This window comes from Esox lucius, chromosome 11 (assembly GCF_011004845.1).
Source record: "Esox lucius isolate fEsoLuc1 chromosome 11, fEsoLuc1.pri, whole genome shotgun sequence".
Lineage (NCBI taxonomy): Eukaryota > Metazoa > Chordata > Actinopteri > Esociformes > Esocidae > Esox > Esox lucius.
The window spans coordinates 10,999,321-11,287,678 of NC_047579.1; the positions used below are offsets into that span (position 1 = coordinate 10,999,321).

At 41.8% G+C, this 288,358-nt stretch overlaps 1 protein-coding gene and 6 long non-coding RNA genes across 11 annotated transcripts; 1 reads left to right on the forward strand and 6 right to left on the reverse strand.

Moving 5' to 3' along the window:
* Positions 1-27,443: 27,443 nt before the first annotated feature.
* LOC114831342 lies at positions 27,444-29,498 on the reverse strand. Its single transcript, XR_003778287.2, has 3 exons — positions 28,564-29,498; positions 27,947-28,078; positions 27,444-27,666 (listed from the first exon to the last, which is right to left on the reverse strand). It is a non-coding gene; the product is annotated as an uncharacterized LOC114831342 (long non-coding RNA).
* A 5,600-nt stretch (positions 29,499-35,098) lies between these two features.
* LOC114840381 lies at positions 35,099-36,490 on the reverse strand. The gene is made up of 3 exons (XR_003782565.2): positions 36,219-36,490; positions 35,602-35,733; positions 35,099-35,321 (listed from the first exon to the last, which is right to left on the reverse strand). It is a non-coding gene; the product is annotated as an uncharacterized LOC114840381 (long non-coding RNA).
* A 6,170-nt stretch (positions 36,491-42,660) lies between these two features.
* LOC114840385 lies at positions 42,661-44,715 on the reverse strand. Its single transcript, XR_003782569.2, has 3 exons — positions 43,781-44,715; positions 43,164-43,295; positions 42,661-42,883 (listed from the first exon to the last, which is right to left on the reverse strand). It is a non-coding gene; the product is annotated as an uncharacterized LOC114840385 (long non-coding RNA).
* A 5,584-nt stretch (positions 44,716-50,299) lies between these two features.
* Positions 50,300-52,354, reverse strand: LOC114831340. Its single transcript, XR_003778285.2, has 3 exons — positions 51,420-52,354; positions 50,803-50,934; positions 50,300-50,522 (listed from the first exon to the last, which is right to left on the reverse strand). It is a non-coding gene; the product is annotated as an uncharacterized LOC114831340 (long non-coding RNA).
* Positions 52,355-57,936: 5,582 nt separating this feature from the next.
* On the reverse strand, positions 57,937-59,991 carry LOC114840386. The gene is made up of 3 exons (XR_004576514.1): positions 59,057-59,991; positions 58,440-58,571; positions 57,937-58,159 (listed from the first exon to the last, which is right to left on the reverse strand). It is a non-coding gene; the product is annotated as an uncharacterized LOC114840386 (long non-coding RNA).
* A 16,340-nt stretch (positions 59,992-76,331) lies between these two features.
* On the forward strand, positions 76,332-77,408 carry LOC117595300. Its single transcript, XR_004576495.1, has 4 exons — positions 76,332-76,373; positions 76,457-76,540; positions 76,691-76,909; positions 77,298-77,408. It is a non-coding gene; the product is annotated as an uncharacterized LOC117595300 (long non-coding RNA).
* A 36,611-nt stretch (positions 77,409-114,019) lies between these two features.
* gcgra (glucagon receptor a) lies at positions 114,020-228,049 on the reverse strand. 5 transcript variants are annotated; one of them, XM_020050795.3, is made up of 15 exons: positions 227,728-228,049; positions 192,307-192,412; positions 140,181-140,356; positions 139,442-139,541; positions 138,676-138,783; positions 138,370-138,464; positions 138,013-138,119; positions 137,222-137,372; positions 133,638-133,797; positions 131,941-132,001; positions 129,710-129,779; positions 122,518-122,606; positions 121,736-121,880; positions 118,069-118,110; positions 114,020-117,757 (listed from the first exon to the last, which is right to left on the reverse strand). In XM_020050795.3, the coding sequence occupies exons 3-15, from the start codon at positions 140,232-140,234 to the stop codon at positions 117,296-117,298; spliced, it is 1,644 nt and encodes a 547-aa protein (XP_019906354.1). In that variant the 5' UTR covers positions 140,235-140,356; positions 192,307-192,412; positions 227,728-228,049; the 3' UTR covers positions 114,020-117,295. The 5 variants fall into 5 exon arrangements, with proteins under 5 accessions (XP_019906354.1, XP_019906355.1, XP_019906353.1 ...); XM_020050796.3 differs by lacking the exons at positions 192,307-192,412; positions 227,728-228,049 and adding exons at positions 139,694-139,789; positions 146,318-146,595; XM_020050794.3 differs by lacking the exon at positions 192,307-192,412.
* Positions 228,050-288,358: the final 60,309 nt, after the last annotated feature.

Consider the following 288,358-nt stretch of genomic DNA (forward strand, 5'->3'; position numbering starts at 1 on the left):
TTTGTAAAAGGTATTTACAAAGCGAATGTATATTCTGTGGTAACTGTGAGTAAATCTGAAAAGATAGGTAATGCAGCTCCTGGTCTGTGGGTTAATTGGTCGACGATCCATTGGTAATGTCTCAGGGTTTTAGTAGGGAGATCGTGCTTCTCTTCCTCATTCAATACAGAGCGAAGGCAAGAGCTGCACGTGTGGTTTCTTAATCTTCTCCTGTTACTATTCCCTTGTTTAAGGTAATTACCATTCACAAAGCACTGTAAATTCAAACACATGTTGATAGTACATTTAGAGTGGGGAGAACAAGTATTTGATACACTGCCGATTTTGCAGGTTTTCCTACTTACAAAGCAGGTAGAGCTAATTTTTATCATAGGTACTCTTCAACTAGACCGAATCTAGACGCATGTCCAAGCCTGTCTGAAGTTTGCCAATGGCCATCTGGATGATCCAGAGGAGGAATGGGAGAAGGTCATGTGGTCTGATGAGAGCTTGGTGGTGGAAACATCATTCTTTGAGGATGCTTTTCTGCAAAGGGGACAGGATGACTGCACCGTATTGAGGGGAGGATGGATGGGGCCATGTATTGCGAGATCTTGGCCAACAACCTCCTTCCCTCAGTAAAAGCATTGAAGATGGGATGTGGCTGGGTCTTCCAGCATGACTATGACCCGAAACACACAGCCAGGGCAACTAAGGAGTGGCTCCATAAGAAGCATCTCAAGGTCCTGGAGTGGCCTAGCCAGTCTCCAGACCTGAACCCAATAGAACATCTTTGGAGGGAGCTGAAAGTCTGTATTGCCCAGCGACAGCCCCACAACCTGAAGGACCTGGAGAAGGTCTGTATGGAGGAGTGGGCCAAAATCCCTGCTGCAGAGTGTGCAAACCTGGTCAAAAACTACAGGAAACGTATGATCTCTGTAATTGCAAAAATATTTGGTACAGGGACCTCATGGTCCCGCCATGTTCTAGTGGTTACACTACCGTTGCAGTTCAAGGTAGTTAGTGTTACATCCATGTACTTGCGCTGTAAGTAAATGTTTATCACCGTAAAAGCCTAGTTCATGTGGTGGTAGCAACAACAAATAAGTTAACAAACTAAGAATACATTTCATTATATAAATGTCATGTGAAACCTTGTTATAAATATGTAGTACATCTCGTGAAAATTTGAAGATATAACTTAGAGCATGTGAAAATGAAACCGGTGTTGATTGTGGTCCTGAATTTAAGTGAGTGTATATTTAAATGGATGTCTGAGTTTTGTATGCATTGTTGAAAATATCATTCAATACAGACTAGTGAAGGCAAGAGCTGCACGTGTGGTTTCTTAATCTTCTCCCGTTATTATTCCCTTGTTTAAGGGAAGGCTCCATTGAGCATTGTGTTAAACTGAGTAACGTTTCTTATTAAGTTTTCCTCCACCACAAATAGCATCTATGAACTGTATGGCTTTTGCCACTGGCCGTTTTAACAGCTTATAAGCCATTCATGAATGACATTGATACAATAACTACTATATCAATATAGCTGACGATAACAGACTTTTTCGTCAAGTGAAAAGACGAGAGAATTGTGTATCCAGCAAAGTGTTTGTCTATCCTGAAGAAATCCTAAAACATAATTTGAAAATCCACCAGAAATAGTTGCAATATAGCAGTAAACAGTTTCATTTTAGGCTTCCCATAACGTAGCTACTGAAGGTTGTAGCCAGCGAATAAATCCTCTTTTGCCACTGGCCATTTTAACAGCTAATTAGCCATTAGTGAATGACATTATCTATCAATATAGGTGACGATAAGTGACTTTTTTGTCAAGTGAAAAGACAAGAGAATCGTGTAGCTAGCTAAGTTTTTGCCTATCCTGAACAAACTGTTTTATTTTAAGTATCCTATTATGTAACTACATAGGGTTATAGCCAGGGAAGTTGTTGTCTGTCCTGAACAAACTGTTTTATTTTAAGTATCCTATTATGTAACTACATAGGCTTATAGCCAGGGAAGTTGTTGTCTGTCCTGAACAAACTGTTTTATTTTAAGTATCCTATTATGTAACTACATAGGGTTATAGCCAGGGAAGTTGTTGTCTGTCCTGAACAAACTGTTTTATTTTAAGTATCCTATTATGTAACTACATAGGGTTATAGCCAGGGAAGTTGTTGTCTGTCCTGAACAAACTGTTTTATTTTAAGTATCCTATTATGTAACTACATAGGGTTATAGCCAGGGAAGTTGTTGTCTGTCCTGAACAAACTGTTTTATTTTAAGTATCCTATTATGTAACTACATAGGGTTATAGCCAGGGAAGTTGTTGTCTGTCCTGAACCTCAAGCATAATGTGCTTTGACTGTTACGGGAGTCGAACGTGGGACCTGTTGTACCGGAGCCCATGCTTAGCTTTGTGGTCACACTTCTCAAATAATTAGCTAACTAAGCAAAGCTGAGCTATCTATTAGTAAAGCTTTTAGCCAATGTTAACACAGGATACAGCTAGACTGGCTGGAAAGTGATTCAAAAAGTGAGTTGATTATCCAGTTAAACTTTTGAGCTTGCTTTAAGGGGACAAGTAACAAAAGAATTAGAGAACCTAGGACTGTAGAATTTGGACAGTGCAAACCATGAAAGACCACTTAGAAAATGTTGGACTAAATTCTTCCCATAATTCAAGGTAGCAACTGAATTCATCTTTGGTAAATGAGAGATTGAGAAATGAACCTTTTAATATACTTCATGTTTATGGTTACTTCCGGTTAGGAGAGAAATGTCTCTTTTTGCCGAACTGCGCAGCTGGCCAAGAAGAGCAAATGTTACCGAGAGAGTGAGTGACTGACTGACCTGGTTAAATAGTGTAGTGGTTAGAGAAGCAGACGTTCAAGCTATAAGTCCTTCGATTGAATCACCACAGTCAAAATATAGTATGCATTTGGATATGTTCCGGATTTACCAAAACTTTGCTGGCTGAAAACCTTTAGTAGCTACTTATTAGTAAGCCTGAAATAAAATTGTTTACGGTTGTATTGCGACTGTTTATGGTGGTACGCATCTGTGCATGCTTTTGGGGGTAATAATATAGGCTTTATCAAAACCCCTTGGCCAGTAAAAGAGTTGGGGTTTCCATGATTCTTGTTATCATGTTATCACTTAAAGAGAAAGCCAGTTATGTCATTCACAAATGAAAGAAAAACAAATGTTTTTGGGCTATGAAATTAAATTGCTTTGGCAGGGAAATGTCATCTTCAGTCTCGCTAGCAATTGCTCAATTCTTATGACTATTCATAGGAAGTTAGTCAATACTAGTAAGCCCATTACTGGCTAATAGGCTGTAAAAACAGCCTGTGGCAAAATAAATAGTTCATAGACCCTATTTGAGGTGGAGGTAAACTTAATAAGAAAAGTTAGTCACACAACGCTGAATGGAGTCTAGTGAGTGGTAGAACACACGAGTCTAGTGAGTGGTAGAACACACGAGTCTAGTGAGTGGTAGAACACACGAGTCTAGTGAGTGGTAGAACACACGAGTCTAGTGAGTGGTAGAACACACGAGTCTAGTGAGTGGTAGAACACACGAGTCTAGTGAGTGGTAGAACACACGAGTCTAGTGAGTGGTAGAACACACGAGTCTAGTGAGTGGTAGAACACACGAGTCTAGTGAGTGGTAGAACACACGAGTCTAGTGAGTGGTAGAACACGTGTGACTGTGGTGTAGTGGTTAAAGACAGTGCCTCTCATGTGGGAGACCTGAGTTTGAATCCAGTGAATGCAACAAAGTGTACTAATTTTAATTGCGGGCCGGCTGAACTAGGCTTGTCTGGTTCTTTTTCTGGTTTTCTTCAAACAAGTTGGATGAATCAGATTCAATTTTTGGCCAGTTATTATTGGTACACCTTTTGATCTAGTTAACTTGACAGCTTTGCATTTGATATTCCATTGCTAACATCAACGTGGTTATTTTGTGAGCTAAACACACATTTGCTACTTGCCAGTATTATTTATTTTTTGCTTGCATGTTAACAGGGTGAAAGATAAGCATACACTCTGAGCAATCATTTATTCCTGGAAGGGATCGCAATGCATGTCTGTTGATAAGAAAATTCTGTCCCCATTTCGTACCAATCAGACAATCAGGAGCCGACAATGAAAGTGGGTAAAGCTATTTCCTGACTGATTGGCCCAGATTCTACAATGCAACATTCTATGTGCTGGGGGTTCAGATCAGCCAATCCCGCCTGTGAAAATTACCTCTTATCTGGTATCCAATTTGCTTAGATATGCTCCCTCAAATGGATCTAGTGTTATGATGGGTCTTTGGAGACCCTAAGCCCTAGGACCAAGCTTCAGGGCTACCTGCAACAAATAGAAGAGGACTGGCCACCGTCCAGAGCCAAGCTCCTCCGCCCACAGCCCAGCTCCTCCGCCCACAGCCCAGCTACTCCGCCCAGAGCCCAGCACCTCCGCCCAGAGCCCAGCTCCTCCGCCCAGAGCCCAGCACCTCCGCCCAGAGCCCAGCTCCACCGCCCAGAGCCCAGCTCCACCGCTGGTTCAGACCTTTCAAGTTGTTTATGGCCACTGTAATTCTACATCTTAAAGCGTGTTTTTGGGGAAAGTAAGCTGAATGTATAAGAACATTGTGACAACTGCTGATAATAATAATGTTTAAAAAAAAAAAAATATTTATTCATAATGAATGAATTTACATTCAACATGTATTTTCCCTATCTCATAACCTAAATGTAAGTCCCAAACCTAAAATAACAAGAACGTACACACACACACACAATCACATGCATTCACTGACTCAGGTCTGCTGCTGGCTGCAACAAGAACGCCAGGATCAGAAGGTCACTCACCATCACTGAAGCCGTCTGCTTTCATTTTGGGTGTGTACTACAAAGGTGTGTCCCAAATGGCACTTTGCCCCAAATATAGTGCACTACCTTTGACCAGGGCGTCTAAGGTTTTGGACACAGCCCAGGTTTCAGCTGCCTGTTTTTATTTTATTTTTTGTCAAAATGCTAAGAGCAATGCAAGGTCAATTACTAAGCAGTTTCCCTAGAGCAGTTTAGGAGTGCAGGTCATGTGTACTTTTGGTTAATGTCTTGCATAATGTGTCATATTCTTCTTCTTAATGTGTCAAGTTCTGGTTCCATACCTGCGGATAATATAAGGATCAGAAACAGAAGGAAGAGCTCCATTCCACACTGAAAATCAATGAAAAAAAGATCTTTCCATAACCCTTGAGGAATTGTGATTGGTCAAAAGCATTGGAACTTGTGTTGCTTTCTATCTTCTGCATCATTTGTATCATGGCAGATCTAAAGGACCATTTGTGTTAATATAGTCTCTTCCAGAGATCAGGTCACAGATTTCAATCTTTTAATCTTAACTGATCTGTGTTTTGTGATATACATTTGAAATTGAGAAGCAATATATGTTGTTTGGATGTTATTATCATTTTATATTACATTGGCAGTTATGAGTTAATATTCATTTCTATGGTGGTTTCATTTAGTATGCTGTGCCCTAGGTAAATGAGTAATTAACAGACCATAGGGTCCTCTGTTTATCTGTTTAAGAGATCTTAGCTTGACCAGAGAATGACTTAGCATCTGTTCTGTGTTCCATGTGTGAGTAATATGAGTAGGGGGCGTGGCCAGTGAAGAAGCTACAAAGAAACCTGTCGTACCTAGATTCTTTATTACTCAGAGTGATGTCATACTAGGTGGTCGTACATCGATTATCTCATGCACAAATTTAAAAACCTTTATAGAACTTTGGACTCAAGACCGATTACATTTTATTTTACAGTTGTAATCCACCTAACTGAAAGTTTGAGTATTTCTCAATAAATTATCAAAAATCAATTACAGTGATTTGGGTTTGTGAGTTTGAATGTGATTCCAGACTGGACATTAGAAACGTCATTATTAATGGAAACATTAGACATTCAACTTTTATGTGGGTTGGTCAAGATTCCTGACACAACTGGAGTGACGGTCGTTGTCTTCCCAAACCACCCAATCATCTAGCCGTCCTCTGTTTGACTTCAGGGAACACAGAGGTATTTACACACACACACTCACACAAACACAAACACACTGTTGATGCAGCAGTTTCTATTGAAAATCTGTCAGACTTGGTTTGGATCTGTTTGGACTCGCATCCTCTCTTCTCCTTTCCCCTATTTCCATGTTCCCTTCCCTCACGGCGAGGTTTGTTTGATCAGCTGGGTGTCATTATCCTGCAAGCTCTTTCCCTCTCACGTGTTGGATCATGACACTGTAATGAGGGTTATTAACCACAGCAGTCACTCTGCCAGACCTGATTCATTACAACACGTATTACAATAAACGTCTCCAATGCCAATTCAATTCAAATCCTTCTATCTACCCTTTTTTCGCTTCTTACCCCTCCAAGGATTAGTGCTCTTCACACACTAACTTTTATATAACCAGGTATGTAAGGGAGAACACATTCTCTTTAACAACTACCACCTGATCTCCAGACTCTTGCAGAGAGCAACAAGACTGATTCCAGCCACTCTGCTTTCTGTCTTTGTTTATCTTTCTATCTATTCTTTTTGTAACTCCCCTTGTCCCTTTCTCTCTGTGTTGCTCTCTCTTTCTTTCTCTCCCCATAATGTTTCCCATCAGTGCAGTAATCCCCTGTACAGGAGGGAGTTCTGGTTCCTGGAGTTTTAAACTGTCAGACCACTCAGTACTTCTGACATCAATTGCATGATCGCCACGTTTGTAGTGTATATGGAAACCACAAACAGTGGCTGCTGAGCCAACATCTTCATCAAGATGTGGATTCCAGTGAGCAGAATCCGTCAGCTGTATTACAGCTGTCTGTACAGGAGCCGAAACAGAACGATTTCAGTTCTTGCGAGGGCCTGGATGTCAGCTGTTATATCAAACACGAAATAGGCAAATTGCTTTCTAGCTTGCGAATAATAACGTTTGTTTAAGGTGATGTACACACCTACCCTTCCAGAAAGCACGCGTGGATTGATACAATTGTCAACGGAACTGACCAGCAAACACAGGAAGTAGCCGTTCATTTGAAATGAGAATTATAAAGCAAAGAATGAAACTTTATTCTGAGAAATACAACAACGTCATGTTCTTCAAGATGAGCACTTGGAGTGGACATAAAGTCTACACACCCCTGTGAAAATGCCAGGTTCTTGTGCTGTAAAAGAATGAGACTAAGATAAATCATGTCAGAACTTTTTCCACCTTTAATGTGACCTATAACGTGAACAATTCAATTGTTTCTAACTGAAATCTTCGATGGGGAAAAATGAAAAATAAAAAACTCACAATAACCTGGTTGCAGAAGTGTGCCCATTTAACAGGGGTATGTAGACTTTATATATCCACGGTAGTTTGGATTGTTTTCTGCTTGCAGTGTCACTGTGCGATAGTGGTACGCACTGTTTCCAGTCATGTTTGTACGATGCTATTAACGTTAATTACTGACTGAGACAGAGCTGGATAATGGATTGTATTACAAAATAACTATCTGCTAAAGGAACAACTCAGGGTAAGTGGACTGTTCACAAAATATGATATTTGGACGAACAATCCTTTTAAAGGGGCATTTCACCCTGGGGGACCCTAGTTGATTTTTTATCATGCTTGGGATATTACTAGGTGAGTGAGAGTATTTTCACCCACAATGTACTGAGCAGCACAGCAGTACGTCAGAACATGTATTGAAGAGCTGAGAAATACATTTTCAAAGCCTCAGAGTTACACCAATTACCACCACAAGTAATTTATGCAGGTGAGGTTGTCCTTGTTTGATAAAGCCACTGGATTCCTTTCAGTGATGTGCCTAGCAGCAGATATACTGATACAATTACAAGATGCCAACATTTCAAGTGGCGGTGCATCCTACTCTGGCCCACTCCTGCCCCTAAGGCTGGTTGATTTCAACTTCCTCTTTTTTGTTCATCTATATAATTCTTGGCAGATAGGTGGCTAGCTACCTAATTAACTTTACTCAACAAAATGATATCTCATCAAGACAGATGTTGGATTAATCCTTTTTTTGGAAGTGATCTCACATTGGGACATGGCTTCATGCATGTTTGAACCAGAATAGGGAATAGGTTAACAAAGAGAATTAGGGTGACAGTGGGAGTGACATTTTCTAACTGGATCCGCCACTTTCTCCTGCTGGTATACTGGTGAGTTAAGCTAAAAGAAGGATGAAAAAATGTACAGGTGGGTGACAAATTAAAAGAAATCCGACATAAGTAAAGTGTTGGGCCACAAGCCACCCGAACAGCTTCCGTGGGATAGATTCTACGATTTTCTAGAACTCTTCCCTGATACAGGGTTTAGAAGACATGGTGCAGACGTGTTGGGCCTCTACTTATGTAGAAAGCCTAAAATGACACTGTTTACGGTTATTATTTCTAGTGGGATTTGGAAGTACGCATCCGTCCATGCTTTTTGGGGTAATATAGGCTAGATCACAACCACTTGGGCAGTAAAAGAGGAGGGGTTTCTATGATTCTCTTGTCTTTTCACTTGATGAAAAGTCAGTTATCGTCACTTATAGTTATTGTATCAATGTCATTCACGCATGAAAGAAAAACAAATGCTATTTTTTCTATTGACAAATGCATTATACTGAAGTATCCTAAAATGTGAATAAGAGTGATTTTACATTTTACAGTTTTTATAATAATTATTTTTGATTGGGGACTGCCCCCAAATGCCCCCCATTCTGATCCGGTTTAGAGATCATATAATATGGAGTTGCAGGCTCAGGCCAGACTGGATGTAATCAAAATGTCCCTTTACGTGATCAGACATCAGAAATGCTGCTTCATTTGATACTACACTTGGATGTATTTCAATTGGCCAAACTTACAGGCATGGGAGTGTCCAGTGTACCAGTGGATGTAGGTAGAAAATAAAATAGATCTTATGGAATTACAAGAGTGTATGTTTCATCTGAACGTTAGCCTAGTGGGAGATCCTTATAGATAGTGTTGTTGTGAATAATGTGGACTGGAAGACTGGAGAAAATGTGGACTGGAGGAACATGTTACTGTGTGTTTGCATGATAATGAACTGCAAAAAGACAAACGTAAAGATTCTCTAGAGAAGATCCAGATATCAGGGATTTAGACTGAAGTTCTCACTTTGTATTAAACATGCAGAGTGTTTCATTAACTACAATTATTTATGTTGAGAAATACTAGACATCTAACTGAGGCATTGAAAGAACTGATAAAGAATGTGTTTAAGATATTTCATGCTATGACTTGCTAAGACCAATAAAATGTGCCAAAACATGAACCAATGTCATTGAAACAATTGCATTTTATGGCAGTGAAGCATGGAGGCACCCCATTGCTGCATGCAGAGTTCTGGAAAATGTGCTTTGTTGTCCAGAGAATAACTAAAACAATGCATAAAGGGTAAAATCAGGCCAATATTCACTAATGATAAAAGCAATAAGACAAGCCAAAGAAAAGTTCAATTTGGAAATATCTACAACGGAACACTCAAATTTTCTTGATGGCAGCCTTTATTATTAATACCTTGATGTTGTTGTATTGTAAGTAAATAATTATTTCCAATGAACATTATCTACACTGTTAACACTATGCCAATAAAGCGATGATTAATACCTCAGACATACAGTAAATACTTAAAGTGAGTAAAATAAGTATTCGACCCCTCTGCAAAACATGACTTGGTACTTGGTGGCAAAACCCTTGTTGGCAATCACAGAGGTCAGACGTTTCTTGTAGTTGGCCACCAGGTTTGCACACATCTCAGGAGGGATTTTGTCCCACTCCTCTTTGCAGATCTTCTCCATGTCATAAAGGTTTCGAGGCTGACGTTTGGCAACTCAAACCTTCAGCTCCCTCCACAGATTTTCTATGGGATTAAGATCTGGAGACTGGCTAGGCTCCAGGACCTTAATGTGCTTCTTCTTGTGCCACTCCTTTGATGCCCTGGCTGTGTGTTTTGAGTCATTGTCATGCTGGAATACCCATCCACGACCAATTTTCATTGCCCTGGCTGAAGGAAGGAGGTTCTGACCCAAGATTTGACGGTACATGGCCCCGTCCATCGTCCCTTTGATGCAGTGAAGTTGTCCTGTCCCCTTAGCAGCCCCAAAGCATAATGTTTCCACCTCCATGTTTGACGGTGGGGATGGTGTTCTTGGGGTCATAGGCAGCATTCCTCCTCCTCCAAACACGGCGAGTTGATGCCAAAGAGCTCCATTTTGGTCTCATCTGACCACAACACTTTCCCCCAGTTCTCCTGTGAATTATTCAGATGTTCATTGGCAAACTTCAGACAAGCCTGTACATGTGCTTTCTTGAGCAGGACCTTTCAGGCGCTGCAGGATTTCAGTCCTTCACGGCGTAGTGTGTTACCAATTGTTTTCTTGGTGACTATGGTCCCAGCTGCCTTGAGATCATTGACAAGGTCCTGCCATGTAGTTCTGCGCTGATTCCTCACCGTTCTTATGATCATTGCAAATCCACGAGGTGAGATCTTGCATGGAGCCCCAGACCGAGGGAGATTGACAGTTCTTTTATGTTTCTTCCATTTGCAAATTATCGCTCCAACTGTTGTCACCTTCTCACCAAACTGCTTGGCGGTTGTCTTGTAACCCATTCCAGCCTTGTGTAGGTCTATAATCTTGTCCCTGACATCCTTGGACAGCTCTTTGATCTTGGCCATGGTGGAGAGTTTGGAATCTGATTGATTGATTGCTTCTGTGGACAGGTGTCTTTTATACAGGTAACAAACTGAGATTAGGAGCAATCCCTTTAAGAGTGTGCTCCTACTCTCAGCTCTTTACCTGTATAAAAGACACCTGGGAGACAGAAATCTTTCTGATTGAGAGGGGATCAAATACTTATTTCACTCATTAAAATGCAAATCAATTTATAAAATTTCTGACGTGTTTTTCTGGATTTTTTTGTTGTTATTCTGTCTCTCGCTGTTCAAATAAACCTACCATTACAATTATAGACTGATTATTTCTTTGTCAGTGGGCAAACATACAAAATCAGCAGGGGATCAAATACCTTTTTACCTCACTGTACATTTCAGTTCTGATATGGATTTGGATGTTCTATAGTTACCATAACACTTGAGTCGCAGCCTAATCACAGAGCTCCTGTTCATGTTTACATATACAGTTATTTTTATGTATTTTATAGATAGGAACATTTAATAAACTGAGTTGTTTCTGATAACATTTGTATTTTATGTCATATATTTACAAATGAACATGCTTTGGCTAGCCTAGTCATCGTTATTATTGGTAAAGTTTAGCAAAAGTTAAGTTTGTAATACAAAAACATAGGTCATGTTCATGCAAAACATATGGGGAACTACACTACCCCCATTTTTTGTGAAATTCAAGCAGTTCATGTCCAGGGAATAAATGAAGTGGTAAGCAGAACTGCCAGAAAAAAAGACAAATAAAAAGAAAAAGTATGTACATTTGGAGTAAAAAAACTCCAAAAGGTGACAAAAAGACAATTAACAAAGAGAATTAAAGACGGACTAGTATAACCATTATAAACGTGTAGGTCTTTCCTTTTGAGAATTTTTTAAGATTGCCACGGTGTCAGTGAGTACAGTATCCTACAACATCAAAAGGCACTTGGAAACTGGAGGAAACTCTGACAGGAAGAGTCAACTGCTTGTGTTGCCGGCTTACAGGACAACAGAGGGACCCTGAACCAAAACTGCTACCACAGTATTTTGCAGCACCATGCAATACCCTCTGGTGGTCAGGGGTTCATGTTACAGCAAGATAATGACCCCAAACATACCACCAGGCTATGCAAGAACTACTTTAGAAGAAAATAACAAGACAGTAGACTTTAAATAATGGAATGGCCAGCACAGTCTCCAGACTTAAATCCCATCATGCTGGTTTGGCATGAACTGAGCAGGGTTACAGCATAGTAACCTACAAGTGTAACGCGTTTGTTGGAACTTCTGGTAGAAAGGCTTTCCAAACTTGGTGGAAAGGCTGTTGGCAACCTTGGTGAGTCAAAAATGTATATTACATTTTATTAAACAAAACAACTCCATGATTTCTTTAGTACAAATACAATTGCTCAAAGAAAACAATAATAATATGGAATAATTCTGTATGAAGGAACATCCCTTCAAATGTGTTGTACAATGTAATCCAAAAGTATAGGAAATAGAATGGTGGCCCGGAGATGCAAAACCCAACCATTAATACACATACACTCTCCTAATACAAATACTAACCCCAATACTGGAACCCATAACCACTAATATGATGAAACAATCCCAATTCAATACAACGCTCATTCCCCAAATATGAACGCCCCCCCCCCCCCCCCCCCCCCAATAAGAAAATGACAACATTAAGCAACAACGCAAAGTGTAGGTTTACATTAAGACTATCTTCACCGATTGGATCCCAGGCTGTTATTCAGGGTGAATGGGAAATGACAGTCTAGTAGCTAGCTGTTTAGCTACGGTTTCAAAGAAGCTAAGAGAAGTGATATGGCCTGTTATATATTTATTTTGTGTATTGGTTAATTCCTTTATTTTGTGTATTGGTGAATTGTATTCCCAGTCTTGCTTGATATAGGATATCAGCTGCTAAACAGTTTGGGGTCTCCATTAATGGTGCCTTCACAGATGTGCAAGTCACCCATGCCATGGGAACAAATGCACCAGCATACCATCACGAATGCTGGATTTTGAACTATGCGCTGATAACAAGCCAGATGGTTCCTCTCCTATTTTGCCCAGAGGACGTGGCATCCATAATTCCCAAAAATAATTTGAAGTTTCGGACAGTTTTCCACTTTGCCTCAGAGAAGGCGACAATGGTTTTTGGAAGTGTTCCTAAGCTCATGCAGTGATTTCCACTATAGAATTGTGTCTGTTTTTAATGTAGTGCCACCTGAGGGTTAGAAGATCACATCCATCCATTATTGGTGTTCGGCCTTGTCCCTTGCATACATAGATTTCTCCGGATTCTCTAAAGCCTTTAATGATAATATGTACCGAGGATGATGAGATCCCCAAAGCCTTTGCAATTTTACATTATTCTTAAAATGTTGCACTATTTGAAAATATATTATCCAGTGGTGAAACCCTCCCCATCCTCACTTCTGACAGACCCATCCTCCCTGGAATGATCATTTAATACACATTTCATGCTTCTGACCTGATTCCAATTGACCTAATTAGTTGGGTGATATTCAACCAGTTCTATTTTTTTAGCACTGCTAGTCTTTTGTTGCCCCAACTTTTTTGAAACGTGTCGCTGGCATCAAAGTGGGTATATATATTTCAAGAAACAAAGTGTCTCAGTTTAAACATTTGATATGCTGTCTTTGTACTATTTTCTATTGAATATAGGGTTTAAATGTGCACATCAATGCATTCTGTGCAATGATGTGCACATTTTTTTGGAAACAGGGTTTACTTGTTTGGCTGTTCCTGATCTTTGGAGATATTTTTTAGAGAGGAATAATAGACAGAGTGCTGAGGAAGAGGACTTCCAGTGCAGACAACTGGCTACTCTTCCAAACCTCGTGTGGTGAGCCTTTTGGCACTGCAAGCTGCAGAGGCATCACTCAGAGTGGGTGTAACAAAGAAGGGAATAGACGTCCAGCTGATTTAAGATCAGGATGTTTTCCCCAGACTTGACCTCTAAAAATCATCGCCAGACTCCATAACTATCATCTACTATCCTCTGACCACCTATCTAACCATGACCTGAACCTCTCCATCTTTATACATGGCAGCATTCCAAATCTTGGCCTCCGTTGACCTATCAAGATTTCTTCTTTTGAAGCACTGAGGACTGTGGAAGTTAAATTATTCATAATTACTGGAGGTTGCGCTGCATGATGCCCCAGGTTCAATCTTCCATATATACTCACCTAATGGATTATTAGGAACACCTGTTCAATTTCTCATTAATGCAATTATCTAATCAACCAATCACATGGCAGTTGCTTCAATGCATTTAGGGGTGTGGACTTTTTAAAAAGTTTATTACACTTAAAAAACTTCCATTGACTTGAATGGGATTTCTTCAATTAGTTATTTTGGTTGACTTTAATGTGATACTAACAGTATCTTTATCTCTTTAACCATGTAAGCTACAGAGACCGCAAAGCAACTTTCCTTCACATATTTTGTCTATCCCAACTTAAAATGTTTAAATGTATTTAGACTATTACGATTACATGGCATACATTTGCATAACTAACAATATGTAACTCAAACATAGTGTCACTTGTAGCGTTCAAACTAAAGAGACCCTGCCAACTGTGACACATTTATATGCTATTCCAACCTAAAATGCATAGAAATTTAAAACTTTTTTGAAAGAGTAGAAAAATGACCCAGTAACTCAAATGTAGTTATTATGATTATCTCCCTTGAGACTACCCTTGACAGACCTCACAAACCTGCCTAGTTCTACCCTTGACAGACCTCACAAGCCTGCTTAGTTCGACCTTTGACAGACCTCACAAACCTGCTTAGTTCGACCTTTGACAGACCTCACAAACCTGCCTAGTTCTACCCTTGACAGACCTCACAAACCTGCCTAGTTCTACCCTTGACAGACCTCACAAACCTGCCTAGTTCTACCCTTGACAGACCTCACAAACCTGCCTAGTTCTACCCTTGACAGACCTCACAAACCTGCCTAGTTCAACCCTTGACAGACCTCACAAACCTGCCTAGTTCTTCCCTAGTACTGTACGTCTTATCTCCTATAATGGACACCAATGAAAGTTATAGTCTGATATCTCATAAATGCAGTAGATAGAGTAAAAATAATGTCATTGTTTTATTTGTTCACTGTTTTGGAGAAGGTTAAATAATCGTTCATCATAGAAGTACAATGATTTATAATATATAGCTCCGGAAAAAAGACCACTGCATCTTTTTCTTTCCTTTCCCAAAAAAGTCAAAGGAAGGTTTTGAGAGAGGAACAGAAAGGTTAAAATTAAGAGACCACTGCAAATTGAACGATTCTGTTCTTCAGTCCAAACTTTCCTTTTCAACTTTTTTGTCAGGAAATATAGGTGCAGTGGTCTCTTAATTTTTTCCGGAGCTGTATGTCAGTATTAATTTATTAAAGGACCAGAGGTTCCAAAGCCATTCTATTAATTGTATTTCTATTAGGAAGCCAGATAGTCTAGTGCAGAGGTACTCTCACCCAACAAGGTCGTGTTCCTTTTGGTTTTATGTTCTACCTCATCAATAATTGCACCAACCTGATGTCTCAGATCTAAATCAGTCCCAGGGTAGAAGGTGGAAATAAAATTTCTGAGTGGAACAGTCTTCCAGGTCCAATGTTGAATTTGAGGGTTCTAGTGGTTTGGACCAGTAACAGAAAGGTCAATGTTTGACATGTTCTGATTGACAAGGTGAAAATACAATCACTTTGCTCTTGTACAAAAGGCACTTTGATTGCTCCTGTAAGTTGATGGGAATCTGCTAATTGTATTGTTCTTATTCATCACCAGCTGTCTCTGAGAGAGAAAACAGCAACACGTGAGACCAAAGATAAGATGCAATTAATAAGTTATACAATTAAATACGATTAAAATGCAGCAGCAATCAAAAAAAGAAAGTGGGCAGTGAAAAAAGAAACAAACAGAGAATGACTGTTAATACAGAGCAGCTAGGGAGCTGAGAGGCGGCACGGGGCTTTAACCTGATCTAAATATCTCCAAGCAGTCTGCGGAACCCTTGTTCCCGACAGTCTCTGTTTGACGTTAAACTGAATAAAAGGATCAAGTGAACCGTGTTCTGAACATTAGATGGATGTGTTCTTGGAACTCCAAACTTTTCAGTTTAATCTCTAAAAGACACATAGAAGTTTGAGGAAAAAGGCTTGGTTTTCAGAGGCCATATGAAGAAAAGGCCAAGAGACCATACCTTGAAGGATACATAACACATCCATAACACCTACATTACCCATGTAAACACGAACAACATAGCAAAATATGTTGGTTCACACAAGCATATGTAAAGCATTTGTGCTATTCATCGAATTAGTGTCAGCTAAAATAATATATCTACAAAGGTTTTAATGGAACATGATTCTGAATGTTGCTTGGAGGGCTCACATGATCGGTTAATCTACTTCCTTAATTTTCTTCTCGCTTTTTCAATTATTTTGATATTCTCCTGTTGATGATTTTATGATGCACCAGTCATTCCTGGGACATTTAAAAGCAGGAGACTTTAGTGGAGATGAGAGCTGTGATGGCGTCTTTGGATGGAGGTAGGCAGTGCATGCCAAATGGCACCCTTTTCCCATTAAAGTGCACTACTTTGGACCAGGATGGGCTGACTAGGGTGGGTCAAACGTAGTGGACAATTCAGTAGAGGGTAGTGTACCTTTATGGATGCATGCAGGGGGGGTTTAAAAAAGCTTTCATTTTAATCAAATGGGCTGAATTGAATTATGAATTATGATTTTTATTGAGCATTTAACTTCTTAAAAATACTTTAGGAAGTAATTTTCAAACTGCCATTTTACTCACTTGGGCAAAACTGTCTGAAAGCCATTAACTCTGCTTCTGTTTATTGTAGCGGCCTCACGTTAAAACAAACTGTGGGAGCACCCTATACATTCTTTCAGGAATCCTTTAAAGGGCTCCCTACAAAAATATTTTATGTTTTCGTCTATCATTAACCTTCCCCCACACCCATTACTATTACTTTTATTTGTATTATTATTAATTATATATTAGAGCCTACCCATTTAATGTCATTTGTATCCGTTATATTTTGTCATGTTTAAAGTGTCGGGAAGTGTGGTTTTTGAATATAACATCACAATTATTATCCATTAGAAGGAACACTAATACCAATTGTGCGTGTATTTTCATCTGGCACACACACACAAACAAACAACAAGGCGACATTTAAATTGTTCAGTTAAGTGCCTGGAGTTCCTATCACTCCTGATTCACATTTGTCAGTTGGGCTGTTACTGCAAGAGCCCCCTAGAGCCAGTAATGACCAAAGCCTCTTCATGGAAAAGTGAAGATCTTATGAGTGTAATTTCACAGTGTAACAGAATTGTTTACCTAAGAAACTTGGAACAGTGGTCGAGACATAAAAAGCTAGAGCCATTATAATCATAAGGATCATATCTCAGTATTTTTCCTGCGTATGTTCTATCTCTCTCTATTTCACTGCATATTTCCCTTTCTGCTTCTTACACTTTTTCTCTGCCTGTCTCTCACTCTGTCTGTCTGCCGAACAGAAACATTCCAAGCAGCATATCCTCCCTAAAAGTGTTCATTATCTTCCTTGTTGTTGTATTTGTGTTGGCCTCATGTGGGTAAAGACTGTGCCGAGCAGATGGGAGAGACATTTTATCCCAATCGCAACAGTGCATTCTTTAAAGATGACATACATTTTCATGTTGTGCTGCACGCTGAGTTGAACTGATGCGCCAAGCACTTTACTCTACATTAGGATATTATGATGCCCTCCTCCTCCTCAACTCCAGGGAGTTGAGTAACAACAAGCTGACAGGGATCTGAGAAATGGGAAACTTATTAAATACAACTCTCAATGTAACTACTGTTTTACTCAAACCAGAGGACTTAAATGACAGCTTTCTGGGAGACAGAATGGTTTAAATGCTTTATTGTTTTCAGTTTATTCGCAAGTCACTTTTGACTTCTAAAACAGAATGACAGTGCTGCCTAACCTGAGACCTGTGTAGAATATGTTGTAATAAGTTCTGTCACTAATAATTGTGTTAAAATATTATGAAATAATAATAATCTACCAGAATAAATCAGACTTCATATCATTGTATTAGTGTTTCATAAATCAATTTTACGTCGCAGACAAGGAGAAATATATCAAGTTGCCATTATGAAATGATAAACTGTGAAAGCATCTGATCCTAGCAATAACTGTCAGTAGATTAAAACAAATTAGTGATGTACAGTCTGGTTAACATAAAGTAATTGCTCTCCCTAAACCTTTGGATTGGATGAGACCAAGATGGCGGCGACTAAGATGGAGGCACGTGTACTGTACATCCCGAGGCTCAGCATCTAACCAGTTTTTCCAAATTAGCATTGACTTAATAGTTTTTAGCTGATTCACTCAGTACAGCCTAGCACACACTCTATATGGCCGACAACACTCCTGGACATTGGAGCACATTGCACAGAAAGAGTTGTTGACAACTTCAAAGACGTGGCCAGAGGGGTCAGACTCACTTGAACAACACCAGTTTCAACACACAGACTGGATATTTTTTCCAGTCAAGCCACCCTTGACTTCTATACGGACACTGAAACATATGCTTACATCAACATCTGCACCAACAATGTCACCACCCATAAACTAATAAAGACCTTGGATGAACAGAGATCCGACAACTGTTAAAGGCACGTGACGCTGCGTTCAGACCCAGCGATGCGGAGGCCTACAGCTCATCCAGGGCCAACCTGAAGAGGAGCATTAAGATGGCTAATAATTACCACAAACTGCGGATCGAGGAGCACTCCAACAACAACTCCAAACCCAGAAAAATTTGGCAGGGCATCCAAGCCATTAGACTACCGGCCAAAGAACACTAACCCCACAGCCAGCAACGCCTCCTTCACCGACAAGTTAAAGAAGTTCAACACTCGCTTCGACGGGGACAATAAAGATCTATCCACTAAAGCTGAACTCCCCCCTAGATGTCCCCCCCTCAGATTATCCACCACAGATGTGTCGTCTGCACTGAGCAGGGTGAATGCGCACAAGACTGCTGGTCCTGATGGCGTCCCCAGGCGTGTGCTCAGAGCATGTGCTGGGCAGCTGGCCAAGGTCTTCACTGACATTTTTAACATGTCACTGGCCCAGGCAGTTGTCCCCACGTGCTTCAAGACTGTAACCATTGTGCCAGTGCCGAAGCAGTCGGCTGCGTCTAGCCTCATGGACTCCCAAACGGTCGCACTCACCCCCAGGATCATGAGGTGCTTCAAAAGACAAGTTCTGGACCACCTTGACAAAACCAACACCTACTGTGAGAACGCTGTTCATAGACTTCCGCTCAGCATTCAACACGGTCATCCCCTCCAGGCTGGTCAATAAACGCCATGACCTGGGGATCAGCCCCTCTCTCTTCAACTGGACTTTGGACTTCCTAACTAACAGACCTTAGTCTTTCAGGTTAGACAACTTCCCCTCCTCCACCCTGATCCTGAACACTGGTGTTCCACAAGGCTGGTTTCTGAACCCCATCCTGTTCTCCCTCTTCACCCAGGCCTGCGTTCCTGTACACAGTTCCAACACCATTGCCAGGTTCGCAGACAACACCACGGTGGTAGGCCTGATCAGTGACAATGATGAGTCAGCCTACAGGGAGGAGGTCTGGCAGCATGTTGCGCTGGCAGCAACCTGGCCCCAAGAAGGATTGTGGATTACAGAGAGTCTAAAGGCTGCAGCCACACCCCAGTTCTCATCGATGGCACTGAGGTGGAGCATGTGTTCAGCTTCAAACTCCTGGGTGTCCACATCTCTAAAGACCTCTCCTGGACCCTCAACCCCTCAGCCCTGGTCAAAAAGACGCAGCAGCGCCGGTACCTTTTTGAAGAGGCTGAAGAAGGCCCGTCTGTCTTCCAAGATCCTTGTGAACTTTTACCGCTGCACAGTCGTGAACATTCGGACAAATTGCGCCACAGTGTGTTTTAGTGTTTGCTCCGTAGCTGACTGGGCCCTGCAACAGGTGGTGGAAACCACCCAGCACATCACTGGTACCCAGCTTCCTTCAAGCCATGTCAAGCAGGGCTCATGGCATCATCAGGGCCCCTACACATCCAGCCCACAAACTGTTTGCCCTCCTTCCATCAGGCAGGTGGTACAGGTCTCTTCGTTCCCGCACCAGCAGGCTCAGGAACATTATTTTCCCATCTTCTGTAACCCTGATTAACTCTGTGACCCAGAGAACTCTGTGAACTCTATGACCCATCACCATACCCCCGGCCTCTCAGGGACCTTGTTGCACAACTCCCTTTGTACTACTCGACACTGCCTTGCAGAGTCTGATAATGAAGGTTTTGAACATCTAGAATATCATTTATACCTGCACAACTATTATCCCACTTGTAATATACAATTTACTTAATACAGTACTTGTAAATGTTCTGCCCTCCTCTATTTGCCTTAATTGCTCATCTTAAATGGCAATAAATGTAGTATTGACATTTGTACTGCATTTGCCTTCATTGCACATCTATACATTCTACTTGTAATATACTTGTATATTTTCTGCCCTCTTCTATTTGCACTTCTGGTTAGGTGCTACCTGCATTATGTTGTACTGTACTTGTACTGTTCAATGATAATAAAGAATAAATAATCTAAGAGACTTTCTTGTCCTCAACTCTTACCAGTATGGGAAACCGAGGAATTCCAAACATGACTGTTTAATTCACATAAGAAATTAAATTTTATTAAAGACAGATGGTCCAATCACCCATGGGCAGAGTCTATATAATACAGACTCTGTCAATAAGTCTAGTTCCCTTTTATTTGAATCACACATTAAAAAAAATCCCGGACATCACACTACTGTACGACAACCGATACCAGGTTGTAGTTTATCCTCTATGTGTAAATGTTGTCTTTGCTGTGTAATATGTCCATGAGTGTCCAGAAAGGCCAAATAAAATGTATTATTATTATTATTAACACTAGAAGCGCCAAGCCATTGACACCTACTAGAAGTGCCATTAGGGGTCATTTTGACCCATGCCTGTTTTGAATGGGAGGGTGTTGCTGACACAATGATCGGTAGACGGCGCATCTTGCGCGTATATCCAATGCTATAATACACTAAAAGCGCCGGAAGAAGGACATTTGATAAAGAGGCACTTTGTGCTCTAGTTTAGAATTGTTTTGCAATGCACCATAATGTAGCCTAATTTTGTAACATTATTATTAGACAAACACGCTTGAGTCACTTATTTGTAGCATCAACTCTGATCAAGAATAGAAAAACACCTGTTCTCTTCGGCCAAGTGTCTCAGTCCAAAGCACACCCTGGGGATGACACTGCAGCCGAAGAGGTGTGCTGTCATCTCCATTTTTACACCGTAAGAAGCGGAGGTAGTGGGGGTCACTCTCTCGGGCTTTAAACTGATGGAACATTTCTATGTCACACATCAAAGCTACTTGATACTGCCTAAATGCACAAGGACACCTATTCGATTGTTTATCATGTTTTTCGATTTGTAGTCCTTTGCAGGAGGGAGGTGGACGAGCATTGCAGAGCTGTAACCCCTCACACAGACACCAGACACCCCTTTGCTGTTAACAACTGCATTCTCTCCCATCATGGTGGGTAGCTTTAATTTCACTGGACAAGCGTCCACTTGCAGTTCACGACTCACCTCTTCATCAATAAAGGCAGTCACTTTGAGTGTCTGATAAGGCATAGAGAAGTTTTTCTTTGTGTGGATTTGCAGCAGATTACAGCCACACTGGAACAATCACTGAAGTTGCAGCTGTTTGTCCTTCCCTGGCAACATTAAGTAACGTGGCGAATGTTGTCTCGGATGCGTTATTTTGTGCTGCATGATCCATGCTCTGTGTTTCTCCTTTCACATATTTGTCACGTAATTGTCATCATGGAGGCAGGTTGGATGCCTCCTCGTACAGGTGTCACAGGTGAGGCGTCTGCAATCTTTCACACTGTGACCTTTTTTCAAACAGCCATAACAGAGTTTATTGTCCTTAACATATGTTCTTCTATCTGTTAACCACGCTTTTATAAGGTTTGGGCACTTGTGGAGTGGATGTATGTCTTGGCATAGTATGCATGGAGGTCCCATGTTTGCTCTGTGTGGTGTTTGCTCATCACAGTGTACAGCTGTGTTTGTGCTGAAGACACTTGCCTTGTTCTTCTTGATGCCTGGTTGCTGTGTGGCTCCAAAGAGTGAAGTGCATGAATGGAAGTGACTGGATTACGAGCAACTTCGGCTTCTAACAGGAAGGAATCAAAATTACTGAAACTGGGAAAGTCTTTACCTTCCATCAGGGCCTTTGTAACATGGCGGTTCCATCGGGGCCTTTGTAACATGGCGGTTCCATGTTACAAAGGGGATCTGCTCCCACAACTTATCCCAAGGAACCAAGGACACTGGTTATTCATTCTCTAAAGACAACAGTAACTAATGATCCTCTGATATTATACAGACATGTGTGCCACAAAGACCAGAGTAACATACCAGGTAATGGAAAAGCATTTCTCGAAAAGAACATTAGTTCAAGAATGTCCATAAAATAAGCAAAGCAAATTGTGTTTCAATCTAATAATGTGAACTACAGCAACGTGCGCAGGGTACCTAGCTAGCGAAGGCGTAGTCCACACGTACACAATGGGTGATATCAGGTAAAATGGGCCATTTAAGGTTTGGGGGTCCCAGCCCCTCTGGAATTTAGAGCCAATGACTGCAAAAGATTTCAAACTATTGTCATAACTGTGTTTGACAAGTAACAGGTGATTTGATTGGTTTATGGTTGCTATGGTGGGCAGGGCAATACTTCAAATCAAGACTGCACCAGAAAGCTGCATGGTAAGTAGCCTGGCATACCAAATCTAACTAAACTATTATAAGGATGATAAATCTATTAAAAAAAAACATGCACATGAAAAAAACTATGCATAATATCTGTCTTGATGGCATCAATCAGAATTAATGTTGTTAGTTTTGTATATGAACATATTTTTTGAAAAAGTAATGTTTTTCTTGGCGGCCCAATTTACCTTAACTCACTGAGGTAAAATGGGCAACATGGTTTCAGCTAAAATGGGCCATCATCTGTATCACTCACAAACACACATAAATGTGTGTTTGAGTGTGTGTGTGTGTGTGTGTGTGTGTGTGTGTGAGTGTGTGTGTGTGAGGGTGTGTGTGTGTGTGTGTGTGTGTGTGTATGTACGTGCGGGTTAGGTCTTACTGAACGATTTGGGACCAAATGTTCCAATTAGTATAGTAAAACCAGAATTTTTTTTAGGTTTAGGGTCAAACTTACAGTTGATTTTATAGTTAGAATTGGGGTTTCTTTAAGGTCCAGGCATTGTTGGGTAAGTTCAGGGTTAAGGTTAGGCATTACATCTAAGTAAAGTTTAGGCATACGAGTCTGGGCTTCAGGACCAGTTCAGTTCGACAGAGGTCGTTGGACAGGTTGGCCAGCCATGTGTGGAGGTGTGTGCCGGAGAGAAGGGGGAGACAACAACTTGTCTGGCAGCACACACACACACACACACCACTGACATCAGTTCACTGATCTATGCTGTTCCAAAATTGCCTTTTTTTAATGGCACATATGAACATGTTTGTTTAATGCAGTTTAAATGTTATGTGGCTGTATAAGCAACTGTGTTTTAAAATTAAAATGTATGATAAATTACTATTTCCCTTTGCAGTTTGACTGGCCCATTATACCTGAAACAACTGGCCCATTTTACCTGCTCATGCAAAAAAAGTTGGCACAGCTGATGTTTCAAGAACTGTAGGGCCTAAATAATTATATTTTATTAAATAATTTCAACACAAAATTATCAAAAACAGTCATTATTAATCATAAAAACACATGGAAAAGGCATATATGGTATTGTATTATTGTCCCAAACGATTTACCAAAAAGTGGCCCAATTTACCGGATATCACCCTATTTAAATTTTTTCTACGCATTAGGTCTTTCGTGCAAACGTAAACTACATTTTAGGTCACTGAAAACGGACCTTTTGGAAAAACTCCTTCCATGGTGAAGATATTCAGAAAGTCCGTATTTGTGTTACTACACATACATGACATTTGTTTTCAGTGTTTACAGGGAAAATTGAGATTTTGGCTTGTAACGTCAGAACGTGCGCCGTTATCTCCAGTTTGACATCGATGTGCGCCGTTATCTCCTTTGTTTACATGAGGCGATTTTGGTGCAATGGCGCAAATAGTGCTGTTTTTAATCTTGCTAACAGGATGTTTTCACAAACGTACTGTTACTCTCCCACTATATTGAGGAACAGGAGCAAAGGAGTGGCATTCCGATGGAGTTTGCATGGTGGCTGCCCCTTATGCTGACAAACAAGCAGCCAAAGGATGGAAGCAATGCGAGAACTGTTTGAAACAGGTAATATTCGGTGATCGGTCATATTTATTTCTCAGGTGTATGTATTTGTGATTCTACACATACATGATATTTGTATTCTCTTAAGTAACTGCATGGTCCTTGTCATCCGTTACAAACCACCAGAATATTGTCAGTAGCGGTAAGTGATAAAGAAGGGGCAAAAGGGTAATATATGAAGTAACGTTATACTCCTACTAGGTGTCTCTTATAGAGGGTGTGTAAATGTTCTACGTACATTGCCTTTCATATGTTTGATCAATTATATATACTATATAATAACAAACACGCGACATGGGTATACATCCAACAATGACCGAAAGGAATGAACTTCAATAGACATGGTGAGGAAGCTACCAGAACACAGGGGTGCACAATGAACATACGCTTGGATCCAGGGACGCTTGGAAACCAAAGGTTTTTTACCTTTTCAAGTAGAACATGTCTAATTTTCTCAGTGTCCTCAAAAGATAAAACCCATTTTATTTTAAGCTAGTAGATGATATCTCTAAACTATACGTCTGCTGTTTATGCAAGATCATAAGATGACATTTTGTATGGTATATTTAGCAAACGAGTGCGGCAGTACCTTCTGTCAATGCTGCTAGGCTAGCCTAGTGCGATCGTGACTGCACCATTGCGTCGAATACCATGGACCAACGGCCGGTGTTTTCCCTGAAAGGGGGTGGGGGAGCGGGCGGACTCCGGGACTCAAGCATTTTACGGGGAAGGGGGGACTCAAAAGAGAGTGGAACGGGTTACCATGGAGATTAGCAACGAAAGTATATAAAAAAAAAATCGAGAAGTATTGAATAAAATGAAATATAATATAGCAGCCACTCCTGACAACTGGTGAAAATTGCTAACCTTACGTAAAAATGTTGAAGCGAATAGAAAAGGGTCCGCACCGGATGGCACCTCGTGCACAGGTGCCATCCGGCCGGCGCCTCCCGTATAGCTCCAACGCGGTGCTGCTAGGCGGGTCCCACCCACCCTGCTACAATTCGCCCCCTAGTGGAGCGAACCCGCAACCTTCCGCTTCGCAGCACCGGTTGACGCCCTTGTCACTATTCCAACGCTCTGAGCTATCCGGGAGGCACGGCCGCCGGACGATTCGGCAAAATTTCAACCTATCAAAATGTCCATATATGGGCATGAGTCCAAATGACGTCACACAGGCTTACGGCGGCTAGGACCACTACGCCCATTGCTTAACACGGGCTGAAACGACATCGATTTTCACCCATTTACATGTTAACATTCTTCCATACGAAAGGCCTTCGTTTTGATATTTTACAACTAGTTAAGGAGATCCTTGCGCCGGTGGCCAGTATTTACTAAGTTTAACAATGTTTCGCTCTATGCAGACGAGCTGAACCATAACAGACCGACCTAACCGCGTTCTAAACAACTCTCGTTCTCCCATCGCGACACAAATGATTGCAGCAAGTGTGTGTCAGCAGGACGGAGACGGAAACATCAGGCCAGTCCTCAGAGGAACACACGTTATAGAGATCAGACCAGTCACCTGAGGAACACACGTTACATGGCGTTTGTTTGCGTGGCTGCGTTAATTAGCTAACTACTCAGCTAAGAGACACATTATTCTCACCTGGTCTATGTGTACCTATCAATATTGCTGCCACATCTGTATCCCCAATTATATTCACATGTATTGAGAAAATCCAGGCGTTAGGTAATACAAGTTTGGCTAGCTAACACTAACAGTACTATTTCCATAGCTTGTTCATCCCACATTGAAAACCGATACATTCACAGTACTATTTCCATAGCTTGTTCATCCCACATTGAAAACCGATACATTCACGTTGCATTTCATGTGACTTTTATTCTGAGTAAATAGTTTAAACCGTTGCAACAAAAGAGAAGGGGGGACAAGAGTGTCAGGCAAATTTAGTTTAAAGTTGGATAAAATGTATTTACTTGAATCTGAACAACCTCATTAATGATGAGATAAGGTTTAATACCATCTCTTAAAGGTAATGCTCTGCGTTTTTTAAGAAAGGTATGCATTACTTTAGTAGCCAGGGAAGAGACAAGAGTCTTAAAAGTGTGGGACATAATGGTACAGAAAGCAGAGAGCCAGCAGGGTACATGGAAGAGAGAGTAGACCAGAGTGGAACAGAGGATAGAAGAGGTGGAGATAACGGAAGAGGAAGTGAGGAAGAATTGTGATGGAGGGGAGAGAATTGATGGAGAATGGAACAGGAAGAGAGAATTGATGGAGAAGGGAATAGGAAGAGAGAATTGATGGAGAAGGGAATAGGAAGAGAGAATTGATGGAGAAGGGAATAGGAAGAGAGAATTGATGGAGAAGGGAATAGGAAGAGAGAATTGATGGAGAAGGGAATAGGAAGAGAGAATTGATGGAGAAGGGAATAGGAAGAGAGAATTGATGGAGAAGGGAATAGGAAGAGAGAATTGATGGAGAAGGGAATAGGAAGAGACAATTGATGGAGAAGGGAATAGGAAGAGAGAATTGATGGAGAAGGGAATAGGAAGAGAGAATTGATGGAGAAGGGAATAGGAAGAGAGAATTGATGGAGAAGGGAATAGGAAGAGAGAATTGATGGAGAAGGGAACAGGAAGAGAGAATTGATGGAGAAGGGAATAGGAAGAGAGAATTGATGGAGAAGGGAATAGGAAGAGAGAATTGATGGAGAAGGGAATAGGAAGAGAAAATTGATGGAGAAGGGAACAGGAAGAGAGAATTGATGGAGAAGGGAACAGGAAGAGAGAATTGATGGAGAAGGGAATAGGAAGAGAGAATTGATGGAGAAGGGAATAGGAAGAGAGAATTGATGGAGAAGGGAATAGGAAGAGAGAATTGATGGAGAAGGGAACAGGAAGAGAGAATTGATGGAGAAGGGAACAGGAAGAGAGAATTGATGGAGAATGGAATAGGAAGAAAGAATTGATGGAGAAGGGAATAGGAAGAGAGAATTGATGGAGAAGGGAATAGGAAGAGAGAATTGATGGAGAAGGGAACAGGAAGAGAGAATTGATGGAGAAGGGAAAAGGAAGAGAGAATTGATGGAGAATGGAACTGGAAGAGAGAATTGATGGAGAATGGAACAGGAAGAGAGAATTGATGGAGAATGGAACTGGAAGAGAGAATTGATGGAGAATGGAACTGGAAGAGAGAATTGATGGAGAAGGGAATAGGAAGAGAGAATTGATGGAGAAGGGAATAGGAAGAGAGAATTGATGGAGAAGGGAATAGGAAGAGAGAATTGATTGAGAAGGGAATAGGAAGAGAGAATTGATGGAGAAGGGAATAGGAAGAGAGAATAGAGGGGCAAGGAAAGAGATGGAGAGATTAGAGGAGGTCTACAGGTGGGCCCTCGTAATAATTTAGAGCCTGGATATGGATTGTAGGCCCCGATCAACAACATTTCCACCACCGGTTCACTTGGGTTGTCGGGTCCGGTGTGAAGACCTTCCCACACACACCTGGTTGAGGACAGCTTTGAGGTCTGAAATGCAAACAAAGCATTAATACTGCATACTCGGACTGTTAGGGGTAGCCATACTACTCTGACATGCCACTCTAACAAGGCAATACTTCAACAATACTTTTTAATGATCCAGAGAATGTTCTGCTTAATAATATGTCTAGTTATTATGATCATAGTGACAAGTTTCATGCAGATAAAAAAATGAAATGGTATTTCATGCAAATCAAAGTCACTTTGCACACAGGTCTGAAAACAAGGTCCGGGAGCTAGAAGAAGAGACGAGGTCAGGATTGAGTACCATTGAAAGTATTACAGGACTGCAGGATTGTTGTTTTGTGTTATACTCAATCAGCCTACTTCCGTGACTGTTACTTTCTTCAATTTGACTTGGAAGTCGTAGGTTGGACCTCCACTCCTGGCCTCCAACTCGCTGTTGGGACACATAGAAGATATGAAAACAGTGGTCAACCTGTGTCATGGTCCAGGTGCCATGTTTTGGTTTCCAAGCGTCCCTGGATCGTGACGTCCATATGTATGTTCATTGTGCACCCCTGTGTTCAGGTAGCTTCCTCACCATGTCTATTGAAGTTCATTCCTTTCGGTCATTGTTGGATGTATACCCATGTCGCGTGTTTGTTATTATATAGTATATATAATTGATCAAACATATGAAAGGCAATGAACGTAGAACATTTACACACCCTCTATAAGAGACACCTAGTATGAGTATAATGTTACTTCATATATTACCCTTTTGCCCCTTCTGTATCACTTACCGCTACTGACGCCATTCTGGTTGTTTGTAACAGATGACAAGGACCATGCAGTTACTTAAGAGAATACAAATATCATGTATGTGTAGTATCACAAATACATACACCTGAGAAATAAATATGTCCGATCACCGAATATTACCTGTTTCAAACAGTTCTCGCACTGCTTCCATCCTTTGGCTGCTTGTTTGTCAGCATAAGGGGCAGCCACCATGCAAACTCCATCGGAATGCCACTCCTTTGCTCCTGTTCCTCAATATAGTGGGAGAGTAACAGTACGTTTGTGAAAACATCCTGTTAGCAAGATTAAAAACAGCACTATTTGACTATTTGCGCCATTGCACCAAAATCGCCTCATGTAAACAAAGGAGATAACGGCGCACATCGATGTCAAACTGGAGATAACGGCGCACGTTCTGACGTTACAAGCCAAAATCTGAATTTTCCCTGTAAACACTTAAAACGGACTTTCTGAATATCTTCACCATGGAAGGAGTTTTTCCAAAAGGTCCGTTTTCAGTGACCTAAAATGCAGTTTACGTTTGGACGAAAGTTCCCCGTTTAAAAAAGAAATGCCTGTGTACGTGTGGACTAGGCCTTAGCTTAGTTTAGCTTAGCTAAGGCCTAGTCCACACGTAACATGCGCAGGGTACCATGATCACTAACTGGTGCAGTAGCCGAACCGTCTTCACCGGCGGTGGTTTCGCTGTTAGGAACTTGCTCCTGATCGTTCTCGCCAACAGGGCTGGTTTGCTCTCTGCGGCCCACTCCCCCGTTTCTTACTATTCAACTACTGCTAATACTAGCAGGCTGCTTGAAAACGCGTATTCATTTCTTGTGCTCGTTCCCTTTTTCCTTGTGCAAAAGTAAGCTTTTGTGAACCGCTCGCATACTTGTGGACTAACGGATTTGTTGACATTTTCAAAATCACGAACAGACAACCAATATTTGGTAGCTAGCTATGCAGATGGGACATTGGGACCGATTTGGTGGCACACAAATTCAATATGGAGCTGCGTGATAGCGTCATAAGTAAGGACAAACTAAAAGGACAAAGGCCAGTCAGCATAAACACCATTATAGATATGAAATGACCTTAACAACATTTCATTTGCAATCATGGTTGCGGGGCCCTCTTGTGGCCGCTGCCCTGCATTGCAGCCCATGTAGTCCATTGGGTTAGTAAGGCCTCGTCTGCTCCGTATGATTTGAATGAAACCTATTACTAACTTAAATGTTCTACTTGAAATGGTAACAAACCCTTATCAATATAAAACACATTACATGTAGGCTATGCCTTTTAAATAAAATTATATACATCAGGGTATTTCCTGGCTGAAAATTAGTCAGTGGTGGTACCCCAACCCCGCTACCCCGCACTCTACCGGACGCCCCTCTGTGATACACTTCATGTAATGTCCGGTCACTCTGGGATTGTTTTTTATATTGTAATGTTAAATCTGCCCTGATGTCCATGTCCACTTGTGCAGATTATTCAAACTACACGGTCTTCCCTAATACTACAGCAACCAAAAAACAAGCAATGAATCTAAACTTAACATATGAGCATGTCACATATTTCTTTTATATGTATGTGTTTGTATTATATAAATATATGTATGTATATATATATATTTATATATATATATATATATATTTATTTTTTTTTAATATAGATGTAGGATTTTACCCTGGTGTTTTTTGTTCACCTCTGCCTGTCCAGGACAAGTAGACATTTTATTGGATTTAAGTGCATCCAGTCTATAGTTTCTGTTGGCTATTTTCCTAAGCCCCAAACACATTGGCTCCATAATGTTTCGAACATACAGAGCATGTCATTTCTTCTACGTTATATCTGAACCACCCGAAAACATTTTGCCATTGAGCATCAAAACTATGTTTATTAGAACATCTAGGAATCACATAAAATATATGGAATCACTCATCAAGCTTAAAATTAATCACAGTCAATATTATTGTTGTCTGTTTTCGTTGTTATACGATGTTCTTGTTAATTTGACCGGCATTAAAAATGAATCAGAGATGTGGGCCTGTATATAACAGCCTTGTTGCTGTGTTTTTTGTCCTATCCTTGCCTTGACGCCACATCATTTATCTCCCTCTCTCTCGAGATCCTTCAGCTGCAGTCGACTTGGCTATGCTGCTGTGCTCATCCAGCGTCTTCACGTTCATATATTTATATTGTTAGTGACTTAAACAGGTTCGCTGTATATTTTTACACTGTGGTTGCCAACCCTTTTCAGTTACTGTAGCACCGACAAAATATTCCTCTGCTTGGAGTACCCCTGAAGTACCCCCTCGTGTTAATTTCACTAGTGAGCGAAGAACATTCAAAATATTTGTACCCAGAGTCAGAGTGCATTTTTGCGTGCAACATAAACATTAAAAGGACACATTTCTATTTAGGTAGAAATTAGTTTCATCCCAACAGCAACAGTCACTGGAGTAAGGAAGTTTGCCAACGAGGAGTGGAACAGAATGTATCCAAAGTGAGACACTAAACAATAACTACAGTGTTTGGTTGCAGATATTGCTACTAAAGGGGGCATGATTAGTCATTGAATTCATGGGGGCAATTACTTTTTCACAAAGAGTATTGGGCATGGCATAACCTTCATTCATAAATAACTTATCTTTATCTAATATAAAGGACAGAGGAAATATTTCTTACGGCACTCACTGTTTATCAAAATGAACCTTCAGCAGTTTTTCTGATACTTTGGATATTTTTTATAAAATAAAATAAACTTGCTGCACGGGCCCAGTTCTGGTCACAAGGCAGCTTTTTTAACCTTCATCCTATCTTTGGCATCATTAGCTAGCTAACAAACATTACGCTACCCAGTGGCTTCTCCTCAAGAATGAGGTCAGATTAATCATTTCTCAAAAGTTCTCTTGCATGGTTCAAATACAGATTGAAGAATGTATTTTAATCATTGAATTAGGACCATAAAAGGTTTATCAGGAAAAAGAGGTCAAATAAGTAAGTTCTACTGATTTGTGCCTTGCTTATTAGGACTACTCAAACTGTAGCTATAGGGGGGGGGGGGGGGGGGGGGGGGGGGGGACATACTCCTTCTGGCTAAGTTTACAAGCTACAGGAACTATTGAGAGCTCTGCCGAGCAACCTTTTCTATTCAACATTTACTGTCTTTGGATAGAGTGCAGTCTGACCAAGACACAGGAAGACAGTATCCATCACGGCCAGAGCTGAAACCACCACAGGACATGGGCAAGCTCTCTGTTATTGTGACTTAGATCTTAGCTGATAAAGGATCATAAAGGAACAAATAAAGAACACCTTCATGTTACACAGCCTAATGAAATTAACCATTTCATTATCCATAGCAAGCTACATCAACATTGTTCAATGGCCCTTTGCTAGCTAGCCAACAGGACAAACATTACATGTCAATGATGGCAAGCTACTACTGCAAATTTGCTAGCTCGTGAACTTCACTAAAAAAATTGAGGATTGCATTTCATTATAATAATAACTTTATTTGAATAGTGCTTTTCTTGTACAATCACACTGTGCTTTACACACTATAAAGATAGAAATACATTAAAATAAAATACGTATATAAAACATAGATTATAAATAATAAATAAAGGAAGTACAAAGAATTTACAGTAGCAAAGTCCCAGGTTGCCTTTAGTTTTCAGTCAAGACCCTGGAACAGCCAGAAGTCCTATGTCACCTGATCTGAGAGGCCTACTGTAACAGCGCAGTATAGGTTTAGCATGTCACTAATGTAATCAGGTGCCAGAACATTTAGGGCCTTAAAAGTGCTAAGTAGAAATTTTAAATCTACTCTGAAATTGACCGTTAACCATAGTATAGCTGCCAACACGGGGTTATAAGAGGCGTTGATTTACTGCTGGTAAGACGTCCGGCAGCTGAACTCTTTGAGTTCACCTAGTGACTATTTGTTGAAGCATGTAAACAAAGCATTACAGTAGTCTAGGCGAGAGGAAATAAATGCATTTCTAATTTTCTCAGTGTCCTCAAAAGATAAAACCCATTTTATTTTAAGCTAGTAGATGATATCAGATGATATCTCTAAACAATACGTCTGCTGTTTATGCAAGATCATAAGATGACATTTTGTATGGTATATTTAGCAAACAAGTGCGGCAGTACCTTCTGTCAATGCTGCTAGGCTAGCCTAGTGCGATCGTGACTGCACCATTGCTTCGAATACCATGGACCAACGGCCGGTGTTTTCCCTGAAAGGGGGTGGGGGAGCGGGCGGACTCCGGGACTCAAGCATTTTACGGGGAAGGGGGGACTCAAAAGAGAGTGGAACGGGTTACCATGGAGATTAGCAACGAAAGTATATAAAAAAAAAAATCGAGAAGTATTGAATAAAATGAAATATAATATAGCAGCCACTCCTGACAACTGGTGAAAATTGCTAACCTTACGTAAAAATGTTGAAGCGAATAGAAAAGGGTCCGCACCGGATGGCACCTCGTGCACAGGTGCCATCCGGCCGGCGCCTCCCGTATAGCTCCAACGCGGTGCTGCTAGGCGGGTCCCACCCACCCTGCTACAATTCGCCCCCTAGTGGAGCGAACCCGCAACCTTCCGCTTCGCAGCACCGGTTGACGCCCTTGTCACTATTCCAACGCTCTGAGCTATCCGGGAGGCACGGCCGCCGGACGATTCGGCAAAATTTCAACCTATCAAAATGTCCATATATGGGCATGAGTCCAAATGACGTCACACAGGCTTACGGCGGCTAGGACCACTACGCCCATTGCTTAACACGGGCTGAAACGACATCGATTTTCACCCATTTACATGTTAACATTCTTCCATACGAAAGGCCTTCGTTTTGATATTTTACAACTAGTTAAGGAGATCCTTGCGCCGGTGGCCAGTATTTACTAAGTTTAACAATGTTTCGCTCTATGCAGACGAGCTGAACCATAACAGACCGACCTAACCGCGTTCTAAACAACTCTCGTTCTCCCATCGCGACACAAATGATTGCAGCAAGTGTGTGTCAGCAGGACGGAGACGGAAACATCAGGCCAGTCCTCAGAGGAACACACGTTATAGAGATCAGACCAGTCACCTGAGGAACACACGTTACATGGCGTTTGTTTGCGTGGCTGCGTTAATTAGCTAACTACTCAGCTAAGAGACACATTATTCTCACCTGGTCTATGTGTACCTATCAATATTGCTGCCACATCTGTATCCCCAATTATATTCACATGTATTGAGAAAATCCAGGCGTTAGGTAATACAAGTTTGGCTAGCTAACACTAACAGTACTATTTCCATAGCTTGTTCATCCCACATTGAAAACCGATACATTCACAGTACTATTTCCATAGCTTGTTCATCCCACATTGAAAACCGATACATTCACGTTGCATTTCATGTGACTTTTATTCTGAGTAAATAATTTAAACCGTTGCAACAAAAGAGAAGGGGGGACAAGAGTGTCAGGCAAATTTAGTTTAAAGTTGGATAAAATGTATTTACTTGAATCTGAACAACCTCATTAATGATGAGATAAGGTTTAATACCATCTCTTAAAGGTAATGCTCTGCGTTTTTTAAGAAAGGTATGCATTACTTTAGTAGCCAGGGAAGAGACAAGAGTCTTAAAAGTGTGGGACATAATGGTACAGAAAGCAGAGAGCCAGCAGGGTACATGGAAGAGAGAGTAGACCAGAGTGGAACAGAGGATAGAAGAGGTGGAGATAACGGAAGAGGAAGTGAGGAAGAATTGTGATGGAGGGGAGAGAATTGATGGAGAATGGAACAGGAAGAGAGAATTGATGGAGAAGGGAATAGGAAGAGAGAATTGATGGAGAAGGGAATAGGAAGAGAGAATTGATGGAGAAGGGAATAGGAAGAGAGAATTGATGGAGAAGGGAATAGGAAGAGAGAATTGATGGAGAAGGGAATAGGAAGAGAGAATTGATGGAGAAGGGAATAGGAAGAGAGAATTGATGGAGAAGGGAACAGGAAGAGAGAATTGATGGAGAAGGGAATAGGAAGAGAGAATTGATGGAGAAGGGAATAGGAAGAGAGAATTGATGGAGAAGGGAATAGGAAGAGAAAATTGATGGAGAAGGGAACAGGAAGAGAGAATTGATGGAGAAGGGAACAGGAAGAGAGAATTGATGGAGAAGGGAACAGGAAGAGAGAATTGATGGAGAAGGGAATAGGAAGAGAGAATTGATGGAGAAGGGAATAGGAAGAGAGAATTGATGGAGAAGGGAATAGGAAGAGAGAATTGATGGAGAAGGGAACAGGAAGAGAGAATTGATGGAGAATGGAATAGGAAGAGAGAATTGATGGAGAATGGAATAGGAAGAAAGAATTGATGGAGAAGGGAATAGGAAGAGAGAATTGATGGAGAAGGGAACAGGAAGAGAGAATTGATGGAGAAGGGAACAGGAAGAGAGAATTGATGGAGAAGGGAAAAGGAAGAGAGAATTGATGGAGAATGGAACAGGAAGAGAGAATTGATGGAGAATGGAACAGGAAGAGAGAATTGATGGAGAATGGAACTGGAAGAGAGAATTGATGGAGAATGGAACTGGAAGAGAGAATTGATGGAGAAGGGAATAGGAAGAGAGAATTGATGGAGAAGGGAATAGGAAGAGAGAATTGATGGAGAAGGGAATAGGAAGAGAGAATTGATGGAGAAGGGAATAGGAAGAGAGAATAGAGGGGCAAGGAAAGAGATGGAGAGATTAGAGGAGGTCTACAGGTGGGCCCTCGTAATAATTTAGAGCCTGGATATGGATTGTAGGCCCCGATCAACAACATTTCCACCACCGGTTCACTTGGGTTGTCGGGTCCGGTGTGAAGACCTTCCCACACACACCTGGTTGAGGACAGCTTTGAGGTCTGAAATGCAAACAAAGCATTAATACTGCATACTCGGACTGTTAGGGGTAGCCATACTACTCTGACATGCCACTCTAACAAGGCAATACTTCAACAATACTTTTTAATGATCCAGAGAATGTTCTGCTTAATAATATGTCTAGTTATTATGATCATAGTGACAAGTTTCATGCAGATAAAAAAATGAAATGGTATTTCATGCAAATCAAAGTCACTTTGCACACAGGTCTGAAAACAAGGTCCGGGAGCTAGAAGAAGAGACGAGGTCAGGATTGAGTACCATTGAAAGTATTACAGGACTGCAGGATTGTTGTTTTGTGTTATACTCAATCAGCCTACTTCCGTGACTGTTACTTTCTTCAATTTGACTTGGAAGTCGTAGGTTGGACCTCCACTCCTGGCCTCCAACTCGCTGTTGGGACACATAGAAGATATGAAAACAGTGGTCAACCTGTGTCATGGTCCAGGTGCCATGTTTTGGTTTCCAAGCGTCCCTGGATCGTGACGTCCATATGTATGTTCATTGTGCACCCCTGTGTTCAGGTAGCTTCCTCACCATGTCTATTGAAGTTCATTCCTTTCGGTCATTGTTGGATGTATACCCATGTCGCGTGTTTGTTATTATATAGTATATATAATTGATCAAACATATGAAAGGCAATGAACGTAGAACATTTACACACCCTCTATAAGAGACACCTAGTATGAGTATAATGTTACTTCATATATTACCCTTTTGCCCCTTCTGTATCACTTACCGCTACTGACGCCATTCTGGTTGTTTGTAACAGATGACAAGGACCATGCAGTTACTTAAGAGAATACAAATATCATGTATGTGTAGTATCACAAATACATACACCTGAGAAATAAATATGTCCGATCACCGAATATTACCTGTTTCAAACAGTTCTCGCACTGCTTCCATCCTTTGGCTGCTTGTTTGTCAGCATAAGGGGCAGCCACCATGCAAACTCCATCGGAATGCCACTCCTTTGCTCCTGTTCCTCAATATAGTGGGAGAGTAACAGTACGTTTGTGAAAACATCCTGTTAGCAAGATTAAAAACAGCACTATTTGACTATTTGCGCCATTGCACCAAAATCGCCTCATGTAAACAAAGGAGATAACGGCGCACATCGATGTCAAACTGGAGATAAAGGCGCACGTTCTGACGTTACAAGCCAAAATCTGAATTTTCCCTGTAAACACTTAAAACGGACTTTCTGAATATCTTCACCATGGAAGGAGTTTTTCCAAAAGGTCCGTTTTCAGTGACCTAAAATGCAGTTTACGTTTGGACGAAAGTTCCCCGTTTAAAAAAGAAATGCCTGTGTACGTGTGGACTAGGCCTTAGCTTAGTTTAGCTTAGCTACGGCCTAGTCCACACGTAACATGCGCAGGGTACCATGATCACTAACTGGTGCAGTAGCCGAACCGTCTTCACCGGCGGTGGTTTCGCTGTTAGGAACTTGCTCCTGATCGTTCTCGCCAACAGGGCTGGTTTGCTCTCTGCGGCCCACTCCCCCGTTTCTTACTATTCAACTACTGCTAATACTAGCAGGCTGCTTGAAAACGCGTATTCATTTCTTGTGCTCGTTCCCTTTTTCCTTGTGCAAAATTAAGCTTTTGTGAACCGCTCGCATACTTGTGGACTAACGGATTTGTTGACATTTTCAAAATCACGAACAGACAACCAATATTTGGTAGCTAGCTATGCAGATGGGACATTGGGACCGATTTGGTGGCACACAAATTCAATATGGAGCTGCGTGATAGCGTCATAAGTAAGGACAAACTAAAAGGACAAAGGCCAGTCAGCATAAACACCATTATAGATATGAAATGACCTTAACAACATTTCATTTGCAATCATGGTTGCGGGGCCCTCTTGTGGCCGCTGCCCTGCATTGCAGCCCCTGTAGTCCATTGGGTTAGTAAGGCCTCGTCTGCTCCGTATGATTTGAATGAAACCTATTACTAACTTAAATGTTCTACTTGAAATGGTAACAAACCCTTATCAATATAAAACACATTACATGTAGGCTATGCCTTTTAAATAAAATTATATACACCAGGGTATTTCCTGGCTGAAAATTAGTCAGTGGTGGTACCCCAACCCCGCTACCCCGCACTCTACCGGACGCCCCTCTGTGATACACTTCATGTAATGACCGGTCACTCTGGGAAAAACATTTATATTGTAATGTTAAATCTGCCCTGATGTCCATGTCCACTTGTGCAGATAATTCAAACTACGTGGTCTTCCCTAATACTACAGCAACCAAAAAACAAGCAATAAATCTAAACTTAACATATGAGCATGTCACATATTTCTTTTATATGTATGTGTTTGTATTATATAAATATATGTATGTATGTATATATATACATTTATATATATATATATATATATTTTTTTTTTTAATATAGATGTAGGATTTTACCCTGGTGTTTTTTGTTCACCTCTGCCTGTCCAGGACAAGTAGACATTTTATTGGATTTAAGTGCATCCAGCCTATAGTTTCTGTTGGCTATTTTCCTAAGCCCCAAACACATTGGCTCCACAATGTTTTGAGCATACAGAGCATGTCATTTCCTCTACGTTATATCTGAACCACCCGAAAACATTTTGCCATTGAGCATCAAAACTATTTTATTAGAACATCTAGGAATCACATAAAATGTATGGAATCACTCATCAAGCTTAAAATTAATCACAGTCAATATTATTGTTGTCTGTTTTCGTTGTTATACGATGTTCTTGTTAATTTGACCGGCATTAAAAATGAATCAGAGATGTGGGCCTGTATATAACAGCCTTGTTGCCGTGTTTTTTGTCCTATCCTTGCCTTGACGCCACATCATTTATCTCCCTCTCTCTCGAGATCCTTCAGCTGCAGTCGACTTGGCTATGCTGCTGTGCTCATCCAGCGTCTTCACGTTCATATATTTATATTGTTAGTGACTTAAACAGGTTCGCTGTATATTTTTACACTGTGGTTGCCAACCCTTTTCAGTTACTGTAGCACCGACAAAATATTCCTCTGCTTGAAGTACCCCTGAAGTACCCCCTCGTGTTAATTTCACTAGTAAGCCTATGGTGTCGTGAGTGTTTTCAAGTACCCCCGGGGGTCTAGGTACCCCTGGTTAGGAACCACTGGTATATAGCATATAAAAGGTTGTTGGGGACAGTAGCCTACGTACCCTAATCTAATCGTCTTTTCACAAATCCCTCAATCACTGTTGATTACAGAATAAGTCATCCGTGTCAGTACATTTGTTAAAGTACCATAGACTATTTCACTTGCTTGTGAGATTTTTGTAGAGTGAGCGAAGAACATTCAAAATATTTGTACCCAGAGTCAGAGTGCATTTTTGCGTGCAACATAAACATTAAAAGGACACATTTCTATTTAGGTAGAAATTAGTTTCATCCCAACAGCAACAGTCACTGGAGTAAGGAAGTTTGCCAACGAGGAGTGGAACAGAATGTATCCAAAGTGAGACACTAAACAATAACTACAGTGTTTGGTTGCAGATATTGCTACTAAAGGGGGCATGATTAGTCATTGAATTCATGGGGGCAATTACTTTTTCACAAAGAGTATTGGGCATGGCATAACCTTCATTCATAAATAACTTATCTTTATCTAATATAAAGGACAGAGGAAATATTTCTTACGGCACTCACTGTTTATCAAAATGAACCTTCAGCAGTTTTTCTGATACTTTGGATATTTTTTATAAAATAAAATAAACTTGCTGCACGGGCCCAGTTCTGGTCACAAGGCAGCTTTTTTAACCTTCATCCTATCTTTGGCATCATTAGCTAGCTAACAAACATTACGCTACCCAGTGGCTTCTCCTCAAGAATGAGGTCAGATTAATCATTTCTCAAAAGTTCTCTTGCATGGTTCAAATACAGATTGAAGAATGTATTTTAATCATTGAATTAGGACCATAAAAGGTTTATCAGGAAAAAGAGGTCAAATAAGTAAGTTCTACTGATTTGTGCCTTGCTTATTAGGACTACTCAAACTGTAGCTATAGGGGGGGGGGACGGACGACATACTCCTTCTGGCTAAGTTTACAAGCTACAGGAACTATTGAGAGCTCTGCCGAGCAACCTTTTCTATTCAACATTTACTGTCTTTGGATAGAGTGCAGTCTGACCAAGACACAGGAAGACAGTATCCATCACGGCCAGAGCTGCAACCACCACAGGACATGGGCAAGCTCTCTGTTATTGTGACTTAGATCTTAGCTGATAAAGGATCATAAAGGAACAAATAAAGAACACCTTCATGTTACACAGCCTAATGAAATTAACCATTTCATTATCCATAGCAAGCTACATCAACATTGTTCAATGGCCCTTTGCTAGCTAGCCAACAGGACAAACATTACATGTCAATGATGGCAAGCTACTACTGCAAATTTGCTAGCTCGTGAACTTCACTAAAAAAATTGAGGATTGCATTTCATTATAATAATAACTTTATTTGAATAGTGCTTTTCTTGTACAATCACACTGTGCTTTACACACTATAAAGATAGAAATACATTAAAATAAAATACGTATATAAAACATAGATTATAAATAATAAATAAAGGAAGTACAAAGAATTTACAGTAGCAAAGTCCCAGGTTGCCTTTAGTTTTCAGTCAAGACCCTGGAACAGCCAGAAGTCCTATGTCACCTGATCTGAGAGGCCTACTGTAACAGCGCAGTATAGGTTTAGCATGTCACTAATGTAATCAGGTGCCAGAACATTTAGGGCCTTAAAAGTGCTAAGTAGAAATTTTAAATCTACTCTGAAATTGACCGTTAACCATAGTATAGCTGCCAACACGGGGTTATAAGAGGCGTTGATTTACTGCTGGTAAGACGTCCGGCAGCTGAACTCTTTGAGTTCACCTAGTGACTATTTGTTGAAGCATGTAAATACAGCATTACAGTAGTCTAGGCGAGAGGAAATAAATGCATTTCTAATTTTCTCAGTGTCCTCAAAAGATAAAACCCATTTTATTTTAAGCTAGTAGATGATATCAGATGATATCTCTAAACAATACGTCTGCTGTTTATGCAAGATCATAAGATGACATTTTGTATGGTATATTTAGCAAACAAGTGCGGCAGTACCTTCTGTCAATGCTGCTAGGCTAGCCTAGTGCGATCGTGACTGCACCATTGCGTCGAATACCATGGACCAACGGCCGGTGTTTTCCCTGAAAGGGGGTGGGGGAGCGGGCGGACTCCGGGACTCAAGCATTTTACGGGGAAGGGGGGACTCAAAAGAGAGTGGAACGGGTTACCATGGAGATTAGCAACGAAAGTATATAAAAAAAAAAATCGAGAAGTATTGAATAAAATGAAATATAATATAGCAGCCACTCCTGACAACTGGTGAAAATTGCTAACCTTACGTAAAAATGTTGAAGCGAATAGAAAAGGGTCCGCACCGGATGGCACCTCGTGCACAGGTGCCATCCGGCCGGCGCCTCCCGTATAGCTCCAACGCGGTGCTGCTAGGCGGGTCCCACCCACCCTGCTACAATTCGCCCCCTAGTGGAGCGAACCCGCAACCTTCCGCTTCGCAGCACCGGTTGACGCCCTTGTCACTATTCCAACGCTCTGAGCTATCCGGGAGGCACGGCCGCCGGACGATTCGGCAAAATTTCAACCTATCAAAATGTCCATATATGGGCATGAGTCCAAATGACGTCACACAGGCTTACGGCGGCTAGGACCACTACGCCCATTGCTTAACACGGGCTGAAACGACATCGATTTTCACCCATTTACATGTTAACATTCTTCCATACGAAAGGCCTTCGTTTTGATATTTTACAACTAGTTAAGGAGATCCTTGCGCCGGTGGCCAGTATTTACTAAGTTTAACAATGTTTCGCTCTATGCAGACGAGCTGAACCATAACAGACCGACCTAACCGCGTTCTAAACAACTCTCGTTCTCCCATCGCGACACAAATGATTGCAGCAAGTGTGTGTCAGCAGGACGGAGACGGAAACATCAGGCCAGTCCTCAGAGGAACACACGTTATAGAGATCAGACCAGTCACCTGAGGAACACACGTTACATGGCGTTTGTTTGCGTGGCTGCGTTAATTAGCTAACTACTCAGCTAAGAGACACATTATTCTCACCTGGTCTATGTGTACCTATCAATATTGCTGCCACATCTGTATCCCCAATTATATTCACATGTATTGAGAAAATCCAGGCGTTAGGTAATACAAGTTTGGCTAGCTAACACTAACAGTACTATTTCCATAGCTTGTTCATCCCACATTGAAAACCGATACATTCACAGTACTATTTCCATAGCTTGTTCATCCCACATTGAAAACCGATACATTCACGTTGCATTTCATGTGACTTTTATTCTGAGTAAATAGTTTAAACCGTTGCAACAAAAGAGAAGGGGGGACAAGAGTGTCAGGCAAATTTAGTTTAAAGTTGGATAAAATGTATTTACTTGAATCTGAACAACCTCATTAATGATGAGATAAGGTTTAATACCATCTCTTAAAGGTAATGCTCTGCGTTTTTTAAGAAAGGTATGCATTACTTTAGTAGCCAGGGAAGAGACAAGAGTCTTAAAAGTGTGGGACATAATGGTACAGAAAGCAGAGAGCCAGCAGGGTACATGGAAGAGAGAGTAGACCAGAGTGGAACAGAGGATAGAAGAGGTGGAGATAACGGAAGAGGAAGTGAGGAAGAATTGTGATGGAGGGGAGAGAATTGATGGAGAATGGAACAGGAAGAGAGAATTGATGGAGAAGGGAATAGGAAGAGAGAATTGATGGAGAAGGGAATAGGAAGAGAGAATTGATGGAGAAGGGAATAGGAAGAGAGAATTGATGGAGAAGGGAATAGGAAGAGAGAATTGATGGAGAAGGGAATAGGAAGAGAGAATTGATGGAGAAGGGAATAGGAAGAGAGAATTGATGGAGAAGGGAATAGGAAGAGAGAATTGATGGAGAAGGGAATAGGAAGAGAGAATTGATGGAGAAGGGAATAGGAAGAGAGAATTGATGGAGAAGGGAATAGGAAGAGAGAATTGATGGAGAAGGGAACAGGAAGAGAGAATTGATGGAGAAGGGAAAAGGAAGAGAGAATTGATGGAGAATGGAACAGGAAGAGAGAATTGATGGAGAATGGAACAGGAAGAGAGAATTGATGGAGAATGGAACTGGAAGAGAGAATTGATGGAGAATGGAACTGGAAGAGAGAATTGATGGAGAAGGGAATAGGAAGAGAGAATTGATGGAGAAGGGAATAGGAAGAGAGAATTGATGGAGAAGGGAATAGGAAGAGAGAATTGATGGAGAAGGGAATAGGAAGAGAGAATAGAGGGGCAAGGAAAGAGATGGAGAGATTAGAGGAGGTCTACAGGTGGGCCCTCGTAATAATTTAGAGCCTGGATATGGATTGTAGGCCCCGATCAACAACATTTCCACCACCGGTTCACTTGGGTTGTCGGGTCCGGTGTGAAGACCTTCCCGCACACACCTGGTTGAGGACAGCTTTGAGGTCTGAAATGCAAACAAAGCATTAATACTGCATACTCGGACTGTTAGGGGTAGCCATACTACTCTGACATGCCACTCTAACAAGGCAATACTTCAACAATACTTTTTAATGATCCAGAGAATGTTCTGCTTAATAATATGTCTAGTTATTATGATCATAGTGACAAGTTTCATGCAGATAAAAAAATGAAATGGTATTTCATGCAAATCAAAGTCACTTTGCACACAGGTCTGAAAACAAGGTCCGGGAGCTAGAAGAAGAGACGAGGTCAGGATTGAGTACCATTGAAAGTATTACAGGACTGCAGGATTGTTGTTTTGTGTTATACTCAATCAGCCTACTTCCGTGACTGTTACTTTCTTCAATTTGACTTGGAAGTCGTAGGTTGGACCTCCACTCCTGGCCTCCAACTCGCTGTTGGGACACATAGAAGATATGAAAACAGTGGTCAAGCTGTGTCATGGTCCAGGTGCCATGTTTTGGTTTCCAAGCGTCCCTGGATCGTGACGTCCATATGTATGTTCATTGTGCACCCCTGTGTTCAGGTAGCTTCCTCACCATGTCTATTGAAGTTCATTCCTTTCGGTCATTGTTGGATGTATACCCATGTCGCGTGTTTGTTATTATATAGTATATATAATTGATCAAACATATGAAAGGCAATGAACGTAGAACATTTACACACCCTCTATAAGAGACACCTAGTATGAGTATAATGTTACTTCATATATTACCCTTTTGCCCCTTCTGTATCACTTACCGCTACTGACGCCATTCTGGTTGTTTGTAACAGATGACAAGGACCATGCAGTTACTTAAGAGAATACAAATATCATGTATGTGTAGTATCACAAATACATACACCTGAGAAATAAATATGTCCGATCACCGAATATTACCTGTTTCAAACAGTTCTCGCACTGCTTCCATCCTTTGGCTGCTTGTTTGTCAGCATAAGGGGCAGCCACCATGCAAACTCCATCGGAATGCCACTCCTTTGCTCCTGTTCCTCAATATAGTGGGAGAGTAACAGTACGTTTGTGAAAACATCCTGTTAGCAAGATTAAAAACAGCACTATTTGACTATTTGCGCCATTGCACCAAAATCGCCTCATGTAAACAAAGGAGATAACGGCGCACATCGATGTCAAACTGGAGATAAAGGCGCACGTTCTGACGTTACAAGCCAAAATCTCAATTTTCCCTGTAAACACTTAAAACGGACTTTCTGAATATCTTCACCATGGAAGGAGTTTTTCCAAAAGGTCCGTTTTCAGTGACCTAAAATGCAGTTTACGTTTGGACGAAAGTTCCCCGTTTAAAAAAGAAATGCCTGTGTACGTGTGGACTAGGCCTTAGCTTAGTTTAGCTTAGCTAAGGCCTAGTCCACACGTAACATGCGCAGGGTACCATGATCACTAACTGGTGCAGTAGCCGAACCGTCTTCACCGGCGGTGGTTTCGCTGTTAGGAACTTGCTCCTGATCGTTCTCGCCAACAGGGCTGGTTTGCTCTCTGCGGCCCACTCCCCCGTTTCTTACTATTCAACTACTGCTAATACTAGCAGGCTGCTTGAAAACGCGTATTCATTTCTTGTGCTCGTTCCCTTTTTCCTTGTGCAAAATTAAGCTTTTGTGAACCGCTCGCATACTTGTGGACTAACGGATTTGTTGACATTTTCAAAATCACGAACAGACAACCAATATTTGGTAGCTAGCTATGCAGATGGGACATTGGGACCGATTTGGTGGCACACAAATTCAATATGGAGCTGCGTGATAGCGTCATAAGTAAGGACAAACTAAAAGGACAAAGGCCAGTCAGCATAAACACCATTATAGATATGAAATGACCTTAACAACATTTCATTTGCAATCATGGTTGCGGGGCCCTCTTGTGGCCGCTGCCCTGCATTGCAGCCCATGTAGTCCATTGGGTTAGTAAGGCCTCGTCTGCTCCGTATGATTTGAATGAAACCTATTACTAACTTAAATGTTCTACTTGAAATGGTAACAAACCCTTATCAATATAAAACACATTACATGTAGGCTATGCCTTTTAAATAAAATTATATACACCAGGGTATTTCCTGGCTGAAAATTAGTCAGTGGTGGTACCCCAACCCCGCTACCCCGCACTCTACCGGACGCCCCTCTGTGATACACTTCATGTAATGTCCGGTCACTCTGGGATTGTTTTTTATATTGTAATGTTAAATCTGCCCTGATGTCCATGTCCACTTGTGCAGATTATTCAAACTACACAGTCTTCCCTAATACTACAGCAACCAAAAAACAAGCAATGAATCTAAACTTAACATATGAGCATGTCACATATTTCTTTTATATGTATGTGTTTGTATTATATAAATATATGTATGTATATATATATATTTATATATATATATATATATATATATTTTTTAATATAGATGTAGGATTTTACCCTGGTGTTTTTTGTTCACCTCTGCCTGTCCAGGACAAGTAGACATTTTATTGGATTTAAGTGCATCCAGTCTATAGTTTCTGTTGGCTATTTTCCTAAGCCCCAAACACATTGGCTCCATAATGTTTCGAACATACAGAGCATGTCATTTCTTCTACGTTATATCTGAACCACCCGAAAACATTTTGCCATTGAGCATCAAAACTATGTTTATTAGAACATCTAGGAATCACATAAAATATATGGAATCACTCATCAAGCTTAAAATTAATCACAGTCAATATTATTGTTGTCTGTTTTCGTTGTTATACGATGTTCTTGTTAATTTGACCGGCATTAAAAATGAATCAGAGATGTGGGCCTGTATATAACAGCCTTGTTGCTGTGTTTTTTGTCCTATCCTTGCCTTGACGCCACATCATTTATCTCCCTCTCTCTCGAGATCCTTCAGCTGCAGTCGACTTGGCTATGCTGCTGTGCTCATCCAGCGTCTTCACGTTCATATATTTATATTGTTAGTGACTTAAACAGGTTCGCTGTATATTTTTACACTGTGGTTGCCAACCCTTTTCAGTTACTGTAGCACCGACAAAATATTCCTCTGCTTGGAGTACCCCTGAAGTACCCCCTCGTGTTAATTTCACTAGTAAGCCTATGGTGTCGTGAGTGTTTTCAAGTACCCCCGGGGGTCTAGGTACCCCTGGTTAGGAACCACTGGTATATAGCATATAAAAGGTTGTTGGGGACAGTAGCCTACGTACCCTAATCTTATCGTTTTTTTCACAAATCCCTCAATCAGTGTTGATTACAGAATAAGTCATCCGTGTCAATACATTTGTTAAAGTACCATAGACTATTTCACTTGCTTGTGAGATTTTTGTAGAGTGAGCGAAGAACATTCAAAATATTTGTACCCAGAGTCAGAGTGCATTTTTGCGTGCAACATAAACATTAAAAGGACACATTTCTATTTAGGTAGAAATTAGTTTCATCCCAACAGCAACAGTCACTGGAGTAAGGAAGTTTGCCAACGAGGAGTGGAACAGAATGTATCCAAAGTGAGACACTAAACAATAACTACAGTGTTTGGTTGCAGATATTGCTACTAAAGGGGGCATGATTAGTCATTGAATTCATGGGGGCAATTACTTTTTCACAAAGAGTATTGGGCATGGCATAACCTTCATTCATAAATAACTTATCTTTATCTAATATAAAGGACAGAGGAAATATTTCTTACGGCACTCACTGTTAATCAAAATGAACCTTCAGCAGTTTCTGATACTTTGGATATTTTTTATAAAATAAAATAAACTTGCTGCACGGGCCCAGTTCTGGTCACAAGGCAGCTTTTTTAACCTTCATCCTATCTTTGGCATCATTAGCTAGCTAACAAACATTACGCTACCCAGTGGCTTCTCCTCAAGAATGAGGTCAGATTAATCATTTCTCAAAAGTTCTCTTGCATGGTTCAAATACAGATTGAAGAATGTATTTTAATCATTGAATTAGGACCATAAAAGGTTTATCAGGAAAAAGAGGTCAAATAAGTAAGTTCTACTGATTTGTGCCTTGCTTATTAGGACTACTCAAACTGTAGCTATAGGGGGGGGGGGACGACGACATACTCCTTCTGGCTAAGTTTACAAGCTACAGGAACTATTGAGAGCTCTGCCGAGCAACCTTTTCTATTCAACATTTACTGTCTTTGGATAGAGTGCAGTCTGACCAAGACACAGGAAGACAGTATCCATCACGGCCAGAGCTGAAACCACCACAGGACATGGGCAAGCTCTCTGTTATTGTGACTTAGATCTTAGCTGATAAAGGATCATAAAGGAACAAATAAAGAACACCTTCATGTTACACAGCCTAATGAAATTAACCATTTCATTATCCATAGCAAGCTACATCAACATTGTTCAATGGCCCTTTGCTAGCTAGCCAACAGGACAAACATTACATGTCAATGATGGCAAGCTACTACTGCAAATTTGCTAGCTCATGAACTTCACTAAAAAAATTGAGGATTGCATTTCATTATAATAATAACTTTATTTGAATAGTGCTTTTCTTGTACAATCACACTGTGCTTTACACACTATAAAGATAGAAATACATTAAAATAAAATACGTATATAAAACATAGATTATAAATAAAGGAAGTACAAAGAATTTACAGTAGCAAAGTCCCAGGTTGCCTTTAGTTTTCAGTCAAGACCCTGGAACAGCCAGAAGTCCTATGTCACCTGATCTGAGAGGCCTACTGTAACAGCGCAGTATAGGTTTAGCATGTCACTAATGTAATCAGGTGCCAGAACATTTAGGGCCTTAAAAGTGCTAAGTAGAAATTTTAAATCTACTCTGAAATTGACCGTTAACCATAGTATAGCTGCCAACACGGGGTTATAAGAGGCGTTGATTTACTGCTGGTAAGACGTCCGGCAGCTGAACTCTTTGAGTTCACCTAGTGACTATTTGTTGAAGCATGTAAACAAAGCATTACAGTAGTCTAGGCGAGAGGAAATAAATGCATTTCTAATTTTCTCAGTGTCCTCAAAAGATAAAACCCATTTTATTTTAAGCTAGTAGATGATATCAGATGATATCTCTAAACAATACGTCTGCTGTTTATGCAAGATCATAAGATGACATTTTGTATGGTATATTTAGCAAACAAGTGCGGCAGTACCTTCTGTCAATGCTGCTAGGCTAGCCTAGTGCGATCGTGACTGCACCATTGCGTCGAATACCATGGACCAACGGCCGGTGTTTTCCCTGAAAGGGGGTGGGGGAGCGGGCGGACTCCGGGACTCAAGCATTTTACGGGGAAGGGGGGACTCAAAAGAGAGTGGAACGGGTTACCATGGAGATTAGCAACGAAAGTATATAAAAAAAAAAATCGAGAAGTATTGAATAAAATGAAATATAATATAGCAGCCACTCCTGACAACTGGTGAAAATTGCTAACCTTACGTAAAAATGTTGAAGCGAATAGAAAAGGGTCCGCACCGGATGGCACCTCGTGCACAGGTGCCATCCGGCCGGCGCCTCCCGTATAGCTCCAACGCGGTGCTGCTAGGCGGGTCCCACCCACCCTGCTACAATTCGCCCCCTAGTGGAGCGAACCCGCAACCTTCCGCTTCGCAGCACCGGTTGACGCCCTTGTCACTATTCCAACGCTCTGAGCTATCCGGGAGGCACGGCCGCCGGACGATTCGGCAAAATTTCAACCTATCAAAATGTCCATATATGGGCATGAGTCCAAGTGACGTCACACAGGCTTACGGCGGCTAGGACCACTACGCCCATTGCTTAACACGGGCTGAAACGACATCGATTTTCACCCATTTACATGTTAACATTCTTCCATAGGAAAGGGCTTCGTTTTGATATTTTACAACTAGTTAAGGAGATCCTTGCGCCGGTGGCCAGTATTTACTAAGTTTAACAATGTTTCGCTCTATGCAGACGAGCTGAACCATAACAGACCGACCTAGCCGCGTTCAAAACAACTGGTCTATGTGTACCTATCAATATTGCTGCCACATCTGTATCCCCAATTATATTCACATGTATTGAGAAAATCCAGGCGTTAGGTAATACAAGTTTGGCTAGCTAACACTAACAGTACTATTTCCATAGCTTGTTCATCCCACATTGAAAACCGATACATTCACAGTACTATTTCCATAGCTTGTTCATCCCACATTGAAAACCGATACATTCACGTTGCATTTCATGTGACTTTTATTCTGAGTAAATAATTTAAACCGTTGCAACAAAAGAGAAGGGGGGACAAGAGTGTCAGGCAAATTTAGTTTAAAGTTGGATAAAATGTATTTACTTGAATCTGAACAACCTCATTAATGATGAGATAAGGTTTAATACCATCTCTTAAAGGTAATGCTCTGCGTTTTTTAAGAAAGGTATGCATTACTTTAGTAGCCAGGGAAGAGACAAGAGTCTTAAAAGTGTGGGACATAATGGTACAGAAAGCAGAGAGCCAGCAGGGTACATGGAAGAGAGAGTAGACCAGAGTGGAACAGAGGATAGAAGAGGTGGAGATAACGGAAGAGGAAGTGAGGAAGAATTGTGATGGAGGGGAGAGAATTGATGGAGAATGGAACAGGAAGAGAGAATTGATGGAGAAGGGAATAGGAAGAGAGAATTGATGGAGAAGGGAATAGGAAGAGAGAATTGATGGAGAAGGGAATAGGAAGAGAGAATTGATGGAGAAGGGAATAGGAAGAGAGAATTGATGGAGAAGGGAATAGGAAGAGAGAATTGATGGAGAAGGGAACAGGAAGAGAGAATTGATGGAGAAGGGAATAGGAAGAGAGAATTGATGGAGAAGGGAATAGGAAGAGAGAATTGATGGAGAAGGGAATAGGAAGAGAGAATTGATGGAGAAGGGAACAGGAAGAGAGAATTGATGGAGAAGGGAACAGGAAGAGAGAATTGATGGAGAAGGGAATAGGAAGAGAGAATTGATGGAGAAGGGAATAGGAAGAGAGAATTGATGGAGAAGGGAATAGGAAGAGAGAATTGATGGAGAAGGGAACAGGAAGAGAGAATTGATGGAGAAGGGAATAGGAAGAGAGAATTGATGGAGAATGGAATAGGAAGAAAGAATTGATGGAGAAGGGAATAGGAAGAGAGAATTGATGGAGAAGGGAATAGGAAGAGAGAATTGATGGAGAAGGGAACAGGAAGAGAGAATTGATGGAGAAGGGAAAAGGAAGAGAGAATTGATGGAGAATGGAACAGGAAGAGAGAATTGATGGAGAATGGAACAGGAAGAGAGAATTGATGGAGAATGGAACTGGAAGAGAGAATTGATGGAGAATGGAACTGGAAGAGAGAATTGATGGAGAAGGGAATAGGAAGAGAGAATTGATGGAGAAGGGAATAGGAAGAGAGAATTGATGGAGAAGGGAATAGGAAGAGAGAATTGATGGAGAAGGGAATAGGAAGAGAGAATTGATGGAGAAGGGAATAGGAAGAGAGAATAGAGGGGCAAGGAAAGAGATGGAGAGATTAGAGGAGGTCTACAGGTGGGCCCTCGTAATAATTTAGAGCCTGGATATGGATTGTAGGCCCCGATCAACAACATTTCCACCACCGGTTCACTTGGGTTGTCGGGTCCGGTGTGAAGACCTTCCCGCACACACCTGGTTGAGGACAGCTTTGAGGTCTGAAATGCAAACAAAGCATTAATACTGCATACTCGGACTGTTAGGGGTAGCCATACTACTCTGACATGCCACTCTAACAAGGCAATACTTCAACAATACTTTTTAATGATCCAGAGAATGTTCTGCTTAATAATATGTCTAGTTATTATGATCATAGTGACAAGTTTCATGCAGATAAAAAAATGAAATGGTATTTCATGCAAATCAAAGTCACTTTGCACACAGGTCTGAAAACAAGGTCCGGGAGCTAGAAGAAGAGACGAGGTCAGGATTGAGTACCATTGAAAGTATTACAGGACTGCAGGATTGTTGTTTTGTGTTATACTCAATCAGCCTACTTCCGTGACTGTTACTTTCTTCAATTTGACTTGGAAGTCGTAGGTTGGACCTCCACTCCTGGCCTCCAACTCGCTGTTGGGACACATAGAAGATATGAAAACAGTGGTCAAGCTGTGTCATGGTCCAGGTGCCATGTTTTGGTTTCCAAGCGTCCCTGGATCGTGACGTCCATATGTATGTTCATTGTGCACCCCTGTGTTCAGGTAGCTTCCTCACCATGTCTATTGAAGTTCATTCCTTTCGGTCATTGTTGGATGTATACCCATGTCGCGTGTTTGTTATTATATAGTATATATAATTGATCAAACATATGAAAGGCAATGAACGTAGAACATTTACACACCCTCTATAAGAGACACCTAGTATGAGTATAATGTTACTTCATATATTACCCTTTTGCCCCTTCTGTATCACTTACCGCTACTGACGCCATTCTGGTTGTTTGTAACAGATGACAAGGACCATGCAGTTACTTAAGAGAATACAAATATCATGTATGTGTAGTATCACAAATACATACACCTGAGAAATAAATATGTCCGATCACCGAATATTACCTGTTTCAAACAGTTCTCGCACTGCTTCCATCCTTTGGCTGCTTGTTTGTCAGCATAAGGGGCAGCCACCATGCAAACTCCATCGGAATGCCACTCCTTTGCTCCTGTTCCTCAATATAGTGGGAGAGTAACAGTACGTTTGTGAAAACATCCTGTTAGCAAGATTAAAAACAGCACTATTTGACTATTTGCGCCATTGCACCAAAATCGCCTCATGTAAACAAAGGAGATAACGGCGCACATCGATGTCAAACTGGAGATAACGGCGCACGTTCTGACGTTACAAGCCAAAATCTGAATTTTCCCTGTAAACACTTAAAACGGACTTTCTGAATATCTTCACCATGGAAGGAGTTTTTCCAAAAGGTCCGTTTTCAGTGACCTAAAATGCAGTTTACGTTTGGACGAAAGTTCCCCGTTTAAAAAAGAAATGCCTGTGTACGTGTGGACTAGGCCTTAGCTTAGTTTAGCTTAGCTAAGGCCTAGTCCACACGTAACATGCGCAGGGTACCATGATCACTAACTGGTGCAGTAGCCGAACCGTCTTCACCGGCGGTGGTTTCGCTGTTAGGAACTTGCTCCTGATCGTTCTCGCCAACAGGGCTGGTTTGCTCTCTGCGGCCCACTCCCCCGTTTCTTACTATTCAACTACTGCTAATACTAGCAGGCTGCTTGAAAACGCGTATTCATTTCTTGTGCTCGTTCCCTTTTTCCTTGTGCAAAATTAAGCTTTTGTGAACCGCTCGCATACTTGTGGACTAACGGATTTGTTGACATTTTCAAAATCACGAACAGACAACCAATATTTGGTAGCTAGCTATGCAGATGGGACATTGGGACCGATTTGGTGGCACACAAATTCAATATGGAGCTGCGTGATAGCGTCATAAGTAAGGACAAACTAAAAGGACAAAGGCCAGTCAGCATAAACACCATTATAGATATGAAATGACCTTAACAACATTTCATTTGCAATCATGGTTGCGGGGCCCTCTTGTGGCCGCTGCCCTGCATTGCAGCCCATGTAGTCCATTGGGTTAGTAAGGCCTCGTCTGCTCCGTATGATTTGAATGAAACCTATTACTAACTTAAATGTTCTACTTGAAATGGTAACAAACCCTTATCAATATAAAACACATTACATGTAGGCTATGCCTTTTAAATAAAATTATATACACCAGGGTATTTCCTGGCTGAAAATTAGTCAGTGGTGGTACCCCAACCCCGCTACCCCGCACTCTACCGGACGCCCCTCTGTGATACACTTCATGTAATGTCCGGTCACTCTGGGATTGTTTTTTATATTGTAATGTTAAATCTGCCCTGATGTCCATGTCCACTTGTGCAGATTATTCAAACTACACAGTCTTCCCTAATACTACAGCAACCAAAAAACAAGCAATGAATCTAAACTTAACATATGAGCATGTCACATATTTCTTTTATATGTATGTGTTTGTATTATATAAATATATGTATGTATATATATATATTTATATATATATATATATATATATTTTTTAATATAGATGTAGGATTTTACCCTGGTGTTTTTTGTTCACCTCTGCCTGTCCAGGACAAGTAGACATTTTATTGGATTTAAGTGCATCCAGTCTATAGTTTCTGTTGGCTATTTTCCTAAGCCCCAAACACATTGGCTCCATAATGTTTCGAACATACAGAGCATGTCATTTCTTCTACGTTATATCTGAACCACCCGAAAACATTTTGCCATTGAGCATCAAAACTATGTTTATTAGAACATCTAGGAATCACATAAAATATATGGAATCACTCATCAAGCTTAAAATTAATCACAGTCAATATTATTGTTGTCTGTTTTCGTTGTTATACGATGTTCTTGTTAATTTGACCGGCATTAAAAATGAATCAGAGATGTGGGCCTGTATATAACAGCCTTGTTGCTGTGTTTTTTGTCCTATCCTTGCCTTGACGCCACATCATTTATCTCCCTCTCTCTCGAGATCCTTCAGCTGCAGTCGACTTGGCTATGCTGCTGTGCTCATCCAGCGTCTTCACGTTCATATATTTATATTGTTAGTGACTTAAACAGGTTCGCTGTATATTTTTACACTGTGGTTGCCAACCCTTTTCAGTTACTGTAGCACCGACAAAATATTCCTCTGCTTGGAGTACCCCTGAAGTACCCCCTCGTGTTAATTTCACTAGTAAGCCTATGGTGTCGTGAGTGTTTTCAAGTACCCCCGGGGGTCTAGGTACCCCTGGTTAGGAACCACTGGTATATAGCATATAAAAGGTTGTTGGGGACAGTAGCCTACGTACCCTAATCTTATCGTTTTTTTCACAAATCCCTCAATCAGTGTTGATTACAGAATAAGTCATCCGTGTCAATACATTTGTTAAAGTACCATAGACTATTTCACTTGCTTGTGAGATTTTTGTAGAGTGAGCGAAGAACATTCAAAATATTTGTACCCAGAGTCAGAGTGCATTTTTGCGTGCAACATAAACATTAAAAGGACACATTTCTATTTAGGTAGAAATTAGTTTCATCCCAACAGCAACAGTCACTGGAGTAAGGAAGTTTGCCAACGAGGAGTGGAACAGAATGTATCCAAAGTGAGACACTAAACAATAACTACAGTGTTTGGTTGCAGATATTGCTACTAAAGGGGGCATGATTAGTCATTGAATTCATGGGGGCAATTACTTTTTCACAAAGAGTATTGGGCATGGCATAACCTTCATTCATAAATAACTTATCTTTATCTAATATAAAGGACAGAGGAAATATTTCTTACGGCACTCACTGTTAATCAAAATGAACCTTCAGCAGTTTCTGATACTTTGGATATTTTTTATAAAATAAAATAAACTTGCTGCACGGGCCCAGTTCTGGTCACAAGGCAGCTTTTTTAACCTTCATCCTATCTTTGGCATCATTAGCTAGCTAACAAACATTACGCTACCCAGTGGCTTCTCCTCAAGAATGAGGTCAGATTAATCATTTCTCAAAAGTTCTCTTGCATGGTTCAAATACAGATTGAAGAATGTATTTTAATCATTGAATTAGGACCATAAAAGGTTTATCAGGAAAAAGAGGTCAAATAAGTAAGTTCTACTGATTTGTGCCTTGCTTATTAGGACTACTCAAACTGTAGCTATAGGGGGGGGGGGACGACGACATACTCCTTCTGGCTAAGTTTACAAGCTACAGGAACTATTGAGAGCTCTGCCGAGCAACCTTTTCTATTCAACATTTACTGTCTTTGGATAGAGTGCAGTCTGACCAAGACACAGGAAGACAGTATCCATCACGGCCAGAGCTGAAACCACCACAGGACATGGGCAAGCTCTCTGTTATTGTGACTTAGATCTTAGCTGATAAAGGATCATAAAGGAACAAATAAAGAACACCTTCATGTTACACAGCCTAATGAAATTAACCATTTCATTATCCATAGCAAGCTACATCAACATTGTTCAATGGCCCTTTGCTAGCTAGCCAACAGGACAAACATTACATGTCAATGATGGCAAGCTACTACTGCAAATTTGCTAGCTCATGAACTTCACTAAAAAAATTGAGGATTGCATTTCATTATAATAATAACTTTATTTGAATAGTGCTTTTCTTGTACAATCACACTGTGCTTTACACACTATAAAGATAGAAATACATTAAAATAAAATACGTATATAAAACATAGATTATAAATAAAGGAAGTACAAAGAATTTACAGTAGCAAAGTCCCAGGTTGCCTTTAGTTTTCAGTCAAGACCCTGGAACAGCCAGAAGTCCTATGTCACCTGATCTGAGAGGCCTACTGTAACAGCGCAGTATAGGTTTAGCATGTCACTAATGTAATCAGGTGCCAGAACATTTAGGGCCTTAAAAGTGCTAAGTAGAAATTTTAAATCTACTCTGAAATTGACCGTTAACCATAGTATAGCTGCCAACACGGGGTTATAAGAGGCGTTGATTTACTGCTGGTAAGACGTCCGGCAGCTGAACTCTTTGAGTTCACCTAGTGACTATTTGTTGAAGCATGTAAACAAAGCATTACAGTAGTCTAGGCGAGAGGAAATAAATGCATTTCTAATTTTCTCAGTGTCCTCAAAAGATAAAACCCATTTTATTTTAAGCTAGTAGATGATATCAGATGATATCTCTAAACAATACGTCTGCTGTTTATGCAAGATCATAAGATGACATTTTGTATGGTATATTTAGCAAACAAGTGCGGCAGTACCTTCTGTCAATGCTGCTAGGCTAGCCTAGTGCGATCGTGACTGCACCATTGCGTCGAATACCATGGACCAACGGCCGGTGTTTTCCCTGAAAGGGGGTGGGGGAGCGGGCGGACTCCGGGACTCAAGCATTTTACGGGGAAGGGGGGACTCAAAAGAGAGTGGAACGGGTTACCATGGAGATTAGCAACGAAAGTATATAAAAAAAAAAATCGAGAAGTATTGAATAAAATGAAATATAATATAGCAGCCACTCCTGACAACTGGTGAAAATTGCTAACCTTACGTAAAAATGTTGAAGCGAATAGAAAAGGGTCCGCACCGGATGGCACCTCGTGCACAGGTGCCATCCGGCCGGCGCCTCCCGTATAGCTCCAACGCGGTGCTGCTAGGCGGGTCCCACCCACCCTGCTACAATTCGCCCCCTAGTGGAGCGAACCCGCAACCTTCCGCTTCGCAGCACCGGTTGACGCCCTTGTCACTATTCCAACGCTCTGAGCTATCCGGGAGGCACGGCCGCCGGACGATTCGGCAAAATTTCAACCTATCAAAATGTCCATATATGGGCATGAGTCCAAGTGACGTCACACAGGCTTACGGCGGCTAGGACCACTACGCCCATTGCTTAACACGGGCTGAAACGACATCGATTTTCACCCATTTACATGTTAACATTCTTCCATAGGAAAGGGCTTCGTTTTGATATTTTACAACTAGTTAAGGAGATCCTTGCGCCGGTGGCCAGTATTTACTAAGTTTAACAATGTTTCGCTCTATGCAGACGAGCTGAACCATAACAGACCGACCTAGCCGCGTTCAAAACAACTGGTCTATGTGTACCTATCAATATTGCTGCCACATCTGTATCCCCAATTATATTCACATGTATTGAGAAAATCCAGGCGTTAGGTAATACAAGTTTGGCTAGCTAACACTAACAGTACTATTTCCATAGCTTGTTCATCCCACATTGAAAACCGATACATTCACAGTACTATTTCCATAGCTTGTTCATCCCACATTGAAAACCGATACATTCACGTTGCATTTCATGTGACTTTTATTCTGAGTAAATAATTTAAACCGTTGCAACAAAAGAGAAGGGGGGACAAGAGTGTCAGGCAAATTTAGTTTAAAGTTGGATAAAATGTATTTACTTGAATCTGAACAACCTCATTAATGATGAGATAAGGTTTAATACCATCTCTTAAAGGTAATGCTCTGCGTTTTTTAAGAAAGGTATGCATTACTTTAGTAGCCAGGGAAGAGACAAGAGTCTTAAAAGTGTGGGACATAATGGTACAGAAAGCAGAGAGCCAGCAGGGTACATGGAAGAGAGAGTAGACCAGAGTGGAACAGAGGATAGAAGAGGTGGAGATAACGGAAGAGGAAGTGAGGAAGAATTGTGATGGAGGGGAGAGAATTGATGGAGAATGGAACAGGAAGAGAGAATTGATGGAGAAGGGAATAGGAAGAGAGAATTGATGGAGAAGGGAATAGGAAGAGAGAATTGATGGAGAAGGGAATAGGAAGAGAGAATTGATGGAGAAGGGAATAGGAAGAGAGAATTGATGGAGAAGGGAATAGGAAGAGAGAATTGATGGAGAAGGGAACAGGAAGAGAGAATTGATGGAGAAGGGAACAGGAAGAGAGAATTGATGGAGAAGGGAATAGGAAGAGAGAATTGATGGAGAAGGGAATAGGAAGAGAAAATTGATGGAGAAGGGAACAGGAAGAGAGAATTGATGGAGAAGGGAACAGGAAGAGAGAATTGATGGAGAAGGGAATAGGAAGAGAGAATTGATGGAGAAGGGAATAGGAAGAGAGAATTGATGGAGAAGGGAATAGGAAGAGAGAATTGATGGAGAAGGGAACAGGAAGAGAGAATTGATGGAGAAGGGAATAGGAAGAGAGAATTGATGGAGAATGGAATAGGAAGAAAGAATTGATGGAGAAGGGAATAGGAAGAGAGAATTGATGGAGAAGGGAATAGGAAGAGAGAATTGATGGAGAAGGGAACAGGAAGAGAGAATTGATGGAGAAGGGAATAGGAAGAGAGAATTGATGGAGAATGGAACAGGAAGAGAGAATTGATGGAGAATGGAACAGGAAGAGAGAATTGATGGAGAATGGAACTGGAAGAGAGAATTGATGGAGAAGGGAACTGGAAGAGAGAATTGATGGAGAAGGGAATAGGAAGAGAGAATTGATGGAGAAGGGAATAGGAAGAGAGAATTGATGGAGAAGGGAATAGGAAGAGAGAATTGATGGAGAAGGGAATAGGAAGAGAGAATTGATGGAGAAGGGAATAGGAAGAGAGAATAGAGGGGCAAGGAAAGAGATGGAGAGATTAGAGGAGGTCTACAGGTGGGCCCTCGTAATAATTTAGAGCCTGGATATGGATTGTAGGCCCCGATCAACAACATTTCCACCACCGGTTCACTTGGGTTGTCGGGTCCGGTGTGAAGACCTTCCCGCACACACCTGGTTGAGGACAGCTTTGAGGTCTGAAATGCAAACAAAGCATTAATACTGCATACTCGGACTGTTAGGGGTAGCCATACTACTCTGACATGCCACTCTAACAAGGCAATACTTCAACAATACTTTTTAATGATCCAGAGAATGTTCTGCTTAATAATATGTCTAGTTATTATGATCATAGTGACAAGTTTCATGCAGATAAAAAAATGAAATGGTATTTCATGCAAATCAAAGTCACTTTGCACACAGGTCTGAAAACAAGGTCCGGGAGCTAGAAGAAGAGACGAGGTCAGGATTGAGTACCATTGAAAGTATTACAGGACTGCAGGATTGTTGTTTTGTGTTATACTCAATCAGCCTACTTCCGTGACTGTTACTTTCTTCAATTTGACTTGGAAGTCGTAGGTTGGACCTCCACTCCTGGCCTCCAACTCGCTGTTGGGACACATAGAAGATATGAAAACAGTGGTCAAGCTGTGTCATGGTCCAGGTGCCATGTTTTGGTTTCCAAGCGTCCCTGGATCGTGACGTCCATATGTATGTTCATTGTGCACCCCTGTGTTCAGGTAGCTTCCTCACCATGTCTATTGAAGTTCATTCCTTTCGGTCATTGTTGGATGTATACCCATGTCGCGTGTTTGTTATTATATAGTATATATAATTGATCAAACATATGAAAGGCAATGAACGTAGAACATTTACACACCCTCTATAAGAGACACCTAGTATGAGTATAATGTTACTTCATATATTACCCTTTTGCCCCTTCTGTATCACTTACCGCTACTGACGCCATTCTGGTTGTTTGTAACAGATGACAAGGACCATGCAGTTACTTAAGAGAATACAAATATCATGTATGTGTAGTATCACAAATACATACACCTGAGAAATAAATATGTCCGATCACCGAATATTACCTGTTTCAAACAGTTCTCGCACTGCTTCCATCCTTTGGCTGCTTGTTTGTCAGCATAAGGGGCAGCCACCATGCAAACTCCATCGGAATGCCACTCCTTTGCTCCTGTTCCTCAATATAGTGGGAGAGTAACAGTACGTTTGTGAAAACATCCTGTTAGCAAGATTAAAAACAGCACTATTTGACTATTTGCGCCATTGCACCAAAATCGCCTCATGTAAACAAAGGAGATAACGGCGCACATCGATGTCAAACTGGAGATAACGGCGCACGTTCTGACGTTACAAGCCAAAATCTGAATTTTCCCTGTAAACACTTAAAACGGACTTTCTGAATATCTTCACCATGGAAGGAGTTTTTCCAAAAGGTCCGTTTTCAGTGACCTAAAATGCAGTTTACGTTTGGACGAAAGTTCCCCGTTTAAAAAAGAAATGCCTGTGTACGTGTGGACTAGGCCTTAGCTTAGTTTAGCTTAGCTAAGGCCTAGTCCACACGTAACATGCGCAGGGTACCATGATCACTAACTGGTGCAGTAGCCGAACCGTCTTCACCGGCGGTGGTTTCGCTGTTAGGAACTTGCTCCTGATCGTTCTCGCCAACAGGGCTGGTTTGCTCTCTGCGGCCCACTCCCCCGTTTCTTACTATTCAACTACTGCTAATACTAGCAGGCTGCTTGAAAACGCGTATTCATTTCTTGTGCTCGTTCCCTTTTTCCTTGTGCAAAATTAAGCTTTTGTGAACCGCTCGCATACTTGTGGACTAACGGATTTGTTGACATTTTCAAAATCACGAACAGACAACCAATATTTGGTAGCTAGCTATGCAGATGGGACATTGGGACCGATTTGGTGGCACACAAATTCAATATGGAGCTGCGTGATAGCGTCATAAGTAAGGACAAACTAAAAGGACAAAGGCCAGTCAGCATAAACACCATTATAGATATGAAATGACCTTAACAACATTTCATTTGCAATCATGGTTGCGGGGCCCTCTTGTGGCCGCTGCCCTGCATTGCAGCCCCTGTAGTCCATTGGGTTAGTAAGGCCTCGTCTGCTCCGTATGATTTGAATGAAACCTATTACTAACTTAAATGTTCTACTTGAAATGGTAACAAACCCTTATCAATATAAAACACATTACATGTAGGCTATGCCTTTTAAATAAAATTATATACACCAGGGTATTTCCTGGCTGAAAATTAGTCAGTGGTGGTACCCCAACCCCGCTACCCCGCACTCTACCGGACGCCCCTCTGTGATACACTTCATGTAATGTCCGGTCACTCTGGGATTGTTTTTTATATTGTAATGTTAAATCTGCCCTGATGTCCATGTCCACTTGTGCAGATTATTCAAACTACACAGTCTTCCCTAATACTACAGCAACCAAAAAACAAGCAATGAATCTAAACTTAACATATGAGCATGTCACATATTTCTTTTATATGTATGTGTTTGTATTATATAAATATATGTATGTATATATATATATATTTATATATATATATATATATTTTTTTTTAATATAGATGTAGGATTTTACCCTGTGTTACCCTGGTGTTTTTTGTTCACCTCTGCCTGTCCAGGACAAGTAGACATTTTATTGGATTTAAGTGCATCCAGTCTATAGTTTCTGTTGGCTATTTTCCTAAGCCCCAAACACATTGGCTCCATAATGTTTCGAACATACAGAGCATGTCATTTCTTCTACGTTATATCTGAACCACCCGAAAACATTTTGCCATTGAGCATCAAAACTATGTTTATTAGAACATCTAGGAATCACATAAAATATATGGAATCACTCATCAAGCTTAAAATTAATCACAGTCAATATTATTGTTGTCTGTTTTCGTTGTTATACGATGTTCTTGTTAATTTGACCGGCATTAAAAATGAATCAGAGATGTGGGCCTGTATATAACAGCCTTGTTGCTGTGTTTTTTGTCCTATCCTTGCCTTGACGCCACATCATTTATCTCCCTCTCTCTCGAGATCCTTCAGCTGCAGTCGACTTGGCTATGCTGCTGTGCTCATCCAGCGTCTTCACGTTCATATATTTATATTGTTAGTGACTTAAACAGGTTCGCTGTATATTTTTACACTGTGGTTGCCAACCCTTTTCAGTTACTGTAGCACCGACAAAATATTCCTCTGCTTGGAGTACCCCTGAAGTACCCCCTCGTGTTAATTTCACTAGTAAGCCTATGGTGTCGTGAGTGTTTTCAAGTACCCCCGGGGGTCTAGGTACCCCTGGTTAGGAACCACTGGTATATAGCATATAAAAGGTTGTTGGGGACAGTAGCCTACGTACCCTAATCTTATCGTTTTTTTCACAAATCCCTCAATCAGTGTTGATTACAGAATAAGTCATCCGTGTCAATACATTTGTTAAAGTACCATAGACTATTTCACTTGCTTGTGAGATTTTTGTAGAGTGAGCGAAGAACATTCAAAATATTTGTACCCAGAGTCAGAGTGCATTTTTGCGTGCAACATAAACATTAAAAGGACACATTTCTATTTAGGTAGAAATTAGTTTCATCCCAACAGCAACAGTCACTGGAGTAAGGAAGTTTGCCAACGAGGAGTGGAACAGAATGTATCCAAAGTGAGACACTAAACAATAACTACAGTGTTTGGTTGCAGATATTGCTACTAAAGGGGGCATGATTAGTCATTGAATTCATGGGGGCAATTACTTTTTCACAAAGAGTATTGGGCATGGCATAACCTTCATTCATAAATAACTTATCTTTATCTAATATAAAGGACAGAGGAAATATTTCTTACGGCACTCACTGTTAATCAAAATGAACCTTCAGCAGTTTTTCTGATACTTTGGATATTTTTTATAAAATAAAATAAACTTGCTGCACGGGCCCAGTTCTGGTCACAAGGCAGCTTTTTTAACCTTCATCCTATCTTTGGCATCATTAGCTAGCTAACAAACATTACGCTACCCAGTGGCTTCTCCTCAAGAATGAGGTCAGATTAATCATTTCTCAAAAGTTCTCTTGCATGGTTCAAATACAGATTGAAGAATGTATTTTAATCATTGAATTAGGACCATAAAAGGTTTATCAGGAAAAAGAGGTCAAATAAGTAAGTTCTACTGATTTGTGCCTTGCTTATTAGGACTACTCAAACTGTAGCTATAGGGGGGGGGGGGACGACGACATACTCCTTCTGGCTAAGTTTACAAGCTACAGGAACTATTGAGAGCTCTGCCGAGCAACCTTTTCTATTCAACATTTACTGTCTTTGGATAGAGTGCAGTCTGACCAAGACACAGGAAGACAGTATCCATCACGGCCAGAGCTGAAACCACCACAGGACATGGGCAAGCTCTCTGTTATTGTGACTTAGATCTTAGCTGATAAAGGATCATAAAGGAACAAATAAAGAACACCTTCATGTTACACAGCCTAATGAAATTAACCATTTCATTATCCATAGCAAGCTACATCAACATTGTTCAATGGCCCTTTGCTAGCTAGCCAACAGGACAAACATTACATGTCAATGATGGCAAGCTACTACTGCAAATTTGCTAGCTCATGAACTTCACTAAAAAAATTGAGGATTGCATTTCATTATAATAATAACTTTATTTGAATAGTGCTTTTCTTGTACAATCACACTGTGCTTTACACACTATAAAGATAGAAATACATTAAAATAAAATACGTATATAAAACATAGATTATAAATAAAGGAAGTACAAAGAATTTACAGTAGCAAAGTCCCAGGTTGCCTTTAGTTTTCAGTCAAGACCCTGGAACAGCCAGAAGTCCTATGTCACCTGATCTGAGAGGCCTACTGTAACAGCGCAGTATAGGTTTAGCATGTCACTAATGTAATCAGGTGCCAGAACATTTAGGGCCTTAAAAGTGCTAAGTAGAAATTTTAAATCTACTCTGAAATTGACCGTTAACCATAGTATAGCTGCCAACACGGGGTTATAAGAGGCGTTGATTTACTGCTGGTAAGACGTCCGGCAGCTGAACTCTTTGAGTTCACCTAGTGACTATTTGTTGAAGCATGTAAACAAAGCATTACAGTAGTCTAGGCGAGAGGAAATAAATGCATTTCTAATTTTCTCAGTGTCCTCAAAAGATAAAACCCATTTTATTTTAAGCTAGTAGATGATATCAGATGATATCTCTAAACAATACGTCTGCTGTTTATGCAAGATCATAAGATGACATTTTGTATGGTATATTTAGCAAACAAGTGCGGCAGTACCTTCTGTCAATGCTGCTAGGCTAGCCTAGTGCGATCGTGACTGCACCATTGCGTCGAATACCATGGACCAACGGCCGGTGTTTTCCCTGAAAGGGGGTGGGGGAGCGGGCGGACTCCGGGACTCAAGCATTTTACGGGGAAGGGGGGACTCAAAAGAGAGTGGAACGGGTTACCATGGAGATTAGCAACGAAAGTATATAAAAAAAAAAATCGAGAAGTATTGAATAAAATGAAATATAATATAGCAGCCACTCCTGACAACTGGTGAAAATTGCTAACCTTACGTAAAAATGTTGAAGCGAATAGAAAAGGGTCCGCACCGGATGGCACCTCGTGCACAGGTGCCATCCGGCCGGCGCCTCCCGTATAGCTCCAACGCGGTGCTGCTAGGCGGGTCCCACCCACCCTGCTACAATTCGCCCCCTAGTGGAGCGAACCCGCAACCTTCCGCTTCGCAGCACCGGTTGACGCCCTTGTCACTATTCCAACGCTCTGAGCTATCCGGGAGGCACGGCCGCCGGACGATTCGGCAAAATTTCAACCTATCAAAATGTCCATATATGGGCATGAGTCCAAGTGACGTCACACAGGCTTACGGCGGCTAGGACCACTACGCCCATTGCTTAACACGGGCTGAAACGACATCGATTTTCACCCATTTACATGTTAACATTCTTCCATAGGAAAGGGCTTCGTTTTGATATTTTACAACTAGTTAAGGAGATCCTTGCGCCGGTGGCCAGTATTTACTAAGTTTAACAATGTTTCGCTCTATGCAGACGAGCTGAACCATAACAGACCGACCTAGCCGCGTTCAAAACAACTGGTCTATGTGTACCTATCAATATTGCTGCCACATCTGTATCCCCAATTATATTCACATGTATTGAGAAAATCCAGGCGTTAGGTAATACAAGTTTGGCTAGCTAACACTAACAGTACTATTTCCATAGCTTGTTCATCCCACATTGAAAACCGATACATTCACAGTACTATTTCCATAGCTTGTTCATCCCACATTGAAAACCGATACATTCACGTTGCATTTCATGTGACTTTTATTCTGAGTAAATAATTTAAACCGTTGCAACAAAAGAGAAGGGGGGACAAGAGTGTCAGGCAAATTTAGTTTAAAGTTGGATAAAATGTATTTACTTGAATCTGAACAACCTCATTAATGATGAGATAAGGTTTAATACCATCTCTTAAAGGTAATGCTCTGCGTTTTTTAAGAAAGGTATGCATTACTTTAGTAGCCAGGGAAGAGACAAGAGTCTTAAAAGTGTGGGACATAATGGTACAGAAAGCAGAGAGCCAGCAGGGTACATGGAAGAGAGAGTAGACCAGAGTGGAACAGAGGATAGAAGAGGTGGAGATAACGGAAGAGGAAGTGAGGAAGAATTGTGATGGAGGGGAGAGAATTGATGGAGAATGGAACAGGAAGAGAGAATTGATGGAGAAGGGAATAGGAAGAGAGAATTGATGGAGAAGGGAATAGGAAGAGAGAATTGATGGAGAAGGGAATAGGAAGAGAGAATTGATGGAGAAGGGAATAGGAAGAGAGAATTGATGGAGAAGGGAATAGGAAGAGAGAATTGATGGAGAAGGGAATAGGAAGAGAGAATTGATGGAGAAGGGAACAGGAAGAGAGAATTGATGGAGAAGGGAATAGGAAGAGAGAATTGATGGAGAAGGGAATAGGAAGAGAGAATTGATGGAGAAGGGAATAGGAAGAGAGAATTGATGGAGAAGGGAACAGGAAGAGAGAATTGATGGAGAAGGGAACAGGAAGAGAGAATTGATGGAGAAGGGAATAGGAAGAGAGAATTGATGGAGAAGGGAATAGGAAGAGAGAATTGATGGAGAAGGGAATAGGAAGAGAGAATTGATGGAGAAGGGAACAGGAAGAGAGAATTGATGGAGAATGGAATAGGAAGAGAGAATTGATGGAGAATGGAATAGGAAGAAAGAATTGATGGAGAAGGGAATAGGAAGAGAGAATTGATGGAGAAGGGAATAGGAAGAGAGAATTGATGGAGAAGGGAACAGGAAGAGAGAATTGATGGAGAAGGGAAAAGGAAGAGAGAATTGATGGAGAATGGAACAGGAAGAGAGAATTGATGGAGAATGGAACAGGAAGAGAGAATTGATGGAGAATGGAACTGGAAGAGAGAATTGATGGAGAATGGAACTGGAAGAGAGAATTGATGGAGAAGGGAATAGGAAGAGAGAATTGATGGAGAAGGGAATAGGAAGAGAGAATTGATGGAGAATGGAACAGGAAGAGAGAATTGATGGAGAAGGGAATAGGAAGAGAGAATTGATGGAGAAGGGAATAGGAAGAGAGAATAGAGGGGCAAGGAAAGAGATGGAGAGATTAGAGGAGGTCTACAGGTGGGCCCTCGTAATAATTTAGAGCCTGGATATGGATTGTAGGCCCCGATCAACAACATTTCCACCACCGGTTCACTTGGGTTGTCGGGTCCGGTGTGAAGACCTTCCCGCACACACCTGGTTGAGGACAGCTTTGAGGTCTGAAATGCAAACAAAGCATTAATACTGCATACTCGGACTGTTAGGGGTAGCCATACTACTCTGACATGCCACTCTAACAAGGCAATACTTCAACAATACTTTTTAATGATCCAGAGAATGTTCTGCTTAATAATATGTCTAGTTATTATGATCATAGTGACAAGTTTCATGCAGATAAAAAAATGAAATGGTATTTCATGCAAATCAAAGTCACTTTGCACACAGGTCTGAAAACAAGGTCCGGGAGCTAGAAGAAGAGACGAGGTCAGGATTGAGTACCATTGAAAGTATTACAGGACTGCAGGATTGTTGTTTTGTGTTATACTCAATCAGCCTACTTCCGTGACTGTTACTTTCTTCAATTTGACTTGGAAGTCGTAGGTTGGACCTCCACTCCTGGCCTCCAACTCGCTGTTGGGACACATAGAAGATATGAAAACAGTGGTCAAGCTGTGTCATGGTCCAGGTGCCATGTTTTGGTTTCCAAGCGTCCCTGGATCGTGACGTCCATATGTATGTTCATTGTGCACCCCTGTGTTCAGGTAGCTTCCTCACCATGTCTATTGAAGTTCATTCCTTTCGGTCATTGTTGGATGTATACCCATGTCGCGTGTTTGTTATTATATAGTATATATAATTGATCAAACATATGAAAGGCAATGAACGTAGAACATTTACACACCCTCTATAAGAGACACCTAGTATGAGTATAATGTTACTTCATATATTACCCTTTTGCCCCTTCTGTATCACTTACCGCTACTGACGCCATTCTGGTTGTTTGTAACAGATGACAAGGACCATGCAGTTACTTAAGAGAATACAAATATCATGTATGTGTAGTATCACAAATACATACACCTGAGAAATAAATATGTCCGATCACCGAATATTACCTGTTTCAAACAGTTCTCGCACTGCTTCCATCCTTTGGCTGCTTGTTTGTCAGCATAAGGGGCAGCCACCATGCAAACTCCATCGGAATGCCACTCCTTTGCTCCTGTTCCTCAATATAGTGGGAGAGTAACAGTACGTTTGTGAAAACATCCTGTTAGCAAGATTAAAAACAGCACTATTTGACTATTTGCGCCATTGCACCAAAATCGCCTCATGTAAACAAAGGAGATAACGGCGCACATCGATGTCAAACTGGAGATAAAGGCGCACGTTCTGACGTTACAAGCCAAAATCTGAATTTTCCCTGTAAACACTTAAAACGGACTTTCTGAATATCTTCACCATGGAAGGAGTTTTTCCAAAAGGTCCGTTTTCAGTGACCTAAAATGCAGTTTACGTTTGGACGAAAGTTCCCCGTTTAAAAAAGAAATGCCTGTGTACGTGTGGACTAGGCCTTAGCTTAGTTTAGCTTAGCTAAGGCCTAGTCCACACGTAACATGCGCAGGGTACCATGATCACTAACTGGTGCAGTAGCCGAACCGTCTTCACCGGCGGTGGTTTCGCTGTTAGGAACTTGCTCCTGATCGTTCTCGCCAACAGGGCTGGTTTGCTCTCTGCGGCCCACTCCCCCGTTTCTTACTATTCAACTACTGCTAATACTAGCAGGCTGCTTGAAAACGCGTATTCATTTCTTGTGCTCGTTCCCTTTTTCCTTGTGCAAAATTAAGCTTTTGTGAACCGCTCGCATACTTGTGGACTAACGGATTTGTTGACATTTTCAAAATCACGAACAGACAACCAATATTTGGTAGCTAGCTATGCAGATGGGACATTGGGACCGATTTGGTGGCACACAAATTCAATATGGAGCTGCGTGATAGCGTCATAAGTAAGGACAAACTAAAAGGACAAAGGCCAGTCAGCATAAACACCATTATAGATATGAAATGACCTTAACAACATTTCATTTGCAATCATGGTTGCGGGGCCCTCTTGTGGCCGCTGCCCTGCATTGCAGCCCCTGTAGTCCATTGGGTTAGTAAGGCCTCGTCTGCTCCGTATGATTTGAATGAAACCTATTACTAACTTAAATGTTCTACTTGAAATGGTAACAAACCCTTATCAATATAAAACACATTACATGTAGGCTATGCCTTTTAAATAAAATTATATACACCAGGGTATTTCCTGGCTGAAAATTAGTCAGTGGTGGTACCCCAACCCCGCTACCCCGCACTCTACCGGACGCCCCTCTGTGATACACTTCATGTAATGTCCGGTCACTCTGGGATTGTTTTTTATATTGTAATGTTAAATCTGCCCTGATGTCCATGTCCACTTGTGCAGATTATTCAAACTACACAGTCTTCCCTAATACTACAGCAACCAAAAAACAAGCAATGAATCTAAACTTAACATATGAGCATGTCACATATTTCTTTTATATGTATGTGTTTGTATTATATAAATATATGTATGTATATATATATATATTTATATATATATATATATATTTTTTTTTTAATATAGATGTAGGATTTTACCCTGGTGTTTTTTGTTCACCTCTGCCTGTCCAGGACAAGTAGACATTTTATTGGATTTAAGTGCATCCAGTCTATAGTTTCTGTTGGCTATTTTCCTAAGCCCCAAACACATTGGCTCCATAATGTTTCGAACATACAGAGCATGTCATTTCTTCTACGTTATATCTGAACCACCCGAAAACATTTTGCCATTGAGCATCAAAACTATGTTTATTAGAACATCTAGGAATCACATAAAATATATGGAATCACTCATCAAGCTTAAAATTAATCACAGTCAATATTATTGTTGTCTGTTTTCGTTGTTATACGATGTTCTTGTTAATTTGACCGGCATTAAAAATGAATCAGAGATGTGGGCCTGTATATAACAGCCTTGTTGCTGTGTTTTTTGTCCTATCCTTGCCTTGACGCCACATCATTTATCTCCCTCTCTCTCGAGATCCTTCAGCTGCAGTCGACTTGGCTATGCTGCTGTGCTCATCCAGCGTCTTCACGTTCATATATTTATATTGTTAGTGACTTAAACAGGTTCGCTGTATATTTTTACACTGTGGTTGCCAACCCTTTTCAGTTACTGTAGCACCGACAAAATATTCCTCTGCTTGGAGTACCCCTGAAGTACCCCCTCGTGTTAATTTCACTAGTAAGCCTATGGTGTCGTGAGTGTTTTCAAGTACCCCCGGGGGTCTAGGTACCCCTGGTTAGGAACCACTGGTATATAGCATATAAAAGGTTGTTGGGGACAGTAGCCTACGTACCCTAATCTTATCGTTTTTTTCACAAATCCCTCAATCAGTGTTGATTACAGAATAAGTCATCCGTGTCAATACATTTGTTAAAGTACCATAGACTATTTCACTTGCTTGTGAGATTTTTGTAGAGTGAGCGAAGAACATTCAAAATATTTGTACCCAGAGTCAGAGTGCATTTTTGCGTGCAACATAAACATTAAAAGGACACATTTCTATTTAGGTAGAAATTAGTTTCATCCCAACAGCAACAGTCACTGGAGTAAGGAAGTTTGCCAACGAGGAGTGGAACAGAATGTATCCAAAGTGAGACACTAAACAATAACTACAGTGTTTGGTTGCAGATATTGCTACTAAAGGGGGCATGATTAGTCATTGAATTCATGGGGGCAATTACTTTTTCACAAAGAGTATTGGGCATGGCATAACCTTCATTCATAAATAACTTATCTTTATCTAATATAAAGGACAGAGGAAATATTTCTTACGGCACTCACTGTTAATCAAAATGAACCTTCAGCAGTTTTTCTGATACTTTGGATATTTTTTATAAAATAAAATAAACTTGCTGCACGGGCCCAGTTCTGGTCACAAGGCAGCTTTTTTAACCTTCATCCTATCTTTGGCATCATTAGCTAGCTAACAAACATTACGCTACCCAGTGGCTTCTCCTCAAGAATGAGGTCAGATTAATCATTTCTCAAAAGTTCTCTTGCATGGTTCAAATACAGATTGAAGAATGTATTTTAATCATTGAATTAGGACCATAAAAGGTTTATCAGGAAAAAGAGGTCAAATAAGTAAGTTCTACTGATTTGTGCCTTGCTTATTAGGACTACTCAAACTGTAGCTATAGGGGGGGGGGGGACGACGACATACTCCTTCTGGCTAAGTTTACAAGCTACAGGAACTATTGAGAGCTCTGCCGAGCAACCTTTTCTATTCAACATTTACTGTCTTTGGATAGAGTGCAGTCTGACCAAGACACAGGAAGACAGTATCCATCACGGCCAGAGCTGAAACCACCACAGGACATGGGCAAGCTCTCTGTTATTGTGACTTAGATCTTAGCTGATAAAGGATCATAAAGGAACAAATAAAGAACACCTTCATGTTACACAGCCTAATGAAATTAACCATTTCATTATCCATAGCAAGCTACATCAACATTGTTCAATGGCCCTTTGCTAGCTAGCCAACAGGACAAACATTACATGTCAATGATGGCAAGCTACTACTGCAAATTTGCTAGCTCATGAACTTCACTAAAAAAATTGAGGATTGCATTTCATTATAATAATAACTTTATTTGAATAGTGCTTTTCTTGTACAATCACACTGTGCTTTACACACTACAAAGATAGAAATACATTAAAATAAAATACGTATATAAAACATAGATTATAAATAATAAATAAAGGAAGTACAAAGAATTTACAGTAGCAAAGTCCCAGGTTGCCTTTAGTTTTCAGTCAAGACCCTGGAACAGCCAGAAGTCCTATGTCACCTGATCTGAGAGGCCTACTGTAACAGCGCAGTATAGGTTTAGCATGTCACTAATGTAATCAGGTGCCAGAACATTTAGGGCCTTAAAAGTGCTAAGTAGAAATTTTAAATCTACTCTGAAATTGACCGTTAACCATAGTATAGCTGCCAACACGGGGTTATAAGAGGCGTTGATTTACTGCTGGTAAGACGTCCGGCAGCTGAACTCTTTGAGTTCACCTAGTGACTATTTGTTGAAGCATGTAAACAAAGCATTACAGTAGTCTAGGCGAGAGGAAATAAATGCATTTCTAATTTTCTCAGTGTCCTCAAAAGATAAAACCCATTTTATTTTAAGCTAGTAGATGATATCAGATGATATCTCTAAACAATACGTCTGCTGTTTATGCAAGATCATAAGATGACATTTTGTATGGTATATTTAGCAAACAAGTGCGGCAGTACCTTCTGTCAATGCTGCTAGGCTAGCCTAGTGCGATCGTGACTGCACCATTGCGTCGAATACCATGGACCAACGGCCGGTGTTTTCCCTGAAAGGGGGTGGGGGAGCGGGCGGACTCCGGGACTCAAGCATTTTACGGGGAAGGGGGGACTCAAAAGAGAGTGGAACGGGTTACCATGGAGATTAGCAACGAAAGTATATAAAAAAAAAAATCGAGAAGTATTGAATAAAATGAAATATAATATAGCAGCCACTCCTGACAACTGGTGAAAATTGCTAACCTTACGTAAAAATGTTGAAGCGAATAGAAAAGGGTCCGCACCGGATGGCACCTCGTGCACAGGTGCCATCCGGCCGGCGCCTCCCGTATAGCTCCAACGCGGTGCTGCTAGGCGGGTCCCACCCACCCTGCTACAATTCGCCCCCTAGTGGAGCGAACCCGCAACCTTCCGCTTCGCAGCACCGGTTGACGCCCTTGTCACTATTCCAACGCTCTGAGCTATCCGGGAGGCACGGCCGCCGGACGATTCGGCAAAATTTCAACCTATCAAAATGTCCATATATGGGCATGAGTCCAAGTGACGTCACACAGGCTTACGGCGGCTAGGACCACTACGCCCATTGCTTAACACGGGCTGAAACGACATCGATTTTCACCCATTTACATGTTAACATTCTTCCATAGGAAAGGGCTTCGTTTTGATATTTTACAACTAGTTAAGGAGATCCTTGCGCCGGTGGCCAGTATTTACTAAGTTTAACAATGTTTCGCTCTATGCAGACGAGCTGAACCATAACAGACCGACCTAGCCGCGTTCAAAACAACTGGTCTATGTGTACCTATCAATATTGCTGCCACATCTGTATCCCCAATTATATTCACATGTATTGAGAAAATCCAGGCGTTAGGTAATACAAGTTTGGCTAGCTAACACTAACAGTACTATTTCCATAGCTTGTTCATCCCACATTGAAAACCGATACATTCACAGTACTATTTCCATAGCTTGTTCATCCCACATTGAAAACCGATACATTCACGTTGCATTTCATGTGACTTTTATTCTGAGTAAATAATTTAAACCGTTGCAACAAAAGAGAAGGGGGGACAAGAGTGTCAGGCAAATTTAGTTTAAAGTTGGATAAAATGTATTTACTTGAATCTGAACAACCTCATTAATGATGAGATAAGGTTTAATACCATCTCTTAAAGGTAATGCTCTGCGTTTTTTAAGAAAGGTATGCATTACTTTAGTAGCCAGGGAAGAGACAAGAGTCTTAAAAGTGTGGGACATAATGGTACAGAAAGCAGAGAGCCAGCAGGGTACATGGAAGAGAGAGTAGACCAGAGTGGAACAGAGGATAGAAGAGGTGGAGATAACGGAAGAGGAAGTGAGGAAGAATTGTGATGGAGGGGAGAGAATTGATGGAGAATGGAACAGGAAGAGAGAATTGATGGAGAAGGGAATAGGAAGAGAGAATTGATGGAGAAGGGAATAGGAAGAGAGAATTGATGGAGAAGGGAATAGGAAGAGAGAATTGATGGAGAAGGGAATAGGAAGAGAGAATTGATGGAGAAGGGAATAGGAAGAGAGAATTGATGGAGAAGGGAATAGGAAGAGAGAATTGATGGAGAAGGGAACAGGAAGAGAGAATTGATGGAGAAGGGAATAGGAAGAGAGAATTGATGGAGAAGGGAATAGGAAGAGAGAATTGATGGAGAAGGGAATAGGAAGAGAAAATTGATGGAGAAGGGAACAGGAAGAGAGAATTGATGGAGAAGGGAACAGGAAGAGAGAATTGATGGAGAAGGGAATAGGAAGAGAGAATTGATGGAGAAGGGAATAGGAAGAGAGAATTGATGGAGAAGGGAATAGGAAGAGAGAATTGATGGAGAAGGGAACAGGAAGAGAGAATTGATGGAGAATGGAATAGGAAGAGAGAATTGATGGAGAATGGAATAGGAAGAAAGAATTGATGGAGAAGGGAATAGGAAGAGAGAATTGATGGAGAAGGGAATAGGAAGAGAGAATTGATGGAGAAGGGAACAGGAAGAGAGAATTGATGGAGAAGGGAAAAGGAAGAGAGAATTGATGGAGAATGGAACAGGAAGAGAGAATTGATGGAGAATGGAACAGGAAGAGAGAATTGATGGAGAATGGAACTGGAAGAGAGAATTGATGGAGAATGGAACTGGAAGAGAGAATTGATGGAGAAGGGAATAGGAAGAGAGAATTGATGGAGAAGGGAATAGGAAGAGAGAATTGATGGAGAAGGGAATAGGAAGAGAGAATTGATGGAGAAGGGAATAGGAAGAGAGAATTGATGGAGAAGGGAATAGGAAGAGAGAATTGATGGAGAAGGGAATAGGAAGAGAGAATTGATGGAGAAGGGAATAGGAAGAGAGAATTGATGGAGAAGGGAATAGGAAGAGAGAATTGATGGAGAAGGGAATAGGAAGAGAGAATAGAGGGGCAAGGAAAGAGATGGAGAGATTAGAGGAGGTCTACAGGTGGGCCCTCGTAATAATTTAGAGCCTGGATATGGATTGTAGGCCCCGATCAACAACATTTCCACCACTGGTTCACTTGGGTTGTCGGGTCCGGTGTGAAGACCTTCCCGCACACACCTGGTTGAGGACAGCTTTGAGGTCTGAAATGCAAACAAAGCATTAATACTGCATACTCGGACTGTTAGGGGTAGCCATACTACTCTGACATGCCACTCTAACAAGGCAATACTTCAACAATACTTTTTAATGATCCAGAGAATGTTCTGCTTAATAATATGTCTAGTTATTATGATCATAGTGACAAGTTTCATGCAGATAAAAAAATGAAATGGTATTTCATGCAAATCAAAGTCACTTTGCACACAGGTCTGAAAACAAGGTCCGGGAGCTAGAAGAAGAGACGAGGTCAGGATTGAGTACCATTGAAAGTATTACAGGACTGCAGGATTGTTGTTTTGTGTTATACTCAATCAGCCTACTTCCGTGACTGTTACTTTCTTCAATTTGACTTGGAAGTCGTAGGTTGGACCTCCACTCCTGGCCTCCAACTCGCTGTTGGGACACATAGAAGATATGAAAACAGTGGTCAAGCTGTGTCATGGTCCAGGTGCCATGTTTTGGTTTCCAAGCATCCCTGGATCGTGACGTCCTTATGTATGTTCATTGTGCACCCCTGTGTTCAGGTAGCTTCCTCACCATGTCTATTGAAGTTCATTCCTTTCGGTCATTGTTGGATGTATACCCATGTCGCGTGTTTGTTATTATATATAATTGATCAAACATATGAAAGGCAATGAACGTAGAACATTTACACACCCTCTATAAGAGACACCTAGTATGAGTATAATGTTACTTCATATACCCAGATAGCAAAACATATCCGCAAGGCTTCTTTTTGCCGCCGGCCCTTAGCTGTCGGCTATAGGTGCGTCCTGCTGGCGGGGATGAAACGTTTGCCGCCGAATACGTCACTCCCATTTCTTGCGAGATTTTTTGACTGCTTCATTTTCTCTGGCGGTTGCCTGGGTCTAAAAACCGCGGTCCTTCGGCGGCAAGACGCTTTTAAATAGGCTACTCTCAAAATCGACCGGCCATGTTGGTTTGGACACATTCGCATCAGTTCATCGCTCAATCGCGAGTTACAGTCTGCTAGCTAGCGAAGTCATCGACTACCATCGTTTAAGTAAGTACATGTTTCCTTTTTGTGTAACGCAATATTATGTTGACATTGTTTTTAGTTTATATATTTAAAATGTGTCATCTTTGTTCTGGCCTAACTAGCTAAAGTAGCCTTGTTAACGCAATGTTGTTAGTACATGTTGAATTTTAACGAGCTATAATAGGTAGCAAAAGCTTTACATCTAGAAAACACTAAAACTTTAACTTAGTCTTTCTTACAAAAATAACGATGTATATATGTTGTTTAAATTATTTTGTTTGCCTGAACAAGTATGCTGCTAGTCCAGTAGCTAGAGTAAGTGTTAGCTAGCACATGCTGTTTTGCCTTTGTTACACACTGTGGCTAGCATGTTTTGTGCTGTGTTGCTACTGTACTGGATTTAAGGCGATTGTGATTTCTAATTCTCTGAACTGCTGTACGTTTTATGTTTGAGGAACATTCTGTGTTCACTTGAATCACAACACCCAATGAATACATTTTATTTTTAACAATTTCACTGTTCCACATTTGGCTGATAATGTTTCCCCCCCACAGCATAGCTACTGTATATTCCTAACGTTAACAATCCGGTTTTGTTGCAGATACCTTGGCCAGAGCATAACCGATTATCTTCACCCAAGAGACCTACTGTTGGTCAATCGTTTTGGTTTTAAAGGTAAATACATTGTTAGTCACAATGTTTAGTTACTGGGCCAAAAGGAAAATAATAATGAAAAGAGTTGAGAGGGACAAACAGGACATTCACTTGAATCACTACATTCTACAGAAGTTGCATTGATTCCAGAAAGCCAGGAAAATGTTGAGCCATCTGTAGACTTCAGAGTTGGTATGTAAAATGTATTGCTGTGATGCTTAATTTGTGATCCTGTAACTAAACTGTACACTTTGTTAAATTTTCAAATTTCTGTTCCCTCTTTCTCTGAACCAGGTTTCTCCCTAGTAATCCAGACTCCACTTCAGAGCCAAGAGTTTGAGTACAAGTAAGTGATGTTATTTGTGATGTTTTTTGTCTTGGAAGCTATTGCTTCTATTTAAGATTAGGAATCCTTTTATCCATAATCTGTTTTTCTTTAGGGCACTTGACTTTCTGGATAAAAGGTGTGGAGGTGTGTTGTACATATCATTAGCTTTGCACAGTTCAATTATTGTTTCATTACTGAATATGCAATCTCTGCAGTGAAATTAAAGCTGTTATGTTTTTTCCCCCAGTTCATCAAGTACTAAACTTTACACCCCCAGCAGAAAATGTACCCAGGCAGCAAATGGGTGAAAAGGCTGGAGGTATGTAATACGTTGCGCTAAACTGTTACATTTAAGTCCAATTCATTACATGTATGCAATAACTTCAAACATATTTTTACGTCAATGATTATCAATAGGAGAAAGTCATCGCTCCGTTATTGGCCCTTGGACTCCCCTGGCATCGCATGTACAGCATGAAGTTTTCAGCAATGAAGGTATATTCTAGGCCTATGTCCTAATGTCCAGTTTTTTAACAGTTTTGAAAATAACTGTGCCTTTAGTTTTCCAGAACGAGAACCAAGCCCTGAGGGAGGAGAACCAAGCCCTGAGGGAGGAGAACCAAGCCCTGAGGGAGGAGAACCAAGCCCTGAGGGAGGAGAACCAAGCCCTGAGGGAGGAGAACCAAGCCCTGAGGGAGGAGAACCATGCCCTGAGGGAGGGGAGCCATGCACGAGCAGGTGAGAACATGCACTCTTTCTTAAATTTTACTTTTTTGTGTGTAATGTAGGTTCAGAATGACCATATGCCTTTCATTTTGTAGCTTCGGGTGACAGCGGCTCGCTTCAAGAGCAGGTGAAGCTATTTGGGACAATGCTGAAGATGTTTGCTCGCACTGGGCAATCAGGTTCAACTTGCAAACAACACCTGTGGTTGTTGATTTAATTCCCACTGGGTCCACATGTACGTGTATTAGACCTAGGTATAAATGTCATTGTTTAGTAATTGAGGGACCAGGACTGACTACTTTATTCTTTTATTCTGGGAACCCCTGTAGGTGCAGATCAGACCCTAGTGCTGCGACGTCTTGGAGAGTTTGGCGATGTTGTGCGTAGCATGGAAAACAAAATGGACACTATGCTGCAACATTTCAGTGCCAATGTGTCTGTTGGAGAGCTATCCCTGCCAGGGGATGTTACTCCCCCTAGACACCCAGGAAGATTTGGTGTTTCTTGACAGCATTTTGAGGGAGGATAAAGAGCTCCAGGAACGATTTGTAAGTGTGTTGCTTTCGTTTATAAGGCCGTAGGGTAATCTAAAAAGTCAAATTAAGTTTGTACACTGTATATTCTACAGTCTAAATCCACAGCCTGTCACATTTTATATTTATGTATGAGAAGCTTGCGAGAAATGTAATTTAACACATTTTCAGCTTCGGTTTTTGGCTATCAAATGTGGGAGGGACCTGAAGACAACAGTGTGGAGAATGCTTCAGAGTATTTTCTCTAATAACCTTGCCGTTAATACAACCTGGACTGGTATAGGGGATAAAACCTGTTTTAGAGACCTGTTCCTGAAGACCATTGTTCAAAGTAATTTTTTTAAGTAGATGCCCTTGTGCCTTATGCCATTCAAATGTAATGACAGATCTGTATTTTCTACAGGGGCCCTCCGGAAGAACCCGGCAACCCAGGATGCCACTGATGAGGCGGTCCAGGTTAACGTTACACGTTACCTGAAAGGAGCATCAGACTGTGAAGGAGGAAAAAGCCGCCCAGCTGAGAAGGACCCACAGCCAACCCCTTAAACCTAGGCTGACTACTGACACCCCAGCATCCCTGAACTGGAACACTTTCTTTATCCTGCAGTCAGTAACATCAAGAAGCCAGAAGTGCCAGACTACACTCACCAAACCCACCCTGTTTTTTTTTGTATTAACTTTAGTATTGGCTTATTTCATTCCATCTTAACGATTCTATTATAGTTTGTAAATCCTATTTCATACCTGTTACTTGATATTGCGCATTAACTAGTACCAACATTCTACTTTCATTTCATCACTATGCTTAACTGTTATTCAATTAATAATAGCTTGGAAATACTATTTCGTACCTCTGATACTTGATATTGCACAGTACCTGGTACCAAATATTCTACTTACTGTTTTTAACATCAGCATTTTTCATTCCATCACAGTGTTTAACTGTTATTCAATTGTTAAATATAGCTTGTAAATCCTTGTGCCACAGGTCAGCATTGCAGTTATAATGGTCTGTTCTACTACTGTTTTTACCTCTGTATTTTTATATATGTATATCAAGTTTTGTTTATCACAGATACAAGAGACACATCTTAATGCAGCATGGTGTAAATATTGTGCTCCAGGTCAGCAATGCCATTATAATGGAATATTCTACTCTAGAGCTTTACTCAATGGCTTGAAAATGTGATGTTCTACCTCGTTTTATTTGGTATCCTGCACATACTTTGGTACCAAATATCCTCATTACTTGTTATAATTTACTGGTAATTATTTTCATCCCAGAGCTGACCTCTATATTATTGACAATGATTGTGTTCGTGTTATAATTTGCTTGTATGGCTGTTCTTTTTTTTTTTTTAACCAACATTTTATTGGAAACCTGCATGTTCTGTGTGTATTTATTTTTTTCTGCCTATTATTTATTTCAGTGATCTGACACATCTTGTTTGAATGACAGTTACTGTACTTTGAAATGTGGAATTAAAACACCAGATGGAAATTTGTCTGGTTTGATCAATCATTATTCTCGATAAACTGCATGCTATAAATATATATATATATATATAAGCGGCAGATCGCTCGAAAAACCTTTTGTATAACGGCGGTGGAAAGGCGGTTGGACCACGGGCCGGCCGCAGAACACAGGCGGTAGGAGTGCGACTGCCGCTTTTAAAAAGCGTCTGCCGCCGGCGGAAAGCTGGCAAACGTGTTTGCGATTTAGACATTCTGACGCTTCTACTGTCTTTGGAGGACCGCCTCCGGTCCGCCGACTCATTGCTATCTGGGTATTACCCTTTTGCCCCTTCTGTATCACTTACCGCTACTGACGCCATTCTGGGTGTTTGTAACAGATGACAAGGACCATGCAGTTACTTAAGAGAATACAAATATCATGTATATGTAGTATCACAAATACATACACCTGAGAAATAAATATGTCCGATCACCGAATATTACCTGTTTCAAACAGTTCTCGCACTGCTTCCATCCTTTGGCTGCTTGTTTGTCAGCATAAGGGGCAGCCACCATGCAAACTCCATCGGAATGCCACTCCTTTGCTCCTGTTCCTCAATATAGTGGGAGAGTAACAGTACGTTTGTGAAAACATCCTGTTAGCAAGATTAAAAACAGCACTATTTGACTATTTGCGCCATTGCACCAAAATCGCCTCATGTAAACAAAGATAACGGCGCACATCGATGTCAAACTGGAGATAACGGCGCACGTTCTGACGTTACAAGCCAAAATCTCAGTTTTCCCTGTAAACGCTGAAAACGGACTTTCTGAATATCTTCACCATGGAAGGAGTTTTTCCAAAAGGTCCGTTTTCAGTGACCTAAAATGCAGTTTACGTTTGGACGAAAGTCCCCCTTTTAAAAAAGAAATACCTGTGTACGTGTGGACTAGGCCTTAGCTTAGTTTAGCTTAGCTAAGGCCTAGTCCACACGTAGCTAGCTAAGGCCTAGTCCACACGTAACGTCTTCACCAGCGGTGGTTTCGCTGTTAGGAACTTGCTCCTTCCGAAAAAGGTGAGTGGTTTAGGTTTCAATTTAGTGCCTTTACTTTCATTAAGTTTGTTTCTGTACTCTGTATTGCTTCGATTAAAAGTCAACATCAACCACCACCAGATCGTTACAGAATGATCAACCAGCAGGTTGGAGTAAATAAAATAACATGTAAAGGAAAATCCAACAAAAACTAACCGCTGTGGCCACTTGGACACACTTGTGGAAACACCGGAGGAGGAATATCGGCTTATTTTGGCTACTCCCCTCCGATGTTGCCAGCGAGGGGGGGTGCTGGGGATCGGACTCCTTCTCGTCAGACGACTCAGATGTGGAGTACGACTTCCTGGACAAGGACGTGACAGAGGGGTTGCTAATGTGGGACACTGTTCGATGCCAGCTGGTCCCAGATTTCCCAGAGGTTGGCTGGGGTGCCAAACTGCCAGCATGGTCCCCAAACCCGGGTCCGTGGCTTGCCTCCGTACCTCGTCCGGCAGCACTCCAGAGGCCTCCCCAGAATTTCTAAGTGGGGGCTGATGGGGGGCCCCTTGGAAACCTGTGGGGGGGCCCTGCCTTCTGGTCTTGGCCCAAGCCCTTCCGAGCCGCCTCCCCAATGCTGTGTGGACTGGAGGAGTAGTCACCTGGCCTTTTGGCGCAGCCCACTCCCTGCTCCGCAGCCAGCACCCCCTGCTGCCCTGTAGCCGCGGTCAGCTCTCCTGTCAAGTCTACCTCAACTGCATTCAGCCTGTGCCTGGGTCCTCTCCACCACCAAATCACTACAATATCATTCAACATTAGAGGTTATAGAACCTGTAAATCTTTCAGAAAATTATTCAGTTTAAGGCTATCCTGATTATAACTGTATTTCATTTAGGCTACTAAATTCTCTATTTGATTACATGGATCAATCCACATCATGTATTTGGACTGTTGTGCCAATGACAAAACCAAACAGAAAGTCAAACATTGATAAATGTAGGCTACAATGAATTCAGTTCATCTTCCAGTAATCACATTAAGTATTTCTACACCACAACACACAGATTTATTCTAAATAGTAAAAGAAACACATTGTAGGCTGCAATTTAGAGAAACAATGGCTGTTATTTTACTTTTGATCGTGAAAAGTGGAAGCAGCGGCAGATTAACTACAGACTTTTGACAGTTAAAATAAGTACAGGAGCTTTTATCCAATCACTGCAAGTGTTTATTTATTTTTGTGGAACAGTATATCAGTTCTAAAAGGAAGCCTCTTGCTGTATCTGGTACCTAGTGGCACGGTGAGTTTACATAAATCCTGAATGTGTGTGTACATTAAGATATTTCTCCTGGCCCCAATAGCTCTTAACATGCTTGTTGAAATTATTGCCTAAGTCAGAGGATGAAACATATATATACACTGTTCTCTCTTCATAAAATTCATAAAGTCTGTCCCAAATGGCAGCCTATATCCAAATTAGCACACTACTTTTAACCAGAACCTATTGAGATTATTGATACTGGCTGTCTGCCTAGGATCTTAAATGCAGAGAAGCGTAGAGCAAACACTGACCGCACCTATCCTAAACCCTAAACCCATTGAATCCAAAGCATTCCCAAGATGTGGAAATTGGTTGATGCTAACAGGACTAAATCACCAACATATCCTCATTATGTATTTTCTCCATAATAAGAGCACCAAACAAACCAAATATTTACACTGAACAATATTATAAATGCAACACTTATGTTTTTGCCCCCATTTATCATGAGCTGAACTCAAAGATCTAAGACTTATGCAGTCAGCATGCCAATTGCACTCTCCATTAAAACTTGCGACAATTGTGGTATTGGGCTGTGTGATGGAACTGCACATTTTAGAGTGGCCTTTTATTGTGGCCAGCCTAAGGCACACCTATGCAATAATCATGCTGTCTAATCAGCATCTTGATATGCTGTGAGGTGAATGGATTATCTCGGCAAAGGACAACTGTTCACTAACACAGATTTCGACAGATTTGTGAACAATATTTGAGAGAAATAGGCCTTATGTGTACATATTGAAAGTCTTAGATCTTTGAGTTCAGCTCATGATAAATGGGGGTAAAAACAAAAGTGTTGCGTTTATCATTTTGTTTATAAAGTCCTCCTTAAGAGGACTAAAATAACCTAATATATACATTTGACTGGCTGCTTCATGTCTGGTCTTTACGTACTACTAGGAATCATTGTGTGTAGGCGAAGTATAGCGAGAATAAAGTAAACACTACCATTCGAGGACAATTCTGCTGCTAAGAAACATGGTTATGGTACTCTATGTATAATCTTCCCTTATTAAATGTAAACTTTCCTTTAGTTGATTAGTTCTTTCTTCTGTAATAATAACAAGCTGTGTGTGCTTGTGTGTGTATGTGTGCTTGCTGGACTGTGTGTGAACACATTGATTCCCAATTCCCATGTCTTTTTATGGCTGGGACTTAAAGAGACCAGCCGTCTACCCACTGCCCCCATGTGTTCCTCAGAACACTGGTTCCAACCTTTTTCGGTCCTGTACTACCTACTTACCTTACTCATGCATGGAGAGTTTGTACAGCCTATGGTCATCAGAGACTTCTCAAATACCCCTGTGGGAATGCCAAAACCCCCCTGTGGAATGGCCAAGTACCCCTGGGGGTCCTAGTACCCCTGGTTTGGAACCACTGCTTTAAACTCCCCTACATACAGGTGCTGGTCATAAAATTAGAATATCATCAAAAAGTTGATTTATTTCAGTAATTCCATTCAGAAAGTGAAACTTGTATATTATATTCATTAATTACACACAGACTGATATATTTCAAATGTTTTGTTTATTTTAATTGTGATGATTATAACTGACAACTAATGAAAATCCCAAATTCAGTATCTCCGAAAATTTGAATATTACTTAAGACCAATACAAAAAAATTATTTTTAGAAATGTTGGCCAACTGAAAAGTATGAACATGAAAAGTATGAGCATGTACAGCACTCAATACTTAGTTGGGGCTCCTTTTGCCTGAATTACTGCAACAATGCAGCATGGCATGGATTCGATCAGTCTGTGGCACTGCTCAGGTCTTATGAGAGCCCAGGTTGCTCTGATAGTGGCCTTAAGCTCTTCTGCATTGTTGGGTCTGGCGTATCGCTTCCTCTTCACAATACCCCATAGATTTTCTATAGGGTTAAGGTCAGGCGAATTTGCTGGGCAATAAGGAACAGGGATACCATGGTCCTTAAACCAGTTACTGGTAGCTTTGGACCTGTGTGCAGGTGCCAAGTCCTGTTGGAAAATGAAATCTGCATCTCCATAAAGTTGGTCAGCAGCAGGAAGCATGAAGTGCTCTAAAACTTACTGGTAGATGGCTGCGTTGACCTTGGACCTCAGAAAACACAGTGGACCAACACCAGCAGATGACATGGCACCCCAAACCATCACTGACTGTGGAAACTTTACACTGGACTTCAAGCATCATGGATTCTATGCCTCTCCTCTCTTCCTCCAGACTCTGGGACCTTGATTTCCAAATGAAATGCTAAATTTGCTTTTATCAGAGAACTCAGCAGCAGTCCAGTCCTTTTTGTCTTTAGCCCAGACGAGACGCTTCTGACGCTGTCTTGTTCAGGAGTGGCTTGACTCAAGGAATGCGACAGCTGAAACCTATGTCTTGCACGTCTGTGTGTGGTGGTTCTTGAAGCACTGACTCCATCTGCAGTCCACTCTTTGTGAATCTCCCCCACATTTTTGAATGGGTTTTGTTTCACAATCCTCTCCAGGGTGCGGTTATCCCTATTGTTTGTACACTTTCTTCAACCACATCTTTTCCTTCCCTTCACCTCTCTATAAATGTGCTTGGACACAGAGCTCTGTGAACAGCCAGCCTCTTTAGCTATGACCTTTTGTGTCTTGCCCTCCTTGTGCAAGGTGTCAATGGTCATCTTTTGGACAGCTGTCAAGTCAGCAGTCTTCCCCATGATTGTGTAGCCTACAGAACTAGACTGAGAGACCATTTAAAGGCCTTTGCAGGTGTTTTGGGTTAATTAGCTGATTAGAGTGTGGCACCAGGTGTCTTCAATATTGAACCTATTCACAATATTCTAATTTTCTGAGATACTGAATTTGGGGTTTTCATTAGTTGTCAGTTATAGTCATCAAAATTAAAATAAATAAACACTTGAAATATATCAGTCTGTGTGGAATGAATGTATACATTATACAAGTTTCACTTATTGAATGGAGGTACTGAAATAAATCAACTTTTTGATGATATTCTGATTTTATGACCAGCACCTGTACAGTACACGTCTCAATGTTCACAATGGATACTGTAGCAGCTCCATTTTCTAATCACTGGTGATTGTGTACAGTGATATTGGGATATTGAGTTTTCATCTAGCAGGGGGTTTCATGGTGTGAATATAAGTACTGTAGCAGTCCAAAGGTGTGGAGTGGGCAATTGTATGACATGTACAAAGTACAAATGAATGGATGTTATCAATGCAGGGAACTCAAGAGCGAGAGAGAATGAGAATGGGGGTTCCGACCTAAATGCCCCTCTCTTTTTGATGGACCCCTAGTTTATAGAAGTGCACTATGAAGTAGGTGGTCATTTGGGAAAAGGCAGAGAGAGATTATCTCCTGTGCCATCCGCTTTTGGTATTAAAATATAAAAAGTTTATGCTTATGTTTTCCTCTTCTACTCAGACTTGTAGAAGACTACTGAATTAGAATGTGCTGTTCTTTCTCTGCACTGTTTTTTTCTGCAATGTTCTGTACTACTCCGCTCTGTACAGTACTGTTCTGCTAGGTACTGCACTGCTCTATACTGCTCTACTCTATATGTTCTGCTCTGTACTGTAGTGCTAAGGTTCTTCCCTGTAAAGTAGTGTTCTGCCCTGTACCATACTGGTCTTTAGGGTTCTGCTCTCTGCTGTACTGCTTAATACTGCTTAGCTTATTACTGGACTGTGCTGGACTGAACACTGCTAGATTTAATGGTTATGTAGTTTGCTGTCGAAAGTCACAAAACATTTACAGTGGGGAGAACAAGTATTTGATGCACTGCCAATTTTGCAGGTTTTCCTACTTACAAAGCATGTAGATTTTATCATAGGTACTCTTCAACTATGAGTGATGGAATCTAAAACAAAAATTGTATCTAAAACAAAAACATTGTATGATATATTGATGATAGTAATTAATTTGCACTTCTTTGCATGACATAAGTATTTGATACATCAGAAAAGCAGAACTTAATATTTGGTACAGAAATCTTTGTTTGCAATTACAGAGATCATACATTTCCTGTAGTTCTTCACCAGGTTTGCACACACTGCAGCAGGGATTTTGGCCCACTCCTCCATACCCACCTTCTCCAGATCCTTTAGGTTTTGGGCCTGTCGCTGGGCAATACAGACTTTCAGCTCCCTCCAAAGATTTTCTATTGGGTTCAGGTCTTGAGACTGGCTAGGCCACTCCAGGACCTTGAAATGCTTCTTACGGAGCCACTTCTTAGTTGCCCTGGGTGTGTCTTTCGGGACGACCCATCTTCAATGCTCTTACTGAGGGATGGCGGTTGTTGGCCAAGATCCCGCGATACATGGCCCCATCCATTCTCCCGTCAATACGGTACAGTCATCCTGTCCCCTTTGCAGAAAAGCATTCCCAAAGAATGATGTTTCCACCTCCATGCTTCACGGTTGGGATGGTGTTCTTGGGGTTGTACTCATCCTTCTTCTTCGTCCATGCATGGCGAGAGGAGTTTAGCCCAAAAAGCTCTATATTTGTCTCACCAGATCACATGACCTTCTCCCATTCCTCCTCTGGATCATTCAGATGGTCATTGGCAAACTTCAGACGGGCCTGGACATGCGCTGGCTTGAGCAGGGGGACCTTGGGTGCACTGCAGGATTTTAATCCATAACGGCGTAGTGTGTTACTAATGGTTTTCTTTGAGACTGTGATCCCAGCTCTCTTCAGGTCATTGATGCCCCACAAGGTGAGATCTTGCATTGAGCCCCAGACTGAGGGCTTCTTCCATTTTCAAATAACTGCGCCAACAGTTGTTGCCTTCTCACCAAGCTGCTTGCCTGTTGTTCTGTAACCCATCCCAGCCTTGTGCAGGTCTACAATTTTATCTTACACAGCTCTCTGGTCTTGGCCATTGTGGAGAGGTTGGAGTCTGTTTGATTGAGTGTGTGGACAGGTGTCTTTTATACAGGTAACGAGTTCAAACAGGTGCAGTTAATACAGGTAATGAGTGGAGGGGGGGTTCTTAAAGAAAAACACAGGAGGGCTTCTTAAAGAAAAACTAACAGTGAGAGCCGGAATTCTTACTACTTATGTCATGCAATAAAATGCAAATTAATTATTTAAAAAAATCATACAATGTGATTTTCTGGATTTTTGTTTTAGATTCCGTCTCTCACAGTTGAATTACAGACCTCTACATGCTTTGTAAGTAGGAAAAACTGCAAAATCAGCAGTGTATCAAATACTTGTTCTCCCCACTATATATCTTTTCCATGTTTGGGAAAAATGTGCTTTAGGCATTCTATCAATGTCATTAAATGTACTGGGTACACTTGGGAATGGCTGTTTGATTTTCAAGCAACCCCATCATCAATATGTCACATGTGCTAGCAAGGCAGCAGTTCTTGATTAGAGAATAGTTGTGAGCTGAATCAGGAGGGACCGGAACTTGCTAACTAAACAGATTTTACATGATGACTGCAGGTAAATCACACACAAAACCAAGATAAAAGCCCATACATCTTGCCCCTTTGAGTAAGATGGATAACACTGCAGTCTTTAAACCAAAGTGAGATTAACTACAGACAGATTACTATTCTCAGTCAGAGAGGATGATATTATCATGAAGAGGGAGAGACTGGGGAACCAGGGCAGAAAGTAGATATAATTATATCCTTAAACAAGGCAGTTAAATATTATGTCTAGCTGTGAATGAAAATGTGTTCTCAGTCAACTTGGTGTATTAAGAGACAAAGGAAGCCTGCTGTCTTACAAGCCTAGCAAAGTCCCTCAACCATTACCATCCAGCAGGGATCGACGTTGGAGAGCAGTGCTCACCAATTGCAAGTACTGCAGCTTTAAATGCTCTCATACTAGAGCAGCTGTTATTGAACATTCCCTGTGTTTTGTGTAAAGGATACCTGTGCCATGAGACCAGGCCTTTTCCCATTCCACCTCCAGTTCTGCCAAATACAGTAAAACAGTGCTCAGCCACCAGAACACAAGTGACACCCTATTGCGCACACAGTGCAATAATTTGGACCAGAACCAAAATGGCTCCAGCCGTAACAAGTGAAACATATGTGGGGGAGGGCCCTTGTCTTGTCCACCCTGTGACTAATTTAAAGTCTGCTAGCGAGCCATCGGCTTCACTTCAATTGAGACTAGAGTCTAGGAGTAATTACTTGGACCACCAAGTGTTACAGCGTACCTCACGTTCCCCTAGAAGATCAGAAATAACATCCGAGACGGATAGTAATGCAGAACCTGAAACAGAAGTATGACTCAGTGAATCAACAAGATGGTCAAGAGAAATCCATTACTGCCGCAGTGTACTGCGCATGCATGTCTATGAGCAGGAAGAAATTCAAGACCGGCAAAGAGAAAAGGAGACACAGTCAGACCGGCGTCTGTTTGACCACTGGCATTGCTTATCACAAGCTCTCACACCCCTTGGGTTTCTGCACATCTCATTGTGTTCAAAAGTGGGATTGAAATGGGCTAGCGTAAGCACAGTACAAGTAAAAGCTTTTCCAGTTGAAATGAATCTACTAAGATGAATACCCGCCAAACCAATCAAACTAATAGCACCTCATTATAGACATCATGAGTGGGTTTGGAAGTGTTCTCTTAATACGGTCCATGAATACCTTCTGTGAATGCTTTACGTACGTCTCAAATAGAGCCTGGTTTTATTTATAGTCTGCTACTTTTGAGGGTGCATGGGGTTTGGTCATATGTGGTGCAAGAGGTGGAATTAGTGTGCCAGTGAGGACAATAACATTATATACCTGGGGGACATAAAAAAGACAGACCATTCAACCTTAAAAAAAGCTATTTTACAAGTTGCCTGTTAAACCAATTACCCATTCTACGGATGGAAATGTGAAAATGTCAATGTCCACTCTTTACAAGTGTCTATTTCTGTCAGGAAGATAATGAACTCCAAATAACACAATGGCGATGGTAAGAGTAAGGCAATTTAATCTAAAGATGGGATCTGGAACTCGTCATGTCCTGTCGGTCTCAGCTCTCCTTTAGACAACTAATGTCAGGATTCAAACGTTCTGTTTGTTGTACTGTTTGCATTTTCCATGGGGACGATAGGGGAATGGCAGAAACAACAGTTTGCATTAAAACCAACTCTCTACAATACAGAATATAACATTTTCATACTATAAATTTAGTATTTAGTTTATGTTAATCTGGAAATTGACAAGATAAAAAAAAAGATGAAGCTTCCTAATACACCCCATCATAAAAACCTTACCAGCACTTTCACTGTTGGTCAATGAGTTTACAAAAGCTGTGAAATTAGTGAAATTATTATATTTAAATATCTCAATGACACTTCATAGCTGCGATCATCGTCATGTGATCATTCCACTATTCCATTCCAGTGTACACCGCTCAAAACAATGAAGGGAACAATTAAATCACACACTGGATCTCCATGAACGATTTAAATCTTTACTGTACGTTGTGTAATTCGTTGAGAACAAAATGACGTAACAACGGTCACTGGAAACCCAAATCACCTGGATTCAAACTCCCACCGAAATCAAAGTAAACCATTGAAATCACAGGCTGTTCCAACTTGTGTGAATTTCATCACAGCAACTCATAATGTGACTCAGTAGTGTGTGTGGCCCCACGTGCCTGTATGGACTCCTGACCACGTCTGGGCATGCTCCTGATGAGATGGAGGTGTCCTGGGGGATCTCCTCCCAGACCTGGATCAGGTCATCAGTGAGTTCCTGGACTGTCTGTGGTGCCATTTGGTAGCATCAGATGCACCGATACATAATGTCCCAGAGGTTCTCAATTGGATTCTGGTCTGGGGAACATGAGGACCAGTCAATTGCATCAGTGCCTTCGTCATCCTGGAACTGCCTGGGTTGATGCCCCTCTACGGCCCTGTCCAGCTCTCCTTGTGTAAGGGCCTGTCTCCTGGTATTTTCTCCATGCTCTTGACTGTACTGAGAGACACAGCAAACCTTCTTGCATTGGCACATATAGATGTGGAGGAGCTGGACCACCTGTGCAACCTGAATGGGCTGCAGGTACCACCTCATGCTACCAGTAGTGACAAGGACACTAGCAATATGCAAAACTATTGAAGAATCAGTCAGGAAGGATAAGGAGAGAGCAATTGTCTGTGGCCACCACCTGCAAAACCATTTCCTTTTCAAGGGTTGTCTTGCTGTTGCCTCTCCAGTGCACCTGTTGTCACGTTCATTTGCATTTGCATTCTTTTTCCCAGCTTAATATTTTCTGTTCATTTGGCCAAACACACTGCGTACTTATTCAAACTCAACATGTGTGGCAGCAGCTTGGCTGAGAGGCTGCGGTGATAGTCTGGCTGTTCACATCATACTGCTCGTCACTCACCATCTCTCTCAGATCATGCAGCCCATTTCCATCGGTGCTGTCTGCTGGGGCGAAGAGAAGAAAACCCAAATCTACATCAGATCATAGTCGTCCTGCATCCTGTGTACCGCCCCAGTTATTTGCCCTGTGTCTCCCCTCAATGGCTATAAAACCAACGCAGGTCAGAGGTCACAGAAAACAAAGCAGAGATGTAGGGTCGTGTTCGAAAAAATATGAATTAATTCCCAAGCAGCAGCTGTCAGAATAAATGAGCAGCAGGACCACAGGATGCGTGAGGGCGCAAAAACACACACACACACACACACACAACCGTTCAACGCACACACACACATACAACCGTTCAACACACACACAACCGTTCAACGCACAAACACACACAACCGTTCAATGCACACACACACACAACCGTTCAACGCACAAACACACACAACCGTTCAACGCACACACACATACAACCGTTCAACACACACACAACCGTTCAACGCACACACACAACCGTTCAACACACACACACACAACCGTTCAACACACACACACACAACCGTTCAACACACACACACACAACCGTTCAACGCACACACACACAACCGTTCAATGCACACACACAACCATTCAACGCACAAACACTGACAACCGTTCAACACACACACACAACCGTTCAACGCACACACACACACAACCGTTCAACGTACACACAACCGTTCAACGCACACACAACCGTTCAACATCAATCATCAGTTCTGAATAATTGTTGTCATGAATTAGAAGAATTGGACCAAACATTTGGAGCTACAAACATCAATAATCTTAAAATGTTTGTGGTTTTGACGCTTCCAAGCGTCTCTGACGATCTGAATCCAAAATGTACTCTAAAACAAACATCAGAAAAATGTTGGACTTTTGTTTTACAATAATTTTTAATGTAAAATAGCAGTAAAGACCCATCTTACTATACTTTCTACATACATAGATACAGAAATTCCATATGTAATTGCTAAATGTTCCATAGTATTCATATCTTCAAACTATTTTATAGACCTTTTTCCTCTCATCTTGTAGATAATTACTAAATCACTAAAGATAAGTGTCTATTGCATAGGAAAAATTGCTGTGTGGTTTTACCAAAACTACAAGGACTAATTGAAGGAACTGGGACTGTTCATTTATGTTTGAAGGAACTGGGACTGTTCATTTATGTTTGAAGGAACTGGAACTGTTCATTTATTTTCAATGAAACCCATGAACTGTCCAATTATGTCTGATGCAAATCTTGGAACTGTTGAATTACATGGTTGTGTTGGCAGGCAGGATTAGTTCCAACTGATTCATTAGTATGACAGCAGGGCTCATGTTTTTATTATGAAAAATGATTAAAGACGTGAATGTCTGCATTCCAAATTGCACCACAAAATCAGTCTAATTTAGATTTTTTTCTTCTCACAAATTGGCATTTTGACCAATTGGATAATTAGGAAAATTATTGGAATAAGGCTCCCTGTTTGAGCACAGCCCTAGTGTTCAATCTGGGACAATTAACTGAGGTGTTATGAAATATTCAGACAACAACCGACACAGTGAAATCTGTTTAATGATGTAGGTAATTGGTGAAAAATAAGATTACATATTCAACCAGTTACTTTCTCCTCGATTCGGCCTTCAGAGGCAGGGTTGCGTATAGTTGCTGCTAGTCTTTCCTTCAGCCAACCTCTTGGCCAAACAATCAGATCGCACACCGACATACATAGTTACAGAAGACACCCCAAATAAAACAAATCTGTGCACGGATTACTTTCTCCTCAATGCAGGTTTCAGGGTTCTGGGGTTATTTTAAAATTTTGAACAAAGAACCGTTTGGGAGCCAAATAAGCAGACTCTTTTAGATGAACGGAGCCAGCTCACAGGAAACACTTGGAATGCCCATTGTGTTTCCTGTGAGCTCCTGGAGTTGTCACAGAGGGGATAATGCACCTAACAGCATTTCAGGGCTCACTTAGCGCCTAGAACATCCTACTTGTGTATTACATATTACGAGGTAAGAATGTGTAGTCATCTATTATATTACACTGCAAACTGTTTTACTCATTTAAAGTACCGAAAGCATTGCAATGGACATTTTACTAAAGCGCGTATGCAACTTACTTAAAGTGCACGAGTTACTCAGCAAAGCGAGTGTGCAGTTACAACGTCTTGTCCCTCCATGTCACCTCCCGGCTGCATACGAAAGTTCCTGTAAGAACAGAGTATGGCCAACAGACTTGATTTCATTTGACTAATGTAGGATACAAAATTGCTCATGGTTTGCAAGGTACCATGAACAATGTATTTTTTATTTTTGGTATAAACTGTAGCCTTGCCTTAAGAGTAAAGGTAAGAATGTCCTTTCCAATTGCAGCCTTCTGATTCATGGAATGAGAAGGCGGTCGGGCGAGTCTGGAGCCTCCCCAGCAGCCTGAGGCCAGTCCAGTGCTTCCATAGTGGTCACTGCCTGAAATGTAGTGTTGTCCTCAATGTCGGACAAGATGTTCCAGAAATGGTAACGAAGTCTCCACGACCACACAGGGCTCTGCTACAATTGCGTCAGAGGCTATGGCTGGCTCAAAGAATATGGCAATATATGCCCCCCCCCCAACCCCATACACACGCACGCACAGACACAGACACACAGACCCAAACACCTGAGGATGTGTAAGGGAAAACAAAGGATGAGTCAGAATTTGAGGAGGAGAAAAGAGAGGAGAGGTTTAAACTGTTAGACCTAAGAGGAGCAGTAGTCTGAAATTAATGTTGAAATGTTTTAGCTTATTTGTCCTCATTTTCTAAAAGCAGATTGATCTTCTGTTCTTAGATTCAAAACAATTATTTTTATTTAATCTCTTATCTGTCAAGTTAAACTAAGAGTGTCTTAACTCTTAAAACCTTAATTAAACCAATCAATGAGTAGCTGTGAGAAAATAAATAGTAAATCTTATTTTGCAACTAATGAGCTAAATTACTCTTGGTAACAGTGTCTGCTAAATGAAACATGCACTGAGCTGTGTTACTACCAAAACCACAACCACAGATCAAAGGAACTGTTGCTGTCTGGTTGAAGTAGAGCTATTAGTTCCAACAGCTCCAGACCAATTATGTCTGAAGCTTGTTTTGAATTGTCAAATTAAATGGTTGTATTGACACGGCTTAAAAAGTTCCCATTATTTAATTAATATGACAGCAGGGCTCGTGTTTTTTTCCCCTTCTAATTTAAGATGTTTCGATATGAGCATGTCTGAGATTGAAATGGAACCATGAGAGCAGGACACATTTTCACACTATAAGTTTATTTTAAATAAACAAAACTTTTTGCAGTATTTTCAAACACTCATTACAGATATTCTCAGAATTTACTGAGGTTTAAACCCAAATGTGACTACATGTTAATGTGTTGTAGGAGGTGGAAAGACATTCTTTTGTTGACAATTAGCAGGGATATTTGTAAGGGGAGGCTCTGTGACACAAAGAGATTGCTTCATAAATGTGTAATCATACTCCCCCAAAGTGATTTAATATCAGTCTGCCTGCCCCTCAACACGTTTTATGAGCTCCTTCCAATCAGCTGCTTAAACTGGGAGAGATATAGGAAGGTTTGCAGGGCCCGGGAGGGCATTTATTAACATAAATCACAGAAGAAGCAGGGGACAATGTCAACACAAAGGGCAAAACACAGAGGGAGGGAGGCTGTTTCCTCTGGGGTGACCTCATTGGTAGTGGTTTTGGGGGTATGGGTGCTGGTAGTGACAGGCTGCTCGGCACACATGCTCAGAACTGTTCTGATCTTTTCAACACTCATCTGAACCATTTTCAGAGATGTGATCTGAAATACTTCTGTTCTCTTTGCACCAGGTGACAAAATACTTTGTCACGTGGTATTGAACAAAACCTGTTGACGGTTTAGTGTCAAACACTAGACTGTCTCAGGCTTTGAAAACGAGAATACAACACAACGAAATACAATGAAAAACATTGTATATATTCCGAAAGGGCAAGCTCAACAAAGGCTTTAATGGGTTGTTTTCTGACTTGGACTCGGGTGTGACGTCATTCCCAGTTCCGACTTTCGAGGTCGATAGAACGCGGCATGACATGTATATTATATTTAGTATATTAAAGTTGCATATTAGTCGTCTTTTAAGTGAACACAACCAAGAGATGTCTCATGGAAAAGACGCAGACATTATTCTAATAGGCGTTCGCAAACCACTTTGTCTTCCTGACATGGGAGAAATTAAAGACCATAAAAAATACAAATGTGAACCTTGTTGATCGGTGATTGCATTTGCATTTGTTCTTCTCCGTCCAAACAACGGTGTTTTGGAGACAAGGCTGCTCCAAGGCTTTGGAATTCTCTTCCACAATCTAAACAGGAGAAATCGTGCTAATAGGTAGCAGTAATCATTTCAGTACCGTCATATACCAATGCCGCAGGACATGGCTTATAGCTACTACATGCCTACTTACAGATTTGAGAGTTGACCATTCGGTCCCTCCGGCCTCTGGCTCTTCTTCCAGTTTATTTTGGAATCCTAATTCTTACAGCACAAACTCTCCTCCTCGTTGGGCATCTGCTCGCTCCTCTGGCAAGAACAACAGAAGTCCCCCAAAGTTCTTGGTCTGGCCTTGACCGTGACGGTGGGTGGTTGCAGATCTTCTGCTTCTGACAGGATTTCTCTTTGTCTCATTCTTCTCATTCTACATCACAACAACCTGGCATTTTAACAGGGGTGTGTAGACTTTTTATATCCACTGTATATATGAATGACATTTCTAAAGTGGTCCTTGAAGGTAAAAACATTAAGGATATTGACATTCAGAAAGAAGTACTATCCATTGTACGTAATTGATTGCACATCACTGGAGGAGCAGTTGAAACTGGGTGTGGACAGTAACACTGAGGTTTTCTAATTAAAATGACTGTTACATTTTCATTGTAAACCTAATTCATATTCTGAACCAGGCCTTTATTATAAAAAAAATGGTAGAACCTGTTAGGAAATTAAGACATCAAAAGAAAAAGAATACAATGAAATTAAGCTGCTCATAACTCCTGATAACCCACTCAGTCTTCCATCTGATTGGTGTCACATTTTTGCCCCAGAATCTGCTAAAACACCTCAGTCCAATAATGAACTACTCATGTTCTGCACATTTACTTTAATCAGCCTAAGGTAAAATAATCTGGGAAAAGTCTGAGATCATCCATGCTTCAGAAGCCCATCCTTGGACTAGAGTCATGCATTGGGTCGGTTGCATTTTATATGAAGACAATACTTTATTTCTGTGAGCAGTGAGAATTATAATCAGCTATGGCTCAGTGAGTAAGTGGAGCAGGAACTGTCCCCTCCCCTATGAGAGAATAGCATATGTTGCTGGGTAGCCTAACTAGCAACGCTACATTACTAGCTTATGTTTTAGCTCACTGGAAAATAACAAAGTCTATGCAGGTGGCTGGGTTAGATTGCATGGAAAAATCTGTCCTTTCACTAGGCCACTTAATACGACACTTGAAAGGAAATGAACAATTATATTATTTAGACTCACTGAGCTCTTTTCCTTTTGTTCAGCCTTATAGGTATAGAGCTTCCAAATACATGTTATACATTTTTACAGCATTTGATTAGATTAGATTCAACTTTATTGTCATTGAACAAGTAGAAGTACAGTACAATGAAATGCAGTTAGCATCTAACCAGGAGTGCAAATAGAAGATGGCAGAAAATGTACAAGTGAAACAATAACTACTGTATGTGGTGAAGATGTTTTCACTGCTGCCTATGTAGCTGTAGTTGGATGTAGGGTACTATAAATGGAAAAAGGTGCCATTTATGATGAAGCAAGTATTTCTGTATGCTAATTCAAAAGCCAAAACAGGCTATATGTTCCCATTTACCTGTTGCTATTTTACTTAGACATGTCAGTTCCGATCCTTCATACAGGAAGTGTGTGTCACTGAAACTCAAAAGGTTATTTCTGAACTAATACATTCATATCTGTTTTACAAATGGTCTTCTGCTCTCTACATTTGGTAGTTTTGAACTCATTAACAACCAAATGTAGAACCAAATGTGTGTAAAAGTAAGCACACAACCTGGAAAGTTGTCATTTTTTACACATTTGGACAGATGGATATTTGATATGTTAGATATTTCTCCACTGCCTCTTGAAAAGATGGTGTAATGGGGAGAGACACAGGGAAAAGACACTGGACGAGTGTTTAGGGCCCTGGTGGGCTTATTATTGAACAAAAGAGAAGTGCAAGGGGAGGAGGTGAAGGAGTAATCAATAGAAAACAAATTGCCGTGAAGGGGTGGCGGCCTCATGGTGGCGGTTTGGGAGGCATGGGAAAGGGCGCTCGTCACTCAGCCGGCCTCTCCGCCCTTCCTCTCCCGGCTGTTCTCTTCCCTACAGCACTGTCTTCAGCTTTGTCAGCTCCTGCCCCAAAACTGCTCCTTGGGAGTTCTTAAAAACCTCCCTTGACAACGTCCCAGTGGGAGGCAGAACTGCAGGGGCAGGCTTGGCCCTGCTGGCTGCCTCTGGAAGATTCCAGGAGCGTTCGGGTTTCTTCGGGGGTGTTGGCGTGATACAAATTCAGCAAGTGTGGGTGTGTTCACGCCTCAATAGCCGCAGGGTTTTCAACCCGGTGTCGTCACTCACACACACATACACACACACACACACACACACACACAGAGGTGTCCATGTTTAATTTGGTTCCAAATATACAAGAAGACTATTGAAGAAAGCTAAATATGTTATGTGTTTTATAGAGACATGAAGCATTGATATTAACCAACAACTCTCATATGAAAACATACACCAAACCCAATCCTTGACCATCATGTAACCTGCCCACCTTTACAATTTAAACAATGCCAGGGGGGTTAATGGATAGTTAAACAATGAATACATTATCTAAAAGTGCAGGAAAAGCCCTTAATTAATGAAATTAGAACATTATGAGCTGTGTGGGTTCGTGTGTGTGTGTAAAAACTGTCAATAAATGGATTTGACCAGACTTTGACCATCTCACACAGACTAATAGAGTGGCATTATACAGAGGACCATTTGTCCCAAATGCACCCTATTCACAATAAATGCACCCTATTCACAATAAATGCACCCTATTCACTATAAATGCACCCTATTCACAATAAATGCACCCTATTCACTATAAATGCACCCTATTCACAATAAATGCACCCTATTCACAATAAATGCACCCTATTCACAATGAATGCACCCTATTCACTATAAATGCACCCTATTCACTATAAATGCACCCTATTCACTATAAATGCACCCTATTCACAATAAATGCACCCTCTTCACAATAAAGTTCACTACTTTATTGTGCAAACAAGACCAGAGGCTTGTTTGCACAATATAGGCTGCCCATTGAGTCATGCCATCCTTAAAGTGCATGACTACACCTTCCTCAAAGAGAGACAGGGAAAGAGAGAGAGATGGAAAGAGAAGCATACAGAACAGAAGACAGGGCATAGACATAGACAGGCTGCTTTCAAATGCCACCCTATTCCTTACCTACTGCAGTTCAGTACACACAAGTGTTGATTACTCTGTAAGCAGTGCTGTGCTTATCCTCCTCAGACAAGTGTTGTGTTGAGTGTAACTCCGGAACAGTGGGAGATTTATCTGAAAGTGTGAAAAGGATGGATGAGATGACTGGCGGACAACTCCTTTCTTTTACTCTGTCTTTTCCGCTTTTCTGTCTCCCTCTTCATAAGTCATATTTCTTAAACATTTCTCTTTCTATTCCTCTCTTTTTCACACTCACTCTCTCTCTCCCCCGTCCCTTCTCCTGGGCTAACCTCTTTAAAATGTCCCAGAGTACACTCTGGGGAGATGAGGTAAACAGTGTAATCCCTGTGTATAAATCACAGCCACAGGGGGAAAGTGATGTTGTAATCTGGTGCATCACTATAACCACATGGACACGGTGATGTGCCTCTGCGCTTGTCTCACCTGTCTGGTAGAATGGGAGCGTGTGTCTGTGTACATGTGTTTGTATGTGTGCTTACGTGCATGTTTGTGTATTGTTTTTTGTGGGCGTAAGACGTGAAGTTGTATGTGTATGTCTTCGCATGGCTGTGCGTTTATTCAGTCTCTGAGGGCCAGGGTTACCAGTAGTGGAGTTTCTACAGCTGCAAGTGAATATAGAAACCCGAGAGGTGCTGGAGAGAATCCACCTGGAAAACCCAGAGCACATCTTGTTATTTAACATCAGACTAGACAGGCTCGAAGATTTACCCAGTAGAGCAACAGAGGAGGTTTGTAGTTTAGAAGGGTGCAGCCAAAGGAGAGAATGTGTTGCAATCGTTTTTGGGACATTTAATCTTCTAAATGTTTTCTTTTATCAAGAAGTGTCTCTACTTAGTTATACAGTACAAAGGATCTAAAATTAATGAGCAAAAAACGGATGGTATTTTAAGGATTGAGATGTTAAAGACAACATACTTAAAGACAACACAGATGTTAAGGACAACATACTCAAAGAAAAGCCTTCCAGGACGCTTTTAAAACTCCACATAGTGGAGTAGCCTTTGGCTTTTCAAACATAATGTTGGTCATCATGGCTCCTTTCCAAACAAAACAATACTCTCCCACTACCTGCATCCTGTTCCCATCATCCTTCCCACTGATCATGGTGAGTATACAGCTCCGGAATAAATTAAGAGACCACTGCACATTTTTCTTTCCTTTCCAAAAAAGTCGAAAAGGAAGGTTTTGAGTGAGGAACAGAAGGGTTAAAATTCAGAAACCACTGCAAATTGAACACTTCTGTTCCTCACTCAAAACTTTCCTTTTCGACTTTTTTGGAAAGGAAAGAAAAATGTGCAGTGGTCTCTTAATTTATTCTGGAGCTGTACTATACTGAAACAAAAAAACATGTAAAATGTGAAATAATTGAATAAACTGAAAATAATTAATCTAAAATGATACTAAAACATGTTTGCCTGAAAACCTGTGTGGGTGGGGGTGTGCTTGTTTGTATGTGCTTGTTTGTGTGTGTGCTTGTTTGTGTGTGTGCTTGTTTGTGTGTGTGCTTGTTTGTGTGTGCTTGTTTGTGTGTTCTTGTTTGTGTGTGCTTGTTTGTGTGTGTGCTTGTTTGTGTGTGTGCTTGTTTGTGTGTGTGCTTGTTTGTGTGTGTGCTTGTTTGTGTGTGCTTGTTTGTGTGTGCTTGTTTGTGTGTTCTTGTTTGTGTGTGCTTGTTTGTGTGTGTGCTTGTTTGTGTGTTCTTGTTTGTGTGTGCTTGTTTGTGTGTGTGCTTGTTTGTGTGTTCTTGTTTGTGTGTGTGCTTGTTTGTGTGTTCTTGTTTGTGTGTGCTTGTTTGTGTGTGTGCTTGTTTGTGTGTTCTTGTTTGTGTGTGCTTGTTTGTGTGAGAACCTCAATGAGCGGTAGAACCCACTTTAGACCATCTCACCCGGACTATTAGAACGACCTCCCTTCCCTTATTACGACCAGAATCGTAGGTTTTTATTAGGTCCTACTTATACAGTTCCATCATCATTCAAATACAGAAAAATGCTGTTAATAACATAACCTAAGAAAACACATAAACAGTTAAATACCACTATGCAAAGTAAGGGCAATCATTTAAATGTTTCAGAAGTCTTGAACACTTGCTGATTTGCCAAGAAGAGGACTCATGCATATTGCCCTAACTGCAAAGTAAGAAGAGGACTCGTGCATATTGCCTCAGTGCAAAGTAAGAAGAGGACTCGTGCATATTGCCTCAGTGCAAAGTAAGAAGAGGACTCGTGCATATTGCCTCAGTGCAAAGTAAGAAGAGGACTCGTGCATATTGCCTCAGTGCAAAGTAAGAAGAGGACTCGTGCATATTGCCTCAGTTCAAAGTAAGAATGGCGGTGAGGGAGACAACGACGCATCCAAGGACCACAGTTTCAGAACTTTACAGTTGATTAGAAACTTGGGAATCAACTGTCAGACACCACCTCCATGTAAACCGTCTCTTTGAAAGGGTTGCATGGAAGAAGACATTACTTAGCCGAACCCTCAAATTGCAGTGCCTGAACTTTGTCAAGCGTTATTGGAACTACAATTGGAATAGTGTGTTGTGTTCAGATGAGACGGAAATTGAACTTGTTCGGCGCACCATCAGCTTGTTCGGCGCAGCAAAAGCACCAGATACTGACAGTAAAATATGCTGTTGGGTCATTGCTTTTGAGCTGTTTTGCTACTAGTGGTCCAGGGTTTATTTGTAAGATTGACGTATTATTGAATTCCACCAAGTACCAGAATGTTTTAGCACACAACCTTTCTGCCTCTGCCAGGCGATTGAGACTTGGCAGTGAATGGAACTTTTAGCGAGACAATAAGCCCAAAAATACATCAGCGTTGACACAGAAATGGTTGCAAGACCAGAACAATCAATGTTTTGAAATGGCTCAGTCTCTGCTCCTGAATCCAATTGCAAACCTGTAGTCTGAATTGAACAGGGTAGCCCACAAGCATAACCAAAAACTATCAAGGATCTGGAAATGGGCTGCACGACCGAGTGATCCAAAATCCCTCCAAAAGTGTGTGGCTATATTGTCAGCCATGAGAAGAGGCTCAGTGCTTTCATCCACTCCAGATTGACACCCGCTACATTTTCCATTAGACTTCAGAAGTGCCCTCTTGGCCAGTGTTTAATAAATGCAATTTATACGGCCTCCGGTTGGCATCACAGAGTAAAGATGCGTGCCCTGGAATTACATTGATTCATTGCTCTTTAGCGATACCTCTGGTACAGTACCAGGAGATTGTGGATGAGCTCACTGATTCCTGTTTCACAGCCTTCGGTAAATTGCATGTAGGCATCCAGATCCCCACAATGTTTCAGCGGATGAATAAACCAACATCAGATAACATTATCGAGAATGCTATGTTCACTTTTTTGCAAATATTGAATTATGAATGCACTGTTAAAACAACATAATTCATGATTATGCTCTCAGTAGAATTATCTGGATAAAAACCTGTCGCGTTTGCCACCTTTAGCTATAAGTTTGACTATACTGGCCTACTCGTATGCATGCTAGTTAAGAAATGTTTTAGCAACAATAGTTGACGTTACCTCCTTGTCATGCAGGACAACTTACAACCAGGTATGGAATGTCTGAACAGTTTAATTAAGTTTTGCCTCATTAAGTCATCGTTGTCCCCTGTTGTTTCTAATTATTGTTGCAATTTCTTTTCGTGGTTAGGATGTTGTTGATCAAAAAACATGTTATTGATATCATATGGCTGTAGTTTGTATTGTATTTGCTAATATAATATAATATAATTTAATATAGTCAGTAACAAAATGATTCAGAACGTGAAAAAACATGATTCAGAACGTGAAAAAAGTTTTAAAACCCAAAATTCAAGGGGTCTTACTTTAATAACCAGAAGCAGGATTTTCCTGGTTATTGTAACCCAGGTGCAGGTCTATTACACATTGTCATGCATCCTGATTGGTCAGGGATATTCCCATACAAATGTTCTCCACGGGACCTGATTCGACTCACTGCGGACAGGGTGCACATAGTAGGGCCTTTACTGATTAACCATGTCGAGTGAATTGCCCTCGGCTTGTTCAGTTATTCAAACTCCTTCTGTCTGGCAGAAAGCCGTGTGATGCACTGCAGATTGTAGACTCAGCTCCCAAGGGGACTGGGATGGGAAAAGTTGATATTTCCTGCTACATTAAGGCTCACGAGTTCAATCGCCACTTGAAAGAATTGCTAAAACTTGCAGCATGTCAGGTTGGATTTAATGCCAGGCAGTGTGGACTTGGCTCCTATTCTGGATGTCCTCTGGGGGCTCAATCAGAACTACTGGAGCTTATGGGTTTTATTAGCCTCCCCTTCAAAACCACCCTGCTTGTGGCTCTAGTTTCATTGTAACTTGCAGGTTATAGCCATGCATTATCCATGGCCCACATCTGTACTTAAATAGCTTTTAGCGATTCCAAAATTGACAAAATTGTTACCCAAATGCAACTGTTATGTCTAAAATTATACATCCTACAGGACTATAGCTTTCAAACTTTTTCCCTTTTTGACTTAATTTGCGCCCAATGAATAACAGAAGTTAAACACCCCATTTCCAGTGCCTGCTTTATGTCTGTACATGGAGGAGACCAAAGGATTCCAGTAATGCTACCATCTTTTTGTCTACTCTTCTACACCAGCTCAGAGCAAGGCTGTCTAAACTGCACCTTTCCCACTGGATGTGGAGACATTATGGAAAAAGGCTGCCAAGCGAGACGCACTCGTCCTCTGATTGTGGTGTGGCGGCATCTTAAGCCCGGCTCAAAGGGTTGACTGGCAGATGTTTGCGCTGAAGCAGTCTGGGCATCACGTCACACGTTAGTGAACTTCTTTTACCTAAATGGCACAGCTCCCAGTCTAGCACACAGTGTGGAGACATGTAGGGTAGAGATAGGTGTATATATAGCCTGCGTTATGGCGTGACCGTTCAGAGGACTGCCGTCATGTCCAGACAGATTGCCATTAGGAGGCTGCCGTAGGCTGCCTTGTTCAGTGTTCCGCTTTGCCGGCTTTGTGAGATATTGTACTGTGTCCCCATCATACCGAGGAGGACAAGTAAAACGGAACTTCAGGTTAATCCCAGTTACCTGAAAAAGAGAACGAGGTACGACACATTGTTGGCTCAAAGCCATCAAAGCTTGATAAATGGACTTGTATCCGAGGGCAATGGCTGAGCTGTAATAAGATCACCTGGAAGGCAAAGCTTTCAGAAAATGGACATAACCCACCCAGAAATTTAAGTAGATTCTGGCAGAGGCAAGGAAGTGACAGAGGCAAAAAAAATGGTGTTCCTCTTCTTGTTCTTCTACATCAGCTCCAGGGCCACGGCCTACCTAACAAAAACCCATAATGCCCCACTGGAAGCTCAAGGCTCCTATCTATAAGGGACCAGGAAGGATTAACCAATTCATCTGGATCCAGGCACAGCTGTACCATCATCATCACATGAGCAGTTAGAATCTAACTCACCCTATTTTGCATATAGTCCATTACCCATTACTGTATGAGCCGTGGTCAAACAGAGCAGTGAATGATGTGTCATTTGGGAATGGACCTGTGATTTTCTAATGAACATGAACCTCTCTTTAAAGAGAATAGTGTGTCATTTGGGATTCAACCTATGGCTTTGTGGGGTACATTAACCCCTCTTTAAAGAGAATAGTGTGTCATTTGGGATTCAACCTATGGCTTTGTGGGGTACATTAACCCTTTTTTGGATCTCTCAACCATTTTATGTCTATCCATTACCCACATCTAATGGTATCTAAATCAGTTTAGCGTATGTTTGGTTCATGACCAATTAGTCTGTGATATGAGAAAATAAATTATTTACAACAGAACAGAACTGTGGCTGTTTGAAATGGCCTGTACGATGGACGGTATCCCAGAAATTTACTGACATTTGCACATGTGGAGAGAAAGGTAGACTTGTTACATGGAAAACATAAATCGGGGTTCGGGGACCAACTGCATCAATGAGCATTTCATCCCATGACCTTTAGATCTTTTAATATGATCCTCTATGTCAGTTCCTTAACAGAAGGCACCAAAGAGCAAAATAATTGACGTTAATAAAATGATCATTAGTCTGTCACTACCATATAGGTGGCTGCTACAGCAACAGTCCTGTCAACGAACAGTTTCAACTGGTGACCCATGTGAAAAAGTTAGGTGGGATCTGATAAACTGGACATAACTGGAATTAAAAGACAGATTAAGTAATATACTACAATAATAGTCTTAACGTATTGTAGCGTGGCTCTTTTGGTATCCAGTTTGGACTCTTGACCAATTCATCAATATTGCTGAATAAGAAATGCATTCTATCCTATGTTTGATTTTAAAAGAATGACACTAAAAATCCATTATTGTAAGGTGACATGTGTTTTATTTTGAGAAATATTTGTAAGAAAAAGAAAATACTTCCAGAGACATGCGGAACCTGTGCCAAGGGGCTTTGAATCTTTTAAGTTTTACTTTAATATTTCACTTTATATATACAGTGGGGAGAACATGTATTTGATACACTGCCGATTTTGCAGGTTTTCCCACTTACAAAGCATGTAGAAGTCTATAATTTGTATCATAGGTACTCTTCAACTGTGAGTGACGGATTCTAAAACCAAAATCCAGAAAATCACAATGTATGATTTTTAAATAATTAATTAAATTTTTTTTGCATGACATAAGTATTTGATACATCAGAAAAGCAGAACTTAATATTTGGTACAGAAACCTTTGTTTGCAATTACAGAGATCATACGTTTCCTGTAGTTCTTGACCAGGTTTGCACACACTGCAGCAGGGATTTTGGCCCACTCCTCCATACAGAACTTCTCCAGATCCTTCAGGTTTCGGGGCAGTCGCTGGACAATACAGACTTTCAGCTCCCTCCAAAGATGTTCTATTGGGTTCAGGTCTGGAGACTGGCTAGGCCACTCCAGGACCTAGAGATGCTTCTTAAGGAGTCACTCCTTAGTTGCCCTGGCTTTGTGTCATTGTCATACTGTAAGAACAAGCCACAATGCTCTTACTGAGGGAAGGAGGTTGTTGGCCAAGATCTCACGATACATAGCCCCATCCATCCTCCCCTCAATACGGTGCAGTCGTCCTGTCCCCTTTGCAGAAAAGCATCCCCACAGAATGATGTTTCCACCTCCATGCTTCACGGTTGGGATGGTGTTCTTGGGGTTGTACTCATTCTTCTTCTTCCTCCAAACAGTGGAGTGGAGTTTAGCCCAAAAAGCTCAAATTTTGTCTCATCAGACCACATGACCTTCTCCCATTCCTCCTCTGGATCATCTAGATGGTCATTGGCAAACTTCAGACGGGCCTGGACATGCGCTGGCTTGAGCAGGAGACATTGCGTGCGCTGTAGGATTTTAATCCATGACGGCGTAATGTGTTACTAATGGTTTTCTTTGAGACTGTGGTCCCAGCTCTCTTCAGGTCATTGACCAGGTCCTGCCGTGTAGTTCTGAGCTGATCCCTCACCTTCTTCATGAACACTGATGCCCCATGAGGTGAGAACTTGCATGGAGCCCCAGACAGAGGGAGATTGACCGTCATCTTGAACTTCTTCCATTTTCTAATAATTGCGGCAATAGTTGTTGCCTTCTCACCAAGCTGCTTGCCTATTGTCCCGTAGCCCAGCCCAGCCTTGTGCAGGTCTACAATTTTATCCCTCTCACAGTTGAAGTGTACCTATGATAAAAATTACAGACCTCTTCATGCATTGTAAGTAGGAAAACCTGCAAAATCGGCAGTGTATCAAATACTTGTTCTCCCCACTGTACATATCCAGTCATACAGAGAAATACACTATTTCTCCATCACATGAGAAATGGACTTTAGACTGGTGGAAACCTGTCCTTTGGTCTGCTGGTTAGGCCTCTTCCACTGTGACACATGGAGGAGGTGTGATGGTTTAGGGGTATTTTACTGTTGACACTGCGATTTATTCAGAATTCAAGGCACACTCAACTAGGATGACGACAGCATTCTGCACCGATGCGCCATCTAATCTGTTTTGGACTAAGTGGGAATATTATTTCTATTTTCAACAGGACAGTGACCTCCCTTCCAGACTGAGAAAGGGCTATTTGTAAGTAGGAGAGGGATGTTGCTGCATCAGATGACCTCGCCTCCACAATCACACAACATCAAGCCAATTGAGATTGTTTGGGAAGAGTTGGAGCGCAAAGTGATGAACAAGCAGCAGACTTCTTCATGACTGTTGGAAAAGCATTCCAGGTAATTACCTCATGAAGCTATTTGAGATATTGCTACGAGTGTGTAAAGCTCTTGGCAAAGCAATGGGTGGAAGAATTTAAAATGTAAATGTATTTTGATTTGAATAACCTCATTGGATACTACATGGTTCCATATATGTTATTTAATCGTTTTTAAATCTTCACTATTATTCTAACATATGTAAAATAATACAAATAATTAAAGATCCTTGAATGAGTAGGTGTGTCAAAACTTTTGACTGGTACTGTATATATCAACCATTTAATTTGTAAATGTTGAAATCAATATGTACACAACTACTCTGAAGAAAAATCCGGAGTATACAGCCAAAAAGAAGGAATGTGTGCTAGATTAGTCTTTTAATTTTAAGACAACTGTCAGAGAGGTTTTTGGTTATTACGGGTCACTGATTTGAGGCCAGAGACATTTAGTAGATTACACTGTTTCATATAGTGTAAATAAAAGGGACTTGCTTGGAAGCACAGTTACTAGTGCCTGTCTGTAGAATAAAACATTCTGACACAACTTGGCAACGCCAAGTCAGACCAATCAGGAGTCACTACTGGTGACTTGGATTGCAAGGCTCATCTACTAACGCATATTACTTCATCATACACAAATATACACAAATGCACACATGCATAAACACAACACACACTCCACAACCTTTTATATCTTTGATATATTGCTAAACGCACTTACACACACACACACACAATGTGGTATAGCGGTATCTGAGTCTAGGCTGTTGAAAACTGACAGTCATGCGATGCACATTTTAAGACACCCTGAGCCTCAAGACCCCCATTAAGGTTACTGCTTGAGGCAGAGGATGTCCTGAAAGGTACTCTGTGTTGTCTATTGGACTGGGGTCAGGTGATGTTGTAAGTGGCACAATATGTCCCGGGTTGTTGTTTTTGGCCACTGGCCATTCAACTCTATTCCATTATATTCACTAGGCAGACTTGGGCTGGGATAAATGACCTTAGTCACTCCAGCTCTGTCATATTTATTGTTTTTCCCTGCTGGTATGACATCAGAATCAAAGGCAAGATACCGAAGGACGCTCAACAAACAGTGAACGGGGGCTTCAGAAAGCCAAATGAATTGACATGAGTGTGTCTAGTTAGGTGATGCAGAGTAACTACAGTCTCAAACGATTCTGTTCTGGCTGGTGCCACCAGACACTGTAGGCTCTAGTACATTCAGTCTGGTCCTCATTTGCAGCTTCTTGTTTTGCTGTATCCACTTCAGCACCATGTTGAACTCCCGGTCATGAAAGCCAAATGACATTTACAGAACTTCTCCTGAGGAGTGTCAGTATTTTAGTGACCCACGGGTCAACTGAATGTTCGACTATCACGATTAACAATTTTGTCTTCAGGGGTCATATAGTCTTTTAATCTCAAACTGGCACAGCAAGAAGAACCTTCTTCCTACATTCCTACCTGTTTTGGAGTATTTCCTAGCCCCTGTACTTCAACATATTACTGCTTACTCTTGGTGGATTTGGCGTGCGTGTCTGTATAAATAATGGGATTAACTGGTACATTTCAGTGGTTGAGAGAACAGTGCATGTGTATGAGGCTCTGGTTGGTGTTCTATTAAAGAAACTGGAAGTGGAAGCGGAGGAGGTGAAGGAGTGAACAGTAGGAAACGAATCACTGTGACAGGGAGGTGTGGTCCTCTGTGTGGCAGCCTACCTGTGCCGGCTTGGGAGGCAGTGAAGGCAGCGTGGCTTGGGTCGTCCAGGCTTCTGCTGGATGGGTACTGGTGCGCTGGACGTTTCTTGGGCGCAGGGACTCTTGTCCGGTGCACCCATGGCTCTGCTGGGGCTCATTTAGGAATGCCTGGTTCTGGACCGCTGTTTGGGCCCTGCCAGGGCTCTGGACTGCTCCCTGGGCTTCATTGGGGCTCTGGACTGCTCCCTGGGCTTCATTGGGGCTCTGGACTGCTCCCTGGGCTTCATTGGGGCTCTGGACTGCTCCCTGGGCTTCATTGGGGCTCTGGACTGCTCCCTGGGCTTCATTGGGGCTCTGGACTGCTCCCTGGGCTTCATTGGGGCTCTGGACTGCTCCCTGGGCTTCATTGGGGCTCTGGACTGCTCCCTGGGCTTCATTGGGGCTCTGGACTGCTCCCTGGGCTTCATTGGGGCTCTGGACTGCTCCCTGAGCTTCATTGGGGCTCTGGACTGCTCCCTGAGCTTCATTGGGGCTCTGGACTGCTCCCTGGGCTTCATTGGGGCTCTGGACTGCTCCCTGGGCTTCATTGGGGCTCTGGACTGCTCCCTGGGCTTCATTGGGGCTCTGGACTGCTCCCTGAGCTTCATTGGGGCTCTGGACTGCTCCCTGTTGTTGCTCCCTGAAGTTGTCGTCGCCCCCCCCCCCCCCCCCCCCCCCCACCTTCCTCCCCCCAGGTTGTCATTCTCTTCCAGGGTCCACAGTTGGCTCTTCTTGGCCCCTGGCAATGGGGAAAGAGAAACACCATGACTAGAGTATTACTCACTATTAATCTCTAAATGGGAAATATATTTTTATCGTGCATCATGCATCATCCAGAACATAAAAGGACAAGACCACACATATGCATGTTTAACAAAAAACAAATAATATTCCTGTACTGTTTACAGATGAAAGGAGTCTGAGATCAAAAAGCTATTTTCCCATCCTACTCATGGGTGCGATGTTGTGAGGGACCATTAGGAGCTAGTCATCATAAAGAAATGACTATAAAAAAAAGAAAAAAAGATAAGAACCTATTACTGTTGACTGAAATGTCTCCCGTGTTGCAAGACAGTTGAAGTGGGTGTGTTTTCATCCATGATCATGTATGTTTTGTTCTCATCCTTTCATGAACATGTCCTGTATTGATTCCAGACTGCACCCAATTATACCAATATAACACTTGCCAGTGTTAATGGACTAATGCAATGGTACAGAAAACTAAGCACCACCAATGTTACTCCAAACTGCCCAGACAGGACAGTAGTAGTCTCAGAAGGCCATTCCTTCAAAACGTGCCATACCTCCTCCTCTGTCTTACCCCAAAAAGCTCCCCTGCTTAAACACTGTACTGACAACAAGGGATATTTTGGCATGTCTAACAACTGGCTATGGTAAATGTTTAGTCCTGGGTGCCTGTGAGTGCAGTCAAGGTACTGTAGTAAGAGGGGGCCTTTCTTCAGAAGTGTAAGGATTCTGTTCTAGAATTCTTGGTTGAGTACCTTGATTAGAAACACAGTGGTAGTGGATGTGCTTTGGAAGACACATTTCGACATTGACTGTCCCAAATTCTCTGGGAGACGTTATGATGAGGAAATGTGGATATATACAGTACAATGTAAAAGCCTAGGAATTTAATTTAATAATACTTTATAATAAACTACTGTATTTACATATCACAAAGTCTGAATAACTAGAGAGTGACTTGGAGCCTGTTATCTATTTGTATAGAGGTGGAATTGAAAAACATTTCACTCACAATATGAACACCTCTGTATAATCCTAGGAATTCTAGTCATGAAACATAATAATGTCAAAATCCTTTCTGTGTTTAAAGGTCTTCTTTCTCTCTGCTCCAGTTAACACGTTAGGAGACCACCATTCCAATCCAACATTTATAAAATCTGTGAATGTTATGATAAAACACCACATTGTTTTCATTCCGTGTACCAAGACAGTTTATTGATAAAGCATGTGACGAAAGACAAGCACTGGTAGTGTAGTAGGTCATTTTGTAACACCACACGGACACTTTTATAGGAAAGAAAACATGGACACATTCAATCATTTCTAAACTGTGTGAAAGACGAACAGTGTTGATAAAAAGTATATCCAAAGTGTGTTTGTGTGTGTTGGCCTCCCTGTGTGGCCAAATGAACTGTACAACTCAAGCCAATGTCACATCAATTGGTTGTACATACTGCATCTCATAATGTATTTCCATACATACCCAACAAAGTGTCATGTTTTACACAGTTGTTTATTATTTTCATAATTTGGACAAACGTTTTGCGACATAATTACACAAGAAATATATGTACTGTATATATCAAGGAAATCAGTCGCTGTCCTTTTGTTTGACTGCTGATGTACACAGATTACAACACAGTAACCTCCATGGAAAGAAAATGAAAATCACTCAGGGTTGAAGAGATTATGGTCCCACTAAACAAACAACAACATAAAAAGGCTTCATATGCATTCATAGAGCATTCATAAGCACTACATGCTTTTTCTCATTTAAATTTAGACAAAGAATACATTCAGACAAAACTGCTTTGATCCAGAGAGGGGAGTAACCCGAATCATCAACTGTGGTTTCAGAATGTACAGAGGTAGCCTCAAAGCTCCTCCTCAAAAAAGAAGCTTGTATTAAACGGGCAGTCAACATTCAAAGAACAACACTGTGCTCACCCTAAACACAAGCTGGGACAATGCAAATTTGGAAAAAAAAATTGACTAAAAACTCAACACGTGTGGCCCTAACCCTAATATAAGTAGAAAACATCTTCATAGGTGGTATACTATTCACCTGGCGGTATTTATACTAGCGAGAAGAGAATGTGTAAGTCATTCACAGTTAAGCTGTAAATCACAGTTAAACGGCACCATTTGCATTAAAAAAAGACTGTAATTTGTTTGCATGCTGACTATCTCTGTTCCCCTCCATAACAAGACTGTATCCTAATAAGGCTGCGTCCTAAATGACACGCCATTCCCTTTACAGTGCATACTATATACAGTACCATATGTACACTAACACAGTTAAGAAAGCACAGTAAGCATCTTCAACAGCTCTAAACGTCACGAATGGTCCCATCCAAAAGGTAGAACTTTTTGGTGGTCAACCCTTTGAAACTTTGTCAGTTAGGGGATGGCTTGTGTTGCGAAGCAGAGGATTACTTTGAGCCATGGGTGAGGAAGTCAGACTCTAGAGGAAGAGCAGTGTGACGTTCATAACACACCGTTTTTAACATCGCCTGCTTTTTGTCTTTGTACTGGCTTAAAAAGACAAAGAAAGGCTAATAACACCGCTAGCCTTCTGTAACGTTAAGGGCCATTATACAGCGTGGTATCCAGGGTCAGGATTTGAAGTGGGAAAGGGACGGAACTGCTGATTGTAATACTTCATCTCCTTTAGACAGAAGGAAACATTTTCATTTCATTTGCACCCAATGCAAAATGTGTGACTTCCCACCTGCAGGCCCCGAATGTGGAAAATTGGACTCAGGTTACATGTACTGTAGAACCTGAACCGAACGCACTCGGTGTTACACAGCAGCCAACGGGATCCTCCGTTCCCACACAGCAGCCAATCAAACTGCTCTAATAAACCAGCAGTCGGTGGAACAGCTCGTTTACAACAGCCAAGGAGACCACCCTCCACAGCAGCCAACGGGATCCCCCGTTCCCACACAGCAGCCAATCAAACTACTCTAATAAACCAGCAGCCAGTGAGACCACCCTCCACAGCACGCCTCAACAACAGGAAGTCGGTCTTTTTTAGGGGGAACTGACTTCTATCAGAGCACTCCACCCTAACTCCTCCCTATGATTGATTGTACGGTGTTATAGAGAAACTCCCAGAGGTGTTTTCCCTTCTTGTCTAGACCATAATATGGGGGGTGTAGTTTCAGGCATTTCTTTGAACGTCTCCAATGTATGTTCAAATGAGACTAATTCAACAAGACCTCTGTGTCCAGTAGCTGAAGCCGCGGCTCCTGGAACACATAGAACCTCTCCATGGGACGCTCACAGCCACCAACGGGTCACTTTCTACCACACAAAAGCCAATCGAACCTCGCTGACAAACACACTCAGCGGCCGAGGAGGTGCTGGGAGATGATTCATCCTACATCTCCTCCCGTAACTCCTCGGGCATCGGCCACCTCTCTGAATGCAGGCAGTACATGTCAGTTTAGACCTTTACTCACACAGACAGACGCAAATGCATTACTCTAAGAAGCCATGCGAGCAAGCAAGCAAGCAAGCACGCACATTAAACACACACACACATCCCACACACATACAGACACAAAAACACATCCATAACACGAACGGAAAAATCATTTGAATGTCATCAACACATACAATTATTTACATATTTACCCATTTTAAATTAACAATGTGCAAATAGCATACACGGTCATGTGGGGTAGTTCCCGTCCATTGATTGGTGACACAAAAAGAACGACGTCCCCCGTCTAACGAGGTTGTCCTACTCTGTCAAATCTGTCCATTTTGACATCTCAGTCATTCAACAGATGCTCTCATCCAGGGAGACTGTTACCGAGACAGATGGCCACTGAGTACCATCTAATGAACCTTTGTGCTTCTGTCAACACAGTCACAGGGCAGGAATACGGTGTGCTGATTGGGTTGTTAAACCCGCGGCACCTCAGCAAACAAACTCCATTTTGTTCTTCTACTGTACATGTACATTAGGACGGCCTCAGCAGGACCTGAGTCGGAGGCACCGCTAACTACGGACACGGCACTTTTCAGTCAGAGTTTGTTAATGAAACGCAAAAATACAATAAATACTGCATTTGATGTTAGATAATGACTTCATGTAAAACATCTTCTGAAATCGGTACAATACTACGTCCACTCGATGAAGCAGGCCTGGACTGCCGGTGAGGCGGGTTTTGTAATTCTGAGACCATATCATTGGTCCGCTGTGCAAGGCAAGCTCAATGAAGTGAAGTTAAAAGATTTCAAATAGTACTTGAACCCTGGGACAGCAGGGTTAGACACTAAATAAGACAGTTGACCCAGTGACCCAGTGAGACACGCGGCTCTGAGAGGCATGAGGAGCCTGTCAACCGTTGAGTCACACCCATGTAGACTTAAATAACATGTAATATGTATTCAATACGGGAATGGTGGTGGTGTTCCCCCGCCAACAGGACAGTCTGGATTTATACCATACTCAGTACACAAGATTGCTGATTGGTCAGCTCATGACATTATCCTCCTGAGCATTTTTAACATGTATTTAGTATGTTTTTTTTACATTTACTCTTTGGCCGCAAATCAGTATAGGACAGGTCAATGCCATTATTGGCAAATGAGTTGATAGCTTTTAAAAGGGAGATTTTTCACGGGCAGGTACTTTGACAGCTTAAGAGAGAGAGAGATGCTGCTTCCCCGCGTTTAAGAATCGATTATTAACTTCGGCGACCTAACTAATGCCTACAAACATGCATGCGTAATCTTTCAGTTGATGTCAGCTGAATGTGGTGCTGTATGACTGAGTTGACACACAGAAGGACCTAGTGACCTTTACTGTAAACTCATGATCAGGCCATGAAGCCCTAGGGGGTGTGGTACATATAGCATGGCTAAAGGCTGCTCTTGGCATGACTGTGTGTGGAAACAGTTGATATACCACAACCCCCCTTGTGCCTTACTACCATTGTAAACTAGTAACCAGCATACAGTATCTCACAAACGTGAGTACACCCCTCACATTTTTGTAAATATTTCATTATATCTTTTCATGTGACAACACTGAGGAAATGACACTTTGCTACAATGTAAAGTAGTGATTGTACAGCTTGTATAACAGTGTAAATTGTCCCCTCAAAATAACTCAACACACAGCCATTAATGTGTAAACCACTGGCAACAAAAGTGTGTACATGCCTAAGTGAAAATGTCCAAATTGGGCCCAATTAGCCATTTTCCCTCCCCGGTGTCATGTGACTTGTTAGTGTTACAAGGTCTCAGGTGTGAATGGGGAGCAGGTGTGTTATATTTGGTGTTATCGCTCTCACACTCCTCATACTGGTCACTGGATGTTCAACATGGCACCTCATGGCAAAGAACACTCAAAATATTGTCGCTCTACATAAAGATAGCCCTAGACTATAAGAAGATAGCCAAGACCCTGAAACTGAGCACGGTGGCCAAGACCATACAGCGGTCAGGACAGATTCCACTCAGAACAGGCCTCGCCAGGGTCGACCAGAAAAGTTGAGTGCACAAGCTCAGTGTAATATCCAGAGGTTGTCTTCGGCAAATAAACGTATGAGTGCTGCCAGCATTGCTGCAGAGGTTGAAGGGGTGGGGGATCAGCCTGTCAGTGCTCAGACCATACGACGCACACTGCATCAAATTGGTCTGTATGGCTGTCGTCCCAGAAGGAAGCCTCTTCTAAAGATGATGCAGAAGAAAGCCCGCAAACAGTTTGCTGAAGACAAGCAATCTAAGGACATGGATTACAGGAACCATGTCCTGTGGTCTGATGAGACCAAGATAAACTTATTTGGGTCAGATGGTGTTGAGCGTGTGTGGCGGCAACCAGGTGAGGAGCACAAAGACAAGTGTGTCTTGTCTTCAGTCAAGCATGGTGGTGGGAGTGTCATGGTCTGGGGCTGCATGAGTGCTGCCGGCACTGGGGAGCTACAGTTCATTGAGGGAACCATGAATGCCAACATGTACTGTGACATACTGAAGCAGAGCTTCGGAGTCTGGGCCTGCAGGGCATTATTCCAACATGATAAGGACTCCAAACACAACTCCAAGACAACCACTGCCTTGCTAAAGAAGCTGAGGGTAAAGGTGATGGACTGGCCAAGCATGTCTCCAGATCTAAACTCTATTGAGCATCTGTGGGGCATCCTCAAATGGAAGGTGAAAGAGCGCAAGGTCTCTAACATCCACCAGCTCCATGATGTCATCATGGAGGAGTGGAAGAGGACTCCAGTGGCAACCTGTGAAGCTCTGGTGAACTCCATGCCCAAGGCAGTGCGGGAAAATTTTGGTGGCCACACCAAATATTGACACTTTGGGCCCAATTTGGACATTTTCACACTTTCACATCCCAACCATAGTATACTGAAGCAATAAGGCACAACAGGATGTGCTGGACTGTATGGCCAATATACCACAGCAGGCTGTATCCAGGACAGCCTTTGAGAACCGCAACTATGAACAGCCCTTAGCTGTGGTACACTGGACAAACATCCTCCCCATCATCATCCTCCCATCCTCCCCATCATCATCCTCCCCATCATCATCCTCCCATCCTCCTAAACATCATCCTCCCCATCATCATCCTCCCATCCTCCTAAACATCATCCTCCCCATCATCATCCTCCCATCCTCCTAAACATCATCCTCCCCATCATCATCCTCCCATCCTCCTAAACATCATCCTCCCCATCATCATCCTCCCATCCTCCCAAACATCATGTCCATTTTCAGGAAATATATCACAGCTTTCAGACAATCAGCAAGTCATTTAGAAGAATTACACCCACAATCCTGGGGCTGCACGCTCTAGACTAACTGAGCCATAGAGGAGCAGTTTTGACCCCAGGATCACAGTAGTTCATAGTCCACTGTCATTTTTTACAAGTAGAACGCTATATTTGTGATTCGGACAGACTAAAGAAAATGGGGATGAGATTTAAATGTCGACTACTCTGATGGTAAGCAATACATAAGCAATAAGGCGTTGATGATGTTATTACGGTTATAAACTGTTCACTGACGTTATTTGATCTGTAATGTTAGCTTTACAGCCGTGGTGTGTTGATTTTTACCAGGAATGGGATTGGGGGCTAACTGAGGAATCCCATTTGGCCTCTTTTTATTTGGACCCAGTATTTTGTGACAGATGAGGTTGTTGCCAGGTTACAGTACTGGTGGAGTGGGCTATTAAGTCATGCAACTTAAATAGTAAAATAGTTGAGGGCTTGAATTGCGATAGTGTTTGTCTTACATTGTAATTATTGTGGGTGACCACTTGCTGGAGGTGGCGCTGCTCCTTTTCCTGTTCAGTGGGAGAACACACTGTTTTCTGGTGTCTGACCTCTGACCAGGAGAAGAAGGCCGTCTTTAAAAAAGGGATGGTGGTGGTGGGGGAAAGAGTTTCAAGGTCTGGCGGGGGTTGCAGTGTTTAGTGTGAATTAGAAAAGAAAGAGAAGTTCATTTTGAATAAGTGTATCTGTAGAGAAAACTGAATTCAAACTAAGCTGACTGGCTGGCGGGCTCAATGATGAAAAATAAAGTTAATATGAAATCAGAACACTAGTGGACGTTTTAATTCCTGTTACAGTTTGGAACAACGAAAAGTTCCCTGACTGAAGATCCTGGTGCCTGTTGGGCACCTTGCTGACCGTGCTGAGAAATGTAAATGTTCTTGGATTTTTGTATTAGATAGTATTTCATTTTACATGGTATTTTATTGTGCAAATTGTGTATATGCAGCACTCATTGAACTTGGTCTTGATGTTGACTTGCTATATATAAAATAAATTAAAATAATGATAAAATAAATAAATACTGTAATTCCAAAAGGTTGGTGTGCTACACTGAATTACTAAAAAAGGCACACTGTGTCTTTTCTTCTAGGTTTTGATCAAACCATCCCATCGAACAACATATTGGTATATTGTAACACAGGATATATTTACAACATCACACTTCTTCCCAAGATCAATACAGGGTGAATGCAGATATTCTACGCAAACCAAAGGTTTGTATGTAAAAAATTAAAAAGAGAAAAGAAAATAAGATCCAATTCTCCTATTGGGAGCTTTGCATGAATGTGTACTGAAGAAAGTGACGATAATCATAACCATCGTTATCAGCTTCATCCCCTTTTCCATCCCCTTTTCTACCTGAATATACTTCCTGTGTCAGACCCATGATTCCAGGGTTGGGCTCAACTCAATTAAAATTCCAGTCAATTCAGAACTCAATTCCAGTTCCCATCACTAATTAAAAAAGCTTTAAAGGGAACTGTAACTGTAAATTAACTAATTGACACTGTCAACCCAACTCTGCTGTATTCCTCAGTTAATTAACAATCTGAATGGTGAAAGATCCAGCCGTCATGGGTTTTGTCCTGGTGGTTTGGTCATCTGACACAAAATAGTAGATTATGTGCATTTGGGAAGCACCCTTTAGCCCCGTTTACATCTGCAGTTTAATGTTTCCTACTTCTTGATCCTATCCTGGTATTGTCTGTTTACATCTAAAATATTTTATCACCATCAGATCACAATGCATTGTTTTGGTCTCCTACAACCTGCTTACATAAATGTGGGCACAATAGCAATGTGAACAAAATCCCGACAATGGACAGATGTATAGAACTAGCTGTACACAGGGTTTCAGGTAAAGGTAAAGCAAGTGATCTACAACATTTGACCAACGATTTTAATACAATATAGACTTTTTACGAGTTGGTTTGAACAAATATATGCACTTCTCTCTCTATATATTATATTTATTTGCCCCTCTCTCTCTCTTTCTTCTTGTTATCTCTCTCTATTTAAATAAAAGCAAAAAGGCCAAAGGGTATCTTGTTTGATCTTAACCAAGACCTATGAAGGCCACGAATGAAGGCAAAAATAAAAATATATTTTATAATTTTTTTGAATAGGTTTTAATGAGTTCTGCCCATTTTTCTGGTTGTCCTGTTACTTCGCCAGTGGGTTTGTTTGTACACTGTTTGTAAATAAGGTTTTAATTCTTCCTCTAGTATCTCCAGCACCACGAAACACGTAGCTATTTGACAACAACAACAACAACAACAACAACAACAATGATGACAACAAACACATATGAGGAACTAACCCTAAGACCCTGTGTTTAGCGATTCGAGGTTTCTGTGTATTATATTCCTATGATTATTTTACATGGCACATTTAGTTTTGTAACTTCTTTTTTCTTCATCGCAGTTTTAGCTTTGTGAACATGCAGAAGTGAGTCTATGCAGTGCTCTGTGAATGTCTTGTCGGAGATCTCCATCGCTCACAGGACACCCGCGGTCAGAGGACGTCGGTCCAACACGGGTATCTGGCCTGCGAAGATGGACGTCACTGTCTTTCTGTCACGTGGTTGTCCACCCATCATCTGTCACCTTTCAGTTGACCACCAATGTCAAGTGATCCATCTAGCTCATCCCCTGTTTCTGTGAAGCCGCAGGAAGCCAGGGTGCCGAGACGGCCGCGGCTTCCCCTGGTGTCGCGTAGCCACGCCCCCACCACCGGTGAGATGATAAAACCACTTTTGGTTTTGCTACCACCACACACCGCGCCACTGAAACGTGCGTCATGCTAACAGGACTGTTCCCGCCGCTGAGTGTTTTCCATCATTAGCGTGTGTCGCTCTCTTCCACTGACGGTGACACCCACAGCCTCTCTGGACGCACGCTCGCCATCCCCAGGACTCCTCCACAGTTAACCCCAAACCCTCCACTCCACTCCGCATACAGGCCGAGTCCATAGGAGAGGGAGGGGAGGAGCGGAAGAGAGCAGCCGGCGTCCCCACCCTGATGTGGTTCTTAGGAGGTTGTTATACCATCAATGGTCCCCCGCCCTCTCCCATCTCTGCTGTGGTTCGGGGGGGGGGGGGGCTTATGTCACCGGTTTCCCCCTCCCTCTCTTTTCTCAGAGGCGGCTCTCAGCGTTCCCTCTGGGAGCCTCGTAGCGCTCGGACAACTGACCCGTCAAGCGGATGTTGTCCGCGTTGTCTTCGATTAGGGCGTGGCTGCAGCTGACGGAGCCCTCGCATGCCGGCGAGGTCAGCTGCATGGTCAGCTCCGTGTTCTTCTTGTTCCGCCCCGAGCCGTTCTGGCAGGAGACTACGAGGAGCTGCTTCTCCTGGGGGCAGCGGCCGGGGCCTTGGCCGGGCGGAGCGGAGGAGGTGGTGGTGGCGATGTCGGGGAGGCAGGGGTGGAGCAGCGAGGAGGAGTGCGTGTTTCGGCGAACCCCGTGAGCATGCCCCAGACCCGCCACACTGCCACTCTTGGTGTTCTGGTGAGGAGGCTGGCTGTAGGTGTGGCGGTACTCCTCTTCGATGTTCCGTCCCAGCTTCCAGCGCTTCCACTTCTTCAGGATCTCCGACTGGACCTGGAGGAAGGAAGAGGAAAGGGAGAGTAGGGAGGGAAAGGGAAAAGGAAAGAAAGGAGAGAAGGAGTGAGAAAGAGGTGTGGAGACAGAGAGTGGGACCAGAGAAAGAAGTAATGCGTGAGAGAGAGGGAGAGTGAAAGGTGTGGAGAGAGACAAGAGAGAGATGTGGAGAAAGAGAGCAGAAACAAGTATTATTTCATGTTTATGCCACATGGGAGAGTCCACCTGTGAGACTGCTTCATTTCCTAGATAACAGATAAGGGAAGATAAGAGACATTATGCTAAAAACTGGGAAATAAAGAGGGACTCACCTCTTTGTTGAAGAAGCAGTATAAGATGGCCACCAGCAAACCCTGTGGAGAGCGAGTGCAGAGTCAATACAAATAATAATAATGTATATATACAGTACACACAGGATTGTGGATAACTGATGTTTCAAATAATATTATTTTGTTTATACTAAGATTTTTTTAGAGCACAGTCTACATTGTCTTTCTTTTTGGCACCACATAAATGTTACCTAATACATATTTACTAAAATGCTCACACAAAAATGGTCTAATATATAAATATTGGGCTGGAAAGGAATAATTTTGTCCGCAGTTGAAAAACACATTCTATTGTTGCTACATGTCAAATCATATGACATCAACGTCTGAACTGTTGTGAAACCTCCAATTCAACAGTGAGGTGAGAAAACAACCCACAACAAACAGCACAAAGAAATGCAAACAGGGAGTCATATTTTAGGATCAAACATAAGGGGGAGCCGTATACATACATTTCAACACAATCATTTCTCAAACACAAAACATTTTATTGAGTAGTAGGAATTGTTTTCATCAAAACCTATGTTTCAAAAGTAATGTTACCCTTAGAATATTTCAAATGAACCAAAAAGTGTGGTCTGTAATGAAATGCTTTTAGTTGTTCTCTGTCTCTACTAACTATGTTGATGTTTTTATCCACATAACTATATTGGTGTTTTTAAAGTGGTGTCAGCCAAAAAGGGCACATTTCTGGCTCAGTCTCTGACTGAGTGACTGACTGACAGACTACACATTGTTCAATAGTGTAGTGGTTAGAGATACAGCTGATTGGGCATTGAAACTGACTAGGGACAAGGAAGATTAGCTGAGGACATTCAAGCATTGCTAGCTACATGCTACAAGCATCAGTAGCTACATGCTACAAGCATTGGTAGCTACTTGCTACAAGCATCAGTAGCTACATGCTACAAGCATCGGTAGCTACATGCTACAAGCATCAGTAGCTACATGCTACAAGCATCGGTAGCTACATGCTACAAGCATCGGTAGCTACATGCTACAAGTATCAGTAGCAACATGTTACTGATGAAGGAAGGGATAAAACTCCCATTCCCTTCCTCAGTATAGCTAGTAGTGCTAGCTTATGGATTCAAACATTGTTCTCCCCTAACAAAAACACTGCTCAAAAAAATTAAGGGAACATGTAATCATCACAGTAAAACACCAAGTCAATTAAACTTCAGGGATATAAATATGAACAGTTAGGAAGCATATGCAATGGTGAATCAATGTCACCTGTTTTGGTGCAAATGAAAGTGACATCAAGTGCACTGGAGAGGCAACAGCAAGACAACCCTTAAAAAGGAAATGGTTTTGCAGGTGGTGTTCACATGCACTGCTAAAATTGACGCCTAGGTAGAATCTGCACTTTCCACTGCAAGCTGAAACCACCTATAGCAATAAATCAAGCCAGAAGTAAAATACCTTGCAAATACAATTATTTTGAGACATTATTTCAGATCTCATTCTGGGCATGAGACAGATTTACATTCCAGTCAGCCCAGACTCGCTAGTTTCATTTTCAGTATTCCCAGACTAACTGCAGAATGGATTAACAGAAAGGCATGGCTTAAAGGATTACGCTCCAGACTGTAGTTGAAAATAAAAATGTCTACTAAAAATAAATATATATTTTTGCCTTTGCAACACAGAGCCAACAATTAAAATGCTATCCCAATGCCATCTTGACTGTCTCGTTGTTGCTATGAAATAAAATCATGTTCCAGAAATGAACAGAATGTACAGAGGTTCCAGAGGTTCTGGTATGATGCTGCTAAATGCAGAACCAAAATCCACAAATAGCACCGCAGGATTATGAACGTGTTGTAGGATAAGGTGCAAGCCCATCCACATACATGCTGATGATATCCTCTACAACATCGCCTACAGGAAGTGTTGACAACTTCTCCCAACAAAGAGGGCCTTGGCCCATACATAGCTGCTCTTCAAACCCCCCCCCCCCCCCCCCCCCCCCCCCGGCTCACCACAGTCACTTCTACCCATGGGCCGGCTGAACTAAGCATGCCTAGTATTTCAAAATTCAATAGGCTTTTACACGCATTGCACGTATTAACATCTAAACAAATATAGACAATAATTGCAAAAATAAGAATACTCAATGAGTAATAACAAACAATAATACAATAGTAAGTGACAAATTATAATGATTAAATAGTGAGGCACAGTTTGTCATTTTAATGTCCAGGTTGGTTGTCCCACTGACAGATTCTGAGGCTAACATGGCCACCTACATGTTTCTCTCCCAGTATATATTGGATGATTGATACATTATACAGGTACACGTCTGTGCCTCTCTCTCTGTGTCAGTCTGTCACAATGAATCCACCCTCCATCTGTCCCCCGACCCCCACTCATCAGGACAACTCAGGGTTGGCTAGTGAACTACCATACACAGCTTATGGCAACTCAGTACCAACCATGTTGCTGTCAATTGGTCCCACTTGTCGATTACTATCTACAGGTCAGAGAGCGACATTCTGTCAGGGACATTACAGAGGACTTGAAACAACTGTCCCCACTGTACCTATATCCCTGTGTTTAACTGAAACATGACATACAGCTCACTACACTCTGTAAACCCACCATCTAACCCCAAATGGCAACCTCTTCACTATTTACTGCACTCCTTACTGGGCCGAGTGGGCAAGTCGTCCATTATGTACGGAATAGGGTGCCATTTGACATGAGGAGCTGAAATCATCCAAATAACAACCGTAGGTGAAATATTGTTTTGGGAGACAGGGAATTCGAAATGTAATGCTTTCTGAACAAGAGAATATTGAGTGACCAGCGATTCACTCAAATACATACACAAACACGCACAGAGAGAGTTTAAATGGCCTTGAGACTGCTGGCGGATGTTTGCACAGACTACATTCAACCGGGTGCAATTTGCAATCAAACTTCATCCATGAGAGTAGGTTATGTACTGCGTCTGAATGCAGTTGGTGGTATGGGCTGTGAATGCACTATGAATTCAGCCCGAATACCAACCAAGTCAAGTGATGTGTACCTGTTTGACTGTGTGGTCAAGTGATGTGTACCTGTTTGACTGTGTGGTCAAGTGATGTGTACCTGTTTGACTGTGTGGTCAAGTGATGTGTACCTGTTTGACTGTGTGGTCAAGTGATGTGTACCTGTTTGACTGTGTGGTCAAGTGATGTGTACCTGTTTGACTGTGTGGTCAAGTGATGTGTACCTGTTTGACTGTGTGGTCAAGTGATGTGTACCTGTTTGACTGTGTGGTCAAGTGATGTGTACCTGTTTGACTGTGTGGTCAAGTGATGTGTACCTGTTTGGCTGTGTGGTCAAGTGATGTGTACCTGTTTGACTGTGCGACTACCAACCAAGTCAAGTGATGTGTACCTGTTTGACTGTGTGGTCAAGTGATGTGTACCTGTTTGACTGTGCGACTACCAACCAAGTCAAGTGATGTGTACCTGTTTGACTGTGTGGTCAAGTGATGTGTACCTGTTTGACTGTGTGGTCAAGTGATGTGTACCTGTTTGATGTGTACCCGTTTGACTGTGTGGTTCACTGTGTTTTCAGTGTGTGTGCATGAGGGGGTGTTTGCATTAATTGTATGTGAGCGAAGGCACACGTGTGTGTCTATGTTTGTTAGCCTGACCTGAAAAGAAGAGAACGAGAGGTCGATGAAGAGTTTGGTGAGACGCAGGGTGATGGTGGCCGTGGTAGATTCATCTGTCACAAAGACAAACACTACCAGGTGGATTCCCAGAAGAGGAATCAGGGTTAGGGTAGACTTAGCCAACCTGGCAGACACAGAGACATACACAGACATACAGAGAGACATACACAGACATACAGAGAGACATACAAAGACATACAGAGAGACATACACAGACATACAGAGAGACATACATAGACATACACAGAGACATACACAGATATACAGAGAGACATACACAGACATACACAGACATACACAGAGACATACACAGACATACAGAGAGACATGCACAGACATACAGAGAGACATACACAGAAATACAGAGAGACATACACAGACAAACAGAGACACATACACAGACATACACAGACAAACAGAGAGACATACACAGACAAACAGAGAGACATACACAGACAAACAGAGAGACATACACAGACATACACAGACATACAGAGAGACATACACAGACAAACAGAGAGACATACACAGACATACACAGACATACAGAGAGACATACACAGACATACAGAGAGACCGGGAGAGATAGAAAAAAGAATGGGGGATATTAGAAGGCATATGCTACTATTGTTAAAATAAAGAAAAAGCATTTGAAATGCTGGGTTTATTAGTAGTCTTTGACATTGAGAATGATTCAGAAGTGATAACGCGTAACAATGTAAATGAAAAATAAAAGGTTGGAATATTGAAAGACAGCTCACCGGAACTTGTAATCTGAGTATCTCATCTGGTGGGCCCTCAGCTTGGACACAAGGATCTTTATAATGTGGATAAATATCAGGAAGTTTATCTGTAACAAACAGGATGTCAGAAGGTTTTTATTTTATACAGCATATAAAACCAAATAATTGTAATAAATTATTATGAACGTAATCATCATGAACACAGCACAGACCCCAGGTCCCAATCATCATGAACGCAGCACACACCCCAGGTCCCAATCATCATGAACACAGCACACACCCCAGGTCCCAATCATCATGAACACAGCACACACCCCAGGTCCCAATCATCATGAACACAGCACACACCCCAGGTCCCAATCATCATGAACGCAGCACAGACTCCAAGTGTGTGTTCAGTGTGTTTTAGCATATCTTAGCCTGATCTTAGGTATGTTTTTGCTGCAGTAAAACCAACTCCTTGTAATGTCAAACATGTTTATATAGAAATTGACAAAGCAGTGGAAACAGATCTATGACCAGGCTAACATGTTTAGGATTACATGAACAGATAAAAAAAAAAGTCAACTGACTTGAACTTTTCTAAACTGAACTAACGTGATTAATAGATAAATGAACAGTAATTTGTTGCCATGGTTACATAAAGAACAAAGCAGGAACAGGCCACACCTCTGTCGCTGTGAACACTCAAACACAGGAATTCCTGTGACCTACAGACAGCTTAGGATACATGGAAAGAGGGATTTATGCTTGGAAAGTATGCTGACTCGACTCGGGCATCTGTCTGTGTAAGGTGATGGCACAAATGCTGCCCTACTCCCTATATTGACATAAGACTTAAGGTTGGGGTTGTGCACTAGGGGAATACGTGTAATTTAGGATGCAGTCCTGGTCTAATGTGACGGCCGGCATGACAAATAAGACTATTACACAAACCCAGCCATGACCCTATAAACAAAGCCTTTCATTAAGAGTTGAGGTGGGAGGACATCTAACAAAACACCTGAAAGAATACAGAGAAAAGACAGACCCTTGTGGGGTGTGGACACAGCAGAGTTTAGTTAGTATGTGGCCTCCAGGAAAAATGACAAATTCTGTAAAGTCAGTTCTGACCTACCAAGTGTAGGCTGCTAATAACGCAATAGATGGTTGAAGTATTATGATTGTATTATTGTTGTTGCAATTAAGCTCATCCTAATAAGTTCATGACAAGAGAACATCTTTGTTTAGATTCTCTCTCAGGAAGTCACACTGTGTCAACCTGAAGAATGTGTGACTGACCATTTGGGCTTAGGGGTTGTAATGATAATGGCCTCAGTGTTGTAGATTGAAGACGTGGTTCCAAGTAGCAGGCCCATCACGTATATAAGCATCTATACGATGTGATGACAATGGAATATACGTATAGACAACTGTGCTGAAGTTCTGTATCTCCCCCTGTATCTCCCCCTGTATCTCCCCCTGTATCTCTCCCTGTATCTCCCCCTGTATCTCCCCCTGTATCTCTCCCTGTATCTCTCCCTGTATCTCCCCCTGTATCTCTCCCTGTATATATCCCTGTATCTCCCCCTGTATCTCCCCCTGTATATATCCCTGTATCTCCCCCTGTATCTCCCCCTGTATCTCCCCCTGTATCTCTCCCTGTATATATCCCTGTATCTCCCCCTGTATCTCCCCCTGTATCTCCCCCTGTATCTCTCCCTGTATCTCCCCCTGTATCTCCCCCTGTATCTCTCCCTGTATCTCCCCCTGTATCTCCCCCTGTATCTCTCCCTGTAACTCTCCCTGTATCTCCCCCTGTATCTCTCCCTGTATATATCCCTGTATCTCCCCCTGTATCTCCCCCTGTATCTCTCCCTGTATATATCCCTGTATCTCCCCCTGTATCTCTCCCTGTATATATCCCTGTATCTCCCCCTGTATCTCCCCCTGTATCTCTCCCTGTATATATCCCTGTATCTCCCCCTGTATCTCCCCCTGTATCTCTCCCTGTATCTATCCCTGTATCTCCCCCTGTATCTCCCCCTGTATCTCTCCCTGTATCTCCCCCTGTATCTCCCCCTGTATCTCTCCCTGTATCTCCCCCTGTATCTCCCCCTGTATCTCCCCCTGTATCTCTCCCTGTATATATCCCTGTATCTCCCCCTGTATCTCCCCCTGTATCTCCCCCTGTATCTCCCCCTGTATCTCTCCCTGTATATATCCCTGTATCTCCCCCTGTATATATCCCTGTATCTCCCCCTGTATCTCCCCCTGTATCTCTCCCTGTATCTCCCCCTGTATCTCCCCCTGTATCTCTCCCTGTAACTCTCCCTGTATCTCCCCCTGTATCTCTCCCTGTATATATCCCTGTATCTCCCCCTGTATCTCCCCCTGTATCTCTCCCTGTATATATCCCTGTATCTCCCCCTGTATCTCCCCCTGTATATATCCCTGTATCTCCCCCTGTATCTCCCCCTGTATCTCCCCCTGTATCTCTCCCTGTATCTCCCCCTGTATCTCCCCCTGTATCTCCCCCTGTATCTCTCCCTGTATCTCCCCCTGTATCTCCCCCTGTATCTCTCCCTGTATCTCCCCCTGTATCTCCCCCTGTATCTCTCCCTGTAACTCTCCCTGTATCTCCCCCTGTATCTCTCCCTGTATATATCCCTGTATCTCCCCCTGTATCTCCCCCTGTATCTCTCCCTGTATATATCCCTGTATCTCCCCCTGTATCTCTCCCTGTATATATCCCTGTATCTCCCCCTGTATCTCTCCCTGTATATATCCCTGTATCTCCCCCTGTATCTCCCCCTGTATCTCTCCCTGTATATATCCCTGTATCTCCCCCTGTATCTCCCCCTGTATCTCTCCCTGTATCTCCCCCTGTATCTCCCCCTGTATCTCTCCCTGTATCTCCCCCTGTATCTCCCCCTGTATCTCTCCCTGTATCTCTCCCTGTATCTCCCCCTGTATCTCTCCCTGTATATATCCCTGTATCTCCCCCTGTATCTCCCCCTGTATCTCTCCCTGTATATATCCCTGTATCTCCCCCTGTATATATCCCTGTATCTCCCCCTGTATCTCTCCCTGTATATATCCCTGTATCTCCCCCTGTATCTCCCCCTGTATCACTCCCTGTATATATCCCTGTATCTCCCCCTGTATCTCCCCCTGTATCTCCCCCTGTATCTCTCCCTGTATCTCTCCCTGTATCTCTCCCTGTATCTCCCCCTGTATCTCCCCCTGTATCTCCCCCTGTATCTCCCCCTGTATCTCTCCCTGTATCTCCCCCTGTATCTCTCCCTGTATTTAACCTGTGTTTTATCATCCATTGAGGCCATCTCTATGTAATGTACAGTCTTGACCAAATGTTTTGAGAAACACACAAATATTAATTTCCACAAAGTCTGCTGCTTCAGTGTCTTTAGATATTTTTGTCAGATGTCACTATGGTATACTGAAGTAGTGAAAGGCTTTTATTGACAATTACATTAAGTTTATACAAAGAGTCAATATTTGCAGTGTTGACCCTTCTTTTTCAAGACCTCTGCAATCTGCCCTGGCATCCTGTCAATTAACTTCTGGGCCACATCCTGACTGATGGCAGCCCATTCTTACATAATGTATCTGATCACTCTTCATAACATTCTGGAGTATATGCAAATTGCCATCATATAAACTGAGGCAGCAGACTTTGTGAAAATTTGTGTCATTCAACTTTTGGCCACGACTGTACTAAGTATTATGCTGACCCGTTTGCAGTTGTGATTACATGAGATCTAGTTTTAGGTGTCCCTTTGAATGCCTTATTCTTAAGTTCAAGCCAGAGAAGTTAGACTCTTTCTCCTGATTGTGCCAGCTCAGATTTGGGCTAACTAAACAGACCCATTTGTCAGAACCTGTCCAAACAAAGTGACACCCAACGAGACACCCAAAGGGGGCCCAACGCGACACCCAACGCAACACCAAAAGGGGGCCCAACGCGACACCTAATGCGGCACCCAAAGGGGACCCAACGCGACACCCAACGCGACACCCAAAGGGGGCCCAACTTGACACCTAATGCGGCACCCAAAGGGGACCCAACTTGACACCCAAAGCGACACCTAAAGGGGACCCAACTTGACACCCAACGCGACACCCAAAGGGGACCCAACTTGACACCCAACGCGACACCCAAAGGGGGCCCAACGCAACACCCAACGCGACGCCCCAAGGGGGCCCAACGCGACACCCAACTCAACACCGAAAGGGGGCCCAACGCAACACCTAATGCGGCACCCAAAGGGGACCCAACGCGACACCCAACGCGACACCCAAAGGGGGCCCAACTTGACACCCAAAGTGACACCTAAAGGGGGCCCAACTTGACACCCAAAGCGACACCTAAAGGGGACCCAACTTGACACCCAACGCGACACCCAAAGGGGACCCAACTTGACACCCAACGCGACACCCAAAGGGGACCCAACTTGACACCCAACGCGACACCCAAAGGGGACCCAACTTGACACCCAAGGCGACACCCAAAGGGGACCCAACTTGACACCCAACGCGACACCCAAAGGGGACCCAACTTGACACCCAAAGCGACACCTAAAGGGGACCCAACTTGACACCCAACGCGACACCCAAAGGGGACCCAACTTGACACCCAACGCGACACCCAAAGGGGGCCCAACGCAACACCCAACGCGACGCCCCAAGGGGGCCCAACACGACACCCAACGCAACACCAAAAGGGGGCCCAACGCAACACCTAATGCGGCACCCAAAGGGGACCCAACGCGACACGCAACGCGACACCCAAAGGGGGCCCAACTTGACACCCAAAGCGACACTTAAAGGGGGCCCAACTTGACACCCAAAGCGACACCTAAAGGGGACCCAACTTGACACCCAACGCGACACCCAAAGGGGACCCAACTTGACACCCAACGCGACACCCAAAGGGGACCCAACTTGACACCCAACGCGACACCCAAAGGGGACCCAACTTGACACCCAACGCGACACCCAAAGGGGACCCAACTTGACACCCAACGCGACACCCAAAGGGGACCCAACTTGACACCCAAAGCGACACCTAAAGGGGACCCAACTTGACACCCAACGCGACACCCAAAGGGGGCCTCGAACCCTTCAAACTGGTTACATTCTCTATTAACGCCTTGTTGGAATTTCAGCTCACACCTTGTAGAACTGACTTTTTGAGCATGAGCTCCTCTTCTGAGGTTTTGCCACTACATCTCAATATGGTTTATATATGGACTTTGACGACGCCATTCCAAAACTTGTATTGTTGAACTATTCTGTAAACTCAAATAAGTCAGAAGAATTCTAAAAATTAAGACTTTTTTTGGTTTAACACATTTTTGTTTACTACGTAATTCAGTTACATTATTTCAAAGTTTTGATGTTTTGATTCTTCTACATGTGGAAAATATTAAAAGTAAAGAAATACCCTTGAATGAGTAGGTACTGTATTTCCAAACCTTTGACTAAACTCTCTATATATCTAATATTTTTTGGCATATCCCAACTCTTCCTGAGACACTCAAAGTTAGGACACAGCCAGGGTCAAACATTTTAGTCAGGGTGACCATGGAGCAATTGAGGTATAATGTCTTGCAGCACAAAAGATAATTATAAGTGTCAGTATGGGGATTTGAACAAGCAATATTTCAGTTACTTCCCAATGATGTAGCCTCTAGGCTACTGACCACCGCTATCTAAGGTCAGAGTAAGTGTTTGGGACTACAGAAGTAGGTCAGTACACGCGAATGAACCAGGAGGAAGGCCAGTCGGTCGTGGAAGATGTACAGATTACAGGTGAATTACAAGTAGCAGTGGATTGAGTTTTTCCATCATTGATTATTTCGGTAAATGCAGTTCTTAAAGTGGTTTGGTGGATGGATAGGTGGACAGTATGCGTTGGTAGCCCAAATATATTACAAAACATTATTTGGACAACAGTACAACACTGTGCTTGGCATTTATTGCTATAAAACTAATTTAACCAACTGGTTCGCCAGACATTTTCCTTTCAGAAGAGGTAATTTACTCGTTTGAAGAATCAGCTTTAGAATTACCACAATCTTGAGCTGGATTTTAACCTCTGATAAAACAGAGTCAGGGCATACTTTGCAATATAACACATGAATGTTTAATGGAAGAAGTCTGACCAAAAACACACAAAGACCTATGGATAACACAATGGGATGATGTCATGTAATCACCCCAAGACAGTCAACTTCATGCAGTTTTTAAACATAATATTGTTTACAATTCCTTTACCCTATCACACATTATGTAGGGGGCCTTTTTGCATCCTGCCAGGCTGTTACTATTGTAAGAACGACTCCCAGTTCACATTCCTCATCCTGTGCCTCCTGCACACAGCACACTTCCCTTTCTCCATGAACACCGCACACTCCCCTTTCTCTATGAACACAGCACACTTCCCTTTCTCCATGAACACGGCACACTTCCCTTTCTCCATGAACACGGCACACTTCCCTTTCTCCATGAACACGGCACACTTCCCTTTCTCCATGAACACGGCACACTTCCCGGTTTCCAATCACCCAAATGTTAAACACTGGTTCACCCACCTGGTTCTCATTAGTTGTTCTCTATTTAGTTCAGTTTGTTGCACAATCTTTTTTGGGAGACATTGTATTTTAGTTTATTATGACATACTAAGTCTTTTGTAGTGGGCTCTCTAGTTGTTAGATTTTCCAGGGTACTGACAGTTTTCTACCTGTTTAGCCCCGACCACCGACTGTTTTCTACCTGTTTAGCCCCGACCACCGACAGTTTTCCACCTGTTTAGCCCAGACCACCGACAGTTTTCTACCTGTTTAGCCCCGACCACCGACTGTTTTCTACCTGTTTAGCCCCGACCACCGACTGTTTTCTACCTGTTTAGCCCCGACCACTGACAGTTTTCTACCTGTTTAGACTCAACCCAATTTTTGAGCCTGCCTGATTCTGTACTTTCACCTTTCTGATCTTCTGTGTATTGACCATTGCCTGCATGACTTCTGTTTTTGCTTCTAGGATTCTGAATTTAACTTGCACTCCTTTTGTAAAGAACCACTCCACCATCTGGTTCCGTGTCGTATTCTTACAACTTTAAATTTAAATGTCACATACAGTCCGAAGGGGGGATCGTGAAGATGAAGAGAGAAGAACATTGAAAGAGATAGAACAGAAGAAGACTTACTACAACAGCGATCAGTATGGGGGATCGTATAATCCACCAGTACTGCATATTGATGTTCCGCTCCCAACACCTGTCAAACAGAGGCAACACAACACTGAAGGAGACAACCAACAGTTCCAAAATACACTGACATGTTTTATTTACCACAATATGGCGCATACTGCTGAATTATAATGTCCTTGAAAGCTATTCAAGGTTTAAAAAGAACTGAAATTAATTTCAAGTAATTGCCTGCCCAAGCAAAATAAATACTCAACCTTAAAAATGTTGAATAAAAATCAACATCAAATTGTACACTTCATGATGCTGTATGATTATGTTACTGATTTGTGAAATTAAAATGTGGAATTCTGTGGAATACTAATACAATGTGGAATACTAATACAAATACAATGTGGAATACTAATACAAACACAATGTGGAATACTAATACAATGTGGAATACTAATACAATGTGGAATACTAATACACATACTGACCTACAATCACAATGTAAAATGTTGTGAAACTGGCTTTGAAGCCCAAAGTTGAATATGAGCGAATACGAAGTAGTAGTGTAGTAGTAGTGGTGGGAGTAGTAACAGAAGTAGTGACAGTAGTAGTGACAGTAGTAACAGTAGTAGTAGTATGTGCATAGTAGTAGTGGTGTTTGTAGTTTGTGGAGGTGGTAGTAGTAGAGGTGTGCTGTACTAGTATTCATGAATGCAGGAACAAGTATGTTGTAGGGGTAGTAGTGGAGTACTGTCGAATGGGGTGAGGCAAGGACAGAAAACTAGTGAGGCATGAGAGCCAATTGTAAGCTGCCGTAGTAGTGTATATGCTATTTCAGAATGGGGTGAGGTGGGGACAGGAAGCCAGGAAGACGACTACTCCTCATGTCAGAAAGTTGTAAGGACATGAGGTTACCTGGGGGTCTGAACGGTCTAAAAGCTGTCTCCAGGGACCACAGAATGAGACACAGAACAGAACCAAGTCTATATATAGGCCTTACATAATCACAGAAGGTGTCAAAAGTACAGTTGAGTTCAACGCACCCTTCCTACTAAGATCCAATGGAATAGTGTGAATATTGTAGTGTAGTAGTTTATATAGTACTGTATACAGTATATGAAAGTAAAAATGTGTGTTTGTAGTAGTCTGAATAGTAGTGAACTGTATATAGTAGTGTGCATAGTAGTGAACTCTATATAGTAGTGTGCATAGTAGTGAACTGTATATAGTAATGTACATAGTAGTGAACTGTATATAGTAGTGTGAATAGTAGTGAACTCTATATAGTAGTGTGAATAGTAGTGAACTGTATTTAGTAGTGTGCATAGTAGTGAACACTATACATTAGTGTGCATAGTAGTGAACTCTGTAAAGTAGTGTGCATAGTAGTGAACTGTATATAGTAGTGTGTATAGTAGTGAACTGTATATAGTACTGTGAATAGTAGTGAATGGTATATACAGTAGTAGTGTTTATAGTAGTGAACTGTATATAGTAGTGTGTATATTGAACCACTAGTTCCCGGGGGGGTGTGGTATTGGGCCAATATAACATGGCTGTTCTTAGACACAACTCATACTGATATGTTTAACTTCTCAAATAATGTGTGACAGAGTTTCTAACAAGAGTTCAACCTAAAAAGTCTTGCACTTTCCAAATGCACATCTCACAAAAAGGGAACATATGCATACCCAGTTGTTATGTGCTAAAGTAAGCATTATTTCTTAATATGGTAACTGTAACATATACCACCGAAATCAGTTGATTGGTCCCCTTGAAAGAGGAGACCCATCTTGTGATTTTTCAGTTGTGTGCACTGCACCATATTATCATATTTTTTTTCTAAACTAAAAAAGTACAGGAATTAAGTCCTAAAGCCTGAAGTTAAAGACAACTTATAACTAGCCCGATATGATGTGAGGTTTTGGCAACCCTCTTGTTCTATATGCTGTGTGTCTATCTACTGTGTGTAGATAAGGGTTAAGGTTTGGGAATCTGAAACTAGTTGTTCTGGCACTGAGATGAACACAACCTATGGAGTCAGAGTCAGCAGCTTAACCACCTGTCAACCATCCCCACCACAGCATTCTTCAGACCCACCAGTCTTTTCAAATGTATTAGCATTTGCCTTCGTCCCTAGAGATTTTCTAGTAATTTACAGTGTCTAGACGTTTTGCTCAACTGGACAAACGTATAATTGGTGACACCTCTGGAGAGAATTAGAGAAGGAGAAAACTTACCCTTGGTTCTCATACAGGTATTTCACTGTCAACCAGGGCACTAGGAAGATGAGGGGAGCACCTGTAGAGAGGGTCACACTAGAGGTTACGCCACTCAGCCACATTGACACGCAACAACTCTTCCTCCACCAAAAATGTTTCTGTGGATAATCCCAATAAAAGAAAACACCAAAGACTTTACAAAACACACACATTCTACACCTCCTCACCCAAGACTTTACAAAACACACAGACACATTCTACACCTCATTACCCAAGACTTTACAAAACACACACACACACACATTCTACACCTCCTCACCCAAGACTTTACAAAACACACACACATTCTACACCTCCTCACCCAATACTTTACAAAACACACAGACACATTCTACACCTCTTTACCCAAGACTTTACAAAACACACAGACACATTCTACACCTCTTCACCCAAGACTTTACAAAACATACACATTCTACACCTCCTCACCCAAGACTTTACAAAATACACACATTCTACACTTCCTCACCCCAGCCTTTACAAAACACACATATTCTACACTTCCTCACCCAAGACTTTACAAAACACACACATTCTACACTTCCTCACCCCAGCCTTTACAAAACACACACATTCTACACCTCCTCACCCAAGACTTTACAAAACACACAGACACATTCTACACCTCATCACCCAAGACTTTACAAAACACACACACACACACATTCTACACCTCCTCACCCAAGACTTTACAAAACACACACACATTCTACACCTCCTCACCAAATACTTTACAAAACACACACACACATTCTATACCTCCTCACCCAAGACTTTACAAAACACACACACATTCTACACCTCCTCACCCAAGACTTTACAAAACACACACACATTCTACACCTCCTCACCCAATACTTTACAAAACACACACACACATTCTATACCTCCTCACCCAAGACTTTACAAAACACACACACATTCTACACCTCCTCACCCAAGACTTTACAAAACACACACATTCTACACCTCCTCACCCAAGACTTTACAAAACACACACATTCTACACTTCCTCACCCCAGCCTTTACAAAACACACACATTCTACACTTCCTCACCCCAGCCTTTACAAAACACACACATTCTACACTTCCTCACCCCAGCCTTTACAAAATACACACATTCTACACTTCCTCACCCCAGCCTTTACAAAACACACATATTCTACACTTCCTCACCCAAGACTTTACAAAACACACACATTCTACACTTCCTCACCCCAGCCTTTACAAAACACACACATTCTACACTTCCTCACCCAAGACTTTACAAAACACACATTCTACACTTCCTCACCCCAGCCTTTACAAAACACACACATTCTACACTTCCTCACCCCAGCCTTTACAAAACACACACATTCTACACCTCCTCACCCCAGCCTTTACAAAACACACACATTCTACACCTCCTCACCCCAGCCTTTACAAAACACACACATTCTACACCTCCTCACCCCAGCCTTTACAAAACACACACATTCTACACCTCCTCACCCCAGCCTTTACAAAACACACACATTCTACACCTCCTCACCCCAGCCTTTACAAAACACACACATTCTACACCTCCTCACCCCAGCCTTTACAAAACACACACATTCTACACCTCCTCACCCCAGTCTTTACAAAACACACACATTCTACACCTCCTCACCCCAGCCGATGCACAAGTAGATGGTGAAGTAGTTTCTCTCTGTGAAGACAGTGATGACCAGGAGGTTGTGGAGGTAGATACCTTCCACCAGCAACCAATAGCTGTTAGCCATGATGCTGTATTGCATCATCACGATGGCGATACGACACCCTATGTCCGTCTAGAAGACAACACAACAGAAATGACCATTCATTCATTCACTCTTTTTGTTATACATCAGTCACTGGAGGCGAGCGAACAGAGTAGCTAATAATGTGTTGCAAATTCCCTTGAGAACCAGGCATTCCCTTCTCCCAACAATGATGAGCCCCACCCCCACACCCTCAGGCACCTAGCATACGTCTGTAACTGCCGTAATGGCCTCCACGATAATTGGAACCCTTGGTACAGTTAAGCAAATAAAGCTATGAAAAATGTAATCGTTGTTTATCATGTAAACAACCGAGGAGTCTCTGGGACGACGTCAGGAGGGAGTCCCAGACAACATGCTAACACACCCTTCTTAATGGGCACTGGCGATGGCAGAGGGACGATTATGCATGGGAAAATACAGAACAAATGGAATTAGGGAGCAAAGAAAGGAGATAGAAGCTAGAGTATTGACCCGAGTCAGTGTACGATGGAAAAAGAACAAGTCTCACCAAATTATCCTGAGACTTAAATTTAAGTTTGTTAAGTAGGAGAAACGTTTTATTTTTTTAAGTTGGAAACACGGGTGGTAAAGCAAATAAATATACTTTACATAACATTTCTAAAAGCAAAAACTGTTTCTGTTGAATTCACTCATCCATTACAATCTGCTTGATCATACACAAAAAAATATGAGAGAACTGATACTCATGTAAAGTACAAATCTTAATCAAAAAATATTTTTTTTTCTCAGAAACATCACAATTATTGAGTCCTGGAATCTGTAATGAAACAAATCCAATAGAAATAAACTGGGGTATAAAATATTTAATTAAATTAAAACACATGCCAAACATATCAAGGCAGTAATGAAGATATGTTAATCAACTGAAGCTGTGAGAAACCTGGCTGAATTTTGATTCAGTCAAAATGTTTGATGCAGAGTTGAAATTCCAAGATGGTTCAAGAGGGGGGAAAATATCTCCAAGGATCACAGGAGGGTAATTGCAGAGTTTGATTAAATATTGGAGTCAAGGACATCTCCCAGAATAATTTTGGTCGCAGTCACCAAAGATGGGTGGTAATGCAGAAATGTAGGTAATATGATTTTGTGGGTCTGTTTTGCTTCTAAAGGCCCAGGGAACCTTGTTCCGATACATGGCATCATGAACTTTGTCAAGTTCCAGGAACAAAATTGGGCTGTCTCTACCAGGAGGCAAAAACTGGGTTGTCACTCGTTCTTCCAGCAGGACAACGACCAAAACATTAATCCAGATCCACAGAAAACTTTCTCTGACCACAAAATCAAACTTGTGCAGTGGCCATGCCAGTGCCATTACCAAAACCCCTGTGTAAAACCTATGAGGTGAGATGAACAGAAAAGTCCACATGGACCAAGGACTTTCAATGATCTGAAATAAAATGAACAAGGGTCTCAAATCCCTTGCTTTTATTTCTCCCACTTAATTGAACAGAACAGGAGAAGAATCTGTGCTGTTATCTTGGCAAGGGAGGGGTGCAGAAAATATTAAGTGCAAGGGGGTAATAAACATTTAAAAAAATATTTATTTCTTGACTTTTTTCATTTAAAACTGTTTACCTCATTTAAAGGGGCCATATGTAAGTTTGTACTGTACTACTAGCTCGAATTCAAACATAAATAGTTTTAAGTAAAAGAGGAGCAGACAAGTCGTGTCGTTGTTTAAATTCAGTCTTGTAAAAGTTAGAGGCAGGATTCTACACAGTGTCCTTTCAAATAAATAACTCATATTTAGTACTTGGATGACAATCCTTTATATTTAATGACTGGCTGAAGTTGTAAATCCAAAATCTACAATCAAGACTAGACATTGCCAGCTCTCTTGTTCACACTGCAAAAACAGTCTTTGAAAAAAATAAGAAAGTGTAACTATATTTGAGGAGAAAGTGAAATAATAATAATTAAAAAAGAAACTATTTGATATAAAAGGCATATTTTCTAAAACCAAATGGTATTTACCGAATACAACTTTAGCTTGTTAAGAAAAATGTACCTTACTTTAAGGATGGTTAGAAAACAAGATAATTATACTTGATAAGACAGATTTGTTTTGTTGTGCATGCGCTATAATGATGCACAGAAACACACTTGACTAATATTACACAGTTGTGAAACCACTTCGGCCCAATCTTCATTGTTTCATTTCAATTCCAATATGCGGGCATACAGAGCCAAAACCCCAAAAACCTGTGTCACTGTCCAAACACATATGGACTTCACAGTATATATTGTAAACCTGTGTCACTGTCCAAACACATATGGACTTCACAGTATATATTGTAAACTTGTGTCAATGTCCAAACACTTATGGACTTCACAGTATATATTGTAAACCTGTGTCACTGTCCAAACACATATGGACTTCACAGTATATATTGTAAACTTGTGTCAATGTCCAAACACTTATGGACTTCAAATTATTGTAACCCCGTGTCAATGTCCAAACTCTTATGGACTTCACAGTATATGTTGTAAACCTGTGCTCGTTGTAGTGTCACAGTGTGGTCCAATTGGACATCTGTTCAGTTTTGACAGTGTTTCTAGCATGCCTACACATTTTTCTGTAATACCCCAAATAAACTTGACTGATTGATGCATGTAGGTGCCAGACCCCGCCCCACACATTTCAGTTAATCATTAGAATCATTACAGATGTTTTACAGGTAGACTATCACACATTTCAGTTAATCATTAGAATCATTAGAGATGTTTTACAGGTAGACTATCACACATTTCAGTTAATCATTAGAATCATTAGATATTTTACAGGTAGACTATCACACATTTCAGTTAATCATTAGAATCTTAGGGATGTTTTACAGGTAGATATGATGTACCTAACAATTATGTTTTTCACTAAGCATTCGATAAGAGAATAGAGAACTGTTAAGGCTAAATGTTAAGTATTAGTTCCAACTGGTTAAGTTGAAGATTAAAGTTTAGGAAAAGCTTTCAAGAAAACAATTTAAATGGGCAGGATTTGAACTGTAGCAGATTTTATGTTGGCTCTTAAAATTAAATGTTTTGCATCACAGTTTTAACTGCGGGGTGTGAGCAGATATCATGTGGGGGTCTTATGGACCATAATGTTAAACTTGGCCTTCATTTGCAAGAAATAGACCCAGATGAAAATCCGGGGTCATAGGCATTGCTTTAATCTAAAAATCTACCAACCACTTATTTCCCTTAGTACTTTCTATCAAACCTTTTCACGTTGTCTTCATTAAGTGTTTCACCTCCATTTGTAGCCATGTGTTTCAGTCACGTCATTCACTAAATTAAATATTGACATACACTGTCATTATTGTGTGTGATAGGCCGCATCAGTCACCCCAAAATACACTGGCAAAATATTCAGCCTTGAATGTGCTGTGTGTAATGGCCTGGGGACGCGGTGAGAGGACGGACAACCTACCTCGCTGACCTCAATCTCATACTCGTGTTTCTCTCCCAAATTGACGTTGTTGTCTTCGAACATGGCGTCCTTTATCAGAATGGACAAAGCCCGCAGGATGAAGGAGGCGAACAGATTCATGTGGATGTTGTTCCTCATACAGTGTAATTTCCTGAGAACAGAGGGATGGAATGAGTGAATGAATGGGAAAACACAGTCAACAAGGAGGAGCCAAGTACCCTCATGATTATACACGACCAGTTGGTTGCTCATTGAGGTGTCTCCTATTTTAAAGAGCAGCCAGGGGAAAAGAGGAGAGATGTGGGGATATTGGAGAAGAAAGAGATGGGAGAGGAGTTGAGCTGTTTATTAAAAGAGCCTTGGAAAATGAACAAGACACAGAGGTTCTAGTAGATGTTGTTCCCAATTAAATGTAATTCCTGTCGGGGGGGTCAACTAAAGCTGACGCCACGTAATTGTTGATGGTCTGGTTGTAATGGCTTGTTCTTTGAGTTGTTTCTCAATACATTTAATTCAATTGTTGCCTGGCAATTTACAACACACTTTGGATGAGGTCATCTAATAGGAAACACAGTCAAATGTTATGCTACAGATATCTGAGGGTGTCATTAGTCCCATGCAGTTCAGTTTGTAGAGCTTGGTGCTCAACACAACAGGGTGTGTGTGTGTGTGTGTGTGTGTGTGGGAGGTCTGTCATTCTTCCCAGTAACAGTGTGTCATCCTGCCTAATCTAGCTGTTCATTCATTATTATCAAACTGGTTGCATGGTTGCTTTGGAAGACTGTGGTTACCTGAAAGTTATCAGGATTCCAAGTGCTAGCACTAGAGCGCCCAAGGACAGAGAGTAGCCCAGGGTGTAGATGATCCAGAACTTCTGAAGGATCTTGCCATAGTACTCCTTCAGAAACACATGGACACAGAGAAACATATATTTACCCAATTACAGCCAAGGTATTATTATTATTAAACGGTTAACAATTAACGCTCTACTTCTGCATTAGCTATCAAAGTAATATAGTCTATAACCAGTCTCGTAACCATTCAGCTTCCATTCAAGTCCAGTCCTGGGCTTAATCTGGGAAACCAGTCCCGTACGTTTTAACACGGCATTCCCGAGCCTCAGTCACAACAGACAACATTATGGTCACCTGATCAGGGTTGTTGTTTTCACACTCCGTGCTGTTCTGCTGATCAACCCACTGGCCGTCTGCTTCACACTGCCTGTACACCGACCGGTTCTGGACTGGAACACACACATGGTATAGTCCCAGCCACTGTTACTGACCCACAACATTACAATGTAATGAACACACACATCGTATAGTCCCAGCCACTAGTACTTCCTTTTAATGGATTCAAACTTGGATCTCCTACTTGCACACACTTTGTACTGCTAAACTAAAACCTGGACGTTGCATCCTAAGACCCAACACACAGACACACGTTCAGCTGACCTTTGTTATGCCAGGGCAGGTACCACGGGCAGGACACACTGACCGTGGTGTTAGGGAGTCCATCAGGCCAGCAGGCGAAACGATCAAACGTCCGGTTGCACACCACACCTGTACAGGACCAGTACAGATCTGGTTACACCTCTCCACCCCTCCCTCCACCTCTCCCTCCATCCATCCCTCCCTCCATCCCTCCCTCCATCCCTCCCTCCATCCCTCCCTCCATCCCTCCCTCCACCTGGCTCTCCATCCCTCCCTCCACCTCTCCACCCCTCCCTCCACCTCTCCATCCCTCCCTCCATCCCTCCCTCCACCTGGCTCTCCATCCCTCCCTCCACCTCTCCACCCCTCCCTCCATCCCCCCTCCACCCCTCCCTCCACCTCTCCATCCCTCCCTCCACCTCTCCATCCCTCCCCTTCACCCCTCCCTCCATCCCTCCCTCCATCCCTCCCTCCACCTCTCCACCCCTCCCTCCACCCCTCCCTCCACCTCTCCACCCCTCCCTCCACCCCTCCCTCCACCTCTCCACCCCTCCCTCCACCCCTCCCTCCATCCCTCCCTCCACCTCTCCACCCCTCCCTCCACCTCTCCACCCCTCCCTCCACCTCTCCACCCCTCCCTCCACCTCTCCACCCCTCCCTCCACCTCTCCACCCCTCCCTCCACCTCTCCACCCCTCCCTCCACACTGCTACATCTATGAACAAAGCATCTCTGCAGTGCTTTGCGTTGAATGTGGGTGGGCGTCTGTGTGCTCGTCAGATTCCCACCAGCGAGTGGAGGTTCTCTGCTGATGTTGCGGAGACACTCCTCCTTGTACTTCGCCCATTTCTGCACCAACACCTTAGGAACAAGTACAGCTGGGGACACCTGGGTAGGAGGGAAGCAGGCAGACATGCAGACAACAAATCACTATTCAGATGAGTATAGAGATGTTTTCCAGGTTAGGGCTGGCTCATTGGAAACATGGACATTTGGGGTTAGGTCACCAGAAAGACAAACATGTGTGTGCATTACGTAACCATGGTCAGAAGAACGACAGCGGCAATGAGGAGCCATTTGGCAAACACAGAGAGAAACCATGTTTGAGGGCACCAGGGCCCAATCACAGAGGGTCACTGCAATGTAAACAAATGTCTCTTACAACACTTAAAACACCACTGATGAAGTCCACACCAGAAATGGTCTTCATAACAGTGAGTTACACAACAACACTTATTTTTTGTGTTTTTATTTTTACTGTTATTTTAGCAGATAAGTTGACTATGAACACATTGGAAATGTGTGTGTGTGTGTGTGTGGGTGTGTGTGTGCGTGTGTGTGGGTGTGGGTGTGTGTGTGCGTGTGTGTGTGGGTGGGTGGGTGTGTGTGTGCGTGTGGGTGTGTGTGTGTGTGTGGGTGGGTGTGTGTGTGCGTGTGGGTGTGTGCGTGTGTGTGTGGGTGTGTGCGCGTGTGGGTGTGTGTGGGTGTGTGCGTGTGTGTGCGGGTGTGTGTGTGTTTCAGGCTCACCTGAATGCTTGAGGAGACGGCGAGCAAGGTGATCAGGGGGAAGATCCGTGACATCCCTTAGGTCTGCTGCCTGGTGGAGGGGCGTGAGGGGCACTGGGCTGGGGGAGGGGCAGGCCGGGGGTCAGAGGTCACCTCACCTCATAGGAGGGCTTTGCCTGGGCTCACCGCCACTCTAGCTGAATGAAAAAAGACAGCGGGGGTCAGATACAGCGCGCGGATACGCACTCAGGCACACCCAGACCTTGTATCTGGACGACCCAGAGACACACATCCCCCAGCAGACCAACCCACACCCACTCATCAACAAAGCACTCGATGAACAATCACGCCGACACACAAACACACAACAATTGAATTGAACTAAACAGGAAAGGCACTTGCCCATTCATTACAGGACTACCATCTGGGTGTGACAGCTCCTCGTTAGCCAGGAGGGCTTCAATGGAACAACACTTGACTTCTGAAAAAGAACCCTGGCTCTGCCTCCGCCACCCCTGTCTCCCATGTCCTCCCTCCGTGGCAGAGTGACCTCATCGTGCTGCTCTGCACGTCAACAGCAGCGCAGGGATGGATGCACGTACGTGTACGCACACACACAAACGCACGCATGCACACACACACACGCACACACACAAACACACACGCACACACAAAAACACACATGCACACACAAACACACACACACACGAACGCACGCATGCACCCAGACACACAGAAGATCTCAATGACCTGGGATCAGCCTTGGCCTTGCTGGCCCATTGGATCCAAGTACAGCTACATCCTCCCGCCCAACCACTTTTCTACTGTTTACAATACATTGCGCTGCGTCAGGTCTAATTAGTTGAGCACAGAGAGAGTGGGAGCGAAAGACAACAGAGGGAGCGAGATAAAGACCCGTGGACAGGGGGAGGTAGAGTGAGAGAGTGGGAGGGATGAAAAGAGGTGGAGAGAGAGACCAGTGGACAGGGGGAGGTAGAGTGAGAGAGTGGGAGGGATGAAAAGAGGTGGAGAGAGAGACCAGTGGACGGGGGAGGTAGAGTGAGAGAGTGGGAGAGAGGAAGAGAGGTGGAGAGAGAGACCAGTGGACGGGGGAGGTAGAGTGAGAGAGTGGGAGAGATGAAGAGAGGTGGAGAGAGAGACCAGTGGACAGGGGAGGTAGAGTGGGAGAGATGAAGAGAGGTGGAGAGAGAGACCAGTGGACGGGGGAGGTAGAGTGAGAGAGTGGGAGGGATGAAGAGAGGTGGAGAGAGAGACCAGTGGACGGGGGGAGGTAGAGTGAGAGAGAGGGGAGGGATGAAGAAAGATGGAGAGAGAGACCAGTGGACGGGGGGAGGTAGAGTGAGAGAGTGGGAGGGATGAAGAGAGGTGGAGAGAGAGACCAGTGGACGGGGGGAGGTAGAGTGAGAGAGAGGGAGGGATGAAGAGAGATGGAGAGAGAGACCAGTGGACGGGGGGAGGTAGAGTGAGAGAGTGGGAGGGATGAAGAGAGGTGGAGAGAGAGACCAGTGGACGGGGGGAGGTAGAGTGAGAGAGAGGGAGGGATGAAGAGAGATGGAAAGAGAGAAATTGAGAAAGGCCACCGTACGCAGACCTGGCTGTGGAGAAGAGAGGCTATTCTGGCCACAAAATGAGGTGGAAGCGGAGCTTCACTTCTTAATCAAATGCCAAATTTATGACCAAATACGATACATATCTCCCTCCATCACACAGACCCCAAATTAATATAAAATGAAACATTCATAATCTCCCAGAAAGAATGAGAGAAAAAGAGAGAGATGAGAAAGCGCAGGACCACACAGCAGAATAGAGGCCAATGACAAGGTCTGGGGTTGGAGAGCATCATTACAGAGGTTAAAAGAGATTGACGAGGAGAGACAGAGGGAGAGACAGCCAAGAATAAAAGAAGAAAGAGAAAAATGGGGGTGGGAGTTCTGGGGTTACATCGACATGACCAAGGCCAAAAACCTCTGCCAGGAAATCCTTTCTCACTCCCAAATGCCACACTATTCCCTGGATAGTACACTTCATTTGGCCAGCTCCCATTGAGATTAGTGTGCCATTTGTGACAGGATCTCTAGTGTCCCAGCAAAGAGTCAGAGAAGACAGTGAGTAGTTCATTCTCTCACAGATACACTTTTTGCTACTATTAGCGTGCCTTGTGTATATACACCATGTTTTGCATGTAGGTTTTGAGCAAGTTAGTGAGTTAGTGCACTAGTATTACATTTATTGTGTGTGGTGAGTATTCGAAAGTGCACTTTTGGCCACGCGCGTCCGTTTGTGTGCGAGCGCCCGAAAAACCTGTTTGTTGTGCTTTGGTCTTCCTGAACCAGCGGTCACTCACCTCTTCATAAAATCTGCACCTCACCGCCACGGAGCTTCAGTCGAAGTCGGAGAACGGAACGAAATCTGAAACGTTTCTGCAAAAAACACCTTTATCGTGGAAACATTTTTGGCTAAAACGTTTCAAATTCCATTCTGTTCCAATCTCTCTTTGCAGGCCTTGGAGGCGGGTGGGGGTTTGGTGCGTGTGGCCCACGCGTGGGCGGCAGTGTAAGCACGCATGCATGCGCTTGTGACATTTGGTTTGTGTGTTGCGAGCGCGTCGTTGTCCTGTGGCGGCGTGCGCTGTCAAAGGCGTGCGCTTGTGTGCTTTCATTGGAGTGCCTTGACGCGTTGTTCTCTTATGGCGCTTGTACTTTTTGTCAGAATATAACAGTAAGCACAAAGCGGAGCGTGGGGGACGCCGGGGGCAGTTCACTGACAAACGTTTCATTAGGCACAGTGTAGGACCTTCCGTTGCCCTCTTCACCCTTTCAAAAAGGTAACATTTGTACATCCTATAACTTCAACGTTCTGCAGTCTACAGGTATTTGTTTATTTATCATTTCAACTTTTTTAATATTCAGACAAACAAACAACAAAAGCAGATTTCTGCTGATTTCTTATCTCTGGATTTTCCTCTATGGAGGGACATTGACTAAAACCCATCTGGCTAAATAACTTAATCTGCTCATATAACTCGGCCTTTGTCCTGCACTTGTCTGTTGATGTGCCATATTATGCCATGTGCAACGTTTCGTGTGGGTCCCAGGAAGAGTATATACTCCTTTTGGCGGCAGCTACTGAGGATCTTAATGAAATCCCAAATCCCATTACTCAGTCCCAGCGCTCAGCCGGGGTAGATGCAAATTACATAGGAGTCATTAAGAACTACAGCTCTAAATGGACCGTTTATGAATGAGGACAGGACGCTGTGATTCCACCGTAGCCCTCGTTAATCTGTTTAGCTACGGCTCCCATGTTATCAATGCTGAATCTGCCAGACCCATAGAAATGAATTTACATCCTGTCACATATTGGTGTTGAAAAACAGTTCACATGTGAGTTGTCGAGAAGTGACTGACTACATGCAGGCGTAGCCACATGGGGACCCTAACTCTAACCCTAACCCTAACCCTAACCCCTAACTCTAACCCTAATCCCTAACCCCTAACTATAACCCTATTCCCTAACTCTAACCCTAATCCCTAACCCCTAACTCTAATCCCTAACCCCTAACTCTAACCCTAATCCCTAACTCTAACCCTAATCCCTAACCCCTAACTCTAACCCTAACCCCTAACTCTAACCCTAATCCCTAACCCCTAACTCTAACCCTAATCCCTAACCCCTAACTCTAACCCTAACCCCTAACTCTAACCCTAATCCCTAACCCCTAACTCTAACCCTAATCCCTAACCCCTAACTCTAACCCTAACCCCTAACTCTAACCCTAATCCCTAACCCCTAACTCTAACCCTAATCCCTAACCCCTAACTCTAACCCTAACCCCTAACTCTAACCCTAATCCCTAACCCCTAACTCTAACCCTAATCCCTAACTCTAACCCTAATCCCTAACCCCTAACTCTAACCCTAATCCCTAACCCCTAACTCTAACCCTAATCCCTAACCCCTAACTCTAACCCTAATCCCTAACCCCTAACTCTAACCCTAATCCCTAACTCTAACCCTAATCCCTAACCCCTAACTCTAACCCTAATCCCTAACTCTAACCCTAATCCCTAACTCTAACCCTAATCCCTAACATCTGCCACCTTTGAAATGAGTATTGCCACCCCAACTGCCACCCTGACATTGACCTTAAATAACAATAATAATAATAAAGTTGTCCATCATATAGTCATAAAAAAAATATCTGAACTTAATAATACACTACCACGCTAGTGTATTATTAACCTCCCGCTATCGACCTTCAGAAAAAGCCAATGGTGCATTTAGGATAGATGCTCATCTGATTCAGTCATGCATGGACATGTAGTCAGTCGAACAAATTGAGTTCATTCATCTTTCTTTAGACTTGTTTGTTGGATGAAGGTGAGTAGTAAATAAGTAGTGAATTTTATGTAGGAAAAGTAGGATCTGTTCTCTAGATATATCTATTTTATTTCATCTCTATGTTTACTATTTAAGTGTTTTTGTGGTTAACAATGTATCATTTCAATCGTGGTTTGCACAGTTAATGCCAGACATGGATTTGCATTTCACATAGTTAAATGCTTGAATATTTTTTGGAAAACTATGGCTGTTTCTCAATAATATTACAGTGAACATCCAAGCATCCAAGTTTCCAAGCATGTAATTGTCCAGTCCAAAACACAGTTTATGTACTCTTTACAGTCAAATTAAAGTGATGGCGGTTAAGCTCCAGTAACATTTTGATATGGAGGGTGTAGAGGGTTAACATTACTATGTGTATGTGAGCTAGCTATGTATGTCTCTGAATAAACTTTAGTGTTATAGTTAGCCTACACTGTTTTCATCTAGCAGCTGTCTTTGTAGTTATTGTTCTCAGTGTAAACAGACTGTTCATTGCTCAATATAAATTCAGTATTAAAATGATGAACATTTGTGACTAGACTAGTTACCGTAGCTGGGCACATTGAATCAAAAAGTGAACTTCATTAACCGTAAATCCGTTCAACAAAAAGTTTACTTTGATAACCGTTTATGAGTTAAATTGTTAAAATGTAACAGCCTGAGACTAGTGTGCAATCTTACTGGAGAGAAATGCATTATTGACTTTGGAAATAGCATCTAGATATGCAGCACAGCAAGCATTGGATTTGGTCACGTCCACCAATTCAGGGTTTTAAAATAATATTTATGACGTTAAATAAAACAGAAGTTAATTAGTCCGATAATGATATTCACAGTTAACTTAAACATGAAATAATTAACTAAAACCATATGGTGGAGGTAAACTTAATAATAAACGTTAGTCATTTTAACACAATGCTCAATGGTGTCTAGCCTGCTGAAACGTAATTCCGTGGCGTAATGGTTAAAGACAATACTTCTCATGTGGAAGACCTAAGTTTGAATCTAATGAGAGCAACAACATTTATTCATTTTATTTGTGGGCTGCAATAAAACTGTTTTGTGGTTATACAGTAAAAAAAAAAACTAGAAACCAGGCATTGTTTTTTAAACTTTTTTAGGCATGCAAATCAGTTTAACACATGTTTGCCTATTGTAGGCCATCCAAATAATGTAATATAACAAATGACACTTATATGTACAGGTTAATTTATCTAATGTATTGTGATTATTGTTTGAATTATGTTTAATTTACCAAGTAGGACAATTCTATACTGTATGTCCTACTTGGTAAATTAATAAATAATATTTATCTACTGTTGAATCATTATTTTGGAAAAAATTGTGTTTTAGGTATTGTGATCAAAATCTCACGAGTATTACAGTCTATAGAGCTAATATGATTCAGTGCAATAACATCATTATTTGGCCATTGATGTTGTTACAAAAGTTACCAATAACATATTCTGCAAATTGAACTTTGTCCAATTTATAAATAACATGGTGCCACCCCATATTGTGCTCTTGCCCCCCCCCCCGCCCCCCCCTTCCACTCCATGTCTAAAATCCCTCGCCACATCCTCGTAACCTGATTACCAAAAATAAATTAGTTCCTTTACTGGCAAAAATAGTCTACAACAACAGGGCGATCAAATTACGATACCACATCTGTAAAAAGCACGTGAAAAGCGCGGTGGCATTCACCTGGCTGACCCCTATTGAAATAAGGAGGAATGGAAGTGTGCCGGAGCTTACCGGTAATGGGACGTAGGTGTGAGCGCATGCTATGGTAGAGTCAGAGCGGGTGGGTCAGGTCGTGTGGGCAGCACGCATCTGGGGGCCGACTGCTCTCTCGCACGGCCTCAGTGAGGCTAAGGAATATACGTTACTGGTTTAGGAAGGGTTCCCCTCCGTAATCTCGATCACACGTGCGCGCACGAGCGCTCAGACGCGAACGTCTCTTTACACTGACCACGGCATCTGCTGCGGGGTGTACGTAACCAATAAAATGTCACAACTTTGGAATGTACATTAACACAAGCGAGCAAACACGCAAACACAGCGCCGAAAAACATACCCACGCGCTACCTTTCTCGCACACCCACACACGCATCCACTTCTCAACACACTACCCTACTGACAGCAGTTTGTGCAGCCCGCAGCACCAAGTAGGTACAATGATTAACCAGAAAAACCGAGTGCTCTGGAGTACCGTCACGAAAGTGCGAAAAAGACAGTGGGAGAGGAAGGAGAAATGGAAAGGGCATAAGATCGAGATCAAAAACGGAGAAAGAGGAAGCTGAAAAAGGCTAGGGAGAGAGAGGCAGAGAGAGCGAGGGAGGAAGAGAGATAGAGAGAGAATCAGAGGAAATTGGGAAAGAGGCAGGAGCAATAGAGTGAGAGACCATTTTGACATGGCTGTAAGTAACATCATGTAACCTATATGTGGACATTAGGCCTCTGGCCTGAATGACCACTTATTAACCAGGTTCCTAACCATCGGTCAAGGACAGAGATTACAGAGAAATCTGCCATAGCCCATAAACCACAAACACTGGTCTTAATACAACATGTATGATTACTTGCATTTGCATTTAAATTGCACATCTATACAGTCCATTTGTAACCGACATTATACTTTTTATTTATTTTTTTTAGTTTTATTTGATTGGGACAGTGCATGTTAATGAACAAGACATGGAGTACATGCATGTAAACATGCCAGATTACAGCCAAGGGCTAATTTCCATCTGTAGTCCCACGAGCTAAGATCACACAGCTCACAAAAACATTGCAAAATAAAATTTACATCTACAGTCAGTTCATAAATTTGCTAAATCCTATATACAATATTCACACAAAACTACATTCAACTTCACAAACACTAATCCATATACACATTACAAAGTAAAACAATTTAAAAAAGGATAAAACATACATACTAATGTGTGCAACTTTGATTTTCCCTTTTTTTTTACTTAATACTTGTACATTTTCTGCCCTCTTCTATTTGCACTTCTGGTTAGATGCTAACTGCATTTCATTGTACTGTGCTTGTGCTTTTCAATGACACTAAAGTTGAATTTAATCTAATGATTACTGTACAGTAGCAGCATAGTGAGCAGCCAAGGTGTTGTGGTCGAGTATTTCTGAGCAGACAATTATTCTAAGAAAGCTTCTCTCAACTTGTTCATCAAAGTTTTCTTAAAATGTTATTAGAGATAAACGTTCTTCACACTGCACGGAACTAAAAAAGGTATTCTGAACTGCTGATTTGTTTGGATCTGGTATGTGACTCTAAAAGGTTTGATGTCACTAACGTGGCCCGATATGATAAAATTTCCCTAAAATAGTTTTATGTAACCAAGGTAAATGCAACAACTGGGAATTTGGGGGAAGTTTCTGGAATGTTAACCCAGTGTTCATGGTCAACATTAGATCATTCAGCTGCTGAAAATCTAGCTGACAGTCATGACGTCAGTCAAGCCACGTTTAGGTTTTGCCCACATACGAAACATGAGAAAGACAAATATAAAGGGAGACACAGGGGAAGAGGGGAAAGACAGAGAAGGAAAATGGCAAAGCGAGCATGAAAGAGAAAGACTGGAAGAGAGATGGCAGAGACCAGAGTAAGAGGAGACAAAGACTAATGTGCTGATTGGATTTATTTACCTTATGTTTCCCGTTAACTTAGTATCATAGACACACAGAAAACAAGCAGTACAAGACAGAAACACAGATGCTGTATGAAAGAAACAAGCAAAGAAAAAAGAAAAAGGAAAGCCAGAGAGAGAAAGACACATAATTGGGAGACTGTCTACTGTTGATTGAGTTTGGTTAGAACCTGAGGGGAAGACAGACCTGATCTGATATCCCCACGACTACTGATCTCTGATAAATACCCTTCTGATATCACCTTGACTACTAACTCTTAACCAATACCCTTCTGATATCACCTTGACTACTAACTCTTAACCAATACCCTTCTGATATCACCTTGACTACTAACTCTTAACCAATACCCTTCTGATATCACCTTGACTACTAACTCTTAACCAATACCCTTCTGATATCACCTTGACTACTAACTCTTAACCAATACCCTTCTGATATCACCTTGACTACTAACTCTTAACCAATACCCTTCTGATATCACCTTGACTACTAACTGTTAACCAATACCCTTCTGATATCACCTTGACTACTAACTCTTAACCAATACCCTTCTGATATCACCTTGACTACTAACTGTTAACCAATACCCTTCTGATATCACCTTGACTACTAACTCTTAACCAATACCCTTCTGATATCACCTTGACTACTAACTCTTAACCAATACCCTTCTGATATCATCTTGACTACTAACTGTTAACCAATACCCTTCTGATATCACCTTGACTACTAACTCTTAACCAATACCCTTCTGATATCACCTTGACTACTAACTCTTAACCAATACCCTTCTGATATCACCTTGACTACTAACTCTTAATCAATACCCTTCTGATATCACCTTAACTACTAACTCTTAACCAATACTCTTCTGATATCATCATGACTACTGGTCTCTTGATCAACTACCTTCTGATATCACTACAACTTCTGACTCTGGATCAGTTCTCTTCTGATATCATCATGACTACCGACTCCTGATAAATACATTGGGGAGAACAAGTATTTGATACACTGCAGATTTTGCAGGTTTTCCTACTTACAAAGCATGTAGAGGTCTGTATTTTTATCATAGGTACACTTCAACTGTGAGAGACGGAATCTAAAACAAAAATCCAGAAAATCCCATTGTATGATTTTTTAATAATTACTTTGCAGTTTATTGCGTAACATAAGTATTTGATCACCTACCAACCAGGAAGAATTCCGGCTCTCACAGACCTGTTAGTTTTTCTTTAAGAAGCCCTCCTGTTCTCCACTCATTACCTGTATTAACTGAACCTGTTTGAACTTGTTACCTGTATAAAAGACACCTGTCCACACACTCAATCAAACAGCAGCTTGGTGAGAAGGCAACAACTGTTGGCGCAATTATTAGAAGATGGAAGAAGTTCAAGATGACGATCAAAGTCTGTATTTCCCAGCAACAGCCCCGAAACCTGAAGGATCTGGAGAAGGTCTGTATGGAGGAGTGGGCCAAAGTCCCTGCTGCAGTGTGTTCAAACCTGGTCAAGAACTATAGGAAACGAATGATCTCTGTAATTGCAAACAAATGTTTCTGTACCAAATATTAATTCGAACAAAAATGGGCTGCATGGTTAAATTGACAGAAAGAAGCCTTTACTGTGCCAATGCCACCAAAAAAAAAACATTTACAATATGGCCGACAACACCTTAATATGCCTCACAGCTTCTGGCACGCTGTCATTTGGAGTGACGAGACCAAAATAGGGCTTTATGGTCACAACCATAAGCACTATGTTTGGAGAGGGGTCAACAAGGCCTATAGTGAAAAAAATAATCTTTGTTGCCATGTTTTGTTTTATGATTGTGACAATCTGTAATGACCTACAGATTGGCACAATCATAATTTCCCATAAGAAATAAAAGATGTGTTCTGCCTGCTCACTCGTGTTTTCTTTACAAATGGTACATACACTCACCTAAAGGATTATTAGGAACACCATACTAATACTGTGTTTGACCCCCTTTCCCCTTCAGAACTGCTTTAATTCTACGTGGCATTGATTCAACAAGGTGCTGAAAGCATTCTTTAGAAATGTTGGCCCATATTGATAGGATAGCATCTTGCAGTTGATGGAGATTTGTGGGATGCACATCCAGGACACGAAGCTCCCGTTCCACCACATCCCAAAGATGCTCTATTGGGTTGAGATCTAGTGACTATGGGGGCCATTTCAGTACAGTGAACTCATTGGCATTTAAACAATGCCCAATTGGCACTAAGGGGCCTAAAGTGTGCCAAGAAAACATCCCCCACACCATTACACCACCACCTCCAGCCTGCACAGTGGTAACAAGGCATGATGGATCCATGTTCTCATTCTGTTTAATTCTGACTCTACCATCTGAATGTCTCAACAGAAATCGAAAAATCATCAGACCAGGCAACATTCTTCAAGTCTTCAACTGTCCAATTTTGGTGAGCTTGTGCAAATTGTAGCCTCTTTTTCCTATTTGTAGTGGGGATGAGTGGTACCCGGTGGGGTCTTCTGCTGTTGTAGCCCATCTGCCTCAAGGTTGTGCGTGTTATGGCTTCACAAATGCTTTGCTGCATACCTCGGTTGTAACGAGTGGTTATTTCAGTCAAAGTTGCTCTTCTATCAGTTTGAATCAGTCGGCCCATTCTCCTCTGACCTCTAGCATCAACAAGGTATTTTTGGCCACAGGACTGCCGCATACGGGATGTTTTTCCCTTTTCACACCATTCTTTGTAAACCCTAGAAATGGTTGTGTGTGAAAATCCCAGTAACTGAGCAGATTGTGAAATACTCAGCCCGGCCCGTCTGGCACCAACAACAACCATGCCATGCTCAAAATTGCTTAAATCACCTTTCTTTCCCATTCTGACATTCAGTTTGGAGTTCAGGAGATTGTCTTGACCAGGACCACACCCCTAAATGCATTGAAGCAACTGCCATGTGATTGGTTGATTAGATAATTGCATTAATGAGAAATTGAACAGGTGTTCGCACAGCATTGTGGCTCATCAATATATACTGTGCATACAGGTATTTTCTAGTAACTAAATACTGTAGCTGTTCTGTGCAATGCAACCATCTGGGTGCAACTATGGTATTGTGCGTACAGATGCTGTCTTCTAATTAAATTTCCCAGTTGTTTGCTGTAGCAAACTGGGTCAAATTAACATATGTCATCTGTAGGACAACAATCAAAAGGAAATTTACTGGATAATTATCTGGTTGGGGTTTATGAGTCATAGTGAATATTGAGATCCCTTTTTTGGTATGCTTACACAGCACAACAGTAAACCCCAATGAATATCAGGGTCAATATCCTGTCTATGTTTGTTCCGTCGTCGATAGCAGCCCAGGACTCCATTTCTCTGGAATCAATTTAGACGTTGTTATCTGGGATTAGAAGAGTTTAGGACCGCCGGCTGGAGAGGAAAGACACTGATGTTTAACGAGGCACTGAGAGTGGGCAGGAATGGGGCACTGTAGAGTGTGATAGGAAATAATCAGCCTTCTGATCAGGGAAGGGGACTGCACGCGCCCAGTCACGTCATCCTTCACCCTTCATGTAACACACACACATGCACACGCACACACACCCCCACGCACACACACACCACACACACACACCACACACACGCACACACACCCGCACACACACACACACACACACAGCACGTCAAGCGTTTCAGAGCGAAAATTCTCTGAACTCTGTGTGACCCTGTAATATGATTGGAGGCCCAGTGTCCCAGCAGTACCACGTCTACACACACACACACACACACACACACACACACACACACACACACACACACCTCTACAACCTCAGGCCATCCACAGTCCACATGGCTTTCCCTTTGCCCTAGCATCTTTAGCCTTGCTTTCTTATCTGTATATTTTACAGTACTTCACAGATTTAGAATACAAAATTGTCTCCATCTCATCTCTCCGGTTTATTTCAAACTTCCACACTGTGGAGTACCTCAAGCTTTCTTTTGTGGGTGTGTGGGTCTGTGGGGGTGTGTGTCTATGGCGGTGTTTGACCGTGGGTGTGTCTGACTTTGGGTGTTTCAGTCTGTGGGTGTGTTCTAAAATTCACTACAATGTAACAGCACATTCGTTCAGTGGTGCCAGAGTGAAACATGTATGACCGGGTAAACGCCTATCACCCACGGAACAGGAAGTGTCAATATTGGTAAAGGAAATGTATAAGTGAGATTAAATATCTGTTTCTAAAGGAAGCTAGCAAGCTATCCAACTGTAGACATTTCTCCTAGGTGCTTAACTTTTGTCCAAACACTTGAACATAACCCCACTCCTTGACCAGCACATCCAACGTCCACTCAAAATGCCCCAAGAGGAGAACACTCAGACATCGTCACTCTGAAACCCTTCACATTTAACGGTAGCAGAACAGAAGCAGTGATGATTCATCCACTTTTTCCCCAGTTGTTTGTATTTTTAGTCTCTTTACGGCCATCTCGCTCTTGTCCTCTCACATTCCCGTCACTCCCCATCTCCCTCTCCCCATCTCTCTCCCCATCTCTCTCTCCCCATCTCTCTCCCCATCTCCCTCACCCCATCTCTCTCCCCATCTCCCTCTCCCCATCTCCCTCACCCCATCTCTCTCCCCAACTCCCTCTCCCCATCTTCTTTCTCTCCCCCTGTATCGTTTGCTCTCAATCTCCCCACGCCCCTCTTCTATCTGGGCTGCTGTGTTTGTCAATCGCAGTAATTAACAACAAAATGAGCGTCCTCTTCCAGGACACGCGTTGTGCCATACCCACTAAGCATCTGTTGTTTCCGCTAAGCATCATTGAACTCCCCCTGTAGAGTGGCTGCTGTGTTTTATGTTTATGTTCACATAATGACTGTTTTAACTAGAGTGGCAGTTGTGTTTTATGTTTTTATTCCTAGAATAACTGTTTTGAATCGAGTGGCTGTTGTGTTTAATGTGTTTACTATGGAGTGACTAGAGTGGCTGCTGTGTTTTATGTTTTTATTCCTAGAATGACTGTTTTGAATCGAGTGGCTGTTGTGTTTAATGTGTTTACTATGGAGTGACTAGAATGGCTGCTATGTTTAATGTTTTTACTATGTGACCTGTGTTGAATCTATATTAATTTGATATTATGTATTTTTGTGCTGTTCCTCAGTGCAGATTGTACAGGACACACAGTCATAACATGAATGAAAATGAACCATATACTGTATTGAGGAAACAAAGTAGGAGCAGTTAAGCTTAGCCTTAAATGTCTGTTTAACTTTTTAAGAGCCACACCAGTCGATTGATTGTCTATCTCAAGTCTCCTTCCAGCTGAAGAGTCTCACCTTGCAATCCAATCACTGGTTTAGAAGACAAAACAAGACCGATTCAAGCCAATTGAAACAGACAAAGCACTCAAAGAAACCACATGCTGTACGCCTAAACCTCCCGGGTTTTAGGCATTGTGATTGGCGTTTATATGTCAGAACACACGGTAAGGTAGATTAAACTAGGTGAGATTGTATGGTTTAGGAGGAGCATTGAAATGGGATGTTTTTGTTAAATGCCATAAAACCATATTCTCTGTGTTGTGTCAAGCATTGCCTTATTATGCAGTATTCTTCAGATGCAGCATGTTGGGCTGCTGCCTGCTATGTGAATCCCACTCATTCAGATCCTCACCCTGACAATTAGGCTGATCTGGGGGCTAGTATCTGGGCTGGAAGTAATGGGTTGGGAGGTGTGGAGGTGAGTGTGTGTTTGTGTGTGTGTGTGCTTGTAATGTACTTTGAGGTGAGTCAGTCTCATAAGGGTAATTGGGTCTATTCTATTACTGTGATCTCTCTGGCCCCTGGTCACAGACACTTCAAACGTTAAAGCCACAGTCCTGAGTTTGTGTTTCAGCCCTGCACATCCGCACGGTTCGGTATAAAACAGCCGGTTGGACGGTTCAAGGAATCATCTCCAATTCATAGATGGAACTACGGATGCAAGCCCACAAGATCAACATTTCTAAATGTTTTGGTATTAAATCAAATCACCAATTGAAAAGCAGGAGCAAATCCCAGACCGTGACGTGAACATCATCCTTCTCCCTAACTCCTGAACCCCCTTGCCCATTACAAAGCCAGAGGTATACCTTAAACACCAGCCCTTCACACAAATATCCAAGAGCACCTGTTTGTACCCTCTGCTTCTTGTCCAACCTCATTAGCCTCTGTCCATCCTCTGATCACTTAAGACATTACTGATCCTGACTGGATTAAAATCAGTTTTTTGACATTAGGGCACGGATTTGTCATTTATGTTACGATATCATCACAATACTTAAGGGCCAAGACAATGTGCGTTTCTAATCTCATGACTGTACAGTGTACATCTGCAATTTAATAGTGATACATCATTTTTCAGCAGTAGGAGGAGGCATTTATGACAAGATGGAGAACAAGCGATTACAGAGTTACGGTCCATATACAGCTAGGATACGTTCCGTCAAAACGATATGTTATGAAATGTTATAACAGACTACATCACGACTGTGTGTCCCACTTGAATCCCCATCACAATGAATAAGGATGAATAGACAGGAAATCAATCACATTCCAGGTGACACCCAGACTAATGTGGTTGTCCCTTTTGGTAGGCGCTGATCTAGGGTGCTAACGTGGGAGTGACTCTGTGATTAGAATTAGATTCTCTCAGAAGTGCTGAGTGATTATAGTGCTTGTTGAGGTCGGCCGGTTTTGGTTTGATGGCACACATTGGTCACATCAGCGAGCGCGTGTGAGGCTGGCTAGCAGCAGAGGCAGCAGTGAGGATTTATATGCATCTTTCTGGCTCAGATTCGCTAGAGACGTGCTCCGACCATGAAATACTGCATGTGCACAGAGGGATATAGATCACCCCGGAGGCAGATTTAGAGAAGAAAAATACCAATTATTGAATGCATGGCGCAAGAATAAATGGAATTAATTGAATATTGAACATCACAATGGACACAGCTTGACAGAACCAAAACATGAATGTGTCTATTTCCACTAATTGGTCTTATGTCAAATTACATCTGATCTTTTTCAGCTCTGATTTTATTGGATGGGGGGGGTATTTGAAAAATGGATGGTTGTTATGCATCTGAAGGCACTTAACACATCAACAGAACGGTCCAACTGGTGAACATATGGGGATGAATATTCATGAGTGCAAATGTCATAAGCAATTTGATGTTGACACGACAACATCATGGACAGTTTGAACTGGGCAGACGTTATCCAGTCTGAAACAGTCAATTTGGAAGTAATTGGTCAATAAAAAAGGACAGGAGATGAAAAATTAAATCCGCACCTTTGGACCTCTATCTCCGCCACCAAACCTCCTCCTCCCCCTTTTCCCCTTATTAAAGGGTTGTTGTTAGATACAGGGACCTGACAACAGACTAATGATGATGAGGTTCCATTTGGTAGGAACAAACAGCCCGGGGGGTCTTCATTTTTATTCTGTCAAGAAAGCTACTTCATGAAAAAAATCTTTTTTTTAAATCAAAATCTACACATTCTTCTCTCCTGAGACTTCTCCAGGTCTTTCGTGTACAAACTGAAGTATTTTTTTCTGTGATATACCCATTGAGATATGGGTCTGCCTGACAAGAGGGGTCCGATAACCGATATTAATTCCTCCAAAGGAAGGCCAAGAAAAAGCTAAAATCAAGAATTCAGTCAGACAAATCATTTTGGAGTCTGAATGCAGAACCAACATTCTAGGGTTAACAGCTTTTCTGTCTTGAGAAACATCCGACAAATATCAAACTGTGATTTGAACCCTCCTATTATTTCTGTGAACCGCGCGTGCTGAACCAATTCCATACTGTTGATTGGACTCAATTACCAGGTCACTACCCTCAACACTTATTCAGTATATCACCAGAGCAATGCGCTGTTCCTGCATGTCTCAAACCATCCTCCACCGTTTTTCCAGTCCCCCCCATACGAAGAGAAAGCACTTAGAATGAATAACTGTAGAGACTTAACCTAATCGCCATTAAAACGTTTTAGAACCTGTGCCTTGGGGCAATTTGCCTACGGAGCTATTCAGATGGGACTCCACTGGGGTACTCTCCGTGGACTCTAGCTCAACAGCGTCATACCAGACCCACTACATAACAAACACTACAAGCTAAACGTGCCTGACTCCATCTATCTCTGTATGACTGACTTCCAGTGGGACAGGATGCGACGCGTCAAGATGGGCATGCTGATTCCTGGACTCCGTATCCCCCCCCCGAGCGAGACGCGATGATGTGCGCTCTCACCGCTCCTCTGCTCCCTGCCGACGACCGTACCTCCAACCAAGACTCTGTGGAGACTCAGACTGGGTTTGAGGTGGAAGGCGTAAAGGGTTTCCGGAATGTGGACTTAGAACATGCTGCGTATACATGTCTGGGTGACTACTGGCTCCGGATTGACATGTTGGTGACCAATGATGTAGCCAAGTATGTACACACAGACAGACACATGTGCTCACACACAGACAGACACATGTATTCACACACACACAGTATTTAACCATAGAGGGCTCAGTATCTGCTCTGGAGTTCTGCAGAACCAGGATGACACGCCCCATTGAATAGTTCCTGTCACTCCAATCTCAGCCTAACACGCTGGTATCCTTCCACCATTTTACAGCCAACCAGACAACGCCAAGCTATCCCTCCGCAGCAGAAGCCCAACATTTAAATGAAATATGTCCGCCTAAGCAGAGCACCATCCACTATGAAATAGTCCCTGTTGGATACACACTTCACCAGGCAGCCAAATAACACCCAAGCAATTTAAGTGATAACCCTCATTCATTTACAGGCAGCCATGTAAAACACAGGTATCCATCCTCCCTCCCCAGACCTGACAGCACCCAAAAGACCTGAACTCAGGCGATCTGGGTCAGTAAGCCTCTCTCGCTCTCATTCTCTCTCTGAGCTTGCCTGTTCATGCCTGTCTGATTAATCACTTTCTCATTCAGAGATGGACCTGTAATGTCTCCCTGTTTAATAATTTGCCACCTGCCTGACCGCCCAGCCTGTCTCTATAAATCTATATCGTAAATGACAACGTGTTCCCAAGTATTTTTAGCAGGCCTCTGCGTGGGGATCAGGGTGCTGTTTTGGTCAGCACGTGTTATTTGCTTCCTGGCCACCAAAACATACAAAGTCATCTTGCACGGCTCTAAGTGACTTTCCGTTTTTCAGGAGCATTGAACATTATCCTTCTGTGACACAAACCATCTCAGCCACCTGAAACGCTTCCATGGGTTGTGATTTACAGGAATACATTATCAATGAAATGACCGACATGCAATGCGAGTGTCGTTACCACTACAGATTCCGGATAATACCTTCAGGGAACGGAGATAGCAATCAACGTGTTTGATCATCAGTCACCAACGCACAGTTGCCGTGACATCTAAGTGGCCCTGTTACGAGCGCTGCTGCATCTTTAGCTCAGCAGACCAGGAGAGGGAGTGGCAGACAGAGGCAAAATAGAGGGAATGTATAGTGAAAATAGGAAGAATCAATGAAAGAAAAGATAGAGACAGAGCGAGTCAGGCAGAAGATTGTAAGTACGGTCCTTCACAGACAACACTTCCACTGCACGTTCTTATTGAGGCTAATTATGATTGTTAGGACACAAATGTACATATCAGTGTCACTTTACATATCAGTATCCCTCGCTTATCTCTCTGGCACTGTCTCTCTGTCTCTCCCTCTGTCTCTCCTACTCTCTCCCTCTCCCTCTGTCTCTCCTACTCTCTCCCTCTCCCTCTGTCTCTCCTACTCTCTCCCTCTCCCTCTGTCTCTCCTACTCTCTCCCTCTTTCTCTGTCTCTCCTACTCTCTCCCTCTTTCTCTGTCTCTCCTACTCTCTCCCTCTGTCTCTCCTACTCTCTCCATCTTTCTCTCCTACTCTCTCCATCTTTCTCTCCTACTCTCTCCCTCTTTCTCTGTCTCTCCTACTCTCTCCCTCTCCCTCTGTCTCTCTCTCTGTCTCTCCCTCTGTCTCTCCTACTCTCTCCCTCTCCCTCTGGATCTCTCTCTGTCTCTCCTACTCTCTCCCTCTTTCTCTGTCTCTCCTACTCTATTCCTCTGTCTCTCCCTCTGTCTCTCTCTCTGTCTCTCCCTCTGTCTCTCCTACTCTCTCCCTCTGTCTCTCTCTCTGTCTCTCCCTCTGTCTCTCCTACTCTCTCTCTCTCCCTCTGTCTCTCCTACTCTCTCCCTCTGTCTCTCCCTCTGTCTCTCTCTTTGTCTCTCCCTCTGTCTCTCCTACTCTCTCCCTCTCCCTCTGTCTCTGATCTCTTTGTCTCTCTCTGTGTTTCTGTGACTCTTATTTCTGTCAGTGTAACTCAAGCTTTAAGGTGCTTTATTGGCGTAGATGGTCGCTGCTGTTGCCAAAGCAAATATGTTCAAGCAGCAGTAATAATACAGTATGTGTTAACAAAAAAGAACAAGTAATTGAAGTGGACATTCACACACAACAGAGGATAAATTAAACACTCTGGGCTCATGTTTGTGACGTGTTGGGAGCTGCTGTCTAGCTTCTTATTAACAAGTAATGCTCTGCAGCTGTTTTTATTGACTTGGCCAAAGCCTTTGATACATCTTTTTGGACTGCTTAAGAAGTATTGCTGTATGTGGAGCTGTCATTGGCTTTGTGTACTAACAATCTCTCTCAGAGTCTAGTGTGTGAAGTCAGAACATCTGCTGTCTCAGCCATTATCAAGTCACCCAGGAAATACCCCGAGGGTCAGTTCGTTTTTTCCTGCTTACATAAATAACAGCACAGACAGTAGAAAACTCTCTCATCCACTTAGATGTAGATGGTGCAGGGTTATATTCAGCTGCTCCCTTCCCTGGTTTTGTTGAACACAGTCCAACAAAGTTTTCTCTGCCCTTCACCGTATTCTGAACACCTTTGAATATAAGGTAATGTGGTTTGTTTCTTTTACCGGTCACATGGGTATTGCATGTAGATAGAAGGCCACTTTTTTTGTAATGTATTTATATTTAATGAATTATCCAAGTCCAAAATGCAGCAAACAGGGACGGGCATAATTACACATTTTTGTTGCAGCCCTGAGCTAGCACATCTGATTCACCTAATCATATTTAGTTCACAAGTTGAATCAGGTGCGCTCGTTCTGGAAACGTTTAAAAACATGGAATGGCTGCTAGTCCCTGAGAGGACTGAGAACCTCTGATATCCTCTCAAATTCCTGGGTCAGATTTTCAACCACTGCTCCTTACAGGACACATCACTTCACTCTGTACACCTCCTTCATCTGGCCATCACTATATGCTACATAACCTTCCCAGGTACAGGGACAGATACCCCCAGAAGCGACACAGGTCTGAAGACGAAGTCTCGCCCAACGTGTACTGGACGGGAATGAGTGGTAAGGCAGGAAGTCTGGTTCTGTGGGTCCACTTGGCTCATTGAACCGAAGCGATCACACTGGTACCTTGCTGTCCTATCAGCATCTCCATGTGACGTACCTGTGCACTGTAGCTCAGCAACCTTGTCTAAACATTTCTGAGCCCTGCCGCATTGTTTTCATATTGTCTGCTGTCAGGTCTGTTGTCACACTGTGTTGTCTTACGCTTTTACGCTTTTATTTTGTGGTTTAGTGGTGGTCTGGCAATGTGTTTGGTTTAAATGTTTGTTTTGCCTGGCTCTGTTGCTTTTGCCGTGCGTCTTCTGTCTAACTTTTTTTATTTAATCCCTGTAACAATACTCCACCAGAGGCACTTTGACTCCTACCAGGCTGCTATTGGTGAAATGTATTTGTTCTCAATTGACATGTAAGGTAATTTAATTAAAAATATATGTTATTATTTAGCACTCTAATCCAAAACAACATTTACTAGCGGGTTTTCTTTTGCATATATTTGGGGGATCAAACCCACAACACCAGTTGAGGTACATCGGAGCTCTGACAAGCCAAGTTATAACAGTTCTACTGCCTCTGTGTTCGTCAAAGAACATGCAGATTTTCTCTTCGACAGGCAGTCCAAGAAACACAGCAATTCTTTCTTCAGATTTCAGAGGATAATTACTTTTCACTGAACTGTACTTGGAGCAGAAGAGTTGGAAATGTTGTGAGTTTTCAACCTTGCCTGAATCACAATGTTTAGAGAGTCTTTCTGTGTCTGTTTGTGTCCCTACAGCCAGGCTGTGGTAACGGAGTCTTTATATTTGTAACTTTTTTTTTTAATGAATTGAATGAATGATAATATTCAGGATCACTATGTGTTAGGTGAGTCAGTGCTAAGGGGAATCACCCACGTTCTGCCCTACTGGCTAGGTTAGAGGCACTTCTTCTGAAGCATTTTATTTAAAAAATCCTGATTGTTTTTATTGTAATGGGCCTTGTGTGTGGCTCTTCTCTCTCTCACTCTCCCTCTACATTTGTCTATCTTATCATCTCTCTGTGTCACTCCCCATCTCTCGCCGTGTGCATGTGTGTGTGTGTGTGTGTGTGTTTGCACGCATGTGTGTTTGTGCACTCAAGTTAATGAGAGAAGCACCAGGCCTCTCTGCCCTCAATTAGCATCCAATCATGCTGATGTGAACTGACCCAATGGGGATGAATGTAAACATGGGCTTGTGTGTGCTATCCCACGCTCGCTCGTTGGATGTGAGCGGGCAGCATCGACAGAAGCGTACTGTAGCCTCAAAACCGACGTATATGGAAGAAAGGGGCAGTCAGGCGTACGCAGGCTCTTTCTCAGGGCTATGTAGCGGCTAGATCCGTGCTCCCACTCGAGGCCATGCCTTAAGGGCAACATCAACACAAACACGTCATCCCGGATGTAGAGCGAGTACCGTAGCCGTAACGCCAGCTGGCATCCTCCTGTCCGGCTCATTTGTGATGCGTTCCGTTTGGCTCACAGGCTAAGGCTAACAGCGAGAGGGTATCCAGGCTAGGTTGCCCTATGTGAACAGGCAAAATAAAGTGTTTGCCACACAACCCAATGGGCCCTGTGTAGCTCTGCTGTTAGAGCATCGTTTTTGAAATTCCACGGCAGAGTCAGACGTTTGGTTTTTCCCAAATAAAACGAAAAAGTCGGAGAATGTCTGCACTAACTGCCGTAAAACGACCTGGGTAAGAGAATCTGCTCCATGACTTAAACGTGACATTCAGCTCTGCCATAGTACACAGTGTCTTCCGCTAGCAGAGCTTCCCCAAAGACAAACACCAATGTTTTGGCCAAAGTCAAGCACACGCTCCTGTTTTGATCCCAAATCTGAAGAGGGCTTCACTGACCTCGGAAATCCCAATTAGAAACGTTTGTCTGTGTATGACTCAGTGTGCCAGTCTGTCAAAGCCCTAGAGGCTCTGGCGGGGGGAGAACCCTGGAGCAGCTAGCTAACCTTTTGAGTCACGTCAGCTAGAAATCTGCCTGTGCATGTGTCTGTCAAAACCTTGGAATCACTGTTCTCCAAACGGATCTGCCGGGGGGGTGTCAGAGCTGAAATCACCAGACGTCCAAATTCAGATTATCTACCCGAACAGGTTCTCTCTCTCTGTCATAGTCTTTAGTCTGAAACAGAGTTCCGACCATCCCTCAGTCGTCCACACCAACAACTTCAGGCAGCAGGTAGCCTGGCAGTCAGAGCATTGGGTTGGTTGCTGATTTCAGATTACAAATGGAAAAAGTAGTCCCTTGAGCAAAGACAACTCTAATTGGTTCCATGGCAGCCTTCAGAGTTTTTTTTTCATTTTTTACTTTTTTGAAAGCTATCCAAGTACGGAATACGATAATATTTTTATTCCCTGTACTTCATGGCATATGCCAACGAGTCTAGGCTGAACTCTCTAGTCTTCAAATAAACATCCTTTTGTTAATTAGCTCAAGGAGAACAGGGGATTTGATCATGATTGGTAACCCTGCAACATACAGAACTGTCCATTCACAACCGTCACGATAATATTGGAATCTCTTTTTTTACAGAACATGTCAGCAAACCATGTTCGGTTTGTCTGGATGAAACCAGTGCGTCAAAAGATGTTTGGTCTCATATAAATGACATGTACTATTCAGAATATATTCAGCAGCTCAACATGTACAGAATGTGTGAGTATAGAGTAGCTATGATCTTCTTCAGGTCATTGCACATGCTCATAAGTCCAGGATGATGCATTTCTCTTGCCAAGTTTCAAATTAGATTGACATGGCTGAGAAAGAGTGATAATATAATGAAACAGATTGAAAATCTTACAAATAAACAAAGGAAATGCTTATTTGATAATATAACACAGACACATTAGAAACAGATTCCCATCACTTCCCTGGCAAACTTTACAATTGAAAATCTTACAAATAAACAAAGGAAATGCTTATTTGATAATATAATACAAACACATTAGAAACAGATTCCCATCACGTCTCTGGCAAACTAAAACAGTTTTGGGTTGGTAAAGCACAGCGAGTGGACAGATTGACCAATGGAGACATTTAGCTAAATGGTTGCTGCGGTTAAGTTGGACTTTCCCAGCATGTTCCAACCGCAAAGAATCCTAAAACTATGTAAACTTACTTACAGCTGAATGTTTTTGACATTGTTTATAATCGTGATTGTATTTTCAATGCGCCACATGTTGTCACAGGAACACATTAAAATGATTCCCATAAACCAGTAAGCAAATCCAGCAGCATATTGAATATTGAGATTGACGAAAGGCCCCTCTCTTCGGCCAGGTCATGACTGTTAAGGATGTGTTTAATGTCACAGTGAGATTTATACACTGATTATGTAGTAAAACCTAATTACATCTAGTGCAAACATGACCACATGTTCATCCAGACTTGGGTACTTATGTTAAGATCTATAGGGGAGACAGCTCTTAAAAAAGTTTTTCATATAACGGGTAATACCAGTGACATTACATTCTCAACATGGACTGAACCGTCCCACTCAATAGCTAAAATGGACAGATAATTGGCTAGATACTGTATGCTGTCTGGTCGACAACACCAGCTGAGTGCATGCCATAGGAATGGACAGGAAAGAAAGGGATGTTTATTTCAATGGGTGACAGAGAAAGACCTTGGAACAGTTATCGCTTTCTAGATGTCACTTATTTCTGCAGTACAACGATACAAGTAGGTAAGATTAACTAGTGAGGCCAAGGACAACAGCTACACCACAGTCAGTATTACCAGTCAGTATTACCAGTCCAGCTCATATAGCTAGGTATCTCTGACCGCTGTGTCCAATCTCCCCATCTCTGACCGCTGTGTCCAATCTCCCCATCTCTGACCGCTGTGTCCAATCTCCCCATCTCTGACCGCTGTGTCCAATCTCCCCATCTCTGACCGCTGTGTCCAATCTCCCCATCTCTGACCGCTGTGTCCAATCTCCCCATCTCTGATCGCTGTGTCCAATCTCCCCATCTCTGATCGCTGTGTCCAATCTCCCCATCTCTGACCGCTGTGTCCAATCTCCCCATCTCTGACCGCTGTGTCCAATCTCCCCATCTCTGATCGCTGTGTCCAATCTCCCCATCTCTGATCGCTGTGTCCAATCTCCCCATCTCTGATCGCTGTGTCCAATCTCCCCATCTCTGATCGCTGTGTCCAATCTCCCCATCTCTGATCGCAAAGCTTTTTTATTTGATGTCTCTTCCCCTGTTTCTGAGCAAAATTACAGCTGCATCATTGCCTTCAGAATTATAAAATGCATCACACCTACTGATCTCATGGGTTTGATGAACACATACCTGATCTCATGGGTTTGATAGACACATACCTGATCTCATGGGTTTGATAAACACATACCTGATCTCATGGGTTTGATGAACACATACCTGATCTCATGGGTTTGATAAACAGATACCTGATCTCATGGGTTTGATGAACACATACCTGATCTCATGGGTTTGATGAACACATACCTGATCTCATGGGTTTGATAAACACATACCTGATCTCATGGGTTTGATAAACACATACCTGATCTCATGGGTTTGATAAACACATACCTGATCTCCTCGGTTTGATAAACACATACCTGATCTCATGGGTTTGATAAACACATACCTGATCTCATGGGTTTGATAAACACATACCTGATCTCATGTGTTTGATAAACACATACCTGATCTCATGGGTTTGATAAACACATACCTGATTGCTGACTGCAGTCCCCCTTAAATTTGATCATTCACTACAATGACTGCATGCCTATTACTGGATGCCCGTGCTCTGCTTGAAACCCGCTCTGTCTCCTTTGCCCACACCGCTCCCTGGTACACCCCAGAACACCGGCAGTTAAAAACTAGCAGGAGACAGTTTAAAAGGACAGGACTAGTCTCTCACTCACAAGCCTACAAAAATCACCTTTTGGAGTATAAAAATGCACTCTCCGTTGCCAGAACGTCATACTACCCTGATATAATCAGTTCTGGTAATTGCAGCTCTAAGCTTCTTTTTTCCACAGTAAACCCTTTACTTCTGCCCCCTGACAACTTCCCTTCAGACACCTCCCCCGAAATTCTTTTTTTGAACTTTTTTGAACTGAAATTCACAACATCCACGGACACATACTTTATGACAGTACTCCAGTCCATTGCCTTTCCTACATATACAACTTACAGGGCCAGGCTTACTCTACAAACTTCTCAGATTTCACCCTGGCTACAGAGAACCTCATTACAGAGTTTATCAGAAAATCCAAAACATCCACCTCCAAATTAGACCCAATGCCAACCAGTCTCATCAAAGCCTGCCTGCCGTCCATCTCCCCCTTAACCACTAATATAGTTAACTCCTCCCTCTCCACTGGTATTGTACCACCCACTCTCCAGATTGCTGCAGTCACCCCCACACCCAAAAAGCCCAACAGTGATCTTGATGACCTGAGTAACTTCCATCCCATCTCAAAACTCCCATTTGTTGCCAAAATACTGGAGTTTGACTACAAAAAACTATATGAACAATTCCAATCTGCTTTCTGCAATAAACACAGCTCTGAAACAGCGCTAAACACAGCACTAAACACAGCACCGAAACAGCACTAAACACATCACTGAAACAGCACTAAACACAGCACTGAAACAGCACTAAACACAGCACTGAAACAGCACTAAACACAGCACTGAAACAGCACTAAACACAGCACTGAAGAACACAGCATTGGTCAAAATCACCAGTGACCTGCTCCATGCCGCAGACTCAGGTCTTTTATCAGTCCTCATCATACTTGACCTCAGCACAGCCTTTGACAGCATCTCAGATCAACTCCTCAGAGAACGTTTGGCTGGTATCGGTATCACAGGTATGGTACTCTCCTGGTTTTCCTCCTACCTCACAGACCATCAACAGTTGGACCAATTTAAACATCACAGATCAGGTTGTGCGACTGTCACACAGGGAGTCCCCCAGGGGTCAGTGCTTAGCCCTCTCTTGGTCATCCTATACCTCTTACTCCTGGGAAAGATTATGCAACACCACAATATTCTCTTCCACAGCTATGCAGATGACACCCAGCTTGACCTCTCCACCAAACCTGCAACAGCCCAAACTCCCACCTGCCTCATCAACTGCCTCTAAGACATTCCCAATTGGATGAACACAAACTTCATGCTCATTGGCTCCAAATGCACCCTTTCCAAACACCGCGACCTCAACACCACAACATCATCATTGACGGTTTCCCAGTCCCTTTGTCAACTCAAGTCAAAAGCCTCAATGTCATTCTGGATAGTTCCTTTTATTTGAATCACACATAAAAACAATTTCCCGGACACTTCTGCTGAGCCTCGGTCACACACCAGCACTGAAGCACTCATACATGCACTTGTCACATCGACTCGATTACTGCAACACTCTACTCACGGGTATTCCCAAAATACTCACCAACACACTCTAACTGGTTCAGGACTCCGCGGCCAGAATCCTCACTCGTACAAAGTCATCTGAACACATCACACCCATTCTTATCAGTCTTCACTGGCTTCCTGTGCTCTACTGATTTGAATTAAAGACCCTCTTCCTCACCAACAAAGCCCTCCATGATCTTGCCTCTGCTGACCTCCCTGACCTCCTGCCTGGCCATGTCACCTCTCGCTCCCTCCACTCTGCCTCTGCTGACCTCCCTGACCTCCTGCCTGGCCATGTCACCTCTCGCTCCCTCCACTCTGCCTCTGCTGACCTCCCTGACCTCCTGCCTGGCCATGTCACCTCTCGCTCCCTCCACTCTGTCTCTGCTGACCTCCCTGACCTCCTGCCTGGCCATGTCACCTCTCGCTCCCTCCACTCTGTCTCTGCTGACCTCCCTGACCTCCTGCCTGGCTGTGTCACCTCTCGCTCCCTCCACTCTGTCTCTGCTGACCTCCCTGACCTCCTGCCTGGCCATGTCACCTCTCGCTCCCTCCACTCTGTCTCTGCTGACCTCCCTGACCTCCTGCCTGGCTGTGTCACCTCTCGCTCCCTCCACTCTGTCTCTGCTGACCTCCCTGACCTCCTGCCTGGCTGTGTCACCTCTCGCTCCCTCCACTCTGTCTCTGCTGACCTCCCTGACCTCCTGCCTGGCCATGTCACCTCTCGCTCCCTCCACTCTGTCTCTGCTGACCTCCCTGACCTCCTGCCTGGCTGTGTCACCTCTCGCTCCCTCCACTCTGTCTCTGCTGACCTCCCTGACCTCCTGCCTGGCTGTGTCACCTCTCGCTCCCTCCACTCTGTCTCTGCTGACCTCCCTGACCTCCTGCCTGGCTGTGTCACCTCTCGCTCCCTCCACTCTGTCTCTGCTGGTCTTCTTGTCACCACCCCTTTCCGCCTATCAACTATGGGTGTGAGTGTTTTTACCTGCTCAGCACCTAGGCTCTGGAATGTGCTTCCACACATTCGACATGCAGACACAGTTAGTTCTTCAAAAAAAATGCTAAAGACACACCTGCTCCAGAAAGCTTTCAAACTGTAATTTCATTGTTATTTTATTTAAAAAAGAATAGTTACACCCCACTGTATACCAGGTTGTAGTCTTTTTTTCCTGTATGCGTAAATGCTGTCTTTACTATGTAAGATGTCCTTGAGTGTTCAGAAAGGCGTCCGCCAAATAAAATGTATTAACACAATATTATTTATTTAATACAAAAACCAAAAAAGAAAATAATTAATTGCAAAAGTGTTCACCCCTTTTATAAGAAAAACGTTAGAGGCACCTTTGGCAGGAATCATTGACATTAGTCTATTTGGATAAGTCAGTTTGACACATACTTTGCCACTTTTGTGAAGCACCCAGACTATTGTTGGGGTATACACATTGTCTCCCTGGTCAGACTGGAAGACTGGAACTCCTTTAGAGTTTTTATTTTCTGTGGACTAGTGCTCTTCTCGCTTCATTATTGTGTTTTGTATGTTTTTGAGGACCGCTTGTTCTAGACAAATAAACAGCTTTGCCATTTTCTCTCCATTTCTTAATAATGGACTTCAATGCACTTAATAATGGAAATCTATGTGCTTAATAATGTACTTCAATGCGCCTAATAATGGATTTATTATTATTTAATATTCAATGTCTTGAAGTTTTTATATCCTACATCTGATTGGTGCTTTTAAAGAACCTCTTTCATGATTTTTATTCGTGATATAGTACCAACCAACAGTGGGACCTCCCAGAGGCAGGTGTATTCAACCTAACATCATGTGAAACACTTCAATTGCACAGAGCTGGACTCCATTCTACTAATTATGTGACTTCTGAGGTTGATTGCACCACAGCTCATTCAAGTGTGTCATAGCAAAGAGTTTGAATACTTATGCAATAAATAGTTTTCTGTTTTATATTTGTAATACATTTATACTTAGATCATCTGCAGTTTTATTTTACAGTTCTAATTAGATCAATTCTGATTTCATGGTGTAATACAATAAAATGTAGCAATGTCCAAGGACTGAAAAGTTTTGAGAGGCAATGGAATATCAATGTGATATGGTATTTTCTGTCAAGGTGGTGATGATTAGAAATTACATAACAAATAATATCCTTAAAGAGAAAATGTTGCCTAAACACAGAAGGAATGTAGCCCATGACACTTAAAACAACAATACACTTACAAACTGAATTAGCATCAAGGTCATTCGTCTTTATCTAATTGTCCCTCACTTAAAGAGAAATTATCATTTTGTCTTATATTTAATAAAAATTGGATGTGATAGACTGGCACAAAAACAACCCCAGATCGCCAGATCGCCACTCTGAAAGGGGTCTGCAAGCAAGAAATTGATAAAATGACAAATACAATCAATTGAAATAAAATCTCTTATAAAAGAAGCAAACATACATCAATTCCTAAACAAAGAAGAATGTTTGAGTTTCTAAGTGGACTGTGAAACATGACATTGAGGAAATGGTTATATGGAAATTCTTGACCTACAGATGCTTATGTTTTACAATGATTTAGAATTAGGGCCAAGAGCTTGGTTCAGGCAGATCTATCATAAGAATACTCAACACTGATTATCGAACTAGTTGGGAACTATTTTGATGACACTGTTTACTTGAGAATAGGGTGCCATTTGGGAAAACTATTCACCATAGAAGAGTTCTGTGGAGAAGGTCTCCGCCATGCATTCCATTCCCAGTCTCTGTGGAGATATACTCCCCTCTGCAACCCAGGGTGTGTCCCAAATGGAATCCTATTCACTATATAGTGAACTACTTGGGACCAGAGACCTACAGCCCCAATGTCAAAGGTAGTGCACCATATAGGGATGAGCTCCAAGTCACACAGGGCCAAGGGTCTCAGTGCAATAACTCTGGAGCTGACAGTTTATAAATGAGATCAGATACATGACCTTAGGAGTAGTGATACCACTACCAACCTTACTCCAACTCAGACCTGCCCAGGGATGCACATTTTCAGTCTTTGTAATTGATTTATTTCCAAACATTTCTCATAAATACATCTTTAATAAGTTACTTCCTTTACTGTCTTTCACTATTTAAATGTTCAGTCTGATTTGTGTGTGTGTTAGGGAATACATCTTCAAGTATTTGCATTCACAGTCCAGATTGGCTGATAGAATGGTTTAAAGCCCACCCCTTTACCTGGATGGATGGTCATTGGTCTGCTATAATCAGTACACTCATTAGGTGTTGTTACCCTGAGATAGGACCAAAAGACACATTGAATATAATATAATTGCTGACAAAAGGGTGCTAAAAAAGGTGTCAGCTTTTTTATGATAAAAAAGTATAAAAATGTAATTTTTATACTTTTTTATCTGGTTGGAGATTTGTAGGTTCTTTGCTTATCCTTTGTTGATTCTGTATTTGGCAACTCTACTTCTAGCAGTGTTGCACGCTGTGTTAATCCAATAATGTTACATGCCAAATATGGTCTCCACCCTAGCAAGAATAAAGAACACATTTGCCTGCCAACAGTTTGACTGCTTTGTGGCATCCTCTATACAACAGGGACATTCACACAGCATGATTCCCACAAAGTTGCATCACAAAATCACCATCCCCATGGCTTACCCTGATCACATCTCAAATGGCCCCGATCACATCCCAAATGGCACCCTATTCAAAGCAGTGCACTCCTTTGGACGATGTCGCACTGGGCTCTGGTTAAAAGTAGGGCACTGTGCTGTGAATAGGGTGTCACGATCAGCAGTGACACAGATCTCTCCTGTCAACACTTTGGCGGCAAACGATAGACAGACGTACAGCTCAGCGCTGACATCGCTTTGACATTTACAGATACAGCTCAAGGCAATACAGTGTGACGAAGGAACTGCCAAATCCATTGTCACTTTGTCTCACTACGGTTCCTGCTGTTACACATTCACATACACACATACACACTCGAGCAAGCACACACACACACACACACACCTTCTAGTATTGGTGAAAAGGGTCAAAAGAAACACTTGAACATATAAAACCAGATAGAAAGTATGTAGAAATTAGTATGGACCTATACATTTTTATAAAATGTTTTTGATAACCATATTGGATAGGGAATAACATATGTGGACCTCCTCAGGTGGGATCTCCAGCCACAAACATTGCACACTTGTGCCTTAAAACTGCAAAATGCAAATGTAACCCTAATCCTAGCCTCTAAGACCATGCTCCATTAGGCCTGGCAAACATGTTTAGAATACATTTGTTTAAGAGGGGTGGAGCCCTAATGTAAATCAGTAACTTGATTGGGCTGAGCTACAGACATCGCTCATTAGATTATTGACTTATTTACAACATTGTTTGGGGATTGTCAGGATATTATATTGAACATTTTTATTCAGTTAAAATACACACCTCAAAAAAATTAAGGGAACGTAACCATCACAGTAAAACACCAAGTCACTTAAACTTAAGGGATATCAATCTGTCCAGTTAGGAACCATAAGTGATTGTGAATTAATGTCACCTGTTTAGGTCCAAATGAAAGTGACAACAGGTCACTTTCATTTCAGCAAGAAAACCCTGAAAAAGGGAATGGTTCTACAAATGATGTGCAATCCCGTTTCCAAAAACGTTAGGATGCTGTGTAAAATGTAAATAAAAACAGAATGCAATGATGTGCAAATAATTTTTTCCTAATTTCTTTTTTAAAAATAGACCAAAAACAACATTTAAAATGTTGAATCTGAGAAATGCTATTTTTTGGGGAAAAATACATACCCATTTTGAATTTGATGCCAGTATGACATTTCTATAAAGTTGGGACAGGAGCCATGCTGTTATAATACATGCAGAATGTGGTTTAGCAATGTCTTGCTGAAATAAGTAAGGCCATTCCTTAAAAAGACATGAATTGCAACATAAACCTGAATATATTGTTCAGCATTAATGGTGCCTTCACAGATGTGCAAGTCACCCATGTCATGTGCATTAATGCACCCCCATACCATCATGGACATTGGCTTTTGAACCGTGCACTGATATCCAGCTGGGTGGTCCCTCTCCTCTTCAACCCAAAGGATGTGGCATCCATGATCCGAAAAATAAATGAGAAATTTTGATTTATCTGACCACAGGACAGTTTTGCACTTCGCCCAAGTCTGTCTTAAATGAGCTCGGACCCAGTGATGGCAGTGATTCTGGATCTTGTTTATATACTGTGTGGTTATGGAGTTTTAACTTGCAGGTGTGGATGCAGCGATGTACAGTACTGTGTTAACAGACAATGTTTTTCCAATGTGTTCCTTAGCCCATGCAATGATTTCCACTACAGAATCATGTCGGTTTTTAATGCAGTGCCGTCTGAGGGATCGAAGATCAAGGCCATACGATATTGGTTTTCAGCCTTGTCCCTTGCATACGAGATTTCTCAGGATTTACCCCTCCCTATTCTCACTTGTGATAGATCCATCCTGACTGGAATAGATAGATTCAACTTTATTGTCACTGAACAGTACAACGAAATGCAGTTAGCATCTAAGCAAAAGCGGAAATAGAGGGCAGAAAATGTAAAGTATTTAAAGTATTAAGTATATGTACATTACAAGTGGAATGTGATGATGTGTGCAATGAAGGCAAATGCAGTACAAATAGCAATACTAAATGTGCAATAAGGCAAATAAAAGAGGGCAGAAAGTTCACAAGTTTTAGGTATAGTGTATGTTACAAGTGGGATAATAGTTGTTTGGGTACTAATGGCAATTTCTAAATGGCATTCTAGATGTGCAAACGAGGCAAATGAAGGAGTAATGTAGTAGGTTAGCATGAGCAAGCGGGATGCAGAGATTGCAGCACTAAGGTCCCCGAGGTAGACGTGTGTGTAACAACTGTACAAATGCAAGCGCAAAGTGTACATAATGTAAATGTGCAAAGAGGCAAATTGAATGTACAAGGTGCATGTGCAACTGAAACGTACCTGCAACAACTGAAAAACGTGCATTATCACAGTAGTACAAGGGAGTAGTGCAACAAGGACCTGAGAGGGAGGGGTGTGGGTATATGGTGAGTGATGGGTCACAGAGGTCACAGAGGTCACAGAGTTCTCTGGGTCACAGAATTATCTTTTAATACCCAATCATGTTACTAACCAGTTGCCAATTGACTGAATACATTGTGATATTCCACCAGGTTTAGTTTTTTAGCATTACAGAAATTCATTGTAAAATCCATGTTTTCATTGACATTTTACGCAACATCCCAATTTTTGGGGAAATGGGGTTGTGGATGAATCAGCAAACACAAGACTTATTAATGGGCGTCTGAGATTGGATTATGTCTGAGGAGTGGTTTCTTCAAATATAACATCCAATAAGTTATTTGCTTTGAGAGCCTATTCAGTTTTTTAAAACACATTTAAAGGAGGTGTTACAGGAATTTGAGGTTTAGCTTTGGTAAGAATTAAAACTTACCCCTAAGCTTAAAGAAGCATATGTTCTCATTGAGACTGGCAAAATGTCTCCATTCAGGATAGTAAAACCTGTACAAACATACACCAGCACACACACCAGCACACACACCAGCACACACACCAGCACACACACACACTGTAATTCAATCACGAGTCACTGAAGTGTCTGATAGCGTCCAGCAGCTGTTCATAAGGGTCAGAGGGTTCGTGCATTGGGTCAGCCTTTCTGCTCTTCATGAGGAGGACACAATTCTCACCCTCACCACAAGTGTTAATGCCAGGGCACATATTTCAGATAATTGATAAGGGGTGTTAGTTTAAACGTCAGTATTATTAACCATTAAATTAAATTACCTTGGCATTGGCAAGCCATTCAAGTTTGTTCTAAGTCTGTTCGGTTCTGAATGGATTATAAAGAGGTTTTTAGAGGATGTTTAGATATTTTTCTCCAAATTAAATTCGTTATGGAATTACATTAAATAATTGAAAGTCAATTATTTCATGGGTTGATTGCGCCATTACTGAAGGGCTTATCAAAATGTAATTATTCATATTATATTTCAAATATCTGAATGTTTCTGAGTTCATTTTTGTTTGATTATTATATTTTTTCAATAAAGTCACGGATTCTCTCATCTCTTCATCTTAGCGTCCAGACACACTGTCTGCATGACCACCTCTATTTACCCTCAAGCTAGTAGTAGGCAGGTATGGACAGTATTTATGATACATGTATTTGTAAAAATATGTATTTAAAATACAAAATAGTATTTTGTAATTTGTATTGGATATGACTTGTTGAGATCTGAACATAAAATGAATCCATACCCGAAGAAGGTCAAGTTGAGAAATGTGCAGCTTGCCAGCTTTCCATACATTTTTTGCATGAATTGCTACTATCTTTAACAGTTCATGTTAGTAGCCTAGGCTAAATCATTTACCAATTTACGTAATGTTCTAGCTAACTATTTTCTGTCGGTTGTGCATGTAAAAAAATAAAGCTTTTCAGTCTTATAATGCCATAATATGGTGAAACTTGTTAAATGCACACAGGTGTGCGGTTTTGTCAATAACAGGGTGGCATGAGGGCCCGACGTCCTCTAGTGGGACCTGTGCTCACAGCCCAGCACTGTGCAGCTCGATCGGGATTCGCCAGAGAACACCAGAATTGTCAGGTCCCCATTGGCACCCTGTTCTCTTCACAGATGACAGCAGGTTCACACAGAGCACATGTGACAGACATGAAAGACTCTGGAGACGCAACATCATCCAGCATGACCGGTTTGGTGGTGGGTCAGGGATGGTCAGGGGAAGCATATACTTGGAGGGTCGCACAGACCTCCATGTCAGCCAACGGTACCCTGACTAATGTTAAATACCGGGAAGAAATCCTCAGACCCATTGTCAGACCTTACGCTGGTGCAGTGGGCCCTGGGTTCCTCCTGGTGCAGGACAATGCCCGGCCTCATGTGGCCAGAGTGTGTAGGCAGTTCCTGGATGACAAAGGCATTGATGCCATAGACTGGCCCTCATGTTCCCCAGAACTGAATTCAGTTGAGAACCTCTGGGACGTTGTGTATCGGTGCCTCCGATGCCGCCAAGTAGCACAGGACCCCATCCGCCGTCTCATCAGGAGCCCAGATGTTGTCTGGAGTGCATACAGCCACGTGGGATCCATACACACTCCTTGGTCAAATTCAAGTTCACTTTTTTCTCAACAAATTACACAATGTACAATAACGTTTTTCATCTTTAATACATTTCTTTCATCGAGACTCGATGTGTGATTTAGGTTTTCCCTTAATTTTTTGAGCAGTGTATTTATGATTAACAATCAAATTATTAATTACTTAGAAACCAGTTGCTATGAATAAAAGGTGCCATGAGTTTTTTTTATGAATGACTTGTTTGTCAGTGAGTCAGTGTTGCTGATTCAATGTAGGCCCTTAATCGCCAAACACCAAGTAACCAAATAATAACAATAATGAGTCATTAGCAAACTGTTAGTTAAAGACTAAACTACTGGTTACTTTAAAACGAACCTTCATCTGGGTGATCACTGTCATGAACACAGACAGGGAAGAGGATCCAAGTGCAGAGCGCTGTGTTTAATCACACTCCGAAAACAGGCAAAACCGGGCAGACAAGGGTCAGCACACAAGTCAGTCAGAATCAGGCAGAGGCACCGAAGGACGGGAGCGAGAATCAAGGTCGAAACACAACGGGCTGGCAAATGTCTGGTATGCAGAGAAACTATACTAGAATGGAATCCAAACGAAGGGCTCAGTAGGGTGGCGCAACACAATACCTCACAAGGATGCTTCAAACAGGACTGAACTAAACAGGAACAGAGAGGGGGCGGGCGAACAGAAACAGGTGAAACTAATAGGGATTAATACAGGTAATCAGAATACGTTCCAGACAGCGCAGAAACAACACAGCAAAACAAAAACAAAACCACACAGGTGAACCCAGCCCTCACAACCACAGGGGTGTGTGAATATTCAATCTGTTAACTGGTTGCATATATGAGATATCACATGACTCGTTAGACAGAGAAAAGCTGTTGCTATCAAAAATGTTCTAATTAACCAACTGAGTCAGTGTACTGGTGAAGAGATGGGTCAAATAGACTGATAGATGGAATTAACTGAGTCAGTGTACTGGTGAAGAGATAGATCAAATAGACTGATAGATGGAATCAACTGAGTCAGTGTACTGGTGAAGGGACAGATCAAATAGACTGATAGATGGAATCAACTGAGTCAGTGTACTGGTGAAGGGACAGATCAAATAGACTGATAGATGGAATCAACTGAGTCAGTGTACTGGTGAAGGGATAGATCAAATAGACTGATAGATGGAATCAACTGAGTCAGTGTACTGGTGAAGGGATAGATCAAATAGACTGATAGATGGAATTAACTGAGTCAGTGTACTGGTGAAGTGATAGATCAAATAGACTGATAGACGGAATCAACTGAGTCAGTGTACTGGTGAAGGGACAGATCAAATAGACTGATAGATGGAATTAACTGAGTCAGTGTACTGGTGAAGTGATAGATCAAATAGACTGATAGACGGAATCAACTGAGTCAGTGTACTGGTGAAGGGACAGATCAAATAGACTGATAGATGGAATTAACCGAGTCAGTGTACTGGTGAAGGGACAGATCAAATAGACTGATAGATGGAATCAACTGAGTCAGTGTACTGGTGAAGGGATAGATCAAATAGACTGATAGACGGAATCAACTGAGTCAGTGTACTGGTGAAGTGATAGATCAAATAGACTGATAGATGGAATCAACTGAGTCAGTGTACTGGTGAAAGGACAGATCAAATAGACTGATAGATGGAATCAATTGAGTCAGTGTACTGGTGAAGGGACAGATCAAATAGACTGATAGATGGAATCAACTGAGTCAGTGTACTGGTGAAGGGATAGATCAAATAGACTGATAGATGGAATCAACTGAGTCAGTGTACTGGTGAAGGGATAGATCAAATAGACTGATAGATGGAATCAACTGAGTCAGTGTACTGGTGAAGGGATAGATCAAATAGACTGATAGACGGAATCAACTGAGTCAGTGTACTGGTGAAGTGATAGATCAAATAGACTGATAGACGGAATGTTTGCGAAGTGATTTCATGCACCCTTGTAAAAGTATTTTCAGTATTTTTAAAATACAAAAATACAGCAGTTTATTTTGATAGTTGGTGTGGCTGCTGTATTTTGTAATTTATTTTGATACACTTAAAATTTGGTATTTGTTATTTTGTCTGTCGGGGTGGGGGGAGACGGGTCTGTAACATATTGTATTAAAGGGGCTACATGTAGAATCTTTGCATTTTGCATTGTAATACCCCAAAATATCCATTACATGTCTTCAGTAATAGTGGAATGATAGGGTTTCACAACATTTATGTAACTGTGTGGGTATATACAAATGTCCATCCTAAAATACAGAATTTATGTTGGCCAACATGAAATGCACAGTTATTTTCTTCTAGCAGCTTTACAAAGCAACACAATTATCTCCTCTTAAACAAACAATGGCAATCAGCAGCAGCAAACAAAATCCTTTGGCCATTGCATGATTTCTACCCAGTTCACACAATATCTCCTGAAGTGAGAAAACATTTAGTAGTGTAGGAAATCACTACCCAGGGAATCACTAGGGAATCATTACCAGCTCATTTTTCTGTTTGCTAAATTTCAACACAAAATGTTTATTGAAGTTTGAAAACAAGCACCATAGGGAGACACTGTGCCATCTAAATACCCTTATACATTTCCAAAAAACAAAAAATATATAATTTGTATAGCTTTTATAAGTTGGTCAACTAAAAGTAAAATAATATTTTTCTTTGGGAGCAGAGAGGATAACAACTAAGCCACAGTTTTACAGCTGATCCATGACATAACTTTGACGTAACTTTCTGTTCTATGGAAACAGCTCAAGTCCATAGTGTGACAGATGAATCATCTAATCCCACTGCAACTTGTCAAAATCAGGTTTGCGCAACAGTGTGATCCACAATACAATTAGAATACCTCATAAATAGGCATTGGAATGGCAAGAAGAACAACAAAGCCACAGAGAGCTCAGAGGATTAAAATCCTGACCTCCCCCCTTGGCTTCATCACAGCAAAGCTAACATTGATCCAATATTGGCCTGTGAGTTGGCTCACAGTCACAAAATACAACCAGGACTTTCACAAGATACCACACAGTATTGTACTTGTATCTTAACTGGGAACAACATCCAATTTCCAAAATGAGTTTTGGTGCCTACACTTCCCTGACCATGAGTTGAACTGTCTGTCAAACCTCTCTGACATACCAATAGCAAGATGGAGAATCACAGTTAAATCACAACTTTGTGGACTACCAGAAATATATTTAAAAAAATCTATGTTCTGTCACAGCAAACATAATAAATTTGTGCAGCATAATCGATTGGGAGATATGACATGTTTTATGTGATTTGGGTCTTGTGGCCATAATTTTACCTTTTCTCACATTTCAGCCAGTCAAGAGGGCTTACCCATAGTATGCAAAAAGCCCACTTGTGTGCAAAAACACATGATTGATGAAACCACTCATACACACGCAACAGGAGCTTTCAAAATACAGTACGTATGACATATGACTGCAGACAAGCCTTTTATTATATAGTCAGAAGCTACGGTACTCCTCTCTTTCTTGCTCTCTAACCTAAACAAATATACAATCAGTGCCTAAACCAAAGCAAGTGCATAACATAATACATACAACTTAAATGCTTACTAATCAATTCTGAAGCAAATGTTCACCCAGCTGTAAGTCAACCATCTACTATCCAGATAAAATAATGAGATGTTTTGTCTAAAAAAAATGTAGGACAGTTGGAGCAATGTTATAAACACATTAGTTAGACTGAGTGGACTCTGGAACACAGATACGTGTGGTTTTGCTGTGTGGTTCGTGTAAGTTTCCATATGCAACTAAAGGTAAACAAAGTACCACTGGTGTAAAATGGCTTAAAAACACACTTCCTAATGGTCCTGAAGTGTTGTCCAATCTGTTGAGCCATGTCATGCATGCGTTTTGCAGCACCTGGTGTGGTGTGCCAGACAGTCTCCCGTCGGGGGAGCGCTGGCCACGGAACTTCAGGACCCTGGAGAGCACGGATCGGGAGAAGGCCGGTACAAGGAGGGCGAGTACGGCTGGTGGCTGAAGCCTTCAGGAGGCAGAGGGAGGGGCAGCTCCACCCCTCCGGACCTACCTCTCATGAAGAGAATCTGGACGGCTTGAAAAGTAGGGAAAAAAGCTGGCCGAACGTGAGAAGGAATTTAATGTGGGACTAAAACAACATTGGGTTCTTGTTGCTGATCTTTTCTCCATTCTTACTTGTTTTATAGTGAAATAAAATGCCCTCTGGTTTTATCTTGTCCTGTGTCCTTGCTTTGCCCTGCTACACTGGCTCTGCACGATAACAGCAAATGCAGATTTCACTGTCATTTCTTCAAACCCGATTCCAAAGAAGTTGGGACACTGTACAATTGTGAATAAAAACAGAATGCAATGATTTAGATGTTTCAAATTTCAATATTTTATTCAGAATACAACATAGATGACATTTCAAATGTTTAAACTGAGAAAATGTATCACTTTAAGGGAAAAATAAGTTGATTTTAAATTTCATGGCATCAACACATCTCAAAAAAGTTGCGACAAGGCCATGTTTACCACTGTGTGGCATCCTCTCTTCTTTTTATAACAGACTGCAAACGTCTGGGGACTGAGGAAACAAGTTGCTCAAGTTTATGAATAGGAATGTTGTCCCATTCTTGTCTAATACAGGCTTCTAGTTGCTCAACTGTCTTAGGTCTTCTTTGTCGCACCTTCCTCTTTAGGATTTGCCAAATGTTTTCTATGGGTGAAAGATCTGGACTGCAGGCTGGCCATTTCAGTACCCGGATCCTTCTTCTATGCAGCCATGACATTGTAATTGATGCAGTATGTGGTCTGGCATTGTCATGTTGGAAAATGCAAGGTCTTCCCTGAAAGAGACTTCTGGAAGGGAGCATATGTTGTTCTAGAACATGGATATAACTGTCAGCATTGATGGTGCCTTTCCAGATTTGTAGGCTGCCCATGCCACATGCACTCATGCAACCCTATACCATCAGAGATGCAGGCTTCTGAACTGAGCGCTGATAACAACTTGGGTTGTCCTTGTCCTCTTTGGTCCAGATGACATGGCGTCCCAGTTTTCCAAAATGAAATTCGTCTGACCACAGAACACTTTTCCACAGTCCATTTTAAATGATCCTTGGCCCAGAGAAAATCTGGGCCAAGGATCCTGTTTAGATACGGCTTCTTTTTTGACCTATAGAGTTTTAGCCGGCAATGGCGAATGGCACGGTGGATTGTGTTCACCGACAATGTTTTCTGGAAGTATTCCTGAGCCCATGTTGTGATTTCCATTACAGTATCATTCCTGTATGTGATGCAGTGCTGTCTGAGGGCCCGAAGATCATGGGCATCCAGTATGGTTTTCCGGCCTTGACCCTTACGCACAGAGATTGTTGCAGATTCTCTGAATCTTTGGATGATATTATGCACTGTAGATGATGATAACTTCAAACTCTTTGCAATTTTTCTCTGAGAAACTCCTTTCTGATATTGCTCCACAATTTTTCGCCGCAGCATTGGGGGAATTGGTGATCCTCTGCCCATCTTGACTTCTGAGAGACACTGCCACTCTGAGAGGCTATTTTTATACCCAATCATGTTGCCAATTGACATAATAAGTTGCAAATTGGTCCTCCAGCTGTTCCTTATCTGTACATTTAACTTTTCCAGCCTCTTATTGCTACCTGTCCCAACTTTTCTGAAATGTGTAGCTCTCGTGAAATCCAAAATGAGCCAAAACTTGGCATGACATTACAAAATGTCTCACTTTCAACATTCGATATGTTATCTATATTCTATTGTGAATTAAATATAACTTTATGAGATTTGTAAATTATTCCATTCTTTTTTTACTCACAATTTTTTTACCCAACTTTTTTGGAATCGGGTTTGTAGTAATTTTCTATTTGATGATGTTTATCTATTGAGTGGATCGAGGATTGTTGGCTATGCGGTATGCTGCTTGCTGTTACCCATTTCAAGATGGGAGGTAACAGCAACCTTATTGGTGCTTGCGAAGTCTAAAACTGGCAAGTATAGAGAGTAAAGAGATATTATTCATGTTGGCACCAACGACGTTAGGATGAAACAGTCAGAGGTTACGAAGCAGAACATAGCATCAGCGTGTAAACTAGCTAGAAAGATGTGTCGGCATCGTGTAACTGTCTCTGGCCCCCTCCCAGCTAGGGGTGGTGACGAGCTCTACAGCAGACTTGCGCAACTCAATCGTTGGCTGAAAACGGAGTTCTGCCCGTCACAGGAGGAAGAGTATGTAGATAACTGGCTCTCTTTTTTGGACTGTTAGCTTCTGTCCACTTTTGAACAAACAAGTCGGGAGAATCTTTAATGAGCATGAGTCCAAGATGTTGATCTTCCACAGTTCTTACATGTTCTCCAACTATTACAAAGTTAACAGTCTTTTATGCCAGGACACATAGGAGGCGGTCAGTGATCATAGCCAACCATTACACAGACTATAATAAGATGTATCCTGTAAAATACCCTTGTATGGTGTATTCCAACCTATGACCCAAGGGTCTATTCAGAGAGTCCTATGACAGTCACATACACAGTTCCTAGCAGGTAATATGGACAGGGTGTTTGGGACCCATCAGAAATGGGGCATCACATTTCCTACCTAGTGTCCCCCGTACAGAGATAGTTAGTACTCTCATACAGTGTCAAGCTTAATTCAGTTACTTTTCATTACTATTATTCATCAGGACTCTCCCAGAAATAGGGCCACGCCTCATCTGCTGAAGAGCGACGGACTCCATCCTAGCTGGACATTGGCAGGAGTCTCACTCCTATAGCCTCACCATGAGATAGGGTCCAGGTCAGGCTGCAGGCTGTAATCCAGCCTGTTAGTATAGGCTATGTTATTGGCTTGTGTGAAACATGGTTAAAGCCTGATGAATTACTGCCCTAAATGAGGCCTCTCCTCCTGGCTACACTAGTGATCATAACTCCCGAGCGTCCCAAAAAGGGGGCGTGTTGCAAATATTAATGATAATTTTACACTTAAACATATCACTGGTTTTACTCACGAAACCTAACAAGGCTGATAAATAGTTTTTCATAGCTACTGTTTACAAGGCCCCCAGGGCCATACACAATGTTCCTCAGTGAGTTTCCTGAATTCTTGTCTAGCCTTGTAGTCATGACAGATAGTATTCAAATTTATGGCAATATCAATATTCATATGGAAAAGTCTAAAGCCTTTGAAGCCATAATTGACTCAGTGGGTTTTGTCCAACATGTCTCAGATCCAACGCACTGCCACAATCATAACTTAGATGTAGACCTGCCTCGAGAAATACAGTGGATATAGAAAGTCTACACACCCCTGTTAAAATGCCAGGTTCTTGTGATGTAAAAGAATGAGACAAAGATAAATCATGTCAGAACTTTTTCCACTTTTAATATGACCTATAATGTAAACATTTCAATTGAAGAACAAACTGAAAACTTTGAGGGGGAAAAATGAAAAATAAAAGCCTTACCATAACCTGGTTGCATAAGTGTGCACAACCTCTAATAACTGGGGATGTGGCTGTGTTCAGAATTAACCAATCACATTCAAACTCACGTTAAAGTCATTTGGTATGGAAATTTTGAACTAAGGTGCATTTGAGAAATGTCTGTCTTTCCAGTGGCTGGTATGTAAATCTGTACTTTGATTGTGACACACATGTCTGTATAATATCAGAGGATTATTAGGTATTCCTGCCTAGAAGAAGGATGTATTCTTTGTCATCCTATACATGTATGAATGAGTTACTAGTTAAAGATGCCGAGAGGGGTCTGGTGTTTGAATAGGAGACATCCTTGACCGGCACGGGTGGATTAGAGGGGTACTCGTAAATCTGTATAACCCTTTAGTGTCTCTGTTGACTATCCAGACATTGTGTCTCCTCAGGAGTTGAGAAGGATAAGGTGGGGGGACAGCCCGCCCTTTGGGCAAAACTCTTGTGACAAGAACGATGGCAGCATCTTACCACACCCCTTTTTCTATTTAATAAATACGGATTGTTCATGTATGACGTTAGAGACACCTCAGACGATTATTTGTGTAAGCGGTTGACGCGTCTCTCATATTTGCATAATAGTTAATAAAACTGTTAGAATGTGCCAAGAGAACTTTGTCTCTGTGTTCCTTACTCCGAGTGTCGATACATGGAATTTCCATCACACATTGCACACCTGCCATCATTTAAAGTGACTCTGATTAATCACAAATAAAGTTCAACTATTCTAGTAGGATTTTCCTGAAATTTTCTTAGGCACATCTCAGAGCAAAAGCCATGGTCCGCAGAGAGCTTCCAAAGCATCAGAGGGATCTCATTGTTGAAAGATATCAGGAGAAGGGTACAAAATAATTCCTAAAGCATTATATATACCATGGAACACAGTGAAGACAGTCATCATCAAGTGGAGAAAATATGGCACAACAGAAACATTACCAAGAACTGGACGTCCCTCCAAAATTTATGAAAAGACGAGAAGAAAACTGGTGGGGGAGGCTTCCAAGAGGCATACAGCAACATTAAAGCAACTGCAGGAATTTCTGGCAAGTACTGGCTGTGTGCTACAAGTGACAACAATCTCCTGTATTCTTCATATGAATGGGTTATGGGGTAGGATGGCAAGACGGAAGCCTTTTCTTACAAAGAAAAACATCCAAGCCAAAAACAAAACATCAAGTCCCCTAAAAGCACGTGGGAATATGTGTTATGGACTGTTGAAACCAAGGTTGAACTTTTTGGCCATAATTCCAAAAGGTATGTTTGGCACAAAAACAACACTGCACATCACCCAAAGAACACCTTACCCACAGTAAAGCATAGTGGTGGAACCCAAAGCACACATCCAAATCCACAAAAGCATGGTTTCACCAGAAGAAGATTAATGTTTTGGAATGGCCCAGCTAGAACCTAGACCTGAATCCAATTGAACATCTGTGGGGTGATCTGAAGAGGGCTGTGCACAGGAGATGTCCTCGCAACCTGACAGATTTGGAGCGCTTTTGCCACGTCAAGATGTGCCATGCTAATAGACTCCTACCCAAAAAGATTAAGTGCTGTAATAAAAAGAAAAGGTGCTTCAACAAAGTATTAGTTTAAGGGTATGCACACTTATGCAACCAAAGTTTTTTTTTTCACCTCAAAGATTTCAGTTTGTTTTTCAATTGAATTGTTCACATTATAGTTCACATTAAAGGTGGAAAAGGTTCTGACATGATTTATCTTTGTCTCATTCTTTTACATCACAAGAACCTGGCATTTTAACAGGGGTGTGTAGACTTTTTATATCCACTGTATGTATACAGCATATCACAGTAAAGTGAAAACGATGTGCTTATTCTGGCTGTGAGGATGATCGTTTGATGAATATGATGTACTAGGTCAGGCGTAGTTAACCCTGGTCCTCGAGTGTCACAGTTACTCCAGATGTTTTGGATTTTAACGAACAATTGTCACTGGCCGAACCAATCAATTAATTCAGTTGGTCAGGTGTGTTGCTTAGTAGGAATATATTATTGTGGCCCTCTGGGAACACTGTTGTCTTGTACTGAATTAATCACAGTTGATGTCAAGAGAAGAATGCGTCACATTCCAGAGCTGTTTCTGCTGCAGTTTTATTTGAATGCGTTATTAGACTTAGGAAAGGAAATGCATTCTACTCAGCTAAAGGAAGGTTCAGCATCACCACATAAACTGAGACAGACAGGCACCACTTATGCATATTGTATTGTAATGTTTAAGGCCTAGATGGAATGAAAATAGGATGTCTATTGTAAAAGGCTGGCCGAAATGTTGACTAATCCAGTAGGAGTAAATGTATACCAAGCTGCCTTAAGCTACAGAAACAGAATTATTGTCAGTTTTACTCTTATAAACAAAACCTCATGCAAGACTACTCTAGTGTAAGTGTATACAATGTAAAAATGATAATAAAACCTCTACCCATTTTAAGAAGCAAATGACATAACCCGACAGATAACCGAACGAGCCCTCCAGAACAGACGGCTGTTAACTGTGGTGTGAAATGTTGACATCTGGGTTCATATCCGTGCACTGATCACACCATGAATAATTACAGTCAGTCAGACGACTCGTTTAGCTCCCCTAGCGCTGTAGAGATGAGCAGCAAATCTCATTCTATATAGAATTTTTTTACTTGGACAGCAGTCTCTTGAATGACCCAGGATGCACACAACACGGGCGAGAGTAGCAGGGTGTGTGTGTAAAGACTGAAATATCTCATTGCTGTCTAATGAGATGAGTATAGTATTTTTACTCTTTAACATTTTGCTTCATGCCCAAAATGCTCTATTTACCCTTTCCTTCAGTAGAAGCTGCTTCCAGTTCTCTGTGGAGACGTCCGTGCATGGACACCTCCCTGGGGAGATTGCTTGATGATGTGACTTTGGACCCTTCTAGCATTTGCCTGTGGCCTTTGGTCAAAGCTGAGGCATCTGGTGCTATGGCTATATCCCGTTGTTACTCCGTAAAACCTCATGGACAAATAACACTGAGCTTTCCTACCTCTGAAGAGATAAAGGTCACCTCTTTCTATCTCTCATCCTTCCTCTGACTGAGATCAGGCTTTGCAACAACACAAGAACATATACCACAGAGACAGTTCATCACTCCATGATGCAGTCGATTTACATAGGTCCCTACACCTACGAATGTTACATATGTAGTATAATATATTGGTCTCTCCATGGTTCAATATGTTTCTGATGCATTATCTGGCCCTCCTTTTTAAAAGTGACATATCTGGATTTCTGATAGGATTAAACATAGACATGGACTGAATAGAAATTTAGCCCCATTCAAGCAAGTTAGTTGTTCATTCCATTTCTATTCATGTAATCCTATGGCAGGTGAAATATACAGTGATGAGAAAAAGTGAAGGGCGAATTATGGAAAAGCAGGTGCAAATTATTCGAAAATCATTAGAGAGTAATTAAGGAGAGTCCAGCCATCAATAAATATCAAAACATGGTCTGGTTTGGTCTTTGATAAGGGTGCTTGGTAACACATCATGCCCCAGGACAACATCAAGGAATCTACAGGCCTCACTTGCCACAATCAAAATTGAAGTGCAGGAGTCAACTGTCAGAAAGACACTGAACAAAACTGGGAACATGGGAGGTCAGGAAGGAAGACACCTCTGCTTTCAAAACGTCATGACTGATGTTTGCCAGTCAACACCTGTTTAAAGACCAAAACTACTAAAACAAAATGCTCTGAACAGATTCAAAGGTGGAGTTGATTGGCTGCATTGCCATATGATGAAAACAAAAGAACCTCATACCAACAAGGCTTGGACAACTTGACATCATTGAGTCAACCATGAATTTGATATTTTAACCGAGAAAATGAGGCCATCTGTCAAAAATCTGAAAATAAGAAATTGAGAGTTATGGAATGTCCGTGTGTAAGCCCAGATCTCAAACCTATCTAATTGCTATGGGGGCACTTCAAAGCAACTGTGCTGTAAAAGTGACTCCCAGTTAACCTGTCGTTTCACATCCTTTGCCTCCTGAACACAGCACACTTCCCTTTCTCTATGAACACAGCGCACTTCCCTTTCTCTATGAACACAGCACACTTCCCTTTCTCTATGAACACAGCGCACTTCCCTTTCTCTATGAACACAGCACACTTCCCTTTCTCTATGAACACAGCACACTTCCCTTTCTCTATGAACACAGCGCACTTCCCTTTCTCTATGAACACAGCACACTTCCCTTTCTCTATGAACACAGCGCACTTCCCTTTCTCTATGAACACAGCACACTTCCCTTTCTCTATGAACACAGCACACTTCCCTTTCTCTATGAACACAGCGCACTTCCCTTTCTCTATGAACACAGGGCACTTCTCGTTCTCCATGAACACAGCTCATTCCCCGGTTCTCAATCACCTGAATATTAAACACCTGTTCACTCACCTGGTTTTCATTAGTTTTTCTCTATTTAGTTCAGTTTGATTCATCTTTGTCAGGTATCTTTTTATATTTGTTACAACATATTAAGCTGTTCTATAGAGTGCTCTCTGATTATTTGTTTTCTCCCGTGTACCGACCAGTTTTTCTGCTTGTTTATTCTCGACCCTGTTTTTGAGGCTGCCTGATTGTGTATCTTTGCCTTTCTGATCCTCTGTGTATAGACCGTTGCCTACCTGACCTCTGCCTTTTGGACTCTGAATTAAAACTTCGCTCTGCGTATAAGAACTCCTCCACCATTTAGGCCTGTGTCGTATTCTTACACGAATGCAAGAAAGCCCTCAAACAGTTGAAGCAGTCTTGTAAAAAAGAAAAAAGAAATATTCCCAGTTGATTTAAGACACTAATAAACATTTACAGGAAATGGCTACATTAAGTTATTGAAGCTATTGAAGCTAGGGGTTTACTTTTGTTGTCATAATTATAAATTACATTTCTGTTATTTTTAATGAATAAATTATTGTAAATGATTATCTTTCATGGTAATTTGTTGAATTAGGTTACCTTCACACGTCAGTATTGTTTAAGTCATGATCACAAATTCATGCATCCAAATATGTAAAAAAAAAAAGAAAAAGCATTTCCAGGGGTTGTAAATGACTGTATATAAAAAAAATATTGGGCCCTGAAACTATATTTCAGTTCTGATAGGGTTTTTGTCTGTGTGGCTAGAGCTTATATAGCAATATATACTGACAAACATTCTCAGATAGGGTTTGTCTGATATGCTGGGTCTGATAAACGGTTTCATTTCTGACTCAGTAGCCACCTTTTGCAGGCAAAACAGCCAAACAACCCAGGTCGCCCATGTGAGAGGCTATGTCATTAACCACTACATTATATGATTATGCGTTAACATCACGCCAATTTTGAATATTTCATTAGACACCATTAAGCATTGTGTTAAACTGGATAATGTTTCTTATTAAGTTTACCTCCAACACAAATAGTATCTATGAACTGTATGGCTTTTGCCACTGGCTGTTTTAACAGCTTATTAACCATTTGTGAATGACATTGATACAATAAGTATCAATATAGGTGACGATAACTGACTTCTTTGTCAAGTGAAAAGACGGGGGAATCGTGTAACCAGCGACGTTTCTGTCCATCCTGAACAAATCCTAATGCATAATTCGAAAATAGACCAGAAATAGTCTCAATATAACAGTAAACAGTTTCATTTTAGGCTTCCTATAACAAAGCTACTAAAGGTTGTAGCCAGCAAAGGTTTTGTCTATCCGCTCTTCTAGGCCAGCTACACTCACACGGTCTGGCAAAGAGAGTACTGTAAACTAGCAGCAATCTGGGTAGAATTATTTTTAGAGCAGCAATCTGGGTAGAATTATTTTTATAGCAGCAATCTGGGTAGAATTATTGTTATAGCAGCAATCTGGGTAGTATAATTGTTATAGCAGCAGTATGGGTAGTATAATTGTTATAGCAGCAATATGGGTAATATAATTGTTATAGCAGCAATATGGGTAGTATAATTGTTATAGCAGCAATATGGGTAGTATAATTGTTATAGCAGCAGTATGGGTAGTATAATTGTTATAGCAGCAATATGGGTAGTATAATTGAACAAGGGGATATGGTAAGTATGGCAGTAATATAAATAACAGTGTGAACTAGCAGCAATTGGTAAAGATGTTGAATATTTTAGATACACGAGTGCAATAAGCTTATGAATGATGGTACCGCACACTACAGTTATGTAGTGATAATTAAGAAGAAAAATGTACACAGTAAATATATGGCAAGAGGATAAAGCAATGATACACATAACACTGTACATAGCAGCAGTTTAAAAAGAGTACTGCAAACTAGCAGCATATTGGTGGTAGTATTGAATATTGTATATATGGCAAGTATGGAGGTAATATGACAGAATAGGCATCAGAGCATCTGGAATGTTCATGTGTTATCAGTATGATTATGGATCAGTGTTGCTGGTTGAGGAGCCTTATGACCTGAGGGGAAAAAAGCCTGGAAGTGTCCCGATCCTCTGGTAGTTTCAGCCAGACGGCAGCAGCGGTGTGAACAGACCGAAGCCTTGGTGGAGGTAGTCTTTGATGTCCCATGCTTTCCTGAGGCATCGTGTATGGTAGATGCCTTGCATGGACGGGAGATGGCAGCTGATCACGTGCTCCGCAGACTTCACCACCCTCTGGAGGCACTTGTGATTGGTGTGTCTGCCGTACCAGGCAGTAATGCAGCCTGAGAGGATGCTCTCAATGGTGCACCTGTAGAAGTTGGTGAGAGTTTTTACAGACATGCCAAACTTGTCTGGCCAAAGTGATGTCAACCTTGATGAACACACAGAGAAACTTGAATTCTGAGACTCTCTCCACTTCAGCTCCATCGATGTATTTGGGAGCATGACCCCCCCCCCCCTCTGCCACTTCCTGAAATCCACAATCGTCTCTTTAGTCTTGCAGACGTTGAGAGAGTGGTTGTTGTCCTGGCACCATGTAGCCAGGTTCTTTACCTCGTCTCTGTAAGAGCTCTTGTCCTTGTTGGAGATAGTAGTGTCATCCACGAATTTGAGGATGATGTTGGAACTGTGTGTTGCCACAGAGTCATGCGTGAACAGGGATTACAGGAAGTGACTGAGTTTGCAGCCCTGGGGGGGCTCCAGTGCTCAGGGTCAGTGCAGAGGAGGTGAGGTTGCCCATTCTCACCACCTGGCATTGTCAGGAAGTCCTGGATCCAGTTGCAAAGGGAGGTGTTAAGTCCCAGGGTCCTGATCTTAGGGACAAGCTTAGCAGGGCACACTAGTGTTGAATGTTGAGCTGTAGTACATTTACAGCAGATTCACGTATGTGTTACCCATTTCCAGGTGGGAGAGGGCGGTGTGTGTCGTCAGGGCGATGGCATCATCTGTAGATCTGTTGGGGCAGTTGGCAAATTGAAAGGGGGTCCAAGGTGTCAGGTCCAAATCGCTATCCCTATCAGCTATCGTGTGTAGATTGATCACAAATCATCAATTATAAATTACCAATGTCAACATAATGTGGGAAACTTTTTCCAAAGGCACTGTATATACGTTTTAGCATTTACATACAATCTCCATAAATCACTGCCCACAATCAACAAATTCTGAATCAACTAAGCACTTGAAACATGTTGAAAGAGGTTGAAGAAGTGAAAGGTTTTGGGCTGTGTTCACCAGCTGAGGGTAACTCCTAAATGACACCTATATTACAATATAAAGGGTGTTCATAAATACCTGGGGACTTGTGTAACGATATGTGGTCAAACACAGACTTTGGCTGTTTCCAGAATCATTGGAATACCTTCCTTTAAAAAGGCAGAAAGCAACCCGCCCGTGCAGCTCTACTATGCATCTTCCTGATAAAGCATCAGTGCCAGAGCCTTCTGAAGTTCACCATGGCACTGCAACTGTAGATGCATCATATCTGTCTCCAGGCTGACCTCTGAACCTCAATACAGTAGCCCCACATAAATCTGAGGCAGTGTTCATGCATACTTTATCACAGCTCAGCCCCAGTGCCCGTGCAGGTCCATATGACCTACAGTGTACAGCTCCCTGAACGCTCTCTCACTGACGTGCCTGAGCTCCACAGTCGACGCCACTGCGGTTGGGATGAATCCTGAGGGCTGTATTGTTTCCCAGGGCAGCCATACACCTGGGGGGCTAATGGTTCTCCCAGGCTTGGAAAGTGTCCCGGCACTCAAAGGTATCACAGGTTTGCACTGAGCGTCGGGGCTTTGATAATTTGGATGGATCAGATTCTCTGAATTTTAATTAGCGTTCCCTCTGTGTGTGTGTGTGCGCACACGCCACGCAGCCACGGCCTAAATATGCAAATGCCCGGTGAAGGCACTCTGTGTCTGTCACCTTGCCCCCTGCTCACAAACCACTGACGAGATGAGCGCTCCCTCTCACAAGTGCCTGAATGATTCGGGGAGCAGGGGACAGCCAGGGAGCGGCCCGCAGGGCAGTTTACATAAGGACAGGCCTTCTGTAAGCATCTGGTGATGCATGATGATGTTTTGGTGAGATTTGTGAGTGTGTGTGAAAGAGAAAGTCATACTTTCACTAGTTATTTATAATTACTTTCTTTTTTCCATGTTTGGGATTTTTCACTTGTTTCACATGCCAACAAAGTCCTTTAAATTGGAAAGAAATGAGAGCAACAGAGAGAGACACCAGGGTACAGGCCAACCATGGTAAAAATAGATGTTACATTGACTACAAGAGGTAGATTAGAACACTGCGCTTCTGTTTCAATGAGAGGAATCCGATTGAGCTTTCCTGCCAGATCGTTCATGCCACCTTTATCTTTGGGCTTTTTCAAAGCTCCCATACCCATTCATTTATCACAGTGTTTATTAAAACATATTTATCTTCCGCCAGAGTGTAGCTGTGTGTGTGTGTGTGTGTGTGTGTGCCTTTGAGACGCCCACACTCTCTCACGACTGAATGACGGATCTGTCTTGAGGCTTCAGCTGTCTCTCATTTCACACACACACACACACACACACACACACACACACACACACACAACCACACAGACCATTTTTCTGTGGGATGCTACAGCTGTGTCTGTCTCTGTCACACACACACACACACACACACACACACACAGTGGACGATAACAAGTCACCAAAGGAACATAATCCAACCACTTATGTTCAACTGGGGTAATATTATTTCAAGTTTTGAGTCCATCTGGCATGTTATTCCCACAATCCACCTGTTCTCTTGTTTAGTTCTCGAGCCCGCGCACAGCTGTTTCTAGTGAGACAGCTGTTCATAAATAATAACGGACATAGGTTGCACCATGGATTATTGCTACTGACCACTTCTGCGTTAGCAATTTCCATACATAGTTTTCACCATGTGCAGAAGTGAAAGTAGACAGAAAACATCTCAGTGGTCATCAGCCACTAAACACTGAAATGAGGCCATCCATAAAAATATAACACAAGTCGGGAGATAAGATTGAAGTTTACTTGCTAGTGGCTAACATCTGTTTGAGGTAGGCACTTTACCACGTCTCATTTTTCCTTGACGGAACTGTAGCTGCCAGGATTGCTCAACTCCTGAAAATGTCTAACCGGGTCATATTTGTGTCAGGCGGAGCACTCAGCCAGGTGTTGCACTATGTCGTCATTTGCAGAACAGGGAAATACAGTCCTCAGGAAAAATGAAGGTTACTTTATAATGTTGGAATACTCTGGTGTTTTGAGCGTCACACTGTGTATGTCCCCCCCCCCCACACTCACACGTTGTTGTACGTTCCAGGCTGACGGCAGGGGATTAGAACAATGTGTAGAAGTAGATTAAACACACACACTGCATATGTTTTACGTGTGTGTGTGAACATAAACATACACTGCCATCCAAGCTTTTGAACCATCCCACCTGCAGAACAGAGCTTTTACAAGAACAAACAGTCAAACACGATACATCCAATCTCAATATGAGCTTTTATAACAACATAGTGTCTTAAAGATGGAGCACAACCCCAAAGACAGCTTCCATAGGAGCAAACAAAGCTTGAACTGTCAATTGATAGAAAATCCTAACATGTTTTTACATTAGTTACCATAGGAACAAATGCAACACAACTAGAGATACATGCCCAACATGTAAACACATCCCTGTAATTTAACTTCTATAGGAACAACTTGGATGGCCTATTGGTAATATTCAGTACCTCACACAATACAGGACAAATCCATAGAAAATGATTACTTTTTCAACTGAACGATGCATTGCTATGCTTATAAACATTGTTTCAAACCAGATATGGGACATTAAAGGGGTAACCTGGGATTGTTGCAAGAAATATTTTGAACCAATACATTTTTTACACAAATGTTGAATAATATTACTTAGAAATGCCTCATGAGCTTAGATTTACTGTGTCATCTTGTTTTACTCCAGTGTATGTAAACAAAGTCGATGCAATCATCCATTCTACAGCATCAAACCCTGGTTAAAACTATAATGATGACATCATGGATCGTCTGTCCTTACCTTCCAAGCTCTGTCTGCTCACGTTTCTCCATCCCCATCCTTCAGCTTTTTACAGAAACAGACGGGAGAAGGCATAGTTCTTGTTTCAACTACTGATTATTAAACTCTGTATAGAATCAGATAAGGTTACATTAAACAAAATCTGATCAGGTTACATTAAACACATTACACAACATCAAATATGCTTACCTTAAACACATTTAACATTAAACAAAATCTGATATGGTTACAATAAACCAATGTAACAATCTTATATGACAACATTAAACAAATTTAACAAAATCACAGAAGGTTATTTTAAACGAATTAACCCAAAACGGATCTTCTCACATAAAGAAACAACATGACATAAAATCACACGTTTACATTAAACACCTTCAACATTAAACAGAATCAGATATGGCTACATTGAATACATAAAACGTTTACATTAGACACATCGAATATTGAAATGAATCGGATATGGTTACATTTCGGTTACGTGTGCATACGTGCATTGCATGTGTGTGTGTCTTTGCGAGCTCATGTGTACGTGCATGTTCATGTGGCTAATCAGCCCCCTGGGGTTAGTGACTCTCCCTCTACATTCTTTTAACAGTGATTGCAGTGCTGGGTTCTGGTAGAACAATCAAAAAGTGTCTCTGTTTCAAATATGTTTTATTAACACGCAAACATGGATTAGGTATAATCACGCACATATGGAATCAACTTCTCTGTCTTGGTCTTTTAACAACGAACCCAGACAAGAAAAGGAAGAAAGAGTCAGTGAAAAACAGAAAGGAACTACACCCCTCCCACCCGTCCGCTTCCAGCCCCCACATCTAGCATCCTCCCTCCCCCAAGCCCTCCCTTCCATGGTTAGAATGACCAGGCATACACACACAACCCAGGCTTCAATGGAGGGAATGATGTGTGTGCACTGTATTCAATCAAATGTGGAGCTACTTTATTAAGTTGTCACACTGTTGACCAAATGGATTGGAGAAGTTGCCAGATTTGTTCAAATGTGCAGACTTAAAATGCCTTTGTGTATATATATATATATATATATATATATATATATATATATATATTATTTTTTTGTATAGATATCCAACACACTGAGCCATCGCTTTGTTAAGTGACTATTGTAACTTTTCCATAGGACTGCAAATAAGTAGCTCAATTGGAATTGGTTGAATGCTTTCTACGAATGGAAAGATCTTCAATAGACGATCTGAGGGAATATACTATGTCAAGCTGTTAATGCAGTGGGCTGAACCAGATTCACACACACTGTTTCTCAGTAGTCTGAAAGGGGAATTACACCGTATCTCATCTTCTTTACCTTTTCACACGTATGTTTCAAATATCTCTATAGGCCCCCCAGTGTGAGTTGGTAACAGTATTACTGTCTGTAACAATAAAACATACGGTAAACTTCCAGTCAATGGGTTGCGTGGAAATTATTTATTTATTTACACTATTACTAATTCATAAAGGAATGCCGATTCTTCCAAATTAGTAATGGACACACACTAAAATGTGTGAAATAGTTTTTGAGAGTTACATTGAGCTATTTAAGCTAATTACAGGGAGGGAATTTTTTTTTATCCTCGGCTGATTTTGTACGTTTGCCCATTGACAAAGAAATGATCAGTCTATAATTTTTTATTTTAATGGTAGGTTTATTAGAACAGAATAAATCCAGAGACAGAAAAAATCCAGAAAATTGCATGTCAAAAATTTTATGAATGAAATAAGTATTCAACCCCTCTGCAAAACATGACTTAGTACATTGGCAACTCGAACCTTCGGCTCCCTCCACACATTTTCTATGGGATTAAGGTCTGGAGACTGGCTAGGCCACTCCAGGACCTTAATGTGCTTCTTCTTGAGCCACTCCTTTGTTGCCTTGGCAGTGTATTTTGGGTCATTGTCTTGCTGGAATACCCATCCACGACCCATTTTCAATGCCCTGGCTGAGGGAAGGAGGTTCTCACCCAAGATTTGACAGTACATGGCCCTGTCCATCAACCCTTTGATGCGGTGAAGTTGTCCTGTCCCCTTAGCAGAAAAACACCCCCAAAGCATAATGTTTCCACCTCCATGTTTGACGGTGGGGGTGGTGTTCTTGGGGTCATAGGCAGCATTCCTCCTCCTCCAAACAGGGCGAGTTGAGTTGATGCCAAAGTGCTCGATTTTGGTCTCATCTGACCACAACACTTTCACCATGTTCTCCTCTAAATCATTCAGATGTTCACTGGCAAACTTCAGACGGTACATGTGCCTTCTTGAGCACTGTGTGCACAATTATTAGGCAAGTGAGTATTCTGATCGTATTATTATTTCAATGCACATTTTCCAACTCCTAACCATATACACATGAATGCTCATCGGATTGAATAATTTTCAGTGATATGTATTTGTGTAATGGTGAGTCTCCTGAATAAAAATAACATCAGAGGACAGAGATTACAGATACATTTTCTTCTTCCTTATTTGGTTCATTCAGACCTTTCAGATTCCAGAAATAGAATATGTAAACTTAGAATTTGCTCTTATGTCATATATGTAATGTGAAATCAACTCTTAGGGTATATCTTCATAACATGGAGTTCATTAAAGACATCCAAAAGTCACAAACACTCTATCAACTCCCCCTCCAAACTTTCCCCACAATGCATTAGACAATTGTAGCTCAACCTAGACTAATACAAACGATAAAATACTCAAAAAGAATTTAAACACATACATCAAAAACATTGTAACAGAGTGTAATCATTACAAAATATTTGCATGAAGGTTTCATTTTTATTGATCCTTCAGTTTACGAGTTTTTCCTCAAAAGCAATTGTTTTAACAATCACAGAAGGTAATAATCCTGAGACAAATGTCATAGGTACTTCAGGACAGATCACAAATAGGGCAGGTAGATGTTTGGATAAATGAGGGAGTAAAGCAGGTTTTTAAACAGACCTAGGCATATACGAATGGATCCGTCCCATACACACACACACACACACACACTGGCACACACACACACACAAATACTGTCTCCTGGTAAACTGCAGGATTAACAGGAGGTCAGACATAACTCCCTCCATGTATTCCAAATGGCAGCCTTTTCCTAACAGTACACAACTTTGGACCAGAATGGGCGCTGGTGAAAATAAATCCACTAGGGAAAAGGGTGCAATTTAGGACAAAGTCTGTGTCTCTAAGGGATTAGACCTCAAGAGCTTCTGGAGAGAAATATTGAGGCAAACCAACTGGCTCAGAGACTTCTTATGTTGTAATAACACTGGCAATTAATAACTGCAAACACTAGAGGAGTTGTTACTTGGATGCCTGCTGAAATGCAGCCGTGTGACTAATTAAAGATAAAGGCAGAATAAATAAGTGGAGGAATGCAACAAACGTGCACGCTTCCATACAGGTGTACTGCATGAAACAATTAAGCAATTAACATCCTATTATGCACTGTGGTATGTATGAAATCTGTGGTATATATGTATCGCCTTCACAATCACCACATCTCAAACTAATTGAAGACCTATGGGAGATTTTTAAACAGCGCTCTCCACCACCATCATGAAAACACCAAACGAGGGAATATCTTTTTAATGAACGGTGTTCCATCCCTCCAGCAGAGTTCCGCATTGAAGCTGTTCTGGCAGCTCGTGGTAGCCAAACACCTTACTGTGAAACATAATCTTGTTTTATTCTTTCATCTGTCACCCATGTAAATATGCCAAAGCTGCAGGAGACCTGAACTTCAACTCTTATGACCTTGTCTGTCAAGGAATATCAAGGAATGGGCATAAGGACTAAATATGAAGGTGCTGCAGGTAACCTAGTGGTCAAAGTGTTTGGCCAAAGGCTTCTGGTTCAAACCCCCAGGCAAACAAAGTCGAAGATCTGTCACTCTGCGCTTGAGCAAGGCCCTCGACACTAATTGTTCCTGTAAGTCATTTTGCAGAAGGCCAATGTACTATTCATAAGACAGTCTGCAAATTGACTGAACTGTAAAGCTGGTATTTAATTCATGTCGTATTATAATGTCTTAATGTAGTTAAGTTCCGCCCCGCCACACAAAATGTTCCCATCAGTAAATCTAGTGGCCTACCCCTGCCACCTTGCATGGATGAATTCACAGTGTGACAGTGTGATGGATAGCAAAGTAGTGTGGTAGAGTAACAAAGTGAGAATAAGAGTGAGTTTCCATCAACCCTGGAAGAGTTTGCAGCAATAGTTTTGGGCGTTTTCACAATTCCTAACACACTAAAACTAAACTATGCACAAATCCATAATACAAAGTTCCAGAAGAAAGACCATTTGCACAAACCCCTTAGCACTATTCACCTATTTCCACACAACTCGCTTTCATTCAAGCTTTTTTATAAAACTGCGCAAAAGTCTCTTTGTTATGCACAATTGCCATTGTGTTGTCATGTCGACAACATTGCGATTCAATATACTGAATCAAATCATCACAACTCGAACGCCCTGTACACGCAAATGTCAAGTTGTAAACACTAACTAGCATAAATAGTCAACAAGCAACGAGGATGCAGCTAAGCTCACCTGTGTTTTGGAATAATAGATGAACAATGGTCTCTAATGAGATTTGTTACACAGTAGGTGACCATGTCCTTGAAAATGGTGTGGCTAACCTGTTTACTGTTCCATGAAATGGTATGCCTTGGCAAAGGAAGCACAGTAAAAGAACGTTACAATAATTTTGAGACTGGGATTTATATTTTATAAAAATTATCTAAATGTATATGGCCTATAGCCTAACACTTTTTCTTCTTTTTGCAGTGTTGAGAGACAACCAGTTTGTGGTATACACGCATGATTTCTAAGGCCAAAAAACAAACTATTGTGAACATGGTTAATGAAAACAACCATATGTAGCTCAGAGTAATCCAGTCAAGAATAATTGAGACAATTGCATTTTTCAAGATCTAGAGCCAGCTGGGGCTCAGGATGAATAAACATGCATTTGTATGACTGAAACCATGTAACTGTTTAAAAATGCCTTTACTTTATCCATCTTCTCTTCTTGGGCTATTATTGTTTCCACAAGTGCATTTAAGGTGAATTTCAAGGTTTGGTCAATTAAAGTGCAAAAGAAACTTCTCAGCACTTTAGCATACTCACTGAAATAATGATACACTTTGCACAGTCTATCATGCAAAGTGTAAAATGTATCCATTAAAAACATTTCATAATAGTCATTTCAATTCTTTGCACTGTGTGCATTGGGTGTTTCATAATAGTCATTTCAATTCTTTGCACTGTGTGCAGTGGGTGTTTCATAATAGTCATTTCAATTATTTGCACTGTGTGCAGTGGGTGTTTCATTTGAGGGAAAAGTTGAATTCACTTGAAAGATGAATTACGATGTACGACACTGTGAATATGACAGTTCTGAGGTTTTGGTCAATATGCTGTAAGTTTTAAGAAAAATGGAGTTCAAATTCAGGAAATGTGTGTTAGCGGATGTGAAAAACTGTCACTGTGAAGATCTGAAATCTGAACGTCACCCCTATTGTGCTCGCTGGTTCTATTTCTGTCTATATTATTTTATGAAATGCCGTCCAATCCAAATTATTTCAAATTACGATGAGACACTGCTTATTTTCTACATAATGAACGTACTCAGTCGCAGCTGTGAAAGAGTGAAGTGGTAGTTTTAATTGTCTGGGACTTCAGATGAATAGAATGCAATATAATTGGATAAGTATTCCAGTGCTCTTCCTCTGCTCTGGACAGGCACTCTGCTGTCTAGTGTTATGTGAGGAAAGCATTATTATGATGGTCTTTCATAAAAATTGGATGCACTTCAGTTTCATGAGTTGAGAACACATTATAACCAAGTGACCACAACATGGGTGACAATGGAAGCACTTCAGGTTCTGAGATTTGAGTTAAGACAAAACAATTTTGATCAGAGACAATTAATGGAAAGCTATAGAGACAATAAGATACAGAGAGATGAATATGATAATGAAGAAATTATGAAGACGATGAAAATAGTAATGATGACAAGGATGAGATGATGATTATGATGATGAAGCTTGTTTGCAGCATAGAATGTACAGCAAACCTCGAAAAAAGCGGAGAACTACAAAATAGAAAAGACTCAGGAGGAGTCCAGAGGGAGAGAATGTGAAGGAGAGAAGAGAAAACAATTACAGGTCCTGAATGATGGGACTACTACTGGTCTCATAGCAAGGAGGGTTTATCTAATCTTTATGATTTGACCAACCTTTTCATATTTTACTTTAGCAAATGTAGAGTGGAGAGGGAGACAAAGTGAGGAAGCGAGGAAGAGTGATGACTGGTTGTTTGCGATTCTGTACTCCCAGCAAACAGGCAACGTCCGAAACACCACGACAAAAGCTCCTGATGTTACGAGAACATCTTAACAACTCATTAGTGTTTAAAGGGCTTCTGGGTAATAACTTTTGAAAAATCTAAATGTCTCCCTGCCATACTTTGTCCACATATCTTCATCTCAAATACAAAGCACCATTTTAAACTCTGTATTTGTAACACTGTAATCGTGTATTGGACTAAAAACAGTGAAGCAGATTACTGATTACTCCCTTAATCGTCTGGGTGATGATTATGGAATGACCAGTCAGAGGGTTATGTAACAATAACAACTTCAGTGCAAACAAGACACACGGAAAACACACCTCGCTCTATTAGTTAATGGATAGATGCAGTGGCACACCCACACTCACACACACACCCACACACCCACACACCCCCCCACACTGACAAATGTCTAGCCTAAAGCAACAAAACTACTATTTTAAAACCAATCTTTGGTGCTTTATACAGGTGTGAGACATATCTCCGTCATGGTTCAAATGGGCTGCAGCGTTGAAGCTGCGGGCTGGGTTGGGTGGTAAGGTCATAGGACCGCAATCTGTCAGGGAGACCTAAGGGTGCTGCTGCCTGATGGGTATTCTTTCAGGAATTTCTTCAACTCCAACTTGTTTCCGTGCTGAGGGAGGACGTGGAGGAGGGGTTGTGAATCACAGTTCTCTTGTTTTTAGTCATGCCATGTGTCATGTCTACTTTCCTGCCTTCGCACACTTAGATACACGTCTACAGTGATGAGCCAAAACATGATGACCACTCACAGGTGAATAGCGTTGATCGTCTCTTAACGAGGGCACGTGTCAAGGCCTGGGTAGATGAGACGGTCAGATCGGCCCGTGACGACCCGTCCACTCTGCCTACAATGAGCAGACGATTGTCACAACTGGACCAGTGGGAAAAAGGCCTCCAGGTCCGACCAGAGCCGTCGTCTTTTAGGCCACGCGCAGGGCGGCGTTGGTTTGTGCCCATTTCCCTGGGGATGTGATGGCAACAGGATGCACGGTCAACGTCGAGGACCTATCTCGAATTTGCTTTCGCCTTCTGGTCGTGAATTCAATCACAGTAACGCCAGTTCTTATTCAAACCAACTCAAAGGATCTTTATTTCTTCTTCAAAAATCAAACTTGTTTTTGTACTGAGGGAGGACGGGGAGGAATCATGGTTCCCTTGCTTTTAGTGATATCATGTGTTTGTTGCCCTGCCAACGCCAGATGCTGTAAACAAACACATATACAGAGACGTGGAAGGGAGGAGGAGAGGAGTAACACCCTGCTTGTGTGAGCAGATACTGCTGATTTATACATACCGTACATGTGATCCAATGATTTCACAGCAACTGCTTGCACACATCAAGTGTGTGGGATTCCGGGGGCTAGAATAGAACTAGGTTCTATCTGAGACACTTATGATGAAAGTCATGCCTTCCCCAAATACCCGCCTTCCCCAAATACCCATTGGGTTTACTAGTGACTGAAAGACGAACAAGGAAAGATGAATCAAAGATAATATAAAAACAAAGTTGTTTTCCTCAAATTTTCTTTGGATTAATAGTTAGAATAGAAAAACACAAAATTTGGGCCATGGAGTCTCCAAACTGACCCTGCCCATGGAGTCTCCAAACTGCCCCTGCCCATGGAGTCTCCAAACTGACCCTGCCCATGGAGTCTCCAAACTGCCCCTGCCCATGGAGTCTCCAAACTGACCCTGCCCATGGAGTCTCCAAACTGACCCTGCCCATGGAGTCTCCAAACTGACCCTGCCCATGGAGTTTCTAAACTGACCCTGCCCATGGAGTCTCCAAACTGACCCTGCCCATGAAGTCTCCAAACTGACCCTGCCCATGGAGTCTCCAAACTGACCCTGCCCATGGAGTTTCCAAACTGACCCTGCCCATGGAGTCTCCAAACTGACCCTGCCCATGGAGTCTCCAAACTGACCCTGCCCATGGAGTTTCCAAACTGACCCTGCCCATGGAGTCTCTCGGACATCTTGACATCAGCACATTCCAGCAGGCTGTCATTTTATTTTTCAACCCCTCAGAGGAGGGGCCACTATTCATTAAGGTAACACTTGAATGCATCCAAGAGCCACATGGCTCAGACGAGACAGAGATGTATGAATCTGTGGGGGCCTGAAGTTCAAACCCAAAATCTATTTCTTTGGCTGGAGGTATAATAGCACTGTGGGAATATTATTCATCCCACGAAAATGTATTCCATCTTTCTTTGTCAATATGGGCCGGCTGAAGGTCACAGATTATTGTTGCAGATCAGAGAACAGGGTAGGGACCTGTTCTCTATGTGTCTCACTAAGTGTTGGGTTCACTAAGTGTCATATAGCGCAAGTGTGCAGATCAAGGACTGGTTTTGTTGCAGATCTTAATGAGATCTGGAACAAAATCTGAATTGTCTTAATGAGGTTGAAAATACATTAAGAAAGACATCTTTCAAATGATTTGTCTATGTGAGAGCGGACCAGAGTATTACTGCTGATCTAAGATATTTCTTTAGAGATTATAAAGATTATACAAACAATGGAGGGCTGACCTGTTTTTTTAACAAGCCCTTCTCATCAAAGATGCCTTATGTAGGAAAGACTTCATCATCATTCATCCTTATTCTGTGTGTCACTGTGTCTGTCCCTCTATCTCTATCCCTCTGTGTGTGTCCCCCCCTCTATCTCTATCCCTCTGTGTGTGTGTCCCTTTATCTCTATCCCTCTGTGTGTGTGTCCCCCTCTATCTCTATCCCTCTGTGTGTGTGTCCCTCTATCTCTATCCCTCTGTGTGTCCCTCTATCTCTATCCCTCTGTGTGTGTCCCCCCCTCTATCTCTATCCCTCTGTGTGTGTGTCCCTCTATCTCTATCCCTCTGTGTGTGTCTGTCCCTCTATCTCTATCCCTCTGTGTGTCCCTCTATCTCTATCCCTCTGTGTGTGTGTGTCCCTCTATCTCTATCCCTCTGTTTGTCCCTCTATCTCTATCCCTCTGTGTGTCCCTCTATCTCTATCCCTCTCTGTGTGTGTCCCCCTCTATCTCTATCCCTCTGTGTGTGTGTCCCCCTCTATCTCTATCCCACTGTATGTGTGTGTCCCCCTCTATCTCTATCCCTCTGTGTGTGTGTCCCTCTATCTCTATCCCTCTGTGTGTCCCTCTATCTCTATCCCTCTGTGTGTCCCTCTATCTCTGTTCCTCTGTGTGTGTGTCCCCTCCTCTATCTCTATCCCTCTGTGTATGTGTCCCTCTATCTCTACCCCTCTGTGTGTTTGTCTCCGTCACTCTATCTTTCACCCTTTAACCTTATAACACATGTCCTTCCTAATCTTATCTATTTTCTGAATACATAATGTAAGCTTTTGCATATGCAGTGATAATGCCCAGCTTATGCAGATAGTAGAAAGTGTATGTCCTATCTGTTCATAAAAAGGCAATGAAAAATGAAATCCTTTGATTCACCAACCTTGTGAATAAAACAATAATTGCAAGTGTGCAAGTATGACTCCTCAATCCATTATCAACAAATCAATATGAAGTGGCTTAAACTCTCCTACTGTATACATACATTATAAGACATCCTTCATCTATGCTTACAAGTATGCACTTGTGAATGACCATCGTGCTAATTCTACAATACGGCAACATTCTTTAGTCTGCTTGCTTCTCCATGTAATAAATGTTATTCACACAGCCATCTGCTTGGTGCCATCTTCAGCCCTCACACTTGATGTCAGTCTCATCTGTACTAACTTATTCATAAGTGACTCTTAGGTACATTTGCTGCCTTGGTGCACATCTGCTACTCCAGTAGTAACCTGCTCTCTGGTATATAGAGTACATCACTATGTTCATTCCCCAAGCTTTCATATCCCTTGGTTGGCACTCATTTCATTTTGCTGATGCAAATACCTGAAATTATTTGCCAAAGACCCTTAAGCTTGACACTCTCGTCTCACCTCACTCCAAAAAAAAACAAACTGGTAGCTGAAAACTGCACCACTCAAACATTATTACAATATGTACTTGTCTGACTGTATGTATTGTAATATAATTTTTATTAGTAGATTTCTCTAATTTATCCATATTGTAGTGAGATGGGGTGAGAAGCCTGGTCAAGGACACTGTACAACCATCAAATGCCAAGGACTTGGCCACAGACGTTTATTTAAAGAGGAAACAAAAATAACTGCCTTATGGAATAGTTCTTAAAAATCTAAAATAACTACGTACTGTTATTTACAATGACTAACACACTAAACTGGGTTCTATAAACAATATATACAAAAAACATTTAGCTAAATGTTTAGACCATTTTCCCCAACCCATATGCTATATTCATCTGTTTTCATACAAATATCTGTCCTATTCATACTTCTTTGAAAATTGTACACACATCTCTCTTTGTAAAGCAAAACTGTCGCTATGCTGGCATGAATACTCAACTAGCAATCAGGATGTTGACATGAATAAAAAGGGGCACAGGTAAGTAAAGAAAAAGTAAGAATGGCAGGAGGTGTTTGAGTAAAATGAGCAATGATTGCAACTGAAGTACAGCCAACCCTGAGTCATTTCAAGGTTGGACCAATTGTCCAGACTTTCACAAAAGAAAATAGCTAACTTAATGAAAACTTAACTGACTACTACGCTGACCAACCTGATTTCTGTTCCCGAAAACAATCTTTTTCCTTTAGAGAAATCTTGTCTAGATGAATAACGTCTTTCTCCTCGGTATGTAGACCGTCAGAAAATATGGGCTGAAAACTAGTTGAGATATACGATGTAGAATTAGAGCCAACATGTAATTTACCTGTCTAAATAACGTCTTGTCTCCATTAAAATGTTAAAGTGTTTCTGAATCATGGTTCAAAACCCCCGCACAAAATTAACAAGTATGGAATTAGTGTATTTTCTGCACACTTCTGCATTATCTGTAGACATCATTTACGATCTATAATATCATCCAAAGTCCAAATCCATACTGGAAATGATGGAACATATTATAGTTATTGATTAATTAATGCCTTTTTGTAATAGTTTTCAAATTCTAACCGCTGTGCAAAGGGCACTCAACGGCATTACATTTCATGCCTTTTTCAAACTCCTGTCACTCAAGTTTCATTTATATGCCAGATAAGGTGGTTTTTGATGTTGTTTTATTTTGAGCACGAAGTCTGGGTTATGTCAATATGCTGTGAGTTTCGAGGAGTGTTTTTATAGTTTTGAGAAAATGTAGTACTGTACACATTCAGGAAATGTCTGTTAGCCGTTGTAAACCAAAATGCAGGGGTCGAGGCTTGCACAGTACCCTGCCTCTCCTTATCCACAACCTGCCGTTCCTCAGTAATGTCTGTACTGCTCCTTCACAGTCTCTGCAGTACACGATGTTTGACACAACTAGCAAAGCATCCATATATAGGGTGTAGGGTGCCCTTTGGGACTTCGCCCCAGAATGTCTGGAGGGTAACAGGTTCGACAGAATACGCCAAAACCATAGAGGGTCCCCTTAGTAGTTCCACACCTATTAGACACCTATTCTCATCATTGAACAAGGCACTTTACTGAGGCCAGTCTTCTTAAAGGGCTGGAACAAGATTGTTCACACTGTCAACATGCTGAACGTCAGTCATCATTCAAAGGGCTGGTTCGTGTTAACATGGAAAGGACAGTGTTGACCAAACGGAGATGTGACTTCACATCTTTATCGTCAGAGGGAAATATTTGACGGTGATGCACCACATACCAGATGACATGTGGACTACTGACGTACAGGGGATGTCATTTGCTTGGGTATGACGGTGCTGTTAGAGGATTTGGACCATACCTAATCGGACAGTGTTTGAGAGTGGTGTTATAGGATTTTGACAGTGTTTGACAGTGTTTGACAGTGGTGTTGGAGGTCTTGGAAATAATTTGATGGTAGTGTTAGATAATGTTGAAAATATTTGACAGTGGTGTTAGAGGTCTTGGAAAGAATGTAAAAGTAATCTTAGAAAATGCTGAAAATATTTGACAGTGGTGTTAGATGAGGAGTCAACAGTTTTCTTATTTTCTTTGGTGCACACTAAATTTTTTGGAAGACCACTATATCACCAATGACATTGGGTGTAATTAGTCACCTTTCATTCCAACTGGAAACCCATTGGCTTTCAGGGAACAAGGTTGAGGGGGACAGAAAGAGAGATGGAGAGAGGAGGGAGGAGAGATGGAGAGATGGAGAGAGGAGAGATGGAGAGAGGAGAGATGGAGAGAGGAGAGATGGAGAGAGGAGAGGTGGAGAGAGGAGGGAGGAGAGATGGAGAGAGGAGAGATGGAGAGAGGAGAGATGGAGAGAGGAGAGGTGGAGAGAGGAGGGAGGAGAGATGGAGAGAGGAGAGATGGAGAGAGGAGAGATGGAGAGAGGAGAGGTGGAGAGAGGAGAGATGGAGAGAGGAGAGGTGGAGAGAGGAGGGAGGAGAGATGGAGAGAGGAGAGATGGAGAGAGGAGAGATGGAGAGAGGAGAGGTGGAGAGAGGAGGGAGGAGAGATGGAGAGAGGAGAGATGGAGAGAGGAGAGATGGAGAGAGGAGAGGTGGAGAGAGGAGGGAGGAGAGATGGAGAGAGGAGGGAGGAGAGACGGAGAGAGGAGAGATGGAGAGAAGAGGGAGGAGAGACAGAGAGAGGAGAGATGGAGAGAGGAGGGAGGAGAGATGGAGAGAGGAGGGAGGAGAGATGGAGAGAAGAGGGAGGAGAGAGGAGAGAGGAGAGATGGAGAGAGGAGGGAGGAGAGATGGAGAGAGAAAAGGGTAGATGGGGAGCGAGGAAAGGCTGTGTGATCACAGAATTATGAAAGAACCAGGGAGAGCTGAACTTCCTAAAAAAACTAAACAAATAAACAGCTACTGCAAAGCCTTTAAATTATAATTGCATTTCTCTACAACCTGATAAAGCTGCAAATGCTACAGTACCTGCAGAGGAGCTAGAGACCTGTAGGTCGGCACCACACTACAGCACATAAACACACACCGTCAGACGCCAGTCTCTAATAAAACCAAATTAAAAGCTTATCTGAGCTGAATGTGTTTTTTTAATGATATACAGTAAAAATGTAGTATGTACAGTCTAATTAATAGCCCTGCCCTACACCATTGGCTGAAATGCCCCACCAGACCATGACCGATCTCGTAGCGTGCTTCACACAAGGCTACGGACAGGCATCAATGTCCTTCCTGGTATCTCTGTGAACTGAAAATGTCACACTTGGAGTCATCACTCCACTCGTTGTCAATCCATGATTTATAGTGTTTTGCACACAGCAATCTATTCTGCTTTTATGTAAAATGTTTTCTTAGCTGTAACACACCCACAAGCCCATTTCTGAAAAGACTTCAACATGCCCAGTTTAAAAAAATGACTATGACAGTGTGAACATTATGAAACCCTGGTTAGAACGGCAGTTTTGCTAAGAATTATGTTTTTTGATAAGAAACCATTGATTTGTGTCTGTCAGTTAGCTTAGCCTTTTCCAAACATATTCTCAAAGCACCCTCAAATCTGTGATCCTCAAGGCATTTCACAAGATATATATTTTCTTTTGGTGATATGTAATTCTTTTAACAAAATGTATTTAGTTGTATTATTTATTTTTACACGGTGTATCATGACAGTAAAGAAAATATTACTTCAATTATTTAATTAAAAGAGACCAGAATGCAATGGTTTTTGGAAGTGTCTATTCAATATAGGGATTAAATGATTTGCACATCACTGCATTCTGTTTTTATTTATATCTTACACAGCGTCCCAAACAGGGTTTTTCATTTGTATTCATGCTTAGTAAATTCTGCATCTCACCAATTATTTTCTTTTGTTTTGTTTCATGGGATCAAACCATGGACAAAAATAGGCATTGCTTTCAAATTATGGAGGAATACGCAGGTTGATATGGACCTGAACAGTTGAATTTGCAGTTTTTGTCCTCGACGGATAACCGCATCCATAAAAGTTGCAAGCTAGCTACCTAGTAAGCTACCTGTGTCCAGTGCCACTAGCCTAAGACATTAACCCTGTTTGTTCAATCAGTTGTAATTATACCACAGGCAGGCTATAAAAAATTCCAGGCCGCATGTTGTATAACTTCAGCTAGATTGCCTAGATAAAAAGCTGTTCTATTGTTAGCTGCTAAAGCTATTTTGAGTCATAAACACATTGTTGCTCATACTCCCCCTGGAGATGTTGGAGACTGAACTTACAAATACCTTCTTTAAATTTAGTTGAGAAAGGAGAGCGAAAGCGAGAGAAAAGAGGAGAGAAAGAAAGGTAAGGACAGAAAGGAAGAGATAACATGGAAATCATGTAAAAAAAACATAGGGAACAATGAAAAGAAGACAAAAACAGTACTGAGCTGCCTTTGTAAAGTAAACCCAGTATTCTGCCATTCCGCTATTTATTCAGAACCATCTCATTGTGTCATTGAAATACGGTGGCCTAACTCTTCTTTCTCAAAAATGTGTGCATTTCTAAGAAATCCTTCTTGGAGAACCCCTGATTTTCTTCTTACTTTAACTGGGCTGGAACTTTCAATCTATCTTTGCTAGTGAGGTAACACCAGGTAGCATTATACTGGCAGATGATTTTGATGCCCACTTGATGAAGACTTCATAATGGGACATGTTTTGTACAAGGACGCTTCTTTACTTCTCTTTGTATCACACACATCATGGTTTTCATTTGTTTGACTCCACTTCCTCAAGTCCAGCTATTACTACAGTATGGGCAGTCTTCTACTCACCAGACCCCAGCAATAGATAATATATGCTGGTCATGAATGCCTTAGCATAGTGAACTATATCACATCCATCTGTTAGCACTAGTATCTAATAAAATCTAATAGGCTGTATTACTGCCTTGTTAAGAGTTGCTTTATTTCCGTCCGTACCGTAATTGCATCCTAATCCCTACAGTCTGTAGTGCCCTACATTTCATCAGAACCTCTTGGGAGAGTTAGGGTAAGGGTGACATTTTGGACACATTAAGTGTCTTCAAGTGGGATTCATGTAGAGCATAATTGATAAATATGCCTTTCGGGACTCTAATTATCAAATAAATCTAGATTACAGGAATAAAGACTCTAAAAACGGCTTTTCATAATTAGTAGTGCTGTGTAAATGACATACTGTAAATTTTAAATATATGTTAAGAGTAGACATATATAAGTATGTATATGGAAGTAGTTAGCTTTATATTAAACCCAGGATGTCTTTTAAAGCACCAAAGGAGTACAACTGATCCTCTGACATCTCTCACACACAGTATATCCTCAGTTAAGCTCTGATCAGAGATGCCCAGGCACAATCCTGAGACCATTTCATGTGGGACTTCAGTTAAGTGGGTGGCTTAAGAAGGACATGGGTGTGCTTTATTTTAAAAAGGACAGAGTCAGTCTTTTGAAGTAAAGGCTGGGCTTTTTATCTGCAATTTTATCCCCCCACAAATTCTGCCAAATTCTCACATTTTCTGACCAGGGTTAGGGTTACAATAAACTATACCTTTTCAAAAAAAAAAAATGTTTTCCAGAGAACACTAATAAAGGATTTCTAGAATCAGGGGGGAATAAGCAGGAAACCCTGAAACATCCAAACAGGATTTATTGAAAACTTAGGGATTCAGGGAAAGTTACTTCAGCACTAAACAAAGCCAAAAGATGTTATTTCAAAACAGAGCCATGGTACCAAACATGGTGAACTAGCAAGAAGGAGATCAAACGCAGACAAACACACTCATACCTACACCCACCCAGACACAACACACTCATACTTACACCCACCCAGACACAACACACTCATACCTACACCCACCCAGACACAACACACTCATACCTACACCCACCCAGACACAACACACTCATACTTACACCCACCCAGACACAACACACTCATACCTACACCCACCCAGACACAACACACTCATACCTACACCCACCCAGACACAACACACTCATACCTACACCCACCCACCCACCCAGACACAACACACTCATACCTACACCCACCCAGACACAACACACTCATACCTACACCCACCCACCCACCCAGACACAACACACTCATACCTACACCCACCCACCCACCCAGACACAACACACTCATACCTACACCCACCCACCCACCCAGACACACCACACTCATACCTACACCCACCCACCCACCCAGACACAACACACTCATACCTACACCCACCCACCCACCCAGACACAACACACTCATACCTACCCAGACACAACACACTCATACCTACACCCACCCACCCACCCAGACACAACACACTCATACCTACACCCACCCACCCAGACACAACACACTCATACCTACACCCACCCACCCAGACACAACACACTCATACCTACACCCACCCACCCAGACACAACACACTCATACCTACACCCACCCACCCACCCAGACACAACACACTCATACCTACACCCACCCACCCAGACACAACACACTCATACCTACACCCACGCACCCAGACACAACACACTCATACCTACACCCACCCACCCAGACACAACACACTCATACCTACACTCATACCTATTATCTAAATTGGGTGCATTAAAGTTCTTTACTGTGAACTTTATTAGCATTTAATTATATATTATTTTTTAACACTTTATTTGTACTGTCCCAATTTAGATAATTTTAAATACATTTACTAAACAGTAATGAAATTAAAAAGAAATACAGTTCCCATTAAATACACTAATTGAAATGCCTGTAATTATATTTAAATACACACAAGCTCAGTTTGGGAAAACACCACACAAACACACACCACAGAATCTCAACATGCTCAAATACCCCAACACTACCCTCACAGCAGGCAGATCCCTTTAAATTCTACTCACATGATTATCCTAAGGGCCAGATGGATCAGACCCAGAGCCTCCACTGACCACACCCCTAGTGCTTGTCTTTAAAGCCCTGATCAGAAATGCACAGGCACAATTATAATCCTCAAACAATTGAATTTGGGACTTCAGTTAAGTAGAAAGCTTCTAAAGGATGGGATGTGCTATGTCTCTGCCTTTAAGAAAGGCAGAGACATGCTTTAAAATATGTATTAGGTTCCACATTGTTTGGGCGAGACAGTGGCTGCTCTTCCTGGGGTTCTCAGAACATTTGAGTCATGCAAAAAGTAGATAAACAGTGCATTTAGAAAGGATTCAGATCCCTTCACGTTTTCCACGTTTGCCACATTCTAAAATTGATTGAACGGACTTTGTTCTTCATCAATCTCCTGACAATACCCAATAAGGACAATGCAAAAAGTATTTGTATAAATGTTTAGCAAATTTGATGAAAAACAAAAATAGTGCAAGTAAGAGTCCAGGAGAAGAACTAACCCTGCCCCAAGTTCGCAACGAAAGCATAAAGCCACAACACAATACAACAGTCTGCTAATGATTCGTATGTAGCTAGCTAGCCAAATCATTTATCCAAGCACAAGTCAGCCAGTTGTGACTGTAAATGTATTCATTCAATTACTACAATTTGTTTTGCCAGAACGCATAAGTGGAGCTGGCCAAAAAGAGCAAATGTCTCTTACTGAGTGAGTGAGACTGACTGACTGCCCCTTGTTCAATAGCGTCGTGGTTAGAGATGCGGACCTGCAACCAAGTCCTGCATTCGAATTTCATCACAGTCAAAGAAAATGATGCATTAGGATTTGTTCCGGATAGACAAACACTTTGCTGGCTACAACCTTCAGTAGCTGCTTTATAGTAAGCCTAAAAAAACTGTTCACGGTTATATTGCGACTATTTCTGGTTTACGCATCTGTCCATGCTTTTTGAGTCAGGATAGACAAAAACTTTGCTGGCTACTACCTTCAGCAGCCATGGTATAGTAAGCCTAAAATAAAACTATTTATATTGTGACTATTTCTGGTGGATTTCCAAAATACGCATCTGTGCATTATTTTTGGGGTACTATAGGCTAGACCCCTTGGGCAGTAAAAGAGTAGGGGTTTTCACTAGATGAAAAAGTCAGTTATCATCACTTATATTGATAGTTATAGTATCAAGGTCATTCTATTTTTTTTTTCTCATAAAATAGCTTTGGTTGTGTCAAATTCTTCAGTCTTGCTAGCAATTTCTAAATTCTTATGACTATTCCAAGTAGTAAGTTAGTAGATACTAGTAAGCTGATTACTGGCTAATAAGCTGTTAAAACGGCCAGTGGCAAATGTCATACAGTTCATAGACCTGCGTGAAGTTGGCCCCCCCACCAACGCAAAACGTCGTCAAACTATGCTCGTTCGTTTGTGCTGGTTTGTGCTGTAAAAAGTTTTGTTTGTGCTGCTTCCGTTTTTTAGATATTAACATAATATTTTTAGGTCAATCTGAGGTCAACCAGCCCCCCCACATTCTCCAAATTCACCCAAAATAGTCTCGATCGTTTGTGCTTCGTTTGTGCGAAGCACAATGAGACTATTTTGGGTGAATTTGGAGCATGTGGGGGGGCTGGTGACGTAATCGTCTATAATTCAATGTCGAATATTTTAAAACCCAACGCAGCACAAACGAAACTTTTACCGGCACAAACCAGCACAAACGTAGCACAAACGATCGAGACTATTTTGGGTGAATTTGGAGAATGTGGGGGGGCTGGTTGACCTCAGATTGACCTAAAAATATTATTGTAATATCTAAAAAACGGAAGCAGCACAAACGAAACTTTTTACAGCACAAACCAGCATAAACGAGCGAGCATAGTTTGACAACGTTTTGCGTTGGTGGGGGGGGCCAACTTCACGCAGGTAGTTCATAGATGCTATTTGTGGTGGAAGTAAACTTACAAAAAAATGTTAGTCAGTTTATCACAATGCTTAATGGTGACTAGCGAAATATTAAAACTTGGCGTGATGTTAATGTGTTACAAAATGATCTAATGTCGAGATGCTATAGCTCTGGTCAAATGTATAGTACAGTGGTGTAGTGGTTAAAGACATAGCCACTCTTGTGGGAGACCCAGGGACTTTTAATTACCCCTAAGTATTTATACATGCAAGTCATTTCATATATTTTCGTACTGACGATGATAAAACTTGATAAAAATAACAAGTAATTGTTCAGCAATTAAAAAACACAATTATTCCCAAAGCCTAGCTAGATATAGTAGATGCAATATAATTAAATAGATTTTTTTTCCAGGCAGTCTGTTTTAAATAATCTGGTAATGCACCCATGTTACCAGATTTTGCATTGAGTTTGTCCTATCATTGGTTCTGAATGAAACACCACTTCCACCAAATAGTAGGACCAATATTACGAATAATGATGAGGGGCACAACGACTCTGTACTTCAGAGGTTTAATAACTAAATTCAAGGTTTATTAAAGGAGTATAACTTAGGGAAAATAAAGAAAATGAGCCCTGCACCTACTGCTTTGCCCCTTACTCCCCAGCAATCTATCAGTCTCTCAAATATCAAAATAGCTGCCAAACTGTCAAAGACAGGCTACTAGCTGTTCACCCATGTCATCGCAGCTGTAAGTAGTACTGTAGATAGCTAACCTATTTGCCTATATTTTCGCCCTTTTTACAATGGCTCCAGAATACCTTAGTAGTTTTCTTTTTAATGAAATGTTATCAAAGTGTATTTAAAATCTGTGTTGTGCTAGCAAATGATATGCTATCTGTTTAGCTAATTTTAGCTAGCTCCTAAAAAGTTTACTGGTAGGATACTCTTACAAGGTAGTTATATATCTCTTGCATCAGGGACTATATAAATCATAAGCAATGTTAGCAACTCAGATTTCAAACCAGCAGCCTTCCAGTTACTCACCTGACACACTAAAATGATCGGCCAACTGGCAGCCCAATGAAGGAAAATACCTCCTCTATACTTCAAAGCTAAAACCATAGTATATTTCCATGATTCCCTCTGTTCAAGTTCCTCTCTTGTCTCTATTATTTTCTTTGCCTTCATGATTTTCAAAGGCTCTCTTTATCTTTTATCTTTACCAAATGCTCACTACACACTCAGTTAAGAATTAAAATTGCCATTTAACCTCCTGAGACCCTGTGTCCGTGTATGAGGACATTATGTTTTAGGCTTCCTGCACCATGTCCTTCATTCTGCTTAACTTAAACCTGTTGTCCTTATTAGAGGACAGTTGTCTGCACCATGCTTAGATATCATACTGATCAGGTCCTACTAATCCCAAATAGCTAAGAGAAATAAAAAATGCATACATTATCAAAGCTCAGTTCTTAGGGGGTTAAAATTGTGTTTGGTTCAGGGGTAAGGGAAAATAGGATGTCAAAGCAAATGTTCTTGTGTGTGAAAATGACAGAAATGTGTGCGGACATTCTCTGGTCATCACATGGTTTAGGGATTAGAGTGAAAATTAGGGATAAAATTGGGTGGTTAGATTTAGGGTTAGTTTTAGGGTTAGATTTAGGGTCAGAGTAAGGTTTCGTTTAGGGGATAAAGTTAGGTAAGGTTTTTAGGGTTAAATTATGGGTTAGGGTGAGGTTTAGGTTTAAACTCAGTGCACGCATTGGGCATGCCTGTTTTTTATTCTATTGCCCTATTAAACAACATTGTAATGAGATTTTCACTGAGAGATGAGGAGCAGTGTTTCACAAGGACTAGCAGACAATGGTGTTGGTGCAGAGACACACACACACACACACACTGTGGCTTGTGCATTGAGAAGATTTCATGAACTCTAACGCTAATCGTTTTACCTCAACACATGCCTGGAAGGTGTAAAATACAATCACTTAGTGCACACACACACACACACGTATTCACACACACACACACACACACGTATTCACACACACACATGGGCCCGTGGAGCTGGTGAAAATGAGGAAGTCAATGTCAATTCAATAAGCTGTGTTTCAATGCTTCCTGCTGTTATACCTTTTTATTTATTTCAAGACAGTGGGTGTGTGAGTGTGTCCTCCACATCTCTGTGCACTTGTGGGGACCTCACGAAAATAGAAAAACCTAAGCAATCGATCCCCGCAAGGTTTTTGATTCTTATTTCCATCTCAGAGGTTGGGTTTAGGTATAAGCATTACTGGTTAATTACGTTTAGTGTTCGTCGTTGGGGCTTGTTTAAGTTCAGGCACAAACGTTAGGTTATTGAGGTTAAGGGTTACTGTAGGTTTAGGGCTAAAGAATAGGAAACATGGATTCCTGGGTTAGGGTTAGGTCTCAGGGCCCTACAGGGATAGAAAGGCAAATGTGTTTGTTGTGGGTGTGTGTGTTAAAATGTTTTATTGCACTTGCGAGGACAATCAATTCCTGCAAGAGTAGTTGTGGAGTGAAATAAGGATGATTTCTCCTCACGGAGACATTTCACCATGCATAAGGAAAACACATTTGGATATACGCTGACCAGTGGAGGCTCCTCAGGGAGATAGCATGACTGGTAAAAATTATAGGAATAAAAAGTTATCTTCCTTAGATTAATCTAAGATTAAAAACACATTTTGTAGCAGTCTTCAGTAGTCTAAACAGCGCCCTCTAGGGTAGAACCACAGAACAGCAAGAAGATCCCTAAAGTCATGTTACCCTCTTTAAGAATTGTGTAGACTCACTGGTCCCAGATTCCTTCTATAGATATAGATAGTAATTATTATGCATTGAGGAGGATGTCCTCTAACCTATCAGATCTGTTACAGTGTGACCTGACATTTTGCACAGAATGAATGAGCACAGAATGAACACAGCAGTATGCAGGTGTGAGTGGAGTGAGCTGGACAAAGAGAATGAGATGGTGATAGTTTAGCATGTTTAGATAAATACAATTAAATTAAGAATGACTGATTAGATTCCATAATTAGCTTTTGTTCTAGAACACTGTTTTGTGTTTGTGCCTTTTGATAACGTTTGTACATAATGTACGTAGATACCTATAGGCAGGTAGCAAGCTAGCTCAAATGTGCCAAGTGAGAAGGTATGATGAAACAGGGATGTTCTTACATGGCTTATTGACACAACTGCATTCTTGAGGATGCATGAATTGGCCTTCAGGGGTTACGATGAGACAAGCACAGGGGTAACTGCAAGGAGCTTGCACAGGTTTTGACCAGGATTCACCACTGAGTACAGAAATCGCTCTTAATGAAATCAGATGCAAATTCATAAAACGTTTTTGTCATATTTTTTATCAGTATTGTGTGTGTGTGTTTTGTATATGCCTGTGATTTTACCAATAGCCTGAACAAACTGTCAAGCATACTGAGGCAGTCAGATTGAGAGTGCCAGACAGTTATCATTATTCCTTTTGGCCAAAGAGACCCATGTGTCCTTTTCCGACTGCCAGGCAGTCACACTTAACACAGGGCCCTACACCGTGTAAATGCTTCACCTGCCTTTTATAATCAAACAGCTGCCTAAAGCAGGACTATATGTACGTTACCACAGTGGCCTAAAGCAGGACTATATGTACGTTACCACAGTGGTCTAAAGCAGGACTATATGTACGTTACCACAGTGGTCTAAAGCAGGACTATATGTACGTTACCACAGTGGTCTAAAGCAGGACTATATGTACGTTACCATAGTGGTCTAAAGCAGGACTATATGTACGTTACCACAGTGGTCTAAAGCAGGACTATATGTACGTTACCACAGTGGTCTAAAGCAGGACTATATGTACGTTACCACAGTGGTCTAAAGCAGGACTATATATACGTTACCACAGTGGTCTAAAGCAGGACTATATGTACGTTACCACAGTGGTCTAAAGCAGGACTATATGTACGTTACCACAGTGGTCTAAAGCAGGACTATATATACGTTACCACAGTGGTCTAAAGCAGGACTATATGTACGTTACCACAGTGGTCTAAAGCAGGACTATATGTACGTTACCACAGTGGTCTAAAGCAGGACTATATGTACGTTACCACAGTGGTCTAAAGCAGGACTATATGTACGTTACCACAGTGGTCTAAAGCAGGACTATATGTACGTTACCACAGTGGTCTAAAGCAGGACTATATATACGTTACCACAGTGGTCTAAAGCAGGACTATATGTACGTTACCATAGTGGTCTAAAGCAGGACTATATGTACGTTACCATAGTGGTCTAAAGCAGGACTATATGTACGTTACCACAGTGGTCTAAAGCAGGACTATATGTACGTTACCACAGTGGTCTAAAGCAGGACTATATGTACGTTACCACAGTGGTCTAAAGCAGGACTATATGTACGTTACCAACTGTTTTGAAAGTATGTCATTTAGTATAGTAACTGGACATATCTGTGCACAGCAGTGGCAGCCAAACCGCTGTAGACTGGAATGATGCGATTAAATAATATTCTTTAGAAGTCCTGTGCTAGAGAATATTTATCTCCTTAAATCTGACTTAATCCAAAGTATCTGGATTACAGAAGTTGTTTTGTATACAAGTTTGGTGATAATTTAATGTTATTGAGTAGTTTCAAATGCAACGTCTGATTCAAGCACAGATATTTTCTGACAGCGATAAGGGCACTGACTCTGACACCATGTTAACCTTCTCACCCTTAAAGTGGCAGCTGACTTTTTTCGTCACATCTGATATTTTGGTTAAAAGACTGTTTAAGGAGATTGAGGAAAATAACCTCTTACTTCTTATTGGGAATGAAGGTATTGTTTGAGAAACATATTTTGGCTTGGATTAAATCGTAGTGACAGACTTCTATATATAACTTCCTACGTGGCTGGTAGACCAAGATGTCAGAGGCCTTGTTGCATAGTTACGTGACAGTGCTTTTAATTCCCTTCTATGAAACACACACACACACAAAGCTGAGGAGGGCAGGAGGAGAAAGACACCACTACTAAACATCAGCAGGGAAGTCAGGATGTAAGGCAAACCAACAAGACCCTGTGTGAGTTAATCCATAATAACATTAACTCTACAACAGCACAGAGGTACTAAAGGCTTAACTGCAGGCAATACCTAGAACTGTTAGACAGTAGTACATAAAGTAATAAGTAATACATGCATTCAATACATGTTTCAGTTAAAAGAGGTTTTCTTAAGACAGATTTAAAATGAAATGTGTGACTAAAGTGTGATGCACAACGACACGGTACGGCCTGCCTCCCATCCTCCTAAACACACCAGCCTCCACTGAGACGGTCTCATTATGAAACAGGGACAGTTAGAGGTGGTGTCAAGGTTTCGCTGTTAGAGTCAAGGCTCACAAACTAGGGCGAACAGGAGTTTTTTGGGGTCCCCACAATGATACTGTATGAATGAGTGTGTCTGTGTGACAGTGTGACAGTGTGTCTGGGTGACAGAGTGTGTCGTGTGACAGGGTGTGTCTGTGTGACAGGGTGTGTCTGTGTGACAGGGTGTGTCTGTGTGACAGGGTGTGTCTGTGTGACAGAGTGTGTCGTGTGACAGGGTGTGTCTGTGTGACAGTGTGTCTGTGTGACAGGGTGTGTCTGTGTGACAGGGTGTGTCTGTGTGACAGTGTGTCTGTGTGACAGAGTGTGTCGTGTGACAGGGTGTGTCTGTGTGACAGAGTGTGTCTGTGTGGCAGTGTGTCATGTGACAGAGTGTGTCTGTGTGACAGGGTGTGTCTGTGTGGCAGAGTGTGTCTGTGTGGCAGAGTGTGTCTGTGTGGCAGAGTGTGTTGTGTGACAGCGTGTGTCTGTGTGACAGAGTGTGTCTGTGTGACAGGGTGTGTCTGTGTGGCAGAATGTGTCTGTGTGGCAGAGTGTGTCGTGTGGCAGAGTGTGTCGTGTGACAGAGTGTGTCGTGAGCAACACGTTGGGCCCAGGGGCCCCAGCAGTATCCTGCACTCTTCACCTATCATCCCTCTGGCATTTACACATCGCCCCGCTTCCTCACTCCATTCTCTCCTCCCCCTGCTCTCTCTCTCCTTCTCCCTAATCAGTGTTAAAACCAAGTCTGACAGTCTACTGTACAGAGAAAGCTATTCTGAGTCCTGCTGAGTTCTTTCTGGATGCATGCACGCACATGACAACACATATGGGCATGTACATGCCCACGTAGACACACACGTACACACCAATCGTTCGACACACACACACTCACACACATACACACTCACACTCTAGCTGTTTTTGACGTTTGCATTGAGGCCATCCAAGAGCATCACACCATCGCCTCTACTTCACCCGGCTACAGATGGCACTTATGAAACCAGCCAGTGTGTGAGATAGGCAGGCAGAGAGAGAGAGTAGTAGAGAAATATAGAACCAGAGAAAGAGAGCAAAAAGAGAGAGACAGAGGAGGGAGAGAAAGAGAGAGGATTAGACAACTTCCTGGACAAAACGTTTCACTTTATAGTGAAGGTGTGGACTTGGCAGTGGAAAGACTAAACAGCATAAGTGACCTTTCAGCTTCCCTATCAAATTTTAAAATGTGAACCAGACAACCTTAGACAATTAACAATGACATTGGTTTGATGAAAAGTGCAAAGGCCTAAGAATTAAATTGAGAAACCTAGCCAACCAAAGACTGAGACCCAGAAAAATCTTGTACCTTCACCAAGGTACAAATCCATAAAAAAACAATAAAGAACAACATGTCAGAAAGCTACTCAGTTTGATTGAAGAATCCATAGCATCAAGTCACTTCAGGGAACCACTGGAAAACAACAAACAAAATGTAGAGCTAGCTGTCCAAAATTAAGATGAATAATTTTAAAGATTAACTTTTTTTGCTCTATAATGAGAAAATCAAACAAAGGCAAAAACAAATATCTGATTACTGTTTTGTAGAGTAATCTCTGATTCCTCTACAAAACATAGAATCCGGTCATAAAGAGTACTAGAACTCAAAAATACCTGTGCTGATTATGTTATACTAAAGAAGTTATGAAATGTACAGACAACATATTCAAATGAGCAATGCCTAAAATGTTAAACATTATTCTCACTGCTGGCATCTTCCCCAATATTTAGAATGATTAAGTTCAAAAACCTCTGGAAAATATCATCAACATACATTCCATTATTTGATAAAGTGAAAATATTTTAAGCAAATAAAACATATATACAACACTTTGCAATGGAACCAGAGGCATACAATTCCCAGCCTCACTCTATTGATATCTACTGTCTGCATATTATCTAGTGCTTCTGTCCCCAACCATGGATGTCCTACAGCCACTAGATTGTTTTGGGACAAATCCTGTCAGACATGGTCCTGACAGTACAAGAAATATAATGAAGGTTCAAAAAAAGTCCAGATACCAGAACCTCAAAGATAAATTCAACCTAGACAGCATTGCCCTAGAGCAAACAAAGAAGTACACCCATGTACTTTGGCCTCAACAACACGGGTTACTTTGACAAGGATGTAAACAATCTACGTGTGAGCAAGAAGGGTCATTTAAAGAATCAAAAACAACTTAGAACATTTATGATCAATCTTAAAACATTCCAATTAGTTATAACTCTTGATTTCTATGGTTCTGAGGCCTGGGTTCCACTTACCAACCAAGAATTCATAATTTGGAAACCTCCCAAGTTTTACCGAATCATGTAAAAAGCTAAATCCAAAATGATTAAAATGAAGAAAATATACGTTACGTTTCACTCATACTCATAAAGAGATTCGCAACCCTTCCATAACAAAGCGTAAAGCCTCGCGAACCAGCTGATCTTGGGGCTCTATTCACAAATACAGAAAGACACTACAGAGACTCAGGACAGCAATACAGTTAAACCCTACCATTTACAAAGAAAACCAATTACCACATGGAAAGAATCAACTAACAAACAGAACACATTGGAATTGCTACCGTTGTCAAAAACTAAAAGAACCCAGTGGCAGAACACCTGACCATTGCGACTGACACCAAATTAAGAAAAGTACAACCCTCACATTTTTGTAAATATTTGATTATATCTGTTCATGTGAAGAAACACTGAAGAAATGACACTTTGCTACAATGTAAAGTAGTGAGTGTACAGCTTGTATAACAGTGAACATTTACTGTCCCCTAAAAATAACACAACATACAGCCATTAATGTCTAAATCGCTGGCAACAAAAGTAAGTACACCCCTAAGTGAATATTCTGTGCGGCTACCATTATTGTCCAGCACAGCCTTAATCCTCTTGGACATGGAGTTCACCAGAACTTCACAGGTTGCCACTGGAGTCCTCTTCCACTCCTCCATGACAACATCACAGAGCTGGTGGATATTAGAGACCTTGTGCTCCTCCCCCTTCCATTTGAGGACGTCCCACAGATGCCTAATAGGGTTTAGGTCCGGAAACATGCTTGGCCAGTCCATCACTTTTCCCCTCAGCTACAACACCTCCAAGATGACCACTGTCATATTTAAGCTGAGCACTGAAAGGCTGACCCCCACCCCTTCAAACTCTGCAGCAATGCTGGCAGCACTCATACGTCTATTTCCCAAAGACAACCTCTGGATATGACGCTGAGCACGTGCACTCAACTTCTTTGGTCGACCATGGCAAGGCCTTGTGGAAACCTGTCCTGTTAAACCGCTGTATGGTCTTGGCCACCGTGCTGCAGCTCAGTTTCAGGGTCTTGGCAATCTTCTTATAGCCTAGGCCATCTTTATGTAGAGCAAAAATTATTCATTCCTCATTAGGTGCCATGTTGAGCTTCCAGTGACCAGTATGAGGGAGTGTGAGAGTGATAACACCAGATTTAACACACCTGCTCCCCATTCACACCTGAGACCTTGTAACACAAACGAGTCACATGACACCGGGGAGGGAAAATGGCTAATTGGGTCCAATTTGGACATTTTCACTTAGGTGTGTACTCACTTTTGTTGCCAATGGTTTAGACATTAATGGCTGTGTGTTGAGTTATATTGAGGGGACAGCAAATTTACACTGTTATACAAGCTGTACACTCACTAATTTACATTGTAGCAAAATTTCATTTCCTAAGTGTTGTCACATGAAAAGATATAATTAAATATTTGCTAAAATATGAGGGGTGTACTCACTTTTGTGAGATACTATATATACAGAATCACTTAATATTGAGAGAGGCCAACAGGCAAAGCTGGCTCTTGACAGAAGACATGCTATGTACACACTGCCCAAAAAATAACACAATAACTGTGTTAGCACATTAGAGCAGTGTTTCTCAATCCTGGTCCCGACCCAAAGGTGTGCATGTTTTTGTTTTTGCCCAAGCACTGACGCACCTGATTCAAAGGTTGCCCTACCACTCACACACCTGATTCAAAGGTTGCCCTACCACTCACACACCTGATTCAAAGGTTGCCCTACCACTCACACACCTGATTCAAATGTTGCCCTACCACTCACACACCTGATTCAAATGTTGCCCTACCACTCACACACCTGATTCAAATGTTGCCCTACCACTCACACACCTGATTCAAATGTTGCCCTACCACTCACACACCTGATTCAAATGTTGCCCTACCACTCACACACCTGATTCAAATGTTGCCCTACCACTCACACACCTGATTCAAATGTTACCCTACCACTCACACACCTGATTCAAATGTTGCCCTACCACTCACACACCTGATTCAAATGTTGCCCAACCACTCACACACCTGATTCAAATGTTACCCTACCACTCACACACCTGATTCAAAAGTTACCCTACCACTCACACACCTGATTCAAATGTTACCCTACCACTCACACACCTGATTCAAATGTTGCCCTACCACTCACACACCTGATTCAAATGTTGCCCTACCACTCACACACCTGATTCAAACATTGCCCTACCACTCACACACCTGATTCAAAAGTTACCCTACCACTCACACACCTGATTCAAATGTTGCCCTACCACTCACACACCTGATTCAAATGTTGCCCTACCACTCACACACCTGATTCAAATGTTGCCCTACCACTCACACACCTGATTCAAATGTTGCCCTACCACTCACACACCTGATTCAAAGGTTGCCCTACCACTCACACACCTGATTCAAATGTTGCCCTACCACTCACACACCTGATTCAAATGTTGCCCTACCACTCACACATCTGATTCAAACGTTGCCCAACCACTCACACACCTGATTGACGTAATCAACCTATCATCAAGTCTTTAATTTGAGTGTGTGAGTGCTAGGACAATAACAAAAACGCGTACCCCTTTGGGTCCCGCGGACCAGGATTAAGAAACACTGCATTAGAGACATATTTCCGACAGGACACAGAAGAAATCAAAACATTAATACATTATCAAATCATTTAGGCAAAATACTAAATCAAAGGATGGAGAAAGACATTGAGACCCAAACAGTACACCGAACACACACATAATGCCAACGGTTTTCCTCCCCTCCAACGTCATAACTCAGTCTCCTCACCTCCCCCGTTACCTCCCCCGTCACCTCCCCCGTTACCACAGGACAGAGGACAGTCAACGGATTGCCAAAGGTTTCTTCAAACCCTGCATTTAGACAAGGGCTGTCAAAGTCAATCAGTTAACTTGAATGAAGTTTAAGCCCATTCTCTGAAAGTGTTAAACATATGTATCGACGGTTTGAGAAAGTGCGCTTTTACAACTGGCATGAGACTGAATAAAGACATCGGTATACTTTTTCCATTAATCAAAATTATATAAATTGTGATTTCATCCTATGAGTTAACTCAATAAAATAAAAATAATAGAATGACGAGCTGTTCCCTCTTATCATTGTTAAATATCGGATGACTGGTTGCTCAGACATTCAACAGCAAATAATGACCACTTGAGTGGAAATAGATATGACTGTGGTAATGCTGAGAATATCATACCACTGAAGATTACAAATGCATCAGACATTATTAAGACCATGATAAAGATGAGTCATATTAACCTGGTTTCCACATTCTAACCCCAGACCCAGTACTGTTTACACATTTCCAGTCCGGAATGGTACCAGAAATTGGCCATGGTATTTGAAACACACTTTTTCCCCTCTGGGTCCTCGCTATTATCCAGATAATCATAATCATGGACAAAACACAAAGTTAGAGAGGCCCACTGGGCTGGCCCATCTGGGATTTGTCCCAAACAGCCAGGGGACTAATTCACCCCTGACTCACTCTAGACTCATCCCATCTCTCTCCTGTCTCACTATAAATGTACTGCCTCCTGGTAAGTGTAGCCTAAGACTTCCGGAGTCAAGGAACGTTAACAACCTTAAGCTCAACGCTTCACACCCCTTCAAGGAAAATACAGTGACTTTTACAAGAACCTGAATCTAATCAAAATTCTCATAAAGTGCATTCAAGCATCTCAAGACTTTATGGGACCATAAAAGTTGACAGCCAGAGTTCCCCAAGTAGCAGAGCAGTCGAAGGTGTTGATCTGGCCAACCACTGTTGGTGTCCTCAGCATACTTGACGATGGAGAGGGATTCATAGGAGGGCAAATACCCATGGGTCAAAGGGGTACAGATGGGGGCTTGTGGGTAGGGATCGGGGGGGGGTTGCCCCTGCCTCGCCACCAACTGGTTTCAGTTCCTTGTATCCCAGCTCAACGATGACCTTTAAGGCCACTATGGTGTTGAAAGCACAGTTGTAGTCAATGAACAGTATTTATACAGAAGGAGTTCCTCTTGTTAAGATGGCCGGTGTCTGGACTGGTTCCATAGAAAAATGCATATGACAGGTTTACTTCGGAGCCTTGTTCTGTAACTGCCTAACTCACATAGTATTGTCATATTGTTCAATTTGCCTGCATTTACCATGTTTAGTCCAGTGAATTCTGAGTTCCCAACCCTGACCTAGAAATTTAGTTCCGTCGTATAAAAAACTCTATCTAGTGAAGAGCCTCGTAAAGATGTGTACACAGACAAACACACACAGACACACACACACACACTGTGCGCATATGAATGTGTACACAAATGAATGAACACACGCAAACACACAAACACCCTAGCAATTCAGAAAACAAAGGCTGACAATGGCATAGCATCCTAACATAGCTGACAAAAAAATCACTCTCTTATTAATAAGGGACAACCTGATAGTTTGGCTCAAACCGAACAGCCTGAAGGGGGATTCATTTGCCTCTCCTTGCTGTCACACGGTGTTAGTTCATTGTATGTCACACAAGTCTTAAATATGCTTTCAACATTGCGTATGCAAGGAGGTTTTTAACTCTGGGCCTAACATGCAAGGAAACTAGGAGTACTTTGGAACGACTACAGAGAGCGAATGAGAGAGTGATAGGGTGAGTAGGACGAAGGGAGGGAAAGACAAATGAGAGGAGGGGAGAAAGAGAAAGGACACGAGACAGGAAGAATGTTAATTGAAACAGCATTGTTAATGCAGAACCCTCACCAAATTAATTTCCAAATCTACTGTTAAAGGGTAGTCTAAAACAGATACATCCCAAACACAGAATATAACATACCAGAGAGCGAGCCCTCTTCTCCAGTATCCCACTGATCTCAGAGAAACCAAAAACCATGGAAACCAAACAACTGCTTCTTTGGTTATTTCAAGTAGGTTTGATGATTTATCTGACTGGTGGATTTATGTTACACAATGGGACAAGAGTGCTGGTCCAGCAACAGAATGGCAGACTAATTAAATCCTCTACCAGGCATCGTGCTGCCCTTTAGCAAGGCTGTTAACCCTAATTGCTCTAGAGTTTGCTGACAATAATGGCTGATCACCTTGTTGTGACCCCACATTTCAAGGAAGTTTCAGAGATATTGGGAATTACAATGAAACGTAGCAAACATATACACTGGTAACATGAAAAGACTTTGAAATGTTTGCTTTCTTGCTAAAATATCTCGAAAATGACAAACACTGAACTGAATCTGTTAAGCCTACATAATGGAAACCATAGAAATATAATAACATAGAACTGCATCCCCATTGAAGTTGATGATTACATAATTGGCATGTAAACTATTCATTATTTTTCGAAGCCTGTCAGCTGCATATAGTGCACTGTCTTTCTATATGGGGAGAAGTGGACAGTTTACTGCACACTATTCCCCTGCATAGTACACTGCTTTTAAACAATCCCCAAATGGCCCTGGTCAAAAGTAGTGCACTCTGTTGGAACAAGGGGTCTGACTGGGAACAGCTTTAGTGGCAGGTTCTACAACCCAGAACAACATGTGAATGTATTCGCATTGTAAGCCACTGCGGGCAATTAAGCATACCAAGTAGGCTTAACACTGATAGAAACTGACCGGGGTATTTCCTATATGTTCACCCATGACATGGTGCTGGGCTGTCCTGTGGGCATCTCATCTCAGCAGTACTTTTTATTCTCATTCTTGCTTTTTAACCCTCTATCTTCCTATCTCAATCTCTCCACTGTTTTCCTCAGTCTCATTCTCTCTATCACTCTCTGCATATTCCACAATATGTACATTTAACAGTCAGGTTTCTATGCATTGAAATACTTTAGCACTAATGGGTTCATGTTTCGTACTTACACCATATTAACCGATTTGGTTTCCTGCATGATGCCACACTTTTAACCATCTGGGAAATGCAGCTGTTCAAACAAGGAACATCTCTGAAATGTGTAGCTACGTCTCTGACGCAACTCACAGCAGATGTGTGTGGAGGTAATGAATATATTACTCTAATTACTATGGATATCCAGGTAAAATCTAATTAAGTGTATTAATATATTAAAGAAGCAGAAGAGAAAGCATCAGCAAAGTAAGGTTTATGTGGTTTACGATTCATAATATATTGTTAACAAATAGCTAATTGAATACACAGAAAACAGCCAACAACTTAGGAAGCCAATGGGATTAATGAAAAAGAATACATTACGTAGTCGTAATATTGCGGATATATATAAGTTGACTTAAGATATTCACAGCTCCTGATACACAGTACGGATCGAGGTGCACTCTCGCGCTGTCTCCTGCCGGCAGCAGGGAATCGAGTCGCGCAACAACTGGCTAGCAGTGGAATATGCTAATTGATATGTTTCCATGCTGGCACTAGCATGATTACAGTGAAGCTAAATAAGGAGGCTAAAGGACTATGTTAATTTACCCAGCCCTTCTTTCAAACTCATACAGAATGATATAAAAACGTGTAAAATGTCATAATTGTATTGCCCGAGGGCTGTGTTTAAATCTCGTAAATCTCACATTCACATTCTAACTAGCCTGCAACAGAAAAAAAACGTGTTTTGTACTTCATTTAATTATTATATAAGCCTAACAGAATGTATTATTGAAAATTGGTATGACTTTGCTCATTGTTCATGAAACAGGATGGAGAATTACAACTTTACAACTTAATAAATGCCATTTCAGAACTGGTTACAAATCGTTTTCAGTTGGAAAAAAATGAATGACACTGAAATTGTGTGGTTGCTTCCCAGACTTCAAACGAATCCAATATCATTATAAAATGGCATGTTAAGATAAAATAATTAACAATTCACCATAGTCTATAATTGCAGTAGGCGCATTTAGTTCATTGCTCCAGAAACCAATGCGTCTACTGCAGACCTGGGCAAGATAAGGCCCCCGGGGCGGAACCGGCCCGTTGAGTCATTCTATAGATCCAAAACTTTTAAAATAATATAAAATACCTGATGATGTCCGCAGATTACGTTACTTTATTTACTGTTGCATATTTATTTATTTTTCAAATTAAAAGTAATGTGGCACTCCAAGTAATAAGTACAGCAGTATCATACTGTCTGTTTAAAATACCATTTGAAACAAGGTATTTGCGTTGCTATGATACGTAGGGACCAGCACCACAATCCACGCGCGGAAGTTACAATTTGTACGTACTATACATGATTGATGACAGGTGATCTCTGGAAATTAGCCTAAGAAAAGTTGATAACGAAAGCAGGGTATTTAAAAAACTATTGACAGGAAAATATTTATTTGTAGATGTCGCAGGTAAAGCAACTTGCTTAAAATGTCACAGTCTATAAAGAGTACAGTTTGCAGCTAATGTCACAGTCTATAAAGAGTACAGTTTGCAGAGGCACTTCCAGAGCAAGCATGCAGCGAAATACAAAAACTGTCACCCGATGCTACAATTCAACAAGTCCAAGTGCAGATGCAGCCTCACTGATGAACATCTTGCAGCAGTACCGCACACTGCTTCAACAGAACCGCACACTTCTTCAACAGAACCGCACACTGCTTCAACAGTTATATAAATGACTCCTGATTTCACCTCACTTGTCAACGCCCATACAAAGCCCTAAAAGTTGATTTCTTGGGTCTGGGCTGCTGGAATCGCTGTTGTTAAAAGCACGTAGTACAAAAAATATACTGTATGAAGTTAGATGACGGCAATTATACCAACATTTGCTTTGAGTGAAAATCTTCAGAAGTGATTTCATAGACTTATGTCTGCCTTAATAACTATTATACCAATATAACTGTTAAACACTATACCTTATGTAATGTAGCTTACTCTGTTGAGTTGAAAGTTAAGTTTTAAGGCAAATATGTGTTGCAACATTTCTATTGAGTAATAACCCTATAAAGGGATTTTTTTAGGCCTTTGCCTGCCATAATAACAGTTGTTTACAGAAAATAATTTTAAAAAATTGTTAAAGTAAATTAAGTTCAATTATGAAAACGGTGTTGCATGGAAAATAAATATGCATAAATATAATATGTAAGTTAACAGAGTTAGCTATGTTGTGTGTTTTTAGACATGTTGGTTAAAAAAGTAATCTGTGGCCCCCCAGTGAAAAATATTGCCCACCCCTGGTCTACTGTAACAGCGCGCACGGTTAGGGCAGTAGGGGCCTATAAACCAGGCAAAGGACCGAAGTGTCATTCTCACACAAACTCTCTCAATTTCTCTCTAACTCATACATGCCATTCACCTCTGTCTCTTTCTTATGCTCTCTCATGAAAGTAAATAAATAAGCAATAACTGGGGAAAAAACATTCATCGCGTCAGGCAGAGGGGATGTCAGTGAACCATTGTGTGACCCTTATACATCGGCCTACCAACAACATTATCCATAAATGTATTAAATGCATGTAGGTTCACAACTAAAGATAAAATGTTAACTATCACTATATCTAGGCTATATGATTGTTGTTTACTAGGCTGCCTACCTTTGGTAGCATCGATCTCCTTTCGCTGTTCCTTATCTCAGTTGTACCACCGGTCATCTTCTGTGGAACGGCTGGAAAACGGACAATATCCTGACGAACCGGCTGCGCTCATAATCCAACTTCCAGAGAGAGAAAGAGAGAGCGAGAGAAAGTAAAAGAGCGAAAGGAGTAAGAAAGAGAGTGCAAAATAGAGTACACGTGTTCAAGGACAGACTTTCAGGACAAGAGAGTTCGAAGCCGATATTCGATTTAGTTTTAGTCTTTGAACTGGATTCGGAAGAGCGGAGGAGACACCGACCAGCGAGTTTCTGTGTAGTGGGAGAAGAGCCACACTAGTGAGTGCGCGTGGAGCGGAGATTTGTCCGTTTTTCACCGTGTGACGTCAAACAGAAGGACTCCGCAGTGGATAGCCGGAGTAGTATGATGTATCTCTTATTCTGTTTTACGTCTATGTTAAAAAGTACAGCCACTGGAAAGTTGTCTTTTTATAGAACATATTTGGACACATAGATATGTGATTTTCACTTTAACATCATTAACAAATAAAGGTAGGCTCATTTAACAAACGACACTGAAATATTATGAATTGCAATGATTTATTCAATACTTCTACAGATTTTTATGAAAGTAAAAAAATAACTCACCCCCCCAGCTTCAATAGCTGGTGTTGCCGCCTTTAGCTGAAATTAATTAATGTAGCAAGCTGTTTCTTTTAAATTTCTTTATCAGTCAAATAAACTGGGAAGGATTTTTGCCCATTGATAGAAGTAGGGCTGCTGTGGGTGCTGCTGCCGTCCCGGTCAAAGCCTCAGCCAGTTGTCAGGAAGGCACTTTTAGCTTTCCCACTACGGTAGTTGGACACGCATAATCTATCCCTCAGATAGCTGTTCAATATCACTCCCCAACTCAGCCATTACCCGCAACACTCCAATCAAAACATCTTCCTGCAGCTATGCCTTTGCCCACTCTTTACAGTACTGTTTACACTGTGTCATGTTCGTGGTCTTTCAATCATTCAAGGCACATTTTAATTCCCCCCAGAGCATTTCGATATGTTTGAAATCTATGCATTGGCCACTCAATAACACAATCTCTTCTATTTGAGCCATTTTGTTGTAGCTTTGTTTGTTTGTTTTGGATTATTGTCCTGTTGCAAGTTCCATGTTGGGTTCATTTCCAGATTTTTCACATTCTCCTCTCTGGTAAAATATAGAATTCATGTTTGAATAAATTATGATATTGGCCCGGGCCAGAGGCAGCAAAGCAGCCCCACACCATAATCCCACCACCTCCATGGTGTTTCTTTTTCATCCAACACAGCATCTGGTATTGCAACAAAACAACTCCAAGTTAGACTCATCTATTCAGAGCACATTGTTTCAGTAGTTTTGTAGTCCATGTTTGTGCAGTATTTTATGACAGTTGACTCATGCATTTAGAGATAGATGGTGGCAAGACAGGCCTGTAGGTTCCTTGATGTAATCCTGAGGCATGATGTGTTACCACACACCCACATGGTCAATACCAAACCAGACCAAGTTTGTAATGTATATGGAAGGCTGGACCCTCTGAAGTTACTCTGTAATGATTTTCTAATCATTTGCACCTGTTTTAATGGACCTGATTCAGATTTTAGTCATTTTATGTGATGGTAACGTAAGGTAAATGTACTAACTTGCATTTCTGTCAATTTTATTGCACAAATGCTTTTAAATATTTTTTGTGTGTGTGTTTTGTTAAATTGGGCTACCATTATAATATAGTTGTAATTCAGCTCTAATATTCATGTGTCCAAATATGACAAAAGTGTGTACGTCCTTACTCACTTGATCGTATGTTACTGATTTAGCATTTTTGTGCATTTACTTTAGGGCAACACTAAGTCACCAAACAAAGCAGGTGTCAACACAAGTTAACTCCTATATCTTAGTGTCGGCCATTTTCTACACATACACGTTCATACACACACAAAAATACATTTTCACTTATACAAATTCTCAGAAGCTCTCCTTACAACCTTAACATTAAATAGCTGGTTTGTTTTAGATACTGAGATTACACAGCATGCACTTAACACAGAGCTCCATTACTCCCCAAAGCAACAGGAGTTAAAGTTGGTCTGAGTGTGATTGTGTGTGTGTGTGTGTGTGTGTGTAAACCCAGTCTAGTTGGGAGGTCTGTCATTCTTCCCAGTGACAGTGTGTCATCATGCCTAATCTAGCTGTTCATTTATTATGACTGCTTTGTTGTGCTAAAACCTGCCACTGCTCAAATTGGTTACATAGTTGGCCTTGGCAGAGTTTGGGTTTACAGACACAATGAGTCTATCCCAAATGGCACCCTTTCCTTTATAGCCCACTACGTTACACTAAATGAAAAATAGTGTGAGGAATGGGGTAAGAAATGGGGTAAGGAGTAGATTTGGGCCATGGTTGGCAGTGTTGAAAATGCTACAAGAGGGAAGGATAGATTGGCTATAGTTACTTTTATCATCATGATTTGCATAAGAAGAAAATTAAACCCAAAGTGAGTTACAGTGCAGGTGAATTGTAAGAAGAAACATTGTAAAGTCTGTTTTATTGACTTGTCGAAAGCTGTTAGACACTGTTGATCACTTAATAGTAGCCAGCATGATTGAAACAAAGCATCTGTCTGTTTTAGTAATGCATGTGAAGACACCATCTCCACTTCTCAAAACTTTGGGCTGACAAACAAATGTTAAGTGATAAAGCCCGGAAAGCCAAGATCTGGTGATGTCCCTGGTCCTGGTTCAGTTCTTTTCCCTATTTATATTAACAGTCTTGGTTAATATGCAACTGACATTGTTGTGTATACTATTTCCTCCATCATCCCCAGTCCATACTGGAGCTGCAATCTGGTGTTACTGCCTTGCTCAAAGCTTTTGTTGTGATGAATTTGCTATGGCAGGTTTTAAAATACTGGACAATTTATGCATGCATACAATAGAATATCATTAATATCAATGCAACTTCCACTGTATTCAAGCCAGTGGATGCATAGTACGTTATCATATTGTGTCATGGGGCTTTATCATAGCGCATTATCATATTGCATCATTGTATATCATTATAGTGCCTTATGATATTGCATCATAGTGCATTATCATAGTGCCATCGGTGCATTCATATGGTGAATAATAATGAATATTCTTCATGAATTATCATAAAATATTGGTTGATTTTCTCTGAAGTCTTCTAGAATGAAGCATTGTTAGTGACTTTTGGCTCATAAAGTTAACTTGTAAAACCAATTTCTATTCTCTGCTGAGATAAAGCTATCTGATTAGATGTCAGAAATGATTACATCTGGAGATACCTTCAATCTCGACAGAGTTAGATAAATTATCTGGGCATTTATTTTAAACCTCACATTTGGAATCATCTTCAATATGCTTATAGACTCATGGGGAAGTTAACATTCCGTTTTATTTTAAGTGAAGACTGTGTTTCTGTTGACTGTGTTTTGAATACGAGTGGATATCAAAGTCAAAAGTGGATGTAGTTATCAAAAGTCTACACAACCTTGAAAATGAAATTGAAAATGCAGCTTTTGTTTATGTGAAGGCTGAAATCAAGACAAATCATGTCAGACCTTTTCTTGCCATTAATAACAACTTGTAACCAACAATACTCAAGTGAAAAAGAAATGGAAAATTTCTCAGAGAAATAATAAGAAAATAGAAAACTGTCATTTTAACTTCAAAAATGTTGTTCACAAGAAAATGGTCCGACATTTTAGCCTCAGCCTCACAATAATGAAAGCTGCATTTTTAATATAGGGATGTAGACTTTTGATATCCACTTGTACTTGATGTGTTTACTTGGTAAAGTTTACAAGTTCATTGACCATAACATCAAAGATCAACATTGTGTATATTAGGTATGTGATTATTTTCTTTCATGCATTCACATTTTAGTGTATGTTGACACTCAGTTGTATTTTCATGTCCTCCAACAGATGTTAATGCCTGGTGATTACTAAACAGAATTCACACATGGAGGAAACTGGTGCTTTCAGACAGATTATTATTTTGCCTCGGCCACTGCTCTTTAATTTCACCAAACACAAGTTGCACATCAGTATTTTTGTCACCACCTTGAATCCCTCCCTTGACCCCACTCATCCCCATGGCCTTGGGCCACTGTTTACATTACTTTAGAGAGTGGGAATGCTGGTCTGGGATATCAGGTCCCATCTCTCCATTTAACCCTATTAATGATCTAATAATTTAATCTAAAAGGCTCAACTGACCACAGATCAGGACTGTAGGACCCTGTTTCCAAAAAAGTTGGGACGCTGCCTAAAACCCAAATAAAAACAGAAAGAAATGATAGGCAAACCCTATATTTAATTGAAAATATTACAAAACAACATATTGAAACTGCAAAATCATATTGTTTTTGGAAGAAAAAAGATTTAAGCTCAACATATGAGCCTGGGTAACACCAGTCCATGCAGTCTCATGCATTTTATGTAGAATGGGAAATAAATCATGGATCAGAATACTCTATTATACATAACTCCAGGACCCTGACCTCTAAACTCTAAACCCTGTTCAACCCTCCTGCCCTGGACTAGACCACCCTGTCCTTATCAGCAGTGATATCAGTCATGCTGTTCACATTATGTAACTTTACTTCATCTTCCTCTCTGTGGGATGTTTGGATGCTGCCACCGCATTGTCCTTTGTGACCAGTCAGTCTCATGCTTGCCCAGTAAACCCTAGGGAATGGAAAAGATTTAACCTCCACATGGGGCTACTTAAACCTCCCTTGCAGCTCCTTGGCTTTTTATAGATTTCCACAAACAGACAAATTCTTTATTTATCCCTAAGGAATGGCAGCACACGGGCCCCTGAGTGGGTAAGTGGACGAAGAGTCTACAGCTGCCCCACCTGCTCCATCATCATCTCAATAACATCCAAAAGGGCCGTAATGTTCCGGAACCTTCCAGGGACAGTCAATAGGGCCCGCCCCCCACACCTGCACAGGTGCATCCCATCGGGACCTTTCCCTGGGGAGGCACACGGAGCAGCTCGGCAGGTTGGGGGAAATTCCAAAACAGTTGCCGAGAAAGATACATTGGGCGAGAAATAAAGGTTTTGGAGAGGAGGACAAGAATCCAACAGAAGGCAGATGCCCTGCTGCCCTCACCATGGCTCGGTCCCAGCAACACAGGAGCACAGGAGGCAGAAAGACAGAAGGGAGGGTGGGGAGGCCACGAGGTGTCGTCCACTGGAGACCATTCCCTCCAAACCACCATCAGATGGCTGCACCCCGAGGTGATGACAATGCCTGACCGTCACAGCAGTTGGTTTTCTGTTGGTGATTTCACCCCCTCCCTTCACTCTTTTACTTATGTTAGTGAAATTCCCACTAGGGGGCCTAGACATTTGCTTAGTGTCTGCTCCCTCTTGGTGTCTATTCGTGTCTATATATATATACAGCTCCGTATGAAATTATGATCATCTCCCAACAAGGCCACATGTCAAGGTCTGGGTAGATTAGATGGTAAGCAAACAATCAGTTCTCCTGGTCAATGTACTGGATGCAGGAGAAATGGTCATGAGTAAAGACCTGAGTGACTTTATCCAGGGCCAATTTGTTATGGCCAGATGACACAGTGCATCACACCCTGCTGTGTATGGGGTTGTATAGCCGCAGACCGGTCAGAGTTCCCATAATGAACCATGTAAACCATTGAAAAAGTCTACAATGGGCAATTTGACATGTGCCACCTACTTAAACAGTGTTGCAGATCAGTTACACCCTGTAATGGCAATGGTATTTCCTTTTGGCTAAACCAGCATATATACAGCTCTGGAAATAATTAAGAGACCACGGCAAAATTATCAGTTTCTCTGGTTTTACTAATCATAGGTACAGTGGGGAGAACAAGTATTTGATACACTGCGAATTTGGCATGTTGTTCTACTTACAAAGCATGTAGAGGTCTGTAATTTTTATCATAGGTACACTTCAACTGTGAGAGACGGAATCTAAAACAAAATCCAGAAAATCACATTGTATGATTAACTGCACCTGTTTGAACTCGTTACCTGTATAAAAGACACCTGTCCACACACTCAATCAAACAGACTCCAACCTCTCCACAATGGCCAAGACCAGAGAGCTGTGTAAGGACATCAGGGATAAAATTGTAGACCTGCACAAGGCTGGGATGGGCTACAGGACAATAGGCAAGCAGCTTGGTGAGAAGGCAACAACTGTTGGCGCAATTATTAGAAAATGGAAGAAGTTCAAGATGATGGTCAATCTCACTCGGCCTGGGGCTCCATGCAAGATCTCACCTCGTGGGGCATCAATGATAATGAGGAAGGTGAGAGATCAGCCCAGAACTACACGGCAGGACCTGGTCAATGACCTAAATAGAGCTAGGACCACAGTCTCAAAGAAAACCATTAGTAACACACTACGCCGTCATGGATTAAAATCCTGCAGCGCACGCAAGGTCCCCCTGCTCAAGCCAGCGCATGTCCAGGCCCGTCTGAAGTTTGCCAATGACTATCTGGATGATCCAGAGGAGGAATGGGAGAAAGTCATGTGGTCTGATGAGACAAAAATAGAGCTTTTTGGTCTAAACTCGCCGTGTTTGGAGGAAGAAGAAGGATTAGTACAACCCCAAGAGCACCATCCCAACCGTGAAGCATGGAGGTGGAAACATCATTCTTTGGGGATGTTTTTCTGCAAAGGGGACATGACGACTGCACCGTATTGAGGGGAGGATGGATGGGGCCATGTATCGCGAGATCTCGGCCAACAACCTCCTTCCCTCAGTAAGAGCATTGAAGATGGTTCGTGGCTGGGTCTTCCAGCATGACAACGACCCAAAACACACAGCCAGGGCAATTAAGGAGTGACTCCATAAGAAGCATCTCAAGGTCCTGAAGTGGCCTAGCCAGTCTCCAGACCTGAACCCAATAGAAAATCTTTGGAGGGAGCTGAAAGTCCATATTGCCAAGCGACAGCCCTGAAACCTGAAGGATCTGTATGGAGGAGTGGGCCAAAATCCCTGCCGCAGTGTGTGGAAACCTGGCCAAGAACTACAGGAAACGTATGATCTCTGTAATTGCATACAAAGGTTTCATGTACCAAATATTGAGTTCTGCTTTTCTGATGTATCAAATACTTATGTCATGCAATAAAATGCAAATTAATTACTTAAAAATCATACAATGTGATTTTCTGGATTTTTGTTTTAGATTCCGTCACTCACAGTTGAAGTGTACCTATGATAATAATTACAGACTTCTATATGCTTTGTAAGTGGGGAAACCTGCAAAATTGGCAGTGTATCAAATACTTGTTCTCTCCACTGTATGTGTTTGAGTAAAATATATATATATTTTTTGATTTCATAAACTGCTGACAACATTACACCCAAATTCCAAATACAAATATTATCATTTAGAGTATTTATTTGTAGAAAACAACAACTGTTCAAAATAACCAAGAAAAGAGGCATTGTTTTCAAACCTCAAATAATGCAAAGAAAACAAATTCATATTAATTTTTCCACTACAAAATACTAATGTTTTAACTTAGGAAGAGTTCAGATATTAACATTTGGTTAAATAACCCTGATTTTTAATCACAGCTTTCTCCACCAGTCTGTCACATTGCTGTTGGGTGACTTTATGCACTCCTGGTGCAAAAGTTCAAGTAGCTCGGCTTTGTTTGATGGCTATCTTCCTCTTAATCAAATTCCTGAGGTTTTCAATATGGTTCAGGTTTGGAGATTGAGATTTTCATGAAAGGTTCTTGATATGGTGGTCCACACCTTGATTGACCTGGCTGTGTGGCATGGAGCATTGTCCTGCTGGAAAAAAACAATTCTCAGAGTTGGGAAACATTCTCAGAGCAGAAGGAAGCAGGTGTTCTTCCAGGATAACCTTGTACTTGGCTTGATTCATGCATCCTTCACAAAGACAAATCTGACCGATTCAAGCCTTGCTGAAGCATCCCCAGATCATCACTGATCCTCCACCAAATTTCACCATGGGTGTGAGACACTGTGTCTTGTAGGCCTCTCCAGGTCTCGGTCTAACCATTAGATGACCAGGTGTTGGGCAAAGCTGAAAATTTGACTGGTCAGTGAAGATGACCTTACTCCATTCCTCTATGGTCCAATCCTTATGGTCTTTTGCAAAATTCAGCCTGGCTCTTCTTTGCTTCTCATTTATGAAGGGCTAATTTCTAGCTTTGCATGACTTTAGCCCTGCCCCTAGGAGCCTGTTTCGAACAGTTATCTCAGTCAGTGGACGGTCATCTCGGTCAGTGGACAGTCATCTCAGACAGTGGACGTTCATCTCAGTCAGTGGACGTTCATCTCAGTCAGTGGACGGTCATCTCAGACAGTGGACGGTCATCTCGGTCAGTGGACGGTCATCTCAGACAGTGGACGGTCATCTCGGTCAGTGGACGGTCATCTCAGATAGTGGACGGTCATCTCGGTCAGTGGACGGTCATCTCAGACAGTGGACGTTAATCTCAGTCAGGGGATGGTCGTTTTCGCCCTCTGCCAGTCTGCAGCTTTATTATCCCCAATGTCTGTTGCTTGACCTTGTTTTTATGAACCGCCATCTTTGAAATGTTCAGGATTTCAGGAGTCTCCAAGTTTGCCTATGGTCAAAATTGGTAAACATTTACTGACAGAGACCAAAAACAAAGAAAATAATATGAATAATTTGAAACTTAATCAGATAGCAACTCAGTGTGAAATGTTCAAACATTCTCCTGCAGTATCATAGAAGGAGCAAGGATGATTCCTGCACTCTCAATCAGTGTTCCCTTTAATCTGGATGCATGCCTTCCTTCAAAACCCAGGACAATAGAACAGAAGGAGTGCCACCCTGCACAGACGGATCAGTTCACCCAATCAGTTTGCTCTATAAAATAAATCAACCTTTTACTCATGTGTGATCAAATCAACATATCAGCCCCTGTTTCAGTGCAACAATTGTTGCAAATGGTAGCATTTTAAGCCATCTGCCATCCTACATAGTTGTCCACAATTTATGCAGGCATGTAGATGCCAAAACCAATCTTGTAGCACATAGATACCAAAACCTAAAATTGGACAATGATGAAATGACACCATTTTTGGCAATTTATTTTTTGCATTCTTGTTTGCATAATCTGTGACCAATTGAAAATGCAATAACTCCAGTGTTTATATTCATTTTCAAACATGTAAACTGTGATAATTTGTGACATTCTCTTTGAAAAATCCTAAATGAAAACGTGTGATAATGTGTGATTTGACAACAGGTTTTCATCACTGATCAAATTTTCCTTTTTTTTCTTTGCAAACCATTTCTGTGACAATTGCAGTCAGATCCTTCTGTGTTTCTATTTGTTCAGCTACATCTTGGACAACCAAAAGTCACATTTCTAAGACAACTGTGTCTCCTTACCAGTGCTTGACTTGGGATAAAAGAAGTGCTGGAACTGACATATATCACATTAGACTATGTTCATCAAAATGTATAGGTTAATAAGGCTTGTTTAAAGTAGCCTATCCCATTTCTCCTTACCAGTGATAAGACTGGAACCGAGTAGTGGCGTCCTGTTTCTGATCCTGCCCCTTTTCTGATGTGAACGCACCCGCCTCTGCATCAGCATCTCACAGACGCCTCGAAGGGAAAATGCCGGTAGGTGTCTGAACATTAAGGTAGCAGCTAAAGGGGCCCCTACCCTGCCCAGTGGCCTCCCATACCCGTCCATGGACCTTGTCAGGGCGGGTATATAAAGGCCCCAGAAGAGCAGCTCTGAACCAACACATAAGGAGAAGCTGAAGAAGCAGCAGAAGGAAGGAGAAGGAAGAGTGAGATGCCAACTCACGCTGTATTTTTGGAGAACAATTATTCCTTGTGGAAGATGTCGATTTTCTTTAACCAAAAAGTAACATAATTCATGGAACATATTTAAAGTATGTTCATAAGATTTTGTTTCTCCCCGCAGTTTTAGCAGACAGCTGCTGTTTCCTGTAACTGCTTAGTGACATCAAATGTGGTAATTTGATTGGGCAGCTATCTGTGTCAATGAATATCAGATGGTGTTGTTGCACTTGAAAACTGTTCGAATTTCTTGTTGGATTGGGCAAAACGTCTTTTCAGTCATAAATGGTATTGCCCTACACCAGGTGAAACCGTGATGAGCATTGAAGCTGACACAACCAGGATTTGGTGGGAGCTCAGTACGTAATCCATCTGATGTTAACAACTGGCGCTTCAATAGATATAAAGGTCAAGAGACAGGGATGGCTGCCATTATATGGATACGTCCCAAATGTCAGTTTGGCTCTTCCCTATAGAGGGCGGAACTTCCGATCAGAATCCATACACAGTCCCTATAGACCCTCATCAAATGTAGTGTCTCATATAGGGGATAAGTGTTTACTTGTAGATAGGGCTCTGGTCAAAAGGTAGTGCAATATGTTGGGAATAGGATATCCTAGGATTACTCCCAGGCAGGTTATTGCAAAAGCTGTCATAGTCAGACTTTTTGAATGATCTGCTTAGGGATTATTCTTTGGTACAGAAAGTAGAAAACACACCACTGAACCTAATGGAAAGAAGAAAAAACAACACACATTGGGTGAAAAACAGGAAATGCGTAGTTAGGCAAATTTTCCAACATGTTTATCTTGCTGCATCCATATCCATGTGAACTTTGAACCATTCACAAGTTCAACAACCCGTTCAATATCTGGATCACGCATAGACTGATTTCAAAATGCCACCGTATTCCCTATATAGTTCAGTACTCTGAATCAGGTCTGGTAAAAAATAATGCAAGATACACATTGCGACCCCAAACTTTTGAAAGGTAGTTTATGGTGAATCAGGGTGTTATTTGGGACAAAACATAATTGGTCAGAGTGAAATGGACAGACTACACACATGTCAGGCTACAACTCCGAAAAAAATGTCATGGTCCAAAACAACCAAAAGTCATGGCCCTAACTATCTGTGGGTTGCATCTCTGTCACTCAGTCACATTGTTGTCAGGATTATCAACATTCTACAGACCACATTTAAATGTCAAAAACCCGGTCTGATGAACTGAAGTTAGTTGTTAATGTTGTTCTAATGTTGTTCTGTGGATTATAAATCTTATTATATTAGTCTTAAAGATATAGTATGTCTGTTGGAGATCCTTGACATAAGAATGCTGTCCCAAAAATATGCTAATCCTTCTCCTAATCTTCCTCTTTCGCTGATGTCTTTACAATGGTGCAATGCCAACGAGTGTTTAATCAAACTCGATTTCACAACTCCGGTTTATAAGAACCATGTTGCTATGAAATGAAGCAGAGCTGACTGACACTGATTGACAAGACATACCAATGAAGACACATGGTGTTTTAATTATATTAAACATGAAAATGATTAATGGACATGGCAGCATATTTGGGGACAGGGTAGCGATAACAGAAGAACGCAATTATGAATCACAGACAGAGCAAGAGAGCCCCAGGGAGCAGGCTGACTGAAAATGCGAAAAGCGCAACGATTTGTTCTACCATAAAGACTGAGCTGAAATGCAAAGCACTTAACTGCTAAATGAACTTTAATAGCCAGGCTCAATATTAACACAACACAGAGACATGATAAAGTTGGACTGCTGGAAGGAAGTTGCAGTCAATTGCATTTAATTCTCACTTCTAGGTAGTTTGAGTAAAATAGGAAATGTTAATTAGTTTTGTTGTTTGTAACACTTTATTTTGAGTCCCAGTTTCCATTTGTAGACAGTTATACTGTCTACAAATATGCAACAAACTGTTGATAAACCACATCTTGCTAAGTTTAGGGCGAGGTGTAATAGATAGGGTTAGGGTAAGGGGTAGTAGATAGGTTAGGGTAAGGGGTAGTAGATAGGTTAGGGTAAGGGGTAGTAGATAGGTTAGGGTAAGGGGTAGTAGATAGGTTAGGGTAAGGGGTAGTAGATAGGTTAGGGTAAGGGGTAGTAGATAGGTTAGGGTAAGGGGTAGTAGATAGGTTAGGATAAGGGGTAGAAGATAGGTTAGGGTAAGGGGTAGAAGATAGGTTAGGGTAAGGGGTAGTAGATAGGTTAGGATAAGGGGTAGTAGATAGGTTAGGGTAAGGGGTAGTAGATAGGTTAGGGTAAGGGGTAGTAGATAGGTTAGGATAAGGGGTAGAAGATAGGTTAGGGTAAGGGGTAGTAGATAGGTTAGGGTAAGGGGTAGTATTAGGGTAAGGGGTAGTAGATAGGTTAGGGTAAGGGGTAGTATTAGGGTTAGGGTAAGGGGTAGTATTAGGGTTAGGGTAAGGGGTAGTATTAGGGTTAGGGGTAGTAGATAGGTTAGGGTAAGGGGTAGTATTAGGGTAAGGGGTAGTAGATAGGTTAGGGTAAGGGCTGGTATTAGGGTTAGGGTAAGGGGTAGTAGATAGGTTAGGGTAAGGGGTAGTATTAGGTTAAGGGGTAGTATTAGGGTTAGGGTAAGGGGTAGTATTAGGGTTAGGGTAAGGGGTAGTATTAGGGTAAGGGGTAGTATTAGGGTTAGGGTAAGGGGTAGTATTAGGGTTAGGGGTAGTAGATAGGTTAGGGTAAGGGGTAGTATTAGGGTAAGGGGTAGTGGCATGTGACAACATTTTCACAAGTGTTTCCGGGATCCCTGCCGGACGTGAACCCATAGCCTTGCCAGTTCTGGTGCGTATCCCACACTGGCGTTATCACAACTCTCCAGATGCCAGTCTGTGCTAATGAACTGAGACAAATGAGGGACCCATTGGTGAAAAACAACACTACTGCCAGGCCAAACGTGTTACCGCTCCAAAGAGAAAAGATTCCATCCAAATCGCTCAATTAAAAGTCCCACCAACTTGGACTGGCCCAAAGGACTCATGCCAAATGTGGTGCACTAGACGAGGAATAGGATGCGATTTGTGAGATACCCTAGCTCTAAATCATTTGATGAAAAGGCCCTTTGAGGACTGGAATAAATCACTGCCAACTTAAATGACGATAAGATCCTTAAACAGCTATAGGCAAGTTATAATCAGTGTAGCATTTCTCGGGATGAGTCAGAACTCACATTCACCCTGTAGAAGCAGGGAGACACCTCCAGGGAGACACCTCCAGGGAAACACCTCCAGGGAGACACCTCCAGGGAGACACCTCCAAGACACCTCCAGGGAGACACCTCCAAGACACCTCCAGGGAGACACCTCCAGGGAGACACCTCCAGGGAGACACCTCCAAGACACCTCCAGGGAGACACCTCCAGGGAGACACCTCCAGGGAGACACCTCCAAGACACCTCCAGGGAGACACCTCCAGGGAGACACCTCCAAGACACCTCCAGGGAGACACCTCCAGGGAGACACCTCCAAGACACCTCCAGGGAGACACCTCCAAGACACCTCCAGGGAGACACCTCCAGGGAGACACCTCCAAGACACCTCCTAGTTTTAAAATCACACTCTTTTGGGTTTCTGGACTGGGTTTCAGCATATGTATACTTTCTAGAAATTGCTGATATAAAAAGGGCCGTATAAAAACATTTATTGATTTAACTGACCCAAACGTTATGTTGCAATTGTTTAGTGTCAGTCTGAAAAATATACTTGTGCCATTGCACCATGCCTCAAGACTACCAGGCCCAAATGACTCGCTGTCCCTGTACAATGTCCTCCTGGTTATATTGCAGATGAAACTGCTGCCTGAAGATTCTGGCTGCCACTGTTCTCCCCCCACCTGACAGTCTCTGTCCCTGGTCATACGGCAGACTTGGACTCTCTCTAAGGACTCTGGTTACAGCCTACTTGCATGTATTGACCTGCTTGTCTTCCAATCAAGCAAAAACATGGACATGCCCCAAAAGGTCATATACTCTTGTTATCCTCACAGAGCACAGCCAGAAGAGGACTGGTCACTTCTCTAGGTTTCTTCCTAAGTTTGGACTCTACTGGGGAGTTTTTCCTTGCCACAGTTAATTCATTCCTGTTGCTTGCTCTTTGGGGTTTCAGGCTGGGTATCTGTAAAAGCACTTTGTGAAAACTATTGATGTAAAAAGGGCTTTAAAATAAATATGAATAAGTGAATTAGTGTAGAGAAAGAACTTCCATTGATGGTGTTAACTATAACTAGAGTTATTCTTTTAATCTGTGAAAGGTCACATTTTCAAATCAAGACCACGGTGTAGAATTGAATGAATGTATGTTTGAATTAGAACAAAACATCCGTTTAACCATACACAAAAAGTTCAGTCAAAGCGCAAAAGTAATCAGCCAATGGGCTTACAGTAATGTGTAGTGTGTTCTGTCCTGGGATGTCTGTAAAGTAGAGGACAACCGGAAGTTTCTTTGAGATTGAGTTTGTAAGATCAAGTCTGTAAAATCATGAACAGTAGACTATCAATTGCTGAAATAAATAATTGATTTACTCGTTCCCTTGACAACCTGGTACACAATCATTATTTCACCACTATACGAATGGCTGGTTTCTAACAGCACCCACCATATTATATTGCACTTTGTTTGGTTCATTCATCTTACGCAACTCAAAGATGCTGAACATATCATACATTTTCCTTAACTAATTATTAATTTGCTGCAGTTTAAATTGTTCAGTTATTCTCAATATATACTACCGTTTAATAGCTTGGGATCACTTAGAAATGTCCATTTAAATAACATCAAATTGATCAGAAACACAGTGTAGGCATTGTCAATGTTGTAAATGATTATTGTAGCTGCAATATAGGTGTACAGAAATTAGAGTAATATAAAAATAAATTGGGTTTCAGCATGTGCATTGATTGATGGATCAATTGATTTTAACTCTACTACACAGATAAAAGGCAAGGCCATAATCACAAATTGGAAATCATGTTATTGGAAGATGATAAAAATTTAAGACAAAAAAGTTATAAATGGAATGTGTAATAATATGTGACTCTGCAAGTATAGTTACAGAAACATTGTCCAAATGTTAACTCTTCCAGTTTTCCTGTGCATAGTCTGATTGGACCTGGGGAGTGAGTGAGGCAGCCATGCTTAAATCTGATTGGCCCAGGGGAGTGAGTGTGGCAGCATGCTTAAATCTGATTGGCCCTGGGGAGTGAGTGTGGCTGCCATGCTTGATGCTGATTGGATCTATGGAGGTATCAGAGTATGTATTCCAGAAATGATTCTTTGATCTGTCTGGCAATAAAAACATTTCTGTTTGCGTTTGTTTATTGGCTAGGGCCTAGATTTGAAGTACTTGGCTTATTTTCATCAGCAGTCTGGGTAACATCCAAGTTTAGAAAATGATTACTGTAGCCCACTGGATACGGGCAAAGATCGCTTTCTGTCTTAATTTAACATAGTGTCTAGATACAAACCTAGTGTAACGTCATTTCTATGTTCTTTGTATTTTAGTTCTAGTTTCTCTTTTTCTATGCCCTGTTTGGATCCTGTGTTTATTGGTTTCACCTGTGTCTAGTTTACTCTTGTTGTCTGTGCCTCGTTTGCTCTTTTGTCATGTCCCTATTTATGTTACTCCTGCCTTAGTGTTTCTGGTCTGTCAGTGTTTCTTAAGATGTGTTTCGTGTTCCTGGATGTTCCCTAATTTATTTGGATTAAAAAACTTTTGTTCAAGAACCTCTGAGCCTGTGACCTGCAACCTTTCTTAGAAGGTTACAGCTAGACACACAAAGAGTTTACATGAATACATACACACAAACGCTTGCATGAAAACACATGAGTACACAACTGTGCACAATTATTGGCTCATAATTGACCTTTATTCATACAGTATTTGGCAGGTACAACACATTTACAGGTTTAACATGTCAGTAGCTCTTTCCATGTAGAATATTTACAGGTTTAACATGTCAATAACTCTTTCCATGTAGAATATTTACAGGTTTAACATGTCAACAACTCTTTCCATGTAGAATATATACAGGCTAAACATGTCAGTAGCTCTTTCCATGTAGAATATTTACATGTTTATCATGTCAATAACTCTTTCCATGTAGAATATTTACAGGTTTAACACATCAGCAGCTCTTTCCATGTAGAATATTTACAGGTTTTACATTATTTACAGGGTAATATACCAGTGGATCTATGTACTGTACATTATTTACAGGGTAATATGCCAGTGGATCTATGTACTGTACATTATTTACAGGGTAATATGCCAGTGGATCTATGTACTGTACATTATTTACAGGTTTAGTTTACTATTTTTCAGCGTACAGACATCACTCTACTCACGGACGTGCTGCTGTACAGCCAATCAGGAGAAGCACTTGAGTTTGTTTGTGTGCAGTGTAAATCTCACCAGTGTCTCAGGGATCTGTCTGGATGTTGTGATGTGGTGTGATGCCACCGTTTGGTGCCCTTCCACTGCCTCCATGACTTGTTGGATTGGGTTCTCTGAATTCGTGATGGCCTCGTGCACATTATTTTGTTTATTTACCATAGAGGTCGAGCAAAGCTGTGGCAGGAAAGTTTACACGCCTTTTTCCTTAATGTCGTCAGAAACGCTGGGTGATGTCCGTGTAATCGGGCACAGCGTTGTTGACTACAAACACAAGTAGGTGAAACAGACAGTACTACCTACGTGTTTGCTTGGAATATTCTTCAGCCGGGGCCTGATTCTGTTTCAGTTTCCTGGACCACGCTCTCCACTGGCTATGCTGTGATTGGATTGGGTCTGATGGTGTCAACCCACTTGGTTAGCGCTTGCTTTGGCCTGACATTCTCAAACTAGATGATAGCAGTTCACTTTCACATGCTTCTGAGAGAAGGTGGGTAGCTGCGGAGGCATCCTCTCACTGGTGGAGACAAGGCCTGTGGGGACGTTCCCTAGTGGAGGTCAGCTGAGAGGGAACAGGTTTTGACCGCATGGAGGTGATCTTTATCTAGTGGGGGTCAGCTGAGAGGGAACAAGTGGTGACCGCATGGAGGTGATCTTTATCTAGTGGGGGTCAGCTGAGAGGGAACAAGTGGTGACCGCATGGAGGTGATATTTCATGGCTGATGGACAGAAGGGAACTGACCAAGACAAGCAGGGTGAAAGTCTCAAGCCTCACCCCTTTGTCATTGGCTCCCCTGTCTTCAGAGAACGGAATTGTTTTTCCATCCACATCCTAGGAAAAATCCACTGAGCCCCTTGAGTTGTATTTATTGCATATAATGCTGCTGAGATCGTGTGGCATTTGAAACAGTGCTGTTTAGTATATCTTCCTAGTTCTATCTGACAGATGTTGACAGAAATTGAAATCATCAAAACTTTGTTATTTATCTGTTTTCTGCTTAATGTCTTGACATGAAATATACCATAAACCTGGCATTAGGGCAAACCAATTGTTCAACAGCTCTACTAACCACATTGTTGTTTTTGCCTCTCAGGGTACTGGGCCATTTGTAGAAGAATTTGAATGAAGGCAAGATCTACAGTAGACAAGACTATTATTATAAATATGAATGGCACACTCGCTGGCAGCCCTTCATCTTTGACTAATGGAGGCATTTCTGAGTGAGCTTATCTGTTCATGGTTGGTAACAACAATTTTCAATGGAAAAATCAACAGGCCTTTTTTTGGTCTCAGGGTCATACTGTTAAGTCTTTTTATGGCAATTTTGTTTATTATTGAGATCAAGTAAAAAATATATATATATATTTAAAAGTACAACCCTGTTTCCAAAATGGTGGGACAATGCGCACAATGCAAATAAAAACAGAATGCAATGATGTGCAAATCAATTATCCATATATTTAACAGAAAATAGTACAAAGACAACATATCAAATGATGAAACTGACATTTTTTATTGTTTCTGGAAAAATACATGCCCATTTTTTATTTGATGCCAGCAGCAAATTTCAAAACAGTTGGAACAGGGGCATGTTTACCACTGTGTTGCATCACTTTTAACAATACTTGTCAGGTCCTGGGTGGGTGCCTCTAGGCATCTCTATGCACCTGGGGGCCTACAATGGCTGTAGTTTTAAATGTGAAATATTTTCCCATTCTTGCTTGATTTAGGATATCAGCTGCGCAACAGTTCAGGGTCTTTGTTGTATTTTTTTGTTTCATAATGCGCCAAATGTGGTCAATGGGTGACAAATCTGGTCTGCAGGCAGGCCAGTTTAGCACCCAGACTCTTTCACTACAGAGCCATGCTGTTGTTATACGTGCAGAATGTGGTTTGGCATTCTCTTACTGAAATAAGCAAGGCCTTCCTTGAAAAAGACGTTGTCTGGATGGCAGCATATGTTGCTCCAAAACCTGAATATATTGTTTAGCAGTAATGGCGCCTTCACAGATGTGCAGGTCACCCATGCCATGTGCACTAATGCACCCCCATAACTGCACACTGATAACAGCCGGAGGGTCCCTCTCCTCTTCAGTCTGAAGGACGCTTGATTCATCAGACCACAGGACAGTTTTCCACTTCACAGCAGCGATTCCGGATCATGTTTATACCAGGTTTCTTCTATGCATGGACAGGTTTTAAGCGACATACTGTGTTCACAGAAAATGGTTTTCGGAAGTGTTCCTGAGCCCATGAAGTGATTTCCACTACAGAATTGTGTCTGTTTTAATGCAGTGCCACCTGAGGGCCCGAAGATCACGGCCATCCAGTATTGGTTTTCAGCCTTGTCCCTTGCAAACAGAGATTTAATTTGATATTTTAGTCATTTAGTAGAATCTTTTATCCAAAATTAGTTACAATAAGTATAGGGACATAGCAACATAAGGTAAAACACCTTGCCTGGGGTCACAACAACACCTGGCCCAGTTGGGATTCAAACCAAGAACCTTCTAATTACAAGCCTGACTCCCTAACCACGGAGTCACTGACACCCCAGTTTATCCAGATAATCTTATTGTGATATTATGTACCGTAGATGATGAGATCCCCCAAACTCAATTTTAAATTTTTTTTGCCCACTTTCACAGAGTGGTAAACCCTTCCCCATCCTCACTTCTGACAGACCCATCCTTAGCACTCATTGTTAGTTCTATGAGTTATTGTCTTGTGTTTATGTGTACTCCGTACCTCGGCCCTCTAGACATTTTTGCAGATGTACACCCTAGAGGTTTTTGTAGTCTAGTAGACCTTCTTACATCCAGTAAAGCACCCTTCCCACCATTGGCTTCATTGTTACACACGTGGAGTTCTGCCAGAAAGCAAAAAGGAAGACAGCCCACAACGTGTCAAATCTGAAGTCCCACTGTCTATAACCCAGGCCGTTCTTTGGCCACTCAATACCAAATAATATGAAATGGATCCTCTTCATCTGAAACCTAGCTCAGTGTCCTCGCCCTGACGGGGTCAGATTGGGTCAAGAAAGAAAACGGGGAAAAACAAAAGGTCTGGTAACAATGCTAGCCTTTCTCGCACTTTTGGAAATGGAGAATCTTTTTTCCTTCAGAACCTTCAGGTGAAATATGCGCTCATGCAAAGGGTAATGGTCACGCAAAAGGTCACGATCATGTGTCTGTAGGTCTAATTTCCATTGGATAGGCGTCTGTAGGTCTAATTTCCATTGGAAAGGTGTCTGTAGGTCTAATTTCCAGTGGAAAGGCGTCTGTAGGTCTAATTTCCATTGGAAAGGCGTCTGTAGGTCTAATTTCCATTGGAAAGGCGTCTGTAGGTCTAATTTCCAGTGGAAAGGCGCCTGTAGGTCTAATTTCCATTGGAAAGGCGTCTGTAGGTCTAATTTCCAGTGGAAAGGCGTCTGTAGGTCTAATTTCCAGTGGAAAGGCGTCTGTAGGTCTAATTTCCAGTGGAAAAGCGTCTGTAGATCTAATTTCCAGTGGAAAGGCGTCTGTAGGTCTAATTTCCAGTGGAAAGGCGTCTGTAGGTCTAATTTCCAGTGGAAAGGCGTCTGTAGGTCTAATTTCCATTGGAAAGGCGTCTGTAGGTCTAATTTCCAGTGGAAAGGCGTCTGTAGGTCTAATTTCCAGTGGAGAGGTGTCTGTAGGTCTTATTTCCAGTGCTTCTGTCTGTGTGCACATCTTCAGAGGTTTCGTACTCATCGTTAAGGGACTCTTTACATGGAATCTATGGAGGAACCCCTTTGAGGTCTTGGGACAACTATCTAGAACAGTTAAACCAGACAGGTGTACTTCATTATAATACCATCCCCTCTGTCCGCAGCCCACATTACACTCAACACTTGTCGCCTTTTCACTTGTCACCTAGCCCTTGTTATTTACATGTACAAGTTACTTACTAACTTATATAAAAAGTCCCTCTTGGGCAAATTCCTCCTCTACTTCAGCTCACGCCTAACATCTGCTCTTCCAATGGTGACATGCCCTCTGGTAGATATTTCACACTGGTCGATTTAAAACCCACACTTCCTTTGGCCATCATTCATTTTACCTCTCTACTTTCAACGACTGGAACAAACTGCAAAAGACTCAAACTTGGCACTTTCATCCCACCTCAGTCTTCAAAAACAAAATATCCAAGCTATTATCTGAACGATGGGTGTTTGCTTTATTTCATTATTTTTATTCACTTTGTATACAGTGTTTATTTGTGTATGCAATATATATTATTGTACAATATTTACCTAGTTCTGAGTGCTGTCATGTCCTCATTCAATCTTGCACAATCGGCCATGTCATCATTGAAACTGAGAATTGGTTCTTGATTAAGTAAAATAATTATTGGTGCCTTCTGGTAACATGATGCCCCACTTGCAATTGCTGAGCTTCTCGTGTGTATCAGGTTAATTGGGAGGGGGTACAATGCTCTGTCTTGATAGGATAGCGAAGGCTGTCACTATAATTTGATCTTCTAAACCAATGATTGTTTGCAAGTTGGGACTAGTAGTATATTCCAGATGGAGGATCATGGGGCCGAAGGGAATCTTTTAATAAAATGAAAATTGATAAATAAAGGCGGCTTCCACAGTACATATTGCAACTCTTGTGTCTTTGTGCACAGTATAACTACACACCATTACCCACTTCTAATACTAGTTTGGAGCCAATATAGGCTTTCTGTTGTTAACTAATGTTAATATATATAGGCTTTCTGTTGTTAACTAATGTTAATATATATAGGCTTTCTGTTGTTAACTAATGTTAATATATATAGGCTTTCTGTTGTTAACTAATGTTAATATATATAGGCTTTCTCTTGTTAACTAATGTTAATATATATAGGCTTTCTGTTGTTAACTAATGTTAATATATATAGGCTTTCTCTTGTTAACTAATGTTAATATATATAGGCTTTCTGTTGTTAACTAATGTTAATATATATAGGCTTTCTGTTGTTAACTAATGGTAATATATATAGAATCTGTTGTTACCTAATGTTAATATATATAGGCTTTCTGTTGTTAACTAATGTTAATATATATCCATTGCTCATTGTTAGTCAGCAGTGGATGTAACTTGGCTAAATTAATGCAATGGACTAGAAACAAAGTATTCAAAACAATTTCCAAGTGCCAACTGTTAAAACATGAATATTCCCTTTAGTATTTGATTATTGACAAACACACACACACACACACACACAGCACACACTTGTCACGCAATTCGACTAGACCCGTGGGGCTTATGTGCCGTGCATGCTTGACAAAAACACTTACCCTAGCCCCACCATGCAGTTACGTGGGAGTTTTTTGATTCGATTAAAACTTAAGTCCCAACAAGCTTTTTCTGAATACAATTTATTGTAAACACATAGTTTCACACACACAACATTGAATGCAATATAATGATAATGTAGTAGCCCATTGCTCATAGACACCAGCTGATGTCACTTGACTAACTAAGCACAACAGAAGTCATCTGAGATAATAGTTGACAGAATTTCAATATGACTTCCAGAAATCACCACCATTTAAACATTTACATTCCAGTAGCTTGGCTACACCGTTTTAATTTATAATATCTACGTGTATAATTTCAGACTGAATATCCCAAACATCCAAACTCTTTTGAAGTGGGATTTAATGTTGCCGTAGCAGTCGTTCAGTCATTTCTTGTTCTCGTGTGTGTCTGTGTGTGAGAGAGAGGCATGCTGGGAGAGACAGAAGTTTGTTAATTCGATACTGTAAATAATTTCATAGAAGTGGCATTCTTCCATCTGCATACCACTGATTTATCATTCCAGACATACCTCAGACCTTCTTGTATTTCCATATATTTTTGGCTTCATATATTTCCATACATCATCACTGATTCAAGGCCAACCAAATGGCACCTTAATCCCTACAGACACCTCCACTGTCCCAGGGCATTATGGGGGGAATGGGGGGGGGGTAGTTGAATCCATCAAATACGTTGAAAGGGGACTTATTTGAACAATCTGAATGGACTGCTTCCTACAGACTGCTTCCTACTCAAGATGTTTTGCAGCCTACTAATTAAACATGAATTAAACGGCTAATATGTCTTTCATTCAGATTACTTGAATATAAAACAATTGTAGTATACCTAAGGAGGCCTGCAATGTGTTTTTGATAGCTGTGTGGACAGTGAGAAAGGAAACTGCAGTTTCTATGTTGGAATAGGTTACCAGGAATGATTATATCTATTCTCATGTTTTACTTAGTTCCTTGAGATATTTTACACATCCAAATTAATTCTGGGTAAACACTGAGCCATGTTTGCTGTGCTGTCGCTGATTGTTGTGATGAATAGATCTCCTTAGAAGTTAATATTGTCCCCAGTATATTATAATAGCAGCCCTTTCGTATTGAGTACTCTAAGACCTACCTCTGGCAGCCAACTCACTGTTTTAATCTTGAGTCCTCAAAATATTTATTTGTGATAGACTTGTGTTACATTAATTCCTTTTCGAGCACCCAGTTCCTGTCTTCATTGACCCTGACCTATCTTAGAACCTGATGGCTGTTATGTGATTGATCACAAATGAACGTGACACCCTAAGACAGAACTTTTCATGACACTGTCAATTCAATTTCTTAACAACCGTGTCAAATGATGTGTTGCCCTGGTGGTCATAGCTGCTGGCTAACTCACTTTTTCCAACTGTCATTAATTTCAAACCAGAGGCCTTTTATATATATATATATATATATATATATATATATATATATATATATATAAAATGATCCACATGCAGAGCCTTGAAGCCCTTTTCCAGAATAGTAACAAGAAACTAGAATAGTATTTTAATCTGCATACTTGAAATAGGAACAACAAACTATAGGAACAAACAGTAGACTCACACTGAATGCTGTGTACCAGACCCCAGGTTGATGCACAACCTGACTGTTCCTTTACATCTCCAAAGAAAAATATGAATATCAACAGCCGCTAAAGGTAATCTTCTCAATGGAACATTCCTCCACGGGGCCTGTGATAAAGACAACACATCAAGTCAATGACATTTAGGTCTGGTGGCTCAACATAAGCAATGGCTTCATCCCAACTCCCTTATATACTGCACTCTCATCCAGCAGAAGCCTATGGTTCAAAGCAGTGCACTAAAACTGTACTGGGTTAGATAGGGAAAATGTGCTCTCAAGGTTGGATAGTTAGTCACCACAGCACAGTAACTAACCAGCACAGCTGCCGGCTTTTATCAGTGCCGATAAAGACTGAGAGAAAAGACAAAAAAGAGATAGAAGACAAGACTGGGGATGACTGCATTTCCTATCAGGCTGACTGAGCTGTAGAATTTGACACTACTGTGAATGACCAGTAGAGGGTGCTAATTACTCTTCAGATTCTGCAGGGGTTAAACATTGGTTGTGACTTAAAAACCGTGAAGCGCATAGTTATAGATGCTTTATGAATGGGCATACAGATTTCTCGTCACTTTAAGTCATATAATGATCATTTACGCGTGTATTCTAGATCTCCAGTATGACCAATGTAATCACGTTGTGGATTGGGCCTTTGAGGGCAGAGGGACAATCATTTTCAACAGTTTAATACATAGACAGGCACTGTGTAGATTCATGCCATTATTGTTTACAATACTTCCTTTTAAACCGTAACACACGACTTGTCTCTTCCTCCTTCCTATACTGAGTAAGACCAGAGTGGTATTATCTAGTCCTCATCAAAAATGAGCAGGTGAAGCGTGGGGGACTGTACTGTGAGGGTCTAAAGCCAGTATGATGAGGCCACAAAACATTCTAACTGATAAGGTGATTGGTAAGAAAGTTTCAATGGGGAATATCTCAGGAACTTTAAAAAATACATAAACTTAAAAAAACATAAATAACATCAACACTCCCTGCTGATGTCTTTTAGTCATACCTGCTATCAGTATAGTATAAATCTAAGAAATGGCACCTTTAAAATGTACTCTGATGATTTAAGCCTAATCTCACATGCACCACTGTGAGAAGAAGCACAGATTAACTGCAGGCCCAAACCAGCCAGGAGATGATTTGTGGATGCTGCAGGCCACATTTAGCCAATGTTTAGCCATATGTTAGTGTAGGCCTTTGTTCTTGGGTTGCTCTCTGTTTTCAGTGCTATTATGAGAGGTTGACCAGAGATGGACATGTCAATGTTACAAAGTGGGCTTGTTCCCAAGGCGGAGAGTTTCAGTGCAAACAGTGGAATTCAACTTCTTGAGCTTAACAGTTAAAATGAACATAGACTAGGTCACATCGACTGCACTTCTATTTCAACACACTAATGATGATGATGATGATGTCCCTGTCCTCTGTGTCTCATTGAGAGGGAAGACTGGAATGGTACCAGACCCAGACCAAACCTCTTTAATGTTGACGGAGATCATTCTGGAACCCCTGTAGTTAAGTTGATTCTTGTCTCTATTAAAAAGTATTGGATGCTCCCACAGCGAGTCGAAACTCTCACAAATACAAAGATTTCCTGTCACTGCAAAGTTTCTCCTTGTTTAAGGCAGTGAGGCGGTTGTAATGCTCAGAGCTCCTTTTATGACACGGCGGAGGGACGGAGATGATAACTTCTTCCCTGGGGCAACATGATCTGAGTGAAAATAATATCACTGCTAGCCTATGGTGATGTGCTGTGTATGCACACCCCAGTGTAAGTACTGAAACTTCTGGATACAGTCTATTATGCAGCCTTGCGTTTTATCTCTGGTGCAAATTTTCTCACACATCAATGTCTTTTATACATCCACTGGCTGGGACTCCTTGTCCTCTGGGTAGGAGAGGCAAGGGTTTGTGTTTTCATATATGAAGCCGTCCTGCAGAATATTATGATTCGGCCTCAGTTGATTTCTTTGTATATATAAAGGTAAACCAGAAATGAAATGAGACATAATTGCTTTCACATCTCAGCCATCCACTTTAAACACCCGCTGATACTAAACCAATTTGGATGAAAGAGGGAGGAGAAGGGGCGGGGCCATGTGATGTCAAGCACACAGACAGAAGAGGGAGGAGTCAATCACTACTTTGAACAACAGGGAAGTCAGACAGTGCTGCAACACTGAATTAACAAACTGAATTAACACCAACACAATGGCAGATATAACTTTAGCCAGTAGTTATGAAAGCCAATATGGGACACCGTTTATTGTGTTCTACATCCTTCAAATTTGTGCTTCATTATCCTTTGCCTATTAGATTAGATTATGTTCCGATTTCATCATTGTAAAAAAAAAAGATGCTTAACAGTTAACCATTCAATTTGGGACATATCATACCGATTTTGTGGGTTTAAGATTAAAGATTAAAATAACAATACTGTACACAGCACCTTTGATGTTCATGAAGTCCAATGACTACTCCTCAAATGGCATATTCCAGTACAGCACACTTTTTTCAACAGAGCCCTATTCACATTAGGGGAATGTAATGCTGTTTCGGGTTTTTCTAATATTAAACATGAAATAACATCTGAAATTGTAGGCATTTAATTTCAATAGAATATTTATTTTCTATTTCTGAATCCATTACACCTTTATTTTTTTTCTCTGCCTTGTTTGTTTGAGTGATTTGATGGAATAGCTCTTAGTAAGATGGTGACATTTTAGATTATTATTGTTTTCTTTCATTTGTTTTCTTTCCTCCAGAATAGCTTCCACATGAAAAGAGAAAATGCACCCAAGCGCTTGTAACTAAGTAGCTTCGCTGTGACTGCAATAGGGAGGATTCCTACACTATCTAAAAGGTTGTTCCAGCACAATAGAAACCTTTATAAAATCCTTGTTACATGAAATAGAAAAATCAATGAACCAAACGGCAGACGTAGTGTGTCACAATAACCCACACTTCCTGCAGAAGTATGCACTCATCCATTGCTGTGTTGACATCGTCTTGAGGGAGTTCCAATGTACAAGTGATTTATTTTCAATTTGAATGAAGGGGAAGTTAACACGTGCCCTCTTCGGGGGGAAAGAGAGATAATTGGGAAGCACCCCTGGTCTTCCCCGGGCGTTCAAAACTCCAATCTCACCTTTAAATGATTGTCCCTCCAAACCGGGATTCACAGCACTGCTGGACAGGGATTGAATTCTCCACATGAATAAATGTGTTTGTCCTCTAGATACAATGTTGTCATGGAAAATGAAACACCATATTTTTTCATTCCATTAGGAAGTGGACAAAACAACACCCAACATCCTGTCCTTTGCCACCGGGTTGTCTCTCCCTTTCTTCATCTCCCAACCCTCTCCCACCTCTCGCTCCCATTTCTTTCTTTTTTTTTCAATCTTTATTCACTTTTCTTTCCTTCATCCTTCTCTCCGTCTCGCTCTTCTCTTTCTCTCAGATCTCCGCTCTCTCAGGCACTGTGAAAACAGGATTGTAACAGTGAGATAACCATTCATGTTTGATTTGTCTGTCCATGCCATGAGGGGATAGAGGGTTGAGCCTGTCTGTTGGCTGTCTACAATAAAGTGCCCAAGCGTGTTCAGGCCACCATAACCCCCCCAGGACCTCAGGTAAGAACATCACTGTTAGTGCCGGATATAGTGTATAGCAGAGTACCAGAAAGTGCTTTTGCATGTTTGCTACAGACAATTTGACACCCCCAGGACGGAGGGACGGACACACAGCACACAAACACACATTCAAACACATAACTTTTATTATAAACCTGATGCTGAATGTGTAGAGAGGGGAGTGAAGACTCTTATCAGCACCGTATCCCAGGATTTATTTTGTGGGGGCACCGGAGCTCTGGCTTCCCCCCATTCTATCAGCACTGCAAAGCACTGCAAAGCACTGCAAAGCACTGCAAAGCACTGCAAAGCACTGCAAAGCACTGCATACGTGGTTCGAATATCCGGTCGGAACGTTCATTGATTTGGGAGACAACCCAGTTTGAATTCAAAACAGTTACCAGATAGTTAGAAAAGCAAGACAGGTTCGCTGTTTATGTTTTTTGTTTCCGGTGCTTGGATGTGGTAACTATGGCCTCTCTTTCTCCCCTCCTCTCTCTCTCTCAGTTTTTCTCTCTTAGCATCACCTTTATGCTAATTCCTCCAGCGGGTAGTGATCACATCCTCTAAAATAGATTGTAGCCTAAGAAACGTCTTGGACTTTTATGTGTAGTAGATTGATATTTTCAGTATCTGTGTATGTTGCAATTTAAAATAGATGATATAGCTTGTTTTCCCTGAAAATGTTCCCAATGTTTGTGAGTGTGGCCCCAGAGATTACACACAAATACGCCCGCCAACACGCACACACTAATGCACACTCAAACACACACACACACCCACAGACATTTACAAATATGAAATGAATAGTACATTCCCTAACCAAACCATAATTCCTATTTACTTGATTATACTTAGAATAAGCAATATGATTTAAATGCACTATGGAATACCACATTTTCTACCACATTAAACCTACCCATAACCTCTAACCCTGAACATAACAGACTAACCTTAACTATAACTTCTAACCCAGAAACTAAACACAATAACCATTACCCTACCCATAATGTGTAACCCTGAACTTAACACATGAACCCTGCCCATTACTTCTAACACTGACCGTAACACACTAACCCTACCTATAACTTCTAACCCAGAAACTAAACACAATAACCATAACCCTACCCATAACATGTAGCCCTGAACTTAACAAACTAATCCTAATTGTAACTTTAACCTTTAATCAAAACCCATAAAATAAAAAAGTCCCATTCTAGTGGGGACCAGGAAATGTTTTTTCCAATTTCCACAAGAGGTAAGTAAAACGTGAACACACTCTAGGCGTAGGGCCTGGAGCCAACTGGACTCCAGCTGCTGGGTGAGATGACTATCTATCTTCTTTCACTGGTCCACTAACTTAAACACCTGGGCTCCTCTCAGAATGATTATAGACACATACAGACAGACAGAGAGAGAGAGAGTATAAACACACACACACACATTGTACACACACATTGTACACACTACACTTGGTCAGAGTTTCATCTCCCTCTTGGTTATATCACGCGTGTTCCTTCCCATCTTAAAGGGACATTTCACCACTGTTCTATTGAACTATAGATATATATGTCCTTTCATATGGTAAGAACACATCATATGTGCCATCAATATTGTGAATGTCCCCATACGGCTCACATACGGCGGTATCACAGGTATAATTGGGACATCTATATTTCCTGGTTGTAGCCAAACAACAATAACAGAATCCACAGCGATCTCCATCTCCTTTGATAATGACCAGTCACCAGCAGCAGCGACCGCCAGGGTGGGAAAAAGCTCCCGTCAGGCTGTAGTCTTTAGAAAGACAGATGAATTGAGTTAACCTGGCCAGTGTCTCTACCGAACAAGGACAACCATATCTACCCTACGCTTATCTGATCGAGGAATCTGCAAAACACAAAAGCCACAAACCTGAGGTTATATTTGATGCCTGTTATGGGAGAAATCATTTTTTTATGTGTACCAGTGGTAATTCCCCTTTACCCACTTAATCACACTTACCTTCATCTTCTGACGTTGGGCTATAGACTTTGAAATAATTCCAAGTGTTTCACCAACTTAAAAACCTACAGTTTCCTTAGTACAAACTTCCTCTCGACTCTTGAACTCAGAGATGGTCCCTGTAATCTCTTGTCTCCGGTCAGGCTTACTCACAGCAATCTAGCGGTTCGGGCTTTCAGCATGCTCAAGACGCGAGACATCCCATATTTTGCACTCCAATTCACCCTGTTCTGGTCTTTGTAACTGTCAGTCAATCAGTCTCTGAATCGGAGTCTCACAGATTCAGAGACTGGGAAAAAAACAACTTCAGAGATCTGCTTCTCGTCTCAGTCCTGCCTATTGCTATCGCTGCGGTCAGTGCCCTCCGATCCTAACGATCAACGGTGTATACTGTTATTTTCACCCGGTACACCTACGGCATTCTGGGTATGTGAAGGACAGGGACTGCGTAACCAAACTACACCATTGGTACTGTGGCTATGTGGTGTGCTGCCAATGAAATGTGACCTAGAGAGGCCGACTAAACCACTGACAGCTGAGAGCTCAGAGGCAGTGTACAGTCCATTCTGAAATAAATCCACCAGGCAACAAGTGTTGGGATTCATTGGATTGGCTGTGAGCCTAATTAGATGTCCTGTCCCTGTGGGCGTGTGATGTTCTGTCTTCCTGGAGGAACCAACAGTCTTACAGTCACTGGCTGCAGGTCCGTCTGTCTGTCTCTCCAGGTGCCTTGTCTGGCTGTTTATCTGGGTGTTTTTCTGTCCGTCTGAGTGGCTAGGTTTCCCTTTCTGTTTTCTTTGTCAGTCTGTCTTGTCTGCATCTCTAAATGTCTGTCATGTTTTTGTCAACGGCTGTCTTTTATACCCGTCAAGAGAAACATTTATCTTAGTGTCTTTAAAATTACAGTAAGAGTGACTAAACTTCCATTCTATCTTACTGTGCTCCCCAGTGTCTGAATGGGTTGCCCAATATGCCAGATGAACTACTTAATTTTCAGCCTAATGGGTCTGTTTAACTTAACAAATGTATAATTAAATGATAATTATCTGGCTAACAATAGAGGCCATAAGGGAGAAATGTTGTCCATTGTGCTGGATATGCCAGGGCCAATTTCTGTCTCCAGTTCGCCCCTGAGCATCTGGGAATGGGGAGTGTAGAACATTTCAATAAAGAGAACGTAGGTTTGAAAAGGACATCTAAGGGCTATGGTCTATTTTTGTTTTGTTGTGATGAGTCGTCGTGTTGTGATGAGTCGTCATGTTGTGCTGAGTTGTTGTGTTGTGCCAAGTAGCTGTGTTGTGATGAGTCGTTGTGTTGTGATGAGTCGTTGTGTTGTGATGAGTCGTCATGTTGTGCTGAGTAGCTGTGTTGTGATGAGTCGTCATGTTGTGATGAGTCGTCATGTTGTGATGAGTCGTCGTGTTGTGATGAGTCGTCATGTTGTGATGAGTCGTCATGTTGTGATGAGTCGTCATGTTGTGATGAGTCGTCGTGTTGTGCTGAGTAGCTGTGTTGTGATGAGTCGTCGTGTTGTGCTGAGTAGCTGTGTTGTGATGAGTCGTCGTGTTGTGCTGAGTAGCTGTGTTGTGATGAGTCATCATGTTGTGATGAGTAGCTGTGTTGTGATGAGTCGTCGTCTTGTGCTGAGTTGTCGTGTTGTGATGAGTCGTCATGTTGTGATGAGTCGTCATGTTGTGAGTTCATAAGTGGGAATCCCGGGAGGGACAGGGGGACACGACCCCACCATCCTGGGGAAAACTATGATTTGACAATATATACCACTGTAATCATAACTATGTAAATTCAATAATACGCTTAATAGCGTGTTTGTAATTTTCAAAAGATTGAGACCCCCCCGACCTTTGCCTCACAATGGTTTGATCCACAGCCCCCCCCAGCCCTCGTTGGTTGCTGACTTTCAGTAAGTAGTTCAAACAAAGGATATGGTAGACATTTCTTTACTACTCAATACAATAAGACACATTTATAACCGTCACCAGCCTTCATTTTGCATTGAATTACAGGTCCCTTTATGTTAGCTAGCGGTTAGCTGATGTTTTCTAGCAAGCTACAGTAACATCAACCAGTGTTTGCAGTTGTTTGAATTAGAGATAATGAGAAAAGCTTACATTCCAATGTATGTAGTGTTCCTTAGCTGGCAAGGTGACTGTGTTTGTGTATACCGTCTGAAAGGCACTCAATGCACGTAGCTAACATGAGGTTAATCAAGTCAGTTTGATTTATGTTGGTAGGGTTCACACACACAATAGCTGAAATTGCAGAGCTACAGTAGCGAGCAAACTGAAGGTGCAAACTAAAACAGTGTTACAGCACTACATTTGGTGTCTTCCTCAAACATTTTGTTGGGTCTAACTCAACTGGTGGTAGAGCATCAGTATCAGTCTAGACTCAAGATGACCTTGTTACCACGGTCAAACTCTGTGTGTGCTGGCCTCTAACAGTCCATTCAATCACATTGCTTGAACACACTTCAGTACAGCATCGAACCAGTTAAACTGTGGAATGCACAGAATATTCCTTGTAATGTAAGGAAACCAACAGCTGAGTCGTCGTAGAAGAGCAAGCACACAACGCACTATAAACTTGAATGAGAGAGAATAGAGGAACTCACCCCAGCCCTCACATTATAGTTTAACTTGTGATGTTGTCTGAGGTGAAATACAACAACCCCATCCAAATACAGTCCTCTTCACTGTGCTAGTCAACACCAATACCGAGGAATGTCAACACCAATACCGAGGAATGTCAACACCAATACAGAGGAAAGTCAACACCAATACCGAGGAATGTCAACACCAATACCGAGGAATGTCAACACCAATACCGAGGAATGTCAACACCAATACCGAGGAATGTCAACACCAATACCGATGAATGTCAACACCAATACCGAGGAATGTCAACACCAATACAGAGGAATGTCAACACCAATACAGAGGAATGTCAACACCAATACCGAGGAATGTCAACACCAATACCGAGGAATGTCAACACCAATACAGAGGAATGTCAACACCAATACAGAGGAATGTCAACACCAATACCGAGGAATGTCAACACCAATACCTAGGAATGTCAACACCAATACCGAGGAATGTCAACACCAATACAGAGGAATGTCAACACCAATACCGAGGAATGTGTCAGCCCTTAAAAAATATAAATATGTATCTAACAATCCATAAGACAATTCCTAGTTTTTTGTCCCACTCTACCTAGTCATATTAAGTTATGGCATCTATATAAGCATTGTATCCAATGCTTGACTGCAACTACATTTCAGTGTACAGTACTGTTCCACCAGCAGCCAAATTACCCAACTTGCTGCCTATTTCCCATTCAAACGATCCCACTAAGGCCACTCTAATCAGGAATCATTTCAGGCATTATTAAATATATTTTAGTTTATGATCCAGTCATTATTGAGGAACCCAAATTATACTTAATTACATTTCAGTAAGGAAATTAAATGTAGATGGGTTTACATTTTGGAAATAAATGTTTAAACGTAGATCTGTGTTGTTACATTGCAATATAGGGAAAGTAGAATGGCAATACATAACTCCACTTAGATGTCCATCTCATTTGAGTACCGAAATAACCTTCAGATACTGTATAGTTAAGTGTACTTATTGTAAGCAAGGATCAATAATTGATTACCGCATTAGGGGTTCTTTTATATGTAGGCCTTTGTGGCTGAGTAGTTACAGCATATTCATAATCATATTCCATTCAATGCCAAAGGTTTCAGTCCCTCTGCTGACACCCATAATTGTAATAATAATTTTATTTTATTTATCTTTGTGTAACTTTGTATTTTATAAAACCATCAGCAAAAAGGTATATCATATTTAAGCCCCGAATGTATATTGTGATCCTCACAAGACTGTATGAGAGAGCAACTAAATCACAAGAGAGAAATAAAAGACAAAGAAGAAGTATATTCAGTTATATTTCCTTTAATCGCTTAACTATTCAGTTCATCCTTCTGATCCAGATCACTTACATTAAAGGTCCATAAGTCAATTCTATGCAGTTCAGCTAAAGTAATTTTTTGTTTCCTATTCATAAAGCATTTATAGCTAGGCATTTCATGGTAGTTAACTATGCCGTTTGCCTCTCTGTTTTACAACACTTACATTAAAGACCTTTTTATGAAAGTTATGCGGTCCAGATCATTTCTGCCGGACCATGTAAGCGGAGCCGGCCAAGAAGAACGAATGTGAGTGAGTGACGGACTGACTACCCATTGTTACAGTGGTAGTGGTTAGAGACACAGACTGTCACACAGGAGACCAGGGATCGAATCTGGTCAGGGACAAGAACGTTTATCTGAGGATAAGCTGGCTACAAGCGTCAATAGCTACATACAGTAAACCAAGAAAACAAGCCAAAAGGAAAATAGAGCCGGATTGGCTGGACTGTCCACAGATGCAGGAAATTCACCAGAAATGTGATCCTGTTCACAGGCCTTTAAAATGCAGAGATAAAATGCACTGCAAAGATCCACTGTGGGTCTTTGCATCACAAAATGAACGAGTTGAATAACACTATTTAATGGGTTTAATAAGCATATTGACTTATCAGCACGTGAATATGAACTGTGGTGACTTAATGATCTTGTGCACATAGCGATTACACAACCATTGGAAACGCATATGTCACAGTGATTCATGGGTAGACCTACACATGTAATGACGCCAGGACCGTTGTGCTGCACAGCTGTCGTTGCAGGAAAGGCAGTCTGCAGTACTTTGTGGTGGCCAGAAGGAAGGACTGAAACTCCTATTCCCTCCCTGAAGGTAGCTAAGACTGCTGGCCAGAAAAACAATACTAAAAAGCTAGTTGATGGATGCAAAACAATGTTGTCCCCTAACAAATGCATAGCTCTCAATAAGAAATCATGTTTTTAACTTGGAGATCTGGACAGAAAAAAGCTGGCTGATGAAGGATGGAAATGTCAATTAACCACACAGCAGGCTCCACACAGCAGCATATAAGTAATAGGCACATTTCACTTGATCCTTAGATGTATATGAATAATAGTTATGTCAGACTTTCCTGACTCAGTTGAGGAAGGATTGATTCATTGCATTACCATTAGTTTATGCGTAAGGTCAGGGATCCCAAACCTTTTTGTCTGATGACCCCATTTCGACATCTAAAAATTCTCACAACCCCAAACGTGAAGAAAAATTTGAATAATCGTAATTTTCTTTATTTGAGGCTATGAGAGTCAATTGTAATACATTCTCCCCATCCATCCATCCATCCATCTTCTTCCGCTTATCCGGGGCCGGGTCGCGGGGGCAGCAGTCTAAGCAGGGATGCCCAGACTTCCCTCTCCCCAGACACTTCCTCTAGCTCTTCCGGGGGGACACCGAGGCGTTCCCAGGCCAGCCGGGAGACATAGTCCCTCCAGCGTGTCCTAGGTCTTCCCCGGGGTCTCCTCCCGGTGGGACGGGACCGGAACACCTTCCCAGGAAGGCGTTCCGGAGGCATCCGAAAAAGATGCCCAAGCCACCTCAGCTGACCCCTCTCGATGTGGAGGAGCAGTGGCTCTACTCTGAGCTCCTCCCGGGTGACCGAGCTTCTCACCCTATCTCTAAGGGATCGCCCAGCCACCCTGCGGAGAAAACTCATTTCGGCCGCCTGTATCCGGGATCTTGTCCTTTCGGTCATGACCCAAAGCTCATGACCATAGGTGAGAGTAGGAACGTAGATTGACTGGTAAATCAAGAGCTTCGCCTTGCGGCTCAGCTCTTTCTTCACCACGACAGACCGATACATCGACTGCATTACTGCAGAAGCTGCACCGATCCGTCTGTCAATCTCCCGTTCCATCCTTCCCTCACTCGTGAACAAGACCCCTAGATACTTAAACTCCTCCACTTGAGGCAGGCACTCTCCACCAACCTGAAGTGGGCAAGCCACCCTTTTCCGACTGAGGACCATGGCCTCGGATTTGGAGGTACTGATTTTCATCCCCACCGCTTCACACTCGGCTGCAAACCGTCCCAGTGCATGCTGAAGGTCCTGGTTAGAAGGGGCCAACACGACAACATCATCTGCAAAGAGCAGAGACGAAATCGTGTGGTCCCCAAACCTGACACCCTCCGGCCCCTGGCTGCGCCTAGAAATTCTGTCCATAAAAATTACAAACAGAACCGGTGACAAAGGGCAGCCCTGCCGGAGTCCAACATGCACTGGGAACAAGTCTGACTTACTGCTGGCAATGCGGACCAAGCTCCTGCTTCGGTTGTATAGGGACCTGACAGCCCTTAGCAAAGGACCCAGGACCCCATATTCCCCAAGCATCCTCCACAAGATGCCGCGAGGGACACAGTCGAATGCCTTCTCCAAATCCACAAAACACATGTGGATTGGTTGGGCAAACTCCCATGAACCCTCCAACACCCCGTAGAGGGTATAGAGCTGGTCCAGTGTTCCACGGCCCAGACGAAAACCACACTGTTCCTCCTGAATCCGAGGTTCTACTATCGGCCGTATTCTCCTCTCCAGAACCCTGGCATAGACTTTCCCGGGCAGGCTGAGAAGTGTGATCCCCCTATAGTTGGAACACACCCTCCGGTCCCCCTTCTTAAAAAGAGGGACCACCACCCCGGTCTGCCATCCCAGAGGCACTGTCCCCGACCGCCACGCGATGTTGCACAGGCGTGTCAACCAAGACAGCCCCACAACATCCAGAGACTTGAGGTACTCAGGGCGGATCTCATCCACCCCCGGTGCCTTGCCACCGAGGAGTTTCTTGACCACCTCTGTGACTTCAGCCCGGGTGATGGACGAGCCCACCTCTGAGCCCTCATCCTCTGCTTCCTCAATGGAAGACATGTCAGCGGGATTGAGGAGATCCTCGAAGTACTCCTTCCACCGCCCGACGACATCCTCAGTTGAGGTCAACAGCTGCCCACCTCTACTGTAAACAGCGTTGGTAGGGCACTGTTTCCCTCTCCTGAGGCGCCGGACGGTTTGCCAGAATCTCTCTCAACATTCTCCCCTGACCCCATTTTCATATCAGGTGACCCCACATGGGGTCGCGAACCCTAGTCTGGGAACCTCTGGGTTAGGTGTTCAGATGCCGAAGCTACCAAACCATCTGTTCCAGTATTACCACACAAGACATGCAACCAGAGATCATTTCACACTCCCCTTTTCTAGAATAGAAGCCAGGTATCTCACAGTAATTAATAGAGCATTGAGTACAACCACATCAGGGATCTTAACCCACCAACTTAACAGATTGGTCCCACACAGCTCAGCTGCTAGAGCATGGCCCTGGCAACAGCAGAAGTTGTGAGTTTGATTCCCATGGGGGACCCCGTCGGAAATGCGCTCATTCACAGCTGGATGTTGGTCTGGATAAGGGTGCCAGCTAAACGACTAAAATGTACATATGAAATGAACACCTGAAAAATACAGATTAAGAATACCTTAAAGCATGATTCTGCATTGAAATATATATTATATTGTAATATGATTATAATGCGCATGGGATACAAGTATGAAATACACTACCGTTTCAATTATTGGAGTCACTTAGAAATGTCCTAGCTTTCCATGAACACATACATGAAATTAGTTTGAATAGGAAATATAGCTAAATGAGTAGGAAACAAGGTTAGAAATAATGATTTTTAAATAAAATAATAACTGTGTCCTTGAATCTTTGCTTTCGTCCAAGAATCCTCCATTTGCTGATTACAGCCTTGCATACCTTAGGCATTCTAGTTGTTAGTTTGTTGAGGCAATTAACCGTACCATTTCTCCTAGCTTAAGACTTAATCTTGAGATGAATCCAGTTTGCTCTGAATGGGCCTAATTAGCAATGTATATGTAGTGCTACTTATATCTATGTTTTATCTATGTTGTGCTTTGGTTGTTTAGACTCCAGGGTGATTACCGTGCCTCAGGACCAGGTAATAATGGATCCAAATACAACAAATACTATATAAACTAAAATATAAATGAAGGATACTAAAAATAAAAAATTATTAGGAAATCTTGTAATCTTATAATTAGTTTGTTTAATTTGAAATGATTGATTGCAACAAGGTGGAGAGTGCCTGCCTCAAGTGGAGGAGTTTAAGTATCTAGGGGTCCTGTTCACGAGTGAGGGAAGGATGGAACGGGAGATTGACAGACGGATCGGTGCAGCTTCTGCAGTAATGCGGTCGATGTATCGGTCTGTCGTGGTGAAGAAAGAGCTGAGCCGCAAGGCGAAGCTCTCGATTTACCGGTCAATCTACGTTCCTACTCTCACCTATGGTTATGAGCTTTGGGTCATGACCGAAAGGACAAGATCCCGGATACAGGCGGCCGAAATGAGTTTTCTCCGCAGGGTGGCTGGGCGATCCCTTAGAGATAGGGTGAAAAGCTTGGTCACCCGGGAGGAGCTCAGAGTAGAGTCGCTGCTCCTCCACATCGAGAGGGGTCAGCTGAGGTGGCTTGGGCATCTGTTTCGGATACCTCCGGAACGCCTTCCTGGGAAGGTGTTCCGGTCCCGTCCCACCGGGAGGAGACCCCGGGGAAGACCTAGGACACGCTGGAGGGACTATGTCTCCCGGCTGGCCTGGGAACGCCTCGGTGTCCCCCCGGAAAAGCTGGAGGAACTACTACGGATAAGCGGAAGATGATGGATGGATGGATGGATGGATGATTGCAACAAAAAAAAGATTTACAACGCTACAATATGAATGTGTCTTTATTTTACAGATGTTGCTACATCATGTTACTCCATCTGCAGAAGTGACATGGTAATCAGTTACAGCTTTAGCATTACTCATGCAAATGCACAGATGGAAACACACCTGAGGGTTCAGCTCTTCTCAATAAACTCTTTTCAACCACACCCACTGTGACCAGAAGGAGTGTTACGCTGTAAGAAGCTCTGCCGTCAGATACCAACTGGACTTCAGACATTTTCATTAGTTATTTATTTACTTTCAAAACAAATTGAAGATTTTGGAATAAGACATTGTGTGAGAATTAACTAATCTTGAAGAGATATTTTATTTACTGTTAAACCTCATTTTCTATTTACTTGTAGTGTTGAAGCAACATCCAGATGCTTGTTTTGGTCAAAGTTACATTTCTGTGATTACAGTGGTCATATATACATGCTTCAAAAGTCCCCAAAGCAAGGCACCCTACCATCTCATGTCTCTGAGGTCTATGAAGGCATGTCAATATGTCCACTATAATGATCGTACAGTAAATGTGTATCACAAAAACTGTGTTAACTTCCTGTTTTGCGCTTCTCTCGGAAATAATCTCTAGAACTGTTGTTCTCGCATCGTAGAAAACACCTCCGAACTTCCCCTGAGCCTGCACAGTTACAGGAATTAGTGGTACTGGTGGGGGGGGGGCTTCAGAGACCCTGTTGTTGTCTCAGCACCCCCTGACGAGATTCTGAAAGTCACATCAGTTTGTATTGTCGTTGCCCCCCCCAACCCACACCTTTCTAGCAGTACACCGGTTCACCTTTCTAGCAGTACACCGGTTCACCTTTCTAGCAGTACACCGGTTCACCTTTCTAGCAGTGCACCGGTTCACCTTTCTAGCAGTACACCGGTTCACCTTTCTAGCAGTACACCGGTTCACCTTTCTAGCAGTACACCGGTTGACCTTTCTAGCAGTACACCGGTTCACCTTTCTAGCAGTACACCGGTTGACCTTTCTAGCAGTACACCGGTTGACCTTTCAAGCAGTTCACCGGTTGACCTTTCTAGCAGTACACCGGTTCACCTTTCTAGCAGTACACCGGTTCACCTTTCTAGCAGTACACCGGTTCACCTTTCTAGCAGTACACCGGTTGACCTTTCTAGCAGTACAGCGGTTGACCTTTCTAGCAGTTCACCGGTTGACCTTTCTAGCAGTACACCGGTTCACCTTTCTAGCAGTTCACCGGTTGACCTTTCTAGCAGTACACCGGTTCACCTTTCTAGCAGTACATCGGTTCACCTTTCTAGCAGTACACCGGTTCACCCTTCTAGCAGTACACCGGTTCACATTTCTAGCAGTACACCGGTTCACCCTTCTAGCAGTACACCGGTTGACTTTTCTAGCAGTACAATGTTTTGCGACCCCTTAGCCCATACTGTTGGTATGAATGGAGGATTAGGTGCGAGTGTGTGCACGTCATACTTTCAGCCATGGATTTAGGTTTGAGTGTGTGAGCGTGGGCGCATTCCGCCGTCAGCCCTTTGTTCTCATTCATGGTGTCAACTCATCCTCTATGCAGTGTCGTTGCTCTGCCTCATCAAACCTTTCCATTTTCTATCACTGTGATTTTCACCCGGTTGCGGCAGGAGGAGCTCCGGGGAATAGAGGAGAGGGAGGAGAGTGTCTATAGAGGAGAGGGGGGAGATTGTCTATAGAGGAGAGGGAGACATAGATTGATAAGTACAGTGAAACGGAGGGTGAATAACCTTAATGAGGAGATTATCTACTGCAGCAGAATCAGGACAATGCAAAGCATACCCTGCACTCCCACATGTCACTCGCTCTGCTGCCTGCTCTTTCTCCTTCTCTCAGTGCCCATCATGTTCTTCATCATCGCTGTACCATCTGGTTTGTGTCAGCTGGTCTCTTTTAGACATATCATACTGTATAGAATAGTTCTCCCTCTTACGTTCTGTCTCTTTTAGACATATCATACTGTATAGAATAGTTCTCCCTCTTACATTCTGTCTCTTCCAGACATATCATACTGTATAGAATAGTTCTCCCTCTTACATTCTGTCTCTTTTAGACATATCATACTGTATAGAATAGTTCTCCCTCTTACATTCTGTCTCTTCCAGACATATCATGCTGTATAGAATAGTTCTCCCTCTTACATTCTGTCTCTTTTAGACATATCATACTGTATAGAATAGTTCTCCCTCTTACATTCTGTCTCTTCCAGACATATCATACTGTATAGAATAGTTCTCCCTCTTACATTCTGTCTCTTTTAGACATATCATACTGTATAGAATAGTTCTCCCTCTTACATTCTGTCTCTTCCAGACATATCATGCTGTATAGAATAGTTCTCCCTCTTACATTCTGTCTCTTTTAGACATATCATACTGTATAGAATAGTTCTCCCTCTTACATTCTGTCTCTTTTAGACATATCATACTGTATAGAATAGTTCTCCCTCCTACATTCTGTCTCTTTTAGACATATCATACTGTATAGAATAGTTCTCCCTCTTACATTCTGTCTCTTTTAGACATATCATACTGTATAGAATAGTTCTCCCTCCTACATTCTGTCTCTTCCAGACATATCATGCTGTATAGAATAGTTCTCCCTCTTACATTCTGTCTCTTTTAGACATATCATACTGTATAGAATAGTTCTCCCTCCTACATTCTGTCTCTTTTAGACATATCATACTGTATAGAATAGTTCTCCCTCTCTTACATTCTGTCTCTTTTAGACATATCATACTGTATAGAATAGTTCTCCCTCTTAAGTTCTGTCTCTTCCAGACATACCATACTGTATAGAATAGTTCAAGCGCCCCAGAGAATTTGCAAGAAAATGGGAGAAACTGCCCAATCCAGGTGTATAAAGCTGGCACGAGGCATACCCAATAACACACAAAGCTCTTATCGCTGCCTAAAGACACTTCTAATTACTCATTAAGTTGTCTGAATATATGCAGTATGTACATTTAATTTGTCATTATGGATATTGGCAAAAGTTGTAATGTAATCAATTATAAATTAAATTATAAATTAAATCAAGAACAACAGAAATGTGGAGAAAGTAAAGGGGTCTGAATACTTTCAAAACATCTTTCTGAGAGGAGCCCAGGTGTTTAAGTTAGTGGACCAGTGATAGAAGATAGAAAGTCATCTCATCCAACAGCTGGAGTCCTGATGGCTGCAGGCCCTACGCCTAGAGTGTGTGTGTGTGTGTCTGTGTGACTTTGAGTGTGTGATTTGGAAACCCAGTCGAATGAAGACATGCTGCTCATCAATGTAACCCAGCCTCCATTATAAAGAAAGCTGAGATGCTCTGATCATTTCTGACCCTCCTTGTGCCACAGACACACACACACACACACTCCACATAGTCAGGCCCGAAGCACCATGCATCTATTCCCCTGGGGCCAAGAGAGCGGGGGAACTCAATCTGGTGCTAACCATCATCTTCCGCTACCTAATAGAGGAAAGCATTGTTGCCTCATAATGACAGTGGTTAGAGCCCATCTATTGCGGACTACTGTTTCAGCCAATGGTACATACACAGCTGTCTTTGGGCCACACAACCAATTGCAGTTAAAGTTGACAATCTGTGCTCTGTGAGTGGGTGAATATCTTCATTGGTAATTTGCTTTGAAATTAGGTTACATTTCCCCCAGGCCCCATCCGTCCAACGTAGACCACAAGGGGTGACGCAGGTGAAAAACAAATGCCAGATTGTAGCTTTAACCTCCGTTATTATAACCCTCGTGTGAATGTATTCATTTATAGAGTATGTACTGTTCTCTTCTGTTTTCAATCATGATAATACATTTCCTTCACCCTGGATTTTAAATTGCCCCCAGGGGCAGAATATGGAAACAAAGGAAATTGGAGAAATTGCCACGTTAATGTGTGTTCACACAAACATGCCAGTGTCTGGTTAGGTGTTAATGGGTTGAGGTCAGTCTCTATGCTACATGCTATATGCAGACTCAGAGGCGTAAAGCATAACAGCCCCCTTTTAGTGCACTACCTCTGATCAGTGTGCCCTGTAAAATGGGTCCCCTATTAAGGGAATAGGGGGCCATTTGTGCCAGAGATAGGGGGAGGGAGAACATGAGACGCAGAGGGAAAGGATGACCGGGTTAACATTTTAACCTGATGGACGGGTTCATACTGTTCAGAGTCTGTTATGTTCAGTAGAGTCTTTTGTGTTCAATAGAGTATTTGGTGTTCAGTAGGGTCTGTTGTGTTCAGTAGGGTCTGCTGTGTTCATTAGAGTATTTGGTGTTCAGTAGGGTCTGTTGTGTTCAGTAGGGTCTGCTGTGTTCATTAGAGTATTTGGTGTTCAGTAGGGTCTGTTGTGTTCAGTAGGGTCTGCTGTGTTCAGTGGAATCTGTAGGGGATGTTTATTTTCTATGGGCAAATCACCTTTATGTATCATTAAACCAAATTTGGAGTTTACAGTGGGGAAAACAAATATTTGATACAATGCCGATTTTGCAGGTTTTCCCACTTACAAAGCATGTAGAAGTCCATCATTTTGATCATAGGTACTCTTCAAATGTGAGACCTTCTCCAGATCTTTCAGGTTTCGGGGCTGTCGCTGGGCTGTACAGACTTTCAGCTCCCTCCAAAGATTTTCTATTGGGTTCAGGTCTGGAGACTGGCTAGGCCACTTCAGGATCTTGAGATTCTTCTTACGGAGCCACTCCTTAGTTGTCCTGGCTGTGTGTTTCGGATCGTTGTCATGCTGGAAGACCCAGCCACGACCCATCTTCAATGCTCTTACTGAGGGAAGGAGGTTGTTGGCCAAGATCTCGCGATACATGGCCCCATCCATCCTCCCCTCAATATGGTGCAGTCGTCCTGTTCCCTTTGCAGAAAAGCATCCCCAAAGAATGATGTTTCCACCTCCATGCTTCACGGTTGGGATGGTGTTCTTGGGGTGGTACTCATCCTTCTTCTTCCTCCAAACACGGCGAGTGGAGTTTAGACCAAAAAGCTCTATTTTTGTCTCATCAGACCACATGACCTTCTCCCATTCCTCCTCTGGATCATCCAGATGGTCATTGGTAAACTTCAGACGGGCCTGGACATGCGCTGGCTTGACCTTGCTTGGACCTTGCGTGCGCTGCAGGATTGTGTTACTAATGGTTTTCTTTGAGACTGTGGTCCCAGCTCTCTTCAGGTCATTGACCAGGTCCTGCCGTGTAGTTCTGGGCTGATCCCTCACCTTACTCATTATCATTGATGCCCCACGAGGTGAGATCTTGCATGGAGCCCCAGACCGAGGGAGATTGACCATCATCTTGAAGTTCTTCCATTTTCTAATAATTGTGCCAAAAGTTGTTGCCTTCTCACCAAGCTGCTTGCCTATTGTCCTGTAGCCTATCTCAGCCTTGTGCAGGTCTACAATTTTATCCCTGATGTCCTTACACAGCTCTCTGGTCTTGCCATTGTGGAGAGGTTGGAGTCTGTTTGATTGAGTGTGTGGACAGGTGTCTTTTATACAGGTAACGAGTTCAAACAGGTGCAGTTAATTACAGATAATGAGTGGAGAACAGGAGGGCTTCTTAAAGAAAAACTAACAGGTCTGTGAGAGCTGGAATTATTCCTGGTTGGTAGGTGATCAAATACTTATGTCATGCAATAAAATGCAAAATAATTATTTAAAATCATACAATGTGATTTTCTGGATTTTTGTTTTAGATTCTGTCTCTCACAGTTGAAGTGTACCTATGATAAAAAATTACAGACCTCTAAATGCTTTGTAAGTAGGAAAACCTGCAAAATCGGCAGTGAATCAAATATTTGTTCTCCCCACTGTATGTCCTATTAAGTGATTACACTTATTTTGTTAAGCTCACAAGCCCTGATTATGTCCATTGATCTGTAGTTAGTAGGGGCTAGTATCAGTGTGTACGATGAGGAGTTGCCAGCATAAAACCCCAAATGGGTAGTCAATAAATGTTGAAGCACAGTGGTAAAGAAAACCCCCCGAGAATGGTTGGAACTTAAGAAGAAACCTAGAGAGGAGCCAGGTACTGGGGACTAGCCAGTCCTCTTCCGGCTAAACCGAGCTGAGCCTTTTAAGGCCACATCGTCATTACCTAAAACACACGTTACTGTCTCAAAGAGACTTGTAGTTTCTGAGGCTGCAGTTCTCAAAAAGGATTCCTTAAAGGCTCCTCCAATGATGACAGAAAAATGACAGTTATAGGTTGTAGTTAGCACCTTTTTTCTACAAGGCTCCGACATTCCTGTGGTGATCGGTTGTTCATGTCCTGTGCACAGACGCTGATGGAAACTGGGTCCAGACTAGGGTTATGTTTACATCTGTCAAGTACCATCTATCTCTAAGAGGTAAACCTTTCAGAAAAGCCAATCATTTTTTTCTGCCTGGAGAGCTCCCGGAGAACACTGTTCAAAGTAGAACTGCTTCTAATACATCCGTAGCACGTGGTCCCATTTAGCTTAACTGGTAGAACATGGTACTTGCAATGCTAGACTTTGTGAGTTCAATCACTACGGGGGACTAGGTCAGAAATGTACATTATGCAATTACCACTGTACATCGCTCTGGATACGTTTTTTAAACTGTGATTTGAACTGAAGGCATTACATACATTCTCTAGTTTACACTATGGAACAATTTTTAACTTAATTTCTGTTGAGCTGGACTTGCCACTTGATTTAGACTAAATTTGTCACGCTGATTTAAAAAATACTGTGATATTTTTTTCTAGCACGTCAAGTTTTTTTCTTTACTGTTTACTCTGAATAGACAAAATAGGCACAAAATTGTATTGCACTGGGGAACACAATTTTTGTTGAGTTAGATCTGACACTTGTAAACTAACTTTTGGTCTCTGAATCCAATTCAACTTATTTTGTATTCACATATTTATCTCATTTCTTTCAGATCAGGGCTGCCTCTGTTAGTTCACATCATAAGTGCCTAAACAACCCTGATTCGTGAGAAAAGCAAGGGTATCCTGTAGTTCAAAAAGTCGAGTCATTTTTGACTGGGTCATTTTTGGATTCAGAGGCCAAAAGTTAGTTGAAAACAAGTGTCAGGAAAATGTTGTTCCCCAGTATTATAAATGTCCAAAAAAACTCTTTCTGGGAAACATCTTGCTAGAAATCAATGAGCTGGATTATGTATCCTTTTGAAAACCACATTCAGACAAGGGGTGACATTTCGACAAGGATGGCATTTATGGACAAGTAAATCTAATTAGCTAGCCTAATTGTTTATACTAAAACATTATTGAGGTTGTTATCTACATTTTTAAATAAAATGTTGAATTTACTGCATAACATATTACAATATTTGGCACAAGTGGGTGGGGGCGGCTGTTTGATGACAAAAGCTGAGGAATAATCGATAGAGAAAATATTTGTAATGCACATCCCTAATTCAGACTGAACAGGTCAAACTGTACATATTAAATCTAGTAAGAAAAGAGGACCATCCAAAATGTCTTTGTGGGCCAAATGACACCCTTTTACCTATTCAGTGCACTCTTCTTAACCAGGGTCCAAAGGGCAGTGTGGGCCTTTGGGATACGAACACTGGCATTATCCTTTCTCAATTTGTGAAATGTTTTGTGCTGACATCCTGGGCCAGTTCAGATCTTCTCTTTTGAATGTGTAGCATGGAAGCACTAGATTTATAATGTCCCACTGTTCATACATTCAGTAGGTTGATAGGAAGAGTGAGAGAGAAAGAGAGAGAACAGACCACACGACAAAGACAGGGAAATAGAGACAGATAAATCTGAAAGATGGTCAAAGAGAGCAAGAGTGAGAAAGAGATGGAGGGACAGATAGAAAGATGAAGAGAATGGTGGAGAGACGGTATAACAAAACCAATACCCCAGCATTCCCCGTGTAATAAGTACCAGGCACCAGTTTAAAGTGATTGGCTTGGATTATAGTCTAATGTTCTATTAACCATTATGGCTTGGAACTACGAGTGACTTGGAACTGTAAGTGAGCAACAACCAGGTAGAATACTCATCTAAAGGTTGTAGAGAGTTCACTCTTAGACCTGGTTTCCATCAGCAAAATGTCATCCAGAAATTCTTCAAGGTTTTACACGGCACTCAATACACACTCACAAGTACACACATGCACGCACACACATATACACACACACACACACTTACAAACACACACATTATTTGTAATTCTTGACTCTGAGTTGTACAAATTGTACTTACTGGCTATTTCATCTTTTGCAATATAATGAATTCACATTCATATTCCTTTCAACCTAAGAAAGATTTTCCCCTTTCCTCTCGGTCAGCATGTCGATTTCACCCCAGGGATGAACCAATGACACCACTGGGGTCCTCCAATCAGAGAGGATCAGATACAAAAACACTTTAAATCCAAAGAAATACACAGACAGATTATCTCTTTCATCTGATGGATGGTGAATGCGAGGCCTGTTATGGTCTTCAGACAATAACAAATTCAAACCCTTTGTAAAAGAAGGATTATTCGGGGGCCCCAAACTGCATAGTAGTAAAGTCAGGAACAATCAGATTACAGCTGGGTCATGTGATGAATGAGTTTTACTCATACAGTGCTGTGCTGCTTGAAAGTACACTATATGACCAAAGGTATGCGGACACCCCTACCATTTATTGAGTTCAGGTGTTTCATACACAACCATTGCTCACAGCCCCATGAAATCCAGCACATAGCCATAAATTCTCCGTAGACAAACACTGGCAGTGCACTGTATCGTACTGAACAGCTCAGTAAGTGCTAAAATTGTAATGTGGAAGACCACGCAATCTTACAGAGGGTGGCCACTGAATGCAGAGGCGCATAAGTGTAAAATCACCTCTGGAAGCAACATCAGCACAAGAACTGTGTGGAGCTTCACAAACAGGGTTTCCATGGCCTGAGCAGCTGTATGCAAGCCTCATATCAACATGTGCAATGCCAAGCGTGGACTGGAGGGGTGTAAAGCATGGACTGGAGTGCTGTTAAGCATGGACTGGAGTGCTTTTAAGCATGGACTGGAGTAGTGTAAAGCATGGACTGGAGTGGTGTAAAGCATGGACTGGAGTGGTGTAAAGCACCGCACCTGGACTCTGGACCAGTCACTGACATATTTGTAAGGGATTTTTGTCCAGTCCTCCTTACAGAATTGAGTGATTTTTGAGAGGTGTCTGGCATGTACTTTCCGCTTCAGATCCTGCTTGATAGGATTACGGTCAAGACTTTGACTTGGCAAATAAAATGTAAAAAAACGTATTTCTCTTGAGCCATTATTTGGTAGATTTGCTTGAACGCTTTGGGTCGTTGTTTTGTTAGATTGACTCATTTTTGGCCAAGCTTTTTCTCCTTGACTGATTTCCTGAAGTTCTGTTCAAGAATCTTCTGGTCTACATCTGAATTCCCTGTTCCCCTGATGATGGGCAGTCAACCATCATAGAAGAAAAAGCAGCCCCAGATCTTGATATTCCCACAACCTTGGTTGACTGTTGGGATAAGGTTATTTTGGTGGTAGCAGTGTTTTTGCCAAACATAGCAGTTTTGATTGTGACCAAAAAGGTCATTTTAGACTCATCTGTCCAGAGAGGGGACTTCCAGAAATCTAAAGGGTTGTCCAAGTGGTCTTTGGCAAAGTTTAGACTGGGAATTTGGTTGACTTTTGACTGCAAAGGCTTCTTCATAGCAACCATCCCATTAATGCCATTTCAAATCAGCGTTCTTCTTATTGTTGAAGCACATTAACCTTTTCATGCGTGAGTTTCAAATATTCCTTACCGACCCCCCAGCGTGTGTTTTTTTGCACGTGACTTCAGTACTCTGCAGCATTTGAACTCACTCCAGCATTTGAACAGTCACCTTGCCAGGTAAGGAAAACTACATACATTGCATTGCAAGCTTCTCTCGTTGACTCAAATTCTAAGAGCTGGAAAAGTTGGTTGATGCATAACTGTAGCTAGCTAGAAAACGTCAGCAAACCGCTAGCGAACGTCAGCTAACCGCTGGCTAACATTTTCACTGCACAGTAAATCAGTGCAGTGAAAATGAATAAACTATATAAAAAGCACACAACAGGTTATGTAACTTCTAGAAGGTTTTTACAATGGTTTTGATCAGTTGTCAGCTCTTAAAGGAAATGTTAAGATACTCTATAGTAATCACTTATATAATTAGTTTTTGTGTATTAGTGTTGGCTGTCTGCTGGTACGTAAGTAACACTTCTTGTCCCAATTTGAATGCTTTCTACCTAGTTAATATCATAGTGTGGTCTTGAAACAATTACAATCAGGAAATAAAGTTATAAACACTGTTCGAGCGAAATGTGAGTAAATAACAGCGCAGTCTGGCCAGCCATTGTTATGTTACTTGTAGCTAGGTGTGCTAATTGTGCATTCTAAACAAAACGTTCTAATCACACCAGTGTGATGGTACGTTTCAGGGACCACTCTAGCCTGATCACACTGGTGTGATTGTACACGTCAAAGGGTTAACCTGAGATGCAGCAAGCAAGGTCTGAATATCTCCAGATGTTCCATTTGGGTTGGCATTTATTTGACCTTAAATCCAAAAATAATGAATAATTTTGGGAAAAATAAAAACTGGTTTATATTTGTAATTAATTTAAAATAATTTGCAGATTTCTTTTTTCACTTTGACTTTTTTGTGCTGATGAATGTCAAAAACCTATGATAGGTGAATTCTTTTGAGAGACTCTGTACCTATCTATCTCTCTGTCAGGCAAACTAGCATATCCCACATTTTTAAAAGCATTAGGTTGCTGGGTAAAGTTATATGCCATGTGTTGGACAAGCATGGCAATTCCAAACCAAATGTTTTTAAATTTGGTTAGATTGCCAGGGATATTTAACCTTTATTCTTCCAGGAAAAATCTTTTCAGTTCATAAGTACTTCCATAGATGTGAGCCAGTGTGGGATTTAGAATATTTTAGCATCTGTGTAGGTGTGTGGTGAGGGAAAGGTATCCACAGGGAACAGAAGGCAGTTTCACCACATCCACCACAGAGAAGATGCCAGAATATACAGCAGTGAAGCTTTGTGCCAATCTGCACCATATTCCCTCTTGGCCTTGGTCAAAAGTAGAGCAGTATAAGAAATATGGTGCCAATTGGGACACAACCTAAGAAAAGTTGGGTCTTTGTAGCTTTCAAAATAAACAGCCGTGAAAATAGCACGAAATGTGGTAAAACAGCATGACATTTGTTGTAATGGCAGGCATGAAATCACATGAATATGCTTAACCTTCAACATGAAAAGCGAACTCATTGAAATCACGCTTGGAGAAATTAGTGTGAAGAACTATTGTTTCAAAATGTCTTTTTTATGAGGTGATCGGAAACAGTTGCTTGTTCCATTAACACTAAATTACTAATTTTTGAGGATGGAATGGCACCCTGTTTATTACTTCTTCTCTCATTTGGTCTGTGGTGAAAAACAGTGCCACATATAGGGGAACGGGTGCCATTTGGATCTGAGACTATAATTACTCCTTAGTGATGACCTCACATTTCCTGTGAAACAGCTTAACACCCACAGTATTGTGGCCCCTGTAATTAAATAAACCAGTTGGCTTATCTTCTGAAAGACTGAGTGCAGTTTGAGGAAGCTATCTGTAGGTCCTAGGAAGAAAATGCTGTGATTTCACACGGTCGTGAAGAAGGAATGTCATTTTCTTAATTGTAACAATCTAGTGATCTAATGTGGGAATACATAGTATTTCTGAAAATAATACATATTTTGGGATTAAAGACATAATCTGTCTTTGGGATTTGAGAAGACATTTTCAGAGTAGGCAGATAGAAGTTGCACACAGTATTGTTTTTGAGGTGATGTAGATAAAAGCCAAACATGAAAGAGAAGTATGCATGAAAGAACTACATCAACAAAGAAAAGTCCCCCCCCACCCCCGGCAAACAAACAGACCCGATAGAGAAATTCCAATTTATTTGAAAATGACAAAGCCAGCAAAACGGTAAGAGAATCAAACAACGAATTAGTCCAACCCCAAAAGTCAGATAATGTCATAAAATTATAGGATGTACTGTAAAAAGAAACAGGAAAATGAAATGTAATTTTGCTTCAGGTACTGTCATCACTCTAACGTCAGGTTAATGTAGAGTTCAGTGTTCCAAGGGTTGCTGCTGTATAGGCCAACAGGGTCCAATTATCCTGGTCCGGATGTCTACTTTTGCCTATCAGTTTGTCTGTGCACTAATGGATCACTATCTGGCAAAGCGGGTCCCAAGTGGTTAACTACTGTAGGCCCTTTACGGTTCACTTATTTTGACCAGGCCCGATAAAGGCACTACAAAGACCATAGAGTGCCATTTGGTGCACAGCCTGGATGTCCACTGATGCAATTGATTTCCAGATGATCAGCGCCCCAACTAACAGGGGTCGCCACATTGTAAAAACTGTAAATGCTCAAATGGGCTGAAATTGGAACTAATTGCTCAACATTACCACGGACCCACTGACTCCGCTGTCCAGTGGAAATGGGTTTTTCAAAAAACAACACGACTCACACTTCAAGATATGTTGATGCGTTTCCAGAACTGTGATTGCCCATGGCTAATTTTGAAACAGCCAAGTACAAATCATCTTGTTAAAACAATTATGAACAAATAACCAAAGATTGCCACAACATCAGTGTTAGTTACTAAGAAAAGTTCCCTGTAAAATGTGTTTTCTTATGTTCTTATGCTTGTGCTCTAGCAATATTTATTTTCATCAACAATTAATGTTTAATGATGAGTTCCTTTGCAATATAACAGTGGATATAAAATTTTATTAAACATTTAGTAACATTTCTAAGCAAGTTATTTTTCTGAAAAATGTAACTGTTAAACATGACTGATTGGAATATAATATTTTAAGCACACTTCTGTAGATTGCTAAAACCTAATGTAAATGCTTTTAAATGAACTGTTAAAAGTAACAATGTCTAAAGTAAATACTTTGACACTTTCATTTCAACAGGAAAATCATCATAGACCAAAAGACCAAAACGGCATCTTTTCGGGATTTCACCAAAATACGAAATTACCCTGTAATGGATACAAATCAATGAGAAAATCCAGTGAAATCCTAAATTAGTGACAGAGGGTAAAGATACAGAGGTAGACAGGAAGAAAGAACTAAACATAAAAACATCAACTGTCCCCAAAAAGTGTTCTGTCAAATGCATTACAACACTAACCAACTGCCTCCAAACCATAAGCTCCTAATGGGAGTGGAATTCACCCAGTGAGTGGAGACATCCAAGCGTAAACTGTCTGCTTCATTATCTCACTGTGAGCCTATTAGTCCTCAGTGTGTTATGTCTGCTCTCCTGTTGATTCTCATGGTGGATGGTCATAATGTCTTATGAGCATCAAAGACAGAGGGAATATGGTATTGAATGCATCACCTGCACTTCTTCTGTGTGCTGAACGTGCTGTGTTTAAAACTGGTTCCTGAAACACACGCTTACGGATTGTTTTGTCAGTGGACTAATGAATGAAAGAAAGCAAATATAGTGGGGACCAGAAATAAAATAAATAAAAAGCAAGGTTTGGAACAGTGTCTGCAAAATGGCATATTCAATATTCTACCCCAAACATCTACTCTAAACAAATAGTGGTGGGTCATAAAACATTTACTCTGGTTTCCCTGAAAGATATACATTGCCACATCAACAAAGCTTTATGACCCCTATTCAAAACTGCCAGGGGATGAGAACATACACTGGTAGGAGGAATACTGTTATTTCTTCTGACATGGGACACCATTATCAAAGCTATGGTTCCTATCCTATCATGTTAGAATAGGCCACATCTCCTTTATCAAGGCCCATAGAATGTGATCTACGAGGATCAAAGCTTAATTGTAAGTGCATATGAATGTTCTTTTAATGTTGTTAGAACAAAACAATGGTTCCTACACCTTCTTGAGAGAATTAGCTGCAGCTCCTTTATCATGGTCCATAGAATGTCATTTATGATGCTCAAAGGCCTGAATACAAGGACACCTTCATTTTCTTTTCATGTTTTTCAATCAAAAAGATGGGTCCTACAGCATCTCTGTAGATTTGTCTAGAGCTCCATTATTACCATCCATGGAAGGTTGTCTAGGAAGATGAAAGTCCGGACCACAAGCGCACAGTCATGATCACTTCACTGATCCCTGTGATGAGCATAGTGGTGGGTCATAGTGATGGGTCATAGTGGTGGGTCATAGTGATGGGTCATAGTGGTGGGTCATAGTAGTGGGTCATAGTGGTGGGTCATAGTGTTGGATCATAGTGTTGTGTCATGGTGTTGGGTCATAGTGGTGGGTCAGTGATGGGTCATAGTGGTGGGTCATAGTGATGTGTCATAGTGATGGGTCATAGTGGTGGGTCATAGTGGTGGGTAATAGTGATGGGTCATAGTGGTGGGTCATAGTGATGGGTCATAGTGGTGGGTCATAGTGATGGGTCATAGTGGTGGGTCATAGTGATGGGTCATAGTGGTGGGTCATAGCGGTGGGTCATAGCGGTGGGTCATAGCGGTGGGTCATAGTGTTGGCTCATAGCGGTGGGTCATAGCAGTGGGTCATAGCGGTGGGTCATAGTGGTGGGTCATAGTGTTGGCTCATAGTGGTGGATCATAGCGGTGGGTCATAGCGGAGGGTCATAGCGGAGGGTCATAGCGGTGGATCATAGCGGTGGATCATAGCGGTGGGTCATAGCGGTGGGTCATAGTGTTGGGTCATAGCGGAGGGTCATAGCGGTGGATCATAGCGGTGGATCATAGCGGTGGGTCATAGTGTTGGGTCATAGCGGTGGATCATAGCGGTGGGTCATAGCGGTGGGTCATAGCGGTGGGTCATAGCGTTGGGTCATAGTGTTGGGTCATAGCGGTGGGTCATAGTGTTGGGTCATAGTGTTGGGTCATAGCGGTGGATCATAGCGGTGGGTCATAGCGGTGGGTCATAGCGGTGTGTCATAGCGGTGGATCATAGTGTTGGGTCATAGTGGTGGGTCATAGTGGTGGATCATAGTGTTGGGTCATAGCGGTGGGTCATAGCGGTGGATCATAGTGTTGGGTCATAGCGGTGGGTCATAGCAGTGGGTCATAGTGTTGGGTCATAGTGTTGGGTCATAGCGGTGGATCATAGCGGTGGGTCATAGCGGTGGGTCATAGCGTTGGGTCATAGCGGTGGATCATAGTGTTGGGTCATAGCGGTGGGTCATAGTGTTGGGTCATAGCGTTGGATCATAGTGTTGGGTCATAGCGGTGGGTCATAGCGGTGGGTCATAGCGGTGGGTCATAGTGCTGGGTCATAGCGGTGGGTCATAGTGGTGGATCATAGTGTTGGGTCATAGCGGTGGATCATAGTGTTGGGTCATAGCGGTGGATCATAGTGCTGGGTCATAGTGGTGGATCATAGCGGTGGATCATAGTGTTGGGTCATAGTGTTGGGTCATAGTGGTGGGTCATAGCGGTGGGTCATAGCGGTGGGTCATAGCAGTGGATCATAGTGTTGGGTCATAGCGGTGGGTCATAGTGGTGGATCATAGTGTTGGGTCATAGTGGTGGGTCATAGCGGTGGGTCATAGTGGTGGGTCATAGCGGTGGATCATAGTGTTGGGTCATAGCGGTGGGTCATAGTGGTGGGTCATAGCGGTGGATCATAGTGTTGGGTCATAGCGGTGGGTCATAGTGTTGGGTCATAGCGGTGGATCATAGTGTTGGGTCATAGCGGTGGGTCATAGCGGTGTGTCATAGCGGTGGATCATAGCGGTGGATCGTAGCGGTGGATCATAGCGGTGGGTCATAGCGTTGGGTCATAGCGGTGGGTCATAGCGGTGGGTCATAGCGATGGGTCATAGCGGTGGGTCATAGTGTTGGGTCATAGTGTTGGGTCATAGTGGTGGGTCATAGTGTTGGGTCATAGTGTTGGGTCATAGTAGTGGGTCATTGTGGTGGGTCATAGTGTTGGGTCATAGTGGTGGGTCATAGTGTTGGGTCATAGTGGTGGGTCATAGTGGTGGTTGTTTAGTCTCTGGGCAGGAAGGAGGTGAAAGTGCTATGAAAGACTGTGTGTGTGTGTGTGTGTGTGTGTGTGTGTGTGTGTGTGTGTGCCTGCGTGTGTGTGCCTATGCACCTCCCTTCCCACTTTGGCCTCTGGAAAGGAAGAACGAGAGCATCCTGATTCTCATCCTGAACCTCCATCCCACGGAGACTTCCACTCATCCCTCACCAGACCTCTGATGTTCTGCCAAAGAGAGAGATCACCGCGATCGCCACCCACTACGGTGAAGGATGGAGGAGGAAGAAATACAGAGAGAGGGACAAAGTGGAAGAGAGAATCAAATAGACTCACAGATAGAGAAGCTAGTTTGTTTTATTTGCAAGCATGACTAGTATGGCTACTTTCGGTCATTTTCTCCGCCTGACCACAAACCACAGGAAGAGGATATCAACAGATACTGTACAATTGTCTATTTAGAGGGTCATTTTGGGATAAACAAGAACAAACATTGTGAACTATAGCTACAATTGATTGAGCTAATGGGTCAGTCTGGCTCATTACATCTTAAAAAATCAGCAATTCCAACATATCTTTGGACATTTAATTGAATATATTTATATAACTCTAAGATCAGGGTGATGTTCTAAAAAATTTAAATGTTAGTATATTTTTCAGCCAACAACAGAAACATTTAATACAGGTATGGGGTCCCATGTAGCTACATTGGTAGACCCTCACAACCCCAGGGACGTGGCTTTTAATACAGGTATGGGGTCCCATGTAGCTACATTGGTAGACCCTCACAACCCCAGGGACGTGGCTTTTAATACAGGTATGGGGTCCCATGTAGCTACATTGGTAGACCCTAACAACCCCAGGGACGTGGCTTTTAATACAGGTATGGGGTCCCATGTAGCTACATTGGTAGACCCTCACAACCCCAGGGACGTGGCTTTTAATACAGGTATGGGGTCCCATGTAGCTACATTGGTAGACCCTCACAACCCCAGGGACGTGGCTTTTAATACAGGTATGGGGTCCCATGTAGCTACATTGGTAGACCCTCACAACCCCAGGGACGTGGCTTTTAATACAGGTATGGGGTCCCATGTAGCTACATTGGTAGACCCTCACAACCCCAGGGACGTGGCTTTTAATACAGGTATGGGGTCCCATGTAGCTACATTGGTAGACCCTCACAACCCCAGGGACGTGGCTTTTAATACAGGTATGGGGTCCCATGTAGCTACATTGGTAGACCCTCACAACCCCAGGGACGTGGCTTTGATTTTCACAGTCAGGGCCGAGCACAGACCCTTCAAGGGACATGGATCAAAACGACAAAAAGATCTCCTTGGATATAGGCATATATCCCCCCAAACAATGCTGATGCAGGATTTTCCAATGGAACCCTACTGAGTTGTTCAGTGGCCATATTTTTTAAAATGATTTGTAAATCTTTTAATGGTTTTGTATCTATAAAACAAAATGTTAAGTACCTTCTCAATTGTGTGTGTGTGTGAAGTGTGATGCCTCAATCACCACATTTTTCAATCCAAAAACATTCCTGCCACATAAAATAAAAGGATATTGTTGCTTCCCACTACATATTAACGGTCAAATACAGGCCTTTTTTTAAATCATTTGCGCTGTCAAAGTTTGTATGTAATATAAATAAGATGTAATTAATTGAAAGATAGTTTATTGATCTGTCAGAATTAATTGCAAAGTTTCAGTCTGATCAGGGTTTCTGTTTTAAAGACATTTATACGGGTTATCTAACCTCTGGCATTGCAAGCATCATGCTGTACCAACAGAGCTTCACGGTCACTCCCCACTTGTACAATGAAAAAGAGCTGTTGCTGGTTACATTAAAGCATTTTGAGGTGAGACTGTTTTAGTTGCTTTCTAGTTCTGTATATACATGGAGCATATATATCTGTATATACATGGAGCATATATATCTGTATATACATGGAGCATATATATCTGTATATACATGGAGCATATATATCTGTATATACATGGAGCAGGACCAGACTTCATACGTCACTGCTCATTTCCCTCCAATAAACACTGAGCGAGACGTCATTTTTAGACATCAGTAACTGCAGGAATCTGTCAGGAAATTGTACCACGTAACCTTGGAGAGGTAGCGTGTGACAATCAGATTTCCACCTGTTTACCCAATCAAAAAGTGACTGACTGATGTTGTTGCAGGACGCTAAAGTTTATAGCTACTGCATAGGCTGACATGTTATACAAGCTCATAAAAAACATGTGTTTAATTGCAGACATACTATATTAAACAATCAATGATTATAGCAATATACGCATGAACAAAGGCTTTAATCTATTATTCATATTTTAAGTGTAATGAAACTTGATTATCTGGGAGGTCCTCTACACACCAAATATTTTCAGCAAATCTGACTGGCAGGAAGTTGACAGTTCCATAACTCATTAATGGCAATTCAAATTGGCTTAAAATATTAAGTCAAATGGATGTACTAAGCAGATACTGTACATTGGTAGAAATATCACCTGTTTAGAATCAAAAGATGGAAGTGGGTTTAAAGGGTACAGTTATCTTAACGTTAACATTTCTGGAGTAATTACATTAGATAGCGATTATGTCACAAATATAATCTGGGAAATTTTATAAATTATAGCTACATTGGTTAAAATGTCACTTGCCACGATAACCCTGGGTAGTTCAAGGAGTGCATGTAGCATGCTTTGTAGTCCTGTCTAGCAATTTTCCAGCTGTTAACTGTATTGTATCAGTGAGGGGATAAAGGTTGTTTCTATGGTTAAGATACGGAATAATGACTAGATAATGACTCAAGAGGAACAAGTCTTTTTAGTGACTGTTTCAACTTTATTGTTTATTTCTAGTGGCTCCTTTCTTGACAAGTGGCTGAGCATTTGGATTCCAGTGAGATTAGATTCCCAAGTATATTTGTCTTATCTACCTGGGTACTCCATTGAGATAAAACAACCATTCATTTTGATAATCTTTCCTGTAGCATTGCTTTACACTGTCTAGTCTGTGGACTGGCCATCCCTTCAAGTGGTGTCTCATCACTACACAGCAGATACTCTCTGCTATGAGCTGTTCCCTGATTTCTTTCAGGTAGTGATCACTCCAAGGCAAGATTGTTTGTTATTTTGTGGATGTAGATGTTTCTTTTTCAGAAATCCTCAGCTGTGCTTCTCTTGCTCAGCACAGGTGCCCACAAGAGTGTGAGTCATAATCAGGTTCTTCCATGGAACATGATGGATGGAGTATGAATTCCTCATAGGTTTCATCCTGAATCTGAATTCCTCATAAATGTAATCATGAAACTGAATTCCTCATGAGTTTCATCCTGAATCTGAATTCCTAATAAATGTAATCCTGAATCTGAATTCCTCGTGAGTTCCATCCTGAATCTGAATTCCTCATAAATGTAATCCTGAATCTGAATTCCTCGTGAGTTTCATCCTGAATCTGAATTCTTCATGAGTTTCATCCTGAATCTCAGAGTCCTTGGTGGCAATGCGTCCGAGGACTTGCACTCCGAATTAGCTCACGACTGGCTTACGTGGCCATTCCAACAAAAAATCTTGTTCTATGTTGATGTTGTGCAACTGCTCACAGGCCATGGTAACTGTGGCGTTTTTATATGTAAAGAACTGGTGGGGCACAAACCAATTCAAAATATAGGATACATACCAGTAAAGCTACAAAACTCCTTCTTGCTACTGACACTTTTAACGACAGAGCGGCTTGCTTCTACCAAGTGTTGTAGTACACATACTGGAGAGAGAGAGAGAGAAATTACCTTCTTGTGTAATTGCTCTCCTTCTCTCTCTCACACATGTAAAATGACCACTGTCACATTTACAAACCTAAATTAAGCTCAGAACCAATGTGCCTACAGGGCCATACGCGAACAGCAATGAGCTCAACACCACTGAAGGCCACAACGAAGCGGAATGACAACTTTTTAGGGATTCACAACAACCTTAATAGATAAGCATGGACACACTGACACTCGTCACCCTCTATATCAATCGATCCAGCACAAAAATATGCCCAATTCACAGACCAGCACCACAAAGGCAGGATAATAAAATATGATTTCACTCACCAAGGCTGAGGGCTCACTTGAAGAGAAAGGTTGCATAGCGGTTCTTCCTCTAGGCAAACTTTTCGATGACTTTGGGAATTAAGTAATTTAGCTGCTGAATCAGCTGGTTTTCGATGGACAACATGGCAAAAAGGAAGAAATAAAATTCCAGCAGTGGCAAAAAAGCTCGGTCACTGAGTTTCTTTTACAGGCCGTATGCCTCACTTATGGTGGCCTCATCCCATCCTGGTTGTGTGCGTATGTCCTCCATACATAGGTGCAGCGCAGCGCGGTTTTCCCAAACTGCACTGACAGTTCTACTTTTAAAGTTCCATCGTGCAGCAGGTGGCCTTGGAATTCGTCTCTGTGTTGCCTCAGCAAGTGACGCAACATGTTTTGGAGCAGTTAAATCTGCAGAAAACACCTTCAGGATGCTCATCCTTGCTGAACAAAGTTGCTGCAAGGTCAGGTTCAGCTGGTGAGCATAGCAGTGAACAAACTGGGCATGTGGGTATGTCTCTTTCATCAGCGTCTGTACCCCTCAGACGTTTCCACTCATTAAAGCTGCACCATCATAAGTCTGAGTAATCAGCTTTTCTCCCAGCTTCAGTGGTCCCAGCACACCCTTGATGCTATTAGAGAGGCCGAGTCCAGTTTTATCTTTGACTTCCACAAACTCCAAAAACCTCTCTGTCACTGTATTGTCAGGCAACATGTGTCGAAACACAACCACCATTTGTGATTTACAGGAGACATCAGTTGTCTCATCTGCCTGTATGGCAACACTTGCTTGGATATCTCCTCCATGTACACTTCATACATACAGTTATTTGTACAGTGCTGGTGTCACAATGTGTCGTCGTGGCGGGTGTCAAAAGAGGAGTCAAATGCAGGGAGGCAGTAAACGTAGTTGTACTGAGTTCTTCTTTCAAATGGCACGTAGTAAACAAATAGCGCACAAGCGCAAAACAACCATGCACAGGAAAATCCAGAATGACACTGAACATAGAACAATACCTCACAAAGACGCCCAGAAACACAGGAACTAATATAAGTAACCTAATGAGGGAATGGACACCAGGTGTGTGCAATAACAAGACATGACAGCGTCGTGGGAGGAGGAGCGGCGTGACTAGAAGGCCGGCGATGACTCCGAATACCACGCCGGGGGGGAGGGCGTGCGTCTCTCACGTGGGTCTTCGTTACAGCTAGATGTCCCTTTGAAGATGGGCTGAGTGTCATATTGCCTCTGAAGTCTCGAATCCCCCCCACACAGTCTCGAAAATGCATCTGAATATTCCAGGATTCAGGGAGTCCACCGACTCGTCGTGCCCCTGCAGTGCGGTTTCACATTTTCCACACAGTTTAATAAATGTTATGATCCGACTGAGGAATGTACCTGTTTTCCTCCACCTGTTTGTTATGCTGCTCAATGGATATTTACCCTTCCAAGTAAGCCCAATTTCACAGCATTGTCCAGATGACTCCTGCTGCTCTCATGTTTTGCAATCCTCTCAGAAAGATGTTTCAAATCTTTGTAACCCGTCCTCGACTGAAATACGAAATGACGCTGTAGTGGGGCTATCGGCTGTCAGCCCCACTTGGCATCAAATTTGTGTGATCTACATTGATCACACTAACATTCTGAGCATGCATAATAATATTTTCACACGTACAATGTACATTGCATTGTGAGAGAGGGGCAAGCCCCACATTCACGCTTAACCTATGGCCTACTACTGCAAACTCGAATCGGCAGAACGCAGTCTGAAGCAGCAAGGCAGGGACTAATGGAAATGAAATAAAATCCTAACATAAATGATATGCAATTTTTGGAAGATGCTATATTCATAGATAATAAATTATAGGAAGTAATCTTCAAGAAAAAAAAAAAACATAATTCTGTTGCAGTTCTTTCTGCCCCTAATGACCAGTTGGCCCTGCATGGTCAGAGCTAACGCCTCTTTTTCAACTTGTGATGTTGTTCAATGGCAGTCAGCACTCTGGATGAGTACGGTTAACCATTCATCACTCTTTTTTGATCTCTCCCATTAATGTGCACATTATCCAAGTGGCACACCATTTCTTCCAGACCTAGCTGGCCTTCCTAACGGAGCTGTGTGTAACTTATCCGCTACACAAGCACAGATGTTCATGGGCCTCCTGGCCCAGACAGTAGTTTCCTGACTGGTGTTAGATTGTGAATATTATCGCAGTTAGTGATATTTCTAGACACATCTGCAGGAATAACAGTCACATCAGCGCGTGAATCTGTTTTTCATTTGACGTTAGTGTCCCTGATTTGTATAGGAAAAGGCTACTGTACAGGGAATAGGCTACTGTACAGGGAAAAGGCTATTACCCACACTGTGTTTACTGCAAGAACTCACTTGCATTATTTTCAGTAATGTCCTTTCTTACCACACATTTGGCATTCTGCATTCTTTTCTGGACACTAAAACTTAAGATTAGGTGGTGTTTTTCCTGCCCTTAAAGAATGTTTTCTGTCCTCGTTCACAGTGTGTCATGTTTAGTTTTTTCCTGAGCTTTTCCCTTATTTTGTATTTGTGTTTAAAGCTTTTCTTACTGTCCATTGTTGCTGCCCTGCTAGTACAACATACTTCACCCCTAAGTTGTTTTTACTTACCTCAGACTGTTTTGCCATATTCATGGTTTTGTTAGGGTCTTTATCCAACGGCATTTTCTCTCTCAACATTGTGTCTCTAAAACTCATTTGCATGTTGCACCCTCGGACTGAACCCAGCTCATTCATAAATTACATTTTCTCTGGCACAAACATGTATCCAAGCTTTCTTTGACACTGGCATATTCCCACCTGTCCTCATCAGTGTCCTCATAGCA

What these genes read in the sequence shown, in the direction of transcription:
- gcgra (XM_020050794.3), bottom strand. Translation starts at nt 140,234, where the DNA reads ATGTCACGGATCTTCCCCCTGATCACCTTGCTCGCCGTCTCCTCAAGC. An exon ending in CCTGCCCTGGCATAACAAAG is followed by an intron (nt 138,465 to 138,675) that starts GTCAGCTGAACG and finishes TGTGTGTTCCAG; the next exon opens with TCCAGAACCGGTCGGTGTAC. An exon ending in ACTGCTTCTTCAACAAAGAG is followed by an intron (nt 117,758 to 118,068) that starts GTGAGTCCCTCT and finishes TCCTTCCTCCAG; the next exon opens with GTCCAGTCGGAGATCCTGAA.